The 288,358-nt window shown below is 38.1% G+C and overlaps 1 protein-coding gene across 2 annotated transcripts; it reads left to right on the forward strand.

Moving 5' to 3' along the window:
• The first annotated feature begins 47,621 nt into the window (after positions 1 to 47,621).
• Positions 47,622 to 211,155, forward strand: LOC149167099 (serine carboxypeptidase-like 42). Of its 2 annotated transcripts, none has more exons than XM_089432868.1 (10): positions 47,622 to 48,689; positions 137,023 to 137,130; positions 137,430 to 137,522; positions 137,642 to 137,734; positions 137,875 to 137,960; positions 138,076 to 138,357; positions 138,538 to 138,671; positions 177,561 to 177,653; positions 210,529 to 210,646; positions 210,758 to 211,155. In XM_089432868.1, exons 1-10 carry the CDS (start codon positions 48,437 to 48,439, stop codon positions 210,905 to 210,907), a joined length of 1,410 nt encoding a protein of 469 aa, XP_089288994.1. In that variant the 5' UTR covers positions 47,622 to 48,436; the 3' UTR covers positions 210,908 to 211,155. The 2 variants fall into 2 exon arrangements, with proteins under 2 accessions (XP_089288994.1, XP_089288993.1); XM_089432867.1 differs by lacking the exon at positions 47,622 to 48,689 and adding an exon at positions 95,470 to 96,646.
• The last annotated feature ends 77,203 nt before the right edge of the window (positions 211,156 to 288,358 follow it).

Below are 288,358 nucleotides of genomic sequence, written 5' to 3' on the forward strand. Positions count from 1 at the left end.
CCACAGGGGTACCACACAAGTTTCAGGTGGGCAACAAAGTTTGGTTACATCTGCAGAAAGAACGCCTTACCAGAACCCATCAAAAACTCAGACCACTCCGACATGGTTCTTACACTAGTACCAAGGCTACGGGAAACAATGCTTGGAAGCACAACATTCCTCCATTCCTTCGCTTGCATCGAGTGTTCAATGTGGACCATCGTCGACCATGCTTCCCACCATTTCTGGACACATCAAAGATTGCAGAACAGCTCACCAGAGACCCAGCTCAGCAGAAGCTTCCTCATCTCAGGGAGGAACTCAACGCAATGGGGACCATTGCTTCCTAACGGGGGAGGAATGATCCAGGTGGATGTTGGTGGCCACCCACCTATCCCATTTGGACCCCCACAACTGTCTCTTTCAGTCTTTTCAGTTTCCTAAATTGTAGCACAGTTTACTATTTTTAGCAGTTTTTTGGGTCCTGAACTTCCGGAGCCGTTTTGAGGCCCTAAACGACGTTTACTGGGGAATCTGGGGCAACATGCGTCCATGGACCCATGTTGCCTCCCAAAGTGGTAGTACTCGGATAGACCTTTCTAACGAGCTATTGTACGCGTCAAACGGAGATCGTATGCCAAAGTTACGACCCCGGGAAATTTATGTGCCAATTTACCCAAACGGGGCCCACAATTTGGCATTTCATCTTCTAGGGTTAGGTTTCGGGATGTGAAAGGTTTTCCATTGTTTCTCAACCATAAATAGGCCTTCGAGCCTCATTGTAACACAGTTCAGAGGCATGTAGCCGCCACATCTCTTCTCAGAGATAAGCTACCATCGCCCTAGCTGGTTTATTCCCATTTCTTTTTGTAAGCATATTTCAGTATTTTACAGTAATGAAATGAAGTATTATTTCTGCTGCATATCTGTCTTTATGGTTATCTCTGTGTTTTATTGTGTTCCTGTTTAAGTCCGGATCAATGGTATCAGAGCGGTCTGCTTTTTCTCTGTTTTTCTTTGCATGTCCCCAACGAGGTCGGGATATAAGGAGTTAGGGCTTGAACTGGTCGAACCTTTGCAAGACCAGCCTCGCAAATCCCGACGGCCTCCCATGGCGGATGAAAAGAAAGATGAGGGGGCAGGAGATCCTATCAAAATCTTGCTCGAAGAAGCGCTCGAGTGGCAAAGGAACGCGATGATGGATAGCTTTGCGCAGATCCTTCAGCGGCTACCCAGAGGCGACGCATCGACTTCCAACAGCTACTCTGGAAACGCCACACCGTTTAAGGTACAAGTTAATTTTGAAATCCCCATCTTCGAGGGTCAAATAGATGCAGATGCTGTAGATAAATGGTTAAATCTGCTAGATGGGTATTTTTCTGTTCACGAATTTTCAAGTCGGGAAAAGATTGTTTTCGCTCTTCTCAAAGCAGCCCCCCACGTCAAGGACTGGTGGGAAACCTACTCCGAGCAGAAGGATGAAAGTACAGGCTCACTATTTTCAGCCGCACCCACTTGTAATGACTTCTGGGATGCCATCAAGGAACAGTACTACCCTGTCGGAAGCAATGAGGACAAATACATCAAATGGACCACACTGCGGCAGGGACGAGACCAAGATGTGCTAGAGTTCACAAACATTTTTCATACCCTTCGCACACAGTTGGGTATCAAAGATTCTGAGCTGCATTTGGTACTCAAATACCGCGGCTGCCTACACAGATACATCCAGGAAGAGATGGGGTTCTTGAACATCTCCTCACTCGGAACAGCATACCGATACGCTGTCAAAATCGAGCAAAAGTTCAAACAAAAGAAGCGAGACTTTGGATCTGCAAATCCGAAGCCCAAAGGACAAAGCCAAGGCGGGGTGACCCAAGACAACCCATCGAAGCCGCAAGAAAAGAACAACACCACGAAGCCGAAGAAGGACACAGGAAAGTGTTGTGAGTTCAACAAGAGTCCCACTCATAACACAAGTGAGTGTCGGACCAAGCAGTCATTGGTGGCCGAGTTGAAGGCTTCTGAATCAGATGCATGTTCTGACCCTGAGCCAGAACTTGACAAGGGGAATGGCAAAGGGAAGCAGATCATTGATGTGGATCCCAGCGCCACTGTTGCCACTGCCAAGATCCAGAAGAATGACCCTGCAGATCCAGAAGAGGGGGAGCGTCTTTTCCACTCACAGATGTGGGTGAAGGGTTCGCCGCTGCAATTCATTGTCGACAGTGGCAGCCAAAAGAACCTCATTTCAGCAGAGGTCGTGAAGCGGTTGGGCCTACCGACTACACCGCACCCGCAGCCGTACAGTATCGGGTGGCTTCACGAAGGACGAGATCTGAAAGTTCGCCAGCAGTGCCGCCTTCCCTACAGCATCAAACCCTTCACAGACGAGGTATTGTGTGATGTTACACCTCTGGATGTTTGTGATGTATTATTAGGCCAGCCATACTTGTGGAGGCGACATGCTGTGTATGAGTCCAGGCCTCGTGCTGTCATTATTTCTTTGAATAATTCATTATACAGGATACCGGAGGTAGCCCCACCTACTGCCACATCTTTGATCACCACTAAGAAAGGCAGCAAGCTCATCTCCCAGACCAGGAAATTCATCTGTCTGGTTCACTCCCAAAGTAAGGGGAAGATTGTTGCTACATCCATGACCCCCGCAAAGGATTCCTCCGCACAATAGCAGCGTCAAAGGGATACGGTCATGACAGAACACAAGAACAACTTCTCCTCACCCACAGGGGTACCACACAAGTTTCAGGTGGGCAACAAAGTTTGGTTACATCTGCAGAAAGAACGCCTTACCAGAACCCATCAAAAACTCAGACCACTCCGACATGGTTCTTACACTAGTACCAAGGCTACGGGAAACAATGCTTGGAAGCACAACATTCCTCCATTCCTTCGCTTGCACTGAGTGTTCAATGTGGACCATCGTCGACCATGCTTCCCACCATTTATGGACACATCAAAGATTGCAGAACAGCTCACCAAAGACCCAGCTCAGCAGAAGCTTCCTCATCTCAGGGAGGAACTCAACGCAATGGGGACCATTGCTTCCTAAGGGGGGAGGAATGATCCAGGTGGATGTTGGTGGCCACCCACCTATCCCATTTGGACCCCCACAACTGTCTCTTTCAGTCTTTTCAGTTTCCTAAATTGTAGCACAATTTACTATTTTTAGCAGTTTTTTGGGTCCTGAACTTCCGGAGCCGTTTTGAGGCCCTAAACGACATTTTTTGGGGAATCTGGGGCAACATGGGTGCATGGTACTCAGATAGACCTTTCTAACGAGCTATTGTACGCGTCAAACGGAGATCGTATTGCAATGTTACGACCCCGAGAAATTGATGTACCAATTTACCCAAACGGGGCCCACAATTTGGCGTTTCATCTTCTAGGGTTAGGTTTCAGGATGTGAAAGGTTTTCCATTGTTTCTCAACCATAAATAGGCCTTCGAGCCTCATTGTAACACAGTTCAGAGGCATGTAGCCGCCACATCTCTTCTCAGAGATAAGCTACCATCGCCCTAGCTGGTTTATTCCCATTTCTTTTTGTAAGCATATTTCAGTATTTTACAGTAATGAAATGAAGTATTATTTCTGCTGCATATCTGTCTTTATGGTTATCTCTGTGTTTTATTGCGTTCTTGTTTAAGTCCAGATCAGTGGTATCAGAGCGGTCTGCTTTTTCTCTGTTTTTCTTTGCATGTCCCCAACGAGGTCGGGATATAAGGAGTTAGGGCTTGAACTGGTCGAACCTTTGCAAGACCAGCCTCGCAAATCCCGACGGCCTCCCATGGCGGATGAGAAGAAAGATGAGGGGGCAGGAGATCCTATCAAAATCTTGCTCGAAGAAGCGCTCGAGCGGCAAAGGAACGCGATGATGGATAGCTTTGCGCAGATCCTTCAGCGGCTACCCAGAGGCGACGCATCGGCTTCCAACAGCTACTCTGGAAACGCCACAGAGTTTAAGGTACAAGTTAATTTTGAAATCCCCATCTTGGAGGGTCAAATAGATGCAGATTCCGTAGATAAATGGTTAAATCTGCTAGATGGGTATTTTTCTGTTCACAAATTTTCAAGTCGGGAAAAGATTGTTTTCGCTCTTCTCAAAGCAGCCCCCCACATCAAGGACTGGTGGGAAAACTACTGCGAGCAGAAGGATGAAAGTACAGACTCACTATTTTCTGCCGCACCCACTTGGAATGACTTTCGGGATGCCATCAAGGAACCGTACTACCCTGTCGGGAGCTATGAGGACAAATACATCAAATGGACCACACTGCGGCAGGGACGAGACCAAGATGTGCCGGAGTTCACAAACATTTTTCATACCCTTCGCACACATTTGGGTATCAAAGATTCTGAGCTGCATTTGGTACTCAAATACCGCGGCTGCCTACACAGATACATCCAGGAAGAGATGGGGTTCTTGAACATCTCCTCACTCGGAACAGCATACCGATACGCTGTCAAAATCGAGCAAAAGTTCAAACAAAAGAAGCGAGACTTTGGATCTGCAAATCCGAAGCCCAAAGGACAAAGCCAAGGCGGGGTGACCCAAGACAACCCATCGAAGCCGCAAGAAAAGAACAACACCACGAAGCCGAAGAAGGACACAGGAAAGGGTGTGAGTTCCACAAGAGTCCCACTCATAACACAAGTGAGTGTCGGACCAAGCAGTCATTGGTGGCCGAGTTGAAGGCTTTTGAATCAGATGCATGTTCTGACCCTGAGCCAGAACTTGACAAGGGGAATGGCAAAGGGAAGGAGATCATTGATGCGGATCCCAGCACCACTGTTGCCACTGCCAAGATCCAGAAGAATGACCCTGCAAATCCAGAAGAGGGGGAGCGTCTTTTCCACTCACAGATGTGGGTGAAGGGTTCGCCGCTCCAATTCATTGTCGACAGTGGCAACCAAAAGAACCTCATTTCAACAGAGGTCGTGAAGCGGTTGGGCCTACCGACTACACCGCACCCGCAGCCGTACAGTATCGGGTGGCTTCACGAAGGACGAGATCTGAAATTTCGCCAGCAGTGCCGCCTTCCCTACAGCATCAAACCCTTCACAGACGAGGTATTGTGTGATGTTACACCTCTGGATGTTTGTGATGTATTATTAGGCCAGCCATACTTGTGGAGGCGACATGCTGTGTATGAGTCCAGGCCTCGTGCTGTCATTATTTCTTTGAATAATTCATTATACAGGATACCGGAGGTAGCCCCACCTACCGCCACATCTTTGATCACCGCTAAGAAAGGCAGCAAGCTCATCTCCCAGACCAGGAAATTCATTTGTCTGGTTCACTCCCAAAGTAAGGGGAAGATCGTTGCTACATCCATGACCCCCGCAAAGGATTCCTCCACACAGCAGCAACATCAAAGGGATACGGTCATGACAGAACACAGGAACAACTTCTCCTCACCCACAGGGGTACCACACAAGTTTCAGGTGGGCAACAAAGTTTGGTTACATCTGCAGAAAGAACGCCTTACCAGAACCCATCAAAAACTCAGACCACTCCGACATGGTTCTTACACTAGTACCAAGGCTACGGGAAACAATGCTTGGAAGCACAACATTCCTCCATTCCTTCGCTTGCACCGAGTGTTCAATGTGGACCATCGTCGACCATGCTTCCCACCATTTCTGGACACATCAAAGATTGCAGAACAGCTCACCAAAGACCCAGCTCAGCAGAAGCTTCCTCATCTCAGGGAGGAACTCAACGCAATGGGGACCATTGCTTCCTAAGGGGGGAGGAATGATCCAGGTGGATGTTGGTGGCCACCCACCTATCCCATTTGGACCCCCACAACTGTCTCTTTCAGTCTTTTCAGTTTCCTAAATTGTAGCACAATTTACTATTTTTAGCAGTTTTTTGGGTCCTGAACTTCCGGAGCCGTTTTGAGGCCCTAAACGACATTTTTTGGGGAATCTGGGGCAACATGGGGCCATGGACCCATGTTGCCTCCCAAAGTGGTAGTACTCGGATAGACCTTTCTAACGAGCTATTGTATGCGTCAAACGGAGATCGTATTGCAAAGTTACGACCCCAGGAAATTGATGTACCAATTTACCCAAACGGGGCCCACAATTTGGCGTTTCATCTTCTAGGGTTAGGTTTCGGGATGTGAAAGGTTTTCCATTGTTTCTCAACCATAAATAGGCCTTCGAGCCTCATTGTAACATAGTTCAGAGGCATGTAGCCGCCACATCTCTTCTCAGAGATAAGCTACCATCGCCCTAGCTGGTTTATTCCCATTTCTTTTTGTAAGCATATTTCAGTATTTTACAGTAATGAAATGAAGTATTATTTCTGCTGCATATCTGTCTTTATGGTTATCTCTGTGTTTTATTGCGTTCCTGTTTAAGTCCGAATCAGTGGTATCAAAGCGGTCTGCTTTTTCTCTGTTTTTCTTTGCATGTCCCCAACGAGGTCGGGATATAAGGAGTTAGGGATTGAACTGGTCGAACCTTTGCACGACCAGCCTCGCAAATCCCGACGGCCTCCCATGGTGGATGAGAAGAAAGATGAGGGGGCAGGAGATCCTATCAAAATCTTGCTCGAAGAAGCGCTCAAGTGGCAAAGGAACGCGATGATGGATAGCTTTGCGCAGATCCTTCAGCGGCTACCCAGAGGCGACGCATCGGCTTCCAACAGCTACTCTGGAAATGCCACATCGTTTAGGGTACAACTTAATTTTGAAATCCCCATCTTCGAGGGTCAAATAGATGCAGATGTCGTAGATAAATGGTTAAATCTGCTAGATGGGTATTTTTCTGTTCACGAATTTTCAAGTCGGGAAAAGATTGTTTTCCCTCTTCTCAAAGCAGCCCCCCACGTCAAGGACTGGTGGGAAACCTACTGCGAGCAGAAGGATGAAAGTATAGGCTCACTATTTTCAGCCGCACCCACTTGGAATGACTTCCTGGATGCCATCAAGGAACAATACTACCCTATCGGAAGCTATGAGGACAAATACATCAAATGGACCACACTGCGGCAGGGACGAGACCGAGATGTGCCAGAGTTCACAAACATTTTTCATACCCTTCACACACAGTTGGGTATCAAAGATTCTGAGCTGCATCTGGTACTCAAATACCGCGGCTGCCTACACAGATACATCCAGGAAGAGATGGGGTTCTTGAACATCTCCTCACTCGGCACAGCATACCGATACGCTGTCAAAATCGAGCAAAAGTTCAAACAAAAGAAGCGAGACTTTGGATCTGCAAATCCGAAGCCCAAAGGACAAAGCCAAGGTTGGGTGACCCAAGACAACCCATCGAAGCCGCAAGAAAAGAACAACACCACGAAGCCGAGGAAGGACACAGGAAAGTGGTGTGAGTTCCACAAGAGTCCCACTCATAACACAAGTGAGTGTCGGACCAAGCAGTCATTGGTGGCCGAGTTGAAGGCTTTTGAATCAGATGCATGTTCTGACCCTGAGCCAGAACTTGACAAGGGGAATGACAAAGGGAAGGAGATCATTGATGCGGATCCCAGCGCCACTGTTGCCACTGCCAAGATCCAGAAGAATGACCCTGCAGATCGAGAAGAGGGGGAGCGTCTTTTCCACTCACAGATGTGGGTGAAGGGTTCGCCGCTGCAATTCATTGTCGATAGTGGCAGCCAAAAGAACCTCATTTCAGCAAAGGTCGTGAAGCGGTTGGGCCTACCGACTACACCGCACCCGCAGCCATACAGTATCAGGTGGCTGCACGAAGGACGAGATCTGAAAGTTCGCCAGCAGTGCCGCCTTCCCTACAGCATCAAACCCTTCACAGACGAGGTATTGTGTGATGTTACACCTCTGGATGTTTGTCATGTATTATTAGGCCAGCCATACTTGTGGAGGCGACATGCTGTGTATGAGTCCAGGCCTCGTGTTGTCATTATTTCTTTGAATAATTCATTATACAGGATACCGGAGGTAGCCCCACCTACCGCCACATCTTTGATCACCGCTAAGAAAGGCAGCAAGCTCATCTCCCAGACCACGAAATTCATCTGTCTGGTTCACTCCCAAAGTAATGGGAAGATCGTTGCTACATCCATGACCCCCGCAAAGGATTCCTCCACACAGCAGCAGCATCAAAGGGATACGGTCATGACAGAACACAGGAACAACTTCTCCTCACCCACAGGGGTACCACACAAGTTTCAGGTGGGCAACAAAGTTTGGTTACATCTGCAGAAAGAACGCCTTACCAGAACCCATCAAAAACTCAGACCACTCCGACATGGTTCTTACACTAGTACCAAGGCTACGGGAAACAATGCTTGGAAGCACAACATTCCTCCATTCCTTCGCTTGCACCAAGTGTTCAATGTGGACCATCGTCGACCATGCTTCCCACCATTTCTGGACACATCAAAGATTGCAGAACAGCTCACCAGAGACCCAACTCAGCAGAATCTTCCTCATCTCAGGGAGGAACTCAACGCAATTGGGAACATTGCTTCCTAAGGGGGGAGGAATGATCCAGGTGGATGTTGGTGGCCACCCACCTATCCCATTTGGACCCCCACAACTATCTCTTTCAGTCTTTTCAGTTTCCTAAATTGTAGCACAGTTTACTATTTTTAGCAGTTTTTTGGGTCCTGAACTTCCGGAGCCGTTTTGAGGCCCTAAACGACGTTTTTTGGGGAATCTGGGGCAACATGGACCCATGTAGCCTCCCAAAGTGGTAGTACTCGGATAGACCTTTCTAACGAGCTATTGTATGCGTCAAACGGAGATCGTATGCCAAAGTTACGACCCCGGGAAATTGATGTACCAATTTACCCAAACAGGGCCCACAATTTGGCATTTCATCTTCTAGGGTTAGGTTTCGGGATGTGAAAGGTTTTCCATTGTTTCTCAACAATAAATAGGCCTTCGAGCCTCATTGTAACACAGTTCAGAACAGTTCAGAGGCATGTAGCCGCCACATCTCTTCTCAGAGATAAGCTACCATCGCCCTAGCTGGTTTATTCCCATTTCTTTTTGTAAGCATATTTCAGTATTTTACAGTAATGAAATGAAGTATTATTTCTACTGTATATCTGTCTTTATGGTTATCTCTGTGTTTTATTGCGTTCCTGTTTAATTCTGGATCAGGTTATAACACAGCCCGATAGTGGTTAAATTTGACTACAACAACTCTTAACTAGAGTTACAAAATAGACTATTCTAGAGTCTTTTACATCAAAAACAGTGGCTAGCCCCTTTTCCATGAATAATGGGGCTGACGCAACATCCTCCCGAACTATAAGTGTGAAAACAGGAAGGTCAACTTATGAGTGGCATAAATTTTGTATACTGACTTCTATTGATGCGATTCTTGCGCCGTTGGAAATCTCTCTGTGTGTAGAATAGAAAGAAAAGGTGTGGCGCATTGACGACAAAGTTTTACCCCCAAAAAACGTCATTTGATGCCTCAAAACGCTCCCGGAAGGTTTCAAACCCCATTTTTCCAAACTGGGTCCCGCTAGTAAAAATGGTCCCATGAGCTGATTCTTCCACTTTTTCTACTCCAAATGCATCAATATGGATGAAAAACAATATAATGATCCAATTTGGATCACACCTCCCCATTTTGGGAGGCTTTTGGTCCCCAAAAGCTTTTATTGAATGAGGTGAGGAAATTTTTCCTCCACCTTCTCTCTGTTGTACCATTTAGCTTTGCCTGGAAGTTGTCCCTTCAAACCAATCTGCCAAAGGTATTGTTGCCCTTGTCTTGTATTTCTGGACCTTTTCTGCAAAACTATATCTTCTTTCAACTCTTCCTGAGCGTCTGGTGCCAAATCCTCCATAAAATTTAGGACATGCTCCTCTTCCTGATCTAACACGGAAGGCTCATAGAGTTTCAAATTCTCCACATTTACAACTGAGTAAATGTGCATATATGATGGTAAACTCAGTCGATAGGCATTATCACCCACCTTTTCCAGTATCGCAAAGGGACCATATCTTAGAGCCTTGATTTTCTTACCAGGCCCCTACAACCTCTCTTTGTTCAACTGTAGCCATACTCTGTCTCCCACCTTGAATGATTTCTTTGTCATGTGTTGATCATGCCTGGCCTTATACTTCACCAGCAACTTCTGCATTGTTTCCTAGACCTATAGATGGATCTACCTGATCTTCTCTATAAAATTTTCGGCTCTCAAAGCATCTCTTGTAATGTCTTCCTTCACTCCTCCTTGCTACCCATATGCAATCTCCAAAGGTGAAGGTGGAAAATATCCAAAACAAGTTTCAAATGGGGAATTTCATGTAGAAGTGTGGCCCACTCTGCTATAAGAATGTTGTATATATACCAGATTTTGATCCCAGGTCTTCAGATGCTTCTGGCTGTAACCCCTCAGAAGATGCACCAAAGTCCTATTGACTACTTCTGGCTGTAACCCCTCAGAAGATGCACCAAAGTCCTATTGACTACTTCTGTCTGCCCATCTATTTGTGGATGGAATAATGTAGATCTCTTCAACTTTGTGATCTGATGATGATATCTTAAATCAATATTAAGGTATTACAGACTCATGTGCAGGAATGCCTATATTATTTAGTGCAACAGATCAAAAAGATTGTGAATAATATAGACAATGAATAGTTATAAAACATAATAAACACACACATCAACACGGCAAATAATCAAGGAGTTCACCAGACTTCCTGGCTACATCTCCTTGTCTAGCTTTCAATGTCGACATCTATATTACGTCTTTAAGAGCAGAATATTACAAGTGTGAGCTCAAACAGAGTCTCAACACAACAGTGACAAAACAACAGGTATTTACTTGAAATCCTCGAGTCTAAAAGAGTGCACAGACTTTCCCTCTTGCTCTCTGTCTTCTACTTTCTCTTTCTCTCTTCTCTATCGCTCCCTTCTGTTCTGCCATTGGATGGCTTTTAAGCCTATCGGCTCTGTCTGTTCATCTATATTCTTGGGCTTTCTGGCTCCTAGCCATTGTCCGTTCAAGTCCTTGTCGAATGTTAAACAATCATTGTAAAACGCTTAAGGTATGGTGGCCACCTGTTTTCAAATGGAAAGGACCACTGGCGCGGGTGAAATCCCCGGGAATACGTTCCTCTGTTTACACAGAGAAATACACCAAAAGAGTGAGAATTTCCGCCAAGCCAGACTTTAAATTATATTGAATCCTATCGGGTCCGTTGTTGCATCATTATCGCAAGTCGCAAGCTCACCGTTGATCTGCCTTCAATCCGACGATTCGTATCCAACCTAAAACATCAAGTAATCCGCTCAATCTCCACCATTGATCCACAATCTCCTAATCCAATGGCTGATATCCATTTTGGGTGGCCTACGTGCGCGAAGATTACCCATCCGAAAAAGAGGTTTTCTCTCTCCTGCGGCATGCTACGTGTCGACCAGTGTATGGAATCGGGCGGAGCCTCTCCAATACCACTTACCGCCTGAAGTCTGCCCGAAATACCATTTACCACAGAACTCAAATAACATAAAGCCATATTTATAAACATTTCGGGTCCGACTTTATCACTTCGGGTCATTTCCCTTTGTTGTGTTGCGATGCAATAAGTCACAAATCACATATCGCATGGTCTTGGGGCCTGCAGGTTAAGTCCTCCCCTTTGGAATCTGTGATGCGATAATGTCATCTCCGCCGTTGATCTACACACTCGATCAACGGTCCACGTTAAGTCGCTAAATCGCGATCGTAATTCCCATAAGGCTGCCTCCGATATCCTCCGCTGGCTACCTCCGATGTGATACTGTCGATTTAATCCGGGTCGTTGATCTGGTCGATCTGACGGCTCCGATGCAATGTTATTTCAACCTGCACTTTACTCTATTTTCCTTTGTGATAGTGTTTTCCGATAGTTAACATATATGAAGACTTAGACTTAGAGGTTTGATACAAGATCCATTTTGGATCACGCCTTCCCACTGAAAAGCTTTTGGACCACCAAAAGTTTGTTTTAGGCATCAATCAAGTGAGGATACAGTTCCCTCACTTGTCCAATTTCTATCAATCGTGCCTTGCTTGGATTTGAACCTTTGAGTCCTACTCTCAGGTACTCAACATCCCCTTGACGCGTAGTTCTTACCTTCCTGTCTAGAACTGTGTCCTCCTGTAACTCATTGAGATACTCAGGCAACAAATCCCTAATAGAAGGCAACTGACTTTGCTCTTCAGGATCTTCAATTAATGAAGGTTCATACAATCTCAAGTTTTCTACATTAACAACTGAATAGATCTGCATATAAGCTGGTAAATCAAGGTGAAAAGCATTATGTCTTTGCTGATGTACAACCAGACTTGATCACCAACTTGAAAACTATGCTCAACCCGATGCTTGTCATGTCTTGCCTTGTACTTGGCTTGACTTCTTTCCAGCTGTTCCTGTACTGCCTGGTGAATTTCTTGGATCTGTTCAATGAACTTGGTTGCTTTGTCCACATCACTGTGTCCATTGATTGCTATGTCTTTACCAAAGACAAAATCCAAGGGAGACTTTGGTATAAAACCAAAACAAGTCTCAAAAGGAGATATATAAGTAGAAGAGTGCTTGGCACGGTTGTAAGCATGTTGCACACAGCAGAAATGCTCATCCCAAATCTTAGGATGCTTGCTGCAATAGCCTCTGAGCAACTTGATCATTTTCCTGTTGACCACCTCTGTCTAACCATCTGTTTGTGGATGAAATGTTGTGCTCTTCTTCAACCTGGTGTCCATCAACTCCCATAAACTTGACCAAAACTTCCCAATAAATCAAGAATCTTGGTCAGATATAATAGAAGTGGGTAAACCAAAATGAACCCATACATTCTGAAAGAACAACTTTGCTGTTTGTTCAGCTGTAACTTGCTTGTTACAGGGTATCAAAATACACATTTTACTGAACCTATCCACAACAACATACAAATAATCATGACCTTTTCTAGATTTTGGCAATCCCCCAACAAAGTCCATGGAAACACTTTCCCAAGGACGAGAAGGAACTGGGAGTGGAGTGTACAAGCCTAATTTTCTATTACTTGGTTTGCTTGTAGCACACATTGTACATCCTTTGATATATCTAGAAACTGTCTCATGCATTCTCGGCCAATAACAGAACCTTTGCAATTGTGCAACTGTTTTACTTACACCAAATGAACTGATATGAGAGAAGTATGTGCTTCTTAGATTATGTTAACTCTTTCAGTTTGTGGAATGCATAACTTTCCCAAATGATATAAGAGTTGGTCATTTACATAATAATCCAATTCTTCTACCTTTTTGCCATGACTTAAAGTTGCACATACATCTTTAAAATCTACATCTTGAGCATATTGTTCAATGTAACTTTCATGCATTACTGAGTTATGCTTAAGTATAGTAGATGCATTTATGATTGGTCTTGATAACATTTTTGCAACCTTATTGCGTATGCCCTTCTTATATTTGATGACAAGATGAAATTTCTGTAGAAAACCCATCCACCTATAATGTCTTGATTGCTGTAATTTAGTTTGTGAGTGCAAATATTGAAGTGGTTGATGATCTGTATGTATGATTGTTTCTTTACCCATTAGGTAATGTTTCCACTTTTTCACACTTTGTACTAATGCATACAATTCTTTATCATATGTGGGATAATTAACTGCTGCAGAAGTAAATGTCTCAGAATGATGGCATATGGGTTTTCCGTGTTGCATCAACACTGCTCCCATGGCATAGTCACTGGCATCTGTCTCAATCTCAAATGGATGTTGAAGATATGGCAGTGCTAGTACTGGTGTTGTACTAATTTTCTCTTTTAAGGTGTCGAAGGCTTTCTGTTGTTTGCCTCCCCACGTAAACACATGTTTCAATCCTTTTAAAGCATGTAATGGAGCTGCAATCAAAGAAAAGTTAGCATTAAACTTTCTACAGTATTGTGTTGCCCCTAGGAAACTCCTAACCTATGTAGCAGATTTGGGTTTAGGCCAGTTCACAATGACTTCAACCTTAGATGGATCTATCTTCAATTCACCACCCCCTACAATATAACCCAAATAATTTAAAGATGTTCTGCCAAATTCAAATTTTGACAGATTTACATAGAGATTTTCTCTTTTTAAAACATATAAAGTCTACTTTACATGCCTTACATGGTCTTCCCATGTCCTACTAAAAACCGGAATGTCATCTAAATAAACAATTACAAAATCATCAATAAATGGTCTGAGTACATCATTCATAACTCTCATAAATGTAGCAAGAGAATTAGTTAAGCCAAAAGGCATAACCAACCATTCATACAGTCCTTGCTTTGTCTTGAAAGTAGTCTTCCATGCATCTTGTTCTACAACTCTGACCTGATGATAACCACTTCGCAAATCTAACTTAGAAAAGTAAACTGCTTCTTTCAATTGATCTAATAAATCATCAATGCAAGGAAGAGGATAACGATTCTTGATCGTTATTTTATTTAGTGCTCTATAATCAATGCACATTCTCCGTGAACCATCTTTCTTTCTCACCAGTACGATTGGAGATCCACATGGTGATGTGCTTGGTTGTATCAACCCTTTATCGAGCAACTCCTGTACCTGCTTCTTTATCTCTGCATTCTCTAAAGCTGATAACTTGTACATTCCAATGTTAGGTAATGGAGCATCTTGCTGCAAATAAATATCATGTACTATTTCTCGCTTGGGTGGCAAACCTTTTGGTTCTTGAAATAGAACATCATACTCTGAAACAACTTTAACTAAATCAACTTCCTGTTTAGAATCACAGCCTTCAAATGCATTGGATTTTTCAAGAACCTTTGCCTTTACAACCATTAGTAAAAATTGTTTACTTGAATTCACAATTCTTTTCATATATCCTGAGTTTATGAGAGAATAGTTATCTTTGAGTTTATGAGCTCTTACAATATATTCCATTCCATCTTTAGTGAGTTGATACTTATTCTCAGCTCTATAGAAAATAGCTTTCCTATCGTACAAGTATGGACTTCCCAAAACAATACCACATATATCCAATGGAATTATATCTAACTCAACCTCATCTACAAATGTTGATCCAATAGCAAACCTAAGTTTACATTGTCTCGTTACTTGTAGCTTTGTTTTATCACACACCCAACCTAATGGATATGGCTTCTCATGGGGTTTTGTTTGTAATCCCAACTTCTTTACAATTGTTTCAGAATCAAATTTACTTGTAATACACTATCAAAAAAAGTATCAATCTTATTGTGCTTGGAAATTACTCTAATACGAAAAAGCTCATTTCTTTCTCATTACTTTCATTATCAACAGATTGTTTAGAATTGCTTGTGGATGCTTCAGAATATTTACCTTTAATACATGTGGATGTAACTGTTGTTCCATCACCTGAATCTGATCCCAAGTCCTGCTGAATAGCAGCAACATTCTTCTTCTTCTTTCCACCAAACTTCTTAGGTTTCCGTTCTGGATGCAGAAACCAGTAGTGTGCCTCATCGTGTCCTTCTTTATTGCAATGAGTGCATGAAGGTTTATCCTTCTTTACAGTGTTTGCTTTCCTCTCTTTCCATTTCAGTTTCTTCTTTTCCTTACTCTTGCTTACATAATATTTAGATGATCCCCCAACCTCTGGGTTTACATTCTTACCTCTAGCTTCTAGATGTGTTGCCTGAACTGATACATCATCTAAGCTAGTGGGATTAAACATGAGAATAATATGCTTTAAATAGCTATGAAGACCACCTATATACTTCAATAAAGTCTCAGGTGAATCTAATGATATGCCTAGAGTTAAAGCTCTCTTTCTGAATTCCTGAGTATAACTTTGTACACTCTGACCCTTCAACTGACGAAGAGTTTGCCAACTCATCATTGCCTGCTGCATGTAAGCTAAAGGATAGAATTTCTTTTTGATAGCATAAACAAATTCATTCCAGGTAGAAATGATTTTACCATGTTTTTGCAGATCATCTTGTGTCTTGCCTTCCCACCATACTAGTGCAGTTCCTCCAAGTCGAAGGCTAGCTAGCTGAATCTTCTTCCTTTCTGAATCAACGTTCTGTACCCTGCAATATACATCAATTTGTCTTATCCAATTATCTAGCTTTTCTGCATTGAGTTCTCCATCATAAATTGGCAAATCAAACTTCACATCTAATTTGATTAAGGAAGTTTTCTTCTTCTTCTTAGAAGAGCTAGAAGATGATGAGGATGATGAAGGTGATGATGGAGGAGATGGTGGAGGAGGCATTTCCCCTTTCCCTTTGCCTTCTAGAGGGGCAACTAGAAAAGGTTCCTCTGCTCCTTTGTCTGGTTTAGGTGTTGAAGTGCTTTCACCTCAACCCTTCTTAAATTCCAAATACATCTCTTCCACCATGGCTTGGAGTGCCTTAAAACCTTCCATAAATTGAGATTCTGATCATAATGGAGTTTCTTCTGCCATTCTCCTTTGAGAATAGACTCTTCCAATCTCTGAATTAGCCTCAACAAGTTCTCCTTCTCCTAGTCTGCGCTTTAATCTAGTTAGCATTCAAAATCCAGCACAAGCTTGTCTAACCTTAACAAAACCAAATGCTCTGATACCACTTGATCTGATGATGAGATCTTAAATCAATATTAAGGTATTACAGACTCATGTGCAGGAATGCCTATATTATTTAGTGCAACGGATCGAAAAGATTGCGAATAATATAGACAATGAAAAGTTATAAAACATAATAAACACACAGATCAACACGACAAATAATCGAGTTCACCAAACTTCCTGGCTACGTCTCCTAGTCTAGCTTTCAGTGTCGACCTCTATATTATGTCTTTAAGAGCAGAATATTACAAGTGTGAGCTCAAACAGAGTCTCAACACAACAGTGACAAAACAACAGGTATTTACTCGAAATCCTCGAGTCTAAAAGGGTGCACAGACTCTCCCTCTTGCTCTATGTCTTCTGCTTTCTCTTGCTCTCTTCTCTATCGCTCCCTTCTATTCTACCATTGGAGGGCTTTTAATCCTATCGGCTCTGTCTGTTCATCTACATTCTTGGGCTTTCTAGCTCCCGAACGCTGTCCGTTCAACTCCCTATCAAGCGTTAAACAATCATTGTAAAATGCTTAAGGTATGGTGGCCACCTATTTTCAAATGGAAAGGACCATTGGCGTGGGTGAAATCCCCGGCAATACGTTCCTCTGTTTACACAGAGAAAAACACCAAAACAATGAGAATTTCCGCCAAGTCGGACTTCAAATGATATTGAATCCGACCTATAATCCTATCGGGTCCGTTGTTGCATCGCTATCACAAGTCGCAAGCCCACCGTTGATCTGCCTTCAATCTGACAGTTTGTATCCAGCCTGAAACATCAAGTAATTCGCTCGATCTCCACCATTGATCCACGATCTCCCAATCCAACAACTGACAGCAATTTCGGGTGGCCTACATGCACGGAGATTACCCGTCCGAAAACGCAATTTTCTCTCTCCTGCGGCGTGCTATGTGTTGGCGAGTGTATGGAATCGAGCAGAGCCTCTCCAATACCACTTACCACCTAAAGTCTGCCCGAAATATTGTTTACCACGGAACTCAAATAACATAAAGCCATATTTATAAACCTTTCAGGTCCAGCTTTATCGCTTTGGGTCATTTCCATTTATTTTGTTGCGATGCGATAAGTCGCAAATTGCATATCACATGGTCTTCAGGCTTGCGGGTTAAGTCCTCCCCTTTGGAATTTGCGACGCGATAATGTCATCTCCGTCGTTGATCTGCACGCTCGATCAACGGTCCACGTTAAGTCGCTGGATCGTGATCGCAATTCCCATAAGGCTGCCTCCGATATACTTCGCTGGCTACCTCCGATGCGATATCGCCGATTTAATCCAGGCCGTTGATCTGGCCGATCCAACAGCTTCGGTGCAATGTTACTTCAACCTGCGCTTTACTTTGTTTTCCGCTGCGACAGTGTTTTTCGATAGTTAACATATATGAAGACTTAGACTTAGAGGTTCGATACAAGATCCATTTTGGATCACTTCATGTCCATCTTCTCCCACAATGTAGTCCGGATTGCATTGAGAAATCTTGTATCCCTGCCTGAAATGATGCTTCTTGGTATCCCAAAGTGTACCCACACCTGTCCAAAGAACAAGTTTGTTACTTCTTGTCCATTGATGGTCTTTTATAGGGCATCAGAACACACATCTTGTTGAACCTGTCAACTACCATGAATAGGTAGTCATGTCCCTTCCTAGTTGTCAGTAAACCTCCCACAAAGTCCATGGAAATGATTACCCAAGGACGAGTAGGTACAGGTAAGGGATGATACAGACCCGGTTTCCTGTTGCTAGGCTCGCTAGTACAACAAAGCATGCATCCTCTTATGAACCTAGCTACTTGTTCTTGCCTCTTGGGCCAATACACATACCTCTGCAAGTTAGCCATGGTCTTCCCTACACTAAAGTGCCCTGCAACCTTGGAGGTGTGAGCCTATCTAATCAACTGCAAACGCTCACCTTTAGGAAGACATAGTTTATCCAGCCTGTAGAGTAACCCATCCTAGAGATGGTAGTCAACGGTGTTGTCGTCATTGTGCACATGACTCTGACTCTGCAACTGTTGATACACCTCCTTGAGGTCCTCATCTTTTGAATATGCCTCTTTGTATGCATAATGGGTGAATGTCTCCATGTGCATAAGAGTCCCCAAAGCTGTAATTTTTGATGTGGGTGGCCTTGAAATCATATCAGCCAACTTGTTTGTGCTTCCCTTCTTATACTTGATCACCAAATGAAACTATTGTAAAAACCCAATCCACTTGTAATGCCTAGTTTGTTGTAGCTTATTATGGGCATGCAAGTACTGTAAGGGCTGGTGATCCGTGTTGATTATTGTCTCCTTTCCCATCAGATAGTGCTTCCACTTCTTCACAGTTTGCACCATGGCATAGAGCTCCTTGTCGTAGGTAGGGTAGTTAAGAACTACCCCATGAAATACTTCAGAATGGTAGCAAATGGGCCTTCCTCCTTGTATCAAGACAACTCCCATAACATACCCACTCGCATCTGTCTCCACTTCAAAGGGCCGTTACAAGTTTGGTAATGCTAGAACTGGTGCTTCACTGATATTCTTCTTTAACTCATCGAAATCCTTCTACTTCCATTTTCCCCACTAGAAACTCTTGCCACTTGCTGTTATGGCTTGGAGCGGTGTTGCTACTGCGGAAAACTAGGATATGAATTTCCTTAGGTACTATGCTGATCCAATGAAACTCCTAACCTCAGTAACATTAGTAGGCACTGACCATTTCATGATGGCCTCCATCTTGGAATAATATCTCTTCAATTCTCCTCCACCAATCACATATCCCAAATACACCAAGGACTACTGCGCAAACTCACACTTCTTGAGATTTGCTAGCAACTGGTGCTTCTTCAATGTTTCCATCACCTGCATCAAATGTGAAATATGCTCCTCCCAAGTAGCACTATATACTAGTATATCATCCAAATAGACAATAACAAATGAATCTATAAAAGGGTACAAGTGCATCATTCATTAATCTCATAAATGTAGTTGGTGCATTACATATGCCAAATGGCATAACTAACCACTCATACAAACCTTGCCTGGTTTTGAAGGCGGTCTTCCATGTATCTTCTTCTTTGACTCGAACCTGGTGATATCCAGACTTCAAGTCCAACTTGGTGAAATACTTTTCTTGCTGCAACTAATCTAGCAGATCGTTTATCCTAGGCAGGGAGTATCTGTTCTTAAGCGTGATTTTATTCAATGCCCTGTAATCTATTCACATCAGCCAAGTCCCACCCTTCTTTGGCACAATGATGATGAGTGAAAAACATGGTGATGTACTCAATCAAATGACACCCTGTTCCAACAGCTATTGCAACTGTTTCTTCACCTCAATTGCTTCTATAATAGATTTCCTATACAACCCAATATTTGGCAATGGGGAGTCTGGCAATAGCTGGATCTCGTGCTCCACTTCTCTCTTAGGGTGTAGCCCTTTAGGCTCTCGGAACACGTCCTTGTATGCCTTTAACAACTCCTCCAATTGCTACTTTTTTTTCTTAGTACACCCCTCCAGGGATGCCTTACCTCTTATTGACTCCTATACATACTGATTTTCTCTCAAGAACAATAAAACATACTTCTTGCTGGAACTTATCAATTTCTTGGCTTGGTTGGCACTTACCTTTATGCGCGTTGATGATGAATGATTTTCCATCCTTGATGAGCGATATTGGTTAGATCCCCTCATGAATATTACATCACGCATGTACATGTATGGAATCCCAAACACGACTCCACACACATCAAGGGGAACCCCATCCAGATCTACTTCATTAATAAAATCAACACTAATAACAAATCTAATTTTACACTGTTTTTTTAGATTCAGCTCTGCATCCTTATGTACCCATCCCAAGTGGATATGGGTTTGGATGATCATGAACTTCTAGCCCCAAATTCTTGACCAGATCTGTTGTAATGAGATTTCCCTACGATCTTAAGTTAAACAGAGCATCAATCTTTGTCTTCTTAACCTGTATCTTTACATGGAAGAGTTTGGCCATTTCTTTCTCTTCCTATTATTGAAGGCTACTCAGATTCACCTCCTTCTGCACTAACGTACAGACAATCTTCTCATCCACGTTCGAGCTACTTCCAACTTGGTTGCTCAAATCAGTGGCCATGATGTTCTTCTTCTTATTATCTTTCTTCTTGTTCTTTGGGATTAGCTCTAGATGCAATTTCCAACACTTCTCCTTTGTATGGCCATCAATGTTGCAGTGGTTGCTAAGATCTTTGCACTGGTGTGATTTGGCTGTCGTATTTTTATCTTTCCCCCTTTTTGCTTCTTCTTCCCACCCTTAGAAGCATCTTGTTGCTCATTTTGCTTCAATCCACTTGATTGCGCTTTTTGCAGGCATATGTTCTCCAGGTATTGTGCCTGTACACAAGCCTTGTCCACCATTTTTGGCTTGAACAACACCACTTGCTCACGCAGATGCAATGAAGACCCCCCAAATACTTGAGGAGTACATATTGGTTATTTGGAGAGATACCCAACATTATAACCATCTTTCTGAATTTTGTGGTGTACTCTTGCACACTTTGGCCCGACTTTTGCCTGAAGTAATCCATTGCTCTTCCACGTACCCAATGGGATAAAAATGTGACTTAATGAGGGTTTTGAAGTCCTAACACTTAGTCATTGGAGGTTATCCCTCCAACCTCAGGGTTTCCGTGTGGCTCTCCCACCAAGTCAGTGCATGGCCCTCCAATTTCAACTGCGCGAATGAGATCTTCTACCCTTCCTCAATCTGATGTACACTGAAATAAACTTTCAGTTGCTACAACTAGTGGTTCAGCTTTAGAGTGTCTATCTCGTCGTGGTATGTCTCGATATCGATTTTTTCTTCCACTTTAAATAGGGATTGGTTCATGACACTCGATCTGGGTCGATCTTTTCCGGGTTCTTTCTTCAGTTGGTTATTTGTGTCTTCTCAATCTCCCGATCCCCATCTGATTTATCCTCTGCATTTGAACCACCTTCTTCTCCAAATATCCCCAACTTATTTCTTAGGGCCGCCATGAGGAGGTTGACATTATGGTTTATATATGCGACTTGTTCTTCAAGCCGAGAAAACCTCACCACTACAGAATCACAAGGTTCGTTTACAAATTCGTCACCCATGATTAGGGTTTTACGATTTTCAGCCTCGCCGATCTAGAGCCCTGCAATCTCCACAAAATACCCAAAGAAACTTTCTCTGATACCAAAGGATCCGTAAACTACCGTGGATATTCCATTGGACAATTCGTCACAACATATCTGATAATATTATATTAAAAATATGAGATTCTTCACTATTTCAAATTTATTTAATTTCTAGATCTGTAGAATTAACTGTTATTAGCGCATGCATGTAAAAGTAAATCAAGCAGAAAAGTAGAGAACGACAAAATAATCTCACACACACATAATACACAAGATATGTTCTCTGGGAAACCTTTTCGGGAGAAAACCCAGATGGACAGTGAGGCCGCTTCGCTCTCTTTCTCTGTATGGAAATATGGCTACATATACAAAGAAGTAATGTTTGTGGCCCATGGGATGCTACAGTGCACTGTCCTCTCTGTGTGTTCTACCTCCTATCTCTCCTGGCTATCTTTGCTCAGCTATGGAACAAAATGCTCTCGAAAGGATGGAATGCCTCTTCCTGCTAGTGGCCAGATTATAACACAGCCCAATAGCCTACTAGTGGTTAAGTTTGACTACATCAACTCTTAACTAGAGTAAATAGACTCTTCTAGAGTCTTTTACATCACAAACACGTGGCTAGCCCCTTTTCTATGAATAATGGGGTTGTCGTGGCATCCTTTCGAACTATAGGTGTAAAAACAGGAAGGTCAACTTTTGAGTGTCATAACTTTTGCATACGAACTTCAATTGGCGTTATTCTTGTGTCGTTGGAAAGCTCTCTGTGTGTAAAATAGAAATAAAAGGTGTGGTGCTTATGTGACAAATTTTTACCCTGAAAAAAAACATCATTTGATGCCTCAAAATGCTCCCGGAAGGTTTCGGACCCCGTTTTGCCAAACTGGGTCCCGCCGGTAAAAACGGTCCCTATGAGTTGATTCCTCCACTTTTCCACTCCAAATGCATCGAGATGGATGAAAAACAATTAATGATCCAATTCAGATCACTTTCTCTTTGGCAGGGACTGAATATCAGTTTGGCTAATGGTATCAAAATTTTGTCTATAGTTGGCATCTCCATGATGATTATTCAAAAATGTATGAAGCTCCTCGAGAACGTCAATCTTCTCAATGATGAAACCTCCTCAATCATGGAAAGGATTATTTATTTGTTAAAAAAAATTGAAAACGTAAATTTGTTCCATGTGTTGCATGCTAATAACCACTTGACGGGTGGTCATGTCAATGCGAGAGTGATGTTGGAACAAGGTAGTTTATGTATAAATCAAGACAAAACCTCATGTCATATCCCCTGATCTGTAGCACTAGGCTGGCACTGTATTGCGGGGGTACAGGTATTCAAAGAATTAAGTTGGTAGTTAAGATGGTTAGCTCCTCGGTGTTCCTATGCAGTGCTTTGGAAGATGGGATGGTAGGTTTCGAGTTAATGCACAGGTGTGGTTCCATTGGAATTCAGATCATGTACAAGGACAGGTGGGCGTCGAGGTCTCGATTACTCACTGGGATATGCAATATAGCTATACCTGCTGGGGATGATGGTACCATCACAATATGATTCTGGTTACTTCTAGCGGTGGAAGAAATGGAGGGAATTTTCCTTGACAAGACTCTGAATCGTCTAGCATTTATGAAGGGTAAGATTGGGAGGAATGTTGGGGTTGAAAAGGATATTATATATTGTAGTTGGTTGTAGTCAGTTAATCAAAGGATGGTTATTGTCCAGAGGTGGATTGTTGCGAAGATGGCCTCCGCGCATAACGACAGCGGTGGAGTCCCAGGGTTCAGAAGCTCAAGGTCTGGTCATAGCAATGGTCGAAGCGTCGAGAATTTAGTGGAGAATTCTTGTAAACAAGTTATAAAGGATATTTTTAAGGAAATTAAAGAAAGTATGGCAATTATCCATGCTCAATTATCTAGATTGGGCAAAGATATGGAATTATTGCAGAAGACAATGGAAGCCCTGTGTATCGATGTGTTGAGCGTACAATAGAAGGTGGATAACATCGAAATAAAAGTGGAAACTACTACTGTCGGGGTTTTAAAGGAAGTATTTGGGGTTAGGGAAGCCACGGTCTTCAACGTTGCTGGTGTTGAGGTTGTTGTTGTTGCTGCTGAGGTTGATGATGGAGAAGATGTCGCAGAAGAATTGACGACCACTGTAGATGAACCTGCGGGAGAAGAAATCGATCCCGGTAGTTGCTGAAAGTTTTTCGTTTTAATATTATATATATGCTATGTTGATGTATAAAATATAGTGGTGTTTTATGGAGAGTCTATAGTCATAGTTATGTTCAAAGACAATATGTAAATAATGTTGGTAGCAAGAAGGTCCCATTTCAATGTAAATCGATAAAATTAAAAAGAGCACAATCTTGAATTTTGTAGGACCTGGCCATTTTCCAATTTATAGAATAAAAATACTACCAATTTCTTTAAAAGAAAAATACATTTTTATACCAAATAATTAAATAATAATAATAATAATTACACGTTTAATAATTAAATTTATTATACCAAGTAAATCTTAAAATTAATATATTTAAATATAATCTTAAAATTAAATTATTATTATTATTAAAAATAATCATATTTTATAAATATTCATATATCTCATCCATTAAATACATAAAAATATTTCCCCTATATTCGCAAAACATCACCTGCACTACCATCTTGTCTAAGATTTTGCCCTTTTATAATTAACAAAACCAACCTAATCCAACCTAATCTATCAAAACCTATTTAAAACCAACCTAACATGGAAAACCATTCAGCGACATATGATGAGATTTTCTATAATTTAAATAAGCAACGTAATATATATGTGAAAACCATTCACTCGCTTATGATGAGATTTATGGATACAAGTTGTAAAAGTATTTAGTTGAATGGTATTTGAAAATAAATTAAATTGTTAAAAAGAAGCAGATTTTTTTTTTTCCCCTCTTCCTGATTCGGTAAGTCATTCAACCACATATGATGAGATTTTTTATAATTTAAATAACTAACCTAATATATGTGAAATCCATTAAGTGACTTATGATGAGATTTATAGTTGATTATGTATTTGAAAATAAGTTAAATGGTTATAAAGAAGTAGATTTTGTTTTATTATTATTATTCTATGATTCACTACTGAGATGTGTTTAGTGGATTTTAGAGATTGAACATCCAATTATTTGGATAAACAAGGGCTTGCTAACATGCTTTTTGTCAATTGTACTACCACCCACGGACAAGAAGTAGATTATTTTAATGTTAGTTAATAAAGGTACTTTTGTGCGGAGAGGCACTCTACCGACAAATATGGAAGAGATATTGTCTTAACCTATCATATTATGTTATGTAAACATTTTAACTTGGTCAAATTACATAAAAATAAAAATAAAATAAAATAAAATAATTATAATTATAATTAATTATAACTGATAATTAAACCAACTTAGATCCATCTTAACTTTGGGTCTACCAAGCATATGAGAAAGATCAAATATCTTGAGGTGCAAACCTCTTTTAGAGTGGAAAAATATTTGTTCCCTATGCTGACCTATTCCCCTCTACATAAACCGAGTGAGATTTGAACCTTGGATCTCTAACATAAACCAACTGAGATTTGAATCTTAGATCTCTAAATTTTGCAAATTTCATATTACCTCAATCACCAATTAACCTACCCCTCATACAACTATTTTATTATTTTTATTTTCAGAATTTAATTTAATTTAATCTTTCTTTGCCATTAACCCTTCCCCAAATTCTTTTAATTAATTATATACTTCCTTAATCTATTTTTATAATAATTTTACTCTTTTTACTCTCATTTCAATTTACTTTTTTATTATTATACTTCTTTAACTTAATAATTTAATTTAATAACATTATTTTAATTCCATAATATTAATTATTATTATTTTTAATATATATATGAGAGACGTAGTCTAACTTATAGATTAAACGACTTTTATCAACGCGATACAATTTCAAGCTAAAATGTGATTTTTTGCTCTTTAAAATACAATTTGGAATGTATAAATAGATTCTAAAAACTCTCGGGGCACTTGACTTCAACAGATTAAACAACTTAAACTCAAGTTTTTTAAAATCTCTATCAGATTTTGGTTGAAATTAACAAGAAAAATATCGTGAAAAAGGTCATTTCATCTATAAGTTAGACTATTGTTATCTCATTAATATCAATATTATGTTGACCAAACTCTATTATTATTATTATTAGATTCATCATTCTGTTTTACCTGTCATTTTCAAATTCTTTTAATTAATTTCATTAAAATAATAATTTTAATAAGCCTTTTCATCTTCTTCTTACTCTCTAACGATCATATCGTTTCTCTATATATTCTTTGTCTAGCACTCTTCACAACATCAATCTCAACTTTCTGTGTGAAGTGTGTTCGCCAAAAACATGTAACACCTCAACTAGTCCACATAATATTCCATAAGAAGTTCACAAAATATATATATATATATATATATATATATATATATATATATATATATATATATATATATATATATATATATAATTATTAATCTTATTAATAATTAAATCAACCTAGATCCATCTTAATTCTGAATCTATAAGCTTTGAGAGGGATCAAATCACTTTTTACTCTAAAAGAGGTTTGCACCTAAAGATATTTGATCCCTTGGGCAACTTGGTTGATCCCGAGTTAAGATGGATCTACGATGGTTTAAATTATCGTGTTCTCTCCAACCCAGTATGGAAGAGATGTTATAAGGTTATGTTATGTTATGTAAACATTTTACCTCCCTCAAATCACATAAAAATAAAAATTAATAATTTGAATTATTAATAATTAAACCAGCCTAGATCCATCTTAACTCGAGATTTATCAAGTGACAAGAGGGATCAAATCTCTAGAGGTGCAAACTTGCTCAAGTATTGCATTTAAAAAAGAGATTTGCACCTTGAAAGATTTGATTTGATCCTTCCAAATGCTGGTTAGATAAGTTAAAGTAAATTTAGACAAATGTTAAAAATAAAATGGAAAAAAATGTTATTAATGTAGGAATAAACATATATATATGTTAAGAAATATAAATATGGTTAGGCTTATGTTAAAAACAAAATATTAATGAATGAAAAAATGTAAATATGATTTGTATTAAATTGAAAACAAAATAAAATATAATGTTAATGAATGAGAAAACTATTTCATTTTAATGTATGATAAAACTTAAATATAGTAAAATTAAATTTTACTATTTATAAATTAATATTAAATATATAACGAATATAAATTTTGAATTGTGATTCATAATGTTTAGAATTATTACGCATCATTTAAAAAAAATAAAAATATTGTTATATATAGTTATGTTTATATGTGTGTTTGTCTCATAGGCAGCGTAATAGGTGATTGAATTAATGTGTATATATAGTAACCAAGAGATTTGAGGTTCAAATCCTTCCATTATGACCTAGTTTACCATTTTGAGTTTAAAAAAGAAAAACAAAAAAAGTTATTTATAGATGTATTTATTTTCTAGTAGACTTACAAAATGAGATATAATGTTAATGAATAAGAAAAATGTTTCATTTCAATGTATAATAAAATTTAACTATAGTAAAATTAAACTTTATTTTTTAAATATTAATAATAAATATATAATGAAAATAAAATTTCAATTTTATTAAAAAAATTATTATATATAATTCCTCCAATTATAGGACCATCATGATAAACCCTTTGTTTGCAAAGCTATTTGAAAGCATGCTAGAAAATAAAATTAGCAAGTGGGTAGAAGAAAGAGATAAACGTGCTAAAGGGCAAGCAAGTTTTAGACCTAAACATTCCACAGTTGATCATTGTATAACTTCAAGGCACATCATTGAAAAAGTTTGGGAGAAAAAGGGAGAAGTCTTTTGTTGCTTTGTTCGATTTCACAAAAACATTTGACACGATTCCTAGGGATAAGCTTGGCACGGAATGGAAGAACTTGGGGTTCCTAAACATTTGAGAACAACTATGCATAGGCTGTATGAAGAGGTGAAAGTCAAATTTAGAACTTCAGCAGACATTTTTGAAAGTTTTGGAAGCGATATCGGGGTCAAGCAAGGTTGCCCACTGTCTCCTACCCTTTCGGTTTATATATCGACAAGCTTGAGGAGTGGTTAAATTCGCAAGGGGGTGATGATATCTATTTGGGCAAGTTTGTTATAAGGCTTCTTTTTTGTGTGCAGATGATCTTATTCTGATTGCTAAATCGGCTCTTGGTTTGCAAGAACACTTACTATCCCTTGCATTTTTGTAGAAGTGTGGGGATGCAAGTCATTATCAACAAAACTAAAGTAGTGGTTTTCTCTAAAAAACGAAAACATAACCAACATAAGTTCTAATTCAAAAGCAACATTCTAGAAGAAGTCGCGATTACAAATACCTCGGAATTGACTTCAACAAAAATATAAGCTAGGATGGTTGTAGAAAGAAAAGAACTTTCGGGGGTTGGAAAGCATTTTATGCTTTTCAAAATAGGTGTAGAGAGGCAGAGTTATGGGATTGGAAAACCACTCAAACTCTTTTTGGGCTTCTAGCCATTGCGGTGATTCTTTATGGTTGTGAACTATGGGCCATCAATACATCCTACATGCAATGGAAACAAATTGAAAAAATTCAGAAGCTTTTGATTACAAACAAATTCAAGATTAAAAGTGTAATTCCTTATGCTATCTTGTTAAGTGAAACAGGGGTTGCTCCTATTGAAGCAATTGCTATGGTGCAAGTTGTAAGGTATTTAAAAACAAAATTGAGCAAAAACATAATACAGGTGGACACTCCAAGGTTCTAGTCCTTATTGAATTTCATCTTTTGTACTCCTACCATGGTGGAATGTTGAGCTTGACCCCTCCAGACCTTACCTTAAAACTTAATACAAGATTCACTTTGCATTGAAAATGCCTAAATTCAAGACCAAGAAAATATCTACCTACTACTCAAAATAGAGCGAGAATTAATGGACGCATTGTACAGTGATTAACATAGTAATGTGAAATTTAATTTTATTTGCCTAGTATGCAAGCATAAACAATTTGAGGAATGCTTAAATTCAAGACCAAGAAAATATCTACATACTACTCAAAATAGAGCGAGAATTAATGGACGCATTGTACAGTGATTAACATAGTAATGTGAAATTTAATTTTATTTGCCCACTATGCAAGCATAAACAATTAACGAGACATGAAGTAAATAATTTTGGAAAGTGAAAATTTGGATTAATAGTAGTTCTTTGAAGTTTGTTTTTAAATTAGACTTAAAGTATATATAGAGAGAGAGATAAAATAAGTATATTATTTCATTATGGCAAAAAAAACAACAGTATTAAAATAGGGAAAATATATTGTTCTCTGGAAATTGATATTAAAAACAAAAAAAGGGAAAAAAAAGATAAAAGATACAAACACTAAAATGAGTAAGTATGAGAAGAAAAGTGTCATTAACAAATGACATGAAAAGCTTTTATGGATTTATTTTTTGTTCTTTTCAAAATAAATCTTATCCAAGGAAGTAGAAGTAGAGCTTGGAATGAGAGTTGTGTACCTCAATCTTTCCTTACCATTCCTTACCATTTGTCTGCAACACAACATGAACAATATGTATTTATAATAAGTTTAATCTCCTCGATTCTGGTTTCCCCATGGTGTGCATGTATGTATGATAAATTTAATCTCCTCTTGGCTTCTTGTTTCCTCACGGTGTGCTCCCACTGGTGTTCTGTATATGTATGGTGAGTTGGAGCTTTTGGACATGCACAAAGAGTAATGTCAAAATCTCATTCCGTGAAAACAATTATACCTCAACCATCAAAACATGATTAATTCATTCTAAAACCCAACCACATTCTATAGCCTATATTAAATGTCTCCCTCTGTACTATATTTTCGTTTAGCCTATATTAAATGTCTCCCTGTGTACTATATTTTCGCTTAGGTGAAAACTATAATGTTAGGACAACAATGCGGAAACTAGATTGTTAGTATAAAAATTACTCACATTTTTTTGTAAAAGGATATTTGCTATATGGCAATTAGATTTCCTGAGCGACAACCAATATAAAAATTGACATTCTATTTTTAGAGCACCACTTTCTGATAACACAAATTTAGGGTTTATGTTAATATTTCATTTTCATTGACCTTCCTTGACTTTCAAATTAATCATGTTCAAAATGATAAACTGACCCACCAATGAGAATTAAATAGTTGAAATCAATAAGAATTAAATAGTTGAAATACTTTTCTTTGGGACATTCTTTACACTTAGATAACTAAATATGTTTACCAAGAGTTACTGTTCACCATAAATTACGCAATTCGTGTCCACCAAAATTACACTTAGATAGCTAAATATGTTTACCAAGAGTTATTGCCCACCATAAATTACACAATTCACTACATAAATTTACATAGGAGTTTACCGAGGTTAGTGCCCACCAAAATTTATGCAAATTGTGGCAGAACCTTTAGATAGAAGAATTATTGACTTAGTAAACAAAGATAACCTATCTATGTATACAATAAGGTTGTAATTTCCTATAGAGTTAAGTCCCTTTTATAAAATCCAGATTATTTCTTACAACCATATTAATTCATATAATGACAAGATTTAGTGAGAATGTTGACATTTTAAGTTGCATTAAAAAAAGTTGTTTATTTATTAATAATATTCAATAATATAAATGAACTTAAGTAAAAAATTTACAAGTTACTCACATTATGCTTGATGCCATGCATATTTCTAAACTTTTTTTAGATGCAACTTCTTGAAATTTTCTTGAGACACAATAGAGTTATATTAGATATTGTCATAGTATTAATATGCATATGTTTACAAAACGGAAATCCAACATATTCAGATTAAAGTGTCAAAGGTGAACACCAATTGATTAGCACATTAGAACCTCCTTTAAGACAATATATAATATTGAAATATTAAAACATGTAGCACTAGCCATTCTATATATATCATTGGGATAGTAAATACCTAACAATAATGTCAGTGTTGAGTTGATTGAGGCCATTAGACACCTACTTTGAAAACACAAGGATAATATATATATATAATAAAATGACAATCTAGCATTATTGATGGAATTTCAAGAGGACACCTAGTTATAATAATGTGATTAAAAATGGTAAGTTAATGTTTATGTGAATGCTCAAAATATATAAGATGGATTTAGGATGATTGTTTAGGGATATCTAAAGATATTTGAGGGTGACTAGCAATGCATTGTAGCACTTGCTTAGATAGCAATGGGAGAGGATTTGGTAGATCCACGGTTATCTTCTCAATATTAGAAATACTCGTTTACAAGCATAACAAAAGGAAAACTTACACCTATCATTATGCAAAACATGTGTGAGCCGAGTAAGAATTGACAAGGCCCTAAGTTGTGCTAATAAGTCTTGCGTATCATACAGATATTTGAACAATTCAAAATGGTGAGGACGCGAAGAAATCAAGGTCAAGGAGGGTCATCACAAGGACCTCCTACAAATAACCCATTACCTTCCCCGAAGTTGGCTCTCATCTTGCATTCCCTAGAAGCAATTAATGAGACTTTAAGAGGGCGCCAAACAATTGAAGTGGAAGTAGAGCACCCTCCATTAGGGTTGGGAAATCTCGAGGGATCAAGAGACTCTGATAGATGACCTCCAATTGAGGACATTACTAGGGAGCTCCAAAATATTAAGCTCCCAGAATGCGCTGGAGGTCGTGCCAGCAAACGTGGAGAAGCCTAGTTAGAAGGAATGAGAAGGTGCTTCGCAAAGCAAACGTGCAGAAGCCTAGTTAGAAGGAATGAGAAGGTGCTTCGCACTAAGAGATTATACTTCCAATTCAAAAGCTAAAATAGTGATATTCCAACTTAGAGATAGTGCTCTGAATTGGTGGGGTAACTTAGAGTGTCAACTACACCTCACTCCGGACACAGTTACTTGGGAGTTATTTGAGGAGAGATTCAGGAAAAAGTACCTACCAGCATATTATGAAGAACAACAGGTAGGAGCCTTCCATGCTTTGGTACAGGGAAATCGTACGGTAGAAGAATATGAGATTAGATTCATGGAATTGGTCAAGTATGTCTCCTACATGGATACTGATCAGCGCCAAGCAGATCGTTTCATTTATGGATTGAACCCTAAGATTAGGGCAATGGTGCGGATGTGGAAACCATCCTCAGTTGCAGAAGCTGTGGAACATGCTCGTTATGTTGAAGAGCACTTAGACTTAAAGGGTGGAAACAAAACCATTTTTCCACAAAAACCAAGGTTTATGGGGAAGGCCCCTCGTACCTTCCCCAAGGGGGGAAGTTTGAGGCCACTTCCATATGGAAACAGGGTTGTACCCAAAGCATCGACAGTGGGGATTTCAATGGTTACTAGTGTAGCTTCACCCGCAGCTTCAAGGATTCGTGCAAATCAAGGTCATACACGAGGAGCAGCAAGTAGGGGCAGGGGTCCCAAGGGAAGGAACTCTTTCCAAATAAATCCACAACATTTTGTTCAAAGTCTACCATGCATCACTTGTTGGGGATGCAGGGGACCTCATTACCAGCGTGACTGTCCTGAGTTACAAACTGGTAACAACTGTAGAGAAGGAAAAGCACCAATGGGGGGAGCAAGTAACCACCATCGAATCTATGCAGCAGTTGATAACCAACAAGTTGAACACCAATCTGTCATGGTAGAAAACTCAGGTATGATAAACAAAGTAAAAGTTAAAATTTTGTTTGTAGTGCTACAGATAGTTTCGTTTCACCAATTGCATTAGAAAAATGTGGGTTGGCAGCCTATGAGCACGATGAATTTAAGCAATTTGAGATGGCTTCTAGGATAAAACAAGCAGTAGGACCTAGTGTTGACCAATGTCAGGTAAACCTCGGGGTGTGTATAACTAAGTTGAAGGCATATGTCACAGCATTGGGGACGTACGATGTAATTATTGGAATGGACTAGCTAGAAGCTCATCGAGCTTTGGTAGACTATTTCAAGAAGAAGGTGATTTGTTTAGATGATGAAGGTAGGTCAATTGAGATTTGTGGAATCAAGAGAGGAGTGTCGCTACGATTCATATCCATGATGAAGGTAAAACGTTGTCTCCGACAAGGTTTCAAACTATATGTGGTCGAGGCTGTAAGTGACCAGAAAGGACCCTCCCTAGATGAACACCCAATTTTGTCAGAATTAAAGGATGTTTTCCCTAAGGAATTGCCTGGATTACCTCCTATAAGGGAGATTGATTTCACAATCGACCTAAAACCTGGTGCAAAACCAATATCTAAGGCACCTTATAGGATGACAACTTCAGAACTTTGTGAGTTATAGATGCAGTTAAAAGAGCTTTTAGACTTGGGATTTATTAGACCTAGTATTTCACCTTGGGGTGCACTAGTGATTTTTGTCAAGAAGAAGGATGGTTCCTTAAGGCTATGCATAGATTATAGGGACTTGAATAAAGCCACAATAAAGAATAGGTACCCGATACTTAGAATAGATGACCTATTTGATCAAATGAAGGGAGCAACGATTTTCTCAAAGATCGATCTACGATATGGATACCACCAATTGAGGATTAAGGAAGGTGACATCTCAAAAACTGCAATTCAAACTCGGTCTGGGCACTACGAGTTTGTAGTTGTTCCATTTGGTTTGACCAATGAACTAGAAGTATTCATGAGCCTCATGAATGGTGTGTTCAGGAAGTATTTGGACCAATTTGTTCAAGTCTTTTTGGACGACATTCTTGTGTATTCCAAGAATGAAAAGGAGCATGAAAAGCACCTAAGGGTTGTATTGACTTGCTTAAGGGAAAATCAATTGTATGGAAATTTGTCAAAATGTTCTTTCTTTCAGAGAAAGTTCATTATCTTGGGCACATCATTTCAGGAGAAGGGATTTCAGTTGACCCGGAAAAGGTAAAGGCCATAATGGATTGGCCAATATCGAAAAATTCTCATGAGGTGCGTAGTTTTATGGGCCTAACAGGTTATTATTGTAGATTTGTGGAAGGGTTTTCAAGGATTTCAAAATCCATCATCACATTACAACGAAAAGGGGTAAAGTATGAATGGACATATGAATGTGACATTGCATTCACTGAACTAAAGAGGTTACTAACTAGTGCACCAATCCTACGAGTATCAGACATGGAAAAAGACTTCACTTTCTGCACCAATGCTTCGAAGAAAGGATTGGGAGCAGTATTGATGCAAGAAGGCGGAGTAATAGCTTACACATCTAGAAAATTGAAGAAACATGAAGAGTTGTATGCTACCCATGACTTAGAGTTAGCAACAGTGATGTTAGCTTTGAAACTGTGGAGACACTACCTCGTTGGGAGAAGATTTGAGTTAAGAATAGATCATCAAAGCCTGAAGCACCTCTTCACTCAAAGGGATTTGAATGCTAGACAAAGGCGGTGGAGCGAATTCATGAGTGAGTATGATTTTGAGATCTCATACATTAAGGGAAAGGAGAATGTGGTGGCCGATGCACTAAGTAGGAGGCCACGAACCTTCTCCCTAGTAGCCTTGAGGGTCAATTTGAGGGAACGTGTGTTGGAGAAACTCTTTGAAGATAGTTGGTATCTAAAGGTTATATCAGCACTCCAGAGTGGGAATCAGATAGAACCAAAGTTTGAGGGATATGTCCTTGAACCAGATGGACTATTGAGATTTGAAGGGAGAATGTACATACCTAAGGAAGGGGGTATAAGAAGGACCATCCTTGAAGAGTCACATAGAGCACTCTATTGTGCACATCCTGGAGTGAAGAAGATGTATGCGGACATGAAGAAACTCTTCTTTTGGGCAGGCATGAAGCACGACATAGTCCATTTTGTTGCCAAATGTCTTGAATGTCAACGAGTGAAGGCTGATCATCGCCATCCAGTAGGACTCCTACAACCACATGACATCCCTATGTCTAAATGGGAGGTAATTTCTATGGATTTTGTTGTGGGTTTGCCACTCATGTCATAGAGGCACAATGTTATATTGGTTATAGTTGATAAATTGACCAAAAGTGCCCATTTCATTCCAGTAAGAGACACTTATGATGTTACTGATGTGGCATGAGTTTTTATAAGTGAAGTTATTCGACTACATGGGTTACCCACAAAGATCATTTCTGATAGAGACTCTCGATTTACATCTAGGTTTTGGACAAGTTTGTAGTCAGCACTAGGGACTCAGTTAAACCTGAGCATTGTATATCGTCCAGAAACAGATGGGCAGACTGAAATAGTAAATTAGGTTATGGAAGACATGCTTAGAATGTACGTCATGGATAATCAGACTCAGTGGGAAAGGTACTTACCATTGGTAGAGTTTTCTTATAATAACAGTTACCACAGTTCAATCGGGATGCCTCCTTATCAAGCTCTATATGGGAGGCCATGTAGGATGCCATTGAGTTGGGAAAAGTTGGAGGACCGAGTAATAGTTGGGCCGGAATTAGTTCAAGAAATGGAGGAACATGTAAGGCAGATTCGACAAAGGTTAAAGGAAGCACAAGATAGACAGAAGAGTTATGTTGATTCACATAGGACTGATCGAAGTTATGAAGTAGGAGACCAAGTTTTTATTCATATCCGACCCAACAAAAGCACCATTCGGTTTGGGAAAGGGACGAAGTTGTCACCTCGGTTTATAGGACCTTTTAGGATCAAGGAGAAGATTGGACCAGTTGCCTATCGTCTTGTACTGCCACCCCATTTGCATAAAACTCATGATGTTTTTCATGTATCTATTTTATGACATTATGTTTCTGATGAATCTCACAAACTGGATTGGAGGGAATTGCAGGTCTCGGACATGGGAACCATAATGGTCGAACCATTACGCATATTGGACCGTAGGGTTCGACAGCTCAGACGTCGCATGGTGGACCAGGTTAAGGTCCAGTGGGACAAGTATAGCCTAAGATCTGCTACCTGGGAGGATGTAGAGACTATACGTCGTGACTACCCCTCACTTTTTGAGCATCTGTGATGCCCATTTTGACTTAGATAGCTACCTATGCTAAGGCTCTATTACAGTTCCATGTTATTTATGTATGAACGCTATGTAATATTGATGCATTTAGTTGGACAGGTGAAACTACTTATATAAATTATTAGATGGATTAGGTATTGATGATTGAAATGTTTGATGTATGACTTACTTGATTATGATTTATCTAGTGCATGACTTATCAGAGTTATTGTTGTTTCATGTATGGCTTAAGTGGATATGATTTATCTAATGAATAACTTAATGAAATTATGATTTATCTAATGTAAGATTTATTTCTAGTATGAACTACAAAATTGACACGTGGATACTAGACTTAATAACATGATGGTTAAGATCACTTATCTATATATATTTTGTAGTTATATATGCATGAATGAGAACTAACTCGCAGATTGGAAAGAACTATATGATAACCAAGATATACTCTTCCATTGGGGAAGGTCGAGACATCTAATGAGGAAATGTATGATGTACATTGTTCTATTACATTTTGTATCTACTTGATATGCACTCTTATGACATGGGTAAAATGTAAATGGCAGGTGACAAGACTACCTGACTGGATTATTCGATGACAAGTATCCAACCAGCATTGTAGTGTGGTCCATATTAGGGTGTTGACCCTATTTGTGAGGAGGGGTGGAGGTATTTCCCACCGTGTAACCTCCAAACCTAGAATCATGGGAGGGCAGTGATGGACACGCTCCCCTAGACGTGTGATGATGATTGTCAGTTGCCTGTTAGGGAAGTTAGGTTGATATAGTCGATGCTTCCGCCATATTGGTTTTATCAGTGGTTAGATTGGTATAGCCGATGCCATAGTATATAGCAGCAAATGATGGATAGGGAGGTAGCGGAAGTAGGTTAGGAAGAATAGGAGGATATAGATTAGTTGGAGACCCTTGATGGGAAGTGGTATCATTGTCTGACTTACTTAATTTTACTACTATAACTCTCTATTTTGTTATGCCTTATTGTCAAACTTCTTCGAACTCCTTATATCTTTTTCGCTCTAACTTCGGGACGAAGTTTTCTGAAGGAGGGGTGTATGTAATGCCCTATTTAATCTTATCATGCTAATTTTTATTAGTGTTTAATTGACCTGAAAATATTGACTTATAATTATCAAGAAATATTGATATATACATTGTGAAACTGTAATTTTATTTTACTGATATAAATTTTATTATTGTTATTATTCAATTCCCAACTTGTCTTCTCAAATTTAATTTTGGATATGATATGGCCTCTTCCAATTTATTCCAAATTAAATATCCATATCCCAAGGTGTCTATTCAAATCTAGTTTTGAGAAGATATGGTCTTCTCCAATTTATTCCAAATTAAATATCCATATCCCAAGGTGTCTATTCAAATCTAGTTTTGAGAAGATATGGTCTTCTCTAATTTATTCCAAATTAAATATCCATATCCCAAGGTGTCTTTTCAAATCTAGTTTCGAGAAGATATGGTGTTCTCCAATTAAATTCCAAATTAAATATCTATATCCCAAGGTGTCTTCTCAAATCTACTTGGAAGACGATATGGTATTCTGCAATTTAATTCTAAATTTAATATCTATATTTTATTCCCAAAATGTCTTCTCAAATATACTTTGAATAAGATATGGTAAGAAAAGTCAAGGATACTAAATGAAAGGATAAGGGGGTAGTCATGACATTAATGATAAGTGGTTGAGGTGGATGGGAGGAAGAGACATAAAAGGGGAAGGATGATGAGAGGAGAGGGTGGAGATCCTTGGTCTTGGTTTTGGTTTGAAGGATTTTCTTTTCGGGGAGGGATGTAGAGAAAGAGAAGGAAGAGAATGGAGAGATAAATGAGAGAATACAAACTTGGATATGGAGAGTGTTTGTTTAACTTGGACACACTACACCTGGTTGGACTTGGGCTCGGAGGGCTAGGGAACCTGTGGAGGTTCCTTGGGCTAGGAAATCATTCCTAGTTGGCTGGGAGGTAAATTCAGTTGGGTAGTCGAGAGGAGCATCCCAACAGAGTCAGGAGCATCTCAACCAAGCTATTGGAACATGTATTATTTCGTTTATTGATTACTTATGTAAATGGTTGCAATGAAATTTTTACTTGTTTAATATGTTGTAAATAAATTTTAATTGTATATTGTCATCAAATAAATGTTGAGTTATAAATAAGTTATTTCCGTTCTTATTGAGTTTAAATTAAATAAATTTAGTTTGTAGTTAGATGATCCTTAGATGGATTCTCACAAAATGGAAGAGAGTAGATGGACTAAGATTGTCTTTAATGAAAGACTGTGCAACAGAAAAAAGACTTGGATGCATCAAAATAACAAATGGTTTAGTAAATGGGGTATTTGCTTAAACACGTGTCCCATAAACAACAAAGAGATCAAATCTTTTGTTATGGATAAGTTCCACAAGCGTACTAGGAAGAAATAAAAAGTACTATATTGAAGTGTTTAATCTCACTCATAGTGATCAACCAAAAGCATACATAGAGGCCAACATCTCTTGGAGAGCCAAAATTCATATTGCTCAATTAATGACTAATTTTCATCAACTTCTTTGTGAAACAGGTGCTGGAAAATGCCAAAAGAAGCGTGGGAGGAGAGAGTATGCATTTTTTATTCTTCCGGAAAAGTGGAAACAAAAAAGCATTTCATTTTAGAATGTGAGGCCTTCAAAGACAACAGGGAAAATTATGCAGATATGTCAACAGCTAGCTCTTGGGATAATCTATTTAGTGAGGAGTTTCTCGAGAAGCTGACAACATTTATTGTGAGGCTTCACAGAAAAAGGGTCGGATACATCAAGCAAATGAAGAAGCAATATGTCCCATAGGCTATCTTTAGCCTCGTGGACGTTAAAATAATTTTATTTCTTCTTTATTTTCTATGTTTATACTTGCTTTTCTTCCATGAGAGTGCAATTGGTGATCGAAAAAAGAAATAAAAAAGTTTATAAGTGTGTTTGTTTCATAGTTGCTTTTCAAAATTTTAATTTAATATCAAATTTTTTATAGATGTGTCTATTTCATAATAGGCTTACCAACCGTTTATTTTATATGGTTGCACTAGTTATTCGGTGGATGGTAGAGATTTAACTTCTATAGAATATGCTGAAATATTCATAGGAGTATGCACATATCCAAGGTTATTATTTATTTACAAGTTAAAAATTTACATGGTAAAGTGGCTTAAACCTCCATGGTTAAGAATATTGTTGTGTAGTCTAACTTATAAAGGAAATAACATTTTTCATAGGAATCAACCAATATAATTTCAAGTAAGATTGTGATTTTTTGTTATTTAAAATACATTTTTGAATGCATAAATAGATTCAACACCCTGTGAGAAGAGCCTTGTGAAAAACATTTTTGTCTATAAGTTAGACTACGCTTTTTTTTTTAATATATATGTTTAACTCATATATGAATTATTTTTATAATTAAAATAAAAATAATTTAAATTAAATACTACATCTTAGACTTTTATGATCCATAATGATAATGAGATTGTCTTTCCCATTAAAATAAAAGGTATAATTTAGCTAATTTTTATGATTTTTTAAAATTTGGGTAATGAAATGGAGTCTATGCCGAGACGACCAAAAGTGGTTGGAATGAGTGCAAAAAAATTTCAAAAAATCTTGCAGTGTTTGAATCATGTTTTTTATGGTGAAAATGGATTCAACACCATCAAAAACCTTTAGGGCACCTAAAATATTAAAGTTTAACAATTGTAACTTGGATTTGACTAGAATTTCTATGACTTTCAAGACAAAAAAATAATCTCATTAAACTACACATTTGAAATGTATCATAAATTAAATATTTTGATACTTATTATAAATTAATACTTACGAGTATTTATTAACTTTTTAATTTATATTTATTAAAAAATATTGTATTAAAAAAAATTTGTAAACCACTAAAAACCAATTTTCAATTTTATTAAATACTTTTAGATATAAAACCATTAACATTGACTTAATACTTTATATTTAAGAGAGAGAAACTCTGAACTAAATAAAACAAAAATAAATTTTAACTTAACTAAAAAACCAAGGTGTTTAACTTTATAAAATTTACTATTTCCAATCATTTTATGTTACTCCCATAACAACCGAAAGGAAAACGCCAAATCTTTTATGTCTCCCCAGATTTGATGTCAACGTGTTCCTCCACTTTATAGTGGCGGGCCCACGATGCTGTACAAAACAATTTAAATTCAACATCATACATTATTATAGGTAAGCTTTATGACTTTCCAATTTTGAATTCGACTTGTTTTTATAACAACCACATGAGCACCATGTTCTTGATTGTGGAGTCCTCTCAATTTGACAATGCTTTCATAATTAATATTGGAAAAATCATTCCATCTTTTCAATATTATGTGTTTTATTATTATTATTTTTTTTCTCAGTAAGACTATGCTAGGTAATTATATTATGTACAAAATAACATTACATGCAGTGAAACTAGTTTCCCATGGCCATCTGTGGCACTGTGGGTTGGCAGCTGGCTTCAGCATTTAGATGTATCCAGGCTGCCTCAAAACTCATCAGAAAACGTCTTTTAACTTTGACATTGCCCTCGCAGGAGCTGTGACTCAAAATACTACCCTCGCAGGGGCGACCGTGGACATGTGCAAACGCCCAGAAAATACTTGCTAACTGAAACCAAAACAGAGAAAGACCTGCAGACAGACTACAAGACCCATATAAAAACATATATTTTATCCCAAGCATAGAAAGCGACCGAGACAGAAGACCTCAGAACAGGACCTGGACAAAAAGAAGGATGGTGGCGCCCATGTCTGCTACTCCTCTGGTTCCAATTCCTCTGGATCCATTTCCACGATCGGGACCCATCCATATTCTTTCTGAGGTTCTGCCCGTACTTCTCCCGCTCTGGACGTGGACGCCTCCTGCGTCTGAGTTTGGACGGGTGCCTTCCCAGTCGCGTCTCTCGCTTGTTCCTCAGCCTTGCCCACCTGGTCCTCGGAGGGCAATTCGCTGCTGCTCGACCCAGCATTGTCCTCCTCTGCGTCTCTGATGAAGAGGACTGAAATGTGGGCACTGAGACTTCCCAAATTGAACACTGCGGTGCCAAATGCTGGAAGCTCTGGCCGTCCTTCACTTGGGTTGCTCGTATCCAAGACTTGAGTTGCTTGCAGGTGGGGAGTTCCTGCCCTTCTATAACAGTAGCAGCAGCAACAATGGTGATGGGCATCCGCTGCTGGAGGGCGAGAGGAGCTTCCACGCCCAGATCCGCGCCTGCACGGTTGCCGTTCTCTCGTTCTAGCCATGTTGGCAATGGGATTGGCTGCTCGAAACAGAGCTTCCAATGCAAGGTTCCAATTCTTAACACCTGCCGATGGTGCTTTGCTATCTCTCCCTTGCGATGTAGAAAATTCAGAGTCCTCAGCGTCTGCCTGGAGGCAGAGAATGTCCCGGCACGTCTGCGCAGCGAGCTTGTCTTGCTGAGAATGGCGTAACTCCACCCTTTCCCCCATCTTAAGTTCATTAGCTGGCTCTTGAAACCTGAGCGCCATGAATGCGCTCTGCCCTCACAGCCTACCTCCATTAATGCGATTAAGGCATTTGAACGGGAGCCCCTTCATTTATGCCTGCGGCGGCGTCCCTTACATTCCTCCACGCGCTGGCTCGTGGCAACACTTGCTGGCCATGTGGCCTTGCATTTATGCTTGTGCTAACACCCGCATCCGGGTATGTGTTTTATTATTATTATTATTATTAGAAATTAAGAATATTTTTTATATTAAAATAGTAAATAATTTAGTTAAAATATATTTTATAAATATTAACAGTAGTTTATATAGCTTAAAAGATTAAGATAAATACATATATTTCCTAAGTTTATATATTATTTCTCCAAATATATTGTATTATATTATAAAATGTTTCATTTATAAGTTTGTTAGTAGTTGTTTATCAAAAAAAAATTAAATTAGAATATATAGGCAATTCACATTTTAATTATTTGGAGTCATTGGCTAGTTATTTCCCTTGTTGTCAAGGAGTGTAACATGGTTCTTGTTCCATTTTGCTATTACCTTATCTAGTTGTGATCGAATATAGTCGAGATCATCCTCCATCCGCTGGATTCGGTTTTGAAGTTATCGTGTAGTCTCCAATATTCCTGAAATTTTTTTATGCATAGATCGGAGCACATTATCAAACAAGTGATTATTTTCATTGCAAGCCATGAAGTCCATAACTGCCACACACAAGAGCAATGAGCCTGAGGGGACCTGTGTGTGGTTCCCTTAACCAAAGGTCTGCATGCCTCCAACTTCCTTAGATCAATTGGCTGAAATAACCAACTATTACAAGGTCGACCTGCCACAAACAATCTAGAGATCACAGGCAACTCAACTATAAATCCTTCAGTCATCATCTCCTTAAATAACCAGACATTGCAAACAGAGTAATTGACATTGTACCACTTGAAATTGACCCGAATCAATGTCCCATGCTCCAAATTTTCTTCAGGAGGAGTAATTTCATCCACATTATCGAAATCCCAATTCTTCGTCTTGCATTGACCTCAACGATTGACTTCTCCCACACTTATAGATACAGGTCCTCTCTCTCTCTCAATCTAAAGCCAATGCCCAACTGAAAGCAGTTGCACAAACATGCCCTTGTCCACCTTATGAAATGATAACTTAATGTCCTGACACCCTCCAACGAGTACAAACCTATGATCTTGACTGTCTGAAGGATGTAGCCAAACTAGAGGAAGATACATAGAGAGAACTTCCCACAACAAAATGCATGATGGCTAGGTGTCACATCATCCTCCATAACAATGTCACTCAAATCAGAATGTCTTTTCATATCCAATCCCTTTCCACGATTAGGAGAACTCATGCCACGCCTTGGGTTTAAAGCTTGTATTATCACCTATTAATATACTAAGACAAGGGGTTATAACTCCTCTCCCAAAGCCATATTTGTTCTCCTTTCTTTAGACTTACCCTTCGGTGGCCAAGATGCCAACTTTGGAATTAATTCCACTTTGAACATGGAAGCATTCACGCCTTGAGATAGATTAATACCAAAAATAGATTTGTTTGAAGATTTGTCTTAACTCCATGTCTAAGGGAAGAGTTCCATATTATAAATGATTAACTATCATGGTTGAGTCTCCAATGACTATTACTTCTCTCGCTCTAGTGCTAGCAATTTGCTTTAGCCATTAATAGAGGGCATAAATTTCATCCACATTATTAGAAAAAAGACCTAACCCAAGCATAACACAATTCCTAATGATTCTCAAAGTGAGAAATCACCCCCACCTCCCGCTCCTACCAGCCTAATTAGAGATATACTATTTAACCTACATTTATGTTGAGATATATTTTATTAATAAAATAAGACTTTTTGATACTGAATTATGATATAAATATATTTTATCTTTCTTTATATATCATATCTGATAAAATAATCTGATATTTAATAACTGATATATTTAATATTTTAATAAAAAATAGTTAAAATTACTTTCTATAAGTATTAATATATTTTTTAATATTTAAAAATATGATTTGTGAACAATATGTCCTCCAAAATACCACCACAGGGACTTCCTCCCACTTCAATCAAGGAGTCTTCCTAAGTACCACCCACTTCAACCAAGAAGCCTTTGTAAGGCTTCCTGAGTACCACCACACAGGTTTCCTCCCACTTCAACCAAGGAGTCTTCCTAAGTACCACCCACTTAAACCAAGGAGCCTTCCTAAGGTTTCTCGAGTTCTTAAGGCTTCTCGAGTTCCACCACAAGGACTTCCTCCCACTTCAACCAAGGAGTCTTCCTAAGTACCACCCACTTCAACCAAGGAGCCTTCCCAAGGCTTCTTGAGTTCCACCATGCAAGCTTCCTGAGTTCCACCATGCAGACTTCCTCCCACTTTAACTAAGGAGCCTAACTCCAAGGGTGTCGAGAGAATTGAACCTGTGACATCTCAATAGAAAAGGTGCTTTAATGATGGAGACTGACCAATTGAACTAACCCTTAAGACTAATTTATATGCAAAAGTTACTATTTATACAATAAATTATTTCATTTTAAAAATATACTTAGTATTTTATTATTATTATTTATACAATAATCATTTTATTTTAAAAAAATAGTATTTTTTTGGTTGATTTTATTCAAGAAAATTTGAGCCTTGAATTTTATAGTTTTATGATAGGGTCATCACCAATTAAACTATCCTCATAAATATTTTTAATAAATTTAATAAAATTAAAATTTATCACTAAAATACTTTCAATTTATTGCAATACCGAGGTAGATCCATCCTAACTCCAAATCTATCAAACATTGAGAGGGATCAAATCTCTCAAGGTGTAAATATTTTTTTTGAGTGCAAAACTTGAGGAAACGTTTGCATCTTGAGATATTTGATCCCTCTCAACACTTGATAGATTTGGAGTTAAGATGGATCTAGGTTGGTTATACTCAATTTACATAGTATTAAAGAAGTGATATTTTATTTAGTGCATTTACTTTATGTTATATATATTTAAATATATTTTTATGTTTCGACATTAAATATTTTAACATATATAAACTTAATGAGTCTATAAATAATACTTCTAGAGCTAATAAAATATATTTTGATGTTTAAAAGTATTTTTTTATATTTGATAACATATATTTTTAATATATAATGATAAAAATTATTTTGAAGGAATTAAACTATTCCATCTCACTATAGGTAGATTGTCATTCCATCTAATAAACACTATTTAGCCCAACCTATGTTTTATATATAATCTAAAGAACCCACAAATTAGCCCAAAAAATAATGGAAAATTTGGCAAGATTATAACTAAATCCGACAAGAAAAACTTGAAAATTTGGGTTACAACTCCTCAGGTTTTTGGATGCCTTGGGGGTTCTTGAATAGGTATATATGTGCATCAACTATACCTATTTAACTATTTATAATATTTATGTTTACATTTAAATTTAATAATTTTTATGATTAACTATAATTTTTTTCATTAGTTAATCTTTAATTAAATATGATAATTATTTATTATATATTAATATAATATTATTTTATTTTATATAAAATTAATATAATTAACAATATTTTTAAAAGAGTCAAGGGATCTCTACTTGAATGGTTCATGAGGCACAATACTTGCTACGGTTTTGCAAATGGGGTAGCAAGCTAAGTGGGCTTGATTGTGGGAAAAACTCCACAGTTAAGCGCCCTTGAGCCAGAGGAGTTCTGGGATGGGTGACCTCCTGGGAAGTCCTGGCTACCGGGTGCAAGCCCGGAAGTGATGATTGATGCTATGTGATTCGTTCTCCACATTTCACTAGTTTCAATCCCACTTCTTCACCCCTGTGAGCATCACCCGATGCAATGAGTGCTAAGTGAACTATTCAAAAATCATGAGAAATTAGTCAGTTACGACTTCCTCTCATGGAAATGGTCATACGTTTGAATGACTTACTTAACGCAGTTGAATCCCAAAAATGATATCTAATATAATGCACTGCGTAAATCCCCCATACTTATATTTATTATTATATTTAAAATACATATATATTTTCAAAATAGATAATATATTTTTCTACTACAAAATATTAATAATATATATCATATGACTTACTTAACGCAGTTGAATCCCAAAAATGATATCTAATATAATGCACTGCGTAAATCCCCCATACTTATATTTATTATTATATTTAAAATACATATATATTTTCAAAATAGATAATATATTTTTCTACTACAAAATATTAATAATATATATCATATTAAAAACGCTTAACATTTTACATTATTTCAAAATAATATATAATATTAATGTGAAAGTGGTAGTCTAACAATCATGTTTTTTTGCAAAGTTATGGAAATTCCGACCATATTTTGAAAAAAATTAACAAAATTTTTGAAAATCCAAATAAAAACTGTCAAAAGTCATAATTTTAGGTGCTCTAGAAAAATCAATAACAACAAAGCTCTATAATATTAAATTCTCCAGGACATTAAATTTTACAATATTCCAAAATATATATAGTATTAATGTGAACTGTCAATAAACACGCACCTTTATGATATTAAATGCTTTGAATTGCAGGGGTCATATGATATTAAATTTTTACATAATTAAGAATGGTTATCAATATATACAACGTTATTAATTCATTAATTGGCCAAACAGTATATGCTTCTTTAAATTTAAGAAAATCTAATTAATGGTATATATTGCATCATGCATTAATAAATTAATAACATTGTTTATATTGGCTGCTATTCAAACCGGTGCCTAACTTATTTATTTTATTTTATTTAATAAAATTTAAATACATAATTTTAGATTACGATTTTTCATTTTATTAAAATACAATTATAGATTTTTAAATATATTTAATATTCTAAAAAATTATAAAACATTTAAATTATATAATTTTAACCAGTAATTTTAACAAATAATATTTTTTATTAAATTTTAAAAAATACTAATTAAAAATATTATTAAAAATATACTAAATCATAATCAAATATACGTTATTTAATTTAAAATAACATTTATTGCTTCTCATTTATATTAAATGCTCTGCATAATAAAGGACCTATGATATTAAATGCTCTACATAATATGTAGACACAGCTCTGGTTGTCCTCCATCGTCTATCAAGAAAAGACAGGTTGTTGTATATGACACTCCAAAACCTATTTAATCTTAGGGTCCTGCACAAATTTATTACGTTTTCCTTCCGTGCATTTTGTTTTTACTTTAAAAATGGTTATAAAGCAACTTGATTTGATTTAGAAACCCTGTTTTGCCCTAATAATGTCCAGGCATAAAACGTGGTCAGAGGTTGGCTTTGGTGGTTTAAACACGTGAAGTTCTAGAGTTTTTTGGTTCCAATTTGGTAAATTTATTTGGTCAAATTTTATTTGTTTGTTATTTAAAGTTGTTTTAAATTGTATATATGGATTTATCGTTAAAAATTTATAACTAAAATTTATAATTTTAAGAAATCTTTACAAGATTTTTAGATTTTCCAGAGCTGGAATCTCCTCGAAAAATTTGAAGTGAGCTTTTAGACTTTCAGGTGCTGGAATCTTAGGAAAAATTTCAAGTGAAATATTGATTTGTGTTATTTACACTAGGATTTTTACTCTATATATGGATTCAATGCCATGAAAAACCTCTAACGCATTTCGATTGTGCAAGGTTACTCATCAAACTTGTGATTTCAATAAATACCTGTCAAATTTTAAAAAAATTAAACAAAAAAAACCAGTAGAAAAACTTCCAAAAATCTCACACAAGATAGAGCTTCGAAATTCGAAAATACCGAGTAGATTAAGCAATTTGAGTCACTGTATGTTAATTTGCTCGCAAGATTAAATGGAATTATCGTTTTCCCTTTTAACTCGCGGCATGACCATGAGTGATTTCCCGGGCCGTTACTTACAGGGCGCTATGATAAAAAGTGGCCGGAAATTGTGGATAATTTGACAGTTGACCTAGAATAAGCGTCGTTCGAGAAAAAGCGAATATGTTGCCTTTCGTCTGTGCCTAATATCACAGCATTTGGATGGAACTTCCCGGTATAGTAAGTTTGAACGAATCTTTAAAGATATTGAGGGAAATTAAGCAAATTTGAGTCAATGTCTATTGATTTGCTTGCTTATGCTTAAATGTATGGTTTTAAAGCCCTAACTTGGGGCAAGAAAATGAGTAATTCGCGGAAGCGTTAATGATAAAACCTTTCTGAGAGTGACAATATAATTTGACAGTTTACCTAAATGAACCGTATTCTTTAAATTTGCAAGGAAAAGTGAGTCGCTTCAGTGTATGCCAAATTTGATAGCAGTCTGCTGAAATTTACAGTAAATCTGACGAAACCCCCAAAAAGAGAGCAAATTAAGCAAAGTTTGAACGTTAATGCATATTAATGTGGTTGCTTCAACTTACGTAAGCAAAATGAGCGATCACACCCAGCCGTTAATTACTAGGCGCTCTTAAAAAAGCAGAGCTGGAAGAGGTAGATAATTTGGCAGCTTAATTGAAAGCGTATTATTTTAGGAAAAGTAAATCACCTGTCTGTGCCAATTTTCACGGCATTTGCCTGAAATTTACCTCGACTTAAGTAGAAGAGATGGAATTCTTTTAGCGGTTTCGGCAATAACTTAGGCGGATCATGTGGGTTTTGGAAAACGCATGCTTGACACGCAGTACAAGTTTGTAACTGGCCGAGATTCTTTTCAGCGGTTTCGACCAATTTTGGGAGGGAATGCGGGTTTGGGAAAAATACAGGCTTGACATGCAGTAAAAGTTAGATTGCACATTCAATCTAAAACAGGCCTTTGGATGCCTACCTTTCTGGCTTATATATTTAAGCGTTTCTATGTAGGTTTGCATTGACTTGCATGCAAATTTTAGACCATAGCCCGTGCCGGATGCTATTGTTTTATTGAATATTTGATGAACATTATCATGTTTTATGAGATTCATAAGGAAAGGAAGAGTTGTTTACTTTTGAATCCCGTGGCGGCTCGATTCGGAAGTATACTCTGAATTAGCTTGCGCGTTTCTTGACTGGACAGTTGGATCCAGCGCTCTTCAGCTCACAGAAAAGTATTCGAGCCTTTTGTTGCCGTTCTTAGCGGGGAAAGTCGAATGGAGTTGCAACTAAAATTGCAGCGATGGCTGTTGTTGATTATGTATGTATTCTTTGGCATAGCTGTCCAAATTAGTGGAGGTCCGGCGGAGGATTTAATTGGTAGACTGCCTGGTCAGCCAAAAGTAAATTTCAAACAATATGCTGGATACATCACGGTCGATGAGCACGCTGGCCGCGCATTGTTTTATTATTTTGCTGAAGCAGAGAATGATTCGGACTCAAAGCCCATTGCTTTATGGTTAAATGGAGGTACGATACGTTTACTCTAATGATCTCCTTGTTCAATATATACTCAGATAATTACTAAGAGCAGGATAGAGGACTAGTTCAGTAACGTTTTTCACTCCCGTCATAGCATATCTTGTACGTATTTTACTGCCGCAAGTATATCACTTCTTTCTGCTATGCACTATACAGATAATTGACATTCTTGCGTCCAGTACACGATGCGAGCGCAATGCTTGTTAACAAAAATCCTTTCTATGTTTAATGGTAATTAATAGGTACCCAGCAACACAACAGAGTAGTATATGCTGGAGTATACATCATTTAATCTTCTACTGTACTCTGGTGTGGCTGCAATGTGTACATTGCTTACCCTAATTAGTTGAAATCTGTAAGTAATATAAGTTTTGTGACCTTAAACATCAGAGTACTCTACAAGTCTCAATGGTCTTAATGCAGGAGAAATAAAGTTTGTTTTTCCTATTTTCATCCTGATTTTTTTTGCGACTGATGGGTATATGATGCCCCTAGTCACTTATAGGCACCTTTGGTTCAGGTAGCGCTGACATATGTTCTATCAAGAGGGATTTTAGTAAGAAAATACCGAGTAAAGATAATTACATTCCACTCTTACCATACTTTGGCTCAGTGAAAAACTTGGCCAGGCTAAGAGTTAAGAGTTCATAGACTCGACTCAGGAAAACAGGGCAAAAACCCCTTGATGGGTTCCAAATGAGATGAGGTGAGATATAAGTTGTGAGTGATTTTGATGGCATAGAAAAGCCTCATAATGCAGCAGTTTAGCTGAAACACAGCTGTAAGCTAGCACTGACAAATGCTTTATCAAAAGGGACTGTTACTAAGAAAATTCAGACCAACGATAATTGCATTCCACTATCACCTGGCTCGGCTTGTTGACAAGTTTGGTAAGGCAAATAGTCAATCGTCTGTGGGGTTTGACTTGGGGAAACATGAGAAACCCTCCAAATGGGTTTGTTTGAGGCCAGATTCATGTGCTGGGTGATCTTACCGTCGAGAATGTCTCATAGCATTGGCAGCTTAGCTGAAAGACGGCTATAAGTTGTACAAGCAGCATTTCCAAAAGAAAACAGGGGAACACTCAGATATCAGATGATATAAAAATATGAAAAAAATACATAGATTTTGTTAATTTTTTCTTTTTAGATGATTGCAATGCAGAATATTAATATATCTCCAAAGTTTTGAGTCGTTAGCTAAGAATGGAAATCATCTTATATTTCTATTTTTGCGCTGCATCAGCCCAAGGAAATCTAAGTCCTTTGGTGTAAAAATAACAGCTTCCTCCGTCGTTTAGTTAATCTTAGGTTGGATATAGTCGTCCAAATCAATTACCACGTGATTCATGCCTTCAGCAATGATTATGTTTAGGTTGAAAGAGTACTAAAAGAAAAGAATTAGAAGATTAGAGAAGCAAAACTCAAGTTTCTCGCACAAGTATGAAATCTTGTTGGTGGAAAGAAGGCTTTACGGGCTTTAGTTGGAAGCAATAAGAACGAAGATCCTATATAGCCAGAGACTGGCAGAGATGAATAGCAACAGATTCCTGCACCAAATCAGCAAGGAGATGTTTCAAAGGAGGAAGAATATATGAAATATTCAGTGCAAAAGATGGCTGGAATGTTGGGAATGAAATAAAAGGACTTTCCCTGAGATAGGACAGCACGGATCCGGAATATACAATACTGCTACAGGAGGGGAATGGAATATAACTTAGGATATCTTTGCATGGGCTAAATGCGAGAAAGGGAGGTGAAAGTAGTCCAAGGAGAGAAAGGGAGGTGAAAAGAGTCTAAGGTGGAATGGAATAGCAAGAATTGTTAAATTTGCAGTTTTGTGGGGGTAGAAATTGAAGTCTGAACACATCCTCAACTGTAACTACTACAACAACACCAGGAAGGGGTTGGTGTTGGAAGAGGTGGGGATGGCCCATAGTATTTTAAGGTAGCTAATTAGAGGATGTTGCAAGGAGGGCATCATCAATGATGCACATAAAGGACAAGCCATTGTGGGCAGACATGTAGTCCAAGCTGATCCTCCTATAAGGCATGCCATCCAATTAAATAGTTCATCATTTCTTACGCAAAACCCCTTGTATAGAGTCGTCTTCTGTAATATCAGTTATCATTTATTTTATAAATCTGCACTATTTGTTGTGTGCATGGAAAAGCCCTCCTATCATATCAGATTTATTTACTTTATAAATCTGCACTATTTGTTGTATGAATGGAAAGGCCTTTCTTCCTATTAGTTGTCGTGATAAAACCCTAAAGCACAAGTATAATATTATGGGAGCTTGGGACGGCGGTTCCCTCGTTCCCTCATAGAATGTAATACAAATTTAAAAAATAAATGCATGGTGGGTTGCTAACACTAGTGTCAATCCCATTGTGATTGTGATGGAGTCAAGCTTAACCAGCAACGAGGTTTGAAGTATATGGAGAGAGGTATAGTTAAGATATATTTTTTTGAAATGACAAGTTTGAAGTATATGGAGAGAGGTATAGTTAAGATATATTTTTTGAAATGACAAGTTTGAGTTTTTTGATCCGCACATTTTCAAGTGTTTAAATTTTTTTTGTTGTACATTAAATCTATTAATGCATTCAAAAATATATTTTAAATTAAAAAAATACACAATTTCGCTAAAATTTATATTACCAATTTATGTTATTAGGTTTCACCAAAAACATAAAAACATCTAAACCATTTAAAAATTAAAAACATCTTATAATTAAGTTGCTAATTTAAAAATGAGTCAAAACATTCAACATTGGAAAAGCCCTCCACCTTCATGGCTTGGCCTTAATTATTTATTGTTTGAGAAGATTATAATGAAGAATGTTGCCATTTGCTTGCCCATATCTTTAGTATGGTGAGTTCGAGGCGTCCCACACATTTGGGGAAGCATGATTAAGTGACACTTTGCCTGTGAAGACTCCCAAGGATTTTGTTATCCTATTTTATTTCCCCTCGGAAGAAAAGGTGGATCTTGAATTTACTGTATTTTATTGTGACTTGGGAGATTCAAATCCCAAATGAAAAATGATTGAGGAGTCCAACTTGGGAAGAGTATATACGGTTTAATTATTATGTTATTTTAAGTTTATTAAGCGAAATTGAATGATGGATGTCTTGCAATGAAAAGTGTTTTCTAACCAATATTGAAGCCTCACTTTGGTTCAAAGCTTGTTTAACTTGTTTAGCATTTTGTGGGCAATTGCATTAGACTCAAGTATATAGGAACAATGTCTCCAACTCAACCCCAGGCCTCCTCGGTGACGGACGACAAGTCTATTGATTCTGTTGTTACAAAAAAAAAGGATCATGTTATTTTATACATTATTGAATTTCTCATATAAATTGGTTATGAGATATTATTATTGTATGGTTTTCTTTTGAAAAAAACATGGATTTAGAAGACTCTAAGCTTATTTTATTATTGCCTTTGGATAGATTAATGGATACAAGAAAACAAATCATTTTTAATTATAAAGGGAGATTGAGCTCAAAATCTAGCATCCCCATATGATGTGAAATTTGAAGCATCAAGGTGCTAGTCTTTTGAACTTAGAAAGACTACTCATTGTCATCATAATAGTGCTTCCTCTCACTTTTGGTTCGCTCTTCTCCAACTCAAAGAAGCCTTCCTTAAAGGTAGGATTGCTAAGGCTATAGAGTGGAGGCATAGAGTGATTTAGTGAAGAGTTAGCCTTGAGCAAAATGGGCGGTAGCAGTATAATGGATTGATGAATAATGTGAGAAGGGAAAGATGAACGAAAACCCCAAGACTAAGTGCCTAATAAGCTTTAGCTTGTTGAATTTTATAGCATAAAATTACCTTGGAAAGCTAAGGGTGCCATAATGAAGTATCGTTATGAAAGTAAGGCTATGCTAATCTAGCGAAAAAAATAGGTTTATTAGATAGTAGACTAACATAACAACAATAACAATAAGATGGGTCAAAACATCACATTACTCTATCCAAATGAAGCATAATTAATTATAAATCCGTCATAACTATAAGGGTTTTCTAATATAAAAATAAGCATGTGGAAAGTAAATGCATGAAGAAAGCCTCACATAAAATTGATTTTATAACTCCAATTCCTATCCAAGCTCCAAACATATGATGTGCAAATGAAGTTAAAGGGGAGAGCTCCTTAATACCAAAGTCTCAACAAATAGTATAATGAATAGCTAGTTCCTCTTCATACAATGAGTTTCTTCTTTAATACAATAAAATATTATTATCCTTCAATCTAACTCCATGGCAAATCAAACAAATAGTACAATAATAGAGTAGTTAGATCTCTCTTCAATCCATAGTTGACCAAATCAAGACATGTGGACACTAACCTTTCCCAGGCAACTTGTCCTTATCCAAAAATGTAGTGACAAAACAAGGAAATGCTCATGAAGGGGTGCACCACTAAAACTAGGCATCATAACAAGTCAAATGCCAAGTGTCCACATGGAATGCACCCTCCCTAAATGCATGCATGCAAAATATAATAAAATAAATATCCACATAGGAGGATGTGCTCCAAGGTCCACCTATGAGAACTCACTAAGTATGCCCTCCAAGATGAATGGGAGTAAAACATATAATAATCCTCCTAGGAAAATGTTCCATAACAAACTCCAAAAAAAGGAAGAAGTGCACAAGATGCACGTAAACAATGCACATGTGTGAATCTCAAGGCAATCAACTTTATGGATGAATATGCAAGATTCCAAGTAGGTGGAACACCCCACAAGTTAAGATGTGGTCAATTCCTAAAATAGAAAGTGGAACATCTCTCCATAAGTGTGCCCTTCAAGACAATCACCAAAAATAACAAGAAACTTGCGCATGCGAAACTGACAAGAAGAATCTCCAAACTAGAAGGATACCAAGTTAGAGCATGCAAAAGCCACACGTGTGGCCCTCCAAGTGTGATGCCTACCTCCCAATAAAAACCATCCATAACCACCTCAAATCAAATAATGTGTGTCAAATCAAAGAGGAGAACTATGAGAGAGAACCTAAGAGAGGCATGACTGAGAAAATATTGTGATGTAATTACCTCAACCTCCCAACAAGTAATAAAATATCTCCATCTAAAGTATGCCATGGAAAGGAGAGCCAAAAGTAGTTAGGCGTCATCAATATCATGCCAAAACCATTTATTGTTTCTCAATACCATCAATTGATCCCACTAAACCATGTGCACAAGAGAGAGTGCACCCTAGGATAATGTGCCAACCTCTCCAACAATTTAATAATCACGTGGGCTTTGGTAACTATGCCTTAAGAGAGGAGAGCTCCACTTAAAGGCCTCAATCAACCTCTAAACAACTTCTTGAAGTGTGATTAACTACTAAGTGAAGTAGGTTGCCTAAGCTATTAACCTTTGAGGTAATTAAATGGATTTTGTCTAACCACTAAATAGTTAAATCGACCTCAATATGTGTGCACAAAGTTTAATGATGAAATAAAACCACTCTCCAACCTCCTAATAGTCACCAATAGATTAAATCAACATGAACATGTGTTGATGGGGGGGGGGGGGGGGGGGTTGGGGGGGGCGGTGTGGGGTGTGCACTCCAACAAGTGTTATACCATGGAAATAAGATGTATCCCTTAGTAATAATCCAATCATATAATAACACAATGATAAAATAGAAGCTCCACCTACGTTTGAACCCAAGGTGCACCACCAAAGCATTGTAACAAAATGAAACTTCATCAAACCTTAGAATAAGCTTGAAAAAAAAATGCATGTAATACCCCCGATTTAACTCCAACTTAGGAAAAAATACATTCACAAATGTAATAATATCATCAAACACTTTACATTTAAGTGATTTCTAGTGAATAATACAATGTTAAGGCATATCACCCAGGGAAATTCCAACAATGCAAAGTACACTACCGTAACACATCCATCATTTAATCACATCAACATCATAAAAGAAGGGGATAATAGAATTGCTAATCCATTCAATAATCAAGTATGCCCCCACCATAAATCCATCTTCTAACCACATCAAAGTCATAAGAGAAGGAGATAATAGAAATGCTAACTAATCCAATCATCAAGTATGCCCCCATTGCACATTAAATGCAAGAGGGATATATAGAAAACACTCGTCCTAGTGACAACGGTACCACAACATCATGATGCAAGTCACTAGGAAAACCCAATAATCATGAAACATTTATCTTTGAACACCATCATCCAATCTTGTGGCGGGATAGACCTATCATCCATATCTAGGATAAACTTATGAGCAATACTACAATGAGATAACATGCTCAAAGATACCAATAAATGTGCAACTAGGGAGTGATCAACTAGGAAAGCACATGTGAAAGGACCATTGAGTAGCAAGCAATCATCCAACCAAGGAGAAATGAAACTCCCCCAACCAAAGTCCTCCATCAAATGATCTAACACAATGAGAGTCCCCCTAATCAGTGCAAAATCTCAAAGGAACAAATAACAAATCTGCATTATTGTGATGGAAACCACAAGCTCATAAGGTGTAACAAGCTCAAGCTTATAAGAAGACCAACTCTTTACATTATCATTTCCTGCTTGGATTTGTGGGAGAACTTCTCTCTTGAACCTAATTGAATTTCGTTGGAAGGTTAATGGAAAGCTAAGTGTTTCTATACATCTGCGACTTCCATTTTCATTCATCTTATTGATTTTATATGGTGGAAACATCTAACAATTATGTTGCAACATGAGTTCCATGGTACGGTTACTAGAGGTATGGAAGAAGTTTGGATGAGGTGTTTCCTAATCATTTGTTTGCTATTTTTTATCTTCAAGTTTGAGGCATTGATGTTATATATCATTTCATTGAAAGATTGCATAATGTTTCCATATAAGAAGTAAGAACACCCCTTGTTGTCTTTGCATGTTTATAATTAGGGTGTTGTTGTATTTTCCTACATATTTCTTTACCAAAAATTTAATTAAGCATTCATGATGAGATTTGGCATGTTGTCACAACATTTCTCACCACTCTCATTCATCAACTTCAGCCATCTTGATTTCTTTATTGAATCCATTTTCCAAATTTGGATAGGCACTACTATGTTCTCCATCACTTTATTTTCCTATGCTACAACTATTGTTTTATTATGACAACACTTCATATCACCTTCACCCCTTTATTCATTGTCTTACTAATCATATTCTAGGGATACCCCACCTTGTACCAAAGGGGAGTCGTCTTAAGTAAGAAGAGGGTTTGCGTGGCGACATCAACATCCCTCTTGAGTTGCCAATTGGCTAGCACTAATCTTGGAATTTGGATTCCAAGTGCTATTTTGATAAGTGACAATTTGAATCAACAACCTATTTTGGTTAATAAGGTGGATTTGACCCCCGAATTTTAATCAAACCCAATATCTCTAGCAACATTGCTACATTCATTAATAATATCTTGGTCTGATTTTTGGTTGCTATTGTAACCTTAAGCATCCTCAAGAGATGGAGGCCTATATCTTTATTAAAAGGAGGAATTTGTAGTGAAGTTTCATTCTCTCAAACAATTTGGACCTAAAGTAGACCCCTTTTTAGGAGAGGCTTAGAAAGCATCCAGGGTCTTCTCAATAATTTTAGGTGTTAATATTAAACCAAATCCACTTTAAAAAAAGGTCAGACCATTATTTAATAAGTCAACTTAATTATCAAAAAAGGGGGATAGGCTATTCTTAATTTCTTAATGAGGCGCACAAACAATTTCCAAGCTTCTTCTAATTTTAAACCATTGTCATGATTTACGTTAACTATGCATTTTTCAATTTCTAATGTCCATCTTATTTTCCTTTCATAATAATGTGACATGGTGGCCAATACCTTAGAGTTTTCAAGGCACATGTGGTGATTAGTAATGTAGGAGTTTTCAACAACAACACATTTATTAGTTCTTCAATGTTGAATATTGACATTGTGTACTTTCAACCTTCGTTTCATTCATCAGTTTTATACATTCTACCATAGAGCATGGGATCACATGAACTCCTTGATGGAGCTTTGATTAATGGAATCTTTGGTAGTTTCCAACGTGTTTCTCAAGGAGTTTAGGTTCAATGGGATTCCTGGCAATATCCAACATATATCCCTGTGGTAAGTTACATTTACAATGATTTCTTCAAACTTGATCCCAATGTAAATGATAACTCATCAAAGTTACCATCAAAGTAGATGGTTAGCAAATGTAGAAGCATATGGTAACTCATCAAAGTTATGAAAGACAATAGGTGTATAAAGGCATATGTTACATCCTACCATTTTTTTTCCATTTATTGAATCAATGGCCTTGTCTCCTGCAATGGTCTCTGTGTGTAATTCTTGTTATATCAAAGTGTTCATATTGGCACGGGTTTTCAGAGTTTTAGATTCCAATGTAGATTCAATGCACAATGATCTAAAGTGTTAACATATTTTTATTTGTTCTACATGTTTTCATAGATTATTGTATAAATAATAACTATTGTGTTATCTTTGGAGATCTTACTAGATATTCATTTATTGTTTTATTAGCCTTTTGGTCTTTTCTTTTGTTAACAAACAAGATTTATCCTTCTTAGACAATGAATTTGATTGATTACTCAAAATCCTTCCCTTAACATGTGGCATAGGGAAGGTATTCTACCTTCTCATTAATGAAGGAATATTGGACTTATTTGTAAACAACTAATTGCCTTCTAAGATCTGTAATACTTTCTTGACATATTGGAGATGGTTGTCCCATTCCTTGTTGTAGAAGAGGATGCAATTAAAGAAGTTGAAAAACGTCTCGACAAAGTGATTGAAAATATTATACATGGGGTTATGGAATGTTAAGGAAGCGCCAGTTAACCTAAGGGGTATTCCCATGAACTCATAATGACCTTCATGAGTCTAAAATGTTGTCTTGCTTATGTCATTTGATCTTATACTAATTTAGTGATGTACGAACTTGTGATCCAATTAGCTTAGATAAAGTTCCTCAGATGATTCCATCAAATAAATCCATTAATCATTAGAATACTAAACTTTTCCTTCAAATAAATTTTGTTATATTCTCTATAATACATACACAACCACAACAAACTATCCTCTTTATGGACTAAAATGCTTGGTGTAATGAAGACGACTTGCTCTAATGATTAGTCCTACCACAAATGATTCATGGGCATGGTGTCCAATCTCCAATTTTTGCTAATACAAATACTTTAGGGTTGAATATTGGGAGGAGTGGCTCCAAGTATTAACTCAATAACATGGTCATGATAAGGGAAGTTATTAGGCCCTTATACTACTAGTATAACCCCTTATTGTTATTAGTACAACCCCCTTATTATATTGTTGTACACATGTAGTCCCCATATTGTTACTATTGTGCCCCATAGAAGCCCACTATTGTTATTATTGTGCCCTTACATTATTATTGTTATGTCGGTTCTGATTATATTATGACTCCTTAGACTCCTATATATAGAAAGGAGGTTTTGTCATTTGTATCATCCAAGAATTGTTCATTTATGTAATGTAAAGGAGGTTGCCCCCTCGAAGAGGCTGAATTCTAAGGCGTTGATCTATCTTTTCTATCTTTTTTTGAGCTGGTTTCATAACATTTGGAATCAGAGCTTTGGATTCTAGGGTTTCACTGTTCCAAATAGGTCATCATGGCATTTTCGCTATAATTTTTATTTATTTATTTTTGCGACGTTTCAGAAGTTAAAAAAACCCATTTGAGACGAAATCGCACTGAACCTCAGGTCCGAATTTCAGAGCTTTTCGCGCTATATTTGCGGAGATATGGTCTGAGGAAGTTGGTATTATTTCAGATTCCTGAATTACATTCCAAACAGGTGACTTGGGGAAAATCGTCATAACTTTCTCTCTGAGCATCGGATTGAAATTTCGTAAGAAGGTACAGAAAGAGGATGGATTGTAGTTTCTTGTATATATTTTTCAGAGCCAAAGGTTGAAACAGTGACTCGTGGCATGTTGTACAAGTTCACTTTACTGAATTAGTCTATAATTAGATCACTGGGGGAGATTTGGCATAACTCTTCCCTGGAGAATCCAATTTGGATTAGATTGGTGACATTGGAAAGAGGATGCAGAGAACTACTGCAGATTGCAATTTCAGAACTGGAAGATCCAAAATTACAGAGTTACAGTCGTTTCAAGATCGAACTCCTAAAATCAAGAAAAAATGAGATGAAAAAGTTTGATGGCAAGGATCCGGTAAATATTATACTATAGATGGAGAAATATTTTGATCTACATGGTGTACTACTGTTACAAAAAGTATGTATTGCATCTTTATATTTAGAACCAAATCAATTTTTATGGTATAAAGGGCTTTGTTCTCGTAAACCGTTTGTTACGTGGTCAATTTTCATGGAGGAAATGATAACACATTATGAGGATACAAAGAGAAACACCTTGTTTAGCCAATTGATAAATCTCAAACAAAAGTGTTCAATGGAATAACACATTGAGGGCTTTCAAAAATTGAATATAAGGGTAAATGATATTCCAGAGAAGCAAAGGATTGATGTCTTCATAGGTACTTTAAAGGATAACATTCAACATGAGCTTCGTCTTTGGGAACCTGATTAATTGGAGAAGGCATTCAAGTGGGCAAGAAAAATTGAAAGCGAAGTTATGGAAACAAGGAATCCAACCACTCACGACTATAATTATGGAAGTTTTTCTTCTCTTAGCCTTCCACAACCTACAAGGGTGACACCACAACAATTGGAAGAAAAAAAAGAGAAGAAGGGCTTTGTTACAATTGTGATAGCAAATGCACTAAAGGTCATAAGTGTGTTGAGAAGAAATTATTTTAATGATCAAGAAACATCAAAAGAAGAGTATATACACCAGGGATCAACTCCAGAGAAAGAAGAAATGAATCTGACCATATCTTGTAAAGCATTGGCAAGAATTACCACTCCTCAAACTCTCAAAATAAAAGGACATATCAAGAAGAAAAAGGTTGAAGAAGTGAAAGATCACATCGAGAAAGAAGAAATGAATCCAACCATATCTTGTAATGCATTGGCCAGAATTACCACTCCTCAAATTATCAAGATAGAAGGACATATCAAGAAGAAAAATGTTCAAGAAGTGAAAGATCACATCGAGCATCAAGAAATGAATCCGACCATATCTTCTAAAGCATTGGAAGAAATTACCACTCCTCAAACCCTAAAGCTAGAATGACATATCAAAAAGAAAAAAGTTCAAGCAGTGAAAGATCACATTGAGCATCAACAAGAAGTTCTCCAATTTTTAAAGGATAATGCCACTTTGGTGCAGAATCGAATGAAACTACTGGTAGATCAACATCGCAGTGAAAAATGTTTTGATGTAGGTGATTGGGTATTTTTACGGCTACATCTCAAGCAAGCTATTTATGAGAAGGAAATTTTGGCAATACTACATGCACTTAAGAAATGACGACCTTACCCAATGGGAAGAGACTTAAAGGTAAAAATGGATCATGATAGTCATAAATACTTTTTAGAACAAATATTATCTGTAGAAGAACAGAAAAATGGGTCACAAATATAATTGGGTTATGAGTTTGACATCATCTATAGAAAAGGGAAGCAAAATTTTGTTGCAGATGCACTCTCAAGAAAGGATGAGGATGTGGAAGCATTGTTTTGTGCTATTTCTATTATCCAACCAGATTGGATAAACGAAGCAAGGGATGAATGTAAGAAGGCCGAAGAAGTGTGGCCACTCATTCAAAAGTTGCAAAAGATCCCAATTCAAACAATATTGTCAAAACTTGAAGAGGAAGGAAAAATCATATTGGAACCTGGAGTAGTCATAGAAACAAGAACCCGATAACTACGAAATCGATCAAGTTCAGAGTATCTCATCAAGTGGAAGAACTTACCTGCTGAAGGTTCCACATGGGAGGACACAAATATTCTACAAAAGCATCAAGAACTACTCAAGCATTGAGGACAATCGTTTTTGAAGCAAAGGGGTATGTTAGGCCCCTATACTACTAGTACAACCCCTTATTGTTATTAGTACAACCCCCTTATTATATTGTTGTACCCATGTAGTCCTCGTATTGTTACTATTGTGCCCTTACATTATTATTGTTATGTCGGCTCTGATTATATTATGACTCCTTAGACTCCTATATATAGAAAGGAGGTCTTGTCATTTGTATCATCCAAGAATTGTTCATTTATGTAATGTAAAGGAGGTTTCCCCCTCGAGGAGGCTGAATTCTAAGGCGTTGATCTATTTTTTCTATTTTTTTTTGAGCTGGTTTCATAACAGAAGTCCCTTAGAAAAGGAATTTCTTGAAACACCCTACTATATTGATTTGGTCATGATAAGGGAAGTCCCTTAGAAAAGGAATTTCTTGAAACACCCTACTATATTGATTTAAAATAGAATAATTATCTACATAGATTACAATACACCTATTGGAAAATGTTTGTTTCCTTTTATTAAAAAATACTCCTAATATTGATTTTTTAATGTGAGCCCAATGGTCTATTTATATGTACATGTCAAATAGATGTCAAAGGTTTCGTCACAATGTTGTATACATGTTTGAAACTTTACTAACCACATTAGTTATATGTTGATTAAATAATGTCTATGAGAGAATTATAGAGTTGCTTCATAGCATGTACCATGGCTGCAAACCATGTCAAGGACATGTAAATTACATATCCATTAAATGTTGATTGCACCAATTTTTTTTTATGCAAACTCGACATTGTAAAATCTGTTTCATGTGAAAGAAATGTCAATTTTTCAATGTGAAAGGTTGTTCAAATTAGGAAAAGAATTGGATATCGACATAAAGCAATGTTTGTTTGTTTGTTTGGTTTTTTTAATTAAATAGTGTGAGAATTTTGTATTAAATCAAAACCCACACCTGGATCATGGAAAACACATCATCTTAAATCTGAATATTTCAGAGTGTTTTGTCCTATCCAAAATCAAAATTGTCCTCTCGAGAGGCACATTATTTTCACAGATAGAGGGGGTTTTCAGAGGTGAGTACCTTCCAATAGAGTCCCGTAATGAATCAAAATTTATAATCCATACACACTTAATTTATAATGTATTCTTTCATCTCCATACACTGGCCCAAATTGATGGGTACATTCAGGTTTGGGTATTTGTTGTTTGCAGGGTTGTCGATACTTGTAGTATTAGCTAAATTAGAGGTCAGGCTAATCACTAGACCTCTAATTTCTTCTTGTTGTTGTTAAAGATAGCTCAATTCACCCTCCTGCTTGTCAACCTTGCTGCAAATTTCCATGAGGTATCCATCACATTGGAGGAGGCGACAAATTTTGCATTGTGTTTCAAATGAAGCTGCACAATCTCTACTTGCAATGAGTTCAATTTTTCATTTAAGTGGGCAATTAATGTTGAGTTTCTTCTAACCATATTGTGGATACAATAATTCCCCAAATATATAATTCCAAATCTAAGAAGAAAGGTCATCAAGTTGTTGTCCAGAGGACAACCACCAATCTCTAAGCTCGTCGCGGTTACAAAGATCATGACCAAGGTTGTTGTAGACCAAGTAACCTTACCAAAAAAATGTGCAATAATAAACAAGGGACAATGCTCTAAGTGAGTAGAAATCTTAGGAGCCATGCTCTTATCAAGAGCCCAATCACTTTACAATCACATTCCCAATCACAATATTGAATTATAAGACTCAAGAAGTGACACAGACCATGACAATAAGTTTCAAATCATACAAATTTAATTCCAACAACAACATGCCCCAAGGAGGAAGGTAACCAACTAGATACCACTGTGAATTAAATTGCCAACCGTAATCTTGCCTCTGACCACAACTTATTTTTTGCCATGACTATTGTACCCTTTATCTCCACTCTGACCATTGTAAGCCACTTAGAGCTAATTTTCCACCATTGCACACACCATTTGCGACCAATTTTCTTTGAGGGATATCCAGCGTAAGGGAGAGTTTTTCAAGGCCAAATTTGGGAATTACATAACTTTGGGAAGCAACATAAGAAACTCTCCTGTGTCACATAATGTTGGCAGAGGACATTACCTCCTCCCAACACTCCCAATAACCCCATACATCCAAGACTTCATGTAACTTTCTTGCTTCATTATGCCAACACTCCATATCATATAATATTTGCTCACAAAGGTAAAGGAATACATAATATAAGGCTTTAACACATTTCTTTCATGATTATAGGTTGTGGTAGAGGAGGGATGACATATTCCTGAACCTATGAAATGAAATACCTCCTCCCTTACTACTGTAATATGCTTGGAGCTAATTTCCCCCCCTTGTAGTTTCTAGTTGCACCCAAGTTGCCAGGAAGGATAACCAACGAAAGTGAAATTTCTCTAAGGCCAATTTTAATCACCTCCAAGAGCGGCATAAAGGAATCTCTTGATTCACATGATGTTGGCGGAGGACATGACCTCCATCCAACACTCCTAATAATCCCACACAACCAAAACCTTTGGTCATTGTTGGACTTCATTATGCCAACACTTCACACCATGTGATATCCGCTCACAACATTAAAGGAGCACTGAATAAACGATAATTAAAACATACAAATGATTTCAATTGGTTCATTAACACTCAAATTGAGATAATTTAGAATATTGTTATAAGCAAAGTTTTTTTTTTTTTTTTAAATTCAATCTCTAGTTAGTAAAATCATATTTATTGAAATCATATGGGTCAAACATTTTAAGGAGAAACACAACTGACAACAACATATTGTTTCAAATCCAAATTCATATCTAGATGCATAGGTAAAGGCTCTATCAACCTATAGATGACTTTGGACGCTTGGGTTGTGAACTATGATAGCTTTGTATTTCTTGCATTGTTGGGTTATGAACTATTATAGCTTTGTATTTCCTATTATGTGTTTAAAAATATTCTATGTGTAAAATGTTCTTGATACTTTTTTTTTGTTTTCTATTCGTATATTTTGGAAGGAGAAAAGTGCATCTTTTGTATGGTTTAATTATGTTTTTAGATAAAATTTGCATCATTATAATTATTTCATTTTGTTCATAAACACTTTCGATTTAACATATTTTAGCATTTTATTATAATTCAAAGGAAAACTATTTATTTTCTAGTTACTATAGGTTAATATTTTTGGAAAAAGTTTCTCCAATAACAATTGATTTTGTTGTTTTAAATTCAAATTTATATCAAAATGCAAAGGGAAGGCACTCTTGAGTTATGAATTATAATAATTTTGTATTACTAGGATATAATTTATGATAAATTTGGAAGTCTAAATCATATATCTAATAGGTTGTGTGACTTATAGATATTGTGAAGGACTGCAAACTCATTCGCTGACTATGACATTCATTAGGCATTTGTAGGGGCCTATTCCCTTATGTTGCGGGCGTTATATAGTTGTAAGTCTTCACTGAAAACTTTTATGATTTTTTATGAAGGTCTAGTAGCTTGAATGTTTTAATTTAGTATAAGGGTAACCTTTAACAAGTAGTTATGTCTTTCAAACTAGTAATTCCAGGTTATAGTGATAGAATAGAGTGAGGGAGGGGAATGGGAATTGTTGCATAGACTTGTTTAACCATAACAACATTGAAGGTCTAATTTAAGACAATTATGATGAAAAAATATTGACTTCACCACATTGTTAGCCAATATTTCAACAAGAAGTTTACACAAGCTCTGTATCTCAATAAAATTCCTTGAATTACAATTATTTATTAAATATATACAATTCATAACATTTTTTTATCAATAATTACTCTACAAATTATAAAATTATTATAATTCTAAAGCTATAGCTAGACAAGAATGAAATGAAAAGTTTGATTTAACAACATCTAAGCTACTTTCATATCAAAATTGTAAAAATCTTAAATCCCAAAATTTAAAAATATTCAACTTTCTTATCACAACAATCCTAAAAACCAAAATCCTTAACCAAAAACTATATAAAAAAACTTAAAACAATTAAAAATAAATTAATAAAATAAAAATAAAAATAAAAATAAGCTGACTCCATTATAAACCAAAATTCTAATATTTAATTTCATCATTAGTATAACTTTATTATATAATATTTAATAAAATTTCTCCTTTACATTAAATTGATTTTCATCTATCACTTTATTAATTCTGGAATATATATTATATTGAAATACCTTTTTTGTCCTCAGAAAAAAAGCGTAATTTTATTTTCATTTGAAAACAAAATTACATTTTGTTGATACATGTCGCGCATGTATTAGTTTAATGGTTGTAAGCTTTAGTGAAAGATTTATTAATAGATCTTCTTGTTTACAGATTTAAATTTGTAGAAATCATAAAAGAGTTATAATAAACAAAATCGTAATAAATATCTTCTTAAAAGGTCTTATGAGAAGTAGCAGCGAGATAAATAAACAAAAACTAGCTATGTGAGCAACCGTTTGGACGGTTCAAATGCTGGTGGTGATATATGTTAGTGCCACAAAAACAGAAAAGGCAAAAAAATTGTTGTTCTGCTTCTTCATCTTTATTCAGTGTTGCCGTCCTCTATAAAGGGCATGTGGTAGACCTCGTAGGTCTCTTCTTCCAAGTTTTTAGTTATTTCCCATGTCCTGCAATCCAATGTAACAACCTCCTTAGAGAGGGCATATGCATGTGTTTTGAACTCCCTGTAAATATGAGAAATAGAAAAAGATGAGAGAGTTGATTTGAGACAAGTAACTTCATATAACAGAGATTGGAGTCTGAGGTTATAACATTTATTCAATCCTTTAGTCTAATTGATGATGTGTTGAGAGTCCCCATAGATGTGAAGAGAAGTAATGTTATTTTCCAATGCAAAAACCAGTATTAGTTTAAGTGCCATGAGCTCTGCATAATTGTTTGACCCTTCGCCTAACCCCATTTCCAGACTGAAAGAGTGGTTTTCGTTGATGTGAAGAACAACACCACCTCCACATCTTTTGGGGTCACCTTGAGCGGCTCCATCGAAAAAGCCCCCATGCTTGTTTTTGTTGATTTAGGGTCGTTGAACAATTTTGATGCGAGGCGCCGAGGGTGGCTTAGACAATAGATCTTATATAGAAATTGATTAAACAACTATGATTTCAGGAGGAATCGACTTGGCATTGAAAATAACTCTGTTTCTTGATAGCCAGATGCCTCAACTAGATAGGTAGCCAGATGCCTCAACTAGATAAGTGATGGAGAACAATGGAATCTCTTGTTCCCTCATTTGAGACCCACTCATGCCATGTTTCCCTTAGATTTAGTCCTTCCCATTTACATGCCTGACCCAACTTTGAAGAGAAGAAACACGAGAGGATTTTTGAGTAGGAGCATTCGATCAGAAGGTGGTTGACTGATTTGCATAGGTTGCACTAGCTTGACCCTTTCTTTTTACCTTTTGCGCAGAAAGTCCCATGTGGTATTTTTTTTCCATGGCACACCACATTAACAATTTGAATTTGGAAGGGCATTTAAGCTTCTAGAGGTGATGCCACTAGGGTTCCAGGGGGTCGGGGACTTGGTTAGAAATGAGAGATAAGTAGACTTTTTTTTGGAGTGTAGGTGAAAAACAAGCTTGTTTGTGTCCTTAATTATTCAGAGATGTGCTTCACGAAGGGCTCAGGTGAAGGCAAACTAGGTTCTTTTGAATTGTCTTGGTAAGTTTAGATGGTTGCTTGAAACCCATTTTTGGTTACTTAGGGGGTTCAGATGGGGCGCTTTGGCTTGGTTTAGAGTGTAAATCCCCTTTGAGTGTAGAATGGCTATAAGATCATCCAGAAGGCCACCGGTGACCTCCATTACTTCCCGTGCAAGGGTCGATGCCCACTCGAAGGCTGGTGCCTTCTCCAACTTTCCATGCGAGACCAATTTCGATGAGGGAGAAGGAATTGACAATGACCCTCCATATGATGGAGACAAATGGTCTAATTTTGTTAGAATTTCGAATCTGGTCCTTAAGGGATTACAGAAAAATATATATCTTGTAGATCACTGTGGTCCACAAACTTTAGAAGAGATCATCCTCTAACTTGCTTTAGCTACCAGAGCTTGATAAAAGTGAGGCAGTTGTTTCAGTCCCCATCGCCCCATGCCTTGGGCATGGCGATTCTAGACCATTTGGCCCAAGGGAAGGCGTACTATTCAAATGTGCCTAGTAAGAGAAAATTGTAGCAAAATTTCCGAATTTTAGTGAGGGTGCCTTTTGGTATCCACGAGAGTGACATCCAGTAAACTGCAATGGCCTCCAACATTTATTTGATTAGGACTAATTGTCCCATCCTTGATAACCATCTTGTGCTCCATGCTTTGAGTCTCTTATCCATTTTTGTTAGGAGCCATTTCCAATTTGAATTAGTACAAATTGGGCTTTAGGAGGAACCCCAGGTATTTCAAACCATTCTCCAGATTGGCTTGATTGAAAAGAAAATAATGCATGTATAACCAGAGCTCACCTTCAGATAGACCGAAAGGGGTGTTGGTAGATTTTTAGATATTGATGTCCATAATTGTTGCTGCTTCAAAAAGAGAAAGAGCTTTCTTTATTGAGCAAGCGTCGTTTTGGGAGCCATCACTGAAGATAATGACATCATCAATAAAGAGGAGGTGGGTGATGCGAAGAGTGGGAGCCACCCTTAGACCTGATAGACCATTCCTTTTGCAGCCTTCCTCAAGGGATCCGTCGAGTCTTTTTGCTACCAAGAGAAAGAGAAGGGGGGATAAAGGGCAACCTTACCTTATTTGACGCTTGGCTCTGAAGAATGGAGAAGCAAAACCATTTATGAGGACTACAAATGAGGCCGAGGGGATGCAACTCATTATCCAGTTGATGAAGTCTAGTTTGAAGCCAATGTGGGTAAGAAGAATGACTCCTTTTAAGCGTCGTTTTTTGAGGTTGTGGAGGCCTTCCTTGGAAACGCCAATGGCTTCAAGGATTTTTCTACCTTCCAGAAAGGCAAACTGTACCTTAGAGATAGATTTGGATGGAATGGGTTTGATCCAGAGAGTTATGGTTTTGGCTATAATTTTGTAGATGCAATTACAAAGAGAGATGGGCTGAAAATCATCAAAAGAGGGAGGGTCATCGGATTCAGGGATTAAGGCAAGTAAAGTGGAGTTGAAAGAGGTGGGATGTGGCCTGCAGATCTAGATTCTTCAATGAATCTTAAGAGATAATCCCCAAAAAGATAAAAAAAAACTCGGAATAATTTGACCGACCACCCATCTAGCCTGAGGCTCCTGTCTTTTTGGAATTTTCTCAACACCTTCTTGAGCTCATCATGAGTTATTCATTCCATCAACTTCTCATTGTCCTTTTAGGCCACAAAGCTAGGAAAGAACAGGGCTAAATTGACCACCTTGACTATGGAGGCCCTTTGGGGTTCATTGAACAAAGAAATAAAATGTCTAGTCCCCATTGTAGAAAGATTCTCGAAGGATGAGGTTATGTTCCCTTCGGGGTCCTTAAGCTTCTAAATTGTGTTGCTTATTTTCCTCCCTTTTGTGGCTCTGCTTTTGAGTCTCCAAGTAGCCTCAATATTGGCTAAGAGCTTTTTCTTTCTCCCTTCATGGTGGGTTAGGAGTATCTTTGATTCCACCGAGTCATATCCCTTAGAAGGGCCTTCGAATACAACTTTCAACTTTGCTTCTACTTCACTAAGCTCTTAAGCGTCCCTTTTCCTTCTTTCCATCGACCATTTGATAGTGGCTTCCTTCACATATTTGATGTTCTAGGCAATTTGTCTGTTTGTTGACTCATTTGACATAGGGTTGAAAGGCCTCCAGGTGGCCTTAACTAGCTCGATGAAACTCACATTTGCTAGGCAGGTCGAGTTGAATTTAGGGGTTTTTTTCCCCTGAATCTTTGATTTCCAGAAAGATGAGACACTGGTTTGAGTCTCCACCTTCTCTGATCCATTGCCTTATAAGAGGAAGGTTGTTGACCAATTGCTTGGCGAGAGGGAAATAATTAATATGTTTTGTTATCCTGTCCTCCCCTATTCTTTTGCTGCGCTGGGTAGGGTTTGAGCTTGATAGGATAAATGTTGATAAGATTGTGCTTTTAGATAAAACTAGAGAAAAAATCTGAGTTTGGGTTGGCATGTGTGTTAGGCCCCTATCTCTCTACTTCACCAATAGATAAATTCAAGTCCCTATTGATTTTATTTTTGGGGGGACCATAATATTGAGGATGACGTCTTGATTGAGCTCTGCAGAGATGAAATTAAGTCATCAAATTGAGGCTGATGATTGATTCCATTCCCCATATGTTTAGTGCATTGATGAATCGAGGGTTCCATCCAGTGTCTTGGCCCCATGAGCGTCCTCTTGGGTCGGTGCATAAGAAGTTCCATCCAGGAAATATTCTTTTTTGGATGTCGGAGATGAGGTCCCCCTCTCACAAAGTTTCTTAGAGGAGGAGGATAACAAATCCCTCAAGGTCGACAAGTTGTCTCAGAGACCATTATTTATGGGGGATGGTCATGCCCCTGCAATTTAGGGAGAGGATGATCATTTGGAAACCCCCCTAGGGGCATTTGCTACACTAAGTGCCCCGTCAATTGAGAGTTGACGCCCTAATGCCATATCGACCAGGGCTTTGTTCTGAGCATGGATTAGTTTGGATCAACGACATTTTCCTTTTCCATAAGAGATATCGGGGGGATTGAAGCCTAGGCCTCCCAAAGGGAGAGGAGGTTTAGGCTGGCGCAAATGAAAGAAATAAGGGGGTTCAGATGACCTCAATAGAGAAGAGGAGTCAACAGAGTGTGTGGGACGATAAACAATTTTTAAAAGGTCGGAGTAAGGGAGGAGCACGTTGCATAGCTCAAAGTTGGATGAGCCGTGGAAGGACCAACAAATGTTATGACCCTAAAGAGCTCCCAACTAGAAACATAATTCCCTAAACAAGAAGATGAATGAGCCAAAGACGTAGAGGGCGAAGGAAGGGGCAAGTACTTGGGAGCGATGCTGATTCCCTGGAAGAGGTGGAAGTCTCCTCGCCTGCAGGCGCGACTAGATGCTTGTCTTGTTGCATATGCAGATATTGTTGTGCCCTTGGTCCAGGTGGAGATGCTAAGGGGGGAGACTATCATTACGTCCTCTGATTAGAAAGTCAATGCAGGATGCAGATTAGGATCCTCTACCATGGGAGGCAGTTCTCCTTGAGGGCCTTGTTGGGCTTTCCCTAAGCGTTGCCTTCCAATGAATGTCAACTTGCAATGCCGGGCATTGTGATCATATTTATGGCAAAATGTGCATTTAAATGGTATACCCTAGTAGCCCAGGGCCTGTTTATATTTTGTTCCTCTATATGTTATCTCAGTTACACCCCATAAACCCGTGCAGATATCCAACAACACCAGAACCCTTGCAACCTTCCATTCTTTGGTCTGCATGAACGTCATATCTACGTCCATAAGCTTGCCACGGTTCGAGTTGATCGCAGTGACAATACTTTTTGTCTAGAAGATCATTGGTAAACCTAGCATGTAGATCCATACATGGATTTTATTTATTCTTTCTTTGTTGGGATCAAAGAGGGGGTTCCATCTTTTGATAAGCAAGAGGATGGAGTTGATGTGCTCGGGTTTTGAAATAGCCCATGATGTGTCCCCCTTATTTGCAAAGATTAATGCAAGCCATCCTTTGACCACTAAATGGGTTTCTGGCAACTGTTTAATATGAGTTCCATATTCTTTCTGAACCCATTCCTGCAAATGGGATTGACTGAAGCGTCGTTCCATGGCATGGCCTACCAATATGTGCTCAGACATATGAAGCACTTGGTTGATTTTGACGTCCTCCCCAAGCACCATAGATTTCGATCCAGAGAGTTTTTTGACATATGAATGGGGCTTCCCTTTGACGGCTCCTATTGGTGTAGGGGGGTGGAGGAGGAGTGGGAATAATAGAGGGATTCGGGGGGGGGGGGTTAGCTCCTTGTTCTATTCTAGAGATGGGATCAACCAGAGGGATAACATGTTTGTTAGAAGGGGAGGGGAAAAAAATGGGAGGAACAAGGTAAGAGGAAGGGTTCCAGAAAGAAGAGGGGATCAATAAACCCAAAGGATGAATGGACTTCGCTCACCTGGTTAACAACCAACCCAAATGAAAGGGGAAGGGTTTGTTGAAAACCCCAAATTGAGAGAAGATGAGGAAAGGGGAGGGACAATGGAGGAGGGTATTGAAATGGGGAGGGCTTTGATGATCGAGTAGAGGGGAAATTGAGACGGTGTGCTGAAAAAACTTTGGTTGTCTTTCTTCAGGAAAGGCCCAAATAGAGGGAAGACATGGATGGCTAATGGAGCTAGTGGCCTATGAGTAGTGATTGTCAATAAAAAATGCATCTTTCTGTTGAAAAACCTGGGAAGATGATGCACCATCATACAAAGAAGAGAATGTGGGTGTCCCAGGCTTACCAGATGGGGAGGCATGGAAGGGATTTAAGAGTTGACCAAAGCCAGGGTTGGAGTTGCCAAAAGGAAAACCCGATCCGACAACATCCGTCATCAGGTCTGCTGAGTCTATTATCCTTTCTAGTTGACGTTTCATCTCATTGCCATAGAGAGGAAAATGTGCCATCGACAGATCCATACTTTCCGAGCCACTGGGGTTTTGTTGTTCGCCTCGAAGACTGGTTGAGGATGATGTAAAAATGACTTTACCCTCTAGGGAGTCCTCTGAATAGTCGAGTAATATTTCTTCAATGGTAAAACAGGGCTACCCTATTGCTTGGATGTGTTGTCCCTTGTGGTGCCTAGCATTTACGGGGGGCGGGGGGGGGGCTTTGATCTAGACTCGCTGTTGAAGATTGTGGTCTTGTACAATGTGGTTAGGTTTGGAGGGTTCATATAGATTTGGAGGGGCGACCTTAAATTGTGCATTCTCCTAAACAAAAACAGAAAAACAAATGCATGGCCAACATAAGGCTTGCATGGACCCACGAGACAAAACTATTGTACTGGGTCCTATAAAACCTTGTTAGGAAGTGCCAACAGGAGGCATTGCTGGTGTTGAAGCTACTTGCAAGCCCTCCTTGCTCCACCTACGTCGTCGAAACTGCCCCTTACTATTGCCCATCTTGTATTGAAATCCCTGATTTTGAACTATAACTATTAATTATTAAGTAATATCATCTTCAAAATACTTGATATCATCCTTTTATTTTATATAGTATCTAACCTTTTAATTTTACAACTAATATATCATAAATTTTAGAATTTTAAGAATACTTAATTTGTCAATGGCATTAACTTAAACCATTTTTACATTTAGCAAATTTCAAAAATTTTGAGACGTTTATTTGCTAAAATTCAATCTTTAGCGAATGTCAAAAGTACTTAACATTACTTAGGTTGATCATTACATTACTTTAAAGCATTTTTATCTCCAACAAGATTCAAAAGTTTTGAGTTTTGTGGCATTTTTACCTTTGGCAAATTTTTAAAGCTCTGAAACATTCATTTGGTAAAATTCCACCTTTGGAAAATGTCAAATTTTCAAAGGTATACAATTTTAAAATTTAGGATCACATGAGATAATGTTGTCATGTGAATGTGTCAAATGTAGGGTTTTTAGTCAAAAGGTTTTGGTATATTGTGAATGTAATTCTAGTCAAAAGGTTTTGGTATCTTGTGGATGTAATTCTAAATCTCTATACATGTGTAATTGAAGTGTTAGGGTCCATTTTCAAAAGGTTTTGGTATCTTATGGATGTAATTCTAAATCTCTATGCATGGGCAATTGAAGTGTTAGGGTCCATTTTCAAAAGGGTTTGGTTTCTTGTGGATGTACGTACAAATCTCTATGCATGTGCAATTGAAATATTAAGTGGTACACACTATATTTGAATTTTAAAATCATTTTTGAATGGACTAGGGTTAGAGAAGATTCCTGGTACACATATCATTAAAAAAAGAGAATCCTAAAAGTCTATATATGATCCTTTACATTGATCTAAGCAAATTTTTGCATATTCCATTTTGATTCATAACATAATTAATATATTATAATGATTTTATGTTTTAATTAATTTATTTAAATAAAAAAGTCCGAAAACTTTTGAAAGTTGTAAAGTTTATATTTTTTAAATATAAATTATACAACACTTTAATATAAAAAAATTGTGAGTTGAGTGTATATTAATATTTTTCATTCATTAAGAAACTCTATAATAGATTCAAGAGTGTGTTTTTTTTTAAATGGTATTAAACATTTAATTAATTATATGTTAATATATATTAAATCTCAATAAAGTATATTGATTTATATTAATTAATTTATTAAAATTATTATTTATAATTATAAAAATAATATTTATATTTTTCTAATTTAAAAAATAAATATTTAAAAAATTATTTATTAAAACAAATATAACTAAAAAATAAATAAATTATCATTATAATTTTTTATTAAAATTATGTAATTTTTATTGGAAGAGAATGAGGATTAATACTAACATTCATAAGCATGGAATCATTATAACAACATTTCTTATCATCATATTTTAAAAAAATTTAAATTTAAGTAAGTCTGATCACCATAGATAGACCCAATTAACCATATTAAAGTTTCCATTTTTTTAATTAAAAAATATAAACAAATAAATTTATTATAAATTATTAATATAATAATATTAAAATAATATAAATAATTTTTCGTATATACTTATAACTAAAAATATAAAAAATATATACATTAAAATATACACTATTTTAAATTATCAATATAAAAATTACATAATCAAATCTCCATATATACTTATAATATAAACAAATCTTCATATATAATTATAATATAAATTACAGAGTAAAAATATTCGCCACTTATAATTAAAAATACCTAACTTTATACATTGACAAGTCTCATATATTATAAATAGATTATTTTTTTTCTATTTCTTATAATTTTTAAAGTTAACCTAATTAATATGTATATGGAAATCAGAACAATGTAACGGGTGTAAAAAAAAAATTCATATTATAACCAAACATACCTAACTTTATATATATTCGCAAGATATCATATCTAAATTTTTATATATTTACAAAATATCATATCTATTTATATATTTACAATATATTGTATCTATTTATAAATGGATTAAAATTTTCTATTTCTTATAATTTAAAAAACCAACTTAACATATACAGTAAGCAAAACAATTTAGTGGCTTATCATGAAATTTGTTGATTCGTTATGATATAAAAAAATATATATGTTATAAAAATGATGGGTTGATATTTAAAAAATAATTAAATTATTAAAAAATTAATTTATAATTAATCAGCAATTTTTTTTTTTTTTTTAATAATTAAACAAATTATTAATAAATAAATATAAAAAAACACATAATCAAACTTAAATATATGAAAAATGTAAAGATGATAACCATATTGCAAAAATGTAAAGATGATAACCATATTGCATTATGAACTGTAGATATTATTTATTTTATATTAAAAATAAAATGAAATATAATATTAATATAAAAAATATGAATATAATAAAATTAATTTGGATAATTTAAATATTTTTTTTGATTGATAAGTCGGTGAATCTAGAAAATCACTCTTACCCTGTCGCTAAGAGGCCACGACTTAGGGGCATCTAGGTCGTCAAAGTCACCTAGGGATCGCACCCAGACTGAGTTGCACTAGCGGAAACCATGTTGGATTTTATGGTATCGGCGAGACTAGAACCAGTGACCTTTTGCTTACGGAGCGCCTTAATAGCGCGCTCCTTGAGAGATTGTTCTAAATCTTTTTGATTGGATAATTTAAATATTAAAACCAAATATATAATGAAAATTAAATTGTATTTCTTATATATTAATTAAAAGTAATTTTAACTTATACTATCATTAAAATATTAATATATATTTTTTTATAAAAATATGTTATATAATAATAATAATAATAATAATAATATATCCATTTTTAAGGTCACGGCCAAGCCAGACACCAAATTGGTGTATGAGACCCCCTTATTTGTGGGACAAGGAAGGCATACATACTCTACCCCGGCTGTTCTAAATCTCTTTGATTGGATAATTTAAATATTAAAACCAAATATATAATGAAAATTACTATCATTAAATTATTAATATTTTTATTTATAAAAATTATGTTATATATATAATAATAATAATAATATAATATCTATTTTTAAGGTCACGACCAAGCCAAACACCAAAAGGAGGAAACACATGCTCTTAACCATTAGGCCCACTCAAGCTGTATGGTATTAGTCAATATATATATATATATATATTAATCAAAATTTGTATTTGGAGGGCAGTGATTATATCAAAATGTATTAATATTTTCCAATTTGTAAAATTTTGAAGTAGAAATGATTAAATTAATCAATGTCAGCATGCTTAGAAAGAATATGATTGACTTAGATTGACAAAAACTTAACAGACATATATTCCAACTTTTCTCACTTCAATATATTCTCCCAAACTAATTACATAAATATAAACAAAAATAAAACATGATTATACTGTTTTTTCAGCCTGACTTCTTGTCACCATTAGCTGAGATGTCACTGGATCTTTCTTCTTCCTTTTCCCACGTTTTTCCAGTCTGATGAATTAAGAGTAGTACTTGCAGGATTAGTTGGATATGAAGTAGTAGGTGCCAAAGATTCTTCTTGTTCTTAAGATTCACTCGCATCAACTTGATCTGCCCAACTTTTCGAGATCTGAGGGCAAGGCTTCCCATGTGATTCATGACCAAGTATTGAGGATTCAAATCTAATTTTGGTGGTGTTTAGGGGACTTGATCTTGATGCTTTTCTTTAGAAGCAATAATCTCTCGAGGACGAGGAGGAGTTGGAGGAGATTTATTTCAAAGGACTCAGTGATGATCCTTGGTGGAGCCAATCCACCAAGTAGATTTTCATTGTTTCTTTTTGTTGCTCTTTAACCTAGCAGGACAATGAGCAATTGTATGACCTATACTAAAACAAGCCCTACATTGCAATGAAACATGCTCATAATCTAATTTGACCTATATTAAAACAAGCCTTACATTGCAATGAAACACGCTGATAATCTAATTTTTGAGTTCAGCGAAAATGTTTCCCATTCAACTTTATTGCACCTTGAAACCCATGGCTAAGATCCATTTCCACACAATTCTGGCATAAGTAGCAATGCTTCTCCTTTGAGTTTCTTGGGAGGAAAAATGGAACTTTCCTAAAGAAGACCCAAAAACATGAAGAGAGGGCAAACCCCATAAATTAGCAGTAAATTTGGAAGTCACACCTAGCTTGAAGAGAGGGCAAACCCCATAAATTAGTCGTAAATTTTGAAGTCACACCTAATAGGAGTAGAAAGCAAGACATTAGAGACTTGATCAAAGGAGGGAGACCAAGGTTTCATACACAAAACGACATTGCCCCAAAACTAAGAACTAGAGTTAAAGACTAGATCCTTATCTTTAGCATTGTCAAACTCAACAACAAAATACCCTTTAGCACAAGGCTAGATGAATGCTTATTCCTTGTTCATAGGAAGCCAATTATGAGCAATCCAAGATTGAAGCTTTGTAAGCTGTGGCTTAAACCCCCCCAAAAATGGCATATTAGACTACAAGATCTATGGAACTCAACCTCCTCAGCTTTTGAGCCAATAGGAATGGAGATAGATGGTGCTTCATGAACCAAAATAGAGGAAAGAAGTGTAGAAGAGTGAAGCACAACTCACTTGAAGGAATACTCGAGGTAAGCGCTGAATCCGAAACTGCAAGACCAGAAAACACATGACCTCTAGCAACAAGATTGGAAAGATCCCCATTATATAATAAAGGGCTCTTCAAATTTGCAACACGGGAACAAGGGTAGGTTTTTGAAGTCACAACCTCATATAAATGAAACCTCGAACAAGAAAACTTTGGAAGTAATCTGCTAGCACGACTCCCACACAAAAATAGGCTAGAATGTTACAGCTCTGACAACACTCATATCTAGGCTTCTGTAAGCTGTGGCTTAAACCCCCCAAAAATGGCATATCAGACTACAAGATCTATGGAACTCAACCTCCTCAGCTTCTGAGCCAATAGGAATGGAGATAGATGGTGCTTCATGAACCCAAATAGAGGAAAGAAGGGTAGAAGAGTGAAGCACAACTCACTTGAAGGAAACATTACTACTCAAGGTGAGCATTGAATCTGAAACCACAAGACCAGACAACACATGACCTCTAGCAACAAGATTGGAAAGATCCCCATTATATAATAAAGGGCTCTTCAAATCTACAACACAGGAACAAGGGCAGGGTTTCGAAGTCACAACCTCATATAAATGAAACCTCGAACAAGAAAACTTTGGAAGTAATAGGCTAGAATGTTAGTATCTAGGCTTTTGTAGCAATCAATCAACTATAATCCATTCTAGGGTGAATTCTAGAGGTTGTCGTGGAACTTGCAAATACACACATGTGAAAGATCTATAATAATGTTTTTAAAATAAATTTAATTTTTGTTTTTTAAATTTAAATTTAAATCAATGCAAATTATCAATTTCCATTATAAAATCAACCACTCTAAATAATTATAACATTCCATACACTTTTAACATTTCAAATTTATAATTAAAAAAAAAATAATTCTCCATAAATTATACGAGTAGTCTAACTAAGATAAAATGGATCTTTTTTAGGCACTTCAATTTTGTCCGAAATCAAGTAGAGTTTTTTTAAAGAATCATAAGTTAAATTTGTTTAATATGTAAAGTTTGAGTGACTTAGGTTTTATCCGTACATGCATTCAAAAGTGCATTTTAAACAAGAATAAATTACAATATTGCTGAAAATTGTATAGTTGGATTCTCCAAAAAAAACATTTACCGATATAGATCCATCTTAACCACAGATCTATAGATCCATCTTAACCATGGATTTATCAAGAGTCGAGAGGGATCAAATATCATTATATGCAAACCTATTTTTAAAATGGAAAACTTGAAAGAATATTTATATGTCAAGAGATTCAATCCCTTTTAGTGCAATATGAATATTCAAACAATTTATTTAAGTTTCATATTGAAATATTTATAAGAGAAAATATATATATATATATATATATATATATATATATTTTTTTTTTTTTAATTTTAACTACTTTATCTTCGTAAAGTTATATAAAATTATATTATTTAACATAGACATTGAAATGTTTTATTTATTACTGAAGAGTGAAATAATGAAATGAATAAAATGAGAATGTTTTATAATGCTTTTAATTAAATTAAACAAAGTATGTATAATCCTTTATGTTTTTATTATATTTATATGTCAAGAGATTCAATCCCTTTTAGTGCAATATGAATATTCAAACAATTTATTTAAGTTTCATATTGAAATATTTATAAGAGAAATATATATATATATATATATATATATTATTTTTTTTTTTTTTAATTTTAACTACTTTATCTTCGTAAAGTTATATAAAATTATATTATTTAACATAGACATTGAAATGTTTTATTTATTACTGAAGAGTGAAATAATGAAATGAATAAAATGAGAATGTTTTATAATGCTTTTAATTAAATTAAACAAAGTATGTATAATCCTTTATGTTTTTATTATAGTCAACAATATTTATTTATAGTATTTTTGTAAGATACACATGTGAAAGTCAAGTTAAACATAAACAAAATTACACTTTCTCCTCATTGGATTGTAAAATAAATATTTCGATTCAATAAATAAATATAATTTATAATAATTAATTACATTTTTAACATACAATATTTATGTTTATTTAATTTTTAATTTGTAATAAATGAACACAAATTAATTTAAAGTTATTTAAAAAACTATATTAATTAAAATATTTATAAAGGATATGAACATTTTAAGCATGAAGGGTTAGCGCAATTGGTTGAGTTTTTGATGCTAAGTACCTCCCTAGTTGGAAGGTCAAGGTTGAGTTTTCGTTGCTAAGTATCTCCCCAGTTGGGAGGTCACTGGGTCAAATCTCTTCAACCCCTTGTGATTAGGCCTGTAGGTTAGGTTGATATGCCTCCCTTGAAGTCAAATTGATCTGCTTGAATTTTTTCCGGTGAATGTAACTGCCATCTAAAGAACCACCTTTAATTTTTTTATATAGAAAAATCAACTTTAATTTTTTATATTAAAAATATGAACTTTTTACCAAATTCCTCGATCACTTTGCTTTAAAAAAAAATCAAAACCTTTTCCATTAGCTTCAATAATTTACAATCCCAAATCAAATTTTGTGGCTTCCATAAAAACCGTTGCGATTTAACGTCCGTAAAAGAGTCACCAAACTTGAAATAGCCACATCTTTTGTGCCTATCCAAATTTGAAACTCGATTCTACTTTCTTGGAGGTTCCACTATGATGGGCCCACTCTGCGCTACTTAACATAATACTTCAAGTTTGAATTCGACCACGGAACCACCATTGTCACGCCCCCAAGCCGGCGGTAGTCTTTCAACCGCTCTAGGCGAGGTGCGGCACCACTGAACACTTTCTTTTCACCAATACTTATGTTCGTGGACTACGCCTAACCACTTACTCCTACTTAGTTTGTGTTTCGCAACCAAGTATTATTATGTTATCCTTTATACCAATGAACACCCATACACATTCATTATCATCAGCAATTATAAATGAAGAACATAATTGCACAGTATAAAGGGAGGGGCAACTCCCTGACAATGAGTTTGCCCGAATAATATATTATACAATCTTTTACAACAGTTACAAAGCTTTACAAGTATACTTGGAAACCCTAAGTTTCATACTTAGCCAAATTTACAATCTTCGGCAAACTCGGTTGCTCAGCTCGTCGGTGCCTTTGCACGGTCGCCGCACGACTCAACAACTCTTTGTTCACCTTGTCGCACAATCGTGTTGTTTGCCCAACTTGGGTGCGCCTCCAAGTCGCCACACACGGGCGCCTCTGCCCGAGACACACCTCCGTCACAATCTCAACACTTCACCAAGTCACCGTGCACACTTGCACGACGGGCGGGCGCTCACTTGAGTCACCTAAGAATCCGTGCCAAGTTGTCGCACAAACCGGGCGCTCACCCTTCGTCTCACCGTCGTGCGCACCTTCGTACAATCCGGGCGCCACACACCCGTGCACGCCTTCCTCCAACCAGCGGGCAACCCTACCCGCGCCCTTCACCCAAATCTAAGATGTGCGTTCACTCCTCGTGTAGCCTCGCCCAAGAACGGGCGCATCACCAAGTCATGCGCCTTAACTCCTTGTTGCGTCTACCTTCAAATCTGCGCACTTCTTCTTATGAGTGAAGATGTTGAGCGAATGATCGATGCTGAAATGAGCTCCACGCTCCTCCAATATATACGCAAGGCAGGGCAAAGTCTTGGCTGCCTAGCGGACTTGCCCAACGCCCTCACTTCGTCACAAAAGCCCTTAACTTCATGTTGGCCTTTATTTCCTTGTGGGTCGGCCGTGGGTTGAGCGTTCATGCTCCCCAAGCCTCTATAAAAGCTCGCCCTCCTTTTGTTATGCGCACAACACTTCACATATCCAAGTTTGAGCTCGCACTCTTCTAAACCGCACGCTCGTTTAAGCCTCCATCCGCGGTTGCACTTCGGCGGAATGTGTTAAGGACAGCAGGTCCTTACATCCTCCTCCACCTGAAGTCGTTGTCGTCCTCGACAACATACCATCCTGGTAGCCATCCACCAAGATCATCATCAATATCCGAACAGTTTTACCCATGATATCAACTTCTCCACACACTGCAAACATCCCTGCAACATATGTAGAACCACCGTCTCCATCATGTCTCGTCCCTCCATAGGCTTCTTGTCAAGATACTCCACCTGATACGAACACATCTTTGCACATTGGTACCTGTCATAACTCGAACTAGTCGGGTGATCAGTCCAACTGTCACGCTCAAATCATAAGAATGCACATCCTTATATCCCCATCAGTCTTTCCATCACTTCTGCTACATCTCGGACCCATCAAGAATCTGTCAAATTCCCATGCTCAGGTCCATGGAAACTCCATCTCATCTGCAACATGTTCAGCGCATGGCCTTGTTGCACAAGGGTGTACAAGCTCTCCACCAGCGCATATGTCTCCATGGCACAACAACATCTGCACAACATCCTTTGCTTCGGCATTCCCCATAGAATGTCCATGAATGACACCTCTACACATGCTCCTGCATAATGTCCCTACATAATTGTCATGCTCCATGTCTCCAACCTGATGTCCATGACTCTAGTTGTCCATGATGTCCAACCCATGTAGACTCCATCCCAACATCTGGCCATCTGCATCCAAGTCTGCAATCTGTCATAAAGAAGCCTCCTCCTAAGGCCCCTTGCTAAGTTGGTGTAGCCCCTCCCAAACAAGGTCCCTACACCAACCCTTCTCCAAGGTTGTCTATAGAGAAAGGAGGGCCAGGAAGTTTCCTCCCTGACTCTCATCCACCCATGTATCAGATTGATGTTGTGTCCTCAAGTATCTGTGCACAACCTCAATCTCCTCACATGTACACCCAAGCTCACCTAGCTTGTCCTTTGTCAACTGAAAGTCATATATGCCCATAGCATACCTGCAAAAGTCCACTATACCAGTCGGATCTCTACCTTCATAATCTTCTCCAACCACTGCCTCTGAAGTAGTACTCGGACTCCCTTCTTCTGCAACTCCATTGTGAAGATCATTAGTAGAAGATGTCTTTGTCAAGTGCTTCAAGGTTCGTGAGATTGCCCTCTCACTTACTTCATTCTTCCTTGCTCTTGCAACGAAGTCAATCAGCTTCCCTTCCTTCGTTGTTTGAGTCATACTCCCAAGTCCTCTTTGCTCCACATCCTCATGCTTCACATTCGGATCTTTGGGATACAAAGTCATAGAATTCATCCTCGGTCTATACCCCAAGCAACTCCTTCTATTCATCGGAACCATCATGGTTCTTCCCTCAGCTGTGATCAAGAGAATGTCTCGGTCCACCATTGGTATGGCTTGTGCAAGTCTCATGAAATCTTGCCCCAGCACCATAGAATGATCATCCATGTCCACGATCCTCAAGTCCAACTTCCCAAACCACGATCCCACTCTCACCTGAGTGTTTTCCATCACACCAGTAACAGCTTTCATGGTAGAGTTGACTGCTTTGAAAGCACTCCATTCCCTCTCCATTTCAGCTTTCTTCCCAAAAGACTTTACTGCTTTCCTGCTTAAGAAGCTATGAGTAGCTCCCGTATCCACCAAAGCTGCAAATCTCTTGCCCTTCACGGTCACCTGCACAAAACTCAGCTTCAAGGCATCACCTCCTTCTGTCCGCTTTATCTTGTGTCTCACATCAGCAACCTTCTTCAAAAACTCGGCCTCAGAAGTGTCCATTGGCTTGTGCTCCAACTTGACATTCCTCCTAAGGTACTTCACTTCATGGCTTGGCTCTTCTAAGCAACTCGATCTTGGCTGAGCTTGATTCCCTTCAAGCTTGTCCTCCATCACATTCTGCTCAAGTGCACCAACCAAGTATCCATTGACTACTTCCATAGAACTAAGCTTCTGAACATCCTCTGGATTGTCTCGGTAGTGAGTTCCCAGCCTGTCAATGTAGTCGAGCTCTTCCTGCTCAATTACAACGATCTTCTTACCAAGAAGCTTCTTCTTTATCTCTTCCTCAACTTGCTTGATTTCGGCTTCCACCATGGCACTTTTCTTCCTTAACTGGGCTCTTTCATCCAAGAGCTCTTGAAGACCAAGACCACTTTGTCGGATCTCCTCATCAAGTTCCTTGAGTTCAACATTTGTCGTACTTCCGCATTGGCTCTTGAGTTCTTCAAGTTCCCTCCTTAGTTCCGAACAACTTTCTCGAATCTTCATGTTCTCAGCCTTCATCGAAACCTAGTTGGAACTTCATCGATCCATCTGTTCCAACACTTTGTACCGAAAGACTTCACCTGTATCATGGCTAGATTCACCTGTCGTAGGCTCATCCACCATCTTCAGCTTTTAGCCTTCTCCAAGTTCCCTGCAAACATGAACCAGCTCTTGTTCCACTTGTATGTGAAACCAGCTTCCTTCACCTGCAAGTACCTGTCACCAACTGTCAAGCTTCTTCAACCCTAAATCAGCTTCAATCACCAGCCCCAACCGAGCTCTGATACCACCTTCACTTCAGTGGAGGTGTGTAGCAGCTTCAACCTTCAATGCCCGAATCAGCTGCTCTGATACCACCTCTCACGCCCCCAAGCCGGCGGTAGTCTTTCAACCGCTCTAGGCGAGGTGCGGCACCACCGAACACTTTCTTTTCACCAATACTTATGTTCGTGGACTACGCCTAACCACTTACTCCTACTTAGTTTGTGTTTCGCAACCAAGTATTATTATGTTATCCTTTATACCAATGAACACCCATACACAATCATTATCATCAGCAATTATAAATGAAGAACATAATTGCACAATATAAAGGGAGGGGCAACTCCCTGAACAATGAGTCTGCCCAAATAATATATTATACAATCTTTTACAACAGTTACAAAGCTTTACAAGTATACTTGGAAACCCCAAGTTTCATACTTAGCCAAATTTACAATCTTCGGCAAACTTGGTTGCCCAGCTCGTCGGCGCCTCCGCACGGTCGCTGCACGACTCACCAACTCTTCGTTCACCTTGTCACACGATCGTGTTGTTTGCCCAACTTGGGCGCGCCTCCAAGTCGCCACACACGGGTGCCTCTGCCCGAGACACACCTTCGTTCACAATCTCAACACTTCACCAAGCCACCGTCCACACTTGCATGACGGGGCGGGTGCTCACCCGAGTCACCCAAGAACCCGTGCCACCTAAGAACCCATGCTAAGTCGTCGCACAAACCGGGCGTTCACCCTTCGTCTCATTGTCGGGCGCACCTTCGCACGATCCGGGCGCCACACACCCGTGCATGCCTTCCTCCAACCGGCGGGCAACCCTGCCCGTGCCCTTCACCCAAATCTAAGATGTGCGTTCACTCCTCGTGTAGCCTCGCCCAAGAACGGGCGCATCACCAAGTCATGCGCCTTAACTCCTTGTTGCGTCTACCTTCAAATCTGCGCACTTCTTCTTATGAGCGAAGATGTTGAGCGAATGATCGATGCTGAAATGAGCTCCACGCTCCTCCAATATATACGCAAGGCAGGGCAAAGTCTTGGCTGCCCAGCCGACTTGCCCAACGCCCTCACTTCATCACAAAAGCCCTTAACTTCATGTCGGCCTTTGTTTCCTTGTGGGTCGGCCGTGGGTTGAGCGTTCATGCTCCCCACGCCTCTATAAACAGCTCGCCCTCCTTTTGTTATGCGCACAACATTTCGCATATCCAAGTTTGAGCTCGCACTCTTCTAAACCGCACGCTCGTTCAAGCCTCCATTTGCGGTTGCACTTTGGCGGAACGTGTTAAGGACAATAGGTCCTTACAACCATGGTCTCAATTTGACAATGCTTCCATAATTAATATTGGAAAAATCATCCCAATTTTTTATTTTTATTTTTATTTTTTTTTTTTTTTTTTTTTGAATCTAGGATAATCGGTAACTGGTGAGAGTTATAAATGGCTGCCACTATAAACCTAGGCTACGTGCAACAACCTGCAAGCCGCACAATAGCAGGAAACTTATGCCTCAACAAGAGCTGGCTACATGCAACAACCTGCAAGCTGCACAATAGCAGGAAACGTATGCCTCAACAAGAGCCGGCTACGTGCAACAACCTGCAAGCCGCACAATAGCAGGAAACTTATGCCTCAACAAGAGGCGAGACGTCCTCTATGGGGTCGCCTACTCTTCTAGCCAAGACACAATAGGTCAAATATATACTCAATGAGATTTGAATCGTCATCTTGTGGGTTTCACCCAACAAAACTCACCGCTAAATCATCCCAACTTGTTGGAGTGAACATATATCACATTAATTGGGCTATCCCCAAAAGCAACAATTTTATCCCCAAAAGCAACATTTTTAATCGCTGTAGTTTAGTGAATGTTTGGTTTTTTTGAGTTATTTTTAGTGTGATTTTTTGGATTTTCTGGTACTAAAATTTTATGGAAAAATTTGAAGTGAAATTTTGATTTGTGTTATTTAAACTGGGTTTTTGACTGTAAGAGGTGAAATTCTGATTTGTGTTATTTAAACTGGTTTTTTGACTGTATATATGGATTCAACACCTTCAGAAACCCCAAAACACTTAGATTGTATAGAGGTTACCCATCAAATTTGTGATTTTTCTAAATTACTGTTAGATTTTAGAAAAATTAGACTAGAAAAACTCACCAGAAAAAATTTCCAAAAAATCATACTAAAAACAACTTTTTTTTTGTCTAAAATTTTTATTAGATTTTATTTAAAATTTAGTTATAAATTAAAAAATTATAATTTTAAGTTATTGAATATATGATTTTTTTGAAATATCAAATTTATTTTTGGTATGGAAAAACAATTTGAATAATAAAAAATTATCATTTTACTAAAAATGAAATAGAAATATAAAGAAACAGAAAGATCACCTTATTATATTACTCCATTTTAATGTAAATAGCATTAAATATTGTGAAATTATGTATTATTGAATAATATATGCCTCAACATTATCATTTTTTCTATTCTATATATAGAAATGGGATATAAATGTACTTTCAAATCTTATTGTTTAAAATTAGATATCTCTATTTTCTATCTCGAAATTCTAAATATATTTCCATGCATAATGATTGATGTATTTAATATTTAAACCAAATCCAACATTTAAAAGTGCTTTGATATCTAACTTATCCTAATTTATATAGTGATAATGAGTTAGGATATGGTATTTTTGACTTTGGTAATAAATATTATATATATATAAATTTGGAAAGTACTTTCATATTTTCTTTTTTCTAAGTAAAGGCTAATTTTATTAATAAAAGGTAAAAATACAGTTACAAGGAGGTCGAAATCTCAGAGGAGAGTCAAAACTGTCCATCAGTACATACAAACTGTCCCAGGGTTGGGAAAACCAGATACAAAAAGCCCAAAAGCCATACAGAGAGAACTGGCCATGTTGGTAAACCACAGAAAGGTCAAAAGAAAAGTTGTAACCATACTATCTACACTGACCAGATAACCATAGGCAAAACTGCAGAACCAAAGACCTGATACAACTGCAGAACCAAAGACCTGATACAAAAAGACAATAACAAAAGCCATATAGGCATAACACATTGAACTGAAGAGCAAAGAGAGAAACAGGGGAATCAGACATGGCTCAGGAGGCTTCAAGCGACTGTTTCATGGTCCTGAGCTTCCTCCTCCACCGGGCATGGATTGCCCATCCACGAGTCATCAACAGTGTCCTCAGCATCTATACCGCTGCCACCTGGAAGAGCTGCCAAATGCCGGATGCCACTAGAACCACTCGTCGGGTGAACAGAGGCCGAGACTTCCTGGAGGTTGCCGTCTGGTGGCTTGAAGACATCAGGGACACTTCCCTCTGCCTACATATCACCACAATTGAACACAATGCCAATGTCTTCCCCCTGCTGCTCGCTTCCATCCTGAGACTGCGTTGCCGAGGTATGCACAGAAACACTAGGCCGAGCTTCTTCCTCCGCAAAGATTATAGTGATGCTGGTCGAGAGAACAAGCTTATTGAGGTGACTTTGAAATTTGAAATGGGTGGTTTGGAAAGAGTTATGCGGGAAAGGCTTGCCATTGTCTGAGGGAGGGGAAGCCGAATCCAGAGGAATAACAGGCGAGGGAGCAGGCTGAGAACACCCACGGCCTCCACGACTACCACCTCGACGACAACTAGAGCGGCGACGCACCATTGTCAAGGTGGCAAGGCAGCTTGAAGGAGATATGGAGCAGGGCGAAACAAAGCAGGTGCCGAGGTAAGGGAGCCGATTAAGAGTCAGAAACCAGACATTCAAAGTAGCCTTCAGAGCACTGCAGGGATGCAGAGTCTGAGGCAAGCTAATGCAGGGAGGCCAGAGGGAAATAATAGCGGAGAGAGCCGATGAAGCCATAAGTAAAACTTCAGGCGAAGTGTCTCGAACGAACGACACATTCAATTCCGAATGCCAAGTGATCTGCAGGTACCCATTATGAGCCTGCTTCATCCACGGGAGAGCTTGGGGGAATGTGCGATCCTGCCACATGCAGGACCAGATGTCGGCGCTGAATAATCCCTCCATTAATATAGCGTTAATGCACCCGCATCCGGGTAAAAGTACTTTCATATTCATTAATATAATGATAATGAATTCATTACTATATATCCTAATTTATATAATAATAATGGATTAGGATATGGTATTTTTGACTTTAATAATAAATACTATTAATTTAAATTTCTTCAACTTTATAAACACATGAAAATATATATTTTTAATATTTTTTACATTATTATAATTTTATTATTATCTATTAATTTTTAACATTTTAATATATATTCTGTATTATAAATAATTTATATAAACATACATACTATTAATTTTATATTCTTATATGTATAAAAATATAATTAATTAATTAATAATATTAATTTGGAAAGTACTTTCATATTCATTAATATAATGATAATGAATTCATTGCTATATATCCTAATGTATATAATAATAATGAATTAGGATATGGTATTTTTGACTTTAATAATAAATACTATTAATTTAAATTTCATCAACTTATAAACACATGAAAATATATATTTTTAATATTTTTTTTACATTATCATAATTTTATTATTATTTATTAATTTCTAACATTTTAATATATATTTTGTCAATAAGCATAGTGAGCAGAAAAGAGGTAAGAAAAGACTTGTGATTAATTATAAATCATTGAATGATGCTCTTCTTCCTATTCGATATCCTCTGCCTAACAAGGAATTGTTACTTGCTAAGATTGCTAATGCTAATGTGTTTAGCAAGTTTGATCTTAAAAGTGGATTTTGGCAGATTGGTATTATTCCCGCTGACAGATATAAAACAACTTTCACTGTTCCTCATGGCCAATATCAATGGACTGTGATGCCCTTTGGTCTGAAAAATGCTCCATCTGAATTTCAAAAAAAATGGAAGACATTTTTGGTGTGGTAGAGTACATTATTATATATATTGATGATTTGCTTGTATTTAGTAGAAATGTAAATATGCACAAGGTCCATTTAGAACAGTTCTACCAACTTGTATATAAGCGTGGCTTGGTACTTTCAGATACAGAAGAAAAATTTCAAATTGGGAAAGTCAAGATTGACTACTTGGGTTTACACATAGAAAAAGGACATGTAGAACTTCAGCCACATGTGCTAACCCATCTATTGAAATTTCCTGATATTATTACTGATGTGAAAACACTGCAGAGATTTTTTGGATGTCTGAATTACATAAGGAATTTTTATGCTAAGCAATCAAAAGCCACAAAGATACTGCTGAACAGACTAAAGAAGAAAGCTGTCAGTTGGACAGATGAGATGACAACAGCAGTAATTAGTATAAAGAGTAAGCTTAAGGATTTTCCAAAACTTAAGCTTCCTGATACTAATCTTCCTTTTATACTTGAGACAGATGCTTCTGATCACACTTGGGCTGCAGTTTTGTTACAAAAGCATGGAAGAAAAGAACTGGTTTGTGCCTATTCCTCAGGATCTTTTGATGATATAGAGAAAAAGTATCCTTCATCTCATAAGGAAATACTTGCAGTGAAGAGAGGAATAAAGAGATTTCACTTGTTCTTGAAAAGTGTTAAATTTATTGTCAGAACAGACTTAAAGCATATGAAGCAGATGTTGGCAAACAAAAGATTGTTAGAACAAGGCAGTGCCAAAGTGCTGAGGTGGGCACTATGGCTTGAGGGTTTTGATTTTGATATTGTTTACAAGTCTGGTGCAGAAAATTATCTTGTTGACATGCTTACCAGAGACTGTGCTCAAGAAATCAAAGAGATCAAGATGTTCAGACCTCTTCACCAGCATGAAGCTTCTACAAGTCAGTCCAGTCATGTCAAGTCTAGCAGAGTCACGTATGTCACAGTCTGTAGTAACTGTCATTATGAGTTTTGTCTAGAATGTCTTTCAAAACAGTTCCTAATCTTACCATTATGCCTGAGACAGATCATTTTGCAAAAATGGTTTGACTCTGAAGAGTCTAGATGGTCATATGCAAAAGAGTTACCATATAGGATTAGGCCATGGCGTGTTTAATATGCATTGTCTAGAGAATCAAATCCTGTTTATTTTGGATGCATTCAAAATACTGACTGGACATGGTTAGACTATTTCTCTATTCATCAGAGAGCTAGGATACATGGTTCGGTTAAGGTCATATTTTATGCAGCAGCTATAGACCCTTCTAACAATTGGTGGAGTCCATGGTTTAAGCTATTTATGTTTAGGTATTTGCCCAGAGCTAAAAATATTTTTGATAGGACTTTTGCTGAGTCTGTCAGAATTCTCCATTGGGAAATGCATCTAGCTGTCCAGAATGATTATGTCTTAGAGTTTGAGTTCATCCATCGCCACACAATTGTCATTCCAAATGAAGAAGATGAGTCCTTTAAGCTTTCCGTCAGATTTAGAGGATTGATATTAGTGGACGAGCAAGACAGGCCTCCATTCATGTACACATTTCCATTCTTTTGTTGTACCAGAGATGCCGCACCATATTGGCTAGATGAATCTGTACCATACGAAGTGCTTGCTCCAGATAATGAAGAACTAATTAATGAATTAATAGAACTTGACCAAACCAAACTTGGTCATATTGATATCGTTGTCCCAGATACTCATGCACATGATTATGATGACAGAGCTAACAGTGATTGATTGGAAGGATCCCTCAGATGATATCCTTCCATATCCTGCTTTATTTGTACATATATTGTTTTCTAGTTTTTGTGGGATTTAGTCCGAATAAAATCTCCACTGTGTAATTTATACATATATTGTTTTCTGGTTTTCGTGGGATTCAGTTCGAGTAAAATCTCCACTGTGTAATTACTTTTGTAAAAGAGCCGATGTCCTAGATTCCGGCCATCTTTTCGGTTTTAGATATATCATGATTCGGTCCCCATATGGCCTAGCCTCCAAGGGACAAGATAACAAGTGGTTGTCCCCACTTGCCCGAATCTTTAGAACTGTTCAATACTTTTTGTACAAGGTCCTTTCGTGATAGACATCTTGCATGATGTTCTAGCCGAAAGTTGGATTCGTTTGGTTTCAAGTTCCCGGTAAAAGTTTTCACCGGATGACCTGCTAGGATATTATAAATACTAGCATTGTAAGTTCATTTGGGAGATGAGTTTTTGAGAGTTTGAGAGAGTCTGAGAAGTTTGAGTCTGAATAGAGTCTCCCTGCTCTACATCTGCGAGAAGTTTTCTCGATCTGCTTACACTACAGAGTTTTAACTCTATAGTCTGTGATGTTAGTTTGAGTCTTTTGAGTCTGTCTGAGACTAAGTTTCCCTGCTCTGCATCTGCGAGAAGTTTTCTCGATCTGCTTGCATCACGGAGTGCTATTCTCGTATTTGGATGTCTGTAATTACCTGAGAAGTTAATATAAACTAAGCATGTTTTATTTTGGAATGACTCTGTGTAGAAATGGTATCAGAGCCATTTGGTACTTTGTCCAAGCTATTTGATATTGTCTAGTTTTTCCATTGAGTTGTATTTGTCTGAGCTACTGTCCACGAATCTAAGTTGGCGATAAGGCACTGGTAGAGAGCTGTGAAGGCGAAGGACTGCCGTGTTTGCTTTCTTGGTGCACAAAGACTTTGTTTCTCCTCTGTTCAGGTGCTTACTCATACTTTCTTTCAATCGCTGATTATATGAATGAGTTTTCTCTTTAGAAGCCCGACGACAAAAAGATAGCTCATAAGAATCGATGGTATTTTCTGAATAAGTTTTTAAATAAATCCAGAAATGAAGATGTTCTCTATGATGAAAAAGTGTTAGTACAAGAGTTTGAACCACAGCCAAACTGGACATTGCCAGAGATTGATATTGATAAGCTTTATAAAATCCCTGTTTTCCAGTTTCGAGCTGCTTAATTATTTAGATTTACATCTGTGAATATTCTATTTCCACTGGCTAGTCCGTATATCAAATCCCACTGATACAGCCAGAAAATATTAAATGGGGTTTAGAAAATGGTTATAGATATATCCATATAGGTATCATACAATTTGGAATTAATCCACTAGTCCGTCCTGGTCTAAATACTTCATGCTTGACATGTGCCCTTGATACCAGAATGAATAACTTCAACGACGCTTTATTGGGAGGATTCCAAAGTCCCCTCAATAATGGCCTCGTCTGGTCATCAGTTATCCCCAGATATCAAGTTTCACTGACAGACCCTTATATCAATGAATTCTTGAACACTTATATTCAGTTTTATGGTTTTAATGTTGCCCCACAGTCACAGATTGCTCAACTCCATGCTTCTATATGCCTGAGATTTGTCTCCACCTCCATGCCTCCTCTCAATCCAAAGTTAGCTGGTAGAGCTTTAAAAGAAGGTGTTATTGTTGGCCTTGGTAACACTGCTCCCTTACAGATTGGTTTTGCAGAATGTACTCTTCCAGATGAATGGAATAGTACTTATATTCCACTTTCACAGAAATATCCTCAACTGCAAACATCTAAAGCTCCTCCGCAATTGTCTCTCATCCAACATCTTGACGGATCCTCTGGTCTTAAATTTACCACTCCTTCACTTACTAGATCTATGTCATCCTTCCCTAGATCTACAATTTTGGGTTGTAGGAATCCACATATAACCTCTGTTCCCAGAAGTTTATCATCAAGACATTCTGCTCCAAGAGAGGATCATAGAAAGTCTACCTCTCATAAACCTGATGATTGTCAGTTCTGCGTTCCATCTTCATCTTCTACATTCCAGATTGAGGATTCCCCTAGCTCTGAAGTCTTTATACCTGATATTAAAAGTTTCTCACTTCCTAGAGTTCAGTCAGAAGTCACTGCAAAAATACCAGAAAGATATTTAGAATCTGGAAATTGTAGAAGGACATTTAGCAATGGAACAAAGAAAGCAGATTTCCAATGGTTATCTATGAGAGCAATTTCTGATCCAAATCAGAAAGAAAATGAAAAGCCGCATAATCATACAAACTACCAAATAGTTTTTATGCTTCAGAATATTGATGATATAGCCCGAGATGTTTTAGAAATTAAAGAACACATCAAAAAGATGCATACTGGTTATATTGAGACATTGGGAACCCAAGATGCACACACAGAAAAGTTAAATAATATTCAGTCAAATATGGGTATCATCTCCAAGTCTTTGGAACATCTTAAAGATGCACTCCCCACTCTTGATTCTCGACCTCATTATAGAGAAGTAGATGTTTCAAGTTCAAAGTTGAAATTCTCCTCCAGTTCTGATGAATTGAAGCATATTTTTTTTAAGGGGGTAGAGAATATAGATAAAGTCAGACTTGAGAAAATCCAGAAAGGAATCAATCTAGCTAGAGAAAAAACAGAGTTGATGAAGAATAGACTAGCTGATCTTTCTTCTGTTGAAAGTCTAAGATTGCCAAAGAACTATGTCAGCCTTAGTTCTTTAATGAAACAAAATGGCCAATCATCTGCTCCTACAATAATGGCCATGTCAGGAGTAACTGGTGAATAATCACAAGGTGAACCAAGTTCTAAAAGAGATAGAAGTGATTCCTTTTTCTATTCTAACAAAGGAAAAAGAGGTGTTGGGGATACCTCTGCACATGAAGCATCAGCATCAAGCCCGTTTAGTAGATATACTGAAAATCTACAATCTACATCTGTAAGATTAGACAATCCTGCTTCCAGAGGCTATGGAAATTCATTGTTAGTAAATATTGATTACCTTGATTATAATGAAGTGATTGCTGTATTGCATAATGTCCATGCTTGGGCACTACAGAGAAAAGCTGAAACCAAAGCACTATGGTTTGATATAGTCTCTCAAATTGTATGGTCTTTTACTAGCATACTAAAGCAATGGTAGGAAAGGCTTGCAGAAGAAGAGAAAGATCAAATAGTTGAACATAGAACTGATCCATTAAGAGCACTGCTTGAAGCTTTAAAACATGAATTTGTTGGATTAGTCCCTGAAGACTCAGCGCATCATTCACAGCTATTTCTCTCCCAGAAGTTATGCAACATTGATTATTTGCAAGAGTATTTTTGTGTTATGCAGAAACTTCTGTATCAGGCTAGTGATTCACATAATGTTGCCTATCTGAGGTATTACATTCAGTCTATGCCTGGTAAAATTCCTGATCTCATTAATCAGTATATAGCAGATCATAAAGTGAATTTGGAAGGACAATCATTTGCAGCTATTCACCAAATGATTGTCACAATTTTGCAGAAAGAATGTGCAGAAAGCAAAGATAAGAAGATTTTTTCCAAACAGATGCACTTTAGCACAAAGCTTTGCAATAATTTCAAAGAAACCTATAATTTTGGTTGTCATAAGAAAAGCGAAAGAAAGGTTTCTAAAAAGACAAAGTTTGACAAGTCCTGCTCTTGCAAGAATGATAAATACTTTCCTAAGAAGAAAAAGTACTTTCCTTCCAAAAGATCATTTAAAGGAAGAAGGGTAGTATTTAGAAAGAGATCAAAATCTTCTAAAAAAGTTGTATGTTTTATTTGTGGTAAAGAAAGTCATTATGCTAACACCTGCAGAGAAAGAAAAGATAGGAAGCAGATGAAGATAATGAATATCTTTTCGAGAATCCACGATCCGCAAGATTGGGACCTCATATCTCACTCTGATGGAGAATATTTTGAAGTTTCAAGTTCTTCTTCAGAATCTTCAGATAATGAAATTCTTGAAATCAGGAAATTAACAATTAATTCAGAATCATTTAATTCTGATGAAACATTCATTTCTGATATTAAAATGTTCAGTTTAAAATCTTCAAGAGATATACAAGCAAAGATTGTAGCAATCAACGCTGATCTCGCACAGTTAGATCCAGTCCAGTGTACAGCGAGAAGAAGATTGACTGAAAAACTTGAGAATCTTGAGAAACAACTGCCATCTAAAAAGAAAGAAATATTTTTAGAAGAAGAAAGAGATGAGGATGAGTTCATCGAAAAAGAGTTCGATTCAATGTTCAAACCTTTGCAGATTTCCGTATCTCCATGTATGAATCAAATTGATGCTCTCAAGAAAAAGATAACAAATTTGAAATCTTCAATTCATCATACAAGGTCAGAAATGATACAGTTGTCATCCAAGCTTCAATTACTTATTTATGATTATGATGATTGTAATTCTAAATTAACAAGTTCACTGATGAAAAATGTTCCAGTTATTGAAGAGATATCCCCAAAGAAAAATGTTGAGCTGTTTAATGTTATGGGCATTGGAGATAGAGTGGTTATTCCAATAAGAATTAAAGTCCCTAACATTAAACCTTATACTTTGGATGCTCAAATAAATTCTGGTGCTATGAGTAGCCGCTGACCACATTAGATTTCAGTTTCATAATCTTTGGCACAATATGACTTTCCTAACTAATATGAGCTCGGGAGGCTTCTCTCCGAACTTTTTGAGCATAAGAATAAAATCTTAAATCAAAATAAATAATTTGTTTCTTAGGTTTGATAAACCAAAATTTGGTCTCAGCGAACCTTAACCACCACCACCATCATCATCGTAAAAAATGAAATATTATACTGTTTAAATTATTTATTACAATAATTATTACTTATTTATTAATTTTTTATAAATATATAAGAATCTTTAACATTTTAAATTATACCATATTAATTATTAATTATTTCAGTCGTTTTACTAATTTTCTAAAAAGATATTCTAATCGTAAAATTGTTTAAAAGCTATGTTGTCGAGATCCACATCCCAATGTATGCATTAGTGAATCTTGATACTTCCCATTGATGGCCTTCATTGATACAGTTCTCGCTGTGTATGACGCTGCAAAACCTCGCTATCGCAAATCAATATAAAGGCAGAGGTACTGCTACCAAAAACCTATTTAACTCCCCGAGTACTGCACACATTTATTACGTTTACCTTCAAAGCAAGAGAATACGGCCAAGAGAATACAACTTGATCAGAGTATTGACTTAAATTTTCTGAAAGATACAGCTTTAATGTTTTAGCTCAGACCGGTACAGTAACTTTGGCGAAATCTTGGAAATATCGTACCGATAATAAGCAGATTGAGTGAATGTATATATATTAATTTTCCTGCATAGGATTAATTTAACCTTTTCCTGCTCTAACTCGCGGCAAGAACACAAGTGCTTACCCGGGCCGTTACTTATAGGGCGCTATTATTTGACAGTTGAGGCGTATCCGGCAAAAAGCGGAGACCTTGCCTCTCTGTCCGCCTAATATAACCGCATTTGGCTGCAATTTACCGGTATAAGTTTGATGAAACTTTTAAAAAGATTGAAGGAAATTAAGCAAATTTTGAGTAAATGTTTATTATTTTGTTTGCTACCGTTAAATATCTAAAGCTCCAACTTGTGCCAACGAAATCAATGATTCGCGGATCTGAGGCTGACAATTATGTTTATTATTTTGTTTGCTACCGTTAAATATCTAAAGCTCCAACTTGTGCCAACAAAATCAATGATTCGCGGATCGGAGGCTGACAATTATGGATTATTTGACAAAATATTTATGCTTTTCTTTCTGAAAAAAATTATGGATTATTTGACAGTTTACTTAAATGAAGCGTATATATTTGTTTACACGGAAAGGTGAACCACTTGCTTCTGTGTATGCCAAATATCACAGCATTTTGCTGAAATTGATTGTCACAGTAAATTTGATGAGATTTTCCTAAAAAAGAGAGGGCGAGTTAAGCAAATTTTGAGTATTAGTGCATACTAATGTAGGTGTTTACGTTTAGACGTCTCATTTTTTTTTCAACGTAGGGTAAGAAAAATGAGTGATTCCCTAAGCCGTTAATTACTAGGCGCTCTTAAAAAAAGAGCTGGAAAATGTGGATAATTTGGCAACCTACCTAATTGAAGGCGTATTATTTTATGAAAGGTAAATTACTTGCCTATGCCGGCTAAATTCCATTGCATTTGGTTGAAATTTCGCTCGACTCGAGTAGCAGGTGGGATTATTTTAGCGGTTTAGGCTATAACTTTTAGTAGGAAATGTGGATTTGGGAAAAATACATGCTTCACATGCACTACGAGTTTGGATCGGGTTGGGATTATTTGAGCGGTTGAGGCTAAACTTTGACAGGCGATGTGGGTTTGGGAAAAATACACGCTGGAGATGCACTAAAAGTTTGTAACGGCTTGCCCATTCAATCCAAAACAGGCTTCTGGATGCTTGTCTTTTTGGCTTTTATATTTAACCGTGTGAAGATACCTTTCTATAGATGTTTGCATGGGCTTGCATGCAAATTTTGTGAAATTCTGCCATCATAGAACACGATTGAGGTTATTAATATAATGTGAGACCATAGCCCGTGCTGGATTTTGATAAAATTATTATGATTTATGAGCTTAAGATGAAGAGTATGCTTTGCTCTGGCTCCAGTGGCTGCTCCATTACGAAGTAAACTCTGAATTAGCTTGCGCGCATTTTGACTAAGAAGTTGGATCCACGGCTCTTCATTTCACAGAAAAGTATTCGAGCTTTTGGTTACCGTCATCAGCGGGGAAGTTGAATGGGGTTGCAACCAAAATTGCAGCGATGGCTGTGTTTGGTTATGTATATCTTATTTGGCATAGCTGTGCAAATTAGCGGAGGTCCGCGGGAGGATTTAATTGATAGACTGCCTGGTCAGCCAATAGTAAATTTCAAACAATATGCTGGATACATCACCGTCGATGATCACGCTGGACGCGCATTGTTTTATTATTTTGCTGAAGCAGAGGATGATTCGGATTCCAAGCCTGTTACTTTATGGTCAAATGGAGGTACGATACCTTTGCTCTTAAGATCTCCTCGCTCAATATATACTCAAATAATTACTAAAGAGCCGGTTAGGGGACTAATTCAGTAACACTTTTGTTAAAATCCCCTCAACATAACATGTCGTGTCCCTATTTTCCTGCTGCAAGTATTTCACTTCTTTCTGCTATCCATTATACATATAATTGACCTTCCTGCGACCAATACATGATACAAGCTCAATGAAATTGTTAACAAAAATCCCCTCTATGTCCAGAATGCACCCAGCAGCAGAATAGTAAATGCTGTATAAACTGGGATATACATCATTTAAGTCGAAATCTGTCATATTTAGTCACATCCATCAGTAATATACGTTTTGTGTCCTTAAATATCCGAGCACTCTACAAGGCTCAAAGTTCTGAATGTAGAAGAAATAAAGTTTATTTGTCCCTTCATCCTGAAATTCTTTTGCTACTCATAAGTAAATAATGTCCTTAGTCACTTACAGGCAACTTTAGTTGAGTTAGAATTGACAAATGTTCTATCAATAAGGATTGTGGGTAAGAAATTTATGATCAAAAGAGCTCCACCCATACCAGACTTGGCTCGGTGAAAAACTTGGTCAGACAAAAGAGTCAAGAGTTTCTAGACTCGATTTGGGGAAAACAGGGCAAAACCCACTTAGTGGTTGCAGATGATGCGAGATACAAGTTGTGGATGATTCTGATGGCGTAAAAGCGCCTCATAACACAGCATCTTAACTGAAGAACAGCTGTTAGCTAGAATTGACAAATGTTCTATCAACAGGGGCTGGTACTAAGAAAATTCTGAGTAATGATAATGACATTCCACTGTTACCAGACGGCTTGCTGACAAAATTGGTAAGGCAAAAGAGTCGAGAGTTTATAGACTTGACTTGAGGAAAACCTTCCAAATGGGTATGGATGAGGCCAGATGCATGTGCTGGGTGATTTTTATGGCATAAAAGTGCCTCATAGCAGGGCAGCCTAGCTGAAGAATTGTGATAAGTTTTGTTTTTGGTAAGTTCGGCAACAGTGAGGCTATATCATGGTCAGGTTCAGGAATAACACCAGAATAAGGCGGGGAATAAACTGGTGATTTAACATCTGGGAGTGCCTTAACAGTGCACCCGATTACCTGATGAACCGCGATAAGTTAATATAAACATTTACAAAAAACACAAGGGAAAAAACTCAGATACCAGATAGTAAAAAAATATAAAAAATCACAGATTTTGTTAAACAAGAAATTTTGATTAACATGATTTAAATTCATGTATATATATATATATATATCCAAAACTCATATATACAATGAGCCATTATATGTAGAATATTAACATATGTCAAAATTCATATGTACAATGAGTCATTACAAGTTTATGATTCATTAGCTCAGAATGGGAAGCATCTTCTGTTTATATTTCTTGCGCTGCCTCAGCCCCATGGAAATCTAAGTTCTTTGGCGTAAAAATAATAGCCTCTTCCTTGTCTAGTTAATCTGATTTCGTATCGACGTTGTCCAACTCAGTTGCCCCATTATTCATGCCTTCTGCAATGATTATGTTGAAAGTGTACTGAACGAACAGAATTAAAAGATTATTAGAAGCAAAACTCAAGCTTTTTCACACGTATGAAATATTGTTTGTGAAAAGAAGGCTTTACCCGCTTGCGTTGGAAGCAATAAGGAGGACAATCCTATATAGGCAGAGAGTGGCAGAGATGGATAGCAACAGATTCCCGTGATGAATAAGCAAGGAGATGTTTCAAAGAAGGAAGAATATATGGAATATTCAGTGCAAAAGATGGCTGGAATGTTGGGTATAGCATAAGAGGACTTATCCCGAGATAGGACAGCATTTAACTGACACATTCAATACTTCTATAGGAGGGGGAAATGGAAGAGGAGAGCCAAGCAAAAACAACGATATTATATTGAACATTGTAACATAGGAAGAGAGATTAAGGTGCAGGAATACCTTAATTTTAATGTGCCTTGGATGGAGAAACATGTCTTGGCCCAACTTAGGATAAACTTGCATAGGATAAGATGTGAGACGTGGAGGTGAAAGAAGCCCAAGGTGGAATGGAATAACAGGGCTTGTCAAATTTGCAGTTTTGAGGAGGTTGAAACCAAACAACACTTCCTCGTCAACTGTAGCACCTACAACAACATTGGGAAAGGATTGGTGTTGGAAGAAGGGTGAATGCCCACAATATTTCAAGGTAGCTAGCTAAAATAGATGTTGCAAGGAAGGCATCACCAATGATGCACATTAGGGACAAGTTGTTGTGGGAAAACATGTAGGCCCAAGCTAATCCTCTTGAGGCATGCTTTCCAATTAAGTTGTTCGGTAACTCTTGCACAAAGCCTCTTGTATAGGCTATCCTTCTATAACATCAGTTATCATTTAGTTTATAAATCTGCACTATTTCTCGTATGCTTGGAAAGGCCCTACATCCTGTTATCTTCCAAACTTGCACTCAAAGTGATAAAGCTTGTTACCCCCCCCTCTTCTAGGGATATCTATAGGATATTTTTTCTTTGATGATCCACATTACAGATTGTGTTCCCGATAATGACATTTAGCATTCTTCACAAACAACAACCTACAAATGCCTCTTACATCATGGTCAACTCATTCATTTATGATTGTGGTGCCTTGACACATGGAGGTACATTTTTCCATTGCCTCATACTAAGTGTTTAGGTTCAATGTATTTGACATGAAAGTGGTTGAATCACATAATGAATCATGATGCTTGGAAGTTATGCCTTGTTTTACTTTGGTGGTTATCATCAGTTCCCTAGTCAATTGTTGCCACCCTTGGGGAAGAGGGAACTATTGTGGAACCTTGATATAACGTGGCCATGTATTTTCATACATGAAATACTCCATCTTTTCCCCTTTCTGCTGTCCTTTTTTTGGTTGGCTGTGACATGTACCCCAAAAAGGTTTGTGCTTCATAATTCCATGAGAAGGAGGGGCTTGGATGCTTGAAGTTGATGCAATTGCATAAAAAAGAGAAACAACATGATATGAATTTCAAAACGCAAAAGAAAATGAAGGTATATTAATGATAATCAAAAGCCAAAGAAAGCTTGAGCTCTATCCTCTTGCTATGAGGCCATTGCCCCAAGTCTGATGCAATGAAATGCATAATTAAAGGAGTAAATTAAGTTATCCTAACCCCTTATGCAATGAAATGCATATACAAGAAAGGGGGCTTGTGAAGAAAAATATAAAAATATAAGAAAAGGGGTAGTAGGACATAGTGTCAAGGAAAGGGTAACTCAATGCACAAGCGCTCCCTGTAAAAAGGTGCTTATGAGGATGATTATGTTATGTAGCCTTGCATGTTAATGGCACCATTCCCATGAAGTAAAACTCAAGTCATACTATTGTCATTTACATTTATGCCTTGATGGGTTTCTTGGGAAATATTCCTTTTCTTGGGTGCTAGCACACCTGATAGGGTTTTATGATTATCCTCCCATACTTAAACTTGGCAAATTTCACAAAGTCATAAGCTAGTGTGAAGTTTGAAGAAGATACCTAATGTCATCTATCTAATGGCTTTTACATTGGATACAAGTCACCTTTTATGTTGCATTGACTCTTGCACGTACATCGAATGGTCATCCTTGGATGTTTGGAGCCCCTGCTTGATGATGATGCTTGCATAGATGATGTAGGAGCATCTTGGATGAACGTGTAATCCTCATCAGCCAAACTTATTTTCTTTTCAAGTTGAGTTTTAGTCTGGTTTAGGGCTTGGTTTAGTTCATCATTGATCATTGAATTGTACTGTGAATATTGTATTTGTACAAACTGTGATTTTCTAATAGGAATAAATAGAGTAAAATCCTCGGCCTTCTAGGCCTCAAAAAGTTGTCTGATCATGAAAGTTGATTTGATTTGATTTGGTTTGCAACCTTGACGAGCATGGTCACATATAATTAGGAGAGTGGATGTCTTCGGATCGAGAATGAAGTCATAAAGCCAACGCTGTAGATTTTCTTATGTCAATCGTGACTGTCAAGCCCTTGACCAATTAGATCTCATCAGGCTTTGAAGGTGCGGTCTATTGAACACTTGTTTTTGTACTTGATAACGCTACCAGGCCCGACGTAAAAGTGCCCATCAGACTCAAGAGGGGTTGACTGAGTTTAGAATCTGTTGGCGCTCGATGAGCCTGAAGCCATCGATCTTGACAAGCGATCGTCATTGTTGGTGGATGTTTCCTAAGCACTGTTGGTGGATATTGTTGCAACTTTGCTTTTATAAGGAATATTAATCATTGGAGGGGAATTGATAGGAAAAAGTAGAAGCGTTTCCATTGAAGAGGAATTAGAATTGTTTGGTCATTAGGAAGAGACTTGATCAGCCTCAAAAGGACAAGCTTTTGTGCGCATAGGAGGATAGTCCGTGGTGATTTACTGAAGGGAGATTCGTGAGGTGAATGTGAATTTGGCCTCCCAGTTGCAACCAATGCTAAAAGACTAGAATCCTAGATGACAAGGAGTACATGCTCAATATTGTAAACTTGGAAGAAATTGTAATTGTAAATCACTCCGTAAAGTTTACTCAAAAAATACCTTGGTTTTATTGTTGGGTATTTGTGTTGGTTTTTGTGTGAACTCGTTGCGTGCTTGGGCTTATCCTCAGTGTCGACTGCTCCAATAGACATGGTCTTTTAGAGGATGTTGATGAAATCTTGGTTCCACACTTGATTGAGGTTGTTCCACTCCTTACAGAGTATTGGAGCTTATGATGACTTGGTACCCTTTGGGAGACATCTAAACATCTCTTGGAGATTAGACATTGCGCATCGGAGATGAGATGTTGCACCTTTTACCATGACATTACACTTGGATGATGGACATTTTACTTTTCCTTGATTGGACACTTGATGATGATGATGTCACACCTTTGGGGGCATGTTAAGACTCCCGATGATCAAATATCTCAACCCTAGAAGGCAATGTTTCAACTTTTGGAGCCCCTACACACTATTTGGAGTGATTTGATTCTGTACACTTTGGAGAGCATCTGTGCCACATGTGTGACCTTGTATCACATATTTATGAGGGACAACTTGATATTTTGAGCATTATTCTTCATTTATGAGGCATCATTAGGGGTCTTGTGACCTATCTAGCTCGTATCATGGATATTTTATGTGTTGTTGCCTTATATCTAGGGCTTGTAAGATATCAAGGAAATAATTTATGTTTTTAGGGTTTTTAGTGGATGAATAGGTGCTATATCTCTCATATAAATAAGAGAAGCACTCATCAATTGTAAATCATTAATACTTGTGGATATATATCACTGGTTGTCTATTTTTTTTCTTTTATCTAAAAGGCTATGGAAGGGTGACTAGAGCAACATCTTGTGGAAATAGTTTGATGGATGTTCTTGCAACTTTTTGATGGATTTTCATGGTTAGGTTTTATGGATGCTCATGATATCTTAAGTGGTCTCTGTAGATCTTTTTGGATTTGTTTATGGATAATTATTAAGTGTACTTGTACTTTTCTAGTGGAGAGGGTTCATTCTTTTGGTTTATTCTTGGATAAATCCCTTAAAAAACCTTAGGAATATTCTTAGTGGAGAGCCTTCAATTGAATTTGTTCGATTTTGTGAGATACTAGGTGGGTCTTCTAGGGTTAGTAGTGGACAACCCTATATATCACCCTAGATTCAATTACTTTCTCCGTAGGTAGTCCTTCGTTGACCCTATATGCCCCCAAAAATAAGCAGGCACTAGTTTTCTCCCAATAGTCCAACCATAAAACTCCAAATTTAACTTTTATTTTATGGTTTTAGCCTTTAGGGTACAAATAGGGTTTATATCTGCAATACATACATTTTCAGGCATAAAAGACTAGGTCATTTTGGTATTTATGCATATGTTTGCCTTGAAAACAATGTTCCACCAAGTTTACTGGCCGAGAGGATGCAAGAATGGGAAAACACACAGGGGGGATGTGTGGGAGCACCCCCAAATTTTAGGGAAATTTAGAGGGGATGAGGAAGGGGATGTTAGTGTGTGTATGTATAATATAAACACGATTCAAATTCAAATTCAATAATGAAATACATTGATTCATACATCATAAATGATTCAATGAAATAGAAATAGTAAAATATTGTATACATTGATTTAAATTCATCATTCATCATTCTAGAATCTACATTGATTTAATTTAATCATTCATTATTCTAGAATCTACATTGATTTAAATTAATCATTCATTATTCTAGAATTTAATTAGTACTGAGCAAAATAGTAGATACTGAAGTTTGAAAACTAGAATTTTAAATTGCAATTACTCAAACTCAAAAATAGCAAAGAGTGATGAGTCAAAGACTCAATTTGAGATGAAAATCATTGCCTATATTGGGATCTTCATCATCATTATCACCCTCTAAGCATTAAAATAAGATAAAAAAGGCTTAACATGTCAAAGAGAGATTTTATTTGAGTGATGTGTACATTTTTACTAGGGTCATGATAGAGGAGTTCAACAATCAATGCCACCAACATCGAGGTACCTAGAGGGATTGGTGTTCTTGAATCTTAATTAAATGCTAGTTCCATACCCTCATACATGATAGAATCTAATGGAAATGTTGCAATCCCCTCCAATCCTAAAATCTCAAAAACTGTCAAGTCTACTGGATTTTGAGTGGGATCTAAAATTCTATTTTCTCCATATGAAATCCAGTGAGGTTGGAACCACTCTCAAACATCTTGAAACAATTAATGGTAATGTAATATATATATATATATATATATATATATATATATATATATATATCTGTGTGTGTGTGTTTACTTTAAAAAATTTACATTGCCATTAATTGCATAGAATTAATAGGTTCCTATGGTTGAATATTAGGCTCCCCCGCACATAAATTATTGTTTTGGAAAAATTTTGGGGGAATGCCCAACCTTTTTTGAGAGAAGCACCCTTTTTGGGGAAACACATCCCCTACATTGGGGAAACACTCCCCCCACATTTTTGCAAAAGGGGGATGTGGGGAAACGTTTCCCTAGGTGTCCCCTTGTCCCATGACCATGGGAAACATGGGGAATACGCTCCCCACCCTGGGGGGCATGTCCCCATGGAACACTATTTTTGTTTAATTACAGAGCTGGTTTGTAGAGGGGAATCGTACCAAATTTATCTCATTTATGGGCCTATACCTCCTCCATGAAAGCAATGTTGCACTTGTTAATTTCTCCATGATATTTATTCTTTTAAATCCTTGTTTTTTCTCTAGTTATGGCTTTGATTTCTAGAAAGTAGGCATGCCAAAGTTCACTTGATTTGTTGGCCTTAATCCTTCTTGAGGACTATGCTGCTCTTGACAGATAATGAGGTCTCATGTAGAAAGCTCAATAGGATCAGAACTGCAGTCATGTCCATTAAGACATGCATCCTTGTTAGCTTTGGCTCCACATTAGCACTAGATAAGCTAATTTGAATGGTAAGAAGGCACCATCTTAGACACTGAGGTGTCCCAAGAAATTCTCTCACTACGTCTGATCTATCCTTATGTGCACACTATTGCTCACTTCATCGACACCATGGTATAGTGCTACCTTGGCCTTTAAGAATATCACTTTAATCTCTGCTGATATTGACATGTGGATGTGGTCCACAAAAATGCTATTATGTTATGTAACCAACTCACTAAAGATAGAAAAGATAGATCAACGACTTCAAAATCAGCGTCTTCGAGGGGTCAACCTCCTTTACATTACACAAATGAACAATTCTTGGATGATACAAATGACAATACCTACTTTCTATATATAGGAGTCTAAGATGTCCCGATACAATCAGAGCCTACATAACAATAATATTGTAGGGGCACAATAATAACAATAGTGGGCTTCTATGGGACATACTAATAACAACATGGGGACTATATGGGCACAATAATACAATAAGGGGGTTGCACTAATAACAATAAGGGGTTACACTAGTAGTATAGGGACCTAACATGCCCCTCTCCTTCAAAAAGTGTTGTCCTCAACGCTTGAGTAGTTCTAGATGCTTTTGTATAAAATTCTCATCCCATATGGAATCTTGGTAAGTTCTTCCACTTGATGAGATACTCTGAAATTGATCGATTTCATAGCTGTCAATTTTTTGTTTTTATGACTGCTTCAGGTTCCAATATGATTTTTCCTTCCTCGTCAAGTTTTGGCAATATTGTTTGAATTGGGATCTTCTCGCCTATAACCTTCTTTAACCATGAAACATGGAAAACTGGGTGCACTTGAGAAGATGTAGGAAGCTCCAATTTGTATGACATAGTATCAATCTTTTGTAACAGCTTGTACGGACCATAATACTTCGATGATACATTATTATCCTTCTTAGCTTGCTTGAGGGACATTTGTTTATATGGTTGTAGTCGTAGAAATACCGAGCCACCTACTTTAAACTTCTTTTGCTGCAATGTTGTATATATGAAATTTCGAATCTCCAAGGTCTGAAATTACGACCTGCAGTAGCCCTTTGCATCCTCTTTCCAATGCCACCAGTTTGATCGAAATTGGATTCTCCAAGAAAGAGTTATGCCCAATCTCCCAAGATGGCCTGATTATATACTTTTTTCAGTAGAGCGAACTTGTACGAAGTTCCATGTGTCACTAGTTTGACCTTAGGACCTGAAACCGATACACAGAATAGTACAGTCCGTTCTATTTCTATACCTTCTTACGAAATTTCAATCTGATGCTCAGAGAGAAAGTTATGACGATTTTCCCAGGTCACCTGTTTGGGATGTAATTCGGGAGCCTGCAGAAACCCTAAATGTCTTGGACTGTATCTCCGAAACTATAGAAAAAAAAGATCTGAAATTTGGACTCGAGCTTCACCAAGATTTTGACTCAAATGGGTTTTCACAGTTTGAACCTTCGTAGAAACAAAATTATAGCATAGATGCCACGATGACCTGTTTTAGATGGAATTCTGGAGCTTGCAGAAACGGTAACTTCCTCAGATCATATCTATGAAAATATAGCGAGACAAGATCTGAAATTCAGACTGGAGGATTAGAAAGATTTCGGCTCAAATGGGTTATTTTTTTAGCTTTTGAAACTTCGTAGAGAAAACGTTATAGCAAAAATGCCTTGATGATCTGTTTGGAGCAGCGAAACCCTATAATCCAAAGCTCTGATACCAAATGTTATGAAACCAGTGCACAAAAGATAGAAAAGATAGATCAACGCCTTAGAAATAAGCCTCTTCGAGGGGGCAACCTCCTTTACATTACACAAATGAACAATTCTTGGATGATACAAATGAAAATACTTCCTTTATATATATAGGAGTCTAAAGGGTCATAACATAATCAGAGTCGACATAACAATAATAATGTAAAGACACAATAATAACAATAGTGGGCTTTTATGGGGCACAATAATAACAATATGGGGACTACATGGGCACAACAATATAATAAGGGGGTTGTACTAATAACAATAAGGGGTTACACTAGTAGTATAGGGACCTAACATTTATTATTTTCTTAAATTTACATATATTATAATTACAATTTTTTAATGTATTAAATCAAGTTTTAGTAGATTTCATTATTGTTAGTTTTCCTTTATTCAAAAAATTAAAGTAATAATTGGAGAGTTTCGAAGAGCGATTCGGCAAACAATAGAAAAAGCCTTAGTCACCTAGCTGATGGTTTTAGGTTCTAGAGGGTTTGATTCTTTGCTGCCTCCACTTGATCCTGATAATGATGGTTTCATTGCAGTAGTTGTCAATGGTCTGAGGTTCCAATGCTCCAAGCTAGCCCGATTTGTGAAGAAATTGAATTGATGTCCCAAAAAATGTCGTTTATGCCAATCAATCCCACACAATGGCTCTTAGGCTAACGGAGAGAGGCATGATTAGACAATTTATGGACTTATGGACACAAATGAACAATTCTTGGATGATACAAATGAGAATACCTCCTTTCTATATATAGGAGTCTAAGGGGTCCCAATACAATCAAAGCCTACATAACAATAATATTGTAGGGGCACAACAATAACAATAGTGAGCTTCTATGGGGCATAATAATAACAACATGGGGACTATATGGGCATAATAATACGATAAGGGGGTTGTACTAATAACAATAAGGGGTTACACTAGTAGTACTAATAACAATAAGGGGTTACACTAGTAGTATAGGGACCTAACATATTATGACCCGTTTCATGTTCATGCTATCTTTGGAGGAGACCACATATGGATGGATGCTTTTGATTGGAAAGTGTCATTAACGTGCTTTAAGATTGATTGCTTAACCTGAAAAGTTACTCAAAAGTGCCATTAATCGAATTAGAAAATCTATGCAAGACATTATTCTGAATTCTTTCAGAGTAATACATTGGTAAAAATAGATTCTAAGATTATCTGCTTATTTTCCAAGATAAGTCAGCTTAAGAACAAAATAGTCCTGGCAAAACCTTCATTCGTAAGCACACCCTACTTGAACCTTGTCCTCATTTAATCTTCAGTCTAATCACCTTTAGGATAAATGTGGAAGCTTCTTGTGGAAGGTATGATGAAGGCGGTAATAATGGCTTAAGCTTGAGGACAGAGCCCTCTTACAGGATGCTGAGAATCCTAGAATCCGATCTGCAATAAATAACTTTTTTCAGGGGCAAGATTTGCACTGAAACTTGACTTTTCCCTTGGAGTATTTGAACTTTCAGACTTCAGGAAATTAGAGTCTGATTCTTGATTAGAGTATTTATTTCAATCATGCTTGACTTCTTGATTTGGCTCAACAATTTTGATTATATAGACTCTTATTGACTAAATTCAGACAAACACTGGAAAACATAAGAGATTGACTGAATACTTGAAATACACACACCTACAGTGCAATGGAAAGTACACCAAAAGGATTGAACTTATGCACTCAAACCCTAGCCTGACATACTCGAACAATTAATGTAATTAGTGCTTCAATCAGTCAATCATCATAACCAAAATTCCAGTATAAACAGTCATGTAATGTATTAATGCTGTGGGATTTCTCCTGTTGATCTTCCAGACAGGGCAAGAATGCAGTGGGTTCAACTCAGAACATGACTGGATATTGTTCATAATAAGACACAAGAAAATACAAGACTTTTTGGAGCTGTCTTTTGAAATAGATCTTCATCCATTACTCAATAGGATTAGCATAACCCTTTTCATCCAGAAAACTATTGAGATCAAATGCATGAATCATCATAGGAGGAAAAACAACTAATGAAACATCAAATTTACCTTACTAAACATAAAAAAACAGCTGCTGTTATAATTCCTCTATTGCTGATTTCTGGTCTTTTTGAATCATCATATTAACAGAATCAAGCAATAGGTTTAGTTGATTTCGATCACCATGGCTGATTTCTTTCACCTCTTCATGTTCATATCTAGAGCCATTGATGAGAATAGCAAATAGGTGCCTTTAAGCTTTTTCTTTATCTCATAATTTTTAGGATCAGTATCATAGTTTGGATCATCATTAGGATTTATATCAAAATCATGGAATTTTTTTCTTTCACAACAGATATGCAATCCAATTCAGGAAGAATATTCCAAACAATTTCTTTTTCATCCTTGTAATCCTCGAAATAACCATCCTCTACTGCCAAAGTTTCATCTTGACAATTGGGAAGTGTTGTAGAGGAAAGAAGGGTTTGCACCTTGACCTAGATCCTCTTTTTCTTCAGAAGCATTATCCAATGTAGATGCAAGCTACTGTCATTTGTGTTTCCACAACTTTATCACCGAGAATTTGAAAATGATCCATCATCTCGATACATACCTTAGTGAATCTTATCCAGCATATCAGGAATAGAACTAGTGGTATGTGCCAACCCACCAAAAAGTGGGTAACCCATAGGACCATTTTTTTCTCTTTTTTGGATAACCAACCAGCCAACAACCCTATATGATAAGCACATAACATGATTCGAGATCCTCCACTTGTTCTGGTCAGATTTCTCTCTCATCTGACATACCTTCATGAAGGAAGGTTGTGTCATCTATTGGCAAGTACTTTAACCATTTTGCAGTCATGTGCTTTCAATTAATATTATGGGTATACTAATATGAATTACAGGGTAATTTGGGTGATTGACCGGTCTTGACTGTATTCTTGTAACTTTACTTCATCTAGGAGGTCAGTCTTTGACCCTAGTCTAGCGGGACCTCCTTTGAGGCCATAGTGTATTAGGAAGGGCACTATGGGGGAAACACTGATCGAAGTAGGTTGCCCAAGGTTGTCCATACTTACCATTTTCCATCTTTCCTATTTTTTCATCTCCATTCTTTGGGTCAGTGGTCATTGGGATTGAGACCCTTCATCCTCATCCTTGAGTTTGGGCCCAGAAACCTAATCCTGGAGGTTGATGCAACTAAAAGAAAAATAAAAGCATAAGAAAGTCACAATAAAAGAAAAATGAAAATGCAAAAGGTGGTTGGGACATCTATTTAGCATGTGGGAAAAAGCCTGACATGAGCTCTACCCCCCCTCATTAGCCATAAACTAGTTCCTCAAGCATTTAATGCTTCATTTAAAGACAGGAACTCTTGTATGTTGCAACCCTGATGAGCGATAAAATGATTCATCTTAAGGGGGTAATGGAAAATTTCAAAAGTAAGCTTGGGCTCTTAAGCTAGATACCCAATAAAAGCCAAATCATAAAAGGTAAAAGGCACACCAGAGTGGTGGGAAAAGAAAGATGGGGAAAGGGGTAACTCATGCCTCCACGATTGCTCCCTCCTTACATCAATACATTTAGGATGTTCGACCCCCATTAGTTGGTCACATGGCTATGACACCTTGGCTTGAAGACCTTCCCACTTTGTAGCTTAGTATCACACACACCTAAGGATTGATGGGCTAACCTAGGACATGTCACTGCCCTTGGGGGCTGGAAACACTTAATAGGGTTGTTGACCTAACTATCTATAATATAAGTGAGGTAATTCGTTTACATGTCTTGATCTAGTTAGACATTTGAAAGTGAGTTTTATGTGAAGTATTATTGTGCCCCAAACATTAGGTATGGTCCACTATGATGCATTTATGGTTATTTTCCGTAATGCTTGTTGATTTCACTTAATATTGAGAGGGTTTTGTTAGGTGGTGTTATCACGGTAGCATAAGTACCTTGAGATTTGATCTTCATTCCCTTCAGTAGCACTCAAAGAGGCCATTTTACCTAGTTAAGAGAGCAATTCTGACCTTGTTTATGCAACGCTAACCAACAAGAGGAGAGTGTTGGGCTATGAGATGGTTCCAAATATTACTTGACTCACTTGAGTATCCTTAGCTGCCGAAATCCAGAGCTATTGAGAGTTGGTGTTGGATTTATTAGTGATGTGTCGAGATGGGCCTAGGACACCCCCAGGTTGGTCTTGACACTTTTAGATGGCCATTGGTTGTTCTAGAGCCTAGATGATGATGGTTATCCTTGAGATGATAGGGGAGGACTTGCACATCATTGATGGATTCCAAAGCTTGACTATGATAATCCCACATCAACCGTTTTGCCCTTAGAAGGGTGATGTAGGGATGATGTCATGGTTTTGGAGGCACTTTTGGAGACATACTCATATACTTTGAGCTATTTCTTGGAGTGTGAAGCACCCATGATCCGTTTATCACTTGCTTGTGGCATATTGAACATTTAGGGAGGATGACATCATAATGGAAGAGCTTATTTTCCCACAAGTGTGGGCTATTTTGTCATTATTTGTTATGATTTTGAGCTATATTGAGGTTGGCTTGTAAGCTCACTTGTTGAACACTTAAGCAAACTTATTTTAAGCTTGTAAAATTAGTAGAAATAAAGTGAATTACTCATATAAATAGAGGAGACCTTACTCCACTTTTGATCATCATAGATTCATCACTCTTCTTCTAAAGAGTGCAAATTATTCCTTTTTTCTGACTTGGGAAAAATACGATCTTTTTATGGTGCGAGTTTCTCTTGGAGATGGTTTCTTGCTTGGAGATGATTTTTTGGGATTGACTGAAGTGTTTCTCTTGGAAAATTTTGTAATTTTACTGCATATGTTCTATATTTTGCATATTGTATTTGTGTAGTAGGGTTTCTAATTGTGTCATGATATAATTGCTAAATTTATCTTGAAATCTTACTCCTCTATGATATGTAAGATTGTTTTATGGGAAACCTTTAAGGGAATTTTGAGTGTGTATCTCCCATAGTTGTGGGGGAGCACCCCCCCCCCCCCCCCCTCGAACCCGCTCCCGAATAGCGCTCCGGGCCGGAGCGGCTCGGGAGCGCGCTCCCAAAATCGCTCTCGGACGGGAGCGATTTTCGGGAGCGCGCTTCCTAAAAAAAATTTACGCTCCCTGCTCTGTTCGGGAGCGTTTAAGGGAACGATCGCTCCGTCGCTCTCGGAGCGATTTTTAACTCTCGGGCGTAAAAAAACGCTCCGGGAGCGTTTCGACTCAGGCCGGGAGCGATCCGGCGGAAAGAATTTCCGCGGACGCGAAAAAAAACTAATTTTAATTTTTTTTTTTTGGTTTTAAAAAAAAATTTCATTGTGACTTCATTGAGCAAGAGTTAAGAGCAAGAGCAAGAGCAAAGGAGCGAGGAGCAAGAGCTGAGGAGCGAGGAGCAACTGCCAAGGAGCGAGGAGCAAGCCTGCAGAGGTAAGTAACTTAGTAATTTAGTTAGTTTAGTTAGTTAGGTAGTGATTTAGTTAATTTAATTTAGTTTATTGAGTTTAAAAATCATAAATTTAAATTAAATTAATAAATTAAATTAATTAATCCTAATAAATTAAATTAATTTGCAGATTCAGGAATCAAAACCCTACAAACATCAAACACCATGGACCTAGCTATATTTCTTGGCATTTTCCTCTTCCTGGTCCCTTTTATGGTTATTATGGTGCTGGAGAGTAGGAAACGGAGGGGCCAACCTGAAGAGGGGGATGAAGAAGCTGGAGAAAGTCAAATTGGTGAAAACCCCGGTGAGGAGGAGCTGGAGGAGGGTGAACATGACCCTCAAAAAACTAAACAAGACCAAACTCCATTGTGGAAATATGTTAACAGAGCTGAAACAGGGAGAGGGGGTGGAACCACTAAATTTCATTGCCCCCATTGCAACACTGATTACACAGGTTCATACACCCGTGCTAGAAGACACCTCTGCGGGAAAAGGCCATGGGATGGAGACAAACAAATAGGAATCAAAACTTGTACAGTGGTGTCAGCGGCGGATAGAGCCAAATACATAAGAGAAGAGGAGGAAGCCCAACACAGATCAAAAAAATCAAGGGGTTTCTTTGAACCAAGCTCACAATCACAAAGAACTCCTTCAGCATCCTCCCAAGGCAGTGGATATGGAGGCACAGGGTCATCATCTTTAAGGCGTAGAACCATATCAGATTTCCTTGATGAGGGGTGTAGGAATGATGTGGATTCAAAGGTTTACAGGTTTCTCTATGCATGTGGGATACCATTCAATGTTCTTCACTCACCTTATTGGCACGAAATGGTTTCTGCCATAAATGATGCCCCTAAAGGATACAAGAGCCCTGGGTATGACAAGGCAAGAACCGTTGGCCTTGATCATGAAAAAGCCAAAATATCACATTCTTTGAATAGAATGACAAGTTCTTGGATTGACCATGGGGTGTCCATTGTATCTGATGGATGGACAAATGTAAAACGCAAGCCATTGATAAGTGTTCTTGCTGTGTCTGTTAGTGGTCCCATCTTTCTAACTGCACATGATTACTTAGACAAGTTCAAGACCGCTATCAACATTGCAAAAGCATTACTTGAAACAATTGAGCGTATTGGCCCTTACAATGTCATCCAAGTCATCACTGATAATGCTCCTAATTGTAAGGCAGCGGGAGCAATTATTGAGGATAAATACCCCAACACATTTTGGTCTGGATGTTTGGTTCACACATTAAACCTTCTGTTGCATGATATTGTCAAGAACAAAAATGCACAATACCAATGGATTGGTGATTTGTACAAGAAAGACAAAAAAGTGATAAAATTTAGTACAAATCATAGCAATACCCATGGCCTTTTCCGCAGTCACTCGAGATTGGAGTTGTTGAAGATTGCGAAGACTAGATTTGGTAGCTATTACCTCACCTTCAGGCGCCTTTTGAAGGTAAGAGAGGCATTAGCTAGCATGGTATCAAGTCCACATTGGCAGGTATTAAAGGAAAGGGCTACAAATGCAGCTGACGTGGCAGGTTTTGAAATGGTGGAGGAGGCCACTCTTGATGGGCAGTTTTGGACAAACCAGTGATTGGCGAGGTGTATGAGCAAATGGATACCATGTTGGGGGAAATAAAAGATATTGTTCATAATAAAGATCCCAACTTGTACAAACTGATTCATGGTTGTGTGTGTGAACGGTGGAATAGGCTCAATCTTCCACTACATTGCTTGGCGTATATCCTTACGCCAAAATACTACTCTACATCCTGGTTGGGCCAACCTGCAGCACGGGGTGGGGTTAGGACCAAACCCCATTTAGATCCAGAGGTAACTAGAGGATATTTGGAAGCATTAGAAAAGTTGGTACCTGATAGGGAGGAATGTGCAGCTGTGCGCTTTGAGATAGGCAGATACTTCAGTGGCACTGGTTTGTATGGTAACTTCCATGCAATGGACGACAGAGATAGATTTGATACTCTCACATGGTGGGAAACATATGGCGGCCACGGACTTTTGCCAAAATTGGCAAAAAAAGTTCTTTCACAGGTTGTAAATACTTCTTCTACAGAGAGGTGTTGGAGCACCTACAGCTACATACATAATGTGAAAAGAAACAGACTCAATGAAAACCGAGCAGAAAGCTTGGTTTATGTGCACTACAACTTGAGATTGTTGAGTCATTACTGTGATCGGGCTTATGAGGATCCCACATATAAAATTTGGGACAATCATCCAGAGGATGACAATTTGGAGGATGGCATTGTACATATTGAAGAACTGGAAGAGGAACTTGTAAGGGATGAAGATGAAGTAGCCATGCCACGTCCACCTCCACCTCCACCATCCAGTAGCAGTGCTCGAGGTCCGAGTCTTGTTCCTTTGCTGTCGCCACCTCCATCTACACCCTCACGTGGAGGTTCTAGTTCTGGTCGTCGGCCTGTGCGGGAGACTCCTAGAAGACCACCACGACCTGCTTATACTCCTGGAGACTCTCGTGGCAAGGGCCACATGTAGATTTACAGTTTATTTGTCTTTTTTAGTTTCTATTAGACTTTAGTTTTCATAACTGTTGAGTTTTGAGTCCTTGACTCTTGACTCTTTCATATCATAATGATATTTTTTGACATTTGTAAACAATATATCACTGTGACAATGAAAATTTGAAGTTTGAAGTTGGGCCTTGGCAATTATAACTCATTGGTAATGATTGTGAATTATGAATATGATGCTTCGTGAAAGACTAAAGTTGTTTCATTTCATTTCATTATTCATGTTTCATTTTATAAATTTATAACATTTCATATCATGTTAACAGTTAGAAGTTAGGACTTAGAAATATCTTAGATATTACTTCTTGTAATGGTTAAAGTTTAAACTTAGCTTACAAGTACAACTTTGGTGATCAATGATGATAAATGTTATTGAATTTTCAATTTTGAAAGCTTGAAGTTGAAACTTTAAGATTGAATTTGATGAATCATGATTCATGAGACTCAATATGTTGCAGTTGTAATATGTATTTTACTAACTTGTGGACATGGTTGATGACGATTATAATTTCTAGAATCTAGATGATTGATGTGATATGGTTCAATGATCAATCTATGTTTTTTTATGTTTTTTATGTCTAATTCATCATTCTACATGTTTTTGTTGACATATATGTATCAAAAATTAAAAAATATAAAAAATATATATATTTTTAAAAAATCGCTCCTGGATTCGCTCCCAAACCGGGAGCTTCTGAAAATGGTCGCTCCCGCTCCCGTTTTCGCTCCCGCTCCCAAGCAACATGGGTATCTCCTAAATTTAAATTACTAGGGTATTAATTGGATGTCCTATTCATCCTCCCCTCCATCAAGGCCTTCCTTAGAGATTTAGTCCTAATAGACTCCATTAACCCATTTAGAATGAGGCACTAGTCATTGTTGCATTGATCAACCATTTTTCTTTACTAATTTTCTCCTTTTTTCATTTAATTCCTAGATACCTAGGGTTAGGGATATGGTTTGATGTGGAAAATTGCTTAAAATGTGAGTCTATGTTTGATATTTATGGTTCATAAAGTAGGAATTCAATTGCATGAATAAATAATATAAAAGCAAAATCTATCATTGTTGCATGGTAAACCTTTCCCATTTAGGGCTGATATCATCCATAGTTTGTTGTTTATCCATGTTTCCAGCCATAAAACTACACTAAAAACCCTGAATCCTATGTGTCTGTTGGAAGGCCTCATTCTCGTTGTTGATTATTCATTAAAAGGCCTTTTCCCTTGGTTGTTATATGACATCGTGTACCCTATTGCTGAATATCAGTAAAACCCTAACTTATAATAGCTGTCAAATTGGTCTAGGAATAGAGCACTTAAAATTTGGCCTTCTAGGCTGAACTAGTACTTTACTCCATCTTATAAACTTCATTTCTATCACCTTGAGCCATAATCTTTGAATGTCCTTCAAGTGAATTTAGGGAAACCTCCCTTGTGGTCAAATACCACTAAAGGAGAAAGGTCGTTGAGGTGATAGTGGCAACCATTTCTCTTGTTGCTCTAAGATTTGGTTCCGCCTAGTGGGGCTTTACACAAGGCCTATTAGATTTTGTGGCAACATGCCATTGGTTCAAGGACTCTAATCCTTGAATATGGAGTTGCCAAGTGAGATGTATGTTCTTCTGAGTACTTGCTCACCAAAATATATGTAGTTGGAACTAATGTTCTCAAGGTGTTGGCCTTTGTTCCCTTACAATGGTGCCTTTTGCTGCAAAATCTAGCATGCCTTGGAGGGGGAAACCCTACAAGGCATAAACTAGACGAAGAGACAACAATGGGGTAGTGGTCCACTATCACCACAGCCAAAACCCCCTGCAGTTTATGGACTTTCACCGATGGGAGGTGTCCCTATAGGAAAGAGGTCACTTATGATAGATGTTCTAAGGTTGATATGTAAGATGACCTCACTAGGAGCTCTTCAAGAAAGACACAATTTAGGTTGAAGGCTCCATTAGGAGACAATTTGCTTTCTATGTTGAGACCTAGGAAAGAAGGCATAAGACTTAGGGTTTGAAAAATTTGACAAGTATTAGGGTTTCCGAAGGTCAAGGCTAAGAGAAAAGGTTTCCAACAATGTGTACCAGTAATGTCAAGGCTCATGAAACCTTCAAGAAAGCCCTTAAGTCGAAGCAAGGAAACACTGGGGTTTCCCTCTTTGGCAAACAACTAGGGCAAGAAAGTTTATGGATGAAATTGAAGTTGATGCCCACCAAAAGGATAGATTTTGTGGCAAATACTATGCCTTTGATGTTTAGGCTCTCCAACCACCAAAACTTGCCTAGGGATTCAGACCATGCCCTAGTTATCCTAGCTTTGAAAGGGCTAATTATGAGAGAGAAAATATGGATAAAAATAGAGTATGATCACCAACCAATTGGACTAGTTCATTGGCCCTTGGGAGAATGGAGTCTAGGATGAGATAGATTAACCAAAAATGTTCCTAAGGAGGTTGAAATTTGATGCTTTAGCAACAAAATTTCAAGCATTTACCTATGCAATGGAAAAATGGCTTTTCATGGGAGAGCTTCAAGGAGTTAACCTCTAGGACAATTCATTACCTGTTATGTATCAGTAATGCATGCAATATTGATCTGGATAGCAATTCAATTGGTCTTAAACAAATTAGGGCACAATTTTCAACCATTCCATACATTAAACATTAAGAAATAAATATTCAACAATTAAGTGCACTTACAAGATAACATGCAAGATTTCCATCCATTAGACCAAAGGATAGCTCCAAAGAATATCCAAGATCAACTCCAAATATCAAAATGCATTCAAGATCTCCAATTTATCCACAAGAGAGCAGGTAGTGAGGTCAAAAATCCAAGAGGTGTGATGATGAGAAGTTCAAATGATAAGTTCTAAATTTATATGAGGCATTCAAATGCTTGATTAGACGACAAGCCCCGCTAAACATAAAATAATGGGCAAGTATAGGTCTAGGTCACAAGTCGACCTAGTAGCCTTTGTGAAATAAAGTAAATCTCCATATGTGCAAGCCGAAATGTTGACGTCATGCTAGCAGATGCCGCCTTAGGGATTGTGTTGAGGACCTTGAGTGCCTTGATTTGTGTAGAGGCCCTCTAAATTCACAATTTAGGGGTTGACCCCTAGATTTTGTCAAAATCATCTTGTGGACCCCAGTTTTATCTTTGGGCACAAAATGGGTCTCATGGGTCTCCAAGTGTGGTGTGAATGGCTGATTTTACTCCAATGTTGAGGGCTCTGAAAATGGTGCTAGCCCTCCCATGTCTCAAGGTTTGAGGCAAACCTCATCTGGGCCTGGGATCAACTGACTAACCCTGTAATATTGCTAAGCTCGCTGGGGGCATGGTAGTCTAGGTGCATCATCCTATCAATGATATAGGACGAAGTGCAGGAATGTTGAGGGCGTCGGAGGTGCCCATGGATATAAATGATGCTCTACAAATGTTGGAGTCCCATGGCTCTCAACACATCACTATTGTGTGTCAATATGTTCCTTTGGTGGACTTAGGCCCCAATTAAGTTGCCCAACCCATGATGAAAGCACCTGTCAATTACACACAATATCTAGTGCCGCAAATTCACCATTAGGTACATAATCATTTTTGCATCTAAGTGAACCAAGCTTGAAAGTAACGGGCAAATTGACATTTCTCATAAGGCTTCTCTTCCAAACTTAAGGCTTGTTGCGCACCAAAAGTGGGTACCCCTAGGAGAGCCTTTCTCATATTCATCTTCTTCCAGCTAGTAGCTAGCAGCCCCAGAGAGCTACTTTGTAGCCGACGTGACGTGCCACTTTATCTTTTGTTCTTGTATCAATTCTATGTTCCCTCGCCCCTCTGTCAAGAGCATATGTTAGAAGGTGGGCAATCTTATTCAAAATGTATGTTTTTCATCGTGTAATCGTGTGCTTATGCTTGCTTTTCATTTGGGCATGGATTATTGGGTGACTTGGAAGAAGGAAGGGCTTTAATCATGGTTTTGTTTCCTCACCTTAAATGAGGGGTTAATCTTCAATCCTAGTCCCATCCGATCTCGCCTATTGGTCTATGGCTTTAGGAAGGGCACTACTTGGTAAACCTCGATTTTGGTAGCGTGGTCTCATTTTCCCGTACCACATTTTTCACTCCCCCTCGCACATTACAAGCCTTATTCCACCATTTCTCTTCTCTGGGTCCATAGGGCAATGGCACACTCCCTCCCCTTGCCCACATATCTGGGCCGGCCCTAGAAACGTTGCCCTAGAGGTTGATGTAGCTAAAAGAAAGTTAAAAGCATATCACGGCCACAAGCAAGAAACGAAAGAAAATAAAATCATAAAATGCAAAAGATGGTTGGGACATTTAATATAGCACGTGGGCAAAAGCCAAACATGAGCTCTACCCATTATCATTATGGCCATCACCATGGTCCCTAGGGCCCATGAGCGCCCTTCACATCATTAAAGGAAGCGATGCATGTTCCAACCCCTACCGGGCAATGAACTACCCCACCTTTATGCGGGTAATAACTGCTATACATCATTCACAACATGCTCTCATTTCTTAGAGCTTCGACCAGTAATACAAAGAAAAATCAAGAAAAAGCAAATGACCAATAAAGTGAGTGGAAAAACAAAGGTTGGGGTAACTCATGTAACCACGATCGCTCCATCCGCACATTTGTACACCCAATATGTGGACTTCCTCATCATTGTCGTCCTTGTACCCATGGCATTTGGCCTTAAGACCCCTTTGCCACCATCCATTTCATCATTATTCACATGCCACCTATTAATTGAAGGATGTACCCCCTTAGGGGCGAGGAACACCTAATAGGATTGTTCACTAACCACTCTTACCTAGGGAGGTAACACTATTATGTGATCAAAAACCCAAATTTGGAAGAGAAGCCCCATATGAAGTCTCTATTTGTTCGTGCCCAACAAACTTGGTTCACTTAGATGCACTAATGAGTAAATGTACCTAATGGTGAAGATGCAACATTGAACATTATATGTGATTGGTAGGTGGTTTTTCATCATGGGTTAGGCCCTTAGGGAACTTAACTAGGGCCTGAGTCCACTAGAGCATATGACACCCTACAGGTGAAGCGTTGAGAGCATGGGACTCCTATCACTTGCAGAGCATCATTCCATTCCATGGGCGCCTACAACACCCCAACAATCTGCGCTTTGCCCCACATTATTCACGAGATGATGCACTTGGACCAATGTGCCCCAACTGGCTTAGCAATGTACACATGGTTTGGTAGCTGATCTGAGGCCCAGATGAGGTTTGTCTCACCCCTTTGAGACGTGGGAGGGCTAACACCATTTTCTGAGCTATCATTACAAGGATATCACTAGACCAAGTGACAAGAATAACGTAGTAGCCCACTGTCACCACAACTACTACTCCTTGCTCTTTATGGATTTTCACGAATGGGAGGAGTCTCGGTATAAGGTCACCTACAATAGATATTCTAGGTTTGTATAAGGTGACTAAGAGGCTTCTAAGGAAAGACACAACTTAGGTGCAAGGCTCTAATAATGAAGAAGACACAATTCACTTTCCTTAGAGAGGCCAAATTGAGGCAACACAAGACCTAGGGTTTTATTGACAGGTTGAGAGTTGGGATGGCCTAAGGTCAAGGAGCCAAGAAAGGGATTCCAATAGTAAGTGTCAACAAGGTAGAGGAACATGAAACCTTCAACAAGCCCTCAAATTGAAGCTATTACCAAATTAGGGTTTTATTCTAGGGCAAACAACTAGGGCAAGATAAATGATGGATAAAAATGGAAGGAATGGCCACCAAAGGATAATGATTTTGAGGCAACCACTCAACCCTAGATGTTGAGACCTTCCAAGACCAAAACTTGCTCTTCCCAGCCAATTCGCACTTAAGCCCTACCTAGGTCACTTAGCCTTAAGAGGGTTGAAGTATAGAAGAGAGAAAATTCAGTTTTATCAATAAGAATTGATTTGATCACTAACAGTGGATGGCCATGCCTAGTCCCATGGTTGATGGAGTCTATGGATTCCTGGGAGTTGGCTAAAACTTGTAAAGGAGTAAGGATATTTTGATGTCCTAGCATCAAAACCCGAACTATTACCTTTGTGAGGGATCAAAATTCACTTGGGAGAGCTAATGTAAGATCATCATGGGAATTGCCATTCACATATGATACAATGAATAATGCATGCAATAATATGACCTAGCTTCCAACAATTAATATTCAACAAAATTAAGGCACAATAGTTAACCTAGATCAACAATTTATTCCATACATTAGACATGAAATCACAATTTAAAATTAAAAAGGCACTTACAAGACAATATGCGTGTATAATCCAATCATTCATCCAAGGTAACTTCTCTAAAGACAAGAATATAGCTCGAAGACAAAATATGCTCCATAGATCACATCTCTAGAATAGGTACAAGAGGTCGAAATTCTCACAAGGGAGGCAAAGTTCACAAGTGATTATGATGATTTACAAAATAATCCTCTCGTCAATTTATACGAGGACAAGACATAATTTTAACCTAAAATCCCCTAGACAACATGTTGAATCATAACAATGCATTAGATTATAAGCCAACCCAGTAGCTTTCAACATAAATGCTAGGAAGAGCCTACAAGTGTGAGTTGCGAGGCCTTCTAGGTTGGTATCACACATCAAATGAGCTCTAAGTGTCAAGTGTTGAGGCTATTGAGTGCCAAATGTGGAGTAGAAGCCTTTAAAAAATCATCCTTTGAGGGTTGACCCTCAAATCTTTGTCAACATCCTTCTATTGTCCCCAAAATCCAAATGGGGCACCATAAGGTGGTCTCTTGGGTCTCCAAATTTGAAAAAGTGTCCATCTCTGCTCCAACATTGAGGGATTTCTAGGTGCTACTAGGCCACCCAAGTCTTTGAAGGTGAGACCATCCTCATCTGGGCCCTGAATCAACTACCATCCCTCATATTGTGCTAGGCTGGCCTAGGGGCATGTTGGGTCCAAGTGTATCATCATGAAGATCATCAAATGTAGTGTAAAGTGGCAAAATATTCTGGGTGCAAGAGGTGCCTAGGAGTAGGTATGATGTATCGCTGTTGCTCGGAGACGCAAGGCTCTTAATGCTTCACTTGTGGGTGACAATACACTTCTGTGGGGCCTGGGTACCTGTGGGTAAAGTGCCCAGGTCATGGGCTACTGGACCACCTGACGCTCACAACATAAAAGTCTAGTGAAAGCAACTGGTTATCAGGGTCAATAATCATTTTTGCATCTAGGTGAACCAAGCTTGAATGTAAAGGGATATTTATTACTTCAAATAAGGCTTCTCTTCCAAAATAATGGCCTTGAGCTCACAATGGTGTGGCTAAAGGTCAACCCTATTAGGTGTTTCCAACCCTTAAGGGGAAGTGACATTTCCCTAGTCCACCCTTTAATTGATAGGTGTTAGTGAATAATAATGATGGTCCAGAGGGGAGAAGACTTCATGGCCAAGTGCCATGGTTAAAGGGACCAACATGATGGGGATCCACATCTTGTGTATAGACATGAGGAGGGAACAATCGTGGATGCACGAGTTACCAACTCGGCCTTTGTTTTTCCACCCCTCGTATGAGCCTTTTACTTTTGCTTGATTTTTCTTTGTATCACTGCTCATAGCTCAAAGGGTTGGAGCTTGCTTTGAATAATGGATAACAATTGTTTTACTTGTCAAGGATGAGTCATTTCATTGCTCACCGGGGTTGGAACATGCAAGGGTTCCTATATTATGTAATGGAGCAACATCCACTCAAGAACTAGGTGATAGTCATAATGAGTGAGGTAGAGCTCATGCTAGGCTTTTGCCCACGTGGTAATTCGTATATCCTGGCCATCTTTTGCATTTTGATATTCTTTTAATTTATTTTATTGTCATGATATGGTCTTTTCTTTTCTTTTAGTTGCACCATCCTCCCAGGGCACAGTTTTGGACCCTATCCAGGTATAACGATGTATGGTTTCCAAATCCCAGAGAACCAATGGTCCGCTGAACTCGAAGAATGGAGGTGGAATATGGATTTATAATGTAAGATGGAAAGTGGTAAGTATGGAATAGGGATAGGTGTAACAATGCTATCTCAATCAAGGCTTCTTGAGTAGTGCCCCTCCTATAGCCATTGGGCCATTAGGGGAGGTCCCATTGGACTAGGATCAAAGATGAACTCCCCATATAAGGTGAGGGAACAAGATCTTGGTTTAAACCCCTCTTTCTTCCAGGTTACCCCATAATCCATATTAAAAGCCCAAATACATGCAAGCATAAGCACTCGATTGTGAAATGAATAAAGTGCCTTTTGATCAGAAGCCCACCTTCATACATGTGCTCTTGTCGGATGGATGATAAAATATATGATTGATGTAAGTGGCGGAGATATAGTGACACTTGAAGAATGGAGGTGGAATATGGATTTATAATGTAAGATGGAAAGTTGTAAATATGGAATAGGGATAGGTGGAACAACGTTATCTCAATCAAGGCTTCCCGAGTAGTGCCCCTCCTATACCCCTTGGGCCTTTAGGGGAGGTCCCACTGGACTAGGATTGAAGATTAACTCCCCATTTAAGGTGAGAGAACAAGATCACGATCAAAACCCCCTTTGTTCTAGGTCACTCCATAATCCATATCAAAAGCGCAAATACAAGCAAGCATAAGCACCCAATTGCAAAATATAAAAAGTGCATGTTAATCAAAATCCCACCTTCGTCCATGTGCCCTTGCCAGATGGATGAGAAAGTATATATGACTAATGCAGGTGGCAAAGATGTAATGGCATGTTGTTAGCGAGTGGTGGCTGTCAAGGGTTGCATGGTTGGCCGACTGGATGTGAAGAATGGGAGAAATTTTTTCTCCTATAGGGTCACTCATTTTGGTGGGTAATAGGACCTTAGGAAATTGCACATTGGGGTTAACAAATTGCCTTGGGAATCACAAACTATTGGAAAATGTGAGATTACCTTTATGAAAAACTATGACAAAATGACGACAAGAAGGTCAAGTAATGCTTACAAACTAAATAAAACAACCATGTGGGGAACAAATACGTGTGTTGGGATTAAGGAAAAATAGGGAAAACGTATAATAAGCGATGACCTTTAGAGGGATGGACAATAAGTGTTTCGATTAAATCATGAGTGCTAATAGGTCCACCTCCACAATGCCCATAGACCACCCTAGGACATAAGAATGCCCACCAATGGGATTTTAGCAGTGCCATATGTTGGGTAAGTGTTATATTCTTTGCACAACTATTGACACGTGTTGTACGTTGCATCGGGTGCAGTGAGGGGGTCAATGGTGGGTTGAAGGCCCCTTTCTCGGTGGGTTCGGGAGTAATGCTCTTGAAAATAATTTTTTGGGTGTTTTTTTTGCATCCCTTTTTGGCGGTTTTCAACACATGGTTTAGCCTTTAGTAGGTTTGTGGCACATGGTGGTTTTGCAGTTTTTGTTAAGAAACTAGGATTGTATTCTAATCCATGGTAAATGGATTAGCGGTTTATGGATGCTGTGAGATATACATACATATATATTGAAAAGTCTTTTGGGTTTTCCTGGTTTTGGGTTTCTAAGCTAAAATCTTTGTATTGATGTGTGTGTTTGCTTTTGCATCTTTTCTGTTTTATTAAGAATTTGTTTGTAGCAGTTAATTGTATAGGGTTGAAACCTATGTTTGGTATCATAACTAGGGTTGGCTTCAAGGGGACACTTTTGTGGCTAACGGGTATTGTTCACTCCGTTTTAGACCTTGTTACAGTGGGAGATCTGCAAAATCAATTCTTCTGGTGAAGGGAAATGCAAGTAGTTCAAGGATAGAGATTGATAAATTCAATGGGCAGAGTTTTGAGTCATGGAAGCTCAAAATGGAAGATTTGTTGGTGGAAAAAGATCAGTGGATCATTGTGGATTCAGATATTGCACCAACATTGATGTTGATAGAAGACTGGATCGTGTTGGATCGAAAGGAAAAAAGCGCAATCTAGTTGTGCTTCTTAGGTTCAGTTTTAATGAGTGTTTCAGGGGAAGCTACGTCGAAGGCATTATAGAACAAGTTAGGGAGTTTGTATCAATATATGTCCCTTGTAAACAAATTGTTCCCGAGGAAAAAATTGTATAACCTAAGGATGAAGGATGGAGACTTGGTGAAAGAGCAATGATTTGTACTAGACCAGGCATTGCACATGTAGTGGACGAGTTGATTCAAATCACTCGGTCTTTGTAAAAAGTACATTAAATATTTAATTTTTAACGAAAAGACATATTTTGTAAGATTTTAATTCATGTTTCCAAATTCAAAGCATTAGAGTAAAAGAGAGAAAACAACATATGATCGAAGTATGCTCATGAATATATCTATTATATCAAAATGGCACCCAGTGCATGTTAGTTTTTGTAGCATTGGATGGTGTTCTAGTCTCAAAAATTTGTGGAGAGGCTAAAACACAAGAGTTTGCCGAAACTCAAAAATCGTTTTTGAAAATTCCACCTAGAGATGGCTCAATTAAGTTAGTTGACCATATTTAAAAATTTCTCAAGTCTAACTTAGGAAAAATGGTTAATTAATAGTAATTAATTGAGAAAGGTGAGAATTCTTTAGAAACTCACACAGATCGACTTGGAGATGATCTCAGCCATCGATTGAGGTTTAATCTTGGCTGTTGGAGTCCCAACTGGAGATTATAAGAGGGCGTCGATGTGTATATGGAGGACACACCAGTCACAGATACTTAGTGATCAAGGCAGTTCGAATTCCCAGTTGCAGGTGATTCAACATTGACATCGAGTAGCAGGTGGCAAAGGGGCAATATAGCGGTATTCCGGAGAGGCAGTGAGAGGAGGCCGTATTATTTTGCCATGAGGCTGTGCAGGGGCTGCGTAGAGCCTTAATTGAGCAGTTCGATTCAACGAAAATTGAGGTCAATTTAGCTTCAAGTGGCTGGGAAAATTTCCAGGAGGTTGGGAGAATCATTTCGAGAGGCAGCAACAGGCAGGATGTCATCTTTAGAGGTAGTTTCTAGCTAGTGTGTGTAGGCCTACGTAGAGGGGCTTGTGCAAGGGTTTGGAGCATAGTTTTAAAAGTTGACCGACATGAACCGAAAACCAGTCAAACCGACCAGTTCATTAGGCAACTCAGTCGAACCAGGGAAAAAACCAGTTTTAAGGGTTGACTAAGCCAAAAAATCACAAAAACCGGACCAAACTGGCCGGTTTATGACAGAATCGATTCGTTTATGGTCAAACTGGTCGGTTCATTGCCAAGGTCGCGACAAACGGTGACGAACCCACATAGACTCTTTTTGGAAGTTTCCTAGGTGTTTTGGAGGGAAAGTAAGGGTTGTTTCCATTCAAAAACGCCCTCTCCAAGCTTTTAAAAGGAGCTCACCTCCCTCATTTGCCTCACACATCTCATTCGGAGTTTTTGTGAGTTTGATTAGGAGCTTGGAGAGTGTTGAGTTTTTGCTGGAGTAGTCATCTTGGAGGCTTGGAGCTGGACTTGGAGCTATGTTGGAGATAGTTTGGAGCTGTTGGTAGAGTTGGCTTCTTCAAGAGGAGGCTAAGGAAGCTAGTTTGCATTTCCAGGTAAGGATTTTCACTTGAAAAATTCCTTATTTCATTGCTATCCATGTATTAATTTTTTTTTTATGTGTTCTATGCTATCAAATCTCGAGTTCTATTCTATCAAATTTTGTAGGCTACATATACATTTATTTTCCTAATTTTATCTTAGGTTTTCTATTTTTCTTGGCTGCAATTTTTTTTTTAAATGGCGGGTTGCTTTGCAAATTTTAATTATTTCAAGCCAACATTGTTCCAAACGCTAAGGACACTTCATGGGCTCATTATGATGTGATTGATGGAAAAATGATATGCAAATTTTGCAATAAATCTATTGGAGGTGCAGGTGTGGATAAGAGGCCAAGTAAAGCCACGTGAAGCACCAAAGGAAGTGTTAGGTCTTGTTAGGGCAGAATACCTTGCCAAGTTTGAAAAGTTTGAGGAGAATAAGGCTAGGGAGAAGGCCATCCAAGAAGAAATTTCAAGGAAGAGGGAATTATTACAAGCCATGAAAGAGAGTGGGTATGATGATTATGAGATTCAAGACTCCTCTTCTATCCCTTCCATCAATGACCCCTTTCACTATGTTCCTCCTGCTCTTGGCCAACAATCTAAAGGAACAAAGAGAACAAACATCAAGAGTTATTTCTCATCCTCTTCCACCATTGCCTTTGCTAATCCCACTTCCTCCCATCCAAGTCGTCAACTCACTTTGGATGAACATTGGAAAAAACAATGCAAAAAATGTTCTTATCAATACATTGCTAGATGGTGGTATGATGCAAATATCCCATTTAATGCTGCTCACTCACCTTATTACCAAGCTATGTGGGACTTTGTTATAACTGCAGGAAAGGGCTTCAAAGGCCCTACTATGCATGACTTGAGGGGAGCTCTTTTGGAAAAATAGATTTCTTCCATTGATGAGTATTTGGCTGAGTATAGAGAGTTATGGCTCAAAACAGGTTGTTTCGTCTTGTCAGATGGATGGATCGATGGAAAGAACCACACTATCATTAATTTCATTGTTTCTTGCCCTCAAGGAACCATGTTTTTGAGATCAGTTGATGCATCTGATAAGGTGAAGGATGCAACCCTTCTATTTGAGCTTTTGGATGAGATTATTCAGGAAGTGGGGGAGCAAAATGTTGTGCAGGTCATCATAGATAATGTCTAAAACTATGTTCTTGTTGGAAAGATGCTTGAGTCCAAATATAAGACCATATTTTGGATTCCATGCGCTACACATTGCATAGACGTCGTGCTTGAGGACATAGACAAAGTGGAGTGGGTAAAAAACACTGTAGAGCATGCCAAGTGCATTACAAAATACATCTACATCCTCTCATGGGTATTGAGCCTAATGAGGAAAAACACTGGGGGAAAAGAGCTAGTTAGGCTTGCAATTACGAGATTTGCAACTCACTTCCTCACGTTGCAATGTCTCAATTCTCAACAAAAAAACTTGCAAAAATGTTTTCTTTTCATGATTGGATTGAATCTCGGTGGGCTTGTAGACAAGATGGAAAAGACACCAAATTTTTTTTTTTTACAATTATTTTTGGAAAAGGTCTGCAGAGCTTGTGAAAATTACCGAGCCCCTTGTTAAGGTGCTAAGGATGGTGGATGGGGAAAAATTGGCCATGGGCTACATTTATGAGGTTATGGAACATGCAAAGGCGCAGATACGGGCAACTTACAAGGATAATTTAGCTAAATATGGCCGTATATGGGAGATCATTGATAACAGATGGAACAATCAACTCCATCGTCCTATACATGCAACTAGGTATGTTTTGAACCCAAAGTATCATTATAAAGCTCGACTAGGAGATTTGTAGGTTGGGGAGGTCAGAGATGGATTGGTTGATTGCTTGGAGCGCATGGTCCCTAACCATGCAGATCAGTTGGAAATACATAAACAACTTACTCTTTTCAGTATGGCAGTTGGTACCTTTGGCAAAAAATTGGCAAAGATGTGGATCAACCAAGTAAGCAATTCCAATTTGTTTTTTTTTTTCAATTTAAATTGTTTACAAATTTACAAATCAAATCATCTATAAATACTTGTAATTTGTAAATAAGTAATGAAATGAACTAAGTTACTAATTAATGTCTTTTTCTTTGTAGCACATTGGTGGGAGTCATTTGGTGGCCAATGCCTTCAATTGAAAAAGTTTGCAATTAGAGTCCTCAGCGAAACTTGTAGTGCTTCAGGTTGTGAGTGCAATTCATCTGTTTTTGAGTGCATACACATGAAGAAGAGAAACCATTTGGAACAAAAACAGTTAAATGATCTTGTTTTCGTGCTATATAACCTTTGACTAAGGCGCAACCAAATGATGAACATAAGACCTAGTCTAGATCCCATTGTATTGGAAGATATTGATCCAACCTCAGAATGGGTGGAGGACACTGAAGATCCTAGGTTTGATGCTGATTTTGATACTGACATGGCGTTAGGGGAGGATGAAGCAGATTTGGTAGCGCTATCAAAATCAAGATTAGTAGCCGCATCAAGTAAAGGTAAATAAGCAATGGAAGGCACTAGTCATGCAACTCGACCAACTCATGCTTCGATTAGGTCCACTTCTATTATTATTGGTGGCAATGTTACTATTGAGGTTGCAGATGAGGCTGAGGCATGCTCAGACTCTGATCTAGATGATGTCTATGCATCTCTTGTTGATGAAGTAGTGGTGATGAATTTGATGATTGATCATGTGTAGACTTGTAGTCTTGTAGTAGGCCAATGGCCTCATATCTTGTAGCATTGTTTTTGGACTTTATAGGCCATTTAGAGCCTTATTGTTTATGTATTTTGTCGATGATATGTATTGCACTCGGTGCCATTTTAATATATTCACCTTTACATGTTATATAGATGAGTAAATTTTGCATATTTTGTCTCTATTGGCTTGGAATGATGGATTTAAATCTTAAAAATAGTTTTTATTTCATTAAAAATTAATTATATAATGTATCTCTTTAAAAACCGGTTAATTGAGATCTGACTAGTCCCAGTTTGAAACTCGATTTATTAGGTGGACTGGTCCGGTAACTGGTTTCATTTTTTAAAAATATGGTTTGGAGAGCTAGTTTCTGAGGCTTAGTTTGTTGCGGGATTGCTTGTAGAGGAGGGTAATTTCCCTCTGATATTTTTGCCAGTATTTCTCTCAAATAGAAACGCCAATTTGGTGTCATTTTATTGTACTCAGAATTTCTACTGCTGTATAATAATAAGAACGCTCAACAACTGTACCGATTTTCCCACATTGGGTTCTGGTGTCATAATTTTTGTGTGTGCTAGCATTTCTCAGTTTCCAAAATTTTTATTTCCGCAACGTTTATTTTTATTTTGTGGAGAAATTGCAGTGTGATTAATTCAATATTAATCAGAAAATTAATACACTGAATAACCAGTTAGGAGAATTCATTCCAATTGTTGCATTTCAAGGAATTCTCACCTGGTATCAGAACATATTTGACGGATGAGAAGCTTAGAGGCAAAAGAGAGAAAATTTTGCTGTTCAGAGGGAGCAGCAGGTTGAAATTTTCAGGGGTTGCACAGTGCCTGACCAAGCAATGCGAATCGCTGGGCAAGAGTTCGATTTTCAGTTTTAGGGTGGCAGAAAATTTGATTTGTCTAGAAAAGTGATTCCAACAGGCAGAGGGAGCAACAACTCAGTATTTTTGTTGAGCAAATTTCTTGTCTGGGCCCAAAGGCTTGTCAGCATGTTGCCGGAGCAAGATTAGTGCTTGGTGGAAAAGAAATTGCACACAGAGGGAGATTTCTCTCAGAGGGTTTCTAGCTAAGAAATCCGAAATTTCTAGTTGGCAGGTAGTAGCAGCAAGTAGATTTTCTCATTCCAGGAGGGAGTGCGAGTAGCAGCAACAAGGACACAAGAAAGTGAGGGAGTTTCCCGCTTCATTTTTCCAGTTATGGCCGTACGAGATTGCTAGAGGAGGTTGTACAAGTTAGCCCGAACGTAGATCTGGGCATCAGTTCGACTTCTAGTTGCCAGAGATAGGTGCTGAAGGAAGTGTGAGATGTCTAGTGCGAGTTGCAAAACGAAGAAGGATCCCAACCAAGGACATGGCTCAAAAGGAGACAGTGGGGCACTAGATCTAGGTGGAGTATGAGACTCTAATGTGTTGGATGGGAAGGATCCAGTGCAGAAGCAACAAGGAGATCAACCAAATTAGTTCCAGTTGTTGCATAAGGATCATCATGTTTGATATAGAGCCCACCGTATCATAGTAGCATGTTCAGTGTCAGCAGGTTACAATCAGATGACGATAACAAAGCTAGTTGCAGTCAATACTCGAGAGACAACGCAAAGCTAGTTGCAGTGACACAAGCAATTTGAATTGCCCTATTGCAGGCAATAGGAGGAGTTCTAGCCAGAGGATTCCCAACACAGAGCTATGTAGTCTAGTTTCTAGTGCAGGAGGACAATGCGAGTTGCCAGAAGGGAGCAGCGAGATTTCCCATAAGGAGATTGAGACTTAGAGGGAGTATAGCTTTAGAGCGAGCAACCCTATGGAAGTTAGCACTTAAAGTTCTGGGGAGATGAGACTCATTATTGCAGTAGTTGCAACAACAATGTAGAGATAGCAGCAAAGCAGTAGCCGTAGCAATATGAGTAGAATAAAGTTTAGAGTTGCAGAGATTTGGGCAGGTTCCATTGAGGTGAGCATTAGATGGTGTTTCCTCATGGATCATTACCCTTGCTACGGGGGCCCACTGTATTCAATAGCGAGAGGATCAATGTTAGTTGATGCAGTGAGATTCCAAAGTGACAATTGCAAACTAGTGGCAGTGAAATGTTGAGAAGCACAGAGCAGTAAGATCAGTAACAGAGTCAGCGACGGAGCAAATTTCTCAGTGGACAGTGTAGAGGCTAGTAACAGTGAAATGCCTAGGAGACAGTGGATTTAGGATTGTGGATGCTTCTCAACTGCAGTAGTTGCAGTAGCAAAAATAACAGTGAGAGGGAATTGCAGTGCATATGTAGAGTTGGGACTCTTGGGAGCATTACAGTTGCACAATGCAGTGTCAGCAACAACACAGATGTAGCAATTTGGTTCAACTACAGTCAATGGCAGATGAATCAAAGTTAGCGCAGTGGTTGGTGGACAATGGAAGGAAACTACAATTGTCAGACATCAGTAGCGTGTATGGGAGGATGATTCAGATACAGGGTGTTGTGGCAGTTGTGCAACACTAGAGAGAACACCTTCCTCGTTAAGAGGGAGTGTTAATTTTTGTAGCATCAGATGACGTTCTAGTCTCAAAAATTCATGGAGAGTCTAAAACACAAGAGTTTTCCAAAATCCATAAATCGTTTCTAGAAATTTTACCAATATATGTCAAAATTAAATTAATTGACTATAATTAAAAATTTACTTACGTAGGAAAAATGGTTAATTAATAGTAATTGATTGAGAAAGGTGAGAATTCTATAGAAACTCACAGAGATTGACTTGGAGATGATTTCATCCCTCGATTAAGTTTTAATTTTGGTTGTTGGAGTCCCAACTGGAGATTATAAGAGGAGGTCGATGGGTAGATAGAGGACACACTAGTTGCAGATACTTAAGTGATCAAGGTAGTTCGATTTGCCAGTTGCAAGTGATTCAGTAGTGAGATCGAGCCAGTGATCGATTAGCATGTGGTAGAGGGGCAGTATAACAATATTCTAGAGGAGTTTCTAGTTTTGGAGAGGTAGTGAGAGGAGGCCGTATTATTTCTCCAGGTGGTTGCACAGGGGCTGTGGAGAGCCTCAATTGAGTAGTTTGATTCAGCTAGAAGTGAGGTCGTTTCAACTTCTAGTGGCTGGGAAAATTTCCAAGAGGCCGGGAGAATCACTTCTAGAGGCAACAATAGGTAGGATGTCATCTTCAGAGGTAGTTTTCAGCTAGTGCGTGTAGGCTTGTGTAGAGGCAGCGCAAAGGTCCTTGCACAAGGGTTTGGAGAGCCAGTTTCTGAGGCTCAATTTGTTGCGGGATTGCTTGGGGAGGAGGGTAAATTCCCTTAGATATTTTTGCCAGTATGTCTCCCATAGAGAAACGCTAGTTTGGCGTCATTTTATTGTACTCAGAATTTTTGTTGTTGCATAATAATAAAAACTCTCAACTATTGCACCAATTTTTCCACATTGGGTTTTTCCAGAGACATTTGTCCGAAAATAACGATGTCATAATTTTTGTGTGTGCGCTAGCATTTCTCAGTTTCCAACATTTTTATTTCCACGTTTATTTATTTTGTTGAAAAATTGAAGTGTGATTAATTTGGTGCTAATCAGAAAAATCAGTTAGGAGAATTAATCTCAGTTGCTGCATTTTAATGAATTTTCATAGTGCACTATCCAATACATGCAATATATGGAGATCAAAACAAAAACACATAACCAAGGAGGCTCTAAATGGCCTCCACAATAAAACAATACCACTGCAGGACTACAAGTCACTATTACAAAATATTATCTCATTGATCAACATGATCAATGATCAATCATCACTGATCACTACTGCTAGACATGGAAACATCATCTGGCTCGGACTCTGAATTAGAGTCAGATGGGGAAACCCATGGCTCCTCTTTTTCATCAAGATCTCCAACTACAATTGTAAAAGTAGTAGCACTAGCACTAGCTGTAAGCTAAGATAGATGAGCTATGCTCGTGTCGCAGCTAAGTAGAGGAAGTGCCTACAGCTGGAGGACTTGGGGTTGGTACTAGTGGATCCACATCTAACTGATCAGTCCCTAATGCATTTCAACATTAAGATCAGTATCCTTGTCAGGGTCAAACTCTTATGGTTGAGTCTCCACTACCCAATCTGAGGTTGGATCAATATCTTCTGACACAATGGGATCTGTATCAAGTCTTTTGTTCAGTAATTGGTTGTCTTAGTGGAAGGTTATATTGGACGAAGACTAGATCATTTAACTGTTTTTGTTCTATACGATTTCTCTTCTTCGCGTAAATCCTCTCAAAGACAAAGATTTAAGAAATTTGAGGAAGAGAAAGCTAGGCAAAAAGCAATAGAGGTTGAAATAGGGAGCAATAGAGGTTGAAATAGGGAGGTTGAAATCTCACAGGTTGAATCCTCCAAAAATGAATCTGTGCATATATATCCTAGCTGAAAGAGGGGTACAACCACCTCTAACTGAGGGACACATGCTCCACTTGGGACGATAGAAGAACCCGAAAATCTTTCACCTGTCACCTGAAACATATCTCATAAGAGTTTACATCAAATAATTGGAGGAATAGAACACGGAGTCCTCCCCCTTTCAAAGATGAGAGAAGACCAAAATGCAAAAGCAACTATTTTAGAAAATGCACATCTAAGCTAATAAATGATATTAGCAACACCCAATAAACTGGAACCACAAGTAAAACTTGAAACCGAGTATGGTACAAGGATGCCCTTATTAGCATTAGATATTACTTGAGGATACACTTTAAGAGCTTGCCCATTGATGGGCAAGGTAAGCTTCTCATCATCTAGATGGCTAAGGAGGAATGAGTTGTTAATGTCTTGAACTTTGAGAATTGCCTTGGTTACTTGGTTTCTCTCTTTACTTGTTCCAAAGTAAGACTAACTCACTCTTCTGAAAATCACTTTGGTGGGCTTTCTCGCCAAACTTCTTTTGGACTTTTCTTGGGTTTTGAACAAATGGTCAAAGCCTCTTTTCCTTGTCTTGTCCAGCTCTATCAATTGATCAACTCGGTTTTAAAATGCCTCTACATCAATGGAGTTTGTACACTAAAGGTTGAGATGATTTGGCAAGGTGACATCGATGATCTTTCCAATAGAATACTTCTTAGTGATTTGATTTTTCCATCAAACATACTTCAACTCCCTATCCCACTGCCTCTAGTTGTCACCAACTATCTTCTTGATGATGTTCCTAAGATTTGTTGCTTAACTCAACCAATCCATTAGCTTGGGGATAATGATTCCAAGAATAATAAAAAATAATGCCATAGTCAAAACAAATGGGTACTGATCCTTGCTTAATTGAATGCCTTGGCATTATTTGCAGTAATCTTCGTTCGCACCTTGAATCTAGTGATAGTTTTATCTTCTAAAATGTTGATGACCACCTCATCAATTTGTTAGTTTTTGTAGCATTGAATGGTGTTCTAGTCTCAAAACTTTGTGTAGAGGCTAAAACACAAGAGTTCTCCAAAACCCAGAAATCGTTTCTGTAAATTCCACCTAGAGATAGCTTAATTAAATTAATTGACCATCTTTTAAATTTTTCGTAATTATAACTTAGGAAAACTTGTTAATTAATAGTACTTAATTGAGAAAGGTGAGAATTCTTTAGAAACTCACACAGATCGACTTGGAGATTATCTCATCCATCGAATAAGTTTTAATCTTGGCCGTTGGAGTCCCAATTGGAGATTTTAAGAATAGGTCGATGCGTGGATGGAGAAACACACATCACAGTGAGTGAGAGCCCACAGTGCTGGTTCCTTGGGCAGGTTGAGCTAGCCAACAACAAAGTTCGAGCCAGAGAGGGGATGCACGGCTAGAGAGGGGTAAAGACAGTGGTTTGGATGAAGCTTTCTAGTTCTGGAGAAGCAAAGAAAGAAGGCCAAATTATTTCACTAGGACGCTGCGCAGGGCATGCACAAAGCCTTAAAGAGGCAGTTAGATTTAGCTGGAGTGGAGGTCGTTTCAAGATCCAAAGGCTGGGAAGATTTTCTAGTAGGCAAAGAGACACTTCCTCACTCAACATTAGGCAGGACTGCTTGAGTAGTAGCTATTTCGGGTTGAGCGAGTGACAGGTTGTGCAGAGGTGACGCAAAGCCTGTGCAAATGGTTTGGACGACTTGCTTGGGCTTGTTAGTTTTGAGCCGGGATTGTTTGGAGACGAGAGTAAATTCCCTCTGGTGATTTTTCCAGTATTTCTCATAGATTGGATAGCCAGTTGGGCATCCAAATTTATTGTACTTAGAATTCACTGTTGCATAATAATAAAACCCTCAGCTGCACCAATTTTCCCACATTGGGTTTCTTTGTGGACATTTGTTCAAAAATAAGTGTCAATTTTCAGGTGTGTGTGCTAGCATTTCTCAGTTTCTATTTTTGCTTCTGCAATATTTTATCTGGTGAAGAAATTGTAGTGTGAATAATTCATTATTTTGCTGTAAAGAAATTAAATTGCATAATTAATTTTTTCAGTTAGAAGAATTATTTCGAGTTGCTGCGGTTCAAGGAATTTTCACACGATTGCCTTCTTGGTGGGAATTGCTTCCACCCTAATAAAGTAATTTTTGGTAGTTAGAATCCATTTGTGGCCATTACATGAGTTGTCCTTAAATTCTTGATTGAAGTCTATGTTCTACTACCGAAATGGTGCTTCAATTACCACTGATTGGAGAGGTATAACTTTGCTTTCCCATGAAAAACTGGCATGGATGGCACTCTTTGACAAACCTGTGCACATCTGCAAATATAGTTGGCCAATAGTGGCTAACCTTGAGGATCTCATGTGTAGTTGTCTTTGCTGCATGATGTCCTCCACACAAACCTTGATGGAATTCATTGGTTAGTCTTTTTGCTTCATTCAGGTTAACATATTGCAAAACTAAACTATTGGGATTTCTCCATCCCAAACCTTGCTCTATGAAGCAATACCTTGAGGCGTTTAACCTCATGGCCTTTTTCTTTTGCTTTAGAAGCTTCTTTGGACTAGTAAAATGCTTGAGGTAGTAGAGCTTCTTGATTACTCTCAAGTAAAGGCTTTGCTAATTCTTGACCCTTAATGATTTTTGTGGGTCAAATCTCTTAATCATATTCTTGAATCTTGGCAAACCACTTGCCCCTTCGTCCCAAGCAATCTTGCTATGAAAAGATATCCTTGATTGCTGGATGAGGAACAAATGCTATGTAGCCTTTGAATACCCAATGTAGGTTCTGAAATGCTTTAGTGATTTTACCAAAGCATACACCTATGTCTCCATGATGGTATGGTTCAATTTTGCATCCATTAGATATTTACTCATAAAAACAATTGGTTGTTCATTTCCTTGTTCATTCTTTTGAGGATAAACAACTGCAATAGTATTGTTAGAAGCAAAAGAAAAAACAAGAAAATCTTTTTCAAAGTTCGGGCTCACCAAAACTAGAGAATTGACAATAACATCTTTGACATTTTGGACTGATGTGCGCCTTGCATCATCTCATTTGAACATTGCATCTTTATTTAGCAATCTATTAAGAGGTTTTGTGATCTCTGGTACATTTGGAATGAACCTTTGGATGAAGTTAACTTTGTTGAAGAAAGATTGCAACTCTTTCAATTTTCTTCATTGAGGAATTTACTGGATAGCTTGGATCCTTTTAGGCTCAACTCTTACAACTTCCTTGGATATTGGGTGTCCAAGTAACTTTCCTTTTGTAACCCTTAGGATGATCTTCTTAGGATTGAGAGATATACCATATTTTATACACATGTGAACGGTTTGTCTCAAGTGGCTGACATGATCCTTCATATTCTTCAGGAAGATTGTAAGATCATCCTAGTAGATTTCTATGATCTTTTTCACTATGTCCTTGAAAGGATAATCCATGTCTCTTTAAAAAGTGGTTCTTGCATTCTGCAAACTGAAAGGCATCTTGATATAGTGAAAAGTGCCCCAAGAGGTAGTATTGAGATTATCGCTCTGTCCTCTTCTTTTACCATGATTTGATTATGTATCCTGAGAACCCATCCAAGAATGACATAATCTTGGAGCTCGTAATTCTTTGTAGGAACATTTCGCTATTGGGGAAAGGGTAGTTGTCTTGAATGGAAGCTTTGTTGAGTTTCCCGAATTCCATACATAGCCTTATTTGCCATGTCTTCTTTCTAACCACCATGGGGTTAGACAACCATGATGTATGTCTAGTTGAAGCAATGATACCAACACTCGGTAGCTTTTCCAACTCTTGTACTACTAGAAATTCCAACTTGGGGTTGATTTGCCTTAGTTTTTGTTGAAATGGCTTGGCACCTTCTACTGAAGGAATGGCATGTTGAATGATATCACCCTTATAATCCTTAAGATCATCATATGACCAAGCAAACACATCCATATATGCTTTGACCAAAGACCTGATCTTCTCCTCTTCCAAAGTGATTCCTTTCCCAATCCAAAGTGATTATGTATGTGCTAGTTTATTATGCTATCTTAAGTATCCGGTTCACAACAATGGTTGATTACCACTATCCTGTAGTGAGTGTTAGGTGAATTTGCATGCCAACCCCCTTAACAAATTTGAGAATGTGTGTTAAAAGATATGTAGACAGATCCAAGACACTTGCCATGCTCCAGAAGTATTATGTTCTTCTGAAAAAAATACAATGTGATTCCGTGAATGCAATATTTATTTTATTGACCTATTTGCAAATATTTGTTTTACAAAATTGCTTGAATTCGCTGATGTTTAATGTTGCTTTTGCACGGAATAAGATGATTTATTGTGAACTCCATTATTTGTACAGGTCCGGGCTGTTCTTCACTTGGGGGTGGTGCATTTACGGAGCTAGGCCCGTTTTATCCGCAAGGCAATGGCCGAGGACTTCGAAAAAATTTACAATCCTGGAACAAAGGTTGTAACTGCGTACCTGCCTCATATTGATTAGAAACTAAGGATGGTTACATGTAATTGCATTGGCTCAAGTATACGTTTGGGACTCACATTATGAAGTTGTACACTGTTGTTTTTGGACTGATGGATATTTGGAGTCGAAAGGAAGGATCTATTTGGATGATTCCATTGTCTTTTCTTGCATTAAATCATTTTAGGATATTGTTACATAAGCCACTGAGGGAGTTGTTACTTCGGAGATAATAATCTTTGACTGCATTAAGTGTACATATTTTACACTAACATTCTTTCCACTTGTAGCATCAAACCTCCTTTTCGTAGAATCACCTGCTGGAGTTGGTTGGTCATATTCAAATACCACTGCAGACTACACATGCGGTGATGGATCTACAGGTGAATACCAAGTAATTGGAAATTTTCCTAGTGTCATCAGAAAAATGAAAATAATTTTAATTTTTGGCTGGAATTCAGTTAAGTATTTGATGTCATGGTGTCATTCCTTGTGGATGCAGCGAAGAATATGCTTGTGTTTCTTTCTAGGTGGTTTAAAAGGTTTCCTGAATATGCATCCAGAGATTTATTCTTAACTGGCGAAAGCTACGCAGGTTAAATAACCGTGCAAGACCTTCCCCAATTTTTGTTTTTAGATTCATTTTTTATTTTTTTCTTAGAAGATAAGAGTGAAGATCTCCACAGTAGCTTGTATTGCATTTAGTCATCACCATTGGCTTTGATTGTCAACCAGGGCATTATATACCACAGTTAGCGAGCAAATTGCTAAAATACAACAAAGTGGCCAAAAGATATAAATTCAACCTTAAGGGAATATCTGTAAGTGGAAAGCGATTAGAAAAACTATCAGTGTGGGACGGTTTTCAATTTTAGTGGGTTTTAAACCTTCGATTCGATTTGGGATATCATTCTAATGTTGTTTGTTTGACTGCAGATCGGCAACCCATTGCTTAGCCTTAATGTCGATACGATAGCGAGTTATGAGTTTTTATGGTCACATGGGCTGATTTCTGATGAGTCTAATATTGCTATCCGGAAAAGTTGCAATTTTGACAAGCGTATCAAAAATGTTGATGTCATGGATATCTCCAAAGAGTGTGATGATATATTAAAACAGGTAGAACAGGAAGTTGGTGACTATGTTAATGAATATGACGTGATACTTGATGTTTGTCCCCCATCACTTATTGAACAGGAGCTTCGATTAAGGAAAAAGGTAACTATGATTGAGTGAGCCGGGTTTTGTACCATTTTGATTTTTTCTCATTTCTTTAACTTTGAAAGATCGTCTAAAAGCTTCGAGCTATTTTAAAATCTGGATCTAAATAATAAAATTTGGAATGATATTAAACCATTTTGCAGTTTTATAAATTTGGGTTAATGTGTTGGATACCAGGTAAGCCATATAAGCCTAGGAGTTGATGTCTGCATGACCAGCGAGAGAAGTTTTTATTTCAACTTGCCGCAAGTTCAAAAGGCACTCCATGCAAATAGAACGAATTTGCCATACGAATGGAGTATGTGTAGCGAGTAAGTTGATGTTCTACCTTTACTATTGCATTTGACTTTAGAAAGTCATTCTGTATTGAAGCTCGTGTAGAAGTAGGCTAGGGATGTTTGAATTTGAAGGATCTTACGACTTCTCTGCCAGTTATCACATGGAAAATTGCACTAGGAGCATTGTGAAGGTTTCCTTGTGCAATTAGGATTTGTGTTATTTGAGGTCCGTTTTCTCTCGTCTTGCGAAACTGTTCAATCGACTACCTGAAATAATAACGAAGAATTCTGCATTCTGTTCACCTGGTCCTCGCCATTTTTGCATATGAACGATTGTTGCATGTGATTTTTATTTTCCTCAGACTTTACCCTTTGACTTTGGGATTGCTGAGATAAAATAAATAACAAGGTACAGACAGAGAAGGGGTAATATGGCTTTAAACCAAAAGAAAGCTCCGCTTGGACTAGACTTCTTGAATAGGTTACTCTACGTTTTTTCGATTGAAAAACATTTTATTTATGTAAAATTTCTCAGAAGAGAGATCCAAGTAACATCCGACGTAACTGAATACATTCTGCCATATATTTAGAATTATGTACATCATCAACATAGTACGGATTTGGCTGGTAAAGGACCAAAAAGTGACGTTCACTAACGAAATTGGCTTTCACAGCCAGTACACTTTTATCAAATCAAACCAGAATAACAAAGGTCTAAGGTAGTAAATTGCTGGAGTGGAAGATCAGGTTGCTTTGTTCATGAAGAACCATGGTGACTTGCCTCTTGTAGCTTTTCCTAGCTGCGCTGGTGGTCCCTTGGCAATCAACAGACACGGCTGTCGATTCAATGCAACTTCTACTAGAATCTCCAACCTCTTTTAATCGAAGCTTTGATAGCAGCCATTTGATCTTCCAGGGAATTCAGTACTTTCTGCTCAAACCTTGACCCCTCTAAGCTCATTGCGCATCTCTTTCCTTTGCGTAACATTCAAAGTGGTTCAGAGAATCCATAATTCTCTAACTTGATACAGGCCGTCGACATTTGACCGACTTTAAGAGCAGCAGAATACGTTACGTGGTCTGGCTGTGCCTTAAAGTTCCCGATCCATTCCTGTATCAAGAGGATTTTTTTGTTATCATTTCATTCAGAGTGCGATGACATGGCAACATGGGCTCGAGTTCAAGGATCCATGCCAGGATGGATAACGAATGAATGATATTTTAATGTCCACTAAAAAAAGTCTATTGGATCAAAATGATGAGAATGTAGAAGAAAATTTTAATGTCCACTAAAAAAAGTCTATTGGATCAAAATGATGAGAATGTAGAAGAAAAGAAGGTAAATTCGCAGTCTAGATTTTTTTTAAATGGTTAAAAGGATAAATTTTCAAGTCTCTGGGACCAAAATGTAGAAGAAAAAAAAGGTAAATTCGCAGTGTAGATTTTTTTAATGGTTAAAAGGATAAAGGATTTAGTTACCTTTTGGACGAGGTCGTAATGTAACGGGGATGCTTACATGCAGCATGCGAATAATAATAAAATAATTTAACATACTTATCAAGGTAGATATTAATAAATTGCTGTAGGATGATGTTTAAATAAAGTATTTATTTTATTTTTAAGTAGTCTAGGTTTGGATTTGATTATTAAAGTTTATGGAGGTGTATATATTTTATTGTTTTTTTCAAGTAGATGTTATTAAGGAGACTCATTCAAATTGTATTTATTAAAAACTGTGTCATTTTTTTTTAAGATAAAAAATAAATTGTGAAGTGTAAGATAAAAAAATAAATTGTGAAGTGTAAATTGATGAGAGAACAAAAATTGAGAATCCATCAAAATATATATATTTTTGTAATGATGGTCATTGTCAATTTGTTTTTTTTAGAGAAAGAAGTTATATTGATAGTTACATGGTATCACCAATATAGATTCATTTTAACCATGAATTTACTAAGAGCTAAGAAGGATCAAATTTCATTATATGCAAATTTATTTTTTAAAATGCAAAACTTGAAAAAATATTTACACTACAAGATATTTAATCATTGTTTAAATTGTATTTTTTAATAATTTATTACTATTAATATTTTATATTAAAAAAATTGAATGACTTTTTTCTCTTATTAAGAAATAATTAAATTATTTACATTTAATTACTTAGGTAGCCAAATTATTTTACATTTAATTACTTTTTCCATTTGAGCATTGAAATATTCTACCAAGGTAACATTAACACACATTTTTGAGCTGAGAGACTTATTCTACACTCCGTTGTGAGGGCCATGTATAATGCAATTCTGTCCATGCCCACTTTTATTTTTCTTATAAATATTTTAAGATGGAACTTAAATAAATTATTTGAATATTCATTGACTAATATATATTTATTTAAGTTCCATATTGAAATATTTATAAGAGAAATAGAAGTGGGCACTCCCGGAACTACATATGGCCCTTATTCTAGATTGTAGAATGAGCCTCTCCGCTCAAGAAAATAAGTACATTTAAAGAAATGCTATAATCTTTGTATTCTATTTAATATATATTTATTTAAGTTCCATATTGAAATATTTATAAGAGAAATAGAAGCAGGCACTGCTGGAATTACACATGGTCCTCATTCTAGATTGTAGAATGAATTACACATGGCCTTCATTCTAGATTGTAGAATGAGCCTCTCCACTCAATAAAATAAATACATTTAATGAAATGTTATAATTTTTGTATTTTATTTGATATTGCCTAGATAATAAAGCTTCAAAACATTATAAAAAGTACTCATTATAAGATGAGTTCAACATGTCACACTTAGGAATTGAATTTAATTAAAAAAAATGATAACACAAATACTTATAACATCTATAAACATAAAAACTTAGTATTAAAATAATTAAATATTTTTTCTAATATTTAATTAATTTATTTTATATATAAATAATATTATATGATATTAATAAGTATTTCATTTTGTCTAATTTAAATAATTTTAATAAAACAATTTTATAAATAAAACCGTGAAAATTGCATTGAGATATTTTTTTAACTAATTTGAAAAAATAAATTGTTAAAAATGACGTGGAGCAAACCTACGCTAAAATTGTGTCTTACAGATTTCCCAAGGGTGAATAACATGCTGGAACATTTCACTTTTTGACCTTTTACAAATTAAAAGATTGTATAATGCACCATTATTAAACATTAAGAATAAATAAAAGATCAAAACAACAACATCCCAAACCAAGCACTTTTAAGAATAAATAAAATAACAAAACAACAACATCTTTCCAACCTAGAAGCTTGCCCCCCGTTTCCTCATCAAGCTATAGTGAACGTTAATGAATACATCCAGAAAGTTTGAAAACTGACTATTTGTCCTTTCATTGCATTTGGAGGCAATCTGATTTGAAACAGAATGTACACGGCTTGTGCCCACTTCTAGAATCACAGTCGAAGCCATACCCATCATCGCCATTACGGTAGAGAGCTTTTCTTGGCAATGAACCCGTGCATGAGGAGTTTGAAATGGAAGAGATGAAATATCACATGCTGTGTTGGCACATTTACCCATCTTAGATGCATTTTAATTTTGGGCCTCACTGTCGAAGCCATGCCGTCATCGCCATTACGGGAGAGAGGCTTTCTTGGCAGTGAACCCGTGCATGAGAAGTTTGAAATGGTAGAGCTGAAACGTAAGATGCTGCTTTGGCACATTTACCCAACTTAGATGCGCTTTGATTTCAAAATATCTGACATGGAAAGCGAGAAAAAAATCATTCCGAGTTTAAACCTTATTTCTACTTTTTAATTTTAACCGGATAGACCAGGTTTAAAATGGATATGCTAAATATTTAACTGGGATCTAATTAATAGGTTTTAGATATGATTGAAGTTATTGAACCGTTTTATTGTTTTATATCAATGCTTTAAACCTTATTTCTACTTTTTAATTTTAACCGGATAGACCAGGTTTAAAATGGATATGCTAAATATTTAACTGGGATCTAATTAATAGGTTTTAGATATGATTGAAGTTATTGAACTGTTTTATTGTTTTATATCAATGCTTTAAATTATTTAAACATTAAGTGCAATGTTTTATTAAGTTTTCGAAATGGGTAGGTGAGAAAGGGCAGACGCATAAGAAACATGTGGAAGTATCTCCAAATTCTAAGAAAAGTTACGGGGACCAAGGGTGTGTGTCTATATATATAAAATAAAATACGGCGATCAAGGGTATATATATATATGAAATGGTAAAATATTGTATATATGATAAGTAAATTAGTAATTATTAAAGTTTAAAGATTGAAATAGTTTTAATTTATTAAAATTTTTTAAATTAAAAATAGTAAAAAGTGATGAGTTAAAGATTTGAGGTGAGATCATTAGTATATAGAGTCAATACCTAAAATTAAAATTGAAAAATGAATAATATAAAATGAACTAATGTTTTTAAAATTGAACGAGGCATCAAATTGATGGAAATTGTTTAATCAAACAATATATAAATATTCAAATTTTAAAAAAGAGAGAGTAAATATTCATGTGCATCTATGTCAATCAAACAATAAGTAAATATTCAGAGTTTGAAAAAAAAGACATAAATATTCATGTGCATTTATATGAATCCATCCAAATTGTTATACACAAATATGTAAAGTTTTTCATATATATAGCTAGGGTGCATATAACCAAAATAGAACTGAGTGTAATCGAACGTTGTACCAAAAATACATAAAAAAAGAGGGGATCTAGATGGTCTTTATACTACAAAAAAATCATGCCAATCATGCTAAAACAAATACCTACTTATCATCAAAATGATTGCCTATATCTAGATCCTCATCATCAATAACACCCTCTAAGTGTTAAAATAAGATAAAAAATGCTTAACATTGTCAACTTAAGATTTTGTTAGAATGATGGGTACATTTTTACTAAGGTTCTAATAAAGGAGTTCAATAATCAATGCCACAAACATTGAGGTATAGAGAGGGCTTGCTGTGCTTAATCAAATGCTAGTTCAAAACCCTCATACATGATAAAATCAAATGGAAACATCATAATCCTGCCAATTCTGAAACCTCCAAGTGTCAGAATTTCTTAGATTTTGAACGAGATTTAAAATTCTTCTTTCTCCATATGAAATTCAATGAGGTCAGAACCATTCTCAAACATCTTGAAACAATTAATGATAATGATAATGATAAAAATTTAAGTAAAAGGATGTTTTGACCAGTACGTGTCAACGACCCATAGCAATACACCCCCTTTTTTCGCAAAAGGGATAGCCCCTGATCGATTGTGTCGTCCAACTATCATCATTTTTTTTCTAAATTTGATTAATTCTATTAATGTAACAAAAATAGTACAAGGAGGCACCGGCCTCTGCAGAGCAAGCCCCAAATTATGCAATGTTTAACCACAAAATACTGGAAAGAGACTGCCCGCACTGGGGAAACCAGTCCAAAACTATAAGTGTTTGCTGCCCATGCAGGGGTAACAGTGTTTGCTGCCCATGCAGGGGTAACAGCCTGTAATGTGAGAGTGGAACAGTTTTTTGAATAGTCATCAAAATTAACAACATTGCATAAAACAAACACCAGAATGGACCCATAATATTGGGAGCCGGGAACCCAAAACCTGAAAAACTTTGACCAACTAGGTGTCGTTAGGAGGAGGAGGTTCTTCCATTATTAGACATCTGTACACCTCCATGTCATCTTCTACATTCTGTTTATTTCTTGAAATTGCTTCCATGTTCTTGAAGCTGCCTGGATTAGTGCGTCCCTGAGCTGCTTCGCTGCTTCTGTGCGTCCCTAAGCTGCGTCCAGGGGCTTTTATCTTGCTGGTGGTGGTCCGCGCCTGAGTATTGTGAGCTAGGTCTTAAGACTCCAGAGTTTTGTGGCTCCTCTCTAAATGCCACCAAAATAGTCGCTATTATGTAGGGACATTCTAGCATGCAACGAAATTGAAATTGAGCAGAATGACTGGGTTGCAGAGACGAGACAGAGGCAGCAGGAGGCTAGGGAGCAGCGTCAACAGATCGAGGACCTGCAGTCTGAGCTCGCCCCCGACTGCTGCACGTGGCTGGGTAACGACCCGTGAAATGAGCCTTCGAAGGGGAGGAAGAGTCAGAAGGGGACGAGTCAGAGAGGGACAAGGAGGGGGGCGAATTGCTCTTCCTCTGCTACTGCCCCTCCTGCAACGCATCTGATGACGTAGACGAGGCATGCTCACCTGGGCAAAATTGAGCGGACGAGGATGAGGAGGAGCAGTGCCAAAGAGTGAGTGGTCAATGGGAACAGAAGGACCTGTAATCAGCGGTTCAGAGCCGAGATTCAAGATCGAAGAACCAGTCCGAAGGCAGCATAGAAGACTCTGCGAGAAATGTGCATCATCCACCATCTCAATGCAGCACAAAATTTGGCAGCGTCTCTCCGTTGTTGTTCGCAAGCTCGGTTCTGCAGTAGCAGGGAGACAATTGCAGTTCAGAGGAGGTGGAGCAGGGGAAAGACGGTTTGAAGAGGCCATCTTAATAACCAGTTTGATGCAGCCTCGACCCGCGCAGTGCATTAATATGCCATTAATTTCGTCGGTGACCTTCTGGGTGGAAGCGTGGGTGGCCAGGTGGCCTCGCCACTTGCCAACCCAAGGTCGCTGCATAGTACCAGTGCCCCTAAACATCCGCATCCGGGATGTTCAGCTATCATCATTAACTTGATCATCATGTTCTAATGTAAACCCATTCTGCATGTATATGATGTAAATAATCTCAGCAGAACTGTGTCATGTATGCAACAACCTAGGTAAACCTACTTCTCTGGTTACGATTTACATTCTGGGAGGTTTTTTGTCTCACCGATTTATTCTTGGATGGTCGGCAGAGTTTTCCTTCAGTCTTCCCCAAAGCTAGAATGGATTTTGTCACCGAGATCTTAGGCGAGTCCTAGTATTTTAGATAGAGTCTATGTAAAAATGATTTGAGAATAATCTTAACTATTTGGTTAGGTTATTTTATTACAAATTGCTTGGTTTGTTAAATTATATTTGTGTCGCAGAAATGGGTAGTCTGTGAGGGTTTAGTACAAATGGGTTTTCCCCTTTATGATGTAAAAAAAATGAAAATCATGATGTTAAGTGTCTTGAGGGTTGGAAAAATAATTTATCCCCTCATAGGTTAATTAATTAAATTTTCTAGCCAAAAATTAGTTAAAATCTTAAGCCAGAAATTTAATAAATTCTAGGTTCTAGGTAAATTTAAATTCTCGAAAGACAAAATTCTTCAGTGCTTAAAAATTAAATTTTAAGAGGTCTAGGGACTAAGGTAAATTAATTATTTTGATAAATTTTAAACTTTTGATCCTTGGGGTTAAGTCAAAGTCAATTTTTTGGGGAAATTAACTCAAAAATTTAATTTTGTAGTTAATTAAAATACATCTAATTGAAAAATTCGAATTTCTCCAAGAATTAAATATTTTGATGGATGAGATTAAAAGAAAGTTTAATCCTTATCAACGGTCGAGATTTCTTTGACGATTTATCTTTAAATAGGAAGTCGTTTTTCATTCGATCCATACGATCTCTGGGTCGTGTGTTAAGCAAAAAGATCTTGTGTAAATTTTTCCTGGACAATAAATAAAGACTTTGGGGTTAAATTTCGCTAGTGTTACTCTTCATGGAAATACTGTAAGATGTGTCGTTTTCATACATAATTTTTTTAAGCCGTTGATGATAGCTTCTGAAGAGTAATTTGAGTACGAGTATCTTGTTTAGTCGCTGGGGTTTAAATGATAATTTACATTTTGAATGTAATAGTAGGTATCTCTATTTGTCTGAATTTTATTATCATTTTCTCACTATATTTTAATTGCTGGATTGAGTTTTGCAGGAAAATCTTGATTTTTAGGTCCTCGGGCGTCAGGAGAAGTTTTCAGTTGAACCAACCAACTCTCGATTTGTGTTTTCTGAAGAGCCCAGCTAAATTAGCTGCAGGCTTATCATAAGATTTTATGTTGTGATATACGAAGGGTTTTGAGTTAAACATCTCCTTTAAATTTTATTTTATATATTTTTATTTTGTGTGGGAAATTGATAGGTCTGGCTTTTGAGAGCCTTAGATTATCACAGTTGGGAGCGGAGTTGGACTCATGCTCCTTAGATCTGATAGATCTATCATTTTTGTACATAGATCTGTAATTTTTTTTTTTGTTTTTTTTACTTGGGTTTCTGGGGATTTATTTATATTTTGTATATCTGGGTTCTGGGTGTTTTTGTTTTTAGGTACAGGTTGTAGATCTGAAAGACAAGTTTGATTTGAAGTTAGATCTAGGCTCTAGAGGGTAACATTTGGCCTCAAAATCATTGTTGCAGGGATATTATCCAACTTTTTTTTGCAGTCCAAGGGTTTTAAAATTTTAATCTGGAAATTCTACAAGGGTTTCACTGCCAAATCTGAAGCATAAAAAATTGTATTGATGTAATATTCGTTTCTGGGTTTATTTTGGGTTTTTAAAGCTAACATTGGCTGCCTGGAACTGCTATCTGGCTTTTTCTTCTTGTTGTAAAACATTTCGAATTCTTTTTGTGAGAGAATCCTTCTGCAGCTCATTGTCTTTGCTGCATTCTCTCCATTATCGCTTGGGATTTTCCAGTTCTCTCAGCTCCCTCAAGCGCTGCTTTCCGCTGTGTTATTCCACAAACCCTCACTACTCACAATCCCTCACGTCCCTTCCTCCCTTGAGCTCCTCACATTGCTCAATTTTTCATCCATCAAAACGCAGTCTCATCTCCTTTGAAACCCTTCTCTGCGTCCTCTCCATCTACGTGCGAGCCCCTATCCATTCTAGCTCCCTGCGTGATTTCCCTAACTCCTACTGCCGTCTTGCGAATCTGCAGCCTCTTTTGTTTGCGTCCCTCATCACTACTGCCATCGGCCTTCCATTTGCAAATGGCTCCATCCTCGCCCTTCCGCTCTCAATTCTTCCATTGCTACCCGTCACTGCATCTCCATATGTCGTCGTCGAGGTCACCTACAAACGCAACAAACACTTCCATTTCTTTTTTTCTTATTTTTTGTTTTGTATTCTCTTTTAGGGTTAGTTGTTTAGCGCATTCGACTTTTCTTTTTTTATTTTCATTTGTATTGTTATGCGTTAGGTTAGATTTAGGTTTGATTTTTATTCTTTGGTTTGGTTAAATTCATTTTAATTCAAAATTCGATTTTTTGTTTGGGTTGTTGTTTTTCGATTTTTTTTATTTATTTATTTTTGATTTGATTTGATTTTGTTTTACATTTTTTAATTTTTTTTAATTTTAACTTATGATTTTTGATTTTTGATTTGAAAAACATTTAAAAAACATTCAAAAAACATAAAAAATTCTAAAATTTATTTATTTATTTTTTGTATGTGACTTTAGAGTTGAGAATGAAATAAATTAAAGGAGGACTAGCTTTCACATTAAAATTTTAATTTGGCGTATGGCCCATTAAAAATCTAATATATTAATCCTTTGATTTATTTTACTTTCGTCACATTAAAAAATTTCGATTTCTTCATTTACCACATTCAATTAATTGCCTAAGGAATAATTAAATTGCTAAACTAAAGTTCTTTGGTGTCCTTGCGTGGTAGTTATTTCTCTATTGTCATACTTGCGTGGTAGTTATTTCTCTATTGTTAGGTGCGATAAATGTTTTAAAAAATCATATTGACTGTTGGAGAAAGATAATTTTGTTAGATTATCCGGCACGCTAAAGTTTTGAACATTTTTATTCATGATCGTTGCTTTGCCACATTATAAATTGCTTTGGGTAACTTGTTCTTATTTATTCTATGGTTAATTCAATACAAGGGTACTGGTCTATAATCATTTTTAACTTGTGGTTGCGTCTCATTTAAATCTATCTATCTTAGTTAACCAAGGCTTGTTCTAAATTCATAAAGTTATTCATCTTTAAAATCTCCTATAGTCCGTGTTTAATAGACTATCTTCACTTTAGGGACTACCCCCTTTGACTTGTCTAGGAGAGAGTTTAAACGGAGTGAGTAAGGATTAGAGTGACAGCCCTTACTGTGAGCGTTGTCACGGTGCTTAAACACTTTGTGCGACATAACATAAGTAGCTCCCTAGGGTTGAATATTAAGCTTTCCCACTCATATTATTGTATTTAGACAAAATTCAGGGGAAACACGCAGTGCTTTTTGAGGAGAGATGTCCACAAGCACCTCTTTTGGGGAAACATATCCCCTATGTATGTTGAATAGTGGGTTCCTAAAAAAAATTAACATTAAACTGAATTATTATATAATGCTTCTTATAAAAATATTTATATATTCTTTATTAATAAAAACAAAAATACTTGACAGGTTTTGAGTAAAAAAATCGTAGAGTATATGAAAATTAAATCTCCCATAGATTGATTCACTTCAAACATTCTGTGAATCCTCAATGTCAATCAGCAGAAGGTATTGCCATTTTAAAACTAAGCATATTGTCAAAGCATTAAAGAAAACAAAACTATTGGACATCTCAGTTTTGGAATATATTTGTCTTCCAACACCTAGGCAAATGATATCACTCAAATTTATCCTCTTAAGAATGTCGAATGTGAGACCTATTGCTTCCTTTGGTAGACGATTCATTGTGTTATTTTTCTAGTGTAAGATTAGATTAGTTGAATGAAAATGTATGTAGTTTAAGAGTAGTTTTACTAAATGAAACATTGTCTAAAGTCCACCACCTTCCCCAAAAGGCCATGCACTTGTAGGTTCTTGCGTCTAAAAACAACAATACATCACCACATCATTCATTGTGGTCTCTTGGTCATTAGCATGGTGATTAGACTGCCGATTTGAGACAATATTCTTTTCCTCAAGATAACACTCAGATTTCATTTTTGCCATGTGATCGTCAACAACATAACTCTCCTTCCTATCATACTTGCTATAGAGGGGACAACCTCCAAAATACACAAAGTATGATGTTGGTTTTAATCAATGTTCTGATTCGGGACAAAATTCTTCTCCTCAGGATCGCACTCAGATTTCATTTTTGCCTTGTGATCATCAACAACATAACTCTCTTTCCTATCATACTTGTTATAGATAGGACAACCTTCAAAATACACTAAGTATGGTGTTGGTTTTAATCAATGTTCTGATTCTGGACAAAATTATTCTCCTCAGGATTGCACTTGAATTTCATTTCTGTCATGTGATCATCAACAACATAACTCTCCTTCCTATCATATTTGTTATAGATAGGTCAATCTTCAAAATATGTGAAGGATGATGTTGGTTTTAATCAATGTTATCAGAATCAAACTAGAATCGGTGGAATAGGTTAGTGTAAACGTTTTGATACTTAAATTGGTTTGACCTATGTCATAGAGTTGGAAAAGGCTTGTTCGGTGCTGAGTTGGTATTTTTTCACCAAACAAGTTGGTTCCATACGATGCAACCAAAGATCTCCGAACACGAACTTAAAAAAAATATATACAATAACTCATGAGTAGGGAAACTTAATATTGAATGCTAGGGCTCTACTAATGCTATATAAATAATGACAATGTTAAATTCTTAAAGTAAAATGATGGAAATGAAAGATGCATATTCATCATTTACTTAAAATTTTCAACATTACTATTAATTGTTTCAGGATTTTTGAGAGTGGTTCAAACCTTATTGGATTTCAAAGGGGGAAAGTAGAATTTTAGATTCCACTCAAAATCTAGTAGACTTAATGTTAGATTTTCAAAACCCAATAAAACAATTTAATACACTAATAAATTTTATAATCATATTTAAATTTTAGCAAAAAACTCATCTGCATTCACAGGAAATACTGTTGAGATTCTAAAATATCTACACAATAGAAACAGAAATCAAACACATTAAATTTCAATGTTACCAGACTCAGAATCGACAATAAATCGACGAGGCAATAGAGTGAAGAGTTTTAATCGGATCGGGGAAAAACTGGGAAAAAATCGGTGAATTCAATAAATAAAGATATACACAAATATTGAATTAAAAAAAAAACATTTTTCATTGATATTAAATAAAGCCATGTCTAAACAATGCATAATATCAATAGATATGTCCAAAATATCATGAATGAATAAGTATCTCATATATGTTATGAGTCCAAACATGATTCAAAGTATTGAGTCCTGACTCGTAACCAATGAATACATAGAACCAAAAGCATCTGCTTCTAAAAGTTCATAAAATATTTCATACTAATTAGTGAAAAAGCAGAGACTGAAATCTCTTGATTGTTGCTGAAATGATACGATAATGGTTTGCTACTAAAATCTTTGACAGAGCACACGTGCACACGTTGAAGCTACACTACACACACTGCACACTACGCCTCTATTACGTTAGAACTCTATTACACAGAGTAAACTGAAACTGAAACCATGCCTCTATTACCTTCTTGGTGCATGAGTTGCGGGCCTGAGCAGTGAGAAGTCAGTTACGAACCGACGTTTAATTTTTAATCTAACTAAACCACGCAACAAAAAATTCGCAAACCCTAAAGGTTAAAACCTGTGCTCGCCGAGTTGAGGGCTGAAAATCGCCTTAGTCACCTAAATTGCAATTAAATGGTAAGTCGCAAGTCAAATTCACGTTGACCATCATCCTATCTCTTGCAGATGATCTACATGCATCATCTATTTGTTTGGAGACACATGAGGACACTTGTATGCCCCCCCTGTCATTTGGAGCACCAAAGGTTATTACAAGGGGCCACCCCCTTGTCCACTACTTTTGAGGGTCCTATTCTTCATTGTGGCACCCATGGACCTCATTAGGGCTCTTAGAGGGCCCTACGACATGCATAGATTATTTTTTGACCTCTTGAGAGGCTTACTTATTCATTTATGAGCTAGTTTGGTGGGCTTGTCACCCAAAGTTGAATGATTAGAACATTATTTTATTTTTGGGGCTTATGTAGGCCAAGGAGGCTAATTGGAACTCCTAAGTTGTGTATAAATAAAAGTGAGATGAGCTCATTTGCTCATCATCACTTTGGTTTGGATCTCTTCTCTCTTGAGATTTTCACACTTTTTAGGGGATGAATTTGAGCTTTATGGATGTCTATCTTCTTTTGGAGCTTCTCTCTTGTCAATCGTGAATGGTTGGATATACTCTGTTATATGTAAGTACATTCTTTTTAATGTTATTTTTGTTACTTTTTTCATATACGTTGGACTGAGATTTTTGCTGTTCTAGGGCTAATTGTTGCATGCTTTTATTGCTTAAAATTGTGGAATTTGTCTCTATTATAACATCTCTCAATGTATGGGCCATGAAATATGAGCGAAATCTCCTAGGGGTTATTTTATCAAAGAATTTGACCTTGATAAGCCATTTCCTTCGCACATCGAAGTATAAAAGTTGCAAGGTTGCTTTTCCTTAACCTAGAAGGCTAGCAAAGTGATCTTGAGGCCCCCTTGATTGGGAACCAAGAAATCCTACTCATATTCATCATAGACTTTATTCTCCCAAAGATTAAGGCACTGATCTACCAAGGGTGGTCACTACAAATCATGTTCTTTCACCTCCTTCCAAGTCTAGCCAAGTCGGGGTACCTAGGGCATCAATTTTCCCACAAGCTAGCCCTCCAAAAAGTTCGATCTCCTACGGTCTCATGCGCTGGCCTTTCCTCAAGCTCTCCTCCAATTTTGAAGCCATTTCGACGGTGGAGTTTGGAGAAAAGACAAGCCCTAGCTCCGGGATCACACCTTGACCTGCCATCCCCAAGGCTAGTACCTCATAAGGTCAAAACAACATCTTCAAGTGAAATTCTTTGTTTGATCCTTTCCCCCACCTTGTCTAGTGTAAGAATATCATTGGTTGCCACATACTTTACCAATACCCTAGACTGGGTCCACTTGGCCCCGTGTGGTTCTGCTCCTTTGAAAGATCATTCTTCAAGAACCATTTGGGATACCAATTATAAAAGGGATTTTAGGGATTGGGAAGTTCCGTCATAAGCCATATCCTATGTTGCAGGAAACGTGGGGGGGGGGGGGCCCGTTTCCGGCTGGAAACTGGGACGAAACGCGGAAACGCGTTTGGTACGGCCAGGAAACGCGTTTCCCGGCCGTACAGCCTGCGTTTCCCAATTGAATTGTGTTTTTTTTTTTTAATTTTTTTTTTTCAAATTTGTTTTTTAATTTTCTAGATGTGTGTCTAAAGTTATAAAAGTGAATTTTTGCCCTAGTGTTGATATGCAGTTCATGGTAATGTTAAATTCTTAAAGTAAAAGTGATATTCTCCTTTATTTTTCATTTTCATCCTTTTACTTAAATTTTTAACATTACCATGAAATGACTCAGGATGTTTGAGAGTGGTTTCACCCTCATTGGATTTCATATGGAGAAAGTAGAATTTTAGATCTCACTCAAAATCCAGCAGACTTATTTGTTTTTCAGGATTTCAGGATTGGGGGGATTGCAATGTTTCCATTGGATTTTATCATGTACTAGGGTATGGAACTTGTATTTAATCAAGAGAACCAAGCCCTCTATGCAGGGGAAACTCCCAATAATCAAGATCATGTAGGGTACTAGGGTATGAAACGTGTATTTAATCAAGAGCACTAAGGTCGTTCGACTATGTAGGAGGAGACTCCCAATACAACAGTGGTCCTTTTAAAGAATGGGATGTGGATGCAGAAAATCATGATTTGGATCTCTCTCTTGCAGCCTTATAGTCTTTATTGTACTTGCAGCCTCATATATTAATATAAATAAAGGCTGATTTTGAGATTTGGATATCTAATAAAGGTTGCTTTTGGATATTCTGATATTTTTATTTTCATTATGTGATCATTCATGAGTAAATGTGATGTAAATTAAATCTTAATGTTTAAGTGTAATAAATTATAATGTATCATTTATGCTTTATGATTGCACACACACATATATATATATATATATATTTAAATATTTTCTATATCTATATATATATATATATATATTCGCGTTTCCCCGTTTCCAAAATTTGGGGAGGTCACGTTTCGTATCGCTTCCCGTTTCGGAAACTCGTACCCGTTTCCCCGTTTCGTGCAACTTAGGCCATATCCCATAAGCCTAACCCTTGAATCCTCCTTTCCTTTCCCTAGAAGACATTGCACTTTGCTTAGAAAGCAAGCAAGCCTTATCCTTCTAACTCTTCCGGGAAAGGGATTGTTTGGGTCACTCCACGTCATTTCATTGACTTATCCTTCGTCGTTGACTCCATAATATATCAGGTCTCCTCCCATCTGTGAAAGTTCGTAAATAGAAGGGGGCCTTAGTTGAGGTGATAGTGGGCTAAGTCTCCATTTGTTGCCCTTGGCCTAAAATTTGCCCTTTAGGTCCCCTGTTAGTTTGAGCGGTAACAGGTACAAAACCCCAAGTTTGGGTTCTTAGCCCACAAGTGACCTTATGAAGGCAATTCGTCCACAACCCTCTAGCCTAGGGTTTGGAGTACTTCCTAAGCTACAAATCTCAACACTCCCTCTTAGCAAGGGAGGTACTTCCAACACTAGGAAGTCTCCATCATCAATACCAGTGATACTAGCCCTTTTAGCGTCCATCACTACAACATACTTTGTAGAATAAACCACACATTGTTGGTAATGCCTATGCCTCATCTCATCTGAACTTGAAGGCCTCAACACTTCCATAGGGATGTTCCCTCTGAAGCTAGACTCCCTCTAATTCTACACGATCTCCACTGGCTCAACCTACTACTGATTTCGTGTCTTACAAGGTCAGTTTGGGCTGTGGGCGAACATGGACCATCACCTCACCGCAACCCAGTCCTGCAAGCACTCATCCACCTGGGTCAAACACAACTCGTGCACATCCCTCCAATCTCGGATATGCAACATCACGATCCCATGAAGAAACTAGCCTGCCAACATGTAGTCCATCACATGAAGCAATCTCGATCATACCAATCTCGTCCATGCCCATGAAGCACGACCCTTATAAGACCCGCGAGTACTTGCATATAATTTGTAGTTGACAGGTCTTTTAGCGAGATAGGTCACTTGCATAGAATTTGTAGTTGTTACCTGTACCTGTGAAGACCTGCATTAAACTCGTCTACCTGGATTCAACTTGCATTGAACTTGCAAAAGACCCACATGAGGCCAGTGAAGACCCTCAAAATTTGATTTTTTTTTCTTTTGTAGATCAAAAGTTTTTTATTTTTCTATTTATTTATTTTGCCAAGTCTTATACGAGTCCTATATGGATTGTTCCAGAGTCTTATATGGGTCACCGAGTCAATATCTAAACGAGTCTTATACGAGTACGAGTCGTGCAACACTGGTCAATGCCAAAGCAATCCTCGAGCTGTCCCAACAATCCATGGCAACTCATAGGAAGTCCATGATCATCAATCTACCCTAAAACAAACTCTCGTTCACTAGGCTTACCACCAATCCACTATTATGCGCAACCAATCTCACCGCCAAGCCAATTAAGACCACATCTCCATTTCTTCAGCTGAACCCTCTGCTCCATGATCTAGACAATCTCAGCTCCCTCTGAGCTGATTGCACACTCTGATTCACTATCTCCAGCTCCTGTACTAGGGATAATGGCCCTCATACATCCACTGATACAAGAATACATCTACGACTTGGTGTCAACAATTATGACTACCAAATTGCCTAGACAAGATACACTGACCATCTAGCTGATGTAGCGCGCTCTCTCAACTCCTCTTGGTCGTATCCTGAACACACCTGCCTGGTCATTTGGTTCTCGATCTGCAACAACACCAACCTGCCTGTATCAATGAACCAACTCCTTTAGATCACTGAACACTGCTCCAATCTGCCCTTTAGCTGACCATTCATCCATCATTGCATCAACACATAGGGTCTTCTTGCGAGTTGTACACAACTCTAGATTGCCCACTGCTACTCCTCAGGTCCTTTAGGACTTCTTGCCCACTAGCTGCTCCTTGGTTCTTCAAGAACACAACTCTTAGGGACTTCTTCCCACTAGTGCCTTCTCGTGCTGCTCAATGAAGACACACTTAGGTCATGGAGGGTTACCACCTATCACTGTTAAATGTCCTTCTTCAACAATGAACTTGGGCTGATCCAACAACTTGCTTTGACCTCCTTCTTTCGCCCTTCAAAGACCAGTGGCTGAGCCTTCAATCTTCACCCTTCTTACAACTGCCAAAGTCCCTGTCAACTGATCTAGGGTTACTAAGATCATCCACTTGCTACCCTCTTTACTACCTTAGGATGACCTTCATTCTATCCTCTACTAGGACTCGAATCCTCCACTTTACCTCCTTGAAGACATCCACTTTTGCTGACCAAAACACCACGGAATTTGAGCAATACCTTTCTGTTAGTTTTTGTTAGCAATGGTATGTTCTATGCTTAGCACAATTACTAAAATGTCCTTTTAGCAACGCAATGACAATTTCCAATTTAGTTTTCCAATAGCAATCACATTAACCATAAATCACATTGATAGTAACTGTAGATAGAACATGAACAATAAAATGCAAAGGACAAGCCAAGACAAGAGGGCACTTGATTTGGCGAATGCTAGGGAAAAACCCCAAGATGGGGAAAACCCTTTGATCAATTCTTCTTATTATTATATCAAATGTTAAGTAGAGAGAGAGTACAAAAGTTAAAATTGACTTGCCAAATCACAGTCAAAACAACCCTGTCAAATGCTTTTTGGAGCTCGTTCAAAGGAAGTCAAACTCGACCTTCTGAAGTGATTAAAGTCAGCCATAAATAGTCACAAAATCAGTCATCAAACTTGGTCATACTCTGTGGTCAACCCTGCAATTGGTTTGTGGTCAAAGTCAATGAAATGCCTCGGTTCTTGTGCCAATAGATGTGGCTTGCCAAAAATGAAATTTTGGCACAAAACTCGCAGTGAAGGGAGGTCAAACCACACATGGTCAACGTTGGTCAAACCTGCAACTGTCTCTGAAATTTTTGGCCTTGTAATTTGCCTTGAAATTTATCCTTCTTGCCAGACGTGTGAGAGAAAAGATATGCCCAATAGGCTGTACGAACCAATCAGAGAAGGAGAGAGAAGAATGTGTGTGATGAGATGATGTCAAATGAGGTTTGAAGTCTTTTATATTTATACAAGTCGTTGAGGGTGAAGTGACATGTCCCTTGGGCTTCATGAACCTATATGATGATGTGGCCGACCTTGACAATTTGCACATGTGTGGGCATAAATTCCAAAACACATTTCTGCTTGTCCAAATTTGATGATCTCTAGGTCAATTTTGGTCCTCTCAAAAAGAGGAATTCAATGCAATAATCATCTCCATCAAATGAGATGTCTAAAGTGGAATTTGGCTCTAGTTTCCAATTTTAACACTCCCTCTCAACTAGGGAGAATTCCACCTGCCAATCTATCCATCATCATGTCATCCTGTCATCATGTACCGTTTCTACATCTCATCTCAGCTCTGCTGAACATTGATGTAATAATGAAGAAGAATCAATCGAGAGTGAGTCACAAGACCTTACTACTCTCCCTATCCGCTTTTCCCAACTCATTGGCCAGATGAGAGGTACTTCCCATGAGTCTCGGACTACATTGGTAGGATGTATGCTGGGGCATCCACAGGAGAAGGTGAACCCCTCATCTTGCTCATATGCCATAGGAGAAGGTGAACCTCTCATCCTATGCATATATCATCAATCGTAGGGGAAGGTGAACCACTCACCCTACTCACATGTGTCATCAATTGTAGGTAAAGGTGAACCACTCACCCTACACACATGTCAACCATCATGGGGTATCACAAGGGAAGGTGAACCACTCACCTTGTACACAACGCACCTATAGGGAAGGTAAACCACTCACCCTATGGTTGCTCGTGGCTCCAAGAAATACCCCAAGCCCCCCAGGAGCTCCCAGAGCTCAGTGTCCAACTCATGTGGGATCCTCATGAGAGGGTCCTTCCACAACTCCAAGTCTCTCTCGAAAGGGTAAGAATTTTACCTTCCCCAAGGGCTTCGTGAGAATGTCAGCGATCTGCTCATCAGTCTTGATGTGATGGAGCCTTAGTGCTCCCTGTTGTACCATATTCTGGATAAAGTGGTACTTAATGTCAATATGCTTGGAGCGGTCGTGGAACACAAGATTCTTTGAAAGGCGAATTCCACTCTGGTTGTCACAATAAATCACAGTGGTATCTAGCACGTGCTCAAATAGCTCACTAAAGAGCTTCCTCAACCAGAGAACTTGACAACAAGCCATACTAGCAACAATATATTCAGCCTCATCGGTGCTTAAAGCAACCAATTTCTGTTTCCTGCTTGTTGCAAAGATTTTGTCAAAGTTCCATGGAAGCAGTTTACCATATTTTTCAAAGGATCAAGATCATCAACCATCAACTTTTTGAATCATTGTAAACCCATTCTGCAAAATTTGTAATGTAAAATTTTGGTGACGAATTTCATTCTAGGAGGATTTTTGTCTCATTGATTTATATGTGTTTCTAAACGCAGATGATTGGCAAAGTTTTTCCCTCCAGCTTCACCCCAAAGCTAGGGTGGAATTTATTGTCAAAGTCTTAGGTGAGTCCTAGTATTTTAGTCAAGTTTTTTGTAAAAGTGATTTGGGAATAATTTTAGCTCATTGGCTAAATTATTTTATTACAAGTCACTTGGTCTATTAGATCATATTGTGTCGCAGAGTTGAGTATGCATTTTGAGGATATAGAACGAACGGATATTGCCCCTTTGAGGGTTGAATTTTGTAAAATCTTATGTAAAAAGTATTTTAGTGCATGGACCCTCATACTTAGACACCATGGCTAAAATATTTGAGAGTGGAAAAATAATTAATTCCCTCAAGTGTCAATTAATTATTTTTTCTGTTTTTCTGGCAAGAGTAAAATTAATCTTAGGCCAGAAAATTAATTAATTAGAGTAAAAAAATTAAAATGTTAGAGAAATTAAATTTTCCAAGTGGAAAAATTCGTGGGTGTTAAAGAAATTAATTTTTGGAGGTCCCTCATCATGGAAATATTGGAAATTTCAAGAAAAATTGGACACTTGAGCCTTGGTGGTCAAGTCAAAATATTTTTTTTTAGGAAATTAGCTCAAAATAATTATTTTGAGCTAATAAAAAATGATTTTAATGAGAAATTCGAAAATTCCTCAAAAATAATTATTTATCTTCGGTCGAGATTATTTTGACGAGGATCAAGCCAACTAGCTGTTATTTTCCACTTGGAGGATTTATCTATAATTTAAAAGTCATTTGTGTCTAAAAAAAACATATCTTTGGCTAATGTAACTTTGTAAAAGCTGATGTAAAGCTACTGCCCCACTGGGAACATTTTGATAATCATAATAAAAGACTTTGGGGTGCAATTCATTGTGTCTCTGTTTCGCTGATTTGTGGTACGTGCTAGGTACGGGCATTTCCATATTGTGCTTTAAAATTTTATTAAATTGTTATTTTATCGTAGATGATAGGAACCAAGGTTACTTGGGAGCAAGAGCGAAAACGGGGAGCGGGAGCGGGAGCAACATTTTCAAAAGCTTCCAGTTTGGAGAGTTTTTTATATAATATATATTTTATATATTTTGATGCATATATGTCAACAAAAACATGTAGAATGATGAATTAGATATAAAAAACATAAAAACCATAGATTGAACCAATGTTGCGAAAATCGCGATAGGGATTAAATCGGCGAGGGGAAAAAAATCGGTAAAAATTAGGAAAATTTAGTAAAATACAAAAATATTCATTTTTTTTCAATTTTTTCAATATTTAAAGTATCTACAGCATAAAATAAATACATTGACACATAAATATGATAAAAGAACTAATGTATAAGATGTGTAATATCATTTCTAGTGCTACATCACACATAACAGTGAATCATGTCCTGAATAGTAAGTCCAGACTCCTGAGTCCTGACTCAGCCTCAAAATATCAACAGAAAATATAATAATGTATCTCATATCATGAGTCATAATGTCATATACAATGAAATGAACCAAATAACTAATACTACTGATTTCCTTTGCCCCTCCTGCGAGGAAATGCAATAGCTTTCCCTTTCTCGCTCGATATAGATGCTGATGGAGTTTGCAGTGGACTCTGTTGTGCTCTAGAAGCTGAAGAACTAGGAGCTATAGGAGGTAGACCATGTCCTCTACTGGTGGCAGGGGTAGCCTGGGTAGGTGGTGTCACCTCCTCTTGTTGCTCCTCCTCCTCCTCCTCCTCCTCCTCCTCCCCCTCTACGCTGTCCACTACCTCCTACTCTAACCAACTATCGATAGACTCCATGAGAGGCCTCTCGGCTTCAACCCTCCATGCAACAGTGGTGTCAATCCCATCCAATGAGATGGCCTCCATATTAGGTATCCTCTCAAATTGCCTCACCCACAATTGAAGATTGTAGTAGACGTAGACCATGTCATTAAGTTGCTGGGACTCCAACCTGTACAAAGATCATAAAATTATAATTATCAAAAAAATATTATTTAATGAATTCAAAAAATTAATTGGAAATTTGGAATATTTTAAGTTTGAAGTTTAACCTGTTGTGCTTCTTGTTGTGTATTATTTCAAATACACTTCCGTTGTGCTCGCATTCTGAGGAGCTACATGTTTGGTTGAGGATTCGACTGGCAAGCTTTCACAGATGGGGTACCCTGGCACCATAGCGAGTCCACCATGCATCTACAACAAAATTACAAATAAGATAAACATAAGAAAAAAAATGAAATTTGAAAGTTGAAGCAAAGTATGAAGTTATGAACTTGAAGAGACAATGAAATTTGAAACAAACTAAAAAATACTTGACATTTTAAACTTTTTATCAACCACAACCATCTCAAAGCTAAATGTGCCACCTACCATCCTGTATATCTCCATTTCTTTGGAGATTTCTGCATGTTTTGCTGGAGATCGCACCAGCGTCCGAACACAGGTTAAGAATCCATCTATGATCTCAGCATCAAATAAGAATCCACATGGGTAAGAAAATGCAGGGTTCAGGTAGATCCCTGCAGCATGAATGGGATGATGGAGTGTGTTGTTCCATCGTTCATCAATCACTTCCCATAAGAGGAGTTGTTTCTGAAACCCCTCATCTCCCTTATCATCATAGTAGGCATGAAAGGATTCTTTAGCTTTGTCCATGGACTCATACAAACAACCCATTGTGGGCTTATCACCGTCAACTAATCGAAGAACTTTTACCAAAGGTTCAGTAACGTTGCACACCTCCTGCACTCTCACCCAGAAGTTTTCCTGGTATGAAACTAATTTGCATATGGCCTCTCCCTCTGGTTTGTGGCTAAATGTCAAGCACGATACTCATATGAAAGAAACATTCTCTTCACATCCCACATAGAATTCAAGAGGGATTGAAGAGATATGAAATTGGTGGCAAACCATGTAATGGCGGGGCACAACTCCTTGTTGTTGGTGAATTTTCTCATCAAGCTAAGCACAAATGTATAATTATATATAAATTTTGTAATGCTTTTTGATGAGTCAACAATATCTTTGACAAATGAAATTTTTTCTATGTCCTCCAACATCAAATCAATACAATGTGCAACACAAAGTGTCCAAAATAAAATAGGATGCCTCTCCATAAGCATCTTTCCAGCAACAACATAATTTGCAGCATTGTCTGTTATGACTTGGACAACATGTTCTGCGCCCGCCTCCAAAATAAACACATCCAACAAGTCACATAATAATTTTGCATCTTTGATATGTGAAGATGTATTAACAGATTTCATAAACATTGTCCCCTTGGGACAATTAACCAAGAAGTTTATAAGGGTTCTCCTCTTTTGGTCGGTTCAACCATCTGACATCACAGTGCATCCTGTTTGGGCCCGTGATGCCCTAAACTCCTCCAATTTTTTGGTGCAGTCAACCTTTTCATCTTGAAGAATGCGGCCTCTAAAGTCATCATAAGAAGGGATTTTGTACCCTGGGCCAACAATTGCAATAACATCAACAACAGGCTGGAAAAATGGATTATTCCTTGCAACGCTGAAAGGAATATCACTCTAAAGGAAAAACTTGCCCAACAACTTGTCAACTTGTTCTCTCATTTTTTTGAGCATTGAAGTGATAGATGGTTGTGAACCAGCCATGGTTTTAGGAACAAAAAATGATGAGGTAGTTACAGGGTTGGTTGTAGACATTGATGCTGAAGTAGAACTAGTGCCACTTCCATATTCATATCCTAACAAACTCCCTGTTAGTTGCTTCTTCAGATCTGCTTTGGTCACTTTGTTTTACTCTAATTCTTCCAATGATCTCATGGCTCTTCGGATGATTTCCGCATTTGTATTGGTGCAAGGCCCTACATCACGTCCAGGGATTTGTGCAAGGTGATACTTCAATCTATAAACTCCCCTTGACATATGTTGCCCACACAACTTGCAAGACAAGTTTATTCTATCAAACCCTCCAACAGGTTCACCAAATTCTCACAGGGTCTAATTTCTTTGGCATGTGTGTAACTTGGTTAAACTCTTGAGTTTTAATGTAAGATGAAGTTTGAAGTTGAACCTATGGCACAATAAGAATTGCAAGTTTAAAAAAAAAATTACATACATGACATAACACATTAAATTTTTGACAAACAAAAAAAACTTCAACTCAATCCAACAATAAATAGAAAAAATGCACATTCAAACCCAATAAAAAATGATGCAAAAAAATAGAGCACAAGAAAAAATTAAACTAATAAATCTAACCATCAAGTTTTTGCATTTTTGACCAAAATGAACCCTCTCCACTCTATGCAACAAAAATGAAAAAAAAAACACCATCAAATCCACTCAAAAATCATTGATAATCAATGGATTATAGAAACCCAAGGCAAAACAAGAAAAAAACCAAAACAAAATGGCCAAATTTAATGCCCATACCTAGAAACCACGGTTTGCCGAAGAAATTTGGTTCAAACACGAAGTTCTCTTGTTTGGGATGCGAAAATCTCCTGTTTTTCTCCTCCTTTGCCCTAGTGGATGCCTTCCTCTCCTCCTCAGCTCTCAAACAAGTCCGTTGTCTGCTAAAAATGAGAAATAAAACTCATCTATTTGCTTATAAAACGTGTTGCCTCAGAGGGTCGCGTTTTTTTTCCGTTCGAATCGCGATTTTTTCAGAAAAAAACTTTGTAAAAATTGGGCGATAATATCAGCGGAGTCAAAAAATGGCGATTTTCGTAACATTAGATTGAACCATATAACAACGATCATCTAGAAGTTATAATCTTCATCAACCACGTCCACAAGTTAGTAATGTACAACATATTGAGTCTCATGATTCATCAATCTGAAAGTTTCAAGCTTTCAAAATTCAATAGATAACATTTATCATAATTGATCACCAAAGTTTTACTTGTAAGCTAAGTGTAACCATTACAACAAAGAATATTTAACATGAAATAAAACAACTTTCAACTTTCACGAGGCATCATATTCATAATTCGTTACCAATGAGTTATAATTGCCAACTTCACACTTCAAACTTAGTCATATATTGTTTACAAAAAATATCATAATAAATATGAAAGAGTCAACAATTATTAAAATTACAAGAAATTAGAGAAGACAAGTAAATCTATTATCTACAATGTCCTTTTGCCACGAGAAATTTCTAATTTCTGAGCAGGTCGTGGTGGTCTTCTAGGAATTTCCTCCCGCACAGTCCCATGATCAGAACTAGAAGGCACATGCCCGCCACGTGAGAATGTACATGGAGGTGACGACAACAAAGGAACAAGACTTGGACCTCAAACACTGACACTTCATCAATCTGAAAGTTTCAAGCTTTCAAAATTCAATATATAACATTTATCATAATTGATCACCAAAGTTGTACTTGTAAGCTAAGTGTAACCATTACAACAAAGAATGTCTAACATGAAATAAAATAACTTTCAACTTTCACGAAGCATCATATTCATAATTCATTACCAATGAGTTATAATTGCCAACTTCACACTTTAAACTTAGTCATATATTGTTTACAAAAGATATCATAATAAATATGAAAGAGTGAACAATTACTAAAACTACTAGAAACTAGAGAAGACAAGTAAATCTATTATCTACAATGTCCTTTTGCCATGAGAAATTTCTAATTTCTGAGCAGGTCGTGGTGGTCTTCTAGGAATTTCCTCCCGCACAGCCCCACGACCAGAACTAGAAGGCACATGCCCGCCACGTGTGAATGTACATGGAGGCGACGCAACAAAGGAACAAGACTTGGAACTCGAACACTGACACTGCTACTGGATGGTGGGGTTAGCATGGCTTCATTTTCATCTTGCATAAGTTCTGCTTCTAGTTCTTCAAGATGTATAGTGCCATCCTCCAAATTATCGTCCTCTGGGTGGTTGTCCCAAATTTTATATGTTGGATCCTCATAAGACCGATCACAATAATGACTCAACAACCTCAAGTTGTAATGCACATAAACCAAGCTTTTTGCCCAGTTTTCATTATGTCTGTTTCTTCTCACATTATGTATGAAGCTGTAGGTGCTCCAACACCTCTTTGCAGAAGAAGTATTTACAACGTGTGAAAGATCTTTTTTTGCCAATTTTGGCAAAAGTCACATGCCGCCCGCCATATGCTTCCTACCACGTGCGAGCATCAAATCTGTCTCTATCTTCCATTGCATGCAAAGAACCAAACAAACCAGTGCAACTGAAGTATCTGCCTAATTCAAGACGCAGATTAACACATTCTCCCTGTCAGGTATCAACTTGTCTAATGCTTGCAAATACCCTGTAGATACTGTTGTCACACTGTGTCTAGGCACTGCAACAACGCTCAGAGTAAAGCGCTGTCACTCTAATCCTTACTCACTTCGTTTAGATTCTCTCCTAGACAGGTCAAGGCGGGTAGTCCCTAAGGTGAATGGATGAGGATAGCCTGTGTTCCACAGGCTCTAGGAGATTTTAAGGATGAACAACTTGATGAATTTAAAACAAGTCTCGGTCAATTGAGATAGATAGATTAAAATAAGATACAATCACAAGATAAAAATGACTATAGACCAGTGCCTTTAAATTAACCAAAGACTAAATAATAACAAGTCACCCAGAGAAATTTATAATGTGGCAAAGCGACGATCATGAAGAATTAAATGTAAAATGATAAAAAATTTAGCATACAGAATAATCTAGCAAAATAATCTTTTTCCAACAGTCAATATGATTTTTAAACATTTATCGCACCTTGACAATAGAGAAACCACGAAAACTTAAGATTTTGCACTTAACACCAGAAACACCAAGGAATTTTAAATTAGCATTTTAATTATTCATAGGCAATTGCTTTAATGTGATAACTGAAGAAGAAAAACAAATCGAAGGGTTAATAAATTAAATTTTTAAAGTGGAAATCCTCCTTTAATTTATTTTATTCTCAATTCTATTTTTAATTTTTTAATTTTTATATTTATATTTATATCTTTTAGATTTTAAATAAAAAATAATAAAAAGGAACAAAATCAAAGTGTATTAGACAAAGAATAAGAAAATCAAATGTCAGAAAGATTATTTTTTTGTAAGTTCTCGAAGACAAAAATAAAAATTTGAAATAAGGAAATTGAAAAGAAAATAAATAAATGAAACCCAAAAATATCAAATTTGTTAGAAAAACCTAAACCTAAGCTAACATAAACAATCAAATTTAAAATCTAACCTAACTCAAGAATACAAATGAAAATAAAAAAAAGAAATGGAAGTGTTGGGTTTGTGTTTGTAGGGCTTGACGATGGCGACTAGTAGCTCGACGGAGGTGGAATGGAACGAAGGGCGAGGATGGAGTCGTGGGTTTGGAGATGAAGGACGAGGAGCTGCGGGAGGACAAAGAGTAGGTCGCGGATAGATGACGACATATGTAGCGACGGGCTGTAGATGAAGGTCAATGGAGGGGAGAGAAGAGCCACTCGTCGGAGGAGGTCTGAGGACGGTGGACAGAGCTCGGGTGAGGAAGAAAGGAATGCAATGAGCGACGGTGATGAAGGAAAAGCGCTTGACGGAGTTCGAGAGGGATGAAGGGTTTGTAGTGATGAGTTGAGGATAGTTTGGAGCAGCAAAGATGCAGCAACAGGTTGCAGGTTAAGGGACTTTCGAAGAGGCAGCGACAGAGAAGGGAACTGCAGGCCGAATGGAGCACGAGCAAGGGAAAGGAGAAGCCGCGGATTTGATGAGGAAATCGTAGGATTTCGAAAGAGATGAGATTGCGGTTTTGATGGATGAAAAAGGTGAGCAGTATGAGGGGTTGAATGCAGGTGGAGGAATGGAAGGATAAAGGGTTTTCCTAAAAAAAATTGAATTTTGCAGTAGACCAATATCGAAAAGCTCCAACAAATGGTAGCCAGAAAACCCTTAAGATATTTCTAGAAATCTTGATTAAAATGTTAAAATTTTGCTTCAGTGAAACCCTTGTGAAAAATTTCCAGATTTAAAAAAATAAAATAAAATTTCAAACCCCTGGACTGCAAAAATGATTTTGAGGCTAGATCTTACCCTCTAGGGCCCAGATCTAGCTTCAAATCAAACTTCACTTTCAGATCTGCAACCTGTACTTAAAAACAATAACACCCAAAACCCAGATATACAAAAATAAATACAACTCTAGAAACCCACGTCAGAATTTTTTTTTTTTTTACAGATCTATGCACAATAATGGTAGATCTACCAGATCTGGGGAGTATGAGTCTAACTTCGCTTCCAAATATGATAATCTAAGGCTTTCAGCAACCAGATCTATCAATTTCCCACACACTTTTTTAAATTTTTTTTAAAGGAGATGTTTAACTCAAAACCCTTCTTATATCACACAAAATCTTATGATAAGCTTTGAGCTAATTTGGCTGGGCTCCTTAGAAAACACAGATTGGGAGTTGGCTGGTCCAACTGAAAACTTCCCCTAACGCCTGAGGATTTAAAAATCAAGATTTTCCTGCAAAACCCAATCCAACCATTAAAATAGAGCGAGAAAATGATAATAGAATTTAGATAAATAGAGATACCTGCTATTACATTCAAAATTTAAATTATCACTTAAACCCTAACGACGGAGCAAGATACCTGTACTCAAATCACTCTTCAGAAGCTATCATCAATGGCTAAAAAAAATTTATGCATGAAAACAACACATCTTACAGTATTTCCATGAAACGTAACACCAACGAAATTTAACCTCAAAGCCTTTCCTTATTATCCAGGGAAAAAATTACGCAAGAGCTTTTTGCTTAGCACACGACTCAGAGATCGGATCGATCCACTAACAAATGACCTCCTATTTAAAGATAAATCCTCCAACGGTTAGTTCGAGTGATCCTCATCAAAGCAATTTCGACTGTTGATGAAGATTAAAATTTCTTTATATCTCAGCTGTCGAAATATTTAAAATATTTGGGAAAATTCGAATTTATCAATTAAATGTAGTTTAATTAATTCAAAAATAAAATTTTTGAGTTAATTTCCCCAAAATTTTGACTTTGACTTAACTTCGTGGATCAAAGGTTTAAAATTTATCAAAATAATTAATTTACCATAGTCCCTGGACCTCTTAAAATTTAACTTTTAAGGACCGACGAATTTTGTCTTTGGAGAATTTAAATTTACTTAGGGTCTAGAATTAATTAAATTTCTGGCTTAGGATTTTAATTAATTTTCGGCTAGAAAATTTAATTAATTAACCAATGAGGGGATAAATTATTTTTCCAACCTTCAAGGCACTTTACATCATGATTTTCATATTTTTTACATCAGAAGGGGGAAAACCCATTTATAATAGACCCTCACAGACTACCATTTTTTCGACACAAATATAATCTAGCAAACCAAACAATTTGTAATAAAATAACTTAACCAAATAGTTTGGATTTTTCCCAAATCACTTTTACATAAACTCGATCTAAGACACTAGGACTCGCCTACGATCCCAGTGACAAAATCCATTCCGTCTTTGGGATGAGATTGAAGGAAAATTCTGCCGACTATTCAGGAATGGATTGGTGAAACAAAAAACCTCCCAGAATGTAGATCGTCACCAGTAAAGTAGGTTTATCTAGGTCGTTACATACATGACACGGTTCTGCTGAGATTATTTACATCATATACATGCAGAATGGGGTTACATTATAACATTTTGGAAATAAGACTGATGATGATATTTGAATGGCATAGACACATCAACCAGGCGCTATCCCTTTTGCGAGAAAAGGGGGGTACTGCTATGGGTCATTGACACGTAGTGGTCAATTGATACATCTTGATCTGTATGGGGTTTGACCCTAACTCCACCCCCAGGTGCAGGTTGGCCCAACCAAGATGGAGAGTAGTATTTTGGTGTAAGGATATATGCCAAGGCATGTAGTGGAACATTGAGTTTATTCCACCGTGTACACACACAATTGTGAATCAATGTATACAAGTTGGGATCATCTTTCTGAACAATATCTTTTATTTGCCCAACATGGTATCCATTTGCTCATACACCTCCCCAAACACTGGTTTATCTGTATCTGCAAAACCAATCATGTGATAAATGGGCTTTGGTGAATTCCAATACTTGCCTCACATGTGACCAAAACTGACCATCAAGAGCAGTCTCTTCCACCTGTTCAAAACCTTGCGTGTCAGCTGCATTTGTAGCCCTTTCCTTTAATACATGCCAGTGCGGACTTGATACCATGCTAGCCAATGACTCTCTTACCTTCAAAAGGCGTCTGAAGGTGAGGTAATAGCTAGCAAATCTAGTCTTCACAATCTTCAACAACTCCAATCTTGAGTGACTGCGGAAAAGCCCATGGGTATTGCTATGATTTGTAATAAATTTTATCATTTGTTTGCCTCTCTTGTACAAATCACTAATCCATTAGTATTGTTGGTTTTTGTTCTTAATAATATCATGCATTAAAAGGTTCATTGTGTGAACCAAACACCCAGACCAAAATATGTTGGGGTATTTATCCTTAATAATTGCTCCCGCTTCCTTACAATTAGCAGCATTATCAGTGATGACTTGGATGACATTCTATGGCCCAATACGTTCAATTGTTTCAAGTAATGTTTATGCAATGTTGATGCCGGTCTTGAACTTCTTTGAATAATGGGGTATTTATCCTCAATAATTGCTCCTGCTTCCTAACAATTAGCAGCATTATCAATGATGACTTGGATGACATTCTATGGCCCAATACGTTCAATTGTTTCAAGTAATGTTTATGCAATGTTGATGCTGGTCTTGAACTTCTTTGATTAATCATATGCTGAAAGAAAGATGGCACCACTAACAGACACAGCAAGAACACTTATCAATGGCTTGCCTTTTACATTTGTCCATCCATCAGATACAATGGACACCCCATGCTCAGTCCAAGAATTTGTAATTCTACTCAAAGAATGTGATATTTTTTCTTTTTCATGATAAAGTCCAACGGTTCTAGCCTTGTCATACCCAGGGCCCTTGTATTGTTTAGGGGCATCATTTATGGCAGAAACCATTTCATGCCAATAAGGTGAGCGAAGAACATTGAATGGTATCCCGCATGCATGGAGAAACCGGTAAACTTTTGAATCCACATCATCCCTACATCCTTCATCAAGGAAATCTGATATGGTTCTATGCCTTAAAGAGATGTTTGGTGACCCTGTGCCTCCATATCCACTGCCATGGGAGGATGCTGAAGGACTTTTTTGAGTTTGTGCATGTTGATGTGATTGTGAGTTTGGTTCAAAGAAACCCTTTGATTTTTTAGATTTGTATTGGGCTTCCTCCTCTTCCCTTATGTATTTGGCTCTATCTATTATTGACACACTTGCACAAGTTTTGATTCCCTATTTTTTATCTTCGTCCCATGGCCTTTTCCCACAGAGGTGCCTTCTGGCACGGGTGTATGAACCTGTGTAAGTTTTGTTGCAATGGGGGCAGTCAAATTTAGTGGTTCCACCCCCTTTCCCTGCTTCAGGCCTAGAAACATATTTCCACAATGGGGTTTGGTCTTGTTTAGTTTTTTGGCTGAATTATGTTCACTCTCGTCCTCTTCACCAAGGTACTTCTCTCTGGGGTTTTCATCAAATCCACTATAACCCACTTCTTCATCCTCTTCTTCATGATCAACCCTCCTTCTTCTACTCTCCAACACCATAATAACCAAAAAAAGAACCAAGAAGAAGAAAATGCCAAGCCATATAACCATGATGTTTGAAATTTGAAGTTTTGAATCTGCAAAAAAAATGGAGGAATGGGAATGGGAAATAGAGAAAATATTTATTTATTTATTTAGCAATGAACATAAAAAAATGCTAGATTAGATTGTAGATCCTACTTCTTTTGCCTTCAATCTCGAGCTCCAATCTCGCCTTGCACGCTCCTCTCTCACCAAGCTCCTCTCTCCAAACTTCAAACTCTCTTGCTCCTCTTGCTCTCAATGGATGAAGTGAATAATGGGAGGGGAGAGGGTTTCTTTATTTTTTGCCCCCTCCCATTTCCCTCCCTTTCTTCTCTCCTCTTCCCTTTTCCCTCCCTCCTCTCTCCTCTCTGCCGTTGGCGTTGCCCTCCCTCTCGGCTATGCGACCTTTTTTTCCGCTGGTCGGGAGCATTTTTTCAGAGGGTGAGCGCTCGGGAGCGGTCAAGGAGCGAACGCTTCCGACCGCTCCCTAAAACGTTCTGGCCAAAACTAGAGAGCGTTTTTTTTGGTTGGGAGTGCGCTGCCGAGATTGGGAGCGGGGATGTGAGGGGGGGGGGTGCTCCCCTGCAACCCTGATAGGAACACTCTATTGGTAAGTGTTGGGCTTATCTTAGGTGATCCAAATCATTGTTGTTCTAACAGTTTATTCTTGTGAAAATATACAGTGTTTGCAGGGTCCCCAACCCTTGGGCTCCAAGTTCACAGAAGGTGGACATAGGTTGATCATGTTTGGATCTTGAATATTTTGTATGGTTTTTTGTGGTTTGACATTTATTTTTCGAAATACATTTAGCCATTATCTACAAAAAAATTATTTTCGAAAATTCTTGTAAGCATTATACACTAGTATATTTTGTAAATATATTTTTGTATAATAGATCTATAAATTATTTTATTTTCTAACCCTTGTTTTGCAGCTGGGGTTTTCTGGGGTTTTGGGATTTTTAATTTTTGTATATATTGGGGTTTTGGGCTATTGTAAATTTATTTGTACAGGTGAGATCAAAGGAAAATTGTTGGATTAGAGCTAGATCTAGGCCCTTAAGCGTAAAGATCTAGCCTCTAATTTTTTATTTGTAGGACCAACAACTGAAGAATTTTGCAGAAGTTGAAGATTTGAAGCAAAATAATTTTTTTAGCATGGGTTTCAAAGTTTTTGAAGGCCACTAGGCTTAGTGAGGCCTCCATAGCCCCTTGCATCAGCCCTCTAGCCCTTGTGTCAGCGTTTTTTGGCCTTCCTAGGCCTGGCCGTGAAACCTAAAGGCCTTAGACTCCTTCCAAAGGCTAGACAACAACCATTTAGGGCTTGTCGTGGGCCAATTAAGGCCTTTAAGGCCTGGCCATAGGCCATTTACGTCTCCTCCTGCCTTCGGCCCATCTCCTTTCCCTCCACTTAGCCTCCTAGCCCTTCGCTCTCCCTCTCGGCCTCCTCCCTTACCTCTCCATTGCCTCTCAGCGTCCTCTTTAGCCCTCACGACAAGCCTGTTAAGCCTCTTTCCCTTAGTCGTTAAGCCTAATTGGTCTCTCTTGTATGTTGTTGCCTCTTGCTTGGCCTTCTAGCCCTCTTCCTAGCCCTCACTTGCCTCTATTTCATCTCTAAAATTTTTTTGGTGGGTTTTGCAGAGAAATTGGAAAAAAACTTGTGTTTTCAGGTGGCATACTCATTGGGAAAATTTTGGAGAATTTGGGCTAATTTCTTCTAGGCCTAGAGGCCAAGGGTTTGATCTCTAAACCCTATTTTCTCTCACTGTTTACTACAGCTCTTTGAATACATTCATAACAGTGACTAAATTTAAATTTAAATGCTCTAAAAATCACATATAAGTTGCCTAAATGCACTAAGAAATTCATGGTATAAGTTTACTAGTCATTTTGTGAATTGGGCATTGTTTCTTGGGCATAAATCTAACTGATTTGTTGACTGAATATCTCTGCATAACAAGTGTGATCAAATCTGATAATTACATCATAAAGGGCTAAAGAATCTAAAATTTCAGTTTGATAAGCTTGTTTTGGCATTTGGCAATTGTTTGGCACATTTTGGCACACATTCTCATATTGGTGGCTCACTATTTTCACAATTTTCTTACTGCTGTCATAAGTGCATTCAAAATCTGATATAACACTGAAAAATACATCATAAGAAGGTTGGTTAGCTTATATTTTCATTTGGCAAGTCATTGGGTGTCTCATTGCTCATATTTGGTTCATACATGCTTGTCATTTTTGGATCTAGAGTGATTTTACTTGCTGCTGTCCTAAGGGCTTAATATTTGCTCATTTGAATGTGATTGAGATATAAGTAGCATAAGAACTTTCCTTGCTCATGCTCTATAATTGTTCTTGTTTCATGGTTGTATAGCAGGTATAGAGGATCAGGACGCTCGATGGAATGTGGTCGAGGTGAACGGGGGATTGAGCCAACAACGTGAATGTGGACGACAACGGGGATGCAGTTTAATGGGTGCAGGTAGAGGCAATGAAGGGAGAATGGGCGTAGTGCGGGTTCGCAGAAATTGGACGGTGCTGCAAGTGACAACGACAGAAGTTTTGATGGCTGCAATGGTAATGACAGGTTTGAAAGGGGTGTGGAACGTTGGTTCTGCTATGTAGGTGGCGAAGCACTAGTTACAAAGTACAAAGTCGGCTAGTTGTAGCAGCTCGATTTTGACGTAGAGCGGCGTTGTGGCTAGGCGACTCTATTGTGAACAGTGTCCGCTATAGATGGTCGATCGACGGTGAGAGGTGACAGTCAACTGTCTGCAAAGGATGGTGGTTTGCTGGTCGTAGAACTTCAACGGAGCCTATGGACGATAAGGATGCCACTAGGTAAGTCGTCCCTTTTTTTTAATATAATAATTATCATTTTTTTAATATGACTTTTTTTCCTTTTTTATTGGTTTTTTTGATATATATATTTTTTTCAAACTTATATATATTTTATAACTCGTTCTTTTAAATACCCTTATAACTTTTTTATATTTTTTTTATGATTTTTGTTTTAATATTTTTTAACCTTTTTCTTATAATTTTTATTTTAATAATTTATTGTAATCTTTATATATATATATATAGATATATTCCCCTTTTTTCTTTATATAGTTCCTTTTTTTATAATATATGCTCTTCTTTTTTCTTTTACATGGCCAAAATCCTGAACGACAAAACTGGAAAATGGAGAAACTCCAATCTCGAGCGAAACACTTCGTTACAAGACAACTACGTTGACGAAAACTTTAATGGCCAATGGCTGGGATGTGAGAACGTGGCTCTGATATGAATGTAACGAACAAACTTCGTATACGCAGCGGAATAATTCAGAAGAACTGAAATATGAAAGTATCCATCGTAGGACAAGTAGTAATTGTATATAAGAATTGTTGAATGTACAAAATATGTGTGATATGATTACAATGAAAGCCCGCTTATATACCTAGGCAGGTGCCCTTTCATGAATGGTCATGTCTCTAAGACATGCTTCTTCATTACTAACTAACTAACTATTTTAATTAATTATTTTTATATTTATATTTACATTTATTATTTCTATATGAATTATATTCATAACACCTATGGGTCAAGGAAGTAGATTAGATATAGAATTTCCTTGTTAGATATAAGTAAATTCTCCAAATAATATTATTTTAATGTAAAGGAAGTTCCTTACCTGCTCCATATAAAGGAAGGAGTTCCTCATTTGTGGCTCATGGTTGGATAGTGGGACTATTCCTCCCCTTGGGGCTAAATGAAGATTTCCTTCTTGTTATTGGGGTTTCGAGTTTATTATGTGATGGATGTTTCGACTTAGGAACATTTCTTTTCTTGGTTCTATCTGGTTCTATCCATGCGTTGAGGGAAATCCTATTGAGGAATTCTCTCTAGTGGGTTTTTGATTTTGCATTTTTACCTTGATTGGCTAAGAAGTTACCCATCCGTAGATACTAGTTTCTTCTGCCACCACTGTCAATCCATTATTCCAGGTAACTAACCTAAGCAAGGTAATTCTTCTTGATATCCTCTCGTCCTTAACATTCTCTTGACTCCATCGCTCTTGAATATTGGCTTTGATCTTCACATCCTTCATCACCACTATTTCCCTTTTTCTCGTAAGCCCAATTCAATTATTGGGGTTACTTGTGATATCACCTTGCTCCTTGTTGTTTATGCCCTAGTGATCTTTAGGGGAGCCCCTCTCAAAGCCACGAGAGAGCCGACCTACAAAGGTAAAAGGTAGGCCATTGGGATGATAGTGGGTGACCTATCAAGATTCGACTTATATTATACAATGTAGGTTGGAGCTTTCGTCCCTTTAACTTACAATTTGACTAGTGAAACACTTGATGGTTATGAATGGAAGTCCATAAAGAAGTTTTATATAGGTGCCTAGTAGCCTTAGTCAACAAGCAATGTTGTGGATTTCTATAGAGATGGGCTAAGGAAATTAGTTTGTCGATATATGTTCTAGGTTATGCTATGTTTGCTCAATAAAGATTCTTTTGTTTCTTTCAAAACCTTTTATAACAAGTCAAACTGTCAGTGATACAATGGGCTTCCACAAACATGATTCATACAAGAAAATGGGTAATTAAGACATTTGGTTGAGTATTAGTAAGTCTTAGTTAATGCACCATATTTTGTGGATTTATAAAGTAGGCTGTTATTACATGTTTTAGATTGTGCTATTTTTACGTGCAAGCTTCTTTTTGTAACAATCCCACCAACTGGCACTGATACAAGTCTCAACAAATATCAGCATGTATGGCTATACGAATGTTACCATTACTATGTTACAAGAGAAAATTTGTAAGGTTATGAGTTTAACGTTGAGATCAGCCATTGGGTTTGCTAGTTAAGTCCAACTCACCCCATATAAGGTGTAAGAGATGAAAACCAAGGTTAGTCTTCAAGCCTGTCTCTTCAGTTGGCAAGTGGAATTCATTTGGCATGGTAGTGATGTGTTGAGCCAGGAAAGAAGGACAAGGGAGGTCACCTCACCCTGGCCCTTCAGTCCTTGAAACAACTTAACCATTACTCCCACTCTAGTGAACATTATGGCTCTTCATGGGCAAGGGAAAGACCAATCCGCTATAGCATGATCACTGAAGGAACTCGACAAGAGAGGTATGTTTTTGGCCTCCACATATCAGTTTTATTGGTTATTCCTCTGGCTGAGTTTGAGCTTTTGTGAACTTTTCTATTTGGTTGGGGCTTTAGCCTGTGAAAATGGTATGTCTTGGTATGATTTTGCAGTGATAGCTCGGTCATGGTTTTGTTCATCCAAAAGCTACAGGGTTTCATTGAGCAAGGGGATGATGTGGGCTTGTTCGTTGGCAAAAGTTTCCAGAATGATCTGAAGGATTATGCTGGGTAGGAACTACAGAGATTCTAAGCTACTTACATTCCTTTGGGTCCTCTGTAGGTGGTCCCTGAAAGGATCAGTATTAGCCCACAAATATGTATGGCAAGGCTAAGAAAGGTAAAGTGGAAAGTGGAGATGGTTGACAGTGAATCTTCTAGGCCTACAAGATGAGGCATATTGTGAACATGTAGGAACCCTGAGAAGGCTAACCCCTCCACCAAGCCTACCATGGCTGAAATGAAGTACCATAGGAGGTTTTCATCTAAGATTAATGCTGAGCTTGAGTGAATAGAGCAGAAGGTTAGGGAGAAACAAATCTCCATTCCTTTAGAAGACATATATGATGAGCTCAATATGTTGATACCTGATACATATATGTCACAAATGGGATACGAAGTACTTTAAAGTTTAAACATATTGATATTTACTGGAAAAGACAGAAAATTCACAGTGGCTCAGGTGGTTGAAGAACAAGTGTGCAACAAAAATCCAAAAATGTGTGAGGTTTTGGTTACAACACTCTGGGACATGGAAGTAATGGGGAAGGAGAAGAATCAACCTGACACCAGTCATTTATGTCCATTGTGATTGTGAAGAGGAGGATTTTTCTCTTTTTATGCCAATTATCAGGAGAAGCATTATCTCTACTAAGAAACATTTCAGGAGAAGCATAAGTAGTTTAGATTGCATTAACATGCTGTTATATGCCGCTCCAGCACATGATTTTGTTCATACTCAAATGATAGGGCTAGAACAGCATAGGACAGCTCTGAATGGACATAATTATGTTTTTCTTTTTATGAACATCACTGATATTTTGGTCCACTGTAGACCTTGTTTCCCTTGTGGCAGGCTACAGTCTGCGTTGGCTATAACTTTTACTGTACAGTATTAATAGAATAGTCCTACTAGTTTACAGAGAAAAACCTTAGGCCAACTCAAAACAAGTAGCACTTAGTAACTGGTACCGAGTTGCTAAGCTGCACCCCTCACAGAAACATATGAGGCATAACAGTCTCCATTTCCATGCTTTTCTACTTAAAACTTCAAAGCACTCATGGATCTAATGAGTTCCTACATAGCAATATCACATGAAAGAGAATATGTATGTGACCTGGGCATGGCTAACCGATGGTTACTTGATAATCAACATGCCATTGTAGAAAGTCTTAAGACCAGTTGGTGAGGACCATATTCTCTCTGCATGGACTTAGTGATTGATCTAGATGCCACACCACATAATAAAGAAACTAGGGTTTGCAACTCTAGGTGCACAAGAAGTACAGTTACCATATTTGTAGAAGCCTATAAAGTCATAGTTTTATGATTGCCCAGATAATTACTCAAACGGCATTCTTTAGTATTTAACTTTTAACTATTCAACAATAGTTGCATCCATAGCACTGTTATACTTGGCCCTTTCGCAACTACTTGGTACGACGTCACTAGCAGGAAAACCGCTGAAATTAAATCCGTAGCAGTTTGGTGAACCTCAGCAGCAAAAGAAACTATAGAATAGGAGCATTGGAGGTGAACACTTGATTCCATGTCTCATCTTTCAGCATTGTGATTCCATCTGCACCATGTTTCAAGATCTTGTATCTGTTGATTGCTGCAGTTGTGGTGGCCTAGAGAGCCTGTTAATTTTATCCTAACCATTTCCATTCTGTATCCGAGATATATTTTCCATGTTTCAACCTCTTGCAGTTAAACCTCATAACAGAATCAAAACTGCTTGCATTGGGTTTAATTGATAGCAAGGGTTATTTATCGAAGGCATTTATATATCCAGTACACTTCCCGTGGAAAAATTGGATGGAATGGTAGTTAATGTTGACAATAATTTTTTTTTCGGAAGAGAACTGTGTATAGTAGTTAGTCCGTCCAATGTTTCCAGTGGTGCTCCACCCATTATCAAGAACTAGTAAGTTAAGTAGTTAATGGTTTTTAACGACAAAGGTGACCCCTAAGTCAATGCCTGGATGATCAATGTTTTTGATATATGAATTGTGTAGATTTTATAACTTGAAAATATTGTTTATTGGATATAGTTCGAGAGATTGTAATGGATTGCTATTTTTGTTAACCAAAAGTCTTTATCTAGAAAAGGAAAACAAATTAAAATTATCAAATTCATAATAGCAGTTGTGTATATATACGGGAAGTGAAGTTTAAAAGAAATTAAAATTTATTTTTACTGAGATGTACAAGTTTGGGAAATATATTATTAGATGTTTTCATTTCATTGATAAAATGTCCATTCGACATTTTGTTTGGCTGCTAATAGGAAGGCAGTGTTCTGACCAGTTGCTATAATGATTTTTCGTATCAGTGTCCTGAATTACTCATCATATGACGAAGGCATTGACATTCTTCCTGTCCTTAAGGGCATCATTCAAGAAGGTATCCGTGTTTGGATTTTCAGGTAAGCATCATCAAATAACAGAAGACAATGCTTGAGAAGTTGGATTTATTCTGCGTGTCAGAAGCAAAGAGTATTTTTAATTCCTTCGCCTTAAAATTTCTAAAAGTGATGACTCATTTTCCTTAATATGCTCTATTCCTCTCTATTACCCCCAAAAAAAATTGCAAAATTCAAGAATATAATTCTATTTTCTGATAGGGCCCATTACTCTGTTAAGAGTACTGAATAGATTTACAAAAATATATTATTCTGTTTTCTGATAGGGCCCACTGCTTTGTTAAAAGTACTGAATAGATTTACAAAAACAACTTTGTTAGTGTATTATCATCAGTAATATTGGTATCATAGGTATTTGGTATTTTCATCTTGTTATTGAGTTGAAAGACATTTTATGGAGATGTTTAAATATTGTGTGTTTCCAGTTCTCACTTGGATATATATATGTGTGTGTGTGTGGTCCTGCGCAGTTCTTATTTGGGATAATAGCCAACCCATCCATTTGGAGTTGTGCCACCTTTTAACTCATCCACATGCTAGCCAACTTGTGCATCCACCCTTCACCCATGCAATGCACGCTTGTTTGGTAGCTGGCCAACTCATCATGTTTCATGTTTTGTGTCCATCCTTTGTCGAATCAACCCCACATCTGCTTGTTTGCTCCACTTGCACACCATACTTGGCACACTTTTTGAGCTGGTTTCTCACTATTGGAAGGTGCCACCTCGCATTCCAAGCTTCTAATGCATCCAGTGAGGCATGCCCCATGGCACGCCTGCACATCGCAGGTGACCAAGATGCCCTAGTGAAGTGTAATACAAGTATGGAGTTCCCCGAGTCTATTATTGTCACTGCGATACCCATCATGTGTCTCCGTGTGTGGATTCGCTTTTGGCCAAGGTGGGTCTATATTTGCACATGCAACTACTTGCGCATGGTGATGTTGCAATTGTGCTTCCACACTTGCCCACATGCCATGTCCAACATGGAGGTCTTACATCCTTCTCCACTCTATGCTCGTTGTTGTCCTTGGCAACCATTCAACTAGCAAACTTGCTCCTCCAAGCTCACTAATTGGATTGTTACCATGAAAACCTGTCCTCAAGTTTCCAACTTGGAGAAGTCACTACATCTAAACTTCAATGATATACTCTTGCATTTGTACTTCCACTGCCTTGGACATACCTTTGCACATTAAATTCCCCATGTTTTGGATTGATTAGGTAGGTGTCATGCGCACATGGTGCACTTTGACCATAAGGTTCCCAAGTCCCCTGAGGTGTGCAACACCGACATATTTTCTTCCTAAAGGCTTGACCTACTTAGGCTTACTCATACATGGACTATGCTTCTAGCCTATGTGCCTTTAACGAGATTGCTATCAACTTGCGGAAATAGTTGTAAACAATCTCACACAATAGCCCTTCAACAAGTTCCTTCAACGCTTATTCAATTTATCAATTACTTATTTCACATTCATTCAACTTGCGATATGAACAAATTCAATAATAAACAACAATATAACTTCAACAGTACAACATGAACATAAACGTACAAGTGCACAATAGTTTACATGGGAGGGGGGACTCCCAATGGCAAATTCCCCTTTACTTCAATTACTTCAAATATAATTTACAATTTCAGATTTACAATAATTTACAACAAGGGTGGCTGGACCGAAACCTCAAAGATTTTTTGTCGCAGCACTCCTCAACTTCTTCAACAAAACTGCGTGCAACACTTGAGCTCTCATGACTTAACTTTAGCCAAAAATGACCTCGGTTCATGCAAACCACAGCTTGCATGTCCAACCAAGTCTATCACTGGAATTTACTCTTGGTTGTGCAACCTTTCAATTTGCATGCCCAACTAAATCCTCAACCGAACTTAGACTTGAGTCATGTAACCTTGTAGCTCACACACTTACCAGAAACCTAACACAAACTTGTGCACATCCCCGGCTCATCCAAGTGAGCCTCACCCTGGCCTCGTCCTTATCTACGGTTTTCCTTAGAATTCAATCTTCTTTGTATTACTTTGTTTAGTTCCTTTTTCTCGTCTTGTCACTTCCCTGTTCTTTAATTATACGCAGCTAAGTGTGGAGTCGGGTGGTTGTGGCAACTTGGGCCAACCTGATACTACTCGCCCAAATGAACGTGCATGTCTTTCTTCGCGCGTATGGCATCCCTTGGAGCCCTTTCGCGAGGGCGTTCACCCTGTCGAATGCCTTTTTTGGCATGTCGGCTTCTCTGGCCTGTTACCCCACAAGGTGTGGTTGGTGGCAAATTTAAGAGATGAGGCTGTCACCTATTGCCAACCCTCTCTGTTTAAGCTCTCTCTTAGGTCAGCGAAGGGGGGCGATCCCTCAATGGAAAACTAAGTTGGAAAGGATGTGCAGTTTCTAAGAGATGTTAGAGTGAATTGGATTACTTTTAAGATTATGAGCAATATGAAATGAAATATATAATCGTCAACACATGAATCAAAGATTTTCATACATAAAACCAGTGCCTTATATTGCTTAAAAGTAAATAATACTTGCTCAAGAAAATAAAATGTTTCAAATTGAAACACAAGTAACCTTGATATCACATGCAAGATATAAAATTTGCTTTCAAGAAATGCTTTCAAAACATATAATGATTCACAAATCCAAAGCATGTATGGAAGCAGTATAGACTCTAGAGTGAATTGCAAATGAAACAAATTAAACTTTACTTGCAAAAGTGAAACAAGATGATACTTGACTAAATAAGATAATCAATTGAAAACATTTGCATCAATGACAAGTGCATAAAATAATTTGCAAGCAAAATAGTAAAATGTGTTAGCATGAAATGCACTTAAACTAAGATTAAATGCAATTATCTTGGTTAATTTTAATCTAAATGCCTAGTTTAGATGTGACCTTTCTTTCGACTGTTTTGAGACAAGTCTCTTATGTAAATTGTGGAAGGGGTCCCAAGGCTATATTAATGATATCTCCCTTGGATTCTCCAACACACCTGATGCCTTCAGCGCTGTAGAGATTGTGGCTCTGACGATTGTAAGGTCACCGTGTTAACCACATAAGAGGGTCTATGCCCCTCAAGTTGATAAAAGAAAGGGGTCCCTTAGAGAAGTTTTTCATCTAAGCTTATGCTTGGAGGCAAATTTTTATTAGAGATGCAAGTTATGATAATATGCCTAAATGAAATGCAAGTTTATTAATGTTTGTAAAAGGAAATGCTTCAAGTAAATGGAGATATGCTCAATGAAATAACTTAGATAATTGCTCACAATTGTACAAGATACATAAACATAAGCTTCATAATCACATAAGATTGTAAGTTGCTCAAAGTAAGTGCTTTAACAAATGATATATCAATGATCAACCAACTAAAACAATGAAATGAGATGAAGCTTCAAAGTATGATATGTTTGCAAAGTGAGCAAATAAATTTAAAATAAATGAGCAAGTAACCAATGAGCCTATAGTGAAGCAAACATGAAGCAAATTGTTAAACTAAATCAAACTTTGCCACATGAATTGAGATGCTTGCATATAATGAAATAAGTTGCTCCAAAGTGGAATTTCCAAGTCGTACTTAAAAGCAAAACTTGAAACGCAAGACATAAAATGGAAACTAGTAGCAAAATTAAATTTAGAAAGTTAGATTGTGATGGTGAGATTGTGTTAATTCTTAAGGCATGCAAAATGAAAACTAAGAAAACAATGCAAGATCAATCCACCCACATGTTTCTCCTTCTAAATAAGGAGAAAATGATGCCTTGGGTGAAACCCAAGCTCCCACAAGAAAAACTAAGCTTTTTTATTAGATTGTTACAAAGATGAGAAACCTTCCAAAAAGTCTCAAGTAAAACTTCAAGAGGAATCTTTACAACATATGAGGCTTTTCAAGCACTAGACTTCCTTCTTGAAAGTTAGAATTGGAAACTCAAGTAAGTACAATATGAGTGCTTTCAAGATTTGAAGATGTTAGGAGTTTCTTAGTATTCCAAAACTTGGCCTCCAATGGTGAATAAAATTTTGCAAGAGAGGAGCTAGTTTTTTTGCCCATGGCCTCCTAGAAAATAAACTTCGAAAAATCTTGGGAGGTCCTACAAGAAAATGGTTAAAGTTTGATTGATTTTTCTTCAATGCTCTTGTCACCAACATTCCAACTTAGAGATGCAAAATCAAGAGAATTAGCGTAGAGAGAACATGTGAAACAAATAAATATAATACAAATAGTGTACAAGAAATCAAATCATTTCTTTAGTTTTGAAAATGCTCTCAAGTAGCTAATATAAAATCAATGAAGCACTATTTGGAAGATTTAAAATATGAAATGGTTTTTTTGTATACAAACTATGTCCAACGAATCCCTGCAAGAACACTTTTCTGTAACATGAACTATGAAAATCCAAATAATAAATGAGAGTTCTTTTGAAGATGCTTCAAGAGTGGGTTGGTCTCCCAAAGAATTCCCCTCACGTTTAATCAAACAAAAATAATTATTCTACAATACTCCAATCACACATAAGTCCATATAGATGCAGATAAGCAAACAATGAATTAAAACTTCTAGAAATTTATGTGAAAATAAATTTCTAGAGCTTACTACCAAAATCAAACGCTAATACAAGATAACTTTGCACTAACAAGTCTATAAGAGTATATGGAAAATGAAATAACTAAAAGCATAAATAGAAGAGATTATACCAATAGTTCACAATGCACCATGCTCCAAAGGAAAAGCACCCATGAATGGACCCCTAAAGTCTTTTTATTGAAACTCTTGAAAAGTGTACAAAGCAGCGACGCTTTCACAAACACAATAGCTAGTAAACAAATGATACAAAATGAGAGCTCAAAGCTCTATTATATAGAGGAATGGGAGCAAATCCCAATGAAAAACCATGTGACAAGTGTGATGATGACAATCCCAAGGCTCCTTCATGCAATTTGATTTCCCCCAAGTGGTCATTCGAATTCCTCCAGAGAGGCCCACGCAATCCTTGAGGAGGAGAACTCGTTGTTGAAGAAGGGACAAGTGTATGTGGGAGTGGAGTGGTGGGAGACCACTCTCCACTCATCTCTAGTGGAACTCCAAGTCCAAAGCCCACCAAATGATGACTCATCAAGCCAATTCGAATTCCTCTCTTCATTAAATGTGTTTTCCTTGAGAAATTCGTGGTCCCCTCCATGAAAATTTGATTTCTTTGGAGCACATGTTTTTTCTTAAATTAAGGAGTCCACATCACCTTGGAACTTCACTTTGACTCCTCAATGATTTTCCACCTCATTTCCACATCATTTAGCATGTGTGGATATTTATTTTTCTCCATTTATTTAATTGTTGGTTCAATTTATTGCCACATTTTCCACTAGACTTAGGAAAAGTGGGTTTTGAGGGTCTAGAACACATTTTTTACCCCTCAAAGTGTGTCATAGTAGAAATTTGAGGGTGAGAGGTGTAATTTTGAGCACACATACCCCATACAACTTCTCTAAACATCACTTATTACATATTACATTTAGATTTTATTCAAATTTCCACTTTGTGGGAATTAAAAATTTTAAAAACTAACCCCTAGACTTAACCAAATTCCACGAAATTTTACGAGTGATCTAGTATGGTAATATACAATGACTTTAGACACTAGGACTCACCCAAGGCCTTTAAGTCGTACTCCAGCTTTGAGAGTATTCTTGGAGGAAAGAACTCAATTAATTATTAAATTCTTGGAGGAAATGATAATTAACCAAGTAAAAAAACCTCCCAGAGTAGACTCACTTGATGACAAGGTCCCAAATTACCTAGGCCTATTACATGACTCAAACTCATCATATTAGCATCACTTTACATCATCCTCATAGGGCTTGTGGAATCTGGGTGCAATAAAAGAAGACGAAAAGAAGAAGTAGAGTTGAAAAACTCTAGTGATATGATGATCTCTGATAGTACAAGCAGCCTTTGGTACATCCTTGGGCGTGGAGTTTTCAAAAAAATCTTCAAGTGCCACTCCAGTGGTCAACATGGCCAACTCGTCGTGGCTCTACATGACGCCCACAACTCTCCTTCGCACTTGTTTACTTGTCGTGCACTTCTAGCCAATGTCCATTTCGCCATCTGTTTGCCTTGCCGTATTGTGCATGTTATGTCGTTCAGTGGGCGCCAAGATGAGTTGTGGGTGTTGTGTGAACCCACAATGAGATGGACAAACAAGCCGATGTGCTGAGAAAGGCATGTGACGGGGTGAATGCCCTATTGAAGGGGTGTCAAGGGATGTCGTGTGCATGAAGAAATATATGCACGATTGAACAGGCAGTAGTAACAGGTTGGTCCAAGTTGGCACAACTGCCCAAATCCACACTTAGCTGCATATAAGTAAACAAGGAGCGAGAGGAGGGGCAGAAGGAACTCAAAAAAGTAATACAAAGGAGAGAGAAGTCTAAGGTGAACCACATGAATGAGGGCGAACTGTAGATAAGGATGAAGCTAGGTTGAGGCTTGCTTGAATGAGCCAAGGACACGCGCAAGTTTGTTTTGGGTTTTCGATGAGTGCGCGAGCCACAAGGTTGCACGAATTAGGCTTAAGTTCGATTGGGTGTGCAAACTAAGATGTTGCACGACCAAGGTTTGACGTGCAAGTTGTGGGTTGCACGAACCGAGGTTGTTTTTGGCTGAAGTTAAGTCATGCGAGCTTAAGTGATGAGCACAATTTTTTTGAAGAAGCTGAAGTGTGTTGCGACAACAAACCTTTGAGGGTTCAGTCTAGCTACCCTTGTTGTAAATTATTGTAAAAAGTTGTAAATTATATTTGAAGTAATTGAAGTAGAGGGGAATTTGTTATTAGGAGTTCCCCCTCCCATGTAAATTGATGTGCACTTGTATATTTATGTTCATGCTATACTGTTGAAGTTATATTGCTATTTATTATTGAAGTTGTTCATATCACAAGTTGAATGAATGTGAAAGAGGTAAATTAATAAATTGACTAAGTGTTGAAAGAACCTTTTGAAGGTCTATTGTGTGAGATTGTTTAAGACTAATTTCTCAAGTTGATAACGATCTTGTTAAAGGCACATAGGCTAGAGGTGTAGTCCAGGTATGAGTAAGCCTAAGTAGGTCAAGCCTTTAGGAAGAAAATACGTCAATTTCGCACACCTCACGGGACTTGGGAACCTTATGGTCGAAGTACACCTTGGGGGCATGACAGTTGGTATTAGAGTAGTTCGAAAACTGGGTGAAGATAATGTTCCTATTTGTAGAAAAACTCGAGGGAAGTCGTTGGTTGAAGTAAAGGTAGTAGCATGACAACCATCATTGTGATAATAGGTTTTGTGACTTGTTTGAAGAAGACTTATTGAAGGCATGTGCGAAGAAGTTGAAATGAGAGCTTCTTACCGTGAAAGAGACCATTTGTGCAATGGGTATGTGAGGAAAGTCACAGTAGGGTGAGGATGAACGTATGTGGATCATGGAAAGATTGAATCACATGGAAGAAGTGGTCGAACTGCAGAAGGAAGATGGAGTTGCTTTAGAGAAAGCTAAGAAGGAAGTTCTTGACCATAAACAAGGTAAGCCCAATCATGTTGAAGAATAGGTTGGCACTTGTGTTTTTGAAGAAGATTGTATGGTTAAGCAGGTTGAAGCTGTCCACCATGAAAAGGAAGTTGTCATCAGCGAAGCATGGAAGGAGTGCTGTAAAATTGCAGTCAAAAGAGGAAGAACTTGGTGGAACAAAACCTGCCAATGTTGAAACTTGAAGCAGGTTCAAGCTCTTTGCAGCGATGGAAGGAAGATGGAGGTTCTCCCATGGAGGGACCTCATGTGGACAAAGAAATTCATGTGATGACTTCTATTATGAAGTAAGAAGTGGATTATTTCACAAAAGAGCGTTATGCGGATATGGATGAGGAGAGTAGTGCAATGAATTTCAATAGGAGGTTGAGATGAGTTCTCGTTCACTTATGGGACGAATGAATTTGGTTGATAAGAGACTTGTTTGGGAAGCATTTGACCTCATGATGGATGGTGTGAATGCTAGGGACAAGGGCGGTGGATAAGAACTTGATGTGATGGATGTGTCATGGTTGGCCGAATGAAGGATTGGCCAAGTGTCCGTAATGACTCGTGGACGAAGGTCGTTCAAGTGGAAGCACTTGGAGCGGGAGGGCTCATTGGAAGAAGTTATGACTTGATTTAGAGTTGGGTGGACTTCTTCATTGAGGTTTCGTTGGACCTTTTGTGGGAGATGACTATGATGAAGGAAGGGACTCGCCTAGAAGCAAACATGATGAAGTTGGTTGGTGGTCTTCATTGAGGCTTTGTTAAAGCCAAAGTGAGTTCTTGAGGGACTATTGATGGAATGGAGGTCTTGATGATGTGAGCTAGCCGAGTCACTGAAGGTGTGGGCAACCTACGAAGGCGCTCGCATGACTGAAGAAAAAACAGGTCATGTGATGAACAAAAGCAAATCGTGCAATGAACATGGGTGACCAAGAGCACCTACCAATCGAAGTTGAGGGTGTCTAGCCGAGGGCGCCTGCCCAAACGAAGGAAATTGAGACAAAGATGACTTGAAGAAACTTGAAGATAGTTGCGACTAGTGAAGACTTCATATTGAGGGTGGTCTTGGACGATTTGGTTTGTTAAGGAGCTGAGGTCAGGGACTGTGTGGACTGTTTGACACAGTGTAGGACGTGTACCTTGGGCGTAGCATGGGATGTGTTCATGAGGAGTGGCTTGACAAATGGGATAGGAACGAGACACCTTGGAGTCGAATGATGGTTGCAACAATGAAGATGGCTTGGTGGAAACACTTGAGGTGTGGGTTGAGTCTAAAAGACTTAGCCATTGCAAGAGGAGTTGGGATGAGCAATTGTTCCATGAAGGGCCTTCTTTAAGAAGGAGGACTTGGACACCAATGGAGGCTGATTGGTATGAAGACCTAGGTAGCGCATGATGTGTTTACGAGGCAAGTGAAGGCTTGCCTGATTCATAGAAGATGTGAGCAACATATTCGATAGAAGATGGAGTTTTCGCCATGGCCTTGGATGTGGGAGGATGAGTGGATTTCATTTGGAAGACTTATGCATGATGAGAGACATATTTGAGTTGTAGAAGTACAATGCTTGGACGATTGTGGGATGATGATTGATGGACGTGACAAGAGTGTTGGAGAAACAAACAATGCCGATGTGAGGAGGTGCATTCTCATGGGTTGGACATGACGGTTGGATTAGCTACCCAACTACTTTGAGACATGGGGGATGTCAATGCACTGAGACATGTTGGATTTGAGCTGGAGTATAGTAGCATAGTTCATAGAGATGCAGTAGTTGGCATGGTGATTATTGCGAGTTGATGCATTATTGCCCAGAGATGGAAGGAGTGCCCTTTCATGAAAGCGTGAGGAGACTTGCGATGCGTTGTGACTGATGACCGTGGGAAGTTTGAGAGACCGTCTACATGAAGCTTTGCTTTTAGGAGCAAAGATGGAGTTGTGCAGTTGGTGGGCCTTGACAGAGGTTTGTTCATGACAGTTTGGACCCAACGAAAAAGTTTTCCAAGTGGAGTTGTTGTTGAGGACAACAACCGTTTTAGAGTGGGGGAGGATGTTAGGCCCTTGGGTTTGAGTGCGCATGAAGGCATGCCCCAAGACGATCTTAATGACCCATGTCGACTTGAAGTGTCGAAAAATCGAAGGCTTAGGCAAGTTTGGTGGAACAACACACTGGCATGAATGTAAGTGTGCCCACTAAACGAGATGAAAGCACAATGTAACTATGATGCGAAGCAAACCGAGTTGGATACTGTAGGCGATGGCATGTGACCAAGGCGTGCCTGCAAGAAGGAGGGGCGCTAGGTGACATACCCATGCAACAAGCGTCGAGGTGGATAAACACGACAATAGGTTCGGTAGAGCGAGGGCACCCACACGAAGGCGAGCATGCCCATCGAACAACATAGGCTGAATGATATGGCGTGATGAACAAATGACGGAATGGGCGTTGGCTAGACATGCACGACAAGTAAAGAACTGTGAAAATGAGTTGTGGGCATCATGCAGACCCACGATGAGTTGGCTAGATAAGTCGTCATGTCGAGTAAGGCATGCGACAGGGTGAATGTTCTTGTGAAAGGGCGCTAAGGGATGTCATGCTGATGAAGAAAGATATGCATGGTCAGTTGGGTGAGTAGTATTGAGTTGGCCCAAGTCGGCACGATATCCCGTTTGCACACTTAGCTGCGTATACATAAAGAATGAATGAGTGAGAGGGGGGGTAGAAGGAACTCAATAGAGTAATATGAAGAAGAGTTAAGTGTAAGGTAAATCACAGGAATGAGGGCTAGGGTGAGGCTCGCTTAGACTTGCCAGGGACGTGCGAAAGCCTGTTTTGGGTTTCTGGCGAGTGTGTGAGCCACAAGGTTGCACGACTCGGGTCTAAGTTCGGTTGAGGGTTCGGTTGGGTATGTCGACCAAAAAGTTGCACGATTAAAGGCAGATTTCGGTGATTGACTTGGTTGGAGGTGCAAGCTGTGGGCTGCACAAACCAAGGTCGTTTTGGCTGAAGTTAAGTCATGCGAGATTAAGTGTTGCATGCGGTTTTGTTGAAGAAGTTGAAGTGTGCTACGACAACATTCCTTTGAGGGTTTGGTCCAACCACCCTTGTTGTAAAGTATTGTAAATTATATTTGTAGTAATTGAAGTAAAGGGGAATTTGTTGTTGGAAGTTACCCCTCCCATGTAAACTAATGTGCACTTGTACGTTTATGTTCATGTGAAAATTTCTAAATAGAAATCCAACTGCAGTGATTCATATTATTTATTCTACTTATTATCTCAGAAATAAGTTATTCATGGTGTTCTTATGACAAATATCGAAATATATTCAACTGTAGCCTTCACAATTAAAATATTGTAGAAATTAAATGCAAAGAAAAATACTGGCACAAATACAATCACAATGACAATTATTTTTGGACAATCTTCCCTAGAAAAACCCAATGTGGGAAACTCAGTGCAGCAGATGAGGGTTTCTTTATTATTCTTCAGCAAAATCTCATGTACAAGTTACAACCAACAAAACATAAGTGAGAAAATTTGCAGATGCTTCTTGACGTAAGTCACCTGACATGAGGATTCGGGATTCGTAGGATACGGGGATTTGAGAGTCTAATTTGGACACATTGACCCCCCGGAACAAGACACGTAGAAAAAGAAGGCAATGGTGAGATTAAGCTCTTCTCGTTTCTCTTTTCGAAAAATCTTGTCCATTGGACCAAGTGAAATTGCTCTTCTTTTTGCTGCTTGTCCCTCGATAGAACTCTCAAATGGAAATCTGGTGGTGCCTTTCCTAAAAAATGGAAGGGGGTCTTTATTCTTGGTTTTTCTTGATTTTGCAACCACATTTGCCATACCAACACTGAACTCCTTTTCCATTTCTTCCCTCTTTTGTAAATGAACAACTTTACAAATGGCCTTTCACACGGTAATATGTGCTTTTGAAAGAAATGTGGCAAAAGTTGCATCTCCATTGCACATTGCCTCCTCCCTTCCCCTTGGTGCTTGTCCCATCCTCTCTTGTGACATATTTCCACAAGGGATATTTCTCAATGTTGTCTTTTGGTCCTCCTCTTCCCTCAACATTACTTGCAGCAGACTCTGATGATATTGGGGGAGGAGGGGCATCTCCAATGGAGACATTCTTCCCCTTCCTTTTCCCCCTAACTGTTGCCCTTGATTGAGCCATAAACACTGTAAAAAAAAAAAACAAAACATGCACAAAATTGTAAAAAAAATTCATATACAAATTGCTGTAATAGAAATGCAAAAAAAAAGGGATGAAATGCACTTACTTGGTGCTTGAATCTCCTTGTCAAACGCTCCACACCCTTAGCTCCTTGCTCCAAACCCATAGCTCCTTGCCCACCGCTCAATGTATGCAAAACTGAAAGAGAGAAATGGTAAATGATTGATAGAACAACGCGTTTTTATGCTTGCGGGTTTCCCTTTTTTGGGATTCGAATCCCAAAATCGTGACACGTTGTGTCCTAACATGACACGTGCGAGATTCGATCGTGTCACATTAGGACACGATGTGTCCCGTTCTGGGATTCAAATCTCCACCGAATCGTGTCCGATTTGTGGGATTCGGACACATAGCCCATTTCCAGCGAATCCGGTTTCATAATTCTTGACAAATCTCTGATCCAGGTGAAGTACTCCTCTTCCCTCTGAATCCTTCTGCGTCCCTCTATGTCAATTTCCCCACACTGGCCCAATGTCTCACTGCCCATGCAGTCCCAACGTCAACCCGCCTTTGCGTTGCCTCTTTCTGTGTCAACCTGCTTCTTCGTTGTTTCTCCTTGCGTTGCGTCTTGTTGTCTTGCACTCTCGAATGATGCTAATGCCCCCTCTTCCTTTCTCACTTGCAACTCTCCCTCTGATTCGATTTTCTCTTGTCAAACTTCGACCAGTGAGAAAATCGATCTTACTCAGGGAACTGAGTATCTGCCTCTGGTGTATCCTCCAAGTGCCCATTAAGCCTCCTCTTATAATCCTCTCGTTGATCAATCGACGACCCAGATTAGATCCTAATTAATGGCTAGGATCATATTTACTTGATCTCCACCTTCTTCTAGAAGTACCACCCACAGTTTAGATTAATACCCATTAATTATTTTAATTTCCTAAATTTAGACTTAGGGTCCCATTAAAATAATTAGTTATTTTAATAAAACTGTCTCTAGGTGGAATTTCCCAAAACGATTTCTGGGTATTGGAGAATGCATGTGTCTAAGCCTCCCTGTAAAATTTCAGACTTAGAGCACATCCGATGCTATCAAAAATCAACACATGTACTGTTGAAGTTATATTGTTGTTTATTATTGAAATTGTTCAATTTGCGAGTTGAATGAATGTGAAAGAAGTAAATTGATAAATTGACTAAGTGTTGAAGGGTTATTGAGTGAGATTATTTAAGACTAATTTCGCAAGTTGATAGCGGTCTCGTTAAAGGCACATAGGCTAGAGGCGTAGTCTGAGTATGAGTAAGCCTAAGTAGGTCAATCCTTTAGGAAGAAAATACACTAGTGCCACACACCTCAGGGAACTTGGGAACCTTATGGTCGAAGTGCTCCCTGGGGGTGTGACATAATCCAATTATTGCACCCAACTCATGAGAACGCCCATCCTCATTCCATAGTACTATCTTTCCCATCTGCTTTCTTGTCTCCTCAAATTGCTAAATTCCTCATGCCAACGATGGAGCTGCTAAATACTGCTACAATGCTTCTCACCTCAAGGCATCAAGGATGCATTGCCATGATGCATCTGTTTGCAACTCGTCTCAATAAACATAGGCACAAAGATCTCCCCTTAGACTCTGAGCGATCAACATGTCTCGACGATGCTTCATCCACATGCATCGCAAGATCAACAAAACCTCCTTTAGTGAGAAACCCAACTGGCAATGCATCTGTTTGCAACTCGTCTCAATAAACATAGGCACAAAGATCTCCCCTTAGACTTTGAGCGATCATCATGTCTTGGCGGTGCTTCATCCACATGCATCGCAAGATCAACAAAACCTCCTTTAGTGAGCAACCCAACTTTGCAAGCCGTTCCACTATTAGTTGAAATTCATATATGCCCATCGCGCTTCTACAAGAGTTCACAATGGCTATAGGAACCTTGTCCTCCTCTCCTACCTCTTTGTCTCCTTCTGAGTTAGGTTGAGTGAAAGTCTCCACACTCTTCTCATCTATTGCACTTGGTCTAACCCTCTCGTGTAAGATATGAGATGAACTCCCACAACTTTGTTGCCTTGGTGGTGAGTTCGGTTATCATTGTTAGTTTTTGGTAGCATCGGACATGTGTTCTAGTCTCGATTTGTGTTGGAGAGGCTAAAGAACATGAGATTTCCAAAACCCATAAAAGATTTAGGGAGAAAATACTTAGAGACCACTCAATTAAGTTAATTGATCAATATTAAAAAAATTCCTAAGTCCAAATTAGGAAAATTGATTAATCAACAACAATTAATTGAGAAAGATAAAGCAAGCTCTAGAGACGCACATGGATAGAGTCTGAGATGATCTTGGCCTTTAATAACAATTTAATCATGGTCGTTGGTGATCCAACGAGAGATTATAAGAACTTATCGATGGGATGGAGATAGACATAATCAAGCAATAGGGAGATCGAGTATCGTCGGCAGAATGAGCTATCCAGTGTAGTGATTCGACAAGGAATTGAGCACGAGTCAAAGCATCATTGATTGAGGGAGCAACATAGACATTTTTGGAAGAGATTCCTAGTAGCATAGAAGCAGTAGTAGGGAGGCCGAAATATTTTTGCAGAGAGGCCGAATAGCCAATGCGAGCGGCTAGAAACACAGTGTGTGTTTCCGGATGTCAGATCAAGTCCCAAGAGGCAAAGCAAATTTCTTCTAGTGGCAGAGGGAGGCAAGATGACTCATTTGGAGCCAGCTAGTATGCTGCACAATTTTCCTAGGCCAAGCAATGTGAATTCCTAGAGGTTGAGTTTTCTCAATGGAGTTCGAGCAAGTTAGAGGGAGGTTGAGATTATTTGCAGAAGGAAGAAAATTTCTCCAAATCAGTTTGCCAATAGATTTGTCGTAGGATTGTTAGTAAGGCATCCAAATTATTGTACTCAAAATTTTTGTTGTTGAATAATAAAAATAAACCCTCATCTGCTGCACCGGTTTTCCCTTCAGGGTTTTTCTTGGGACTATTAGTTGAAAATATTGGTGTCTATTTTATTGTGTGCGTGCAACTCCATGTTACTTGGGAGCGGGAGCGGAAGCGGGGAGCGGGAGCGAAAACGGGAGCGGGAGCGACCATTTTCAGAAGCTCCCGGTTTGGGAGCGAATCCCGGAGTGATTTTTTAAAAATATATATATTTTTTATATTTTTTAATTTTTGATACATATATGTCAACAAAAACATGTAGAATGATGAATTAGATATAAAAAATATAAAAAAGCATAGATTGAACCATATAACAACAATCATCTAGAAGTTATAATCTTCATCAACCACGTCCGCAAGTTAGTAACATAGTAACATACAACATATTGAGTCTCATGATTCATCAATCTTAAAGTTTCAAGCTTTCAAAATTCAATATATAACATTTATCATCATTGATCACCAAAGTTGTACTTGTAAGCTAAGTGTAACCATTACATAAAATAATATCTAACATGAAATGAAATGAAATGAAACAACTTTCAACTTTCATGAAGCATCATATTCATAATTCATTACTAATGAGTTATAATTGCCTACTTCAAACTTAAATTGTCATATATTGTTTAAAAAAATATCATAATAAATATGAAAGAGTCAATAGTTATAAAAGCTACTAGAAACTAGAAAAGAGAAGTAAATCTATTATCTATTTCTTATGCTTGGGCCTCTTGCCACCACGAGAAATGTCTAATTTTTTAGTCTTGTTGCAAAATCAGGATCTTTGTCATTAATATCACCCTCCAAGCATTAATATCCAGAGGTATCTTTGTCATTACCTTTGTATCTGTATGGGGATCTTTGTCATTAATATCACCCTCTAAGCATTAACATAAGATAGAAAAAGCATAGCATGTCAAGTCAAGATTTTGTTTGAGTGATGCATACATTTTTAGAAGGGTCATGATAGAGGAGTTCGACAACCAATGTCACTAACATCAAGGTACATAGAGGGATTGGTACTCTTGATTAAATACGAGTTCCATACCCTAATACATGACAAAATTCAATGGAAACATTGCAATCCCCCAATCCTGAAATCCTGAAAAACTGATAACTCTGCTGGATTTTGAATGAAATCTAAAATTCTACTTTTTCCATATGAAATCCAATGAGGACGAAACCACTCTCAAACATCTTGAGTCATTTCATGGTAATGTTAAAAATTTAAGTAAAAGGATGAAAATGAAAATTAAAGAAAATGTCACTTTTACTTTAAGAATTTAACATTACCATGAATAGCATATCAATACTAGGGCCTAGACTTGATCATTAAGCTGCCCCACTCAAAAACTATTTGTTTCTTTCAAAAAAAATTGCATTTCGAACATTACTACAAAAAAAAAATGCAGAAAAGGCAAAACGCTCCCGAAAAGGCAGGGAGCGAAATTTTTTTTAGGGAGCGTGCTCCCGACCCGCTCCCGAGTCGCTCCCGCCCGGAGCGCGGATTGGGAGCGGGTGCGAGGGGGGGGGGGGCGCTCCCCCGCAACTATGGTGCAACTATTTTATCAGTGCCAACATTTTATATAGCTTCCGCAAAATTTATTTGTGAAGAATTGTAGTGTGATTTGTTCGATATTAAACAGAAAATTAATAAACTACGAACTAGTTAGAAGAGTAAATTTCAGTTATTGCAATTCAAGGAAATTTCACATGGTATCAGAGCAGTTTTGATCAAATTAGAAGCTCAAAGGTGAGAGGAGAAAATTCTGCAATGTCAGAGGGAGTTTTGATCAGAATTTCTCCAGATCTGCACAAGCCAGCTAGGGGTGCAAGTTGCAGAGGAAAAAGGGTTCGATTTTCAGTTGTAGGTGCATGAAAATTTGATTAGCCTCAGAAACAGAGTTTGCAAGAAGTGGATTCGCTGGGTAGAGGGTTCCGGTGAGGAGATTAGTGATTTCGTTGAGCAATTCTTGTTGCACTTGGTTTGCAGCAAGTTTTCCTACAACAGATCAGTGCCGGGTGGAAGAGAAAAGCACACGAAATTATACTCAAGATGTCTTCATGGGATTTCTTAGATTTCTCCAGTATGGATGCAGAAAGATTTGTCTTCTAGATTGGAGGACGAATTTGCTAAGATAGCTTGCCTCTCTAGCTCAACTTCACAGGGAGTTTGGTATATAGATAGTGGAGCGTCAACTCATATGACATGAGTTAGAGAATACTACTACTACAAGGAGCAGATGGACTTCCAAATTCAAATGTGAAACAAGAGTAAATGTACTTCAGTTGGAGTAGGTAGCATCGAGATTCAGAGGGAGTCAGGAGCAAGCACTAGTGTTACAAATGTTTTGCATGTGCCGGACTTAGGTATGAACCTTATTCAGTATCCCAGCTATAGGATAAGGGATATGATGTCCACTTTGTAGGGAAGAAGGTGTTCATCAGACACCAAAGCTGGAAGAAGGTGACACAGATTGGAGTTCATAACAACTAATTGTACAAGTTCTAGCTCAATTCTCCAAAGGCACTAGTTACCAACAACAACAATAATTGTTGTAGCAGTGAGAGAGACCTGAATGAACTATGTCACAAGAGAATGAGACATTTACACCATGGAGCACTTAGGATGCTAAGGGAGACAATAACAAGTGTGCTAGAACTGGGCACGAAACATGATGACATGCGCAGAGGGTCCGTGGTTAGGAAATATGCTAAGGCAACATTCCCAAGAAGTGACAGTAGATCAAATGGCGTGCTACAACTTGTACACTCAGACACTTGTGGTCTAATGTCCATCGGATCTCTAAGAGGGTACGAGTACTTCGTCACCTTCATCGATGACTATTCCAGGAAAACCTAGATCTATTTCTTAAAGACCAAGGATGAAGTCTTCAGTCGCTTCAGGGAGTTTAAGGCTCTAGTAGAGAATGCAACAGGAAATAAGATCAAGGTACTTCGCTTAGATAACGGAGGAGAGTACACAGATAGTGACTTCACGGGCTTTTGTGCGAAGGAAGGCATCAGGAGGGAGTGGACAACTCCATATAATCCACAAGAGAATGGGGTAACAAAGTGGAAGAATAGGTCTATAGTTGGGGTTGCAAAGGCAATGTTATATGACCAAGACCTGCCCAAGTTTCTATGGGCAAAGGCATGTAACACAGCCATGTATATACAAACCAGGGTTCCTCACAGGGTGTTGGGGAAGATAACACCAGAAGAAGTCTTCTCAGGGAAGAAGCCAAAAATCAGTCACTTTAGGATCTTTGGTAGCATAACTTACTGCTACATGCCAGATGAGAAGCGCACTAAGTTGGATTAGACTGCAGAGAAAGGGTTCTTCGTTGGGTATAGTGAGACCTTAAAGGCATACATGATCTACATTCCTAACAATAGGTAGATTATCGTGAGACGGGACGTAAAGTTCATGGAGGATAGAGCCTTCAAGTAATCTTGCCAGTTGCCAACAAGTGATTAGAATGGGCTAGAAAAAGCTCCATTAGTCCAGTAGCAAGGACAACCACAAGGACAGTCACAAGGAACTAGTACAATTACAAGTACGAGCACGACCTTAGGTGCAAGAGATCTTGTGAGTTTGCAGCTGACGAAGTAACAAAGGCAGGATGAGGAACTAGTTGGCCCTCTCGCCACTAGTGGACGAACCAACAGGGAACTTTGTCTAATCCTGAGGGATGTATAGGAGTTCATAAGAGTTTGTAGGATGAATAGGAGAGAACACAAACAACTAGATAGGTACCAGACATTGGTGGCACAGGTTGTTGAACCTTCCAGCTATCAGTCAACTGTACAACATTAGGTGTGAGTAGATGCCATGGTGGAGGAGTATAGCTCTATGATGACAAACGATGTTTGGGAGGTAGTGTCGAGATCTGTGGATAAGTCAGTTGTGGGCTCTTGATGGATCTACAAGATCAATTATGTTGTAGATGGCAGCGTGGAGAAGTACAAGGCTAGGTTCGTGGCAAAGGGGTATGCACGAAAGGAAGGCATAGATTATGAAGAGACCTTCGCCCTAGTTGCCAGATGCACTTCTATGTAGACAATTATGTTTCTATAGCATAGATAGGATGGCAGATTCACTAGATGGATGTCAAGACAACTTTCTTGAATGGGGTGATAGAGGAAGAGGTATATATTGGACAATTAGAGGGCTTCGAGATACACGAGAGGGGCACACATGTGTGCAAACTGATGAAAGCACAATATGGGCTCAAATAGGCTCCCAGGACATGGGATTGATAACTACTTGCAAAAAATGGGATTCATCAAAAGTGATGCAGATCCCAACCTTTACTATCTGATGGTAGAGGGTGGGCCACTCATCCTAGTATTGTATGTAGTTGACCTCTTTCTAACAGGGTTATCAGGGCTCATCGAGGACTGAAAGAGAAACTTGGTAACAAAGTTTGACATGGGATTTGGGGCTGATGCATTATTTCCTAGGCTTGGAAATATGGCAAAAAGATTGGGAGATTTTCCGTGGTCAAGGAAGATATACTACAGAGGTTCTGAAGAGGTTCAGGATGCAGAATTGTAGACCTATGTCTATGCCCATGATTACGAACTGGAGGAAGATCGATGCATTAGAGGACAAGGACGTTGACCCAACCTTATATAGATAACTTATCGATTCCCTCATGTATTTGGTCAACACTAGGCCAGATATTTGCTTCGTGGTTAATACTCTTAGTTAGTTTATGGTGGAACCTAAGAGAGTGCATTGAACAACAGTGAGGCATATATTGAGGTATTTACGTGGCACAATCGAGTATGGATTGAGGTATACTCGAGGTGTTGGTGTCAAAGTATGTGGGTTCACAAGTGTGGATTGGGCAGGCAATTTAGTGGATTAGAAGAGCATATTTGGGTGTTGTTTCAACGTTGGATCAGGGGTTGTATCCTGGTGTAGCAAGAAGCAAAATTCCATGGCATTGAGCTCTGTAGAAGCAAAGCACATGACAGCTAGCATGACCACATGTGAAGCTATATGGCTTCGGATGCTGCTAGTAAACTTGTTCAGTCAAAAGTTGGAGCTGAGCAGTATCTACTGTGATAATCAAAGTTGCACTAGGCTCTCTGAAAATCCAGTGTTTAATGATAGGTCGAAACACATAGACATTTGGTGCCACTTCATCAAAGATTGTGTATAGCGCGGTGTAGTATAGCTACATAATGTTCCCGTAGAACAAAAAGTTGTAGGTATACTCACGAAAGCTCCAGGGAGAACTAAGTTCATCCATTTCAGAGAACATATGGGTATAGTGGGGAACCCTTTTTAGTAGCAAGAGGATTAGTGTCAGTGGGTGTATTCAGATCTTGAGAGACAGTGCATAGATTAGTGGTAGTCAGAGACTTAGGAGATAGTTACAAAGCTTATACAGGGATACAGTGGATCTGTACATCAGTTCTCAGTTGTAGTAGTTGCAACAACAACAACAACAACAACAACAACATGAGATCAAATACAATGCAGGTAGTGTTGACAATAGTGCAGGGAGGCACAAAGCAGTGTCAGCCGCAACGTAGATGCAGGATGATTCAACAATAGGGTTAGAAGATGAATCAAAGTATGCACAGTGTTGATGGATAGTGAGAGCTAGTTGTGTCAAAATTGTCAGACATCAGCAACGTGAGGTGGTCCAACTACAAACTACAGGATATTCATCAAGATGATGGGTATAGGAGTAGTGGAGAAGGAAGAACAACTTCCTCGCTAAGAGGGAGTGTTAGTTTTTGGCAGTGTCAGATAGGAGTTCTAGTCTCGATTTGTGTTAGAGAGGCTAAAAAAGATGAGATCTCCAAAACCTAGAAAAGGTTTCAGAATAAAATACCTATAGACCACTCAATTAAGTTAATTGATCAATAATTACAAAATGCTTAAGTCCAACTTAGGAAAATTGATTAATTAACAACAATTAATTGAGAAAAATTGATGTCCATGAGATCATATTTGTTCCTAAGTGAAAAGTGTATCCCAATGTGCTTTTTCTGATAATCTAAGTTCCTTGCATAGTCGCTATCTGTGTAGCCTGAGAGTGAGCAATCTTCAAGATTTTTGTAGAATAAGCGATAGTATAGTGACCTTGCAACATATCCAATGGGAATCCTTAGGTGATTCCATAAATCTAGAAACAAAACTAGCTGCAAACATGATGTCTGGTCTAGTTGTAGTGAGATACAAGAGACTACCAACTAGACTTTTATACAAAGTAGAATCAACTTATGGTCCTTCGTCTTGTTTGCTCAGCTTGGTGCATAGAGCAATTGAAGTGTCAACTGCTAACTAGCCGATCATTCTAAACTTGTGCAAGATGTCAATGGCATACTTTTATTGACAGACAAAAACACCATTCACAAATTGCTAAATTTAAATTCCCAAGAAATATTTCGTGAGGCCAATATCAATCATGTCAAATTCTATTTGCATGGCAACTTTAAATTCTTCTAACATCATATTACTTGTATAGAGAAAATCATCAACATAAAGGCAAACAATGAGAATTTTACCTTCATTATCTGTTTTTGTATAAAGAGTTGGCTCATGGCTGCTTTTGCGGAATCCACTATTGATGAGGTAAGATTCAATTTGACTATACCAAGCTCAGGGAGCTTGTTTCAAGCCATATAAGGCTTTCATCAACTTGTATACTTTATGTTCTTGGCCTGGAACTTCAAAGCCAGGTGGCTGATCCACATAAACCTCGTCTTCCAATATGCCATTTAAAAAAACATTTTTGACATCCAGTTGGAAAACATGCCGTTTATTTTGAGCTGTAGTGGCCAAAATAGTTCCGACTTTATCTAACCTTGCTATTGGAGCAAAGGTTTCGATGTAGTCTATGCCAAGCTATTGAGAGAATCATTTGGAAACCAACCTTGGCTTATGTTTCTTGATTTCACCTTTTTCATTCAATTTGGTCTTGTAGACCCACTTGACATCAATGTTGGTTTTGTCTTTTGGGAGATCAACCAGTTCACAAGGTTTATTCTTCTCTATCGTTGTGATTTCATGATTCATTGTATCAACCCAATTTTCATCTCTTACTGCCTCTTCAAAATGGGTTGGCCAACAAGAAAGAAAAGCAAAAAGATTTTGTTGCTCAAGATCGCGTTCTTTCTCATATATATCCCTGATGCTTTTGGTTTTCTGATTATCTTTTGAAGATGAAGATTCATTGCTGGAAGAAGTAGCATTTTCAGAGTGTTGTGGCTCTTCTTGTAGCTGCAATCTTGGCAACTTTGGTGGATGAACATGCTGATCTGAAGGTTCATCAATTTGCTCACACCAAGATTTGTTTTCAAAGAACTTAACATCTCTACTTAACAAAAATTTCTTGGTGAGCAGATTATAGAGTTTGTAGGCTTTTGACTGTTCACTATAGCCTACAAAGATGCATTTTTCACTTCTGTTGTCAAGTTTATTTTGCAGCTTCTCTGGAACATGTGCAAATGCTACACAACCAAATATTTGAAAGTGAGAGACATTCACCTTCTTATCATCCCAAACCTCTTGAGGTACTGTATCTTTAACATTGGTTGTCGGAGATCTATTGAGAATATATATTGCAGTAGCAACAACTTCAACCCAATACTCATTGGACAACTCCTTTGCGTGAAGCATGCATCTTGCCATATTCATGATTGATTGGTTTTTTCTTTCTGCTACACCATTATGCTGTGGAGTGTATTTTATTGTGTTTTGCATAATGATGCCTTGTCGACAAAATGCTGTGAAATCGTTGGAATTGTATTCTCCTCCTCTGTTTGGTCTGAGTACTTTCAAAAGCTTGTCACTTCGCTTTTTTCTTCTGCTTTTAAGTCTTTAAATTTTGAGAAAGTATTAGACTTATTTTTAAGAAAATAAATCCATATTTCCTGCTATAGTCATTAACAATCGCCAGAAAATAAAAAATGACACCAAACAATTGTGTTTGCATTGGTCCACAAATATATATGTGGATTAGTTCTAAGGGTTCTTTTGCTCTACTGGAGGATGTGGGAATGTTGTCTCTTTATGCTTTCTAAGAACACAAATTTTACATTGACGATCTTGTTCATTCACAACAGGGCGACCAGTGACCATAAAATGTTTTTGAAGAACACTGAGACTCTTGAAGGGAATATGACCATACCTAGAGTGCCATAACTATGACTCATCTATCCTTGAAACATTGTGTGGAAATGACTGTGACAAATTTGTACTTCTGAGAGTCAAGGGAAACATTCTATTCTTGGTTTTTTCTACCTTGGCTATAAGTCTTCTATTGGGAGGTTTTTCATAAATATAACAAGTTGTCCCTTGAAATATTACATCATAGTCATGTTCCATCAATTAACCTACACTAATGCGATTATGCTTCAGGTGTGGAACATAATAAACATCATGTATATTTTTCTGCTGATTTTGTTTAGTAAGAACATGCACATACCTTTCCCTCTACCTTTTATACGAGAATGGTCACCAAGAGTAATTTCAGATGTGATAGAAGCATCAGTGCAGGAAATCAAATTTTTGTTACTTGTCATATGGTTGTTGTAGCCTTTTTCCAACAACCAAAGGTCTTCGCTGTAATTGGCTTCAGAAACATGGCTTCAAAGGATTCTCCTTCATTGTTGGAGATATGGGCACTGCCTCTGTATTGATCTGACTATTTCTTTCGACATTCATGTTCATAGTGTCCAAATTTCTTGTAGTAATAACACTGGACATTAGATTTGTTGCTCCATTTTCTGCTTCTTTGTGTTTGGTTATGTGAGGATCTCGACTGTTCTGGTAGTTCTGGTGTGAATCTTTCAATTGCATGATGATGTTCTATAGATCTGCCTCTGCCTCTACCTCTGCCTTTGCATCACTTGCTTCTACTTTTAGATCCTCTGCTTGTGCCTCTGTCGAGAGAGACTTGTGCCTTGAAATCTTGTTCCACGGATCCTTCTTCCAAGTTAAGTTGTGTTTCATGTGACAAAAGCGATCTAATCAAATGATTTATTGACAATTTGTTAAGAACTTTAAACTCCAGAATGGTTGTTACAACCATTTCAAATTTCTTCGACAGGTTTTGGAGGACTTTTTCAACAATCTTATGATTTGCAATTGTTCCACCAATAAGCTTGATTTGATTGACAATGCCCATGACTCCAATCATGAACTCATCCACATTCTGAGTGTCAACCAATTTCAGGGTTTCAAAGTGAGTTCTCAATGTATGCAATTTAATAGTCTTAACTGTATCATTACCTTGATATGTAGTGCTGAGAATATCCCAAGCCATTTTTTCTATTGTTGCACATGTTATTTTGTCGAAGATAGAGTCATCAAATGAATTCTAGATCCAACACTTGGCTCAGTGCTCCTTTCTCTGTTTGGCAGTTGCATTTCTCTGATTATTGTTCATGGCTACTAATGCTTCGTGGTTCGGCTCTACATAGCCGTTTTGCACTATATCCCAGCAATCTTGTGTGTTAATTTTCCACTGTTCTATGCTATTATAATCACTTAGCCCAATCTTTTCTTCAATTAGCAATCAAATTTAATCTTCCAATGACAAATAGAAATTATAGATAGAACAATAAATGCAATGCACAGTAGAAGACAATCAAGAGCAATAACGAAAGACAATATTTGGACAAAGTGAAGGGAAAAACCCCACAAGGGGGGAAACCCTTTCAAATTCTCTTTCTATTTGATTGTCACCAAATGTTCAACAGAGAGATACAATGATTTAATTCATCAACAAAAGAGTCAAAGTCAATTCTTTGACTATCCAGGAGATCAACCAACCAATATCCAATAAATGAGCCTCAAAGTCAAATTTGGTCAACAAGTCAAATTTTGCAATTTTGCCATAGTCAACAGTAGTGAAAGATGCCCTAACCAGTCCTCAAGTCAACAGTCAAACAAGCTCCAACAGCTCAAACAAAGGTCAAAATACTCGACCTTCCTTGTTGGTCAAACTTCAGTCAAAACAATCCCAAACAACTTAGTCAAACTCAATGAAAGGAGAGAGAAGAACCCTACGGTCAACTTTAGATTTCAAAGGTCAAAGTCAATGGTCAACAATAGTCAAAAGTGCCAAAAAAAATCTTGGCTCCTCCACAAAAAAATTCGGCCTCCAAAAATCAAAATTATGCAAGTCAAAACTCCAAGTCAAACATGGTCAATGATCACTGAAATGAAAAGTCAACACAATTTCAGAATTGCCTCTTTCCCTTTGCATGTGTGAACTTGGCTTCCTTGATTGCAGACCTATACGAACCAATCCAAAGAGGAGAGAGAAGAATATGCTTGTGATGTGATGCTCCAAAGTGATGTGACAATAGGTCTATTTATATGCATTGGAGGAGACCCAATTTAACTTTTAGGCCGACCTGAATTTTTGTGCACATGTGGGTTTTCACATTAAAAATATATTTTTTCTTGACCAAATTAAATCCTTCCAAGGTCAAAAAGGGTCTTCTCTAGGTGAGGAAGGTTGTCCACAGGAGTGAATTTGTCCTTGAGTTGCCAAATTATTATCTTGAGCTTGCAAATACATCTTCATCTGTAAAGACCAAAATTCATAATTTTTGCCAAGCAAAATCAATGTTTGTGGAAAAGCACTCGAGGAAACCATCATTTATCAGTGTATGGAAGATTTCCTTTCTTTTCTATAATTCCAAGAATCCGAAATAAATTGACCTTTACTTGAAAAAAAAAATCCCTTAACCAATGACTTTTCACTTTCACTTAAATAAAGAATAGGTTCATGAATATGATGAACATAATAGATCCACCCAAATACACCACTCAAATTTACTTTTCACTACAATGAATATAATAGATCCACTCAAATATACTTTTTCCCTTTTAAAAACGAAATCATACCATTAAATGACTTTTCACCTTATGAACTTGACTTGTAAAATGAATAAATTGCCGTGCTCTCATAAGCACATGCGTAATTGTCTCATAACCACATCTCTTTAGGAAAGATCAAGAAGGAACATGCGTAAATACCTTATGAATTTGAATTTTTGTGCTTTCTTTTTTTTGTAATGGGAGGCCGATGCATTTATCTCTCGAGAGACCTATGCTTTCTCTGAATTTTTTGTGTGTGGTAACTTAGCAACAAACAATTGCACCTTCTCTGCCTTCTGAGGTGCGATGATCATGGATATAGACACATTGTCTTTGTCTGCTAGGCTGCGATGGTCACCTCTGATGGTTTAAAAAAAATAAATTGCAACTAGATTTTTCTTGGAGTATTTTCTTGGAGCATGACTTTTCCTTCTCCTGGGCTGCCACTTCGCTCTCATCCTCGAGCTCTCATTCTCTGCGCTCTCTCTAAGAGCACACAAATTTCAAATGCTCCTCTCAAGAATCCTTATGCAACCTCGTGCTTTGATACCATGATAAGAATTGAGAAGCGAAATATGAGACACGAATAAACTCAAAATAGAAGTGAAGCAAACTAGCTCTTCAAAATATTCATAACAACTAAATAGATTACATAGGAGACAAAGGAACATGCAACAATAAATAACTGAACGCTGCCACTTCGCTCTCATCCTCGAGATCTCGTTCTCTGCGCTCTCTCTAAGAGCACACAAATTTCAAATGCTCCTCTCAAGAATCCTTATGCAACCTCTCGCTTTGATACCATGATAAGAACTGAGAAGCGAAATATGAGACAAGAATAAACTCAAAATAGAAGTGAAGCAAACTAGCTCTTCAAAATATTCAGTAACAACTAAATAGATTACATAGGAGACAAAGGAACATGCAACAATAAATAACTGAACTCAACTTAAATTGACTATGACACCTTGCAGACAAAGATGAGTCAGGGAGATTATTGCTCTCAACATTGATCAGAATTGAGAAGCAAAAACAAAGACAAGAAGTGGAGTAAACTAGCTCTTCAAAATATTCAATAACAACTAAATAGATTACACTGGAGACAAAGGAACATGCAGTAATAAATAACTGAACTTCACTGAACTAGTACTCAACTCATTGAACTGAACTGAAACTAACTATGACACCTAGTAGACAAAGATGAGATAGGGAGATTATTGCTCTCAACACCTCCTACTAATCTCAACAGTTACAATTATTGGCACTTACAACACCCAAGTTTTCTCTCTAAAATTCACAGAGTTTTTTCCAATGGTTTTGTAAAAATGTCTACAAGTTGATCTTGTGATCCATATAAATCAAGAAATATATCTCCATTATTGACAAGCTCTTGAATGAAGTGAAAGTGTGTGTCAATATGTTTTCTCTTTTTGTGAAACACATGATTTTTGGATAAGGTAATGGCGGAGCCGTCACAAAAAATAGGAGTTGGCTCCTTTTGAACATGTGAAAGATCATTAAATAGTCTTCTCAACCATATTGCTTGACAAGTTGCAGAAGTTGTAGCTACATACTTTGCCTCTGCAGAAGATATTGAAACAATGGGTTGTTTCTTGGACACCCATGATATTAGATTTGTTCCCAAGTGAAAAGTATATCTTGATGTGTTTTTTCGATCATCTAAGTTGCCTACATAGTCACTATTTGTGTAGCTTGAGAAAACAATTTTCAGAATTCTTGTAAAATAAGCCATAGTTTAGTGTCCTTACAACATATCTTAAAATTCTTTTTGCAACTTTCTAGTGGAAATCCTTAGGTGATTCCATAAATATGAAAACAAAACTAGCTGCAAACATGATGTCTGCTCTAGTTGTAGTGAGATACAAGAGACTACCAACTAGACTTTTATACGAAGTAGAATCAACTAATGGTCCATCTTGTTTGCTCAGCTTGACGCCTAGAGCAATTGGAGTTTCAACTGCAAACCAACTGATCATTCTAAACTTGTGCAGGATGCCAGTGACATACTTTTGTTGATAGACAAAAATACCATTTGCAGATTGTTGAATTTCAATTCCCAAGAAATACTTCATGAGGCCAAAATCAATCATGTCAAATTCTATTTGCATGGCAACTTTAAATTCTTCTAACAGATTACCTGTATAGAGCAAATCATCAACGTAAAGGCAAAGAATGAGAAGTTTACCTTCATTATTTGTTCTTGTATGAAGAGTTGAATCATGGCTGCTTTTGTGGAATCCACTATTGATGAGGTAAGAGTCAATTTCACTGTACCAAGCTCGGGGAGATTGTTTCAAGCCATATAAGGCTTTCTTCAACTTATACACTTTATGTTCTTGTCTTGGAACTTCAAAACCAGGTGGCTGATCCACATAAACCTCTTCTTCAAATATGCCATTTTAAAAAGCAAATTTGGCATTCAGTTGAAAAACTTACCATTTATTTTGAGCTGCATTGGCCAAAATAGTTTTGACTGTATCTATCCTTGCTATTGGAGCAAAGGTTTCGCGGTAGTCTATGCCAAGTTGTTGAGAGAATCCTTTGGCAACCAACCTTGCCTTATGTTTCTCGATTTTTCCTTTTTCATTCAATTTGGTCTTGTAGACCCACTTGACACCAATGTTGGTTTTGTCTTTTGGGAGATCAACCAGTTCCCAAGTTTCATTCTTCTCTATGGCTGTGATTTTTTGATTCATTGCATCAACCCAGAGTTCCTCTTTTACTGCCTCTTCAAAGTGGGTTGGTTGATAGGAAAGAAAAGCAAAAAGATTTTGTTGCTCAAGATCATGTTCTTGCTCATATATATCCTTGATGCTTTTGGTTTTCTAATTATCTTATGAAGATGAAGATTCATTGTTGGAAGAAGTACCATTTCCATAGTGTTGTGGCTCTTCTTGTACCTACAATCTAGCAGCTTTGGTGGATGAACGTGTTGATTTGAAGGTTCATCAATTTTCTCACACCATGATTTGATTGTAAGGAACTTAATATCTTTGTTGAACATAAATTTTTTGGTGAGTGGATTGTAGAGAAAGTAGGCTTCTTTTACTGTTCACTGTAGCCTACAAAGATGCATTTTTCAATTATTTCATCAAATTTCTTTTGCTTCTCTGGAACATGTGCAATGCTACACAACCAAATATTCGAAAATGAGAGACATTCACCTTCTTACCACCCCAAGCCTCTTGAGACATTGTATCTTTAACACTGGTTGTCAAAGATTTGTAGAGAATATATATTACAGTAGCAACAATTTCAACCCAATGCTCATTGGACAACTCCTTTGCGCGAAGCATGCATCTTGCCATATTCATGATTGATTGGCTTTTTCTTTCTGCTAGTCCATTTGTTGTGGAGTGTATTTGGTAGTGTTTTGCATAATGATGCCTTCCTCGACAAAATGTTGTGAAATCATTGGAATTGTATTCTCCTCCTCTCTCTGACCTAAATACTTTCAAAATCTTGCCACTTTGTTTTTATGTTTATGTTTTGAAAGCTTTGAACTTTAAGAAAGTATCAAACTTATTTTTAAGAAAATAAATTTGTATTTTCCTGCTATAGTCATCAATAAAGGTCAAAAAATAAAAATTGCCACCAATCAATTGTTTTTGCATTGGTCCACAAACATTTCTGTGGATTAGTTCTAAGGGTTCTTCTGCTCTACTGGAAGATATGGGAAAACTGTCTAAGTTTTATGCTTTCCAATACTACAAATTTCACATTGACAATCTTGTTCATTCACCACAGGGAGACCAGTGACCATAGAATGTTTTTGAAAAAGACTAAGATTCTTGAAGGGAATATGACCATACCTAGAGTGTTGTAATTGTGATTCATCTATCTTTGGAACATTGTGTGCAAGTGAATGTGATAAATTTGTATTTCTGAAGGTAGAATACTTATAGCCAAGGTAGAAAAAACCAAGAATAGATGTTTCCCTTGACTCCTAGTAGTACAAATCTGTCACAGTTAGTTTCACACAATGTTTCAAAGATAGATGAGCCACAGTTATAGCACTCTACGTATGGTCATATTCCCTTAAGAGTCTTAGTCTTTTTCAAAAAATTCCTATGGTCACTGGTCTCCCTGTTGTGAATGAACAATATTGTCAATGTGAAATTTGTATTCTTGGAAAGTATAAAGAGACATCTTTCCCACATCTTCCAGTAGAGAAAAACAACCCTTAGAACTAGTCCACACAAATATTTGTGGATCAATGCAAACACAATCAGTTGGTAGCAACTTTTATTTTTTGACCTTTATTAATTAATATAGCAAGAAAATATGGATTTATTTTATTAAAAATAACTCTGATAATTTCTCAAAGCTCAAAGAGTTCAAAGCAGAAGCAGAAAAGAAAAGTGGCAAGTTTTTGAAAGTACTCAGGTTAGACAGAGGAGGAGAATACAATTCCAATGATTTCACATCATTTTGTCGACAACAAGACATTATTATGAAAAAACAACCAAATACACTCCACAACATAATGGAGTAGCAGAAAGAAAAAACCAATCAATCATGAATATGGCAAGATGCATGCTTCACGCAAAGGAGTTGTCCTATGTGTATTGAGATGAAGTTGTTTCTACTGCAGTATATTTTTTCAATAGATCTTCGACAATCAGTATTAAAGATACTGATTGGGATGGTAAGAAAGTGAATGTTTCTCACTTTCAAATATTTGGTTCTGTGGCATTTGCACATGGTCCAGAGAAGCTGCAAAAGAAACTTGACGATAGAAGTGAAAAATGCATCTTTGTAGGCTACAATGAACAATCAAAAGCCTACAAACTCTACAATTTGCTCACCAAGAAATTTTTGTTAAGTAGAGATGTTAAGTTCTTTGATTTCTTTTTTTGGTGTGAGAAAATAGATGAACTTTTAGATCAACATATTCATCCACGAAAGCTGTGGAGATTACAGGTACAAGAAGAGCCACAACACTCTGAAAATGGTACTTCTTCCTGCAGTGAATCTTTATCTTCAGAAGATAATCAGAAAACCAGATGCATCGGGGATATATATGAGCAAGAACATGATCTTGAGCAGTAAAATCTTTTTGGTTTTTTTTCCTGTCATCCAACCCTCTTTGAAGAGGTAGTAAAAGGGGAACATTGGGTTTGATGCAATGAATCATGAAATCACAGCCATAGAAAAAATGAAAACTTGGGAACTGATTGATCTTTGAAAGGACAAAATCAACATTGGTTTCTGAAAGGACAAAATCAACATTGGTTTCAAGTGGGTCTACAAGACCAAATTGAATGAATAAAGACAAAATTGAGAGACATAAGACAAGGTTGGTTGCCAAAGGATTTTCTCAACAACTTGGTATAGACTACGGCGAAATCTTTGCTCCGGTAGCAAGGTTAGATACAATTAGAACTATTTTGGCCTCTGCAACTCAAAATAAACGACAAGTTTTTCAACTAGATGTTAAATCTGCTTTTTTAAAATGGCATATTGGAAGAAGAGGTTTATGTGGATCAATGACCTAGTTTTGAAGTTCTAGGGCAAGAACATAAAGTATATAAGTTGAAGAAAGTCTTTTATGGTTGGTACATTTGAATTAACTCTTACCTCATCAATAGTGGATTCCACAGAAGCAACCATGAGCCAACTCTTTATGCAAAAACAAATAATGAAGGTAAAATTCTTATTGTTTGCCTTTATGTTAGAAGAATTTAAAGCTTCCATGCAAACAGAATTTGACATGACTGATTTTGTCCTTATAAAGTATTTATTGGGAATTGAAATCCAACACCCACAAACGATATTTTTGTCTGTCAACAAAAATATGCCATTGACATCCTGCACAAGTTTAAAATGATTAGTCGCAGAGTAGCTGACACTCTGATTGCTCTAAGCACCACGCTGAGCAAACAAAATGAAGGACCATCAATTGATTCTACTTTTTGTAGTCTCTTGTATCTCACTACAACTAGACTAGACATCATGTTTGTAGCTAGTTTTGTTTCCATATTTATGGAATCACCAAGGATTTCCACTGGAAAGTTGCAAAAATAATTTTAAGATATGTTGCAGGGACACTAAACTATGGCTTATTCTACAAGAATTCTATAGATGGTTTACTCTCAGGCTACACATATAGCAACTATGCAGACAATTTAGATGATCAGAAAAACACATCAGGGTACACTTTTCACTTGGGAACAAATCTGATCTCATGGGTGTTCAAGAAATAACCCATTGTTTCAATACTTTCTGCAGAGGCAGAGTATGTGGCTGCAACTTCCGCAGCTTGTCAAGCAGTATCGCTGAGAAGACTATTGAATGATCTTTCACATGTTTAAAAAGAATCAACTCCTATTTTCTATGATGACAACTTTGCCATTGCCTTATTCAAAAATCATGTGTTTCACAAAAATGATGTTGTGTTAGCGCAATTGTACATGCTTATATGCCACGTCCAACTTGGGGATTTTACACTAGATTTATTAAGCATTGAAAGAGATCAAATTTCTTAAAGTGTAAGTTTTTTATCATTCAATAGGAAGGAAATAATACATGAGATGGATTTAAATGATAGAAAACTGACACCTTTAAAAATTTGATCCCTATAAATGTGTAGATTTTCACAATTTGTCATAATGCTATTACAGTTTTTCTTGGAAGTAAATTGTGTCTAAGTTTTGAAATGTTGAACAATAGTGGACACTCCACCAAACATCAGGAACAATTTACCTTTTTTTGTCCCTAATTATGGGTGGAGTGTCCACTCAAAACTTTGGACATTTCAAAACTTGGACATAGATCACATTTGTTGTGATAAAGATGGAACAAATTTGATCCCTCTTAGTGCTTGATAAATCTGGGTTTAAGATGTTTTTATGCTGGTATAAAAGGGAAACACTGTAACTAAAATATTAGTAAGTGAAATTTAATATAAAAAGATTAATACGTGACATTGAATTAAATGAAAAAAAAGTTACATGTTAAGACTGTTCTTGATACTTGATAAATCCATAAATCTGAAATTAAGATAAATTTACACATTCCTATATGAGAAACATATTAACTGTAGGAAAAACATAATAATTGAAATACAAGTTAATGAAATATCATTACAAGCATAATGCATACATAGCAATTACGGCCCATTGCAGAAATTTCAGTCCTATTTATAAACATATTGCAGATTGTATTATTGATATCATTTACAGCTTCAATATGTTACATTGAGTCCTATTTATAACATATTGCAGATTGTATTGATATAATTTACAGCTTCAATATGTTACATTGACATGCTTGTTCTTCCACCTTGCAGTGGAGATCAGGACTCTGTAGTGCCATTGATGGGTTCGCGGACTAATGTTCGTCATTTAGCTAATGATTTAAAGCTGTCTGTCAGAGTACCTTATCGTGCTTGGTACCATCAAGGGCAGGTATATTCTAATACACAGGCACAATCTTATTTGGATTTTGAAAAAAGCTTCATTATTAGAAAAGGATATTCCTCCTGGATAACTATTTAAGTTTTCATGATGGGTAAACAGGTAGCTGGGTGGACAACTGTATATGGAGACTTGCTGACCTTTGCAACAGTGCGAGGGGCATCTCACATGGTTCCGTATTCTCAACCTGCTAGAGCACTGCATTTGTTTAAAACATTCCTATCTGGTAAAGACCTACCAGACCAGCAATGAACTCTTGCACAAAAAAGCGCCCATGAAATAAAATAAACTTCTTAATTAAAAAATTGACATAGACTGTGCTTATGTACTATGGTTTCATTTTATAAATAAATGAAAAAAAATGGCCATACAGAAATAGCGTGGAAATAAGGCTTTTTGGTGATCACATTATGGTAAGCTTAACATTAGTATGTTCAAGGTTCGTTTGGTGGTGTGAATGATTAGAATTGAGTTCCAATTACTTGACTTTGTTAGTGTAATTATTTTTATGGTTGGGTGCGGTTGATTAAAATGTGACTGAATTCAATAGTTATAATGTTTTGTTTTTTAATAATTCACACGTTCAAATGCTGAGAGGTAGATATATATATTTTTAGAAATCAGTTTCATATATCAGTTTGATGTTCAAGTATAAAGTTAAAATTAAATTATTATTATTATTATATATTAATTGAATAATAAAATTTGAGGAATTTAAAAATATCTAGTTTTAAATTTTTAAAAATATATTTTAAATTATTAAAAATAAATATTAAATATTAAGAATTGAAAATATAATTAATTTTAGCGAAATATTCAATATCAGATTTTGAAAAATGAAAAGTTATATAAAAGAAAAAAGTTCTATAAAATTAATTTCTAAATTAAATATTAAAAATAATAAAATAGAATATTCAATATCAGTTTTTGAAAAATGAAAAGTTATATATAAAAAGGGAAAAAGTTTTATGAAATCAATTTCTAAATTAAATATTAAAAATAATAAAATAGAATCTCATATATTGATATCATTAATATTAATATAATAATAAAGTATAAAGTTTTTATTAAATGAACTATTTAGTATATGGTATGTAATTCATAGTGTTTATGGACAATTTCATCATATATATATATCACCACTTTTGAATTAATAAAGAGTTTTTTAATTTTAAATTAATAATAAATTATTTTTTAATTTATTATTTATTGTTTAGTGTAATATTTTTAAATTTTTTTGGTCTAAATAATAAAAATAAGTTGTAGCTTTAGTTTTAAATTTTAAAAATATATTTTAAATTATTAAAAATGAAAAAAAATAAATATTAAATATTAAGAATTGAAAATCTAATTAATTTCAATAAAAATATTCAATTTCAAATATTAAAAAATAAAAAATTATATACATACAAAAAAGTTTTATGAAATTAATTTCTAAATTAAATATAAAAAAATAATAAAATAGAATCTCATTTGATAATATCATTACACTATGAATTACCTACTATATATATATCACCAATTTTGAATTAATAAAGAATTTTTTAATTTTAAATTAATTTCTAAATTAAATAAAAAAATTAATAAAGTAAAATTTCACATATTAATGATATTAATACAACAATAAAGTATAAATGTTTTATTAACTAAACCATTTAGTTTATGCTATATAATTCATAGTGTTTCTATAAACAATTTCAATATCTATATCTATATAAAACCAATTTTGAATTAATAAAGAATTTTTTAATTTTAAATTAATGATAAATTATTTTGTAATTTATCATTTATTTTTGTTTAGTGTAATATTTTTCAAGGATTTTTGTCTAAAGTGATGAAAATAAGTTGTAGCTTTTCTATATTTATCAACAAAAACAAGTAAATAAAATATGTGATAATGTTTAAAATTTAATATAAAAATTGCCCATTGGTTTTGAATAAAATATAAAGTATTTTGACCAATTTGATAGGTTTGATATGATTTTTTTTTTTTTTAAGAATTTAAATACCTTTTTAATAATATATAAAAGCTTTCTCAAAGTTCATAAGATTCATCTAGCAATCCAAAGTGTTTGAACAAAGAGTATGATTTACAATTAGATATTTAATTATCGTTAAAAAGTCTTTTAAATATAAGAAAATTTAGAGAATCATCTTTTGACTATTACATTTCACCTTTCACCTTCTCTTGGGTTGTTTAGCACAAGATGAAAAATGTTGTTTAGCATCAGGAATTATAATCAGAATTCCACCTTCATTTCAAAGAATTTAGAGTGTCTCCCTAGTGAGGTAATTTGGGAGTCCAATTCAGGGCTTTCGTTGAGCTTCATTGCAGAAGTTTTCCTAGATATGCACATTTCTTGGGCTCAAAAGGATTTTATGGCACATCATTTGGAGCAGCGTAGTTGGTTGGAGACTCTGGGATTTTCCTGAGACATTCTTCATAGTTAAGGCTAGAGATTTGGAGCATTTTGTAGGGCATTTCCCGGGCTCAAAAGGATTTAATGGCACATCATTTGGAGCAGCGTAGTTGGTTGGAGACTCTGGGATTTTCCTGAGACATTCTTCATAGTTAAGGCTAGAGATTTGGAGCATTTTGTAGGGCACCGAGTGAAGTCATAATTCAGGATGAATTTCCCGTCATTTTGACAGTGCGCAAAGTTCACTAGCTCAAGTCTCTGCAGGAGCAGGAGGTGGCTTCTTTCCGAGTAAATTTGGGTTGGAGAAATAAACACTTTCCAAAGGGGATCTTTGTGGGACTTTTGGAAGCTTTCGGTGTCATATTTTGAGCATCCTACAATAGTTCCATTATGTGGGGCGTTTTCTAGCCAAATTGGGTATTTCACACTTGGGGGCCACTGGAGGTCGGTGGATTCAACCCAAACCCTTTATGGGTTTTTGTGGGTTTTCGTGAGAGGAGGCTATGATTAATTTTACAGAATTTTTTGAACACTTATGGGAAAAATTCCTAGTTCCATTCAGTCAACGAAAAAAATTGTTGGAGGTGGGCACAATTTATCTTGGGACCGTTTTCACCACTTAGCTCTGTGAGATATTCCTAGGTTTTGTTGGAGCTGGTGTGGAGAGCCTACATTTAATTTTGTAGAATTTTTGGAGTAGATTTGAGGCCCAAAATCTCAATTCACCGACAACAACAGTGGCAGTGATTCAATGGGTCAACGTGAAGGTTTTTTGTGGAGTCATTCCAGTACTTGGGCATCACAATTCCAACTTTGGTTTCACCTAGCTTTTTATAGCAAACCGAAGTTTCTATTTCCAAATGGATTGTGCTCCATTCTGCTCAAAATAAATAAAATGGTTCAAAGTTTTGGTGCATTTCCTCTTGTGTTTTGATTTCTTGTGTATTTGTTGAATTTCCTAGCTGTTGTTATAGTGCATGTTTCTGTTATTTACTTAATATTTCCATTAGGAATATTACAGTGGTATCAGAGCCATGATTTTGACCAGCCGTGCTAGCCATCTAGATCATGGAACATTTGGGCATGTATGCACAATTACGGGTTAAACCATTGACAACCCATGGGTCAAGGAAGATTTAGTATGCAAGAATTCTTGGGTGGAATATGTTGGAATGATGAGAGATTGGCCCAGTTGAGGAAGGTATCAGATCAGATCCATCCTCATCTTTATAGCAGAGACACTAGTGGTGTGAAGGCCATGGGGGTGTATTTATCTACAATGTGTGGGGAAAGTTGACAGAATCAGGGCATCAGATCTCAAAAGGCACAGACACGACATGGATAGTTAGAGGGTGATACCAGGGGGCACGTTCGTTGGTGGAGACCTGGCTTTAGATATCATGAGCCTGAGGAGGAAGTTGAGTATGAGGTTGTGGGCACACTAGAGTTTGAGGAGCATGTCAATGTGTCTAGTGTGACGCAAAAGTCACCCTTGTTGGAGATTACTTTGATAGCTCTGACTGACACCTTGGGGGAGAGAGTAGAGCACACGCCCATAGAGCCATCCATTGACGAGGTGTGAGGAGACACATAGGTGTCCACCATTGAGGAGGTGTCATTCGTTGTTGAGGTATCCATTGATGAGGTGTTCTAAGTTGTGTCTGAGTTTTTAGGTGATATAAGCACACATCAAATTGGTGAGGTGCCTAGAGACATATCCATCTTTAATGAGGAGTCAATAGGTATAGAGGCATCCAAATTTGTGACAAAGTTTCTAGACAGTAGCTACCTATCGCTAATTTTTTATGATGTTATGCATGATGAGCTATTTGTGGAGGTGGAATTAGTGGCTCATGTTGAGCCCATGGTGGAGGACGACGAGAAGCCATCCTTGGAGTCAACCATCAATGAGGAGTAGTTAGGTGCATCGATAGCTAATAGAGCTGTCGTGCTTTCAGACGATAGTCCTGTTCAGGCATACATCAATGGGGCTTGCAAAATTATTGTGCCACCTCCTTTTGTTGGTGATAGAGAGTTCGCGTTACCTAGGAAGATTTACATGGTTTGGCCGGATTAATGGGATGAGGTGACACGAGTTATGTAGGGTGCAACATTTGCAAGATGGAGGACTTGTTCCATGTATGTTTGTTCATGCATTCAATCCCTCTCTCGGGGTTAGATGGAGAGAGATATTGAGTTGGTGATGCAGGAGCATCTAACCCCTCAATTAAAGAGGAATCCGAAGCTGAGTGAGGAGGACGTGGACAGCATAACTGAACAAAGGGAAGATCTGCGCTTAAATTGATTTAAAATGAGAGATTTAAGTAAGTTGTTGAGTGAGTTTAGGGATCTTATGAAGGAATAGCGGATCTGGAATGATCCAATCTATTTTCCTCCATTCTTATAAACTAGTCTTCGTGCATTCGTACGGTAGCCAGACGCATGTATATCCAGCGCTGCCAAGGCAACCTGGCTCAATAAAAATGTATTGTAATCTGAATTCAGAAATAATATAAATCATATGTTTTGTGGTAACGATTTTCTTTCATTATGTATATGAGTATGTCAGTTTTAAATTGATCCTGCGTGCTGTTGTGAGAAGCGTGAATCCAATTTAAAGGCGTAATACTTAATTGAGGAATGTTGATAGAAGAGTAAGATCGATTCACAGTTATAGCGTTATAAATCTCGTTAAAGAGCCAAATTCTGGCTTGGCGTTGAAATCTCAAGAATGTCGAACGAGCGATATTACAATCGCGTGGAAGAATCTGTTGAATGAAACAGCTTTAGGAATTGATCTGCAGGTGGAAGGGAGGAGTAATAGTATTGACGCTCAGCGGAATGGTGAAACCGATCCTCGTCGTACGTTTGATGATGAGAATTGTAATTGCAGAACATTGCTCGGACCTAAGAACGAAGTGTTGCAGATTCGATGGATGAAGACAGATCGATTTATATGAATTGATGTTATTATATTTTTTTTGTATAAAGATAAGTACCAGGGTATTGATGGATTTTATTGCTGTATAATAAATTGTTTTGTTTAGATCGTGGGCCATAACCCACAGGTCAAGATTCAGAATTTCTACATGAAAGGGGATTTTGGCAATGACCCAAGATCTCTTTTCATCAAGTGGTATCAGAGCAGGGAAAGTTTCCTGCGAGGAGAAGGATTCCAGAGAGAGAAGAAGAAGCAGGAGGTACAGTTGTGCTAAAGCTGGCGAGTTTGTGGTCTTACCGTCGTGCAGATGGCGGCAGCGGAAGGTGAGAAGATTTGCAGCAACCTAGAGCAAGGTGTGCTCAATTGGTTCCAGAGAAGAGAACCAGAAGGATGCCAAAAGACCGAGTGCGGAGGGCTTGGTGAGGTATCGTGTAACAGAGGAGACTGTTACTGCAGAGGTTGGTTGCAGCTCACAGAAGATCATGAAAGCAGTTCTACTGAAGGAATACAGTGGATAGAATTGCTAAGGACTAGGAGAAGAATATGACCAGGAGGTCATAAATTTTTTTTACCTCGGGAGTCTGATGCAGGAGCATCTAACCCCTCCTTAATTAAAGAGGAATCCGAAGCTGAGTGAGGAGGACGTGGATAGCGTAACTGAACAAAGGGAAGATCTGCTCTTAAATTGATTTAAAATGAGAGATTTAAGTAAGTTGTTGAGTGAGTTTAGGGATCTTATGAAGGAATAGCAGATCTGGAATGATCCAATCTATTTTCCTCCATTCTTATAAACTAGTCTTCGTGCATTCGTACGGTAGCCAGACGCATGTATATCCAGCGCTGCCAAGGCAACCTGGCTCAATAAAAATGTATTGTAATCTGAATTCAGAAATAATATAAATCATATGTTTTGTGGTAACGATTTTCTTTCATTATGTATATGAGTATGTCAGTTTTAAATTGATCCTGCGTGCTGTTGTGAGAAGCGTGAATCCAATTTAAAGGCGTAATACTTAATTGAGGAATGTTGATAGAAGAGTAAGATCGATTCACAGTTACAGCGTTATAAATCTGGTTAAAGAGCCAAATTCTGGCTTGGCGTTGAAATCTCAAGAATGTCGAACGAGCGATATTACAATCGCGTGGAAGAATCTGTTGAATGAAACAGCTTTAGGAATCGATCTGTAGGTGGAAGGGAGGGGTAATAGTATTGACGCTCAGCGGAATGGTGAAACCGATTCTCGTCGTACGTTTGATGATGAGAATTGTAATTGCAGAACATTGCTCGGACCTAAGAACGAAGTGTTGCAGATTCGATGGATGAAGACAGATCGATTTATATGAATCGATGTTATTATATTTTTTTTGTATAAAGATAAGTACCAGGGTATTGATGGATTTTATTGCTGTATAATAAATTGTTTTGTTTAGATCGTGGGCCATAACCCATAGGTCAAGATTCGGAATTTCTACATGAAAGGGGATTTTGGCAATGACCCAAGATCTCTTTTCATCAGTTGGTATCCGGTGGAGCTGGCTAGGAGGTTAGATGCATCCATGGCCACAGATCAACAAATGCTATGGATAACCATAGGGGATCGAGGGCCAGACTGTTGTTGGGATCCAGATGGGATTCTCCATCACATCGTGGAGTCTGTAGGTGATGGTAGTAGGTGCATGATGGACTAGTGGTTGGGTGCACACACCTTTTCATATCCCCTTCAGAGTTCCTAACATCACTAGTGACAGAATGGATTGACAGGGGAGGAGACAGAGTTCATGAGTTGACATGGCATGTTGGGCATACATGGGATTGTAGGATGATTATCCTACTCTGGTAGGAGTTGGTAGGAGGAGGTGGCATTGGCAGGCGACCAGACAGACACCATGCTCTCTCACTGGTATATTGGACACAGGAGCTATTGAGGATAGGATTAGTAGTGTCATTCACGTTAGCATTTGATGAGTTAGGTCGCTCAAGCCTATCTAGGGAGATGAGGAGATATAACTCACATCATGGAGGGCTTACTAGCAGAGTGGTGGATGCGTTGACACATGCAGGATGACATATGATACAAGGTAGTACGACAATAGGAAGTGGTATCCAGGGGTGCACATGGATATGCCGCAGAGTCCACTCTTATGTAAAGGGATCGTCCTGATGCATATAAACCCAATTTTAGACGTTAGTATCCAGTGTTGTATAGAGGTATGTAGTGATGAGAAGTGCCCTGTAGAGGAGCATGGAGATGCGTGGTTGTTTGATGTAGCATGTTGGTTTGCATTGAGTGACTCACATCGCATCGAGTACACGTGGGGAGTGCCAGGTACAATGACACAGGCAGGATACGAGATGACACAAGATGGTACAACAGTAGCATGGGGTATGCTGTGGTGTACAGGGATAGGCCACATGGGCATAATGCCAGGTCGAGGAATACAAGGATACTTGGTGGGATGCATGGGCATATGGTGTTGCACAACGAGGTCTTGGAAGGTTGTCTCCAGGGAGACTTATGGACGAAGACACCGAGAATACCTTTGGGTGTAGTTCACCTAGGATTGACAGGGAAACAAATGAGTGATACTCGATGGAATCCATGGGGACTCACACGCCTGTTCGTCTTATACATCAATTACAAGGCACATGTGATTTGGTTATTGTCCTTTGACACTCTAGGCGCGAGTAGTGGGGGACAGGGAGCTCACCTGAGATTTTGGGATGACACTCAACACACTAGGGGAGAGACTTCTCAGCGGTGGCATTGGTTCAGTGCACGAGTTGACAACCACATGTTGGGGGATGAGGTGATCATCTGCAAGGGTGGCATATCATTCATCAATGAACCTACACCTGGGGAGATGGTCACGAGGGAGACACGTGTTAGTCTTTCCACAAGGCATGTTAGGACCATGCATGAGCAGAGGATACTATGTACCACTGATGCAACTTTCCAATATGTGTCTGGCCTCGAGACATTGTATTCGCACATTATCGAGAGGGCGGATGGAAGATTCAGTTGTGATGGTTGGCAGGAGCAGGATGAGTTTGCATACACTGAGTCGATTATGAGTACAGATACCCATATATTGACTGCCTTCAAGGGGTAGTTATTTGGCACATGTGGCTTCCAACAATCATCGGTACTACGCAGTGGCAGGCACATGGAAATTTAGCATGCATCAAATTAGTTCATGATATATGGGGCCTACATATATGTTGGTTGCATGTTGGGACTATGGATGAGGCACAAACGGATTTCGACAATTGTTAGAGTTATGCTGCCACATGTTTGGCTAGGGGATCTACGGATTCAGGTGGTTGAGAAGCCACTCCATCTCGTGAGGAGTAGGTCCATAGCAGAGGGTGGTTTAACTTACTTTGGGGTTGACACATGGGGGATCATTGAGGCCTCCATTGTTTGGCGAGGCAAACTTCTTCAGATGCAACTCAAGATTGAGACTAATGATGGGTGGGTAGATATTGACGTCATCGAGACACCTGGGTAGGATGACCTTGGCGTTTATCGATATTTTACCTCCAGGTTTCAGGGGAGGAGGCTGCGATATGCACACGATGGGCAACCTATATGAGTCAGAGTGGAGCAGTGACATTATGGTGGTGCTTTTTTGAGACGAGCATGGGCCCCGGGCATCGTAATACTAGACAACTCAACAACTTTTAGGGATGAGCTCGCTGTTATAGGGGGAGATCACTCAAATTTCCATTGGGCTTCAGTGACTTGCTAATGGTGTGGGGGACTTCATCAGCTTGGTAGGTTGGCTAGCAGAGGATATCAGGAGGATCTCATGCGGGAGAGACTTTGTCCCCACAGTGATTGCGCTGTATATTTAGGAGTTTACTCTGGTGTGCATGAGGTGAACTACTTGGCATGACAACTTCATGGAGAGTTGGACAGAGTCCCACATTATCATGATGCTCTACTTATTGATAGTATGACGAGGGCTTTTAGAGCTTATACCTGGTTGGACGATGAATGGAGGAAGGGGTGTTTCACATTGATAAGGGTGCCTTGGGATCCTGGTATTGAGAGATTCCTTCATGATTAGACAATGCAGAGATCAGGGCTGAATCAATGGTACATTTGGGAGCTTGGTATTACTAGTGATGATAATGGTGATTAGAAGTTAGAGGGGGCACTTGTTTCGACATTGCTTGAGGACAAGCAATTTTAGGCGAGGAGAACTGTAATATCCCGAATTTTGCCTAATTTTGGTGATATTAAATAAAGAAGAAAATATAATTTTGGAGAAAGGTGACAAGTATTATTCTACTGGAAATTGGCAACAAATTATTATTTTATTAAAATGGAGGCAAAAGTCACTTAGTGGAAAATGGCCCCCAGCAATAAAATAATAATTAAAAGACAAGTCTAGAAGCATGGGGAGAAATTATAAAAGATGGATGGACTTACTTTCTAATCATCTTTTGACTATTACATTTCACCTTTCATCTTCTCTCGGGTCTGTTTAACACAAGAAGAAAAGTGTTGTTTAGCACCTAGAATTCCTAACATAATTCCACCCTTATTTCAGAGAACTTCGAGTGTCTCCCTAGTGAGGTAATTTGGGAGTCCAATTCAGGGCTTTCCTTGAGCTTCATTGCAGGAAAACTCCTAGTGATGCACATTTCCTGGGCACAAAAGGAGTTCGTGGCACATCATTTGGAGCAACGACAGCTGGTTGGAGACTCCAGGATTTTGCTAAGATATTCTTCATAGTTAAGGCTGAATCTTTGTATCATTTTGTAAGGCAGTGAGTGAGGTCAGAATTTGGGATGAGTTTCCCCTCATTTTGATAGTGCGCATAGCTCACTGGCTCAAGTTTGCGCAGGAGCAAGTGGTGGCTTCTTTCCAAGGATATTTGGGTTGGAGAAATCAAGGATTTTTCAGAGGGGATCTTTGTGGGACTTATGGAGGCTTCCAATGTCATGTTTTGGGCATCATACAACAATTCCATTCTCTGGGGTGTTTTCTGGCCAAATTAGGTAATTCACACTTGTTGGGGGTCACTAGGGGTTGGTGGATTCATCCAAAACAATTTTTTGGGTTTTTGTGGGTTTGGTGAGAGGAGGCTATGATTAATTTTACAGAATGTTTTGAGCACTTAGGAGGGAAACATTACTAGTTCCGTTCGACAATGAGCAGTAGAAATTGTTGGAGGGTGAAATTTATCCTGGGACCATTTTCACCACTTGGATCCATGAGATATTTATGAGTTTTGTTGGAGCTGGTGTGGGGAGCCTACATTTAATTTTGCATAATTTTTGGAGTAGATTTGAGGATCGAAATATCAGTTCACCTACAACAACAGTGGCAGTGATTTACTAGGTCAACGTAGAGGTTTTTGGTGGACTCATTCCAATACTTGGGCATCAAAATTCTAACCCAGGTTTCTCCTAGCTTGATGTAGCAAGCCCAAGTTCCTATTTCCATACTCATTATACTCCATTCTGCTCAAAATAAATAAAATGACGTAGAGTTTTGGTGCATTTCCTCTTGTGTTTTGATTTGCTGTGTATGTGTTGAATTTCCTAGTTGTTGTTATAGTGTATGTTTATGTTATTCACTTAATATTTCTTTTAGGAATATTACCACTGTAAAGTATTCTCACCCTAAAAAACGAAGTTTCACCAATACCCACACCTTGTAATGATTGATTCCCTGTTTATGTGTTGAATTTTGTAGCTATTGTTATAGTGTGTGTTTATGTTATTCACTTAATATTTCTGTTAGGAATATTACAACTTTAAAGTATTCTCACCCTAAAAAAACGAAATTTCACCAATACCCACACCTTGTAATGACTAATATGAAAATAAGTTGAGAGTAGTTTTCAACAACGTTTTTTGAGAGGCCATTTCATTTTTGTATGCCAACACTTCATATCAGTTTTCAATATATAACTAGTGATCATTCCATCAAGGCAGGATGCACATTTTTCTATGTAGCAACCACATCAAATTTATCCAAGCTAGATTTTCAGGGCCCCTGTGTGAACCAGGTGACTCAACTCGCTGCATGATGAGACTTTAACATCCAAACTCTATATTTCATATCCTTTACTTCAAACAACAAATCAACTCCAACTTTTTGTAAAATGCTCGTTAAAATGACGTCATCACGATGTAGAAACCTATGTTCAATGCACATCCTTCAAGTTCTTTGACAACTAAGGACATACCTCTGATCTAAAGAATTGCTACTTGAACTATGCACTGTGGGATTTGAATATTGGATTCACATTTTTTTTTTCTTTTTTGATGCACAATCTTGGACTTATGACTCAAGAACTGGAGTTTTCGAAGAAGAATGACCATCTACAATTCAACAATTTGATAGACAAACAGAACACTATGGTAAATACAAAACATAAATCCAATTTACTTTACTCGGCAATGCTCTCTAGCAAACTCCTACAGAGTGACTCTAATATGCTACTCTAATCCTACAGATATACAGAGGATTAGCTCTCGAGGATCTCACATATTCCTGGGCCCTTCCGTGAGGGAGTTAACCCAATGCTACAAGCTCTTATGCCAAAAAGAGTTATTGCACCCACAAAAACTATTTTCCAATATATTATTATCATCACAATCGTACATATTCATACATTAAACTTGGCTTGTGATAGATTGATTTTCTTAACCACTCAATCAATAATATGTCAACCATGCACCTAGAAAGGATCTAGTATCTCTGCTAGATCTAATAAACTAGTAATTTACGAGGAAAAACTAGTAATTTAGGAGGAGAGATTAGGGAATAGTTTAACCATCTTTAACAACTGACAAACTAATTTTTCACTTATAAGATGTAAACATTAATTCCAAGATCAATTGAGATTATATATTTGAAAAAGAAAATGAATAACATATATGGTAGTTTGTTTTTAAAAGATATCAACTTTAATATTTAGTGTCTTTAAATATCAAATTGTTCTATTTTTCATAAATGGTTTTTTTTAGTAACTTGGAAGATTTTATGAAATGTTCCAACTAAATAGAGAAACCCAAGGGATTTTATGAAATGTTCAAGGGATTTGTTTGGGTTGCTCAGTAAGAAACCCAAGATAAACTACTACTCTTTTGTGAAAAATACAACCAAAATCTATTATTGAGAAATGGTTTATGGCCTAAGCTGTGTGAAGAGACGAAAATGATTCATGCACATAATTGAGATCCAACTTTGAAGTAGAATTTGTTGAGACTCGGAAAATGAATGAGTTAATTGCATTGAAAATTTGTCTCAAGTTTTCAGTGAGCATACAACTAGTGTTTTTATTACATTACTTGCTTTTTCTAAATTCAAGATATTTTTGTCATTAGGGGGTTTATTTTATTTTATTTTAAAATTGTTTGATAATAATTTTGTTGTTTAAACCTATGATTATTAGATTTATTTGTGTGTTTAATTAATATCATTCTTTTGTGATTTCATGTTTTATTTATGTGATGAGTTTTAGTGTATATATATATATAAATCTTTTTCTTAAAATAATATAAATAAAATAATTATATATTTTTAAAAAAACAATTAGATAATTTTGTATACTATTTATTTTACCACAAATTTTTATAAGTTGATTGCTATATTGTGGAGAATATTGAAATCTTTAACAATGTTGCTAAAACATCTGTAGGTTTAAGAAAAATAGAAGTTTTATTTGTGAAAAGAGATAAATTTATTTTTGGAATTTAATTGTTGCAACATGATTTTTATGATGTATTTATTGATTAATTAAATCATGTATGTAGTGTTATTAATAAATAATAGTTTATATAGTTTTTGAAAGTATATATTTAAGAAAATGTATTTTTATTAAATTTATTCTATTTAAGAATATATTATATTTAAAGTTAAACTTATAGTTTTTATTTTTCCACAATTTTATTTTTGTTGAAAACTATTAAAAGTCCCTTCATAGTGATTAAAAAATTACAAACAATTTTATTAAATAAATAATTAGTTTTTAGTTCATGGGGTCTTGGATAGACGCTGATTGGCTGCATTGTTAAGGCATTCCTAGATGTTAAGTCATCGATTCAATTTCCCACCCTATTCAATTGTTATTCTTGGACATGACCCTAATGTAGCCTCACCAATGTTGAGTAATTAGATTTCATAATCATAATCTATTGATATAAAATGTAATGCTTCATTTTCAATAAAGTATCACTTTATATTTTTCATGCCCATCATATATCACATTAATTAAAACAATAATGCATTAAATGAATGAGATTGGAAGAACGTTGATATTTCCTATACTTGGACTCAATCTATAGATATAATAGATAGCCGCAAGTAAAGGGCTCATTAACAAATGCACAAGCCTAAGAAGTTTTGTATAGGTGCAAGAAAAAATAGAGTTGGGAAAAGAGGTCTCAGCATAAAAATTGTTAATAGTTAAATGTTGGAACAATATCTAAAAGTTTTAGGTGTAATAGTTATTTACTTGAAAATTATTTCCTAATATAATATTAAATGCAAAAAATAGGGACAAACAATCTAAAATAACTATTTTTAAAGAATATTTCTTAGGATAGTAAAATTATATTTGCTTTTTAGCCCACGGGGCTTTGGATTGACGGTGAATGGGTGCATTGTTAAGGCACTCCTTGTGATAGGTCACTGGTTCAAATCCCCCGTGGGTGCTTACCTACCAATATATATATATATATATATATATATATATATATATTTGCTTCACACATACTTTTAAAATTTTTCCATGGATCAGTCTCAAGGAATTGATAAATTGACTTATTAAAATGTTAGAGAGAAAATAAAAATCATGGTATCTTTTAGATGTGGCTTTAATTCATCAATGCAATATTCATAAAGAAAAGGCTCAACATGGGAGGCAATATGATGCAAGGAAAACCTACAATACCCACAGTATGCATATAAAATGCATAATCTCATTTATCCCAGGAATTTCAATGACCTGCCTAGTCAAACCTTCATAAATTAAGGTTTGAGGCCCCTTAATTGAATCTCAACAGAACCTTATATCTCAACCCTTCAACCTTTATAACACCCTTGGTTAATTCTTTAAATGCGCATATTAGCCAAACCCCACTATACGTGCCAGCTCATCATATATCGCAATCGCGAAGTTTCAAAGGACTCAATAGGATGTGTATTCATAACTCTCGATTTGCGATATGCGATTGCCCTTTTTCACCGTTGATTTCTTCCACCAAATCAACGGCTGTCGCAATATCACAGCACACCAACATGTGACTTCATCGCCTCTCGCATGCGATATGCGATAACACAGCCGGATTTCAAATAAAATAAAACTGCGCCTATAACCTTCTGGGGTCAGCTATGCCCAAGCCTTATTGCTCAATCTCCACCGTCGATCTTACCTTTAACCCGATGATTGATGTCTTCCTCGATCAACAGAGTTGGTCGGTGATCCTGCGCCGTAGATCAAAACCCATTTGATCCTATGATCCACAATGATATCGCACAGACCACTTGCATGACGTTTAACCGGCCTTACGGAGCCGATAAGGATTATAAACCTTAACCTATAAATGTTTGGGTCTACCCTTGAAGTTAAAGTTCGATCTCTTTACGGCCTGATATCTGTTGGATGACGGAGGCCCTCAAATCCTATGGTCTGTGGCCCTTCAACTAACATGCGGGTTAATTACAGGCCTAATACCGTAGTTCACTGTGATGTAATCATTTACTTTTGCGATCGACAACTAAGATCAATTGTGGGCCTTCAACCACGATTAAGGCACACGTACACTCCTATTCCCCGCGCAGTTGTTGATCACTGTCGATCTGATGGTCCAGATCGATTCCCACCATTCACCTTCCACAAGTACTTGGATTTAATCTCCGTTATTCATTTCTTTTGCTTATGTTGCAGGACTTAATTGTGGTCATCCATCGCCTTCAGCCTCGTTCGTTGATCTTTAGATCCAACGACTCCTATACGTCGTTACCTCAGTTCTGCCCTTATCTTTACTTCGTTTTTATGTCGTTCTTCAATGTTCCTTTGTGGTTTCGCTTTCTTCAGGGTTTTGGTCCTTCATTGTTCTGCCACATAACTCTCTCCTTAACTTAGCTCCACTCGCACCTTTATGCTTCCTTCACCTTCATTGTAATATTAAGGGCTTCCTCTTGTACTGTCAGTGTGTACAAAGCTTGAACACCTCTTTGTTATTCTTCTCTGTATTTCGCCTCTGATTCTACACATGCAACTTATGTTACATATAACTTACTTCTAGTTCACACACAAATTACAATTAAATTACTCCATACACACATAAACTTAGAATTGAGTTGTTTGTATTAATAAACAAGTATTTACACATTTTCTTCTTGCAGGCCTGATTTCCAATATCAGTGGCCTCTGTTTCACAATCTGCCCGTAGGCTTACAATCAAACTTTTCACACTCTAACTCCTAACTAACTAGTTAACCTCTGACTATGCCTTTTAAGCTTACATTTATACAAAAGGATTCTACAACCAATTCCTAGTTTAGATCCATAATCTTCTCAACAAAACCCTAAAATCTCTTCTTTATCTCTAAGGATCCTCTCTAATCCACAAAATCATGAACTAGCGCTTAATCTAAGATTTACAATTAATTCTCAAATCTCTCAATCTCTCAACTATCCTGATTCTTTCATGTTCTCCTACATTAGAGAATATTTACTAATATGCCTCACTATACTTAATTAAATCACTATTCTAGCTTATCTCATTAAAATCACTCAAAATCTTAAAAATTATATTAATTCAAAACATAGGAAACCAACTTCCTTGAAAACACAAGACCCCCTATGTCTATTAAGATACACTGATATTATTGAGCTGAATGCTCTTGCATCAGACTCTCAAGATTGAAAATAATCATGGTCTCTTGATCATGTGCTTCTGGTTTGTGTCGTCCTGGATCCCATACTTTGTTCTATAGTCTGTCCTTGGTTGCTGCTGTTGTTTGTTGTTGTTCTCCAGGTCTCCACACTTTATGTTGCATTTCCCCACTAGCTGTGCTCTCACAGTCTGTTGCTGTCTTTTTCTTATTGCCACTTTACTTTTTTTTTGTTGTCTTCTCCCTTTGAGACTCTTTTCTCATCAAATCCATCATCAATTCAATTTCTATGTCCAACTCACTTCTTTGTTGAACTCTTTCCTCTTCCTCTCTTGCATATCCTTTGCAATCTTTATCAAGTTCTTTCTTCCCTACTGGTGCTTTCAGCCATTTCTTCAGTAGCTCCAATTCTTTCTCCCATTCACTGATCCTTTGATGAGAGTTTAGCCCTTCTTCTTTATTGACTATCTCAATGGTTTCCCTAGTTATCTCCACTGTGCCTATCATCATGATGGAATGATGATCCTTTACTATGTTTTTAGCTAACATAGTCTCTTCTTTAAATTTGCCTTTAATCTTCTGCTAGTTACTTTCACTTTGTAGTTGCTGATTCCTTACGACCACCCTTACATCCTTACCCTCTTGTTGCTTCTGAACTTCCATTTCATCTCTAAATAACTTCTGTTCAATTTCTTCGATCATAGCATCACACTCATTCGTTCTATGCATTGTTCCTGCAAACAAATTATTGGCTTGTGAACCAAAGCACTCTTCTGTCTCCATGTCTTTTAAAGACCTTCTGTTACTGTTAATTACTGCTGTAACCACTTCTTTCCTATTTCCATTTCCTCCTAGCAACTTCTCCAACAATTCAATTTCTTCCTTACATTTAGCAAGTGTCTTATCACAATGCACTTCATTTCCAGCTTCATCCTTTACATGGTCACTATTGCCCAACAATTCAATCGAACTGCCTTCCATAGACAATTTTGTTTCATTTATCTCCACAGAAATAAGTTCTTGTTCAACAATTATAATCCCTGTATTCACACAACAATTATCAGTTTGAAAAATGTATGGCTCAACAGCCTCAACTAACGTTTCACATATCAACTTTTCAGGTTGATCTTCATCTCCTCCTTCCACAAGGAATTGTCCTTGTTTTATAACAGTCCCAAATATCAATTCATCAATAATTCCTTTCTGCTACATCAATTCAATATTTTCCTCATTCAAGAGGCATTATTCATCATACTTTGCTCTAGAATACTTATCCTCTGAAAGGTACTTTTCATCCTCTGTCAGTACGTCAGTATGCTGATCCAAGTTCTCCTCTGAACTCTGGTAATTTTTATCAAATTTTATGACAGCTTCATAAGGCCGCCAATCCTCTACAAAACCTGCACTCACGAAACAATCATTATAATTAAAAACATAAGACCTCAGTGTCTCTTCTTCCTTTGGCAACACTTTAGTACGCTGCTTTGAACTATCCTAATAGTTCACTGATCTCCATTCTTCATCTTCTCCCAGAATTTCACCCTATTCTGGTTTACAAATGGAAACTTCCATTTCCAACTCAGCTTCTCTGAGTTTTCCCACCAGCCACTTTACTTGCCTCTGCTATAGCCTTCTCTGTAGCTTATGCCACTTTACTGCCTTTTTCCTCAAGACAAAACCTTGTCTCTGATTTTCGTCCAGTATTTTCCTTAATGCATCGAGTTGTTCTTTCATCTCTACAATTTCGTTGTCAAATTCCTCTTGACTCATTCTCTTTCCATTTTCCTTGGCATCCTCCTTCTTCACTTTTCTTCTGTTGTGGTCTTCCTCAAACCTCTGTTATGACTATCAATAGTCATTTCCTCTTCCATTTCTATGAGTTCCTCACTCATTCCCTATGAGCTGCATTAAAGCCTATGCAATAACAAGTTCTCCTTGTTGCCACTTACCTCACCAAGCTTTCCTCTGTACTTGGTCTTTTGGCAAGCCCTTGGTTCTCTATCTCTAGAACCTCTTTTGAGCACTTCTCTCTGCTCCTTATAGGCTTAAACTCATTTACATCTTCTAAGAACACAACTGTCCTCTTGTATTTCAATCACAATGAAATACTTCGTTCTGACCACTTCTTCTTTCACTTAGAAAGTCTTATCAGTTTCCTTCACTTCTTAGCAATTCTACCCACATCCTCTGTGGAATTTCCCTTATGATCTTCTTATGAGTTGCAACTATACCTATGCAGTAACACATCTCCTTCTTGCTACATATGCTTTACTAAGCTTCTCTACTTTGAGCTCAGTGTTTTAGGATCTCTCTGGTTCTTTCCTCTGGAACCAATTGAGCACTCCTTGCTCTAGGTTGTTGCAATCTTTTCACCTTCTTTTGCTGTTACATGTGTATCAATATAAAGACCACACACTCTCCAATCTTCAAATCAAATCAAAATAAAAACATACCATCTCACCTTCAAGATCTCTGCATGATCTTTCTCTACCATTCACCTGCACTTTGAATGGATTTCCTTTTGTTCCCTTGCATCTGCAATTCTCCCAATATTATGTTGTACTTTATCCCTATGTGCTTACTATTTGTCAAATTAGCATATGATCTCCTCTTGCTTTCTTTCATCACCATTCACCTATATACACACCTTCAAAACATAACCCCGTTCTAAATTCTTTTCAAAGAAATTTTCACATAGAATTTCTTTGTGCTGCTTTAATATCAAATGTTTCAACCACAATTCTACTCCGATACCACAATGACGTAGGAAAAACTTGCAATACCCACGATATGCATATAAAATGCATAATCTCATTTATCCTAGGGATTTCAATGACCTATCTAGTCAAACCTTTATAAATTAAGGTTTGAGGCCCCTTAATTGAATCTCATGCAGAACCTAATATCTCAACCCTTCAACTTTTATAACACCATTGGTTAATTCTTTAACCGCGCATATTAGCCAAACCCCACTCTACGTGCCAGCTCATCATATACCGCAATCGCGGAGTTTCAAAGGACTCAATAGGATGTGCATTCAGAACTCCTGATTTGTGATATGCGATTGCCCTTTTCCACCGTTGATTTCGTCCACCAGATCAACGATTGTTGCAATAGCACATCACACCAACATGTGACTTCATCGTTTCTCGCATGCGATATGCGATAACACAACCAGACTTCAAATAAAATAAAACCATGCCTATAACCTTCTCGGGTCTGCTTTGCCCAAGCCTTATCGCTCAATCTCCACCGTTGATCTTACCGTTAACCCGACGGTTAATGTTTTCCCCGATCAACAGAGTTGCTTGGTGATCTTGCACCATAGATCAAAACCCATTTGATTCGACAGTCCACAATGATATCACACAAAACACTTGCACGACGTTTAACCGGCCTTACGGAGTTGATAAGGATTATAAACCTTAACCTATAAATGTTCGGGTCCACCCTTGAAGTTAAAGTTCCATCTCTTTACGGCCCGATATCCGTTGGATGACAGAGACCCTCAAATCCTATGGTATGCGGCCCTTCAAATAGTACATGGGTTAATTACAGGCCTAATATCGTAGTTGACTGTGACGTAATCATTGACTTTTGCGATCGATGACTAAGATCAATTGCAGGCCTTCAACCACGATTAAGGCACCCGTACACTCCTATTCCCGACGCAGTTGTTGATCACTGTCGATCTACCAGATCTGTCGATCTGACGGTCCAGATCGATTCCCGCCTTTCACCTTCTGCAAGTACTTGGATTTAATCTCCACCGTTCATTTCTTTTGCTTATGTTGCACGACTTAATCTTGGTCGTCCATCGCCTTCAACCTCGTTCGTTGATCTTTAGATCCAACAACTCCTATACATAGTTACCTCTGTTCTTCGCCCTTCTCCTCACTTCATTTTTATGTCGTTCTTCAATGTTCCTCTGTGGTTTCACTTTCTTCAGGGTTCTGGTCCTTCGTTGTTCTGCCACATAACTCTCTCCTTAACTTAGCTCCGCTCGCGCCTTTATGCTTCCTTCACCTTCACTGTAACATTAAGGGCTTCCTCCTGTATTGTTGGTGTGTACAAAGCTGTAACACCTCTTTGTATTTCGCCTCTGATTCTACACATGCAACTTCTGTTACATAGAACTTACTTCTAGTTCACATACAGATTACAATTAAATTACTCCATACACACACATAAACTCAGAATTGAGTTGTTTGTATTAATAAATAGGTATTTACACAGTTTCTTCTTGCAGGTCTGATTTCCAATATCAGTGGCCTCTGTTTCACAATCTGCCCGTAGGCTTACAATCAAACTCTTCACACTCTAACTTCTAACTAACTAGCTAACCCCTGACTATACCTTTTAGGCTTACATTTATACAAAAATATTCTACAACCAATTCCTAATTTAGATCCATAATCTTTTCAACAAAACCCTAAAATCTCTTCCTTATCTCTAAGGATCCTCTCTAATCCACAAAATCATGAACTAGCTCATAATCTAAGATTTACAATTAGTTCTCAAATCCTCAATCTCTCAACTATCCTGATTCTCTCATGTTCTCCTACATTCAAGAATATTTACTAATATGTCTCACTATACTTAATTAAATCCCTATTCTAGGTTCTCTCATTAAAATCACTTAAAACCTTAATAATTACATTAATTCAAAACATAGGAAACCAACTTCCTTGAAAACACAAGACCCCTTATGTCTACTAAGATACAATGATATTATTGAGCTGAATGCTCCTGCATCACAATACTTAGAAGATATATGTATGATGCACTTGAGAAAGCAATTAAGAAACACATATCTTGAACCATAAGTATTACATAACAATGTAATTGATTTTTTTATTTTAATCAACCAACTAAAGTATCCAAACTCCTAAACCTAAATATTTATATGTCAAAATTATTAGTCTAATTTTGGTCCCGCGTGTAATTTGAGTAGTTTTTCTTAAAAACATCATTATTAAAATCATAACCTAAATTATGCACCTTATTTCATCATTATATGACCTTATGGTACTTTAGCTAAAACTACCCATCATTTGATCCTTTTTTTAGGCATTCAAATTATCCATCTATTTATTTTTGTGGGATACATAGAAAATCCCTTGATTGTTGTGTGATATTTCATAAACATAAAAATGGTTAATCAATAACTCATCAATATGTTCATGCTTATTTAGTTGGCTTTGTGGGTACATGTGGGCATTTTCAAGCCTTTGTTTCATAAATAACATTAATTTAGTCATCTGTGATGTTCACTAAATTTATGGATTCTAATTAATACATTAAGAGAGTTCGCATGGAAACTATTTAAGGAGTTTCATTTTTCATCTCTAAATAAAAGTCATTGAGTTTCATTTGATAACACAGAATAGAAGAGTAAGGTAATGCTACTAAAATTCCTTCAAAGGGACTTGAAACCCTTAATTTTTCCTTTTTACCATTGGGAAGTTTTTGCATATTCCTATTAGATTTAGGAGTTGGAATATACAAATGTAACCACCTTCCTCCCACATTTACCCAAGTTAATTGGTCCGTTGCGGTAAACATGTGATGAGAGGCTACTATGATCTGATTCAACTCCCCATGTATAGTTAAGGAAGTGGAACTGAGAAAACACAACCAATCTAACCTTCTAGACATGTTACAAAACCTTCATGAGCCAACCAACCCTTCCAGGTGACCAACCCCTGAGGTGAGTTGACATTTTACTGACTTAGAGCGCTAGTCGCTCGAATGACATGGGCATGCATGTGACAGGACCCTCCAAAGGCTCCCACAACAAGGGCATGCCAGCGGCTGGGGACTTTTTCAGCTAGTTCTGAGCCAACGACATCAAATTTTGTGCCACTTTTTCAGGGCTAGGTCTCAGGCCACTACCTAGAACTTCATGAAAGCTCCAGAAATGAAAAATAACATCAAAACAATGATACTAATGCAAACACTTGATCAATGACTTGACTGGACCCCTACTAGCCATGACATACATTTCGTCAAACATGTCACAAATATGCATTCTACAGGTCATAATAATAGATCTGAGCATAGGGGTCTCATACTTATCTAATAATTGTAAGGAAGCACTGATGCCTTATCTCAATAGTTGCATTATCATCTATTAGGTCATATATTCATTGTTCATCCATTTACAAATCAAAACATGATGGGAGCCATACATGAAGTTTGTCATAGAACATGCTCATAACCAACATATAACTAATAGAAATAATAAGGATATAAAAACCATAGAAACCACATAAACAATTATATTTACCCATCAAATACAAGAGGAAAAAAATCTTATTAACATATGTAAAATGCAACTAGGTCTGAGACTTTCACGTACCACCCGACCATAGATTGGCTGAACCAAATCTTTCTTTCAGCCAATCACCCCCATGCCATATTCCAAGCTTGAAGGTGGGATCTCATAAAACAACTCAAGCAAAACAAAACTAGTGCTTCTAGAGGCCAAACCACCTCAACCCTCAACCATTGATTCCAACTCACGGCCAGACATCACTAACCATCACCAAATTAGTCTCTACCCAAGTTGTCCAGGGCTCTAGAGTGTTTTTTCCAACCAGCGCTTCCAGGACTAGTAACTCAACCAACAACTGTTGTCAGGCTTCTAGAGCATTGGTCCAACCAGGGCTTCCAGAACTAGTAACTCAACCTACCAAGTGCTTTTAGATCATCTTTCCAATCAAGGATTCCAGGACTAGTAACTCAACCCAAGCTTTTAACAGAGCGTTTGTCCAACAAAGGTTTCCAGGAACTAATGACTCAACCCACAACCAAAGGAACATAAGAACCAACCAGAGAAAAAGAGGAAAGACACCCACAACACCATGGCCATCCAGGAAATGGAAAGGCTAGGAAAATCCACTATCAATCTAGGCAATCCTCCATGTCAATGACAAATCATAACCAAGAAACCACATGCATGTGCCATGCATGCAAAAACTGACCAGGAAATCATACATGCAACTCGGTACCTGCAAGAAAAATCCGTTGTAGCCACTGATCCTGATGTCCTCTTACGCTTTCCTGCTCTTCATTTTCCTTCTTTCTCCAAATCCCAAGTATGCCACACTTCTCCAAGGGTGCTCCAAGAAAACTCTAAGTGTCCAAGAGTATGAGAGAGAGAGAGAGTAGAAAATGAGAGCTCCAAAACTAAAACTAACAAAAGTTTGAACTGAAAAAAGCCACAAATTGATCGTTAGAAGCCTTTTTGTATCATTGAGGCCTCTATTTTCTTCAATTTCCATTATTTTTCTTTCATTTCCATGGAGCTTTATAAATCCATCTTGATACAATATTTACAATAATATATACATATACACATGTGAATTTGCTCAACCAACAAATAAAATGATACAATGCCTACCTCAATCAACGAGGGAATCTAGAGGCTCACACCTCCACCCTCAAAAGTAGTACCAAGATTCAACTCCTTTCGAGGAAGTCCAAAATCCACTACCAAAGTCAAAATTGCAGCCAATGTCCAGTGCCGCAATCTTGCACCACTTTTCCTCTCAGTGGACAATTATCGACTCATTGTTCAAGGGCATACTCTCAATGCACATCTGATTCCATCTGGAAATGCTAATAACCAAAACAAATTCATTCCTTAACCTTCCCTTCTCTGCTACACAATCCCTCGAGCAATCTGGTCACCCCCTTCCATGCAATCACATACCTTCCAAGTTCCGTGGGCATCACCTTCTCTGCTGCATAGTCCCTCGAGTGACCCCTCGCTTGGCAAGGTTTCCTTGCATTGGAACGTCCAAAACAAAGGCATATCCTTACCTTAAAACCATCACACCAGTCATAACATAGGTTTCCTTGCATTGGAACATCCAAAACAAAGGCATATCCTTGCCTTTAAAACCATCACACCAGTCATAACATGCTCATGGAAATCAATGGAGACTATTGGTTAGTAGTGTCCCACAATGGCCATGCTCCTGAAGTGCTTTACCAGCATACTGCTGCCTATTCCAATTCATTTCGCTGTTGTTGCTAATCCTTGTAGTCAGTTCCAACCACCCAACCAGGTATTTCCATGCTCTCCTGTACGAAGCACATAACTTCCGTTAGATTCAAAATAATTTGAAAAAAATTCACATCATACCCCATTGGTAGCTCGTCAATAAGGTACACTTGCAATTCTGTTCACTTCCTGTCATAACAAGTCAAACTAGCGATTTGATAAAATCATCATGTATAAACATATCACATCCGCTTAGCTCAAAACGAAACCATCATAGTCAAAAACATCGATCACATGTAACCATCATAAACTAGAATCATAGATCATATGCATAATTAAAACTGAAGTAAAATATCCTTCAATCGGTCATTTTTTCTACCTTTGTTCTTGTCTTTTTTGTACACATGCCAGATCAGTTTCCACACCTGACAAACATAGTGCTTTTGCTTCTCGTCAATCACGTATACATACACATAGTGTACACCACACACATACGAGTACACATAGCATACAACACCATACAATACATGCACCTACATCGACATATAACACATACACCTACACCTGACATACAACACAACACATACCCCTGCATCCTGTGTACGACACAATACATACACCTACACTCTGTGTACAATACAACACAATACATACACCTACATCTGATGTACAACACAACACAATACATATACATAGTAAAACACAACGGATACACATGTCACGATACCATGACTATGCAATGCACATACACAGTGCCACACATACACAAAACGTGTGTAACATGCACACAATACTGCATGTGTACAACACAACGTGTATGACATGCACACAATACCACATGCACAACAATACCACATGTATAACATGTACACAATACCACCTTTACATATCACCACTTGCATAATGTGTATACCACACCACATGTACACAACACCACGCTCACAACGTGTACACAACACCACATACACGACATGTACACAACATTAACTGCACACAACACCCCATGTACAACATGTACACGACACTACATGCACACAACACCGCATGTACAATCATACAATCAACACCATATGTACAACATGCACATCACACCACATGTACACAACACCGCATATACAACATGCACAATGTACACAACACCGCATATACAACATGCACAATATACACAACACCACATATCCAACATGCACAAAACACCATATGTACACAACACTGCATATCCAACATGTGCACAACAACATATGCTCACAACACCCTTTGTACACAACATGGAATAAACAACATGTTCACAACACTATCTATACATAGCATTGCATAAAAAACATGTACACGAGACCGTCTATACATAACATTGCACATCCATATACCACACATTGACTTTACCAAACAATCTTGCGCCACTTTTCCTCTCAGTGAACAATTAGCGAATCATTGTTCCAGGGCATACTCCCAATGCACATCTAATTCCATATGGAAATGATAATAACCAAAACAAATTCATTCATCGACCTTCCCTTCTCTGCTACACATTTCCTCGGCCAATCTGGTCACCCCCTTCCGTGCAATCACACACCTTCCTAGTTCCATGGGCATCCCCTTCTCTGTTGCACAATCCCTTGAGCAAACCCTCGCTTGGCAAGGTTTCCTTGCATTGGAATGTCCAAAACCAAGGCATATCCTTGCCTTAAAACCACCACACCAGTCATAGCATACTCATGGAAATCAATGAACACTATTGGGTAGTAGTGTCCCACAATGGACCTGCTCCTGAAGTGCTTTACCAACATACTGGTGCATGTTCCAATTCATCTCATTTTTGTTGCTAATCCTTACAGTCAGTTCCAACCACCCAACTAGGTATTTCCATGCTTTCTTGTACGAAGCACATAACTTCTGTTAGATTCAAAATAATTTGAAAAAAAATCACATCATACCTCATTGGTAGCTCGTCAATAAGGTACACTTGCAATTCTGTTCACTTCCCGTCACAAGAAGTCAAACCAGCTGTTTGATCAAATCATCATGTATAAACATATCACAACCGCTTAGCTCAAAACGAAACCATTGTAGTCATAAACATCGATCACATGTAACCATCATAAATCAAAATCATAGATCACATGCATAATTAAAACTGAACTAAAATATCCTTCAATTGGTTATTTTCTTCTACCTTTGTTCTTGTCCTTTCCGTACACATGCCAAATCAGTTTTCACACCCGACAAACACACAATGCCTTCGCTTCTCTTCAATCACGTACACATACACATAGTGTATGCCACACGCATACAAGTACACATAGCGTACAACACCATACAATACATGCACCTACACCGACATACACCACATAGACCTACACCTGACATACAACACAACACATACACCTGCATCCAGTGTACGACACAATACATACAACTACACTTTGTGTACAATAAAACACAATACATATATATATATATATATACACACACACACATATACATAATAAAACACAATGAATACCCATGTCATGATACTATGACTACGCAATGCACATACACAGTACGAAACGTACACAAAACATGTACAACATGCACACAATACCACATGTACAACAATACCACATGTACAACATGTACACAATACCACCTGTACATTTCACCACTTGCACAATGTGTATATAACACCACATGTACACAGCACCACCTGCACAATGTGTATACAACACCACATGTACACAACACCACCTGCACAAGGTGTACACAACACCACATGCACGACATGTACACAACACTAGCTACACACAACACCCCATGTACAACATGTACACGACACCACATGCACACAACACCACATGTACAATCATACACATAACACCATATGTACAACATGCACATCACAACATATGTACACAACACTGCATATACAACATGCACAATGTAAACAACACCACATATCCAACATGCGCAAAACACCATATGTACACAACACCGCATATCCAACATGTGCACAACAACATATGCACACAACACCACATATCTAACATGTACACAACACCCTTTGTACACAACATGGCATAAACAACATATACACAACACTATCTATACATAGTGTTGCATACAAGACATGTACACGACACTGTCTATACATAACATTGCACATCCATATACCACACATTGACTTTACCAAACACCCTTTCTTCTAGTGTCTTATCGATGCTCTTCCAAGTTCCCAACATGCCGTAGATTATGCTACTTTCATTCTGTTGATGTTTCCCACAACATTCCCTATCCATAACATAGACATAGACATAGTATAATCATATAATATCAATTCATATCCACATTATACTAACCTCACAGATCTGTCATCGCTGCTTTTCCCACTTGATTCCTCATAAACTATGAACCTCTTCATGCCATTCACCTACATAAGAAATCCTTCCTCCACAAGAATGATGCCTGACAACTTTGTCAAACAATGGCATACATACATTCATATATATAATCATTGGCATAAAGCAATCATGATATTGTTAGACAATGACATACACACACACACACACACACACACACACATATATATATACATGTAGACATATATAGACATCACCATAATCATAATGACAACATAATTACTAGATATCTTAAGGTATAGGTTAAGAGAACTCCCTTTATCCATGCACAACATGCACAACATCAAGAAGAACTGTTCCCAACATAGCTAAGGCATCTGACACCACAAATCTATTCACTTACCTTACCTGATTACCTTTCTCATGACTGTTGTGCCACCATCCATTTATCCCAATGGACCCATCCGATCTAATCCAATGTCATACTTTAGCCATCAGTTTCCCTTTACTCATGCACCGAGCTTCATTCAAGTCTTACATTACCTGTTGGATTTCATTCATCTCTCCCTAAGCTCCATTAACTTTCCTCTTTCCCCAACCAATTCCCAGACTCTTGAAACATAAAAGGAAATAACAAGAAGCAAACAAGAAGAAGACCATGAAAAACTAAGAGTAATATGACACCATAAAAAAGTGGTATGGCCATACACTAGACATAGACAATACTGAAAATCAAGCACAAACAAATCGCAAAACACTGAAAGCACAAACTAGCAACAAACACCATGACTCGACCCCATGGGTTCCCAATGATTCCAAGGGAAAGATGAACCTGAGCCTTCTTAAAGATCTCATGGCAACCTCTTTCCATGCAATCCCTTGCATCATACTACCATAAACACATAATTGTCAACGCATAAATAAATATACAATATACTAGCTATCTTACCTTGCTGTGCCAAGCACGCTTCCTTGTAACTGAACACATACACCTCTCAGGAACTCCAATTCCTTGACGAATCCAATTATAAATGGAAGCCAACTGTTTACTTGTCAAGTACATGTTGATGAATATAGCATATATCCACATATGTCAGACAAAATCAGGGTTAAGAAGATTTCCTGTATTTATGCAAGCACTCATTCGTTTGGAATTGCGGTTTCAAAACATTGTCAAAGGAATTCTTACCCAATTCCTTCCTTTTATTTTTTTCCTTGCTGCAATCGAGTCTTTCTATGTACTGTCACATCACCCAACTGTTAGTTATATAGACAATTAACCGATTCCCTGTCTTGCTAATACGAGACATGTTTCTCTGCAACCGTTCACACATGTTAGCCACATGTTCCAAAGATCAAGACATTATGTCTATTAATTTTAAATCAACCTTTACCAAGACTAACATCCATGTCATAACCAACAATCAACTCATAGTCATTAATCACAATACTATAACTAACACCCAAGTTACACTGAAGTACATATCAACTTAATGTATCTCAGGGGAGGCTATCTTGTCTGCACAATCAATTTAGATTAGCATGATATAATTTCACAACATATCAACTCAAATATAAATAAGGCCATGATGTCCATAACAATAACTAACCATCATGTTCACATCATAAACTCATAAACAATTTTCATTCATGCACAACAATCACATATGTACAGTCAGTGTAGATTAGTACAACACAATATCACAAATAGGTCGACTCATATGTGAACGCTGTAACCCTAACCATTTGCATAGGCTAATGTGGATTAACATGATACCTAATAACATCTATATCTTAAATGCAATGACCACAACATACATCACAACAAGTTACTACCTTAAATGACTATTTAATGCATGTGCATATGATCACACTGATTAACTAACAACTATCATAAATGTAACCACAACAACCATAGGTTGACAAACATATATATAACCTTAATGCTTATAACAACCATTAACCAACATACCTACACACCCACCATACAAACCTATATGATGATCCCGAAGTCTAGTTCCACAACCTCACTTTAATGGTCTGCATCTCCTGCTTTATCTCAGCCAACACATTAGCATCATAACATACCAACAACATAATGATGACCTAAAATGCCTACAATGGCCTCATGCATGACAACCATGCCCATAATAATGCACGCATAAAAAAATATAAACGCAGACATGCATAACAAATGCATATATGACCACCATGCATTCATGACAAACACCTTCCAACAACAACATCATCAACTTCCACATGGTGACACAACAACAACAATGACCACCACCATGCATAGACAATAAGTACATAGACCACAAGCATAAATAACACATATGCAAATTACATGTATGCATGACCAACACACCGCCCATCCAGTCCAAGGGGTGAACCATGCTCTGATACCATTCTGTAACCACCTTCCTCCCACATTTACCCAAGTTAACTGATCTGCTAGGGTAAACATGTGACGAGAGGTTATTATGATCTAATTCAACTCCCTAGGTACGGTTAAGGAAGTGGCACCAAAAAACACAACCAATATGACCTTCTACACATGTTACAGAACCTTCAAGAGCCAACCAACCCTTCCAAGTGATCAACCCCCGAGGTAACTTGACATTTTACTAACCTAGAGCCTCAGTCACTCCCATGACATGGGCATGCATGTGACTGAGACCCTCTAGTTTCCCCCACAACAAGGGCATGCCAACGATCGAGGACTTTTTCAGCTAGTTCCGAGTCGATGACCTTGGATTTTGTTCCACTTTTTCAGGGATAGGTCTCAGGCCACTGTCCATAACTCCATGAAACCTACAAAAATAAAAAAATAACATCGAAACAATAATACTAATGCAAACACTTGATCAATGTCTTGACTAGACCCTTACTAGCCATGACAGACATTTCATCAAACATGTCACAAATATGCATTTTACATGTCATAACAACAAATATGAGCATAGGGGTCTCATACTTATCTGAGAATCTTAAGGAATCACTGATGCCTTATCTAAAAAACTGCATTATCATATATTAGGTCAAATATTCATTGTTCATTCAATTGCAAATCAAAACATGATGAGATCCATACATAAAGTTTTTTCATAAAACATGCTCATAACTAGCATATAACCAACATAAATATCAAGGATATAACAACCATAAAAACCACATATAAAAAAGTATATTTACCCATCAAATACAAGAGGAAATAATCTCTTATTAACATATGCAAAATGCAACCAGGTCTGGGAATTCCACGTACCACACGACCATAGTTTAGCTGAACCAAATATTTCTTTCATCCAATCACCCGCGTGCCATATTCCAAAAATGAATGTGGGATCTCGTAAAACAACTCAAGCAAAAACAAACCAGGGCTTCTAGAGGCCAAACCACCTCAACCTTCAACCAATGTTTCCACCTCACACTCAGAAATCACTAATCATCACCAGATTGGTCTCTACCCAAGTTCTCCAGGGTTCTAGAGCGTTTGTTCCAACTAGGGCTTCCTAGACTAGTAACTCAACCCATAGCTGTTTCCGGGCTTCCGGAATGCTTTTCCAATGAGGGCTTCTAGGACTAATAACTCAACCCACCAAGGGATTCTAGAGTATTTGTCCATGCTTCTACGACTAGTAACTCAACCCAAGCTGTTACAGGGCTTACAGAGCATTTGTCCAACTAAGGCTTCCAGGAACTAATGACTCAACCCGCAACCAAAGGAACATAAGAACCAACCAGAGAAAAAGAGGAAATACACCCACAACACCATGGCTATCCAGGAAATGGAAAGGCTAGGAAAATCCACCATCAATCTAGGCAATCCTCCATGCCAATGACAAATCATAACCAAGAAACCACATGCATGTGCCATGCATGCCAAAACTAGCAAGGAAATGATACATGCAACTCAAATACCTGCCAGCAAAGCCCATCGTAGTTGCTAATCCTAATGTTCTCTTGTGCTTTCCTGCCCTTCCTTTGCTTCTTGCTCCAAATCCCAAGTATGCCACACTCCTCCAAGGCTCCTCCAAGAAAAATCTAAGTGTACAAGAGTACGTGTGTGAGAGAGAGAGAGAGTAGAAAATTAGAGCTCTGAAACTAAAAGTGACAAAAGTATGAACTGAAAAAAGCTACAAACTAATCCTTAGAAGGTTTTATATCATTAAGACCTCTATTTTCTTCAATTTCCATTAGTTTTCCTTCATTTTCCTTTTCACATGCAACCTGTGACCTTTCATCTTTCTTTTCTCCTAATTTCCATTATTTTCATTAAATTTTTCCAATTAATTCCACTTTGCCTTTCCAAAGTCTTTTCCAATTTCCATAGCCATTAATTAACCGAAATGTACACCCACTAGGATGTTTTTCCCACCATTCAACTTAGAATGCTTGTCCCATGACCTTGGTCTTATATGTTTTTTACATGAATTTTTGACCAGGGTTGTTACAACAAAGAGACAATGGACCCTCTTAAAGAGAAATTTTGGAGATTTCATAGGTAAGTTCTCAAGTTTTTTATAGGATTAATATAATATTTGTAGTTGATTTTTTTTGCAAATTGTGATTAATAATATTTACATGTTTTCCATTACTTGCATGATTGTTGTATGATAAATAATATGCTTGTAACATGATTCTTTGTCTTTCATTTCATTTTCATTGTTGTATGTCTAGTTACACAACATTACAACAAAACAGACAATTTACGTCAGATTTAATGCTAGATTTTAGTGCATTTTTTAACAATTGAGATGAGTAACCCGACTAAGTTTTTTTCTACACTTATTATAGGAAATACCCCAACATATTGGTGATTCTACTAGCAAATTGATCCTAATCTCTCCCACTGGTTTCTAATGTGAATTTATGCATCTTAGTAGTTAATAGCCATCATTTTTATGTATTCTACTTTTTATTAACCAATCAAGTAGGGCCACCTCAATTGAAAAGACTAGTTTTTATTTCCCAACATATGTGCTACTATTATTACTATTTTTGCATGCAAAATGCACGTTTCCAAAAAATCCACACACACGATTTTTAAGTTTTTTTTTATTGCATGACCATAATATCTTGACATTTTCTAGTTTGTTGGTTTTGCTTTATATAGTTTGATAGACTATTTTGTTTATTCTCTTAAAAATGAAAACTATTTGCTATTTTTTTTCTAGATGTTGGAAGGAAAGAATCCATATACTTTTATTACTTTTTTAAAGAAGTTTTCTCGATTGCTTCAGCGAGTCATTTCTATTGTTGGTAGTTCATTTCAAGTTGTATTAAGGATATGAACAAAAATTGTGACAAGAAACGAGAAAAAAAATCCATTAATTTTTAGTGTTCTCATTTGTATTTATTTTATTTTCTTGCAAGATCATTTCACATTTAATTTTTATCAATTTACATTTTAATTTTTGCTATTTTACTTTTAAGTAGGTTACATCACTTTTGCACGTTTTTTACATTTAAAGTATATACTTGGTTCATTACCCCAAGTCAAAATTTTAAAATCGTTGGTTTAGTTAATTAACCAATTAGAATCTCTTATATGAAAAAAAAACATATTTTAATTAGTGTCATAAGTATACAAAAAAATGTTGAAAAGTGTGCAACAAGAAATGCTAAATTTAGGAAGTGATAAAAATAGAACTGTTAAAAATAGCACTTCTGAAAATAGTAGTTTGGGCAATGAGCATTTTGGCCATCTTGGGTGAGAGGTGAAATTGTTAAAAATAGAAACTTCTAAAAATAACATTTCTAGGTCCTTTCCTATTTTTAGCAGTCTCTGGTCTAACTATAGAAGTAAAAACGAATTTGGTCTTACCAGTAGTTTAAAATATTAATTAATTAATCTCCATGAGTTAATTAGTTATGGAAAATTAAACTTGAAGTCTTTGTGAGATCATGCAATTATTTTCTCCCTTGATTTAGGAATTTATCACTTGATTAAAGGAGATAAGGTTCAGTTCTATATTGAGAGGATCAGTTGACTTAGTTTAACTTAGTCAAGTTCAGTTAGATTAATTTAACAAGTTGTTAAATTAATGAGATACAGTTTGTTAATGTTTGCATGCATGTGACAACTGCTATTTTCAAATAACTGAGTATTTTCTCATGGATAACTGATGCATGTCAGTTTAGACAGAGACCAAATTGAGATTAGATGAGGGACAATGTACTATTAGTCGGATGGATATTTTTCCTATAAAGGAAGCTCATCCATGATGAGGATTTATCTCCTTCAAGTTTGTGCAATTATTTTAGAGGTCAGTGTTGTGTGTGAGGTGAGAATCACACAGGTTGCAGCTAGAGGACCCAGGAAAACTGTGCATAGAAATAGGAAGTTTTGAGGGCAGAGGAGAAGGTTTGTAAGAAGCCTTTCACTGTCTATGAGTAGCAGAGGGATTGTACTGAGAGCTGGATAGCTTCCGAGCTAAGGCTTTGTGTAATCCAGACTATATTTCCACTTGTATGATAATACAAAGATGGGGTTTTAGGCAGGTGCTTTCCCTGGGTAAATTCTTCTGTGTTATGTGTGATTGATTCCTTATTATTAGTTATATGTGTTCTTATTGATGTTGCTCATGGTTGATTAAGCTTCTGCTAAATTGCTTGTAGAAGTAGATCAAGTGTTTTGCTTTAGTACATTGCATTACCAAGTGATCTACAGGTGGGAAATTTATACATGGTATCAGAGCTAACTGATTTGTAGAAAACATTCTACATGGTATCAAAGCTAGCTGATTTGTAGAAAAATCATACAAAATTCTACATGGTATCAGAGCACAGGTGATCAAGGAAGAAAAATATACTAGAGGAGATTTGAAAGTTTTGAGTTTTGGGTCGAGAGTTTGCAGAGCAGATCTGAAAAGTTCTGTAAAATTTTTTTAGAAACAAATAGCAGATTTGGATTGCTTGCGGAAAAATACCCAAAATAAAATAAAAATCGGCTGAATCGCAATTCAGATGAGGGAGATATCACTGATTTAAAATCAGCTCTTTTTCTAGAAAATTTCATGACGACGGGAAAGTGGAAATAGATTGGCGTGCTAGCCAAGAACCTGTATGCACTTGATGTACAAGATGCATGCAAAGCCTTGAGGAGCAAGGCAAAGGTTAGATACTTGGTGGTTGATAGGGAGAGTAAATTACCTCTCAACATGCACAGCCATAAGAAGTCTTAGATAATTGTGGAGGAGCCACGATTGGTGCAACAACTTCAGGAGGTTGTGGAGCAGCCACAACAGGAAAAGCTGAGTGGAGATCGAGTAGAGACATCTACTCATGCAGAGACCTCCAGTAGGGGGAAACTTCGAGCCAGGTGGGCTGAGGGATCACATGCAGCCATACCTCCAGGTAGGAGGTGGGGCGATATAGAGTGATCATCCCAAGGAGGAGGGGCAGGATCCTTGAGGTACCCAACCTTTTGGATGAGACCTTGCTACGGGAGCCCCGATGTGGAGTAGTAGGAACTAACTGATTGGGTAGAGACGGATATGGATGGAGCGGCAGAGAGAGCTACAGTGAAGGGAATCCCAGGACAACGTAGAGCATGCAGGCTGCAACAATGCGAGAGGCACAAGTGTGTTGCATAGTGCAGGGTAGCAAAGAGAAGGGTGCAACAATGCGAGATGCATGGAGATGTTGCAGTAGTGCAGAGGTCAGACAGGGAGCACTTGTCAGCAACAGGTAGAGCTTCAATATTAAAGTATGTTTCTAGCCCAACAGAGTGGTCAGTTGGGAGTTTTTTTGTTCTGAGTGTTGCTGGAGCAACCGCACTTGGTAGATGTGTTGCATGTAGAACATTCCAGAGTTACAGGATCGGGTTCGAGAGGAAGCCTTTCTTGTTGAGAGGGAGTGTTGAAAAGTGTGCAACAAGAAATGCTAAATTTAGGAAGTGCTAAAAATAGAACTGCTAAAAATAGCACTTCTAAAAATAGTAGTTTGGCCAATGAGCATTTTGGCCACCTTGGGTGAGAGGTGAAACTGCTAAAAATAGAAACTTCTAAAAATAACATTTCTGGGTCCCTTCCTATTTTTAGCAGCCCCTGGTCTAACTATAGGAAGTAAAAACGAATTTGGTCTTACCAACAGTTTAAAATATTAATTAATTGATCTCCACGAGTTAATTAGTTATGGAAAATTAAACTTGAAGTCTTTGTGAGATCATGCAATTATTTTCTCCTTCGATTTAGGAATTTATCCCTTGATTAAAGGAGATAAGGTTCAGTTCTATATTGAGAGGATCAATTGACTTAATTTAACTTAGTCAAGTTCAGTTAGATTAATTTAACAAGTTGTTAAATTAATGAGGGACAATTTGTTAATGTTTGCATGCATGTGACAACTGTTATTTTCAGATAACTGAGTATTTTCTCATGGATAACTGATGCACGTCAGTTCAGACAGAGACCCAGTTGAGAGCAGATGAGGGACAATGTACTATCAGTTGGATGAATATTTTTCTTATAAAGGAAGCTCATCCATGATGAGGATTTATCTCCTTCAGGTTTGTGCAGTTATTTCAGAGGTTAGTGTTGTGTGTGAGGTGAGAATCACACAGGTTGCAGCTGGAGGACCCAAGAAAACTGTGCATAGAAATAGGGGGCTTGGAGGGTAGAGGAGAAGGTTTGTGAGAAGCCTTTGACTGTCTATGAACATCAAAGGGATTGTACTGATAGCTGGATAGCTTCTGAGCTAAGGCTTTGTGTAATCCAGATTATATTTCTACTTGTATGATAATAGATAGATGGGGTTTTAGGCAAGTGCTTCCCCGGGTAAATTCTTTTGTGTTATGTGTGATTGATTCCTTCTTATTAGTTATATGTGTTCTTATTGATGTTGCTCATGGTTGATTAAGCTTCCACTAAATTGTTTGTAGAAGTAGATCAAGTGTTTTGCTTTAGTACATTGCATTACTAGGTGATCTACAGGTGGGAAATTTCTACATGGTATCGGAGCTAGTTGATTTGTATAAAACATTCTACATGGTATCAGAGCTAGCTGATTTGCAGAAAAATTCTACAAAAAACTTAGTACACTTATTCACCTTTGAGACATAGTTGTTGTCTTTTAGGGCGTTTTAAAATAATCTCTAATAAATATAGTTTAAACAAAGTTATTGATTTGAGGATAACAGTGATTTCAAGATAAGAACTTCAACTTTAGAAATCCAAAATTTTGATTTAAAAACACCAAGATCAACCCTGCAATTGTAAGGGGGTGCTATTGGTAGCACCATTTTATTTTCAGGGTTAAAATCACCACCTTTTGTAACCATGGCCTTAAAAACCTCATAATTTTTGCTATCAAAACCATTTAAATCAACTTTGAATAGAAGTGTGGTGCCAAAAATTCTTGTTTTAGATCAACATCCTAGCTTCTTTAACAACCTGCATTGCAACAACCAAAACCTTAAAATCAACTTCAAAATTGAAAAGTGGTACTTATAGTATCACCACACCACACCTTTTTTTTGAGATCATAATTACAAATTCGAAAGCTATGACTTTGACAACAAATAATCTTACAACAAAAAATTCAAAATCACTCCACAAACTGAAAAAAAATATTGTAAATAGAAACACTTTGAACATAACATTTAAAACCATAATCTAAAAGCTTAACATCATTAAAAAACACGTTTTAATTAAAAAATATATATAAATAATAAAAAGGAAAAAATGTCTTATATCATTATTTTAATTTAAAAAAATAAAAAAATCCACAAAACACAAATTTAAAATAAAATACTAAAAAAATACTTACGAATATTAAAAATAATTAAATATAAAAAATTAAAAATAATTAAATATAAAAAATTAAGTCTCAAAAACTTTCTCTCAATTAAATAACTATTTATATTGTATTTTATTAATTAACTTATTTTATTTTTTCCATACATATATATTATAATTAAATAGAAAAATTTAATTCTGAAAAACTTCCTCTCAATTAAATAACTATTTATATTGTATTTTATTAATTAATTAATTTTATTTTTTCCATACATATACATATACATTATTAAAATTTATTCTTTGGCTTCTTATATTATGTTTGAATGCTTGTTTCTTTTAACTAATTCTGATTTTGAATTTAATGAAAGGGGCTAAGCCATCCTTTTTTTTCTTAAAAAAAAATATATATATATATATCTATATATATATATATTTTATTTTTTATTATTTATTTTCATCAATTTTTAAATTTTGTGTTTTTGTTATTATTTTTTGTAATGGTTTGATTTCTATTTTGCTATTTAATAGACATTTTTTAAAACTATTTCTTATTATACTAGCTAAATCTAACCATGATATCGCTCATATCCATGATATTAGACCTTGGTCCCTCTTCACAAGTATTTGAGGTAAAAAAAATATTTTAAATATTTTCTTAATTTTTTAATAGATTAATAGGAGTTTAAAGTAATATTGACTGATGAGAAATGTTAGCTTGATCTCATACCATTGCATCCATTCCAGTGATTGAATTTCAAATGCTTATGACTACATGAACATCAATATTGGTTTGGTCACATGGAGAATAAGGACTGACTTCCAGCTTGCATTGAATTCCGTTAATCCATGTTTGTCCCGCTCTTCCCCAACACGGGGATTCAGATTGATACAAAAATATCCATTTTAATGCAATAAATATTTACCATGTTATTCATGAAGGATCTAGAATAACAACCAACAACAAGATCAGAACCTCGATCCAATTTTTACCTAAAATGTATTGATGTTTAACCAATCTTGGTTCAAATCTTGGTGAACAATGTAACTGTTTTACCCTCTGATCCATGTCAATAGAGAGGTTGGTCTTATCTCTAGTTAGTATTTTCTATATAATGTATAAGATTCTGTAATAAAAGGCTAGTGAGAAAGAGAGGATATATTGTTGTAATTTCTAATCTCAAGGATAAGCTTGTATTCACCCCTCTTCGACATTATAGACCCTGTTTTTCTATATGGCTGTGATATAAGCATTGTAACCTTTGTTGTAATCTTCTATTAATGGAAGCATCATTCTAATCTATGGTGTAATATTGTCAGTGATTCTGTGAGTTTATTTGCTCGCCTACTTGGATTGACATTAGAGAAATTTTGAGGTCCAAAATGGGCCTCAAAACAAAAATGTATAACAAAAATCAACTTTATAAGAACCAACAAGATTCAAGATGATGATGTCAACCATGGGGGATAATTCACCATTTTTGGAGTAAAAAAGTAAAAATATTAAAAAAAATATTTTTTCAACTTATCTCCCTACGATTTTACTCAAATTTCGAGCGGGAGCACTAGTTGGATGTGGAATTTAATTCCTCATCCAACGAGTACCCATGTTGCATACTTTCGATGAACCCTGCTACATGAAATATGAGAAACACATGGAAAAAGTGATTGCAATCACGTTTTTCATGTATTTCTCATTTTTTGTGTAGCAAGGTCCATATCTTGCTCGAAATTTGAGTAAAACCATAAGGAGATAAGTTGAAAAAATAGATTTTTATTTTTTCCATCTAAAATTTGATGATGTAATATAATATTATTTTATTATTTCCACTATTATTTTATAATATTCCTTAGGAGACCCATTTTAGACCTCAAAATTTCTCTAGTGCAAGGGTCCACCTCTCCTGGGACAACTGAGCTAAGTGTATTTTTATTTTAGTTAGTTTATTTCACCGATTTCATTTCTTGTAGTGCGGTCTCATTTGTTTTAACACATTGGGTGTATGGATGCATGGCCATATCTACCATGATTCACTGATCTTTGATTTAAATGATAATTAACATGATTGTATATTTTATATTGGAGGTTCTTGTTCACCGGTGGTAACCTTTGTTACATCTTGTTCTATTACTAATTGGACATATAGGTTTTGTAGAGAATTGTTTAATATCTAATTTTGTTATTGTTCATCAGTCTTGAATGTATATTTGAGTAGTTTTTTTTTGTGATTGTTGAGAACCATGTTCTTAAGGGAATTGATCAATAACAAAATATGAAAGGGGCATGAATGTTTGATATAAATATTGTATTCCAAGACTGATTGTTGGCTTAAGGGGGCCTGACCCAGGTTCAATGTTGTTCATGCCAACCAACAAAACCCTAACTTCTGGCCCTTTCGATAGCAACCTGCATAGCGCAGGCTGCAGTCTCACCCGAAGCAGTATTGGGGGATGTTAGAACCACGTTTTTACATCCAGAGACTGTGTGATAAGTGATATTCAGCCTTTGTAGCGAAGATCTGCCTTTGCGCAGATCAATATCCTTCTATGGTCCGTTACTGAAACTCTAAGTAAACGGCTCTTAGACCTTTGTGAAGGTCCGCGATCAGATGTTATATACCTAAAAGAAGGAGATTGTCCACTTTCGTGCACTGAATAGTAACCCTAGATCTACCTTCGCATAGATCTATTCAATTCAACAGAAATCATAATAGATTTAACCTTTATCTTTGCGAAAACAAAGAATTACTTAGTTCATGCATATATATTAAAGATTCAATGGGTTTGCGCAACAATTACACACTTGTCCATAGAAAACATATCATTAAATGATAAAACATAACATGAACATAAATAATAATAAGTTGCAGATTCAAGGTATTCGGTCCAAAACCAGTCTTTATTATGTTCAATATTCAAAATACAGACTTCTCCACCCTGTGCACACAACTGCAAGGGCCCGCGCACTTTGCTGCAGACTTGCCAAGGTCTCCGTGCACTCAGCGACAGGAGCCTTCCCCTTTTGCCTAAGTATAGGAAATAGAGCTTTCCTACCTTAACACTTTCCCAAAACAATCTTCTATCTTTTCTTCATCGATTTCTCCTTAGACTTGCTATGACTCAACTATATATAGATTTTTTCAATACAATACCATGACCCGCGACCTATGGGTGAGTCTCAAAACTGACCTATTACTTACCCAAACAAGGGGCTAAAGCCCCTTTAACTCCTACTTAGCTTCACGCTTTGCTTCCACATTTTGTGGATACTTTACATTCTTTACAAAGTTTATTACAAAAATTGGTTAATGCTAACCCAAAATTGACCCTGGGGACCCTATCCCAATAGGCCCCCAACACAAATATGGTGAATCGCCCTCGATTCACTCGGATGACACCTCGATCTCACTGTGGAGGCCACCGAACTCAACTTGCAATGCTTCTACATCAACAGAATTCTGTGTCGCGGCTTGTTGCACTTCCTCTACCAGTTTTCTGTTGTCGGGCCTCCAACTGCTAGGCGCATCATTCTTTGCATCTGCTGAAGTGTCTTTAATTTCTCCTGAAATAACATAGTAAGCTGAAAGGATTCCTTTTTCCATGACTGTATTCTAGCCTTGAGAAGGGCCTCTTTCCTCTGTAACTATTCAATTTGTGATTGCAGTTGTTTTCCTTCCTGCAATCGAACAAGGTGCTGGACTGGCACAAAAGTGTGCACAGTCGCCTTGACGTCATCAAATTTGTGATGCGTCTCCAGATGTCTGTGTTAAGCTTCTGAAGGTTCAGGACCTCCTGCAGATTCGTCCATAAATCCATAGCCTGATCGAATATCATCGCGCAGTGAATGACTACTGTATCCAAAGTGCCCATGTTTTCCCTGATAGCTGCTCCGCATTGCTCCCGGACCTCTGGCAGAGTGGTTGGATGCAACTTCAGTTGGAGCTCTGAGATATTCACCTGAAAGTCAAATGTGACTTTGTCGATCTCATCCTTGGACGCGTGAACCGTAACAACCAATTTCCTGATTTTTACTGTAGTTGCAACATCCTCCAGAATGTTTAATTTTGGTACTGTCTTACATGCCTGCGTTATCGCTGTTTCCAGGCTCTGACTCCGTGCTTGTAGCTCCTCCTTTTCTTTTAGGGCCCGAGCCTTCTCCACAAACATCTGCTCATTACTTAATTTGAATTCGCTTATCACTGTAAGTGTGCGCTTCTCTCTGATTCACAACTTGTTTGAAACCCCCTGATGCAGTGCATGGAGGGTCTGAAGCGGAAGCGCGACCAAGTTTACCCCAATGTCCTTAATTGTACTTAACACAACGCAGTCTTCCTCTAATTGCGCGCAGACCGATCCTTCTGGTAGGGGAATGACTCTGAGGTCCAAAGTCTGTTCCAGTTCTGCTACTTTCTTGCACCATTGCTCCAGGCTCGCTTGCACCCTGCTCGCTTGCCCAATTCTTGCTTGAATTCGGCTTGTTTGGATCTACAGCTCGCGCAGATCCTTCTGGATGCTCCCTAGCATCTGCATGTATTTTCGTTTAAACTACTACCACAACTCAGTTGTGGTGTCTCTTACCTTGTCTCCAATACCATCTAGATCCCTCTCTATGAGGATCTTCAGGTCAATGCACACTTGTTTATCAGATTTACACTTCTTCCTTGGCCTGACATTTGTCTCCTTACCGCACTTCTTCAATGTGAAGGGAGTTCTCTTCTCCTCTCCACCATTTGTGCCCTGTCCCAATAGTTCCTGATTTTCGGTATGTTGAGAATCTGATGCTTCGACTTCCTCGGTGCCAGTGCGCTCTGACTTAACACGCTCTTTCGTAGTGTGCTCTTTTTCTGCATCTTCCTTAGCAGCAACTTCTTTCTTCTTCTATTCAGCCACTGCTCGTGCTACCTTCTGTGCAGATTCTTTACGCTTCTGCGTAGCTGTCGTCTACGCAGTAGAGATCTTGGCACCCTTACTGGTACCTGCGCCAACGTCCATGGGTTCGTGCCACTCTGGTGGCCAACTACCCACAATCTCCTGTACATCTGTTTCTGAGACTAAGTATGGAAGCTTGTGCCAGACATGCTTAGGGTCCTTCCTCACCCTAATTGATACATTGTGGAAATTGGCCTTGAACTTTGTGAAGGCCCTCAACTGCTCGAACAAGGTTGGGTTCAATCTTGGATGTTGAATGATTACCATGTGAAGATCCATTTCCATTAAAATCCAGAAAATCTTCGACTCCTTGATCCTCTCCGGATCCTTTGTCACCCATAGCGAAGCAAACTTTGCTGCCTCTGATAAATCTTCCGCTTGCGGTGGAAACTGACTATCCTTCAACAATCTCCATGCTACTAAGGCAATTGAGAATAAGAGCCACGCATAATGAAACGGTTTACTGTCTGCCTGTGCTTCATGATAGTTCGTGAGGAACTCCTTACACAAATACTACACCCAGTTATATTGTACTCTTTTCACGCACTAGGCAGTTAATGACACTTCTAGAGCCAGAACTTCATTCGCACGACATTTCCTCATAATCTTGCTTGCAAGAATTTGGGTGGTGAACTACACAGCCTTATCCTGAATGGAGTGGATAGAATATCCGTGCAACTTCTTTACTAACCCAAACTCTGCCTTCATCTTATCTACCAGCTCCTTTTCTCCAGTCTTCCCTCTAAACTCCTTGGCAAGGTCCACCCCTTTATAGGGTAGCTTTGTGATTCGATGGATGAGCATGTTCATGATCGAGATGGGTTTTCCAAGCCATAGGCACCCATCATGCACCAACATGAGCAACTGGCGCACACACACAGTGTTGATAATTGATCTGTGAAAATGTGGTATGCAGAGCATGTGCAGCAACCTAGCCTGCTCAACACCTCTGACCCATTTCATGGGTTCTAATCGCGTAACCCCAGTTTCTTTGTAATAAATTTTCTTCATGTACTTATGGGTAGCCAAATGAAGGAATATCTCGTGGTCCATGAGATCCCAATCCTCCATCTTTAGCACTGGAATGCTCGCTAAGACTGCGCCTTCAAATTTAACCTGTTCTGGTAACAGGGGTGTCGAGACCATAAACTTTCCAGAATCAAGGTCTTTAGTCACTTTTGTATTTCCTTTCTGTGGAGGGATATACTCTAGGAGTCATGTGATAGGTTTGCCCTCCTCAGCATCCAATTCCTCCACTCCTTGGAATTATTCTTCCTCCAGGTCCATGACTTTCTTCGACTACTTATCCTTCTTCTCCTTCTATCGAACCTTTGGGGTTCTCCCTCGGTGAGTGTCTCACTGACATAGGTTTCTTTTGTTTCTCTTTTGCAACTGATTGCTTCGGACTAGGTGACCTTGGCACCGTAGGTACAATGGGCGTAGCTTCCATGCTTGTTATCTTAAGGGTTGTCGCACCAGAGACGACAACTTCATAACTAACAGCCTTTGCAGAATGTGGCAGTCATTCGTTCAAAGAAAAGTTCACGAGATTTTGTAGACAAATTTGGGAATGAGGGTCATGACAAGAGTTCTTCCCAGTCTTCACACTTCATAAACTTAAAACAACAAGGTTCACAAAAAGTTCTCAGAATGAAAAGTGTTCTTCGGCGGAGCAACATGCCCAATTTATAGGAGGTTTTGAATTCAAATTCGATCGTTCCCTCCAATTTTGGATCATAAATGCGTATTTGGCGGCAGATATCCAAATATTTTTGCCATAAATGGCGCCTATGCACTCCTCTTAACATAATGTTTACCATCAAATCATGAATAGTAACTCCAACAACTAGTTTTGGACCTGTCTGCACGGTGCCATACTCCATAGCGCAGCTCATCCAATGTAGCTTCACTTGTTGCACTCCCCTCTTCCATTGCACAACTTCCATACTATGTTTTTCTCTTCTTTGGGCAGTGTAGTTTATAGTCCCGCAATCCCTTGTAGCTGCTTGGATTACTAAGACTGTCTTGCTACCATGTAGTCATTCTGCAGGGGCAGGATCCCCTATATTCAACTTCATCCTACTTCCATTCACTTTTCCAAGGAATGGTTCCCTATTCAACTTCACGAGCCGAATTGCGCAACCATCTGTGATCTCCTTAACAACATATGGCACCAACTAGTGCATTTGAAATTTCCCTGGAAATTTTGTAAATTTGCTGTCATACAGCAGCACTAAATAATTTATCTTAAAAGTGTGTAGCTTAATATGCCTATTGTGCCATGCTTTCTTGCGTTCCTTTTGCACTTTCTAGTGAAAGCTTGCAAGAAAGCAGTCCTCTTCTAAACCCATCAGCTGCATGTGCCGTTCCTCCAAGGTCTCACGATTCACCATTTTTTTCAATGTTGCAATATATAATCTTGGCACAATATACTCCATTGGCATCACCACTTCAATCCCATAGACCAACCTAAATGGTGTTTGGCCTGTCAAATTCTTGTAGGTCTTCCTATATGCCCATAGCACCACTGGTGTGTGCATATCCTAGTCATTCCTTTGCATGTTGTAGACCTTTGTCAATGCATTCTCAATTTTTTTTTAAATGCTTCCACCGTTCCATTCGCCCGTGGGTGATAGGGTGTGCTCTTTTGATGATACACTTGGAATTTATCAAGCATCGCGCTGATCCTTTCATTCATGAAATGTGTACCCATATCACTCATCAATATCTTAGGGAATCCAAACTAAGTTAAGATATATTCAAACAAAAAATTTGCAGTGGTGGCAACTGTACAATCCTTCACTAGCTGCGCTTCTGCCCATCTGGTTAAATACTCAATTGCAGTATTGATATATCACACGCCTGTCTTATTACTTGGTGGTTGCATTGGACTTAGGAAATCAATGGCCCATTTATCGAATACATGCAGCGAAACCTGAGAATTTAAAGGAAATTCATCTCTTTGCGAAGGATTCCCTGCCCTTTGGAAAGCATCGCATGCCTTGCAGTATGCCTTAGAATCCTTGTGTAATGTTATCCACCATAACCCAACGTGAAAAGTCCTCTACGTGGTCACTTTTCCTACATAGTGACCTCCTGCCACTCCCCCATGTGCTTCACTGAGGATGTTATCACGTTCAAACTCTGGAACATACCTCCGCAATATTTCATCTGTTCCCATATTATACAAATGACCCGCAAATACTGAGAAATCGATAGAGAAGACTACTAATTCCTTCTTTTGCTGGATATAATATCCTTTCGGAGTTGTACTTGTGGTTAAAAACTGAATGATATCAGCAAAATGGTCATCCGCGATGCATATTGCAAAGAGATGCACATCCAACAGTCCTTCCTCCAAACTATTTGGTTCTTCACCCGTTTCAATCCTTGACAGATGGTATGGTCCCGCATTCAGCCTTCTAGGCTGCACAATCACTTCAAAGTCATATTCTTGAAACAACAGTAACCATCGGCATATCCCCCCCCCATAACACAAGCTTATTGACCAGGTTCTTCAACGCATAGTGATATGTATACATTTTAAAGTCTCCACCCAACAAATAATGCCTAAATTTTTGCAGCACGTAGACCATTGCTAGCCCTTCGCACTCTGTAGTGGAGTAATTCTTCTCAGCCTTTGATAACTTTCTGCTCGCAAAGGATATCAGATGATCAATTTCTCCTTCACCTAGCTGTGTTAATACTGCACCGAGCGCAATACAAGAGGCATCTACATGCACATGGAATTCATTCTTCCAGTCCGGAAATACCAGAATAGGCACAGTTACCATCCTTTCCTTCAAGACATCTAGACTACGCTGACAGTCTTCATCCCAGCAAAACATCACATATTTCTTCAATAATTTTTCCCTCTGCACGATTATCTGAGCATATGCTTTGATAAATTTTCTATAATACCCAGTGTGCCTCAATGTCGCGCACAATTGTTTTACATTCCTCAGAGCTTCCAAATTCACAATCACAATGATCTTCGCAGGGTCCACCATCAATCCTTTCTTACATACGACATGGCCGAGAAAAATTCCAAAGGGCACATATAATATGCACTTCTTCAATTTCAACGTGATTTGATACCTTCGACAGGTATCCAACATAAGGCACAGGCTTGCAACATGGCACTTCACCAATCCAAAAAAGTCCAATCGTCAAAATACACCTATAGAAATTTATGAATAAATTCTTTGAACGCCACGATTACTACTCGCGAGAAAATTGCAGGTATGTTCTTCAATCCGAAGGGAATTATTGTATATTGAAAGTAAGCCCACTACGTTGCCAAGGTTGTTCTATTTTGATATTCCGGTGCAATCTTTATTTGATGATATACAAAAAAGCCATCAGTAAACGAGTATGCCTCCTGTCCACCAACGTTCTCTAACAATTCATCAATGAATGGTGTTGGAAACGGATCGTGCACACATGCATCATTAAAATTCATTAGATCTATGCATATATGGATTTCGCCTTTTTGTTTCTTCTCTTGGACCACCATTGGGCTTACCCAATCGGATTCCTCTACTGGTTCAATAATACTAGCATCCAACATCTTATCTAGTTCTTTGTGAACCTTTTCTTTATATTTTGGATTTAGTCGATTAGGCCTCTCTTTGACGGGCTTCACATCTGGCTTCAACGTAATCTTCATAATACCTAAATCTCTGGCAATCCCCTTCAAATCCGAAAACTTTGTTGGGAATAGATCCTGGTACTCGCGTAGTAGCTCAACTACCTTATCAACCATACCTTCATACCAATAGTCTCCTGTCTTCACAAACTTAGGTTCTGCTTCAGATCTAATGTTTACTTGTCTAGTTTTCAAAGGTTTTGCTATATTCGGGTTCGCAGTTTTTAGCCCTTCGACTTCGCACTGTCCTTATGTCTCAGGAATGTTAATATTCTGTGGGTTTTCATCTTCTTCTTCAACAATTATGTTGTAACACTCCAATGCATGGCACAACTGTGTACTCCAATACGGCTGAGCCCGTTCTACTGGTTCCTTAGGTGTTCTGAATATAGCTTCTTTTATCTCATGGAGCGCTTCATCAATGCACTCAAACCCATCCTCAAAGCTGGAAGTTAATAGAAAAATCTCCTTCAAAATGTCCCATTCAGCTGTCCCATGGCGAAGCTCCATCTCTAGATACAAGTTCATTGGAATTGTATCTAAGGTATGACAGAAAATGTGCACCCATTCTGGTTGTGGTTTTGTTCCGCAAGCCTTAGTCCATCATGCCAAATGAGCGAGGATCATCCTTCCCACTATATTTTTCCATCACCTGAGTATTAGCATATCCAAGCCTTAATTTCATTGTTATTTTGTATTCCTTCCATCCAACGAAGTTTTCCTTGTGTGTACCCCGCCGACAAGAAAACATAGCACCAATTCCAGTGCCTGGAAACGATTTTCTTCTGGTACTTCCCTTTCAAATTCATCTAAAAATAGCTCCACATCAGACAAGCCATCATAATGCGGAAGCTTCCTTACCTCAGTCGAGACACACCATAGTGATTTTGTCATCATATTGCAACGGAGCATAGATACTTCATGCAACCAGCTCTGCCAGTGTTGAAGTTCTTCATCCGAATCTGAGGTGCAGGAGCTACCCCTGTCCCATGCAATTCATCCATCGGCTGTAGGATTAATCCAATCTCATCTCACGTTGTGATCTTGTATATCTGATCTATATCATCATCACTTTCCAAAAAATCGTGAACAAGTTCAGTATAGCGCGCTCCTTCTGCAGGGTCAACTGACACTACAACTGGTGGGCTCAGTATTGTAGCAATAATGCTACAACTCCTGGAGCTTCCTTCTTTAATTTTATCAACCCGGTAGTTCGTAAAAAACTTGGAAGCGACGGTGCTGTATGCACAAGTACTAGCTCTTGTCGCAGCTGTCACTTGGTCAGCTGGCACAAGTCCGCTAGGGCTCAAGCCAACTTCTATGAGTTCTTAGAAGAAGCTTTTTAACTGATGAACGAAAGCTATCTCAAAGGAAATTAACCTACTGCAGGAAGGAACTGAAAACCAACAAGAAATGGAAACCCTAGCAAACCCTAATTCTACCAGCTAGTCCTACTGATGCAACGGTGAGAATGCAAACTACTGAAAGTAATGCCATTACTTCTAGGAAGGTGAGATGCATGTGTCTAGACTACTTTGATCTAAAGAAAGCATATTTTTGTATTTTTGGTTCAAGTGTTGGAATTATTATGTGTGTGCTTCTAACTGGGTCTTGACTGTGCAGGGATAGATCTAGGAGGGAAATGCTTGGAAAAGGTCAGGAAGGCTTAGAGAGGGTCTAAGGAATCCCTAACATCCTTTCAGAGAAGTTTATAAAGTTCAGATGCTTGGCAACCATGTTTACAAGCTTCTACAGGAAGTCTGCAGGGGTTCTACAGGATGTTCAAAATTTCTACAGGAAGTTCACTAATTCCTACATGATGTTCTGCAATAGGATTTTTGGGTGATGGATGAGTGGAAGAGGCTATATGGATGGACAGGGAGGTAGGAGGGGAGCTTGTGATGGCTTATGGACAGAGATATGAGATGGAGAGGGGGTGTGCAAAGCTGGTTGGTCTAGAGGAGGTTAGAGGAAATGGAAGGCCGAAAAGGTAGAGTCACGTGGGTGATAGATGAGTTAGAAGGAAAGTGGTCTAACTGGGAGATGAGTGGATGGCCTTGGCACGGCTTAGAAGGATAAGGGAGTGAGGGAGTAGGACTGCACAGTGTAAATGAAACAAATCATCCATGTCTTGCACATAACCGAAATTTCATCAACCTATTCTAACTGTTTTTATGAAACCAAAGAACAACAACGTGATTTTGTAAGGAAAATCTTGCATGGTACTGAAGCAAAGATTCATTCCACAAGATCCGAATGCATGGATGATGCTACAATCGAGAACATTACATCAAAGCTTGCATGAACATGTAAAACAGTGTTTTTGGTGGGTGGCACGGTCTGCAATTCTAGTCCCTAAACAGAGGTGGAAGTGAGTGTGCAGTCAACCCTTTTTGGAACTCTGATTAACTCCAATCTCCTTACTCTAATCTAAACTACTGAAAGCAACTTTGTTCATAAAACTAACCTACTTAACCACACCAAGAAATTCAACGCAAACTGTGTTTTCAAATGCATGTAAAGGAAAAGAAATACAATGCTGAAAGAAAGGTAACAATACACAGGAAGGAGGCCTATTGCTCTCAGGTTGGGCCCAACCCCGAGAGCTATGGATCCTCTAAGAACTCAGAACTGAACTCAAATATGCCTGCTTTTCATTAAAATATAATAGTCATAAGTCCAATAACATGCCAAAAATGGCTTACAAAGAGCAAAACAGAGCTATCAGCTCGTAGTTCAGAATATGCAACAAAGTTTCAAAAGTCCCCATCGAAGGCTACAACCTCATCATTTATACATTACGAGGGCCAAGCTGGCCTCCTAAATTAGTGGGGTTTGGCTGACCAAACTAAGAGTAATCTGCTGCTTCCTCAAAATCCGTTTGGCTGCCTTCTAGCTCGGTGGTGGTGGCTGTTGGAGCTCAGAGTTGGGGGTGAAGATCACGAGGAAGGCCATTCAATGCTGTGGACAACCTTCCTACAAAATCTCAATCCCCTCTTGGTTGTCTCCTAGCCCTCATCTGCGTGGTTTTGCTCCATTAAATGTCAAAAAACCTGAAATAAACATGTGTTAGCCACCTAGGAATAGTGACTGCCCTCATTCGTACAAATGACATAAATATACTAAGAAATGATGCATAAGTTATGAAAAATGAAGGGTTGAGCAAGGGTAGTTAGGCCAAATGAGACCAAAATGTTACCAAATTTGGGGCTCATCATCACCCCCCAGCTAAAATGATTGCTCATCCTTGAGCAACTAATCCAGCTCCTCGTCCTTCATTGCCTTTACTACCACCCTCACATCCCAAGCTTCTGCAGTAGTGTCCTCCTTACTGACATGGAACCTAGCCTTTCTTTCCACCTCTTCCCACTGTTCATGCTCATCTTTCTCTGTGCTGCCTTCCATCAATCCTAACAGTAGAGGTGGGCTTAGTTTGAGGCCAATCCAGCTGGCCTGGAGGTTTTGCATGGATTTCTTATAAAGGGGCACCCGTACTAGAGCTTCCCTCATTCGAGTTGGGGTATGATATTCTCTGATTTTTAGACTGTGGGCCAATGTATTCCATCGGCGGGTGCAAGCGTGAACACAGTTGTCCCCTAGCAGTCTCTCCATATCCTCAAAATGCGCTATGGCCTGGGCTTGCTGATCCATATATTTCAATGAAGCTTGAGGGTCGGTGGATAAGTGTTGGTGTGCTGATATTAATGCAGTTGGATCCCCTGGTTCTGCTCTAATTAGTAATGGCTCATTCAGCTCTCGGTTCATGACCGCTTTGGCTTCTGCTGCTCTTTTGTCTTCATGGTTCAACCATGAGGCAAATGCCATTAACTGCATATCCCCTAAGACCGTGTTGGGATCCCATGAAGTCACATTAGGAAGGGCCAAATTATGGAGGAAGAACTCCGATAGTTTGGCCTTATCCTCTGATGAACTGGTATTGCATAATTCAGTGAACTGCTGCGGGTCTTGGAGCTGAGAGATACCCCTTTGCGCCAAGGTGTTGATTTGAAATTGTAGCCATTGGTCTCTCAGGTACAGGCCATAGGATTTGGCCGGCTGTCTGCATTGTATAGCATCCATGGCCCAACTGGCCATGTAGGCCAATTGTGCCTCTTTCTGCTGCAGCTGTTGTTTGAGAGCTTGCACCTCAATTTGTGCTTGCAGTTCTGTTTCCTGTAGATGCGTGGTTGGCTCCCCAAGACCGATTTGCAGTTCCTTTCTGCCTTGCTGTTCTGCTGTGATGTCCCCTAAGGATGTGCCTGTTCCTCTCCTCAGCTCCTGTAGCTGCAGTCTAAGTTTTTCGTTTTCTTCCTGTAGGAACACCCTCTGGCAATTTGCCACGTGTTTAGCCATAGCTAATTCCCTTCTTGCCTCCTTGAGTTGCTCCTCCAAGGGGCCTATGTCCGCCACACCTTTTGATTTGGCTATTTTCATCCACGTGTGTGTTCGTACTCTCTCTTCCTCCAATGCAAAGAACAGTGGCACAGTGAATTTCTGTGGTATAATTTTGCCAGCTTCTAAGAAGTTATAGTATGAGCTCAGACTTGGCTGAGGGCTAGGCTCCTGAATATGCTCTTTCTCTTCCTCTCTTGGTGGCTCTACTTCTTCCTCCCTCGGTGGTGATGAGGGTGCTTCACCTTCCATTCTCTCTGTTTCCTTAAGCCGGGCTAAGGTTTCCTGTAGAGCAGCCTCAGCATCCTGTAGCCGGGCTTTTGAGGCCAATTGGTCTAACCTTTCTTTCCAAGTAGTTGTTTTCGGGCTCCCCCTCTCATAGGTGACTGATATCTTTGAGGGGGACCTCTCCTTGGGCGAAGTAGGGGCATCCTCTATAGTGATTGGGCTGCTGGATGGAGGCTGTGGCTTGCCCATTTTTATTCTCACACTTCTCCTAGCTTTAAAATATAGAGGGGCCTCCCTCTTTCTCTTTTCCTTTGGCTTAGGAGGTGTACTGAGGGCGGCCAGCACGGCTGCTGCCTCCCTTGCAAGAACGTCGGATTTCTTTTCCTTGGGTTTTCTTTTCTCAGGGCTTCCTGTAGAAGGCCATTTTTCAGCTGATTTCTGGCTTCCTGTAGAAGCCGGTTTTGGTTTTCCTGTAGAAATAGGTGGCACCGCTTTAGTTTGCTTTGCTGAGGGTGTTTTGCTTTTTGACTTGGTCGAGGCTGCTGTCGAGGTGCCTTTGCTGACGTGGACCTGCTCAGTCTTGTCCACCCTGCTTTGTAATCTTTTCTCTCTGGGCATTAATATAGGTGTGTCCTCCTTTTCTTTGGCACCCTTTTTCTCTTGTTTCTCCTTTTGCTCTGTCTTCGGTGCTTTGGCTGTGGGTCTCTGGCCTTTTTCTTTCTTCCCTGCGGGTACTGACTCCTTTTCCTCGCTGTTGGAGGAACCAAGCTCTTCAGTCAACATTTTTATATCGCCATCCTTGGTCAAATTTCGGAAGGCTTCCCATGAGAGAGGGACTTTGTATGTGTGGAGTGCATCCTCCACGAGGAGCTTAATGAGCCCGTGATGAGCTACCTGGTCTGGTGTGCCTTCTCTCAACTTGGTGGCACATTCAGTCATAGACTGTAGTAGAAAGTAGGGGATACTTAATTTATTCTCTGCAGGTAGGTCCATCTGGTGCCTTAATTCTGTGAGTAGCCGAAAATGGTACCCATACACAATGTTAAACCGTCCTTCGCAGGTGATGTACTTCATAATTTGGAGGCTGACTTCGCTCCAAAGTGGCAGTAAGCTGGTTCTGCGAACCCCGTTCTTATCCTCTGAGAATTGCTCCTCTGGTGGGAAGAATTCCTTCTTAGCCTACTGGCCTAATTTCCTCTCTTCTTTGTCCCATGGTACCCCCATTGGGAGCTCAGTAACTCGGCTGATGAATTGTGGGGTGAGTCTGAGACTCAAACCCATGAAATTAACAGTGGCTAATGTCTTTGATTTTGGCTTCAGAGCCCGCAAGAACTCCTCTGCCACTTCATCATCATACCCTTGCAATTTGTTGCAGAACGACATCCATTGCGCGTGAGTGAACAACTCTACCACCTCGGGGTTCTCTCTTAGTTTCTTTGAGTCGGTTGGTCCCTTTCTGATGAACCCACCCGGCATGGTGAAAAACTGCTACGTTAGCTGGAGGTGGCGGATGCGCAAAGGGAAAAAAAAAAATTAGCCTTTTGGGACAGAGCGTAGAATTACGCCTCTGCCACGCATACAATTTACGAAGACTATCTCCAGACGAGCCTCAACAGGGCTTAATTACAAATCATATCCTGTAGGAAACCTTTCATACACCTCGACGACAATTCATGCAAACAGTAGACAACACTTGCAATTCTTTTATGAGCAGACTGTAGAACGTCGACTCCGCCACCCTCGAAACCAATTGCATGGGAGGCAAGGTTCAGGCTTACCTTTTTAATTCGCCACCTTTGACATGAAGAACCCAATTTTCCTCGTGGCAGTGAGCTTCTTGTAGAAGCAGCTTTCCTGTAGAAGCAGCGCACGGGTTCTGGAGAACACTGCAGTGGTTCTGCGCCCTCTGTGCTGCTATCAGACGTTCGAACGGCCGAAGACTTGGAGTGTCGAGCTTCAGAGGAATCCGGATGCTCACTCGACTTCTAAATGGCTGATGATAAATGCGTGGGGTGGCAATCTAGCCGATAGATTTGAATCCGGCGGAATCCGTGGCGCGGGGGTGAGCTGTCCCTGCCGGACCGTTGGACAATGTCACTTAATCATTCTACTGCAAGTTCCCTGACTACCGCATCATTATCCGCAGATCCACCGCCGTCATTTCTGTTAAAACGCGCTTCTCCCCGACTGGATGGCTCTCACGTGTCCACTACCCGTTCTTCTTGCCACGACCACCTTTTACACATCCGACTGGTCGACGTGGCCAGTTGAATGGCCATACAACCGCTCAACCCATTCATTTCATACTTGCAAACATTTCAAAGTAGTATTCATGTAATTCGACGAAAGAAAGGGCGAGGCACTTACCTGTGCGGCCGCGACATGATTTTCCAGGCTTCAGGACGACGATGACTAGATTTTCTTGCTGCTGCTTAATTGCACAGGCCCGGAGGTTCCTCTTCGGAGGCTGCTGATGATGAAGCTTGTGACTCAGCTGCATGTGCCCGCGTTATTATTGCATGTTGCAGGCGATTGAATGGTGTACACTCTAGTTGGCTTAACTGCTACGGGATTCCTGTAGGATGTCCTGTAGCAGTTTTTCCTCCTCGGGTGCATGCTGAACGGTGAAGACAGTGGCATCATGATCATGCTCGCGGGGCCTTTGGATAGCTGTGATGGGTATTGCATGGCATCTCGGCATCTTTTTTCATTTAAGAATCGCTTCCTCTTGATAATTCAATGATCTGTTTTGATTGTGCAAGTACTTTTATTGCATGTCAACTGGGGTGGTAGAAGGAGGTGACAACAGTGTGCAATGGAGAAAATAGTAGCTTGCATGCCTTCATATCGAACCTTGGTCGTTAGATCTCCCCACACAATTAGTTCTGGGCCGTCCAAAACTTCTACAGGAAGTTTCCTGTAGAAATACGGAACTTCCTGTAGAAAGTCTGCAGCTTCCTGTAGAAGACTAAGCTGTGATGAAATCGTGCCCATACCTTGGAGAAGATGAGTGTTTTCGGAGGAGGTGCTGGTGAGGTCACCTGGTAGCATGATAAGGACCCTTGAATTTGAGTTGAGAGACCTCCTCTCCTTCATAGAATACCTGCAACCTGCATGCATTGCCACATTGTGAACTTGTTGTCCTTGTTTTTTTGATTATGGTTTTTTTTTTCTTTTTTTTTTTTCTCTCTTTTTTTTTTTTTTTTTTGAAAGACAGCAGGGGCGCCTCACTGAGGTTTTCACGCTTGCCATCTGCCTTAAGCGCCTCAGAGAGGTTTTCACCCAAGGATCTTTATTTTTTCTCTTTTTTTTTTTTTTGGAAAGACAGCAGGGGCGCCTCAATGAGGTTTTCACCCCTACCATCTGCCTTGGGAGCCTCAGAAAGGTTTTCACCCAAGGATCTTTATTTATTTATTTATTTTTTTAAGATCTTTCAGGGTATGTCCAAAACAGAGGCAGACCCCTTCTCTATGACCAACACTGGTTTCTCCACAGTTTTGATGAACTCTTGTCTTGAGAGAGGTTTCCTGTAGATCTTCAGTCGATGCCCATTGACAAGCATGGGGATGGCCTCCTCATCAATGGTCCGAATAAGAACAGATCCATTGTCATGACATTTTTCCACTGCATATGGTCCCAGCCATCTGGTTCTCAGCTTCCCCTTGAAATATTTATGCCTGGAATCATACAATAGCGCCCAATCTCCTGGCTGAAATTGCTTGTCATTGAGATGTTGGTCATGCCACATCTTTCTCTGAAGTTGAACCACTTCTGAGTGAAGGAGAGCCTGCATCCGGTGCTCGTCCAATCCATTCAGCTGCAATAACCTTTCTTGTTGGGCATGGCTGAGATCTAGGTCCAGCTGAGCTGCCATCCTCAAAGTGTTGTACTCAAATTCAATTGACAGCAAAGCTCTCTTCCCATAGACCAGCTCATAAGGTGTGAAGCCGGTTGTGGTCTTCCAAGTGGTGTTGTAAGCCCATGTGGCCTCAACCAAGCGATCTGCCCAATCTTTCCTACTGCTGCTCACCACCTTAGTCAAAATCCCTTCCAATGCTCTATTGGTGACTTCCACTTGCCCATTTGCCTGAGGATGATAGGGGGTGGAAGTCCTATGCTTGATTTTGTGATGAGCTAGTAGGTCTTCAATTAAGTTGGATGTGAACTGGCTTCCTTGATCGGTGACTAGCTCTCTTGGGTAGCCAAATTTGTAGAAGATGTTTTCTCTTAAGAACTCAGCCACCTTTTCTTCTGTCGCTGCTTTGATTGCCTTAGTTTCTGCCCACTTTGTCAGGTAGTCGGTGCACACAATGATGTAAGACCTTTGCCTCGAAGGAGGGTTGATTGGACCCACAAAATCCATACCCCACTTCTCAAATGGCTCAAGAGTCACTTGAGGTTGGAGAGGCATCTCATCCCTTTGAGTCGGTTTCCCCATCCTTTGGCATCGGTCACATTGGCTGATATACCTTCTGACATCTTGATGAAGTGTGGGCCAATAGTAGCCTGCCTGCAGGATTTTGAAGGCAGTTCTCTTTGCTGCAAAATGTCCTCTACAAGGCCCATCATGATAGGTGAGGAGGATATCAAAGACTTCCTCCTCCCTTACACAACGCCTTAAGATCTGATCAGGGCCAAGCTTGAACAGGTTGCCTCCGATCCAAGTGAATGAGGCACTTTTTCTGATGATTCTGCTCTTCTCTCTTGAGGATAGGTGCGGAGGGAACTGTGCTGAAACAAGGTAGTTTTCTATATCAGCGAACCATGGAGAGAGTACTGAAATAGCAAACAGATGTTCATCGGGCATCTGGTCATCCACTGTTCCATCCTCATCTGTAGATAAATCCAATCTAGATAAAAAGTCAGCAACAACATTTTCTTTACCTGGTTTGTCAACGATAGTCAAATCAAACTGATGCAACAAAAGTAACCATCTAATAATACGAGCATTCACATCTGGTTTATTCATTAAATATCTAATTGTAGCATGATCAGTATGTACAAATGTTTGATAGCCAGTGATATAATGTCAGAACTTGTTCAGTGCATGGACCACAGCCAAGAATTCTTTCTCAGTTAGGGTGTAATTCAGTTCCGCTTTGGATAAGTTTTTTCTAACAAAGTAAATGGCATACGGAAGCTTTTGTTCAACTTGTCCTAAGGCCACCCCTATGGCTTTGTTCAAGGCATCAGTGTGGATGTGGAAAGGTAGGGCCCAGTTTGGACCTCTCAAGATTGGGGCAGACACCAACTTGTACTTTAATACATTCAGAGCCCTCTGACAATCGTCAGTCCATTTAAACTCCACATCTTTTGCCAAGAGGCCAAACAATGGCGAGGCTAGCTTGCTGAAGTATTTAATGAATCTCTTGTAATACCCTGCTAATCCTAAGAAACTCCGAACATCCCTTACCTTTTGAGGAGGTGGAACCTTCTTGATGAGAGCAATTTTGTTAGGATTTACCTATAACCCTTGGCAAGAAATGGTATGGCCTAGCACGGTCCCTTCAGTCATCAAGAATTCACACTTTTCAAGACTAAGGGACAGGTTCATCTCAATGCATTTGGTTAGGACTTTTCTCAGATTGGACAATGCTTCCTGGAAGTTGGACCCATAAGGAGTGAAGTCATCCATATAGATTTCCACCGCATCTTGGACCAGCTCAGAAAAGATGCTCAAGACGGCTCTTTGGAAGGTAGCAGGAGCATTGCATAGTCCAAAGGGAAGAACTCGGTAGGCAAAGGTACCCCAAGGACAAGTGAAGGTGGTATTATCTTGGTCTTCCGGGCTGATTTGGATTTGGTTGTACCCGCTAAACCCATCTAGGAAAGAGAAAAACTTCTTTCCTGCCAGTCCATCCAACACTTGATCTATGAAAGGTAGAGGAAAATGGTCTTTCTTGGTAGCTTTGTTCAGTTCTCGGTAGTCCACACAGATTCTCCACTTCCCATTTTTCTTGGGAACCAACACCAGAGGGGACACCCATTCGCTATCTAAGATGGGGTAAATGAATCCGGCATCCACAGTTTTTGCAATTCTTCCTTGACGATGTCCTTAAGGGTTGGATTCATTCTCCTCTGGGGTTGCCTAACCGGTTTACAATCCTCTTTGATGTAGATGTGATGGGTACAGACCGAAGGATGGACTCCTTTCATCTCCTTATAGCTCCAAGCAAAAGCATCTAGATGACTGGCCAACAGACTACACAGCTCCTTTTCCTGGGAAGGAGATAGGGAGGAGCTGATCTTTAACGTTCTCTCAGGGCCGAACTCCACATTCTTGACTCTGGGAGTGACAAGGTTGGTCGCACAAAGGTCTACTAAGGTGCTGGCTTGGGCATCCTCCACCAATTCCTCTAAGGACAGTGCACTGGGAGGTGGATTCTAGATCAAGGTCTCAATCAAATCATCCTCGGTTGGGGGGTCTCCCCTAGTGGTGTCTAGGGTGCACAAAGGTGCTGAGTACACCTCATCCTCTTCTCCTTCCTCCAACCAAAGTGGTAAGTCATGCTCTAATGAGGGTTGGGCAGGAGGGTATAGGACTAGCTGCTTGGACATAGGACCATTTTTGATGGTCATGTTTCCTGCACGACAGCTTATGTAAGCATCTGCAGTGGCTAACCAAGGCCTTCCCAAAATAAGAGGATATCCAGTGAGCTTTGCCTTTGGTTACAGAACCAAGAAATCTGCAGGGTATTCCCAAGAGTCAACAGAGACCAAGACATCCTCCACAATCCCTTCGGGAGTCACGGTGGAGCGATCTGCTAGTTGTAGGACTGTCGAGGTCTTCCTCAAGGAACCCTGAAGGTTGAGTTTGAGCATGGTATCTCTGGTCATCACATTAATGGCAGCCCCCAGATCAATCAAGGTGTGAGGTATGATGGTGCCATTGATGTGGACATCTACTACAGGACTCCCAGGATCTAGATACTTTGGGCAGATGACTTGCCCCAACATAAGGTCAGACAGTTGTCCTATGACATTGATGGTTGAAGCATCCCTCTTTCGCCTGCCTGGGTATCTGAAACACTTTTCCTTAACCAGTTTGTTGTATATTGGTACATCTTTGATGGCTTGGAGAAGTGGTATTTTCACACACAACTGTTTGAGTTCTCCCAGAAGCTCGTTCTCCTCTGGGTTGGGTTGTGTGGTGGCTGTTAGTCTCTCAGGAAAGGGCGGAATAGCCTTTGGTTCACTTTCCTGTTTATCTTCCTCGTCCTCTGGGGGAGGAGGTTGGCGATCCGGAAGAGTCTTTCCAGATCGCAGATTGATCTCCTGGATCTCCACAACATAGGTAGGGCATGATGTTCCCCAGTATATACCTGCTGGGCCTATCCGTTGTTGGGGTTCGGGTTCGGTTGAGCAGGCATTTGAGGTTGCCTTGGAGGAGCAAGAGGTAATGGTTTTGGTTGAGCTGGTGGTGGAGGCAAAATGGCGGGAGGAGTGTTGTACTGGGGCCTCCACCCCGATTGAGGTGCATTCCACTGAGGCTGTGGCTGGGCATGTGAGTGATACGAATGAGTAGTGGGTTGAGTATGGTACTGAGGTTGGTAAGACCATGGAGGAGGCGTAGACCAGGAAGGATGAGCAGGGGGACCCCAGGAAGGCATAGGAGTAGATTGGTTGGGGCTGTAATAAGCTTGGGGTGCCCCTTGCATCCCTTACTGGTAAGGTCTAGGTCCTTGTGGCCTCCTTTGGTTGAGGAAATAGAGAGGTTCGGTGGGGGCTTCTGTCCCTTGATACATGGCTTTAAGCCCAGGTAAGGTTGGACATTGGTTTGTGGGGTGGTCCTCCTCACAAACAAAACATACTTCAACCGAATGTAATGGGCATTCGTTCTTAGGGTGTTTCCTTGTACACCTAGGGCAGAAGATAGCCAAGGCCCTCTCAGCTTCTTCCTTCTTTTGCTGGATCCTGAATGTATCAAGTTGCATGGCAATGGTCTGTCTCACCTCACTCTTGAGATCCTCTAATTGATTTGCAAACTCATGTTTGGAGAAAGGAATACCAGCTGAGAGGAGGTTTCCTCTACCTCGTTTTCGGGCTGCCCTAGAGTGGTTTCTAAACAAAGTCTTTATGTCCTCATAAGGCAGTTGGTAAATATCTCCTCCAGCTAACATGTGCAGGGTATCTAAGAGGTCTTCAGGGAATCCTCGGAGCAGGACCAACTTGAGGGATTCAGGGTCAAGTGTGCACCTGGCCCGTTTATAGCTAAGTTGGAACCTTTCCTCGTAATCCTCTAAGGACTCATCATTTCCCATGGTCATCCGAAAGATTTCTCCCTTGGTTTCCCTGGACCTACAGTAGTCCCGGTACTTGGTATTGAAAGCTTGCTGCATCTGAGCCCAAGTGGTGATACTGTTCCCAGGTAAGCCCATGAACCAGCGTAATGCTGCATCCTTAAGGGTTGAGGGGAAGAGTTTCAGCTTCTGCTCATCTTCAGTATAGTCATAGGTTCGACAAAGGACAGCAAACTCAAACAGGAAGGTATCAGGATCTTCAGTAGTCAGTCCATGGAAGTGAGGTAAAGCGGAGGGGGCTAATGTTCTTCATTTTCATGTCTCCATTGGTCTCTCGGATGGGGAAGGCACCTTCTATTCTCTCATCTTCTCCCCTATTGTCAGCCATAGCTTCGGATGGAATGGTCTCTAACTCTTCTTCTGCTATAGGATCTTCGTATATCTCAGGAGGTTCACCTATAGGTTCTTCTGGATCACTGTCACCAAAGAAGAGAGAAGGGTGACTCATTGATGTGGTGGGGGTGTTGGGTAAGAATTTGCCTGTTTTATCTCGATTCCTACGAGGCATGAAATGGAAAGACTTTTGATTGCTTTTGTTTTTTTCTGGTACCTGCAAAAACTGAAACAGATTGATCTACAACCAACTATCTTGCAGAATTGAGATGAAAGCAGGAAAGAACTAATCTACTTTGCTCAAATGAAATTGCAGGAATGGAAATGCTAGTCTACGCTTGCAGAATTGAAATGCTAATCTATGCTTGCAGAAATGAAATTGCGGAATTGAAATGTTAATCTATGAAAGCAGGAAATGTCTATGCTACTTTTGCAGAATGGAAATGAAATAAACTACTTGGCAGAAGGCGAGAGTAGGAAAATAGAAGAAAAGCAACAATTACTAATACTCTGACACTTCCCCGGCAATGGCGCCAAAAAGAATGGTGGGCTCCAGTATTGTAGCAATAATGCTACAACTCCTGGAGCTTCCTTCTTTAATTTTATCAACCCGGTAGTTCGTAACAAACTTGGAAGCGACGGTGCTGTATGCACAAGTACTAGCTCTTGTCGTAGCTGTCACTTGGTCAGCTGGCACAAGTCCGCTAGGGCTCAAGCCAACTTCTATGAGTTCTCAGAAGAAGCTTTTTAACTGATGAATGAAAGCTATCTCAAAGGAAATTAACCTACTACAGGAAGGAACTGAAAGCCAACAAGAAATGGAAACCCTGGCAAACCCTAATTCTACCAGCTAGTCCTACTGATGCAACGGTGAGAATGCAAACTACTGAAAGTAATTCCATTACTTCTAGGAAGGTGAGATGCATGTGTCTAGACTACTTTGATCTAAAGAAAGCATATTTTTGTATTTTTGGTTCAAGTGTTGGAATTATTATGTGTGTGCTTCTAACTGGGTCTTGACTGTGCAGGGATAGATCTAGGAGGGAAATGCTTGGAAAAGGTCAGGAAGGCTTAGAGAGGGTCTAAGGAATCCCTAACATCCTTTCAGAGAAGTTTATAAAGTTCAGATGCTTGGCAACCGTGTTTACAAGCTTCTACAGGAAGTCTGCAGGGGTTCTACAGGATGTTCAGAATTTCTACAGGAAGTTCACTAATTCCTACAGGATGTTCTGCAATAGGATTTTTGGGTGATGGATGAGTGGAAGAGGCTATATGGATGGACAGGGAGGTAGGAGGGGAGCTTGTGATGGCTTATGGACAGAGAGATGAGATGGAGAGGGGGTGTGCAAAGCTGGTTGGTCTAGAGGAGGTTAGAGGAAATGGAAGGCCGAAAAGGTAGAGTCACGTGGGTGATAGATGAGTTAGAAGGCAAGTGGTCTAACTGGGAGATGAGTGGATGGCCTTGGCACGGCTTAGAAGGATAAGGGAGTGAGGGAGTAGGACTGCACAGTGTAAATGAAACAAATCATCCATGTCTTGCACATAACCGAAATTTCATCAACCTATTCTAACTGTTTTTATGAAACCACAGAACAACAACGTGATTTTGTAAGGAAACTCTTGCATGGTACTGAAGCAAAGATTCATTCCACAAGATCCGAAGGCATGGACGCTGCTACAACTGAGAACATTACATCAAAGCTTGCATGAACATGTAAAACAGTGTTTTTGGTGGGTGGCACGGTCTGCAATTCCAGTCCCTAAACAGAGGTGGAAGTGAGTGTGCAGTCAACCCTTTTTGGAACTCTGATTAACTCCAATCTCCTTACTCTAATCTAAACTACTGAAAGCAACTTTGTTCATAAAACTAACCTACTTAACCACACCAAGAAATTCAACGCAAACTGTGTTTTCAAATGCATGTAAAGGAAAAGAAATAAAATGCTGAAAGAAAGGTAACAATACAAAGGAAGGAGGCCTATTGCTCTCAGGTTGGGCCCAACCCCGAGAGCTATGGCTCCTCTAAGAACTCAGAACTGAACTCAAATCTGCCTGCTTTTCATTAAAAGATAATAGTCTTAAGTCCAATAACATGCCAAAAATGGCTTACAAAGAGCAAAACAGAGCTATCAGCTCGTAGTTCAAAATACGCAACAAAGTTTCAAAAGTCCCCATCGAAGGCTACAGCCTCATCATTTATACATTACGAGGGCCAAGCTGGCCTCCTAAATTAGTGGGGTTTGGCTGACCAAACTAAGAGTAATCTGCTGCTTCCTCAAAATCCGTTTGGCTGCCTTCTAGCTCGGTGGTGGTGGCTGTTGGAGCTCAGAGTTGGGGGTGAAGATCACGAGGAAGGCCATTCAATGCTGTGGACAACCTTCCTACAAAATCTCAATCCCCTCTTGGCTGTCTCCTAGCCCTCATCTACGTGGTTTTGCTCCAGTAAATGTCAAAAAACCTGAAATAAACATGTGTTAGCCACCTAGGAATAGTGACTGCCCTCATTCATACAAATGACATAAATATACTAAGAAATGATGCATAAGTTATGAAAAATGAAGGGTTGAGCAAGGGTAGTTATGCCAAATGAGCCCAAAATGTTACCAAATTTGGGGCTCATCAACAACCCTGAATGATTTCCTTTCGAATGTCATCTTCCGCTTCTTCAAGTTGATTTCCGCCTCCATATCAAAAGGATAAACAATTCCTAGTAGCGTGGGGTATAGGTTACTATCATCCACTATTTCGATGACCTCAAAGTCGTCCAGTGCATTCACGCCCTCAATATCAACTATTACACCATATAAGCACCCCATCGGAATAATATTCTATTGATTTTCCATGTGTAGCTAAATAGGAGACCACTGCAACGTAGGTCTCCCCATCCTTTCCCATGTCTACTTAGGTAGGACATTTACATCAGATCCTAGATCCAAGATTACCTGGTCCATTTCGTATTCTCCTATCTACGCAGTCAGCCTCATCTCATGCCCTGTGCGCTTCTTATGCTTACCAATTTTCCTCACAGTGCACTGTTCAACAGGAGTCTTTTCTTTATTCACGCACTTATCGATTAACTCTTGTAACTCTTCTACTGCTTTCTTATTGTGTAATAACTTCATACAGGTCTTCAACAAAGTTGTTAGTATCGACTGATCTATGTCTTGTGTTGCACTAGTTTTTGGAATTTTCTCCTAACTTCCTGAGGTAGAGGCCTCCACGAAGTTCTCATTTTCTTCCATGAAGGTGTCTTTAGTGTGATTAAGATCAAAGTCTACTTCCTTCTCAACAGTCTTGTGCACCCACCTGTCATCCTCACGCTGCTTACCCTTAGCTACACCAATTTCCATACCACTTCTTGTCACTATATTTATGCTCTTGATCTTCTTCGTGAGGCTCTTCCCTCATCATTTGAATGTTCTGTGTACGCTGCTAGGGCTGTGCCTTCTTTTATTGCATATTTTCCATAGGGACCAGAAATTCCTCTATCACATGGTCAAACTATCGACAATATTGACATGCCGGATGCGCGGGGTTTGTACAATCTCGCGCGAAGTGCCCTACTTCACTACAGTTATAATAGATTACTTGCTCACGCCCTCGACCAATTCCCCCCCTCTTCATCATCCATGACCTTGGAATCCGCCACGCGCTGCTCCTGTGCCCTGATCCTGAGGCCGGTTCTCTGCCTGCATTCGATAGATGGGGGTTCTATCCATCATCAGCTTGTAACTTCTACAATGGTATTCATCATGTCCCACAGATTTACAGAAATTGCAAAATAACTACTAAGGGGTCTGTACAAACTTCTGTAGTAAATGGAAATTATCGGTCGTGTGTTGTCTTGTAACATGACAGATAGCGCACCACAACGCAATTCCCGCACTTGGCCCAACATTATTCTCTAGTTTAAGCGAAACAAGCCCTCCCCCAATAATATAGTTCTTATAGACTGGGAAATGGTCCTTATCATGTCCATGGCTCTTGCATTTCAAACACCAGACCTCAGTGCACACCTCCAACTGGGTTTCCTTTCCTTTCTTCAAGCTCTACAACTTCAAGTCCAGGATTTCCATCTATGAGTGAATATGTTGCACTCCTAGGTTCGTATCCTATATAGGCGAGGCATCCAGCCTCATCACAATTTCTAAAGCTTCTGCTTCTGTTGCTATCTTTTGTTGTGACAAACGCACTCTCAAGTGCGGCAAGAGAGACACTATATACCAGTGGTGATGCTGGGAATCTTTAATTATAATATTGGCTTGCCTAATCAGGCATTTCAACCTCTGGTCAAAATCCCAAGGCATCTCATCTACCTTCTATCAAATTCCCTTAAACTCGGTTACCGACTGCGCCTTTGACTTAGGCTTTCTGAACTCCTTATTCAGGGCTTACTAGGTCTCTGCCAATGTTGCGGTGGGGTTATCAGTGCAATACTTGACGTACCATGTTAATGCCCAATCCTGTAAGGTTGTGACTAGCTGCGCTTTCTTGATGTTATCATTTGTAATCTGCTATGCCATCCATACAGATCCTGCGACAAACAAGAACTGCTCGGGATCTTCGCTCCCTACTCCTTAAAAAATCAACATCTTCATCGTGTTTGCCATGTTGAATGGTGGAAGTGGAGGTGGAGGGGGTGAAGGAGTAGGCGTGGAGGTGGAGGTGGAGGTGGAGTGGATGGGTGAGGTACCCTCGGGATACCTTGTGTAATCAACTGAACTGTACTTTGCGGCGTAGTCAACACTGTCCCTTCATCGTCACTTGAAGGGGGTTCAATGGGAGGACTATATTCTGAACTTGATCATTTGTTTTTTTTGAAGAATTTCCTAGTTTACGTAGCCCCAAACATCAAGGTAACTACATAACCCTCTTTTCACATAACAACATTTTAATCCAAGTCTTTAATGATTTCAAATACTTACCTCGCAGTCCCTTAAAAAGCCTTCGTTCCACTTCGCTATAGCTGATATTTCTATTGATCGCGAAATAAGTCACAAAATGTACCAATGTTCGATCAATCCAATGATCCTTAGCCCGCTCGATATTGCTTTTTGATGCCTCAAGGCGTCGCATTAGTTCGGGAGTCCACACTATAGGGTTGCCCAACCTCCACGTCCCTTGACTATTGGCCAATTTAGACAACCTCTCATGTAGTTCATCAGGGAAGAAACATAAGAACGTGTCAGTTTTGTCTGTGTATAAAAATATCCGTAACCACTCCTTCTTGGATAGTTTAGGGCTCATGTTCTCTTGAGCCACGGACACATGCATGTTTCAATCAATCCACTTGTCAATCTCTTTCTTCGTAGGAAACCATTTACCACACATCTCTTAAATAGATCCCAGTCCCGAAAATAGAACCATTTGCTGGCTTAAGGGGGCCTGACCCAGGTTCAGAGCTGTTTGCGCCAGCTAAAAAAACTCTAACTGCTGGCCCTTTTGGCGAAAACCTGCATAGCGTGGGCTGCAGTCTCACCCGAAGCAGTATTGGGGGATGCTATAACCAGCTTTCTGCATTTAGAGACCATGTGATAAGTGATCTTCATCCCTTGTAGCTCAGATGTGTCTTCATGCAGATCGGTATCCTTCTATGGTTCGCTACTGCAACTCTAAGTAAACGGCTCTTAGACCTTCGCGAAGGTCTGCGATCAGATGTTATATACCGAAAAGAAGAAAACTATCCACTTTCACGCACTGAATAGTAACCCTAGATTTGCCTTCACGTAGATCTATTCAATTCAACAGAAATCATAACAGATTTAACCTTTATCTTCGCATAAACATATAATTACTTAGTTCATGCATAGATATTAAATATTCAACGGGTTTGCACAACAATTACACACTTCTCCACAAAGAACATATAATTAAATGATAAAACATAACATGAACAAAAATAAAAATAAGTCGTAGATTGAAGGTATTCTGTCCAAAATCAATCTTTATTATGTTCAGTATTCAAAATACAGACTTCTCCACCCTGCACACACAGTTGTAGGGGCCCGCGCACTTAGGACTGGACTTGCCAAGGTCTCCACACACTTAGCTTCAGGAGCCTTCCCCTTTCACCTAAGTACAGGAAACATAGCTTTCCTGCCTTAGCACTTGCCCAAAACAATATTCTATCTTTTTTTCATCGATTTCCCTTAGACTTGCTATGAATCAACTATATATATCTTTTTTCAATATAATACCATGGCCCGTGACCTATGGGTGAGTCTCAAAACTGACCCATTACTTACCCAAACAGGGGGCTAAAGCCCCTTTGACTCCTACTTAGCTGCGCGCTCTGCTTCCACATTTTGTGGAGACTTTACATTCTTTACAAAATTTATTACAAAAATTGGTTAATACTAACCCTAATTGACCCCGGGGACCCTATCCCAACACCGATTTTGAGATTTTTCCAGAGAGATAGGTTTTAGGTATTATTTGAAAACTTCTAGAGAGTACGATTGAATATGTATGAACCTTGATATAAACCCTATCAGAGTCACACTCGCATGGAGATAATGTTTCTAAATTCGAAGGTACAATACCATTATAGCACATAATTATATGCAAATTCATTCATACAAATATAGGTTTATTTATGCCTTATAACCAGTACAATCCCCTCTAGGTTTGTGGCTCTTATACAAGTTTTGGGTATGCTACAACAAATAGATAAAGGAGACCATTAGAGACAACCTAAGACACTTTATTTCCTTTAGAATATTATAGACTTTATAACCCTTTTACTCTCTTCTATTTATATTCAACCTTTCTCACTGTAAATCATGAACACTACCTTGATGAGGTGAAATATTTATATCTGAGCATGAATAGGTAATCAAGACAAAGGAGTTAACTAACAAGTGGTTGAGTTATTGTTCTAATAATTTGATTGTTGTAGTAATCCTTTCTTTTAGATTTTAAATGTTAGTGAGTAATACCTATCCTATGAGTCCATGAAGTAATTTTAGACTTAGAATGCTAGTTTTAGGGAATGTAATCTTAGGAATCATATCTTTTACATGTACTTAATGTGCTTATAGTTCATAAGTACTATGACTTGGATTGACATAGGGTATATTAATAACAAATAATTTTCCCAAACATTTTGGCATCGTTGTCAGTAACTGCCGAAAGGTAAACGGTCAAAACATAGCTTTTATTTTGTTTGTCTTCCAATCGTCGTTCATATTAGTAGAGGAAGAATTATAAGATGAAAATACGCCTTCATTTAAGATTTACTGTAAAAGGTTCTAGCCTGTTATGCAACCATATCACAAAATAGAAGAAAAGATAGAGCAACGACTTCAAATCAGCCTCTTCGAGGGGACAACCTCTTTTATATTACACAAATGAACAATTCTTGGATGATACAAATGACAAGACCTCCTTTCTATATATAATAGTCTAAGGGGTCACAATATAGTCAAGCTGACATAGCAAAAATAATGTAAGGGCACAACAATAACAATAAGGGGCTACAATGACAATAATAATAAGGGCTACAATGACAATAATAATAAGGGAATACACTAGTATTATAGGATCCTAACATGCCCCTCTCCTTTAGAAAAGTGTTGTCCTCAATGCTTGAGTAGCTCTAGATGCTTTTGTATAAAATTCTCATCCTCCCATGTGGAATCTTCAACAGGTAAGTTCTTCCACTTGATGAGATACTCTAAAATTGATCAATTTCGTAGCTGTCGAGTTCTTGTTTCTGTGAATACTTCATGTTGCAATATGATTTTTCCTTCCTCGTCAATTTCTGGCAATATTGTTTGAACTAGGAGCTTGTCACCTATAACCTTCTTTAAGCATGAAACATGGAAAATTGGGTGCACTCGGGAAGCTGTAGGGAGCTCCAATTTGTATGCCATAGTACCAATCTTTTGCAACACCTTGTATGGACAATAATACTTTGGTGATAATTTATTATCCATCTTAGCTTGCTTAAGGGACATTTTTTTGTATGGTTGTAGCTGTAGAAATACCCAGTCACCTACACCAAAACTTCTTTCACTGCGATTTTGATCTGCATGTTGTTTCATTGTATTATGTGCCAAAGTGAGGTTATCCTTTAAGAGTCGAAGAACTTTCTGTTGATGCTCGATATGATCTTCCACTGCTTGAACCTTAGAATTTTCTCGTAAATATGATGTGATGGACAATGGATGATATCCATAAAGTGCCATAAACGGGGTAATTTTTGCTGCAGTATGGAAGGAAGTGTTATATCACCATTCAACTAGAGGCAACCATTTTCCCATTGTGTCTGTTTATCAGATACAAAGAAACAAAGATATCCTTCCAAACAGTTGTTCACTATCTCAATTTTCCCATCAGATTGAGGATGATACAGTAAGCTATGAGCTAACTGATTATCCATACAAGAAAATAATTCTATCGAAAATTTTCCAGTGAAAATGGGATCTCTGCCGCTTACAATAATCTTTGGGTTTCCATGTAGCTTTTGAATTGTTTCCATAAATGTAGTAGACACTATACTATATTTATGAGATAATGCACAAAAGTCTGCATACTTGGTAAGTCTATCAACTACCACCATGATGACACTCTTTCCTTCGGAATTGGGTAAACCTGGGATAAAATCCATTGAAACGTCCTCCCAATGTTGACTTGGAATCGATAAAGGTTGTAATAAACCCGGGGTCTTAATTGTTTCAACTTTATTTTGTTGGAAAACCAAACATTCTAGCACAAAATTTGGAATATCATATTTAAGGCCATCCCAAAAAAATCCCGTCTTAACCCTGTGATAAGTTTTTAAAAATCTTGAGTGCCCTCCTAAGGGAGAGGTGTGCAATTCCATAAGAATCTTTTGTTTGAGTTGGGAATTCTTACAGAGGCATAAGCGATCTTTGTACCATAATGAATCCTTTTTCCAACTAAATGTATCTGATGTACTAGGGTCTTGTTGTAACTTTTGAATGAGCGCCACACTTCTTTGTCATTCTTCCAGTCACCACTTGCTTTGTTTATCAAATATGGTTGGATAATAGAAATGACGCAAAGCAATGCTTCCACATGCTCATCATTTCTTGAGAGTGCATCTGCAAAAACATTTTTCTTCCCTTTTTTGTAGATGGTTTCAAAGTCATAACCCAATATCTTTGTGACCCATTTTTTCTGCTCTTTTGAAGATAATCTTTGTTCTAAAAAATATTTAAGACTATCATGATCTGTTTTTACCTTGAAGTGTCTTCCCATTAAGTAAGGTTGCCATTTATTAAGTGCATGTAGTATTTCCAACATTTCCTTCTCATAAATAGCTTTGCGTAAATAATTTCCTTTGATTGGATGATTTTCGAAAGAAATGGGTCTTTCTTCTTGCATTAAAAAAACACCAATTCCATTTCCTGAGGCATTACATTCCACAATAAAGGTTTTTGTGAATTTTGGCGTAGGTTAGACCGGTGCTTGGCACATGTCCTCTTTAAGATGTGCAAGGGCCTTCATTTCTTATGGAGTCCAAGAAAATGCATCTTTCTTCAGTAATTTTGTTAGAGGTGCTACTATTATCCGATAATTCTTAACAAACTTGCGATAATACCCTGTCAACCCGAGAAATCCTTGCAAATTCTTTATGGATGTGGTGATTTTCCATTCCTTAATGGATTTAATTTTGCTAGGGTCGACCTTAACATCGTCACGAGATATAGTATGACCCAAATATTCCACCTCTTGTACTCCAAAGAAACATTTGGATGTTTTTGCATATAATTGTTTCTCCTCCAATAGTTTGAGCACTCTATCAACATGTTGAACAGGATCCTTCCAAGACTTGTTGTAGATTAGTATATCATAAAAAAATACTAACACAAATTTTCTATGGAAGGGTTTGAAAATGGAATTCATCAAACCTTGAAATGTAGAAGGTGCATTGGTAAGGCCAAAAGGCATGACCAAAAATTCATAATGACCCTCATGAGTTTTAAATGTTGTTTTCAGAATGTTTTCAGTCTTCATTCTGATTTGATGATATCATGAACAAAGGTCCAACTTGGTGAAGTAAATTTCTCCATGAAAATCATCCAATAATTCATCAATGACAGGAATGAGAAATTTATCTTTAATAGTGAGCTTGTTGATCTCCCTATAATCCGGACACATGCGCCATGATCCATCCTTCTTGTGCACCAATACTACTGGAGCAGAGGAAGAACTTTGAATAGGTTGAATTATACCAGCCTCTAGCATTTCTGCAACCATACGTTCAATTTCACTCTTTTGGGCATAGGGATATATGCAAGGCTTGATGTTTAGAGGAACACTTCCTGGAATCAAATGAATAGCATGATCACAATCATGAATAGGTGGGAGGCCTTTGGGAGTCTCAAATACGTTGGAATGATTGTCCAATACTTTTTTGAGATCTGGAGAAATAGATGATTTCGACGTGGGAACCTCTAGCAAACATAATTGTAAAATTATGCCACATTTTTCTTTATTTAGAAGCTTTGTCATGCCGTTAGAGCTAATTATCTTTCCTGGTTTCCCTGCGATACCCCTTAATTCAACTTCCTTTCCTTATGAATTTGTTTTCAAGAAAATTTCTTGAAAATTAAAAGCTATCGTACCCAAAGATTGTAGCCATTGGACTCCTAGTACAACATCAACACCACCCATTGGAATGGAAAGCATTGGACTATTCAAGAGATATTCTCCCATGGATAGCTTTATATTATGGCACTTTATAAATCAATTTATGGTTCTTCCATTTGCAACCATCACTTGACACTCTGATGCTGGATATAGGAAGCAATTCAATTCCTTCGCTATCTTACAATGAATAAAATTATGGGTACTACTTGAATCAATCAACACAATTACCTTTTTCTTTTATATATATATTTCTATCTTGATAGTTTGAGGAGTGGTTATTCCGCCCAATATATTACAATATATGGTCGGATTCATTTCTTATTTGTCTAAGCTTTGTTCCTGGTGTGTATCGTCTTCTTTTGATGTTTTTTGTTCCTTTTCTTCTTCCTCTTCACAATCTATGTAAAATAATTTCTTCTCAGCACACTTATGACCTTTAGTGTATTTAATATCACAACTATAACAAAGCCCCTTTTCTCTTTTTTCTTCCAATTGTTGTGGTGTCAACCTTGTAGGTTGTGGAAGGCTAGGGGCAACAAAGCTTCCATCTTTATAGTTGTGATTGGTAGGCTTCCTTGTTGCCATAATTTTGCTTTCAATTTTTCTTGCCAACCTGAATGCCTTCTCCAATGAATTAGGTTCACAAATGTGAACCTCATGTTGGATGTTATCCTTTAATGTACATATGAATACATCAATCCTATGCTCCTCTGGAATATATTTTACCCTTCTATTCAATTTTTGGAAGTCCTCAATGTGCTCCACCATTGAACCTTTTTGTTTGAGATTTATTAATTGGCTAAAAAAGGTGTTTCTTTTTGTATCCTCATAATGTGCTATCATTTCTTCTGTAAAAATTTCCCAAGTGACAATTTGTTTATGAGAGCAAAGCCATCGATACCATACAAATTGATTGGGTTCCATATATAAAGTTGCAATGCGTACTTTTTGTGTGTTTTGCACATTATGGAGATTGAAATATTGCTCCATATGTAGTATCCATGTTACGGGATCCTTGCCATCAAAATTCTTCATATCGATATTCAAAACATGGTGGGTCTTCAATCCAACGTTAGAGTCTATGAAATCATGATTAACATTTATTTTGTTCATATCATGAGTTTCCTTTACTACCCTTTCGCCATTATAAGCATTTTTTGTAGTAACTTTTTCAAATCTATCTTCAAATATTCCATGTTTCCTTTAAGTTTTGCTTCTATACCATCCATCTTAGCTTCCACACCATCCATATTAGATTCCACACTATTCATCTAAGCTTCCACGCCATTCTTTAAACCATCCATATTAGATTCCACACCATTCATCTTAGCTTCCATGCCATTCTTTAAACCATCCATATTAGCTTCCATGCCTTTCTTTAAAAAATCCATCTTAGCTTTGTTACTTTTTGTGAGAGTGAAATTTGTTTCATTTGGTCTCGTAATTTTGATATATCATGTTGCATTTATTCCTCTTCTTCATGAGTCATGCTAGATATTTTAGGTTGCTTACAAGGTGTTTCAATTTTCTTTCTTCGGGGTAGCAATTAATGATAATTATGCTTCAATATGTCCTTTTAATTCCTTCAAAATAATTTTTCAAACCAAACTTATGAATTTTTTTTAAAAGACTACACACCTTTTTTAGCTTTGTAGGATCTCGATATTGAATCAATTGTATCTCTGTAATTGCAGATCTCCAAGGTCTAAAATTTCGTCTTGTGGCAGCTCTTTAATTCCTTGTTCAAACCCCACAAGTTTGACCAATATTGGATTCTCCAAGAAAGAGTTATTCCAAATCTCCCACAATGACCTAATTATGGACTGGTTCCGTAGAGCGAAATCGTACGAAGTGCCACGTGTCATTTTTTTGACCTTTGGACTTGAAATTGATACAAAGAAAACTAGAGTGCATTCTCTTTCTATACCTTTTTACGAAATTTCAATCTGATACTCAGATAGAGTTATGACGATTTTCCCCAGGTTATCTGTTTGAGATTTAATTTAGGAGCCTACAAAAACCCTAACTTCCTTGGATCATATCTCCAAAAATATAGCGAGACAAGATTTGTTTGAAGCAGCGAAACCTTAGAGTCCAAAGCTCTAATACTAATTGTTATGCAACCAGCTCACAAAATAGAAGAAAAGATAGAGCAACGACTTCAAATCAGCCTCTTCGAGGGGGAGACCTCCTTTACATTACACAAATGAACAATTCTTGGAAGATACAAATGATAAGACCACCTTTCTATATATAGGAGTCTAAGGGGTCACAATATATTCAAGACAACATAAAAATAATAATGTAAGGGCACAATAATAACAATAGTGGGCTTCTATGGGGCACAATAATAACAATATGGGGACAACATGGGCACAACAATAACAATAAGGGGTTACAATGACAATAATAATAAGGGAATACACTAGTATTTTAGGGGCCTAACATAGCTTGCCACATTCACTTTAGTGAGTCATTTGAAACCTTGTCTGATATGTGGTTGACTAATGGTAAGGCCTAGGGATAGTGGTTTCTTAAATCTAAAGTTCCATCTAATTTGTTTGGTGATAATAAAACTCCACCTACTAATCCAGCTGAATGGTATGCAAGTAACAATCAAACGAAGAAAAGTCTTGTACATAAATTGACCTCCAAGATAGATATACCATAGTTTGAAACCACTATTGAAAAAGGGAAGATAAAATTTGAAGATAATTAGGTTGATCTAGTACTAAACCAGGATATTTAAAGCCTATAACATATTGACAGGTTCTTTAGAACACCCAAGAATGTGATGATTTCACAAATTGAGACACATGTCAAAGAAGAGATACCAAAATTATCTATTGAATACAATTTTACCGTCCACCTCAACCTGATTATTAAGATATAATTCTCACCATGACTACTTGAGTTTATATTATTTGTGTAGAGCATTGGGAAGGTATGTTTTAATAAATGATTTAGTGATGTTTTAAGCAATAGTTGTAATCTTTTCTTTATTATAAAGTAGGGGAAATGCAAAGACAACGAGTCTAAAATGATCCAATCACTAACAGTTGTCTTCTCTACGCAGGAAAAGGTAAAAGCAGGAAGGCGCAATGCGAAACGGGGATTTGACGAGAAGATAACGGCTGTCCCTCCAATTCTAAATAAGGTTCAGACCAGGTCGAGTAAATCAAGGGAGATCAGTCCGAAACGAGATGAAGGACTGCCAGTTCGGAATTACAGGTCGAGTAAAGGAAAGCGTTAACAGTTTAGCGCGAAGATCCTGAGGGATCGCTACGATCAATCGTTTTGTCGACCGATGAACTCCGCTGTTAATTGTATAAAAGGAGGGTAGCATTGAAACTAGAGGATGACTTTTGTATCTTTAACTTTCTGTTCATGAATTTCATTATCAGTTGAACTCAGACTATTGAGTCTCTCTGAGACTTAGTTTTGTACTCTCATTGATGCGTTAATATAATATCTCGGTGTTAATTTCTCCGTGCGTCTGAAGTAGTTTACGGCAGTGCGCCATTGGAAGCTTTGGGCCCGGCTCCAACGGACACTGGCTGATTGTACCATTACAATTCTGCTTTGTGTGGGTTGTTTCTCATAATCTGCTATGGTTACATGTTGTTTCATATTTATTCATCTGTAGCTTCCCTGTTATAAATCTCTGTAATAAAGGATTCTTCGCATACTGTTGATCTGAGTTGTTTGCACTAATTACAGAATTCATAAGTGGAATATTTCAGCTACAGGTGATTGGGGTTGATGGATTGTTGGTGACTATTGCAGATCGTGTACATATGATTGACGTTTCCTGTCTTTAATGATTTGCTGTTCCATTTGATATATATATGATTGACGTTTCCTGTCTTTGATAATTTGCTGTTCCATTTGATCAAGCTACAAACCTGTATAAATGATTGCTTTCCTTTTTGTATGCAAATGTGTGCCAAGGATTGGAAGTGTAGACCTCGCGAGACTTAGTTTCTTTATTGCCGTTCCATTTACTGCCGTTCCTTTTATTGCTGTTCCATTTCTGAAGTTGCTGTTTCATTCTGTTTTCTTGCTGTTCCTTTCGCTTGCGTTTATTGAAGTGGCATGAGAGGAGGTTCAAGACTGTTGTGAGATACAGCAGACGCTATAATGCTCCCAGATCATGATCCATACTCCTTCATCAGTTTCTAGGGGGATAGGTTATTAATTCCATACCCTCGACCGACGAAGTTGCTGCGTGTGTGATTTCTTTATGCAAAAGTAATTTAGCATTAGCATCCGTTTACTCTTGTATTCTTTAGATCTATACTACGAAGCATTATCCTGACAAATAGCCTCAAATTAAGATGTCCCTTACAATAACAAAACGCTCCCGGATTGACTTGTAATGTGAGATAACTAGAGGTGAAAAAGACCCTTGTTACAGCTCCACATTTTGGCGCCATTGCCGGGGAAGGGGCATAGCCATTTGTTTTTTTTAACAGGGTAGTGTGTGAATCTGTTAGGGGAGAACTGGATTTTAAAAACGGAAGGTAAGAACCTGCGTGCGGAGCATGTAAAAGCCCTGCTCCACCGTTCGCTTTCCTAGCAGAATTGATTTAGTAATTTAATTGGAGTGCATGACTAAGCAGAAAAAGCCAGAAAAGAATCAAAAGACTCCATCCAAAATCGAAAAAGCCAAGGGGTCGGCGACCCTTGGACGAAAGACCTTTATAGACGAAATTTACAAGAAAGCCGGATCTCCGCCATCAGTAGGTTATAAGAAAGTAAACTCTAAACAACCTGCTAGTTCCCTTCAGGCCTCAGAATTACCATCTGAAGCCTTTGCGGAGGTGCACAGTCAGACAGAGGAGCAGGACTTTCAAGAATTTGACAATTCGACTCCTGGACCAGTGCACGAAGGAAATTTTAGTAACCTTTGCGAAGGAGAAGGAGAAACAGGGGAAATCGAGGAACCTAGATCTCCTATTGAACTAAACCAGCCTTTAAATAGTCCGGATAAAGGAAGCGCTGCAAAAATCCTTGTTGAGGGAATTCATTCACCTCAGACCGTAGGGGCCATCATTATCCCTGATAAAGGGAGTGCTGTAAAAACAGTTCCTGCTAAGATTACCCCTCCTCAACCAAGGAATACTCTATTGGAAATTCCTGAAGATTACTGGCATATATTTGATTCCATGGCGCAGAATCAGCCAAATACCCAAACCTCTACTTTGCAATATCCCATAGTAGATTCTGCTGCGAATGCACCAATGAAGGCAATTCCGCTTCAACATATTCCGACGTTTCATGGACTCACATCAGAAGACCCTGATGCGTTTCTATTTGAATTTGATGTGTTATGCAGGGGATACGATTACACCACTGATCCCCAGAAGCTAAAACTGTTTCCCTCTACCTTGAAGGGAGCAGCTCTGAGATGGTTCATGGGTCTAGGTGGTGGAGTCATAAAAAATTGGGACGAAATGAAAGCGGCCTTCTTAAAAAAATATCAGGATTATTGTAGATCAAGAGAACTAAAGGATGAAATATTTCAAATGTCTGCCAGACCAAATGAAACTTTAGAAGAATATGTAGAACGTTTCCAATATAACTTGCAGAGATCTCCATATGCATCGTTACCTCTGCCCGATAACGTGTTGAAAACTGCATTAATTAGAGGTATGAAGGAGCAATGGATTGAAACATTGAATATTATGGGAAAAGGAGACATTTATCAGGAAAATTTTGCTGACATCATTGATCTGTGTATCAGGAGCTCAAGAGGCAGCACACGGATAAAACCAGCAGAATATGATCGCTTCACTAGAGACAATCGAACATCAACAGAAGGAGTATCACGAGTGGAACTTGGAAATCTGTTAGAGAATTTTAAAACTGATATCATGGGGACATTAACAACACAGCTTGATATTGTGCAGGCTAAACAGAAGCAAGCAGAAGCGGAACAGAATCTGGCAATTTTCTGCCCACGATGCAGGAAGAAACATAGCCAGAAAGAATGCCCGCTCGATACAGTTCAAATATGTGCTATTTGTACCAAGGACCATCCGACTGAAAGCTGTCCCTCGCTCCCTGGTTTAAAGGCGGTGTACAAAGAAGCAGAAGAGGAACCAGAATCAGCATACTTTATCAACCAGCGTCGTCAATGGCAACCTAGGCAACCTGGTATGTTTCAAGATCCCTCCTCTTCTTTTCAATCTCCGCAATTTAATGCTCAGCAACAGAATATGTGGCAAAATCAGTCTCAGCACCCGTTTTCAAATTGGCCGCCTCAAATGTTTCCTACTCCGAACCCTTGGATGAACCAAGCTGGTTGGCCAAACTTTCCTTATCCTCCGCCATATTGGCCAAATAGTTCATATCCTCCGCAGTGGACCCCTTCCACTTCGCAAAGTTCACCCTGGCAGAGCAACTGGCCAAGATCGACATATCAAACGCCAGGATCAATTCCGCTCCCTCAACCAACTCTGCCAGCCTTGCAACAAAATCCCCAGCCCAACCTAAGACCGCAGCTCCCAGCCCAACCCAACCCGAACCCAAATAATCGGCCAGTTCAATCTCTTCAAATTATAGAATCTTCCGAGATTGAATCTGCTCTACAGGAGTGCAATGATCTTCAGTTGAGATCTGGGCGAATAATAGAAACTGAGGGACATAGAACCGCTCATATTGAAAACCAGTTACCGATAGAACAGCCGTCACAACAAGAAGAAGTAAGTAAAGACCAAGTTCATCAGCAAGTACTTACATCTTCTCCACCTTTCCCAGAACGACTGGCCATTCCAAGACAAATGCAATATCCGGATTTTGATATTCTGGGAGAACTCCAAAACTTGTATATAAGAATTCCATTCCTTCAGGCTATACAGGACATCCCCATATATGCAAAAACCATAAAAGACCTGTGTAGCAGAAAAACAAAAAGAAATATAACCCCTAACCCT

Source organism: Pinus tabuliformis, chromosome 5_1, assembly GCF_031772625.1.
Source record: "Pinus tabuliformis cultivar Carrire ecotype Pingquan chromosome 5_1, CPIR1, whole genome shotgun sequence".
NCBI classification, from domain to species: Eukaryota; Viridiplantae; Streptophyta; class Pinopsida; order Pinales; family Pinaceae; genus Pinus; species Pinus tabuliformis.

Bases quoted from the DNA above. Each gene is read 5' to 3' on its own strand.
- LOC149167099 (XM_089432868.1), top strand. From the start codon at position 48,437: ATGGAGTTGCAACTAAAATTGCAGCGATGGCTGTTGTTGATTATGTAT. The intron at 137,131-137,429 runs GTTGTAACTGCG...TTCCACTTGTAG, and splicing joins TTTACAATCCTGGAACAAAG to CATCAAACCTCCTTTTCGTA. The intron at 138,672-177,560 runs GTAAGTTGATGT...TTTTCGTATCAG, and splicing joins GAATGGAGTATGTGTAGCGA to TGTCCTGAATTACTCATCAT.